The sequence below is a fragment of the Colius striatus genome, chromosome 6 (assembly GCF_028858725.1).
Source record: "Colius striatus isolate bColStr4 chromosome 6, bColStr4.1.hap1, whole genome shotgun sequence".
Lineage (NCBI taxonomy): Eukaryota > Metazoa > Chordata > Aves > Coliiformes > Coliidae > Colius > Colius striatus.
Genome location: NC_084764.1, coordinates 3,522,897 through 3,798,202, shown reverse-complemented (window position 1 = coordinate 3,798,202; position 275,306 = coordinate 3,522,897). Strand labels below are relative to the sequence as shown.

At 44.5% G+C, this 275,306-nt stretch overlaps 1 protein-coding gene across 1 annotated transcript; it reads left to right on the top strand.

Moving 5' to 3' along the window:
- The first annotated feature begins 41,492 nt into the window (after positions 1-41,492).
- RGS6 (regulator of G protein signaling 6) lies at positions 41,493-239,570 on the top strand. The gene is made up of 17 exons (XM_061998135.1): positions 41,493-41,588; positions 155,789-155,888; positions 184,958-185,008; positions 186,332-186,438; positions 188,683-188,734; positions 191,471-191,535; positions 194,589-194,665; positions 196,711-196,792; positions 197,282-197,356; positions 198,634-198,732; positions 199,790-199,851; positions 204,188-204,298; positions 207,471-207,596; positions 216,659-216,845; positions 231,616-231,705; positions 239,370-239,423; positions 239,544-239,570. Exons 1-17 carry the CDS (start codon positions 41,505-41,507, stop codon positions 239,568-239,570), a joined length of 1,449 nt encoding a protein of 482 aa, XP_061854119.1. The 5' UTR covers positions 41,493-41,504.
- Positions 239,571-275,306: the final 35,736 nt, after the last annotated feature.

Genomic DNA, 275,306 nt, shown 5'->3' with positions numbered 1-275,306 from the left:
CCTGATTTCATCCCCCATGTCTGGAAATGGAAGCATCACATGCAGCAGGCTGGCACGTAGTACAAACAAGCTGGGAGAGTAGTAAAACCATGAGATGACCTCAGCTGTCAGGTCTCAATTTCCACATCACCCTCTTCCACTTTGGGAGTATCAGTGAGGTAATTACTGTACCATCTGCCTTTACAGGGAGCAAAACAAATAGAGCATCCATCAGACAAAACCGACTCTGCATCCACCTGCTGGTTTTAGAAAAGAGTTCTTAAGAGAATGCTGAGTTCTTTCCATGCTGAGGGAAAAAGGAAAACCAAGGTAACGTTTCCTTTTGATCATCACTCTTAACTGAAGCCTTTTGATGCTGGTGTCATTGTTTGCTTAAGGACTTGTTGGTTTCCTGAGGATCAAAGCATGAATCGGTTTTAGAATCTCAACCTTGGCACCTCTCAAACAGCAAGAAGCTTGAAGGAAATTTGTGGCTGAGCTCCCCCTAAGGATGAGTGGGAAGTACTCCCCTGCTCCAGGCTCAGTCCCAATAAATTGGTTAACACTTTAGCCACCCACCAAAGAACTTTAAGCACGTAATCCTTGGGCCTTGCACACTCAAATATCTTTTTCAGCATGACAAGGATGACTTGCAGCAATCAACTTTAACAGGAAAGTTTCCCAATAAAGCAAAGCTATTAAAAAGAGGAAATTACAGTAACACAGAAAAACTTAGTAAATGGCTGGTACTTAGTAGTAAGTGCCTCTGCTGTAACATACACATTAAGTGAGTCTTAAGGGAATTAATGTAATTCTCTAAAGCATCTTTTTTTTCTACTTTATGCAAAAGCAAACTGTGTTTCATTAGCATCTGATGTGTGTGGAATTTCCATACTGCTTCACTCTCTTATTATCTTGTCTGCTGTGGGCTAGACATGGTGTTACTTCATCAGCTACCTTCCCCCTGTGCTGATCTTACACTGCAGGACTGGCAGCATCTCCTTTAAAGGAGGATGCCAGGGGAAGCTGCTGCCAGTTTGCAGCTTGTCTTTTCTGCCCAGATGTGGCTCCAGAATTTCTTTGCTTGTCTCTTCTATTTAGGGGGTTTGATGTGTTGCCAGCAGACTTGGCATACAGGGTTTGCCCACTGGCAGTAAATCAGATTTATATTTATATATATGTTACTCTAGTAGAGAAATTAATAAATAGCTCCCAATCTGCTTTCTCTAGGACTTTAACATTGTTAATGTTCTCCTCCTCTCTGCTGTGTCTGGTCTTCACCTCCAGAGCCGTGTAGCAATGAGATAAGGATAGAATGGCTGAGCCTCATATCAGCTAATGACAGGCAACACAAAATCCAGGGTATTCTGGTGAGATGGCTTATAGCACAGTTGAAATGCTGCAAGTAACCCTGGTAATGTACAGTAAGTGCAACAGTTACTGGAAAGTTTCTGTGACATTTCTTTATTAGACTGATGGCTATGATTTCTCCAGGACTAGAAGCACTTCCAGAAGCCTTTCCTGGTGGTTTCCTTATTTAGCAGCTCTACTTTTTTTAGAAAGGCAACAAAAAGCCTTGTGTTCATGGAGAGAGGGCTGAAAACATCACAGGGTTGACAATAAATGCAGATCTATTCATGATGTGATCCAATAACTGCAGAAACCACAAAGGCTTCCAAAAAACTCTGGCAGAGGTCTTTATCCTCCAAGATGAGGGAACTTCAGCATTTACCAGAGCCAGTGACTAGTGCAGGTTCCTAGCAGTGCTGCCCTTCAAAAATCCCTTCTGTTAGCTCCAGCGTCTTGGCAAAAGGTGCTTAAGTTGATGAGGCAGATAAATCATCTTGTGGCCATCCTGGCCTTACAGGATAGATTGAAGGAAGAAGTGGCAGGAGCATGCTATATCAAGTAGCAGATGGTTTCATGCACAGCTCTAGAGAGTTTGTTGAGCACAAGGGTGGCATGTTTTTCCCAGCTAGCATGTGTGTATGCACAGAGGCACGTTGATCTTTTTGTTTGGTTTTGGCTTGGTGTCACTCACTCCAACTCCATACACAAATGTGTTGACTCTGCATTGTCACGTAGTCTTTAGAATTGCTCACACTTATGGAATTGAGTACATTAAGTCCCTATTCAGAGTTTTTCCACTTACTGTGGACAGAGGTTGTGTTAGGCACTCATATTGAACTCTCTTTGCCAAGAAAAATGCCAGTGTAACAGGAAAGATGATGGAGAATCAGATAGTAAAACCTTTTTGCATTAAACAGCTTCTGTTGTTTGTGGTGGTTTAGCCCTGGCTGAGTGCCAGGTGCCCTCCAAGTCGTTCTGCCACTCCCTCTTCTAAACAGGACAAGGGAGAGTGAAATATAATGAGAGGTTTGTGAGTTAAGGTCAGGGAGATCGCTCAGCAATGGGTGTCATGGGCAAAACAGACTCAGCTTGGGGAGAAAAGGGTTTGATTTATTAATGAACAATCAGAACAGAGCAAGGAAAATGAGAAATAAAAGCACTCCCTGCCCCCTGCCCACTTTTACCCAGGACTCTCCTTCTTCCCCCCACCAACTGCACAGAGGGATGGGGGTTGCGGTCAGTTCATTACAAATGGACTTTGCCACTGCTTCTCAGGGGGAGGCCTCGTGACACTTCCCACTGCTACACTGTGGGGTCCCTCCCACAGGAGATGGTCCTGCATGAAATTCTGCAACGTGGGTCCTTTCCCTGGGCTGCAGCTCCTCACAAACTACTCCAGCATGAGGCCTGCCACGGGGTCAGCTCCTCACACCGCGCCCCAGCGTGGGTCATCCACTTGGAGAACAGTCCTTCAGGTACTGACCGCTCTAGCCTGAGTCCCTCACAGGGTCACAAGTCCTGACAACAAACCTCCTGTGGTGTGGGCTCCTCTCTCCATGGGTTCTCAGGTCCTGCCGGCATCTTGCTGCAGTGTGGGCTTCCCATGGAGTCACAGCCTCCTGCAGACATCCACCCACTCCAGCATGGGCTCCTCCACCATTTTTACCTAGAGGGTTGGTGTTTCTTCCAGATCACTGTGCACACTTGTACGTACACACTCCAAGCCCACAGTTCCCTCTTGCCAGCAAAGGGCTAGTTCTGATCATGTTGGCACAGAGGATTGTGGCCTGCCTAAGAGTTTCTCTTCCATGTCAATACTGCGTGAAATTTAACTCCTAAGATTTTGCAATCTCATAATTTGAAGGAAAACCTCAAGTTGACAGTAGCACTGTCATTTCAGGAGCACAGGGTCTACTTTTTTCATGCTCAAGTGCCATTACACATCCCTCCCTGAATGTGGTATTTTTGTGTCATCCAAAAACATGTTTCTTCTGTAATTTGTTATGGATTTGTTATGGATTTTCAAGCTCAACTGTGTCTGATGAAGGCAAATGACAGAGTAAGTGTGCCAAATTTCCATTATTTGCTGTTTTCTAGTTACTAATTATAAAATCATGGACGGGAGGAGAATGAGCTTCAAGGACACTGGATGCATTTGGAGACCTCTAATGCTGCTGCTGGGATTAAGGATTTAAAACCTGGTGTGATGTCACAGAAAATGAAAATACTTGCAGGCCTTCAGAAAGAAGGATGTGGGAGGTAAGTGACAGTTTTGAAACAGGATGGCAGTGCCAACTGTTCTGGGAGAGACCATAGAGGACCAGGAGGATTTGACAGCAAAATGGGCAAAACTGCATTTGACAGAGAGCACTCAGCAAGTGTTTGTACCAGGAAGGGAAAAAAGGTATTTGTCCACAAATTCAGCCTAAACCGAACTTCCCTTTCTGAGCCTGTGCTACTCACACACTCACACCATGTCCAGTACTTCATAACACTACACAGTGCCTGTGGGGAACACTTCTGCACGTTCAGTTCCATGTAAATGACTTGGTGAGTGAACAGACAGCTGAGACCTTGTTTTGCTCTAAGTAATATGTTACTGGGCTTAGTGTGGGGTGAGGGTTGTGTCCTGGGACTTCTCAGTGGATGAGGAAGAACTTTTCCCTCCATATTTGTTTTTCCTTTTGCCCAGCAGCACAGGGTTAACACTGCAGACAGGAGCCCAGCTTAAGACCATGAATATGCTGTGCATGACCCTATTCTATGAACAGTTCCAGGAAACAGTCAAGTAATTGGAGGATCTTAATGAATAAGGAGATAAAGGAGATAAACTTCCTCCTACACCTCTTTAGCTTTCATACAAGAGGATGTCTTGCAAGGGGATGACAATCTGATAGCAACTCTTCATCAAAAGGGAGTGACTGAGAGAACTGCGATCTACAGGGTGAGAGTTGTGGCTGTTAGTTACCAGAGCAGGTGAGATGATAATCTTGTAGCCTGGTTGCATCAGGTGTCCTCATATCTGCTCTGTCTTCCTGTATCTGCCAGTGGTGTTTCTGCAGCTTGGTTTCAGGTAAGTATACATGATACAGTATGTGTGCAATAAGACTGAAATAGTGCAATTACTCCCTTTACCAATGCATGTCCATAATTAAATCCAGAAGGCTAATTTGCTGCTTTGCAAGTTTTTAATCACCCAAGGGGAAAAAATTAGATTCCCAGGCAAAGCTCACTTGCAAAGTAGAGGCCAAGTCCTTCAGACAACTTGATCTTAGTGTTTCAGTGCTTAGTTCCTAGGTGCCCTGAAGCCCAGGGAAATTAATGTCTTGGCTAAGTGGATATTTAGGTGCCTAATTAGAGCTACAGATGCTGCCATGCCAAGACAGAAACTGAGATGGTCAGCAGCAAATGCCAAGAGAAGAGCAGGAGCCTCATGTTTGATTTTGAATAATGGGGGCACCTCCCTTCACTCATGCTGCTCATCCAAGGCATCAGTTAGCTTGGCAGCAGGCCTGTATGTTATCCAGAATACTCACCAGGTAAGTGAAACCCTCCTCCTGCAAGATTTAGACTAGGCATTGGCTGGTACATCCATGAGTGACAGAAACACATCACAACCAGTTCTGTGGAAAAAAATTTGTTCCTCTCTCTCTCCTCCTTTTCCTTATTATAACAATAGCAGTTTATACCACCCTTCCTGTACCTATGGTCTGTGCTAGCTCTGGGTTGTCAGAATTCCTATGGGATCCTAGATGGCAGCTGGAAGAGGAATGCCTTATCTGTGAATCCCTGTAGGACTGAAATATTGAGTTATTCAGTGATGACAGAACTTGAGTATATTTGGGCAGGCCCAGCAGCAGAAATTTTAAGCAACCAGAGAGCTTTACTGATGAGATCTTAGGTGTCCTGGGGATTCAGCCAGCTCCAAAGTTAGGCAGCTGCTGGGAAGGGAGCTCTGAGGGTTTGTATTCTGAATGAAGGAAAAATCTCCCTGTAGATTTAGCCTGCCTGACTATGCAGGATGGGAGACAATGGGGAACCAGCATTATATTGTATTAATTATCTGAGCAAAGTGAAGCCTAAAATTCCCTTCAGTGCTCCTCTGTCTGTCAGAGTTCGTGTCCAACAGCTGAAGACTATTTAATTTAGAAATGCCTGTGACAGAGTCCTCCAATGCCTCCTTTCAGAGAAGTGGCCTCCTCTCATTGTGACCTTCTGTGGCACTGGGTCAAGGTAAGCACTAAATGTAGCTGAAATACATAAATCTGCTGTAAATTGATCCCCCTTCAGAGAAATGTAGTTGCTTTCCTTTATTCCTGTGTCTTTCAATGTAATTTTATTATTGAACTGTGAGTGTTTCTGGCACCAAAGACTCTAAGGGCTAATATAAAGATGGAGTATGAGAGACTGGATTCCTACAGAAGATAACTGTGGGAAGTAGTGCTACACTGGAACAGAGAGTGGTGGGAAAGGCAACCAAGGATCTTTGGAGGATGGCAAAAAACCATATATGAGAAAGACTCGTTTTTAGGATGCATTTGGAGGACCTCCAGTTGGCTGAGGTCCAAAATTTAGACTTCAGTACATTTTTTTTTAATGAAAAGGATGCTAAAGCAGATAAAATACCTGTTGGTTCCCCTTGGAGATGCTCATGATCAGGGCTGGCTCAAGGTCTTACAGTGATATGGACAAGGCTCAGCTTTGCTGTGCTAAAGGATTGACATATCCAGCTGATTTATCCAGAGCAGGATGAGCAGCCACAGAGGTCAAGGGAAACTTGTTTGGTCTTGGTGTTCTGCTGCCTGGGAACTGGTTTTGTTGTTGGACCAGCACCCTCTGGCTGCTGTGAGCCTTGAAGATTTTACCCTTGTGTATGTATGTTGACCTGGACAAATGTCCAACTTGGCCTTCGTCTACAGTCAGTCTTTGGCACCTCTGACTGCTTGTTGCCCAGCTGAGCTGTTTCACACACCAGCTTTTTAGAGAAGTGCTGCTTCTGTTGATGAGGTCCCTGCCTAGGCACTGATGTTAGGAACCTAAAAACAAAAGGACCCACCTTCATGTTTAAGAGAAAATATTTCTGTATCATGTTTGCCAGCAGGGATAAGAAAGCCAGCAATGGCGGAAGCTGAGCCAGCAGCTTTCACTGCCCACACTGACAGGAGTGCTGTAATAGGCTGATAGTTACAGGAACCTCTTCTATACAATGCTGTTCCATTTCAGTCCTTAAAGGTGAGCTCTCTGCAAGTGAGGGTTTTCATCTTGTCATTCCTGTGACTGGCACTCCGTACAGATTTGTATCAAACGTCTGCACTTCTTCCATGTTGCTTTTTTTAGTAGCTATGAAGTGTCAGAGGTCACTATGCCCAAGTAGAGATGCTCTTCCAAGTTGGAAACTCAGAAAACCAGGATGATGACCCTCTGGAATGCATTTGAAAAACATAATGATCGTGTAATGGACTTCACATTGTTCACATAACAGCCTTTTGATTCTGATGTTTATTATCCTCATCTGAAAGTGTCTGGGGTTAGTGAAGCACAGGGAACGTAGTCCATGCATCCATGAGGAGGCTGGTGCTGGAAGAACATCTCAGGTGATGCTCAGTGCTGTGCTCCTTCACCGATGAACACCAAAAGAGGGACCTGTCTCTCTAATTATCAGAAATAATGGCTGAAGAAAGCAACATAAATAGATCAGGAAAAGCCTGAAAGCTGAGAGAAGATTGAAAACTGAACATAGATCCCTTCCTGATAGCTTTTGGTTGAAATCTTTCACCTGAAGGACTTTTGGAGTTTAACACTCTTCCATGGAGCAAGCCAAAACTAACACCTAGAACCAGCACACAACCAAACCCAAACTTTTGAGGCTTGCTTTCCTAGGTAAAAAGGGTAATTCTTTTATCCTGCCATCTACATCAGTCATTAGTTAGACTTTCCTTTTCCAGAAACAGTGTTAGTACTCTGCATAATCCAGGAATTTGACTGAAAAGCCTTAAGCATAAAGCAAGGGAAAAGACTATGTGCTATCTACTAGGCTTCAGCAGACACAGGATCTGCTTTAATTAATAATGATGTGTCTCTGCAGATCAGAAATAAAAAGAAAATCCTCACTATCAATCATTCCATTCAATTTTCAAATAATCCATTCAATATTAACTAAATACAGCTCCAGTAAAATAAAGAAGCAGCATTTATTTGTTTGTTTATACTGCCTCAGCTATGCAGGACATTTGTCCTATGTGGTACATCAAAGATTTCCTTTCAAATTCACCTGATTCCAAAGGCAGAGTTTCTCCTGACTGTGCAAGTCAGCAGAGAAAGTGGCTGCATTTTATCAAATTCAGCTGCACTTTTGTTGTTGAGGCATGTTCAAAAGCCAGCAGATGTATTTTTGTGATTTGTTTCAGTCCATTCTGCTGCTGTTCAGTTGAAGGAAGCTATTCTTGTAATTATTCAAGAGCAAATGTATCAATTTAGTTAGCAGTGAAAAAGTTCCAGACATCTCTCTGATGAAGGTTGATAAATGGATCCAGAAGGAAACTGTTCCCCTAGAAAAAGGTGCAAGCTGGCCTGGGAGACGATTGCACACAGCTCTGAGCTAGCATCACAAATCAAAGCTGTGCTTTGAAGCAAGAGAAGGACAAAGACTGTCCTTTGCACGTGTTGAGACTTTTGTGTGGAAGTTCTTTGGTATCATATTAATCCACTTACTGCATTTAATATGAGACAGGTCTTGAAAAGAGGCTCAAAATATTAGTCTGATGGTTCAAAGGGAAAAAAATCGTGGCAAGGCTGAAAAATGTCTAAGAAACATCCTTTCTGGCTGCTTCCAGGAAGGAGGACAGGAGTTCCAACATCAGTTATCAAGCCCAAGAACAAGCAACTGTTGTTGTCATTGTATTTAGGAAATAAGAAACCTTTCTTCTAGAGCTGTTAAAAAACACTGGAGAACAGGGGAGAAAAATAAGTGGATGAGTTCATCTTTTGAGAAGAGATGATTGCACAATGCTCCAGAAGCCCTGCTCCAGAGGACTGCTGCACCCTCCAGTCCTCTCCACACCCTGCAGGCTAAAGCCCTGCCAGGAGTTCCGCAGCTGGGGAGATTGCCCTAAGGATGGGGATAAGGGTGGGATCGCTTGCTTTGGGGTGGGATGGGTGCAGAGGTGGGGCTGCAGTCTGGGGTACACTGGCAGCACTGGATGGCAGTGTTACACAAGTTCAATGAGGTTTTCTTTTTTGCAGGTTTGGGAATGAAGACAAAGCAATGCCTGGGACTGGAAAAGGGGAGTTTTGTCAGAGGGGGCATCAGTAAGTCATATTGTGATGTAATTGTTGCTCCTCTGACCAGATTCCCTTCATTTCCTTCTCCCACCCCATCACTTTGGGAGCTGCTTTCCCATGCTTTCTTTCTTCCCAGCCCTCTTTCTCAGTGTGTGCTGGAGTGTTTCCCATGCCTGTTTGCAGCTGACTGGGCACTGGAAAGGTCACAGAGTTAACCAATGAGCTTTGCTACTGCAAAAGCAATACACAAAAAGCCAGCAACTGTAAACCCAACAGAAATCTCCCCTCTTCTTACAGTTCTTTAGCTTTAGGCAGAAAGTACCAGGAGGAGGAGAATGCATTGCCACCAGCTCAGTACATGTGCCTTTAACATTAAGCCTGCTGGAGTATACTGCAGGGAAACCACAGAATTTGTGCAGCTGACAGTTTCTCCTGTTGCAGAGTTTGCCTGTCACTGGTAATGGCACAGAGTAGCAATTCCAGGGATGATACTAAGCCAGAGCAGCAATATGTGTGTAATCCTGGTACTGATACCAGCACTATCACTCCAGAGACACGTGGAACATACCTCTGGCAGGGAGATGGTGAAGCAATAAAAGCGGCTGAATAGTGCCATTGTGTCTTTGTTCTACCTACTTGGATCCTGAGCCTGGGATTTTCCTTCTGCTTTTCATCTCATTTCTCATCATAATACCAGGGTCATACTTTCATACAGCAAACATAATTACAGTGCAGTTACACTGCATGACTCCGTTTCATGATACCTATAATTACCATTCATTTGTGTAGCTAGGAGGTGAGTTCATTCAGCGAATTATCAGGTCTCTACTTTCCCAGTTACTTTCTCACATTTCCATTGCAATGGTACTTTTTGCACATCTATCTGAGGGCCTGTGGCATGGCAGTCATTTCTGTTTTGTTAAGCTGATGATGGAGTTCAGCCTGTTTATAAGCCTATGGTATTTGTTTGCATGGCAGTAGTATGTCAGGTCAATTTACAAAGTAAGATCAATATCTAGACTGGTAATGAACATCTATCAGCCCTACCTGAAACAACTGTGTACCCTCAAGAGTTTAAGAAGGGCAACGGAGTTGACTCTTGTTTGTATGACCCAGCCTCCTTGTTTTATGTGCTCTGCTTTAGAGGTGATCCAGAGCTGCCCCATGGTTCAAGTGCTTGGCAAAGCTCATGATGCATGGCAAGTGCTTGGGATCAGGAGAAAAGTCATGAGGGGCATCACTTGTCCTCCTTTCCACCCCTTCTGTAGAGCCATGGGTATCCTTCTGCTAGATTCAGCAAGGCTTGGCTTTTGCTCAGGGATTATGGTTTTGCATTCCCAATGGTGACACCAGTTTGATATAAGGGGTTTTTGCCTTAAATAAAAAGGGTTTACCTACCTTAGTAGCTTATGAGGATCAGTCAACTGCCAATTGTCCTGTGGCCTTTTGATGTTAGAGGGTGGCAGCGTGCAGCTCCCTGCTTCCTTCCTTTCTCTTGCCTTTGTTCTTTATGCCCAGATAAAGTTGTTGGCTGGAACTAGCAGCAGCAACTCAGCCAGCAGTGAAGGTCTGCCACACATTGCTGAAGAGTTTCTTCAGGCGGCCTGGAGGCACAGCAGCATGGCTGGGCCACTGAGCCTCATCCTCTAGGCTTTTTAACTGCTTCACTACCTTTCCCTGTGCCAGGACTTGCTTCCAAATCTTTCCTCTTTCCTTTGCTACATCTCCCCTTACCCCCAGTCCCCTTTTGCTGGGTGTCCAGCACAGATTGGAAGGACAGAGTGGTGGTGCACAGCTCCTGCACAGCTGACATAGGACCACAGAGCTGGCAGTTGCACCTATTCTGCCTCAGACCTCTCTGTTCCTTCTCCCTGAATGCCTATAAATATTTTCTTGATTTTTTCAGGCAAAAAGCCCCCCACAAAATGCAAAAATAAGGAGAAAAAGGAATAAGACCCAAGTAGAAAGCATCAGAAAGATAGTGAAAGAGTTCTTTCCAGCTTTTATTCCTGCTCTCCTCCTTTTGTTATTCTCTCTTCTTCTCCTTGTCTTATTTCTGTTCTTTCCATTCTTCCCTCTTGTAATTTTCTTTTCCTGCTTCCCACTCTTGCATTCATCTTTCTATGCTCTTCTTTATAACCCAGTATTTTTCTCCTGGGAAATTAGATTTCAAGCCCAGAGACACACTGTCTCTGCACACTGGAGGAAACTGTCACTTGCTTTATGTTTCCTTCTAGGTTGTGACTGTGGGATTTTCAGAGGATCTTGGACTACAGAGGTGCTCCCATCACTTTAAAAATAATTGAGAGCTCATCTCCTAAATCTCCCAGGGCTGTAGGACCCTGTCTGAAACCTGAGGATGGCAGGTGCTGTGAAAAGACCAGGGGAACACAAACCAGTTTGTTACACCAAAGGGCCTGACCTCAAGTCTTGCCTTTCCACTTGGTGAGTACCAGCTACTGGAAGGGCAGGTTGCCCTAGGGTGGAGGGAGCTGTGCCTCAGCCAGCTTGTAACCTGACTTTGTACGGGTACAAAAATGAAGATCGTGAGATTCCTTTTAATAAGAGGCTGTTTGTGTGCTTCTGCTGTTTATATGTATCTAGAAGGAAATCACAAGCAAGTGCCTGCCAAGTATATCCCTAGAAATATTTTTGAAACTGTCATCCACAGGCATCAAATACCAAAGGCTGTTTAATCTCTTTCCCAATCTCTCTCTCTCCAGGCCCCCACCTCCCACTCTCTGGCCTGGTTTTTGTAGGGAAAATAGTTTGGCTTTTTAGAACTAGTATATCCCTCTAATGGTCCCATTTGGTGCTACTCCTGGCCCAGCTGACCTTTGGGTCTCCAGTGCTGGAGACAGATGGATTTTTGGAATGGCTGTCCTTGTTCCATAGCCATCAAATTCCCTTTTCATGATTTGCATTCAAGTGAAAGCAAAATCCAGAAGGAAACCTAGAGAGGAATGTGTAAGGCACAAACTTACCTAAAAATCTGTTGAAACTATCCAAAGTGATCCCTGGACATCCCTGTCCTGCAGCTTGTTGATGAGCTTCTGCTTGTTGTTACCAAGAATAGAAAACTTCAAAACACACAGACATCCTGATGTTTGCTACAGTGAAAACAAGTGGAAACTCCAATAGTATATTGTCACACTACTCTGTGGTGGGTTGGCTGTGGCTGGATGCCAGGTGTCCATCAAAGCTGCTCTATCATTCCCCTTCCATGACTGGACAAGGGAGAGAAAACATAATGGGTCAAGATAAGGGCGAGGAGACCACTCAGCAATTACTGTCCCAGGCAAAACACTCAACTTGGACAAAGTAAATCTAATTGATTACCAATTAAATCAGAGCAAGATAGTGAGGAAAAAAACCCCCTACATCTTAAAACACCTTCACCCCACCCTTCCTTTCTTCCTGGGTTTAACTTTACTCCTGATTTCTCTACTGTCTCCCCTGCAGCAGTGCAGCGGAATGAGGGTTGCAGTCAGTTCATCACACGTTGTCTCTGTCTGTCCTTCCTCCTCCTAGGGAGGACTCCACACATTCTTCCCCTGCTCCAGCATGGGGTCCTTCCCATGGGTGACAGTTCTTCACAGACTTCTCCAACGTGAGTCCTTCTCACAGGCTGCAGTTCTTCACAGACTGCTCCAGCATGGGTCCCTTCCATGAGTTATAGTCCTTCAGAAATGGATTGTTGCCCCATGGGCTTCCCACAAAGTCACAGCCTTCTTTAGGTGCATCCCCTCACTCTGATGTGGGGTTGTCCCTAGGCTGCAGGTGAGTCTCTGCTCCCTCGTGGCCTCCGTGACTGCAGGGGCAGGGCCTCACCATGGCAGAGACTGAGCTTGGAGAGGTGTTGCACTACACCTCCCTGCTTTGCCTGGCAAGTGCCCAGTTTCCCAGAGTGGAGGTGCTGCAGGCAGGAGGAGACTGCAGCTCTGACCACTAGCACAGCTAAGGGCAAAGACAGTTTCCCTGGAGTACAATTTTTTACATCTGTGTCCTTGCACAAATCACAGCGAGTAGTCAGCAGCCATAACAATTGCCTGTACTTGTGTCTTCCTTGGCAGCTGAGTGAAAATCAAACAAAATGGATCCTCCAGTCGCTTCTCTGACATGTATGGTTTGAGTAAATTAAAAAGCTGCAGTTATTTCCTGTTGGGGTTAATGAGCCTTTTATTTGGGCAAGGTGGTGCATATCAGGACAGCCATTAACCTGTATTTCCCTGCCCAGCTGCCACAGGCTGCTTCAGCCAAACACTACCATTGCCTCTAAGCTGCTGTTGTTTTCTTCCAGCCCTTGGGCTGGTCTCTGCTTCAACTGAAGCGGTGTTGAGCTTCTCAGTTAACCAGGATATTTTATGGGTTGCTTATGGAGTTATTTTCCCCTTTTTGCTCTGTTCTTTAAAGTGCATTCTTGCATTTCAAGAAGATAGGAATCTCTTCAGGATGAATGATGTCTGTAAGATAAGAATGCAGCCATTTCTCATCCTTAGTTTACTATGACAACGTTCTGTTGCTCCATCTCCTTCAGCAAGCAAAAAAGCAATTTTAGTTCCTTTTCAGCTCAAAGTTTTGTCAAATGTCAAAGCACTGCTGAGTCTAGAGCCAAAGTAAAAGTGATGGCAGATTCCCAGCCTGCCTGCTGGGTGGGAGTACAGTGAGACAGCTTTGGAAGCTTCTGTAGGAAACCTGACCCTTGGGAAGAGCTTGTCCCATGCTTTAAGTCCTGTTACTCTTTCTGAGGCCCTGTTTTATGATATGTGATCAACAAATGAGCAGAACGATAATCCATGTGTATTCCAGTTTTTAGCTCCACTAGCAGAATGCCAAGAAAGATGCTCAGACACAACAGGTTATGCTTAATTAATCTCCAAATAAATCCAAAGGAAAAAGAACTGGTTCTGTCCCTGTAAGTCATACAGTGAGCTGGAAAATGAATCATCATTTCTGATGGCTTTATATTTACCCTTTTTGAAGGTGAATTGAGGGCACTTTGAGAGGGAAAGAGGATTAAATTTTTCTTCTTCCCAGTCACTGAAGTACTAAAGAAATATTCCCACCCATGATGAAAGGAAAGTGGGGAAAGTTCTTTTAAAAACCTATTTTCCCCACAAGTCTGGCACAGCAGGGGGTGCTGAGGTTTTGTCCTAAGACAGGTCTTTCTGTGATATTGCAAGCCAGAATGCTCACAGAACCTGAAGGTTGGAAGGGACCTCTAAAGCTCATGCAGTCCAACTCCCCTGCCAGAGCAGAACCACCTAGAGTTAGGTCACACAGGAACTCATACAAGTAGGTTTTGAATGTCTCCAGAGAAGGAGACTCAATATCAGGGATAGAATTAGGCTCAGAAATAGTTGTATTACAGCTATTCTGAGAGTGTTTGCATTCCCTTGTCCCCAGAATGGTTAATGGGGAGACAGACAGTGGATTTCTGCAACTAAAAATGTAAAAGCCTTCCCTTTAGAGAGGAAGAGCCCTGTGCTTCTTTGCAGCATTGAGGCCACAGAGGTTCAGTTTGTGTAGTGGACACAAGCTCGTACCACCAGCCACAAAGACACTCGTTGCATTCTGGCAGGCGGAGCTGCTGATGCTCCCCATTAGGTCAGGAAGTGTGAGGTTTGCCAGTCTCTGCAAGGTAAGTGCTGTTTTGGCCAATGTCCCAGGGCTGTGGCATTGCTGGAGATGCTGCAGCACAGTGAGGAGGTGACGTGGCACTGCTGCTCCCGACTTGGAAGTCCCTTTTCCTTGTGACCCCATTTAGCTGCTGCTGGGCTTCTCCCCATGCTTGGTATGGCAAACTCCTGCTGCAGCTCAGAGCCAGAAGTTGAGAAGCAGGGAGAAAACTGTGTTCTGAAAGAGTTTTGAGATATGAAGTAGCAGCAAATACACAGTCGTTGCTCCTGGGAAAGTGAAGAAGAGCAAATATAGCTGCTTCTGGAAAAAACACCTCATCTTCTCCCAGAGTGCAGCAGGTTCTGGCTACTCATCTACAAAAATCCATGAAACACAGAATGGCCTCATTTTATGGTAGCTGCAAAGCCCCCATTGGGTTTCTTGAGATCTCCTACATGACATCTATAGGAATGCTGCAACAGTGAGATATTTTTCCTTTTTCCTTTGTAATTTTTAGCACTTTCCTTAAAATATGTAACAGGACAGGTCACTAAATGTCAAAGAAGCAGCATTAAGCCCTCAAGAATTGTGAGCCATGGTTCAGCCCACTTATTTTATGCTTGGTTTGTCCTCAGGTGTAGGAAACAATCCTGAAGCCTAATGCTTTGACCAAAACATCAGTGAGAGTTCAGAGTGTTTTGCAGAAACAAATCTCTTCTGCCTAAAATCTGAGTTTCTTTTCCCCCAGCTCTCACCCTTTAACGATGAGTCTGAGCTGGTTGTCCAGGCCCTTCCCCAAAGAATGAAGAGATGTTATCATGTCCAGAGGGCAACACATCCCATCATCAAATCTGCATCTAAAATAAGTCAATTACTTGCCTCTTTGTGACTATAGAGGACGTCTGAGACCTTGTGTCAGCGGAGGACCTAACTTTTTGCCCAGTAGAGGTCATAAGGTGAATAGGAGAACAATCCTACTCCCTGTGTCTGTGCAGCATCCCCATCAGATAACACGGTCCTTCAAGGCTGAGCTGGAGGATGAGTATTTTTAGCTTTGTTTGGAATTAAATTCTGATAATCTAAATTACTGTGAAATTGACTGGAAGATTAATGTGCACACTGGGCTAGCAGAGACCAAACATGTGTGTCTGCCAGGGGAAGCAGGGGAGAGCTCAGGCTGGGTTTTGTCACAGAGCACAGGGTTTTAAACTGTACATTAATAATGAAAACTGCTGAAAATAACAAAAACAGACAAAACACGAGGGCAGGGGCTTTTGTGTGGAGGCTAGAAGGTAGGAAGGACACAAATATGCAGAGTGAAGGCTGAGGTAACAGTTTGCATTGCATCTAAATGGAACTAAAACTAGTAGCTTTTTTTCAAAGGCAATCTTTCCCCCACCTTGTTCCAGCTGCAGAGTCATCTTCATTTGTTGCCTTTGTCAGAACTGCCAGCCAAATCGACCTGTCCTGCAGCTACGTGGCCACTAGATGGATGTGATGGAAGTGCAGAGAATGTACAGCCAGGAGCTGGGTGAGGACAGAGCGTTTTGGTAGCAGGTACCTGTTAGATGTGTTGTACCCTCAACTTGTGCTCCTTAGCCCAGGGGGGCTGGTGAGCTGGACTGCTTGTTGGAGGCTGCATCCACAGGTTTGGCACTGGGGAAATGCACAGCTCCTTCCAAATGTGAACAGGATGGTAAAAGTTTCATCTTTATTGGGAGCTTTCAGAGCTACAAAGCAAAACAAAAGCATGAGACACAATAAAGAACAGAAGCCTGGCTGCAGTTTCAACGTGATGTATGAGCTCACAGGCAGGTGTAGTTGCTACACTTTTGATTTTTAGTATTTTACTTAGAACTATTCCTGGGGGCATTAAGAAAAGTATGGCCAGTAGGTTGAGGGAGGTTCTGCTCCCCCTCTGCTCTGCCCTGGTGAGGCCTCATCTGGAGTCCTGTGTCCAGTTCTGGGCTCCCCAGCTCAAGAGGGACAGGGAACTGCTGGAGAGAGGCCAGCACAGGGCCACCAAGATGATCAGGGGGTTGGAGCATCTCGCTGATGAGGAAAGGCTTCAGGAACTGGAGACTGGTTAGTCTGGAGAAGACTGAGGGAGGGACCTCATCAATACTTATAAGTACTTAAAGGGTGGGTATCAAGAGGATGGGGTGAGTCTTTTTTTGCTGTACCACCTGTGAGAGGATGAGGGGTAACAGGCACAAGCTGGAACATAGGAATTTCCACTTGAATGTGAGGAGACACTTCTTTCCTGTGAGGCTGAAGGAGCCCTGGCACAGGCTGCCCAGGGAGGGTGTGGAGTCTCTTTCTCTGGAGGTTTCCAAACCCACCTGGAAACATTCTTGTGCCCCCTGATCGAGGGGAACCTGTTGCTTTCCAAACCTGACTGTTCTGTGATTCAGCTTGGAGCCTCCACTTACAACATGCAGAAGCAAGGAACACCTAGCCCATTCAAGAAGCAGAGACACTGGAAACACTTTTGTGTTTTCCTGATCATTCAAAAACCTGAAGAGTTGAGCCTCTAGAAAGAAAGGCTTTCCTTTGTCTTCTGAAAGGATGAGGAAGACCAGCTGATTACAACAGTGAAAAGAGCTCTGTTTTTTTAGCATGTGTGGGTAGATGATAGCTCACAGCCACATGAGCTGATCTGTGGGCATTTTCTAAATATGTTCTGTCATGGAGGGTGTTAGTTCTTTGCACAATTCAAGGTTCAAAGGAGCAAAACTGTAGCATAAGATCCCTAAGTCACTGCAAATACAAAGATTTACTCAAAGCAAGGAGGTTCAATAGTGTATTAAGGAATTCCTTTCTCCATGTTTCAATACTTATGCTTTCCTGTGTGTTATTGCCATCAGCTGCTGAGCTAAAACCTGAGAAATCTTTTTGGAAGGCAGGACAATGATAGGCAGTATCTAAAAGAGTGCCTGCCATCTGTATGAGTGTGCACCTCAAGATATTTCCCATGACGAAGTATTAGAATGAAACATGACATTTGCTTCACCTCTCTTTTTGCAGAAGGTAAACTGTGAACCTGTAAATATGTGTACCAAAAAAATGTGATGCTGAGTTGCATTAGCAGACCATCCTCAAACAGCAGGCATAGCTGTTTCATTGTCAACACGTAAGGATGAGTTGCATGTAATTCCACAGAGGATTGCTCAAGGCTTGGTAGTGTTCATTAAATTCATTAATGAGCTGGATGATGACACAAAAAGAATCATTATGAAATTTGCAGATAATTCCAAGCAGCAAAGGGACTTCAAGTGTGGTAGGAGTCAGGATTAAGATTCAGTGATCTTGATAAATTGCAGATATGATCTGAAAAATGTGGGTAGGTATGAGTAAGAGCTACAGTCAGACAAGAACAAGGAACTGCAAAAAAAATAGGGGAACAAGGAACAGTTTTCACAATAATTCTGTGGGAAAATATCAGGCATCCTTGACCACAAATTGAACAGTAGGCAATGATGCTGGGCTGGTGCAAAAAGGGGAAATGCCACCCTGGGCTGTCTGTGGAAGTTCAGCAGAGGCAAGGCATCCATAAGAGCACTGTGTACACTTGTGGAGATGGTGGAGAGGAGGGCAACCAGGATGGTGAGCTTTGAAAAAAACAGGAAGCAATGAAAAGAAAACTGATGCTGTCTGATCTGGTACAGAAACATGGGTAAAAGTCTTAAAAACGTGGAATTCTGCTCTAAAATGAACAGTGATAATCTGCTTTCTGCATCCATGATGGAGGACAAGAAATAATGGGCTCCAATTTTTAACAGACAGAGAAGGAACTTTATACACATAGTGTTACACTAAACACTAGAATAATTTTCCTGGAGTGCTTATGGCATCTCTAAAACTTAAATGGCATAAAGACTTGTCAGGAGTAGCTTAGGCATAGCTGAACCTGCCTTGAGCAGTGGGACAGACTCAATGATTTTCAGTCCCCTTCTGTGCTACAGTTTGTTAATAAGAAGCAGCCATCTCCCCCCTGCCCCACCTCAAAGAGTAATGTACATGTTTGGTTTAATTTTAACTTCTGAATATGCATCACTGCAATCAGCTTCTGGGGAATTTTGCCTTCAGTCTCTAAGAATTTCAGCAACAACAAGTTGAAAACTTCAGAATTTGTAGCTTGTCAGAATTTGGGCAGATTTTCACAGAATGGCATATCCTTGTCACCAAGGCCCAGCTCCCTGGTGTGTTTTTAACAGTAGCCTCAAAACATGGGCACATGCACAGAATCACAGAATCTTAAGAGTTGGAAGGGACCTTGAAAGCTCATCCAGTGCAAACCCCCTGCCAGAGCAGGACCACCTAGAGCAGGGCACACAGGAACTCATCCAGATGGGGGTTTGAATGTGTCCAGAGAAGGAGACTCCACAGCCCATCTGGGCAGCCACTGCCAGTGCTCCCTCATCTGAACACTGAAATGTTTCCTTGTGTCTCTTTGGAGCCTCTTCTGTTCCAGCTTGTGCCCGTTGCCCCTTGTCCTATCATTGACCATCACTGAGAACAGCCTGGCTCCAGCCTCCTCAAACTTGCCCTTGCTTCAAAACTGGAACCTGTTCAATCTCATGTAGAAGCACCACCCCTAAACAAGGAGCACCACAAGCACAGGTTTACTATTTGCAGTCCTCATTTTTGGAAGGGAGGACACGTGTCAACACCTTGCAGAAATCAATGGCAAGTGACCATTGTATCTTCAAGCTGGCAATCATTCTGACCTAATTCAGTTATAAGAATATATATTTAACATGGGCAAAAGCCCTTTTTTTTCCTAAAATCTCCTTGGAACCAGTTAAACTGATTTTACTGAAACACAAACATAATTTAAAAGATTGAAAGTAAGAAGCCAGCCTCGTGCTGATCCATAAAACGAAACGTTTTAGCCCGAGCAGCTGAAGAACAGCAGAATTGCAACCATGCCTTGCCTGCTGTGATTATTTTACCTGCAAGTGGAATTGAGGACTTGCAGTTTCATTAGCATTTATAATATTCTTTGAGATCCTGACATCTTTTAAGGATCTGTGGACTTGGTGATGCAGATTTGAACCAATGTCGTGGATAAGCTGGGGGAGGGGGGAACGAATCCTTTGGTTTTGAAAATAGGCTCTCCACATTATTTTGAATTCTGCATTGTGTAAGTGTGATGTTCTCACATTCTAGTTTAACAGAGCAGAACAGTTTGAAATGTGTTTTAATTTAATTGGGCTGCATCAGCCTCTTTATTGTCATAGCTTAGCTGGCTGAGTGTTGAAGTAAGGAGTATGTGGCTGACTGTGGAGTTCTTCTAGCCAGACAGAGTGGAAGATAAGATCAGAATTGGGCCCTGTAATCCATCTCATATTTCACACTGCTGAGATTTGCAAAACTGGCATCTTGTAGGCAAGGGGGATTCACAGAGCTAGGGAAGGCTGACTGCAGTCCAGTGAGGCAAACCTTCTGATAGTTGCCTTGTGTTCAGCAGAGAGAAAGAATGATTCTTTCTGGCACAGCTCTGAGCATCAGAGGTTATGCTCCAGCCTCAAATCTCCAGCTGTCTCTACCCACCATCTCTAGAGAAAGTGCAGGTTTCCTAGGCTAATATCTGTTTTTCAAGTCCTTCTGCTTCCCACCTCCCACTCATTTTAGTGAGTGCAGCACAACTGACCCTCCCTCAGCCAGATCTCCTCCGTGTGCAGCATTCTCAGTAACAAAGCCGGAACAATAACTGCAAAGCAAACCATTATTAATCACTTGAATTTCAAAGTGAGTTTTAAGGACTTCTCTTATTCAAACTGTAGAAAAGTTTGACTGCTCAAGCTTTACTGCTGTTAATAGGAAAAATAAGAAAAGAAGAGAAAAACAAGAACCAAAATGTTAAGTCCCCTGGCAAAATGCACTGTGATGTTTAGCTGCATAAAACAGCCAAAGAGGGACAAGTGGCACCATGTGATTTAGATCAACACCCTGCAATTCTTTTGCAACTATTTGGGAAAAGGTATTTTTTTTATATACAAAAAGGTGTGTGTACACAAAGTGAATATATATAGACACACAAACACACAGACATGCATTTCAATACTTGAACTGTGTTGGTAGGCACTATAAATCATCCAAGTACAGAAAAGAAACATGTTTTATGGTGATGATTTGCAGTTTCTTCCATATGAAAAAATGCTTTTTCAAAAGCATTAAAAGATGTAGTTTGTGCTGTGACAAGTGCATAGTTTAACAAGACACAGATAAATAGTGGCAAGGGAGGGATATAGCATACAAACAGCATGATCGCGGCTATGAAAGGCACATACTGTATCTTGCTAGTTTTAAAGGGTTTTTTTAAACACATTTCATGCCTTCCTCCACACTTCAGGCTCCTCATTCCCACTGTGCAGCAGCTCTCATCACAGCTTATGTAATTAATCATTGTAAAACCTATTGCAAACAGGAAAAAAAAGTCCAAAGGAAACCTCTACAGTGTGGCAGAAGAAAATAGCCAAGGATATTGTGATACAAGTATTCCTTGTGCACCTTTTCCAGTCCAGCAGGTAAAGACTGACTGGAGAAAGCCTGAATTCTGTGGGAATTCACACATTTCTGAGTTTGGATGATATCTGGACACTCAACATGGCAGAAGTGGAGGCTCTGCTTGGTCTGGGAAAACTTTACAAGTTCACATCAGATGGATGGAGTCTGGGCAGAAGGTTGTTTTTGACTAAAGGACAGAAAAGAAGAGACATTGATAGATATCAAGGAACTGGTCTCTTGATGAACTGAACGAAGAGGTGAAGAGATCTTAGCAGATTCCTAACAAAACTGAAGTCCCCTCCAAAGACTCACCTTTAGTATGAGACTGTGCTAATCTCCTCACTCAGCCACTGCTCTGATTTGTTCAAATGTGAGATTTCCAAGGCAGGAGGAAAGGATGCCTCTGCTGTGTCTCAGCAAGAACCAGAATACTGAGGAAACCAAATCTTTCCCCTTCAGATTAATTCTATCACTTCTGGTCTATTTTGGGTCTCCAAGTAAGACAACATGAGGCAAAAGCTTCTTAGACAAACCTCTGTGCAATACTTCCAGCAAACAAGGTCTTGTGGACTGTCCCAGGTGTATTTGCAAAGGCTGTGATTTTTGCTTTCCCACAGTGTTCTTTATTGATAAAATTGAAGAGAGGGGCCATTGCTAATGCTGTTCTGATATTTGTACCTTTATACACGAGAATTTTACTCAATCCTTTTGGTTTTGTGATTTCCCTAGGTTCAAAGCACAGGTTACTCCATGCCTAAAATTCATCACTTGTTGTGGGGCTGCTTTTGTCTTGATGGTCAGAAGTCCCTGAGAAGTTTGTTGAAGCCACACAAAATTTAAGAAGCCTTGGAGCTGACCCAAATGTCATGTCTGCAAAGACAGCTCAAATCCCTTTGCACAAAGGGAGGATTTCAGTGAAGCTCAACAAGGTCAGTGCATGCTGCCTCTGAATGGTTCCTATTAAGTTGTCTTTGTTCTTTTAGCTTGCATGATCCTTGTGGATGTAGAAGTATATGTCTGCCTTGATACTGTTTAACTTGTGACTCAGAAGCTGCCAGTATACATCACCTGCATTCTTCAGCCTGACATGTTCAATTTCTGCAAAACACATTCATGTGGATCATTGGAAACCTCTTGTGGGCTGAGATCCCCACAGGAGAATTCTCCCTGTAGAGAAAGCACTTGTATTAACCTTGCAGCTGTGGCAGCATCTCCTACTCTGGCTTTCCCTCCATAGAAAGGTATGCAGGAGGAACTCTGCATAGCAAGGCTCCCCATACATGATTGTCCAAGGATTAACATTTCCTGAGAATCTCTGAAGTAGAGGTGGAAGGAAGAGCCATCTTTCTGCAGACCTAACGTGTTTTGGGGCTGCACAGCTGAAATCAACCATTCTTCTAATTGCTCCCTTTTTCTGCTGTAGCATAGTTACATAGACAAGAGGCTAGTAGGAGTTTGTAAAGTATCCTTGCACAAAGACAGGCTAGAAATCACAGAGGGGTACCATGAAACAGTAGTTGAGAGTACTGTAGGTAGTGCACAGCAAAAGAGAGCAAATGCCACCTGACCTGCCTGTTATTGGTTGCAATGACAAGTTGCAAAATAACTTTTTCCTCCTGGTAGGTGAAGGAAGGTAAGCAAAATTAACAGCACCCCACCACTTGCTCCCACTGAGTGCTAGCATGAGTCTATCCTGCTTGTAAGCTTCCACATTTGCTAGCCAATCTAGCCACCAATTCCACACAGTTAATTGAATGTTTATGAAACAAAGGATCCTTCCCTAAAAAGGCTGAGAAATTAAAGGCTGCTGCTGCAGCCTGATATTCAACAATGTACCATGAAATAAGAACAGGGATTTGAGCTGACTTTTTTTCCCCCCCCAAATCTACAATATGTGCCATAAATGTGCTAAAACCTCCTTAAAACCACAAAGAAAGTGTGCCACCGTGACTGCCTGAAACAAAATAGGAGAGAAGAGTTAATGCACCAGCTAAGGTCTTATTCAGTTTGCTTTAGCAAAGTCTGGAAAGCCTAATGCTCTGTTGTTCTGATGATGTAGGCTAACACACAGGAGATAGGAAAAGCCAAGACCCAGAAAGCTGTTGTAAAACTAGGTCACTGTTAAATTAAACATTTTGTGAGAAATAGAACCTACCTTGAACAACTCTGAAAACCCTCTTTGCTTTGTTCATGCACTCAGCCGGAGAGAGGCACTTACCCTCTCCTGCCTTCATGGGAAAAAGCACGGGGTTTGGTGATGTCTGGACACCCACTCCCCCAGCCAGCAGCTACATTTTTTTTTCCATGTGATTAACACCTATTGAATATGCATGAAGCAAGTGCCACAGGGTAACACTTATTCGTTGGATCAACAACGCTGCTGGTTTGCAAACTGAGGGGAAAGCACTGGCCCTACCCCAGAGCACTGCAACCCCTGCAGCCCTGGCTTCTGCTCTTCAGGCTTTTCTTGAAGCCCCAGCAGAGGAGGATGCTACTGGCAGAAAGTTCTACTCCATAGCTACTCCTCTTTTCATCTTTATTTTAGTTCAGACAACCACGGGGGAACATGCTGTGCTGTGACTCTCTTCACCATGTGAAACAGGCTCTTGAAATACCCTGGGGACTCCCACTGTTGAGCTGTAAGTAAGACTTAACACAGGCCCTGTGAGCTCTGTGTGTAGCTCTGGTGTCACAGCCACTATAGGCAGTGACTGAAAGCTCTGCCTTTCAAGGATGATAAAATGACCCCATTTACAGCAATGAGGACAATACAGAATGTTATTAGATGAGGAGGGAAGTTGTCTGCTGCTGCAGTTTTCAGTAAAAGATAGGATAATTCTCTCAAAGGTGTGTTTTGGTCATTGAAATCAATCACTGTCATACAGTAGAGCTGATGAAATACTTTCAGTCTGATAGTGAAAAAGAAAATCTAGCTCAGCTTCTGTTGGGTTTAATGATGTATTGTTACTGACAGGTGATATTCCAAACCTGCTGTGGACCCTGGGGATCTCTTCTGGATTTAAGGTCTCATCACGGAAGTTCAGCAGAGAGTGGACAACAAAACTCTGTCCTCCTGGCTGGAAAAATGCATAGCAGTCTGTCACTATTCTTCCTCTGTACCTTACTTACAAGGTAAGAACATTTTCCACAAACATTTCTGTATGTGCTTAGCTCTGCATCAACTAGAGATGTCCCACTGATGGAAGTGGAACCGTTCCTGCATCTCTAATCAAACCCATCAAAGAGCTGGGGAAGAGTTTAAAGTGGGAAATGATCTCTGTGATGAACCAAGTCTGACCACACTGTTTTCAGCAGAAGGATTAACACAAATACAAACCTGGCTTGGTTCCTTTTTGTTTTAGTTCTGGATCATTTATTTTAGTAGTTAATGCATGAAGTTAAAAAAAATGTTGCTATGCCATTTTTCTTTGTAGCAGCTATTCAAGAAACCAAAGGATAGGTGTTGTTTGAAAGAACCCACTAGGCAAAGACTCATTTAATTAAAGTATAAATTATGGAAACAAGACATGAAATATTATCCAAAACAGAAATACCATTGAAACTATTTTTTATACAAAAGTTACCCTTTGTTAGTACTTTTTGCTTACAACATCTCCTGGTGAGCACAATTCAAAGCAGCACAGTGGTCACTTTGGCTTTTGTTTCCAGTCAGTGTCCTTTCTCAACATCATGTAATGCCATAGAACAGAAATAGCCTGGAAATGCTGCCAGGAAACATATTCATCGTTTCTTTCAGTTGCAATGTTAATACACACGTGAAATGTTTTCTATCAGTCCTGTATTTTGAACATGGCATTTCTACACAAGTTGCATTTAGTCTGAGTTAAGCTGATAAATTTCAGCACTTAGACCTTGTGTCTGTGGTCCTTTGAGGGAGCTGGGAGAACTGAGACTCTGCAGAGCAGAGGTAAAGCTTTCCTGAATAGACCTGATATAAGACACTGAAATAAGTTAGGTGGACAGGAATCTTATGAGGTTCAACAAGGGCAAGTGCAGAGCCCTGCACCTGAGGAGGAACAGCCCCTTGCACCAGGACAGGCCGGGGGTGACCTGCTGGAGAGCAGCTCCAGGAGAGGGACCTGGGAATCCTAACCTTGAGCCAGCAACGTGCCCTCGTGGGCAAGAAGCCAATGACATTCTCGGGGACATCAAGAAGAGTGTGGGCAGCAGGTGGAGGGTTTTCCTGCCCCTTTCCTCTGCCCTGGTGAGGCCTCATCTGGAGTCCTCTGTCCAGTTCTGGGCTCCGCAGCTCAAGAGGGACAGGGAACTGCTGGAGAGAGGCCAGAGCAGGGACACCAAGATGATCAGGGGACTGGAGCACCTTCCTTATGAGGAAAGGCTGTGGGAACTGGGGCTGTTCAGTCTGGAGGAGACTGAGGAGGGATCTCGTTAATATTTATAAATGTCTAAATGGTGGGTGTCAGGAGGTTGGGACAGCACCTTTTTTTGTGTTGTATCCAGTGACGGGACAAGGGGTGATGGAAAGAAGCTGAAACACAGAATGTTCCATTTAAACATAGGGAAAAACTGTCTCACTGTTTCAGTGAGGGAGCCCTGGCCCAGGCTGCCCAGGGAGGGTGTGGAGGCTCCTTCTCTGGAGGTTTCCAAACCCGCCTGGACATGTTCCTATGTGACTTCATCAAGGTCACAGAAGGCCACAGAAGGTTTTAAATGGCCACAACTGAAATCTGAACAAAATCAACTGAACCAACACCCTGGGAAGCCCAGTAAGGGTTAACAAGCCTCATGTGAGGCACAACTGCTGAATTTTGCCAGCAAGATGCAGCTATGACCATGACATGGAAAGAAACGCATAGTCTGTGCCGATTGAAGGACCTTTTAGAAGAAGTGAGCGTGGGCAAACTGTGCAGGCTGGAACCTGGCATTTGCAAGACTAAGGAAGGAGTAGCCAAGAATGGTAGAGATGGAGATACAGATCCAGTAGAAATGGAAGTGATGCAGAGTTGTTCCAGAGAGAATTTCTTCCTCAGAATTTAGCATTTGAATTATTTGCAGCGGTTTCGTGTCCCAGACGTCACCAGAAAGTCAATGTTCATCTGTCAACATGACAGGACAGCACAACATAGCTTTTGGTGTCAAGAGGCAGCTTATTGAACATAAGCCTGGTTTTGCTAACGTCCAGGAAAGCAAGGAACAGGAACACCACACAAGGGCTTCTAAGACAAGGTAAATTGGTTGGTAAAGTATTCTTTCCTCTGTGGAGCTGACAGCATTATTGCAAAGAGTTTCAACTGCACTTCTAAATGTGATGTGTGGAAACCAAGCCTCAGAAATGAAAAGGTTTTTGGCACAGAGACGGGCACAGGTGCCTGCTGTCAAGGGTCAGGCCTAGTGGGTTCCAGCATAGTGCTCTCAGATTTGAGGGTTGATTTTGGGCAAGGTGGGCTTAACTTGCCTCCTGGAGGTAAAGGAGTAAAAATCTTCTCTCATCCAACAGAGAAATTAGTGGAAAATAGCTTTAGGAAGTATGTGAACTACTTTGCACACCTAATTAATGTATGGAAGCGCTCCTCCTAGCCAACAGCACTGGCTTTTGCCCTTGTGATAGACAGGTCTGCTTAAAAGAATTGGGGACTCTAAGTGATTTGGTTGAAGCCATAGTGCCCGTTATGGTTGATAATGGTGGGCTGACTCCCGGGCTATTTGTGACCCCTGGCCTTAGCTGGGAAATGCTGTGTGTTCGAGGAGTTTGACCCAGAGATGAAGCTTTCCTGGTTGCAGCTGCAAGACTTTTGCCTGCCACTTCACTCCTGGCGTGCTGCACATGAAGAGTGCTCGATAGCAAAGGCTCGATAGCAAAGGAAAGCTCCTTGCTTTCCTTTAAAGCCGCTCTAAATCGCCCAGAAGGAGCCGAGGGAGGTGGCATCGTGGGGGAGTACGCACTGAAGTTTCCCCACGGCACCGGCAAAGGGGCGATAGGCTCCAACCCGGGGGAGAAAGGGCTCACACAGAGGAGCGCGGCCTCCCTTGGCACCGCGGGACGCGCGAGGTGCGCCCGGGCTGCCCGCAGCGGGCGCTGCTGCCGCGGGGCCGGGGCCGGGGCCGCCACCGCCTCCCCGGGGCCGCGGCCGGGGCCGCCAGCGCCCCCCCGGCCCCGCCAGCGCCCCCCCGGCCCCGCCACCGGCCCCGCCCCCGCGGCCCCGCCCGCCCGGCGCGGGCTCGGCTGAGTGAGGGTCGGGAGGCGGCAGCGAGGGGCCGGCCGAGGCGGGGGTGAGGGGGCGCGGTGTGCCCGGAGCTCCGGCGGCAGCGGCTCCTGCCGCAGCCTGAGGCGCGCTGAGGAGAGACAGAGGTTTTGGGAAGAGGAGCGGAGGAGAGCCGCGGGGGAAGCGGCGGCCCCGCCCGCAGGCTCCCGCCAACCCTGTCCCCGAGCAGAAGCGAAGCGGGGAGCGGCAGGGGACGGCGGCGCGGTTGCTAAGGTAATGGGAGTGGGCTGCGGGCAGGGCAGGGGCTGGGGCTGCTTCCCTCGCCGTTATTTTCCTCTGTATCCGCATTTGTTTGGCAGAGCGGTTGCTGCTTGTCCGTGCCCTTACAGCAGGGTGCCCGTCCCGGTCCCGCCGCGGAGGGCAGAGCCCCGGGCCCCGCGGGCAGCCCCGAGGGGTGGCAGGGGACAGGTGGTAGCGGAGAGCTCCGAGTTGGTAGTACCGGACAGACGGGTGCTGGGCGGTGCGTGTGTGACACGGGTGTGTGTCGGAGCTGGGCGGGCGAGGGGAGGCTGTGCCCCTTCCTTCCCACCCCTCCGCGGCTGCGGGGTTCCGGGGAAGGGGGCTCGGCCTCGGGTCACGGCTCAGGCGCTTGGGCTCAGTCCGGGCGGGGCGGGGGTGCCCTCGCCCCACGGGGCTCGGCTGTGGTCCGGGAGACGCGGTGTCCAAGCAGGGATAAGGGTCACGGTGCTCTGACAGAGTATTCGGGGGCAGACCTCGGAGAAGGACGAGGGGGAGCTGGTGCCCCGTGGGAAAACGGCGAAGCTGTTTCGCTTCTGTAGTGTACGGCAATAACATACTTTCACCCGCCAACAAAGTGCGTTTGCATGAAGACGGATCGGTGTCTGAGAGTAAAGATGCCAGGCACTCTTATCCCGAAGCCTTAATCTCCTGTGACACTAAAAGCATCTTCTTAGTCACAGCGTAAATAGAGGAATAGGTTGCGGGGCCAGCAAGGACCTTCAAGTGTTTTCTTCTGAGGAAGATGCCGATTTCTGTGTAGATAACGGCAGGCTGCCGCTCGTACGGTGCAGGCGATAATAGCAGCTGCTCCGCGGAGCTGACTGCGCCTGTGGCTCTGCTCTTGCCGTCCCGTTTGCTCTCGCTGCCGCACGCAGCCCAGCCTGGGTAAGTTGGGGGCTTGTTTCAGCTGACCTGCAAGGGACTTGCCACAAACCATCCCAATTGTAGCTTGCGTGCCACAGAGCAGCGTGAAGCTTCTCTGGAATTAAAGGTCGTGGTTTTGCATAATTGCTCCTGAGCGTGTAGGGGATGGAAAGCAGCAAAATCTGTGTTTGGTGAAAAAAGCCATACGGTAAAACTCACCGTTGTGTTGAGGTGTTACGGTGTACATTGGTGGCTTCCCGCCACAAAGCAAGCTACGTTTCGTTTGTGTCCGTGTGTTTCGTGGGAAGTGCTTTGAGAGCTGTGTGAGGGTGAAAAGCGGTTTGTAAAGGTATAGTGCTGCTTGTAATTGCTCACTGAAGAGCATAGTGGAAGAGGTTATCTGTAGTTCAACGCTCTGGGGATTTAAGACATTTAATATCGTTGTAAATATTCTCTAAGGTCAGCTTGGGTTTATTTTGAAGTGGAAGGTTGTGTGTACTCGTATCATCTGTTTCTCTATTTTGAATGCTGGATTTATCCTAATCTGAGAGACTGAGAGAACTAGCAATTGTTTCCTGTGTGGTAGTGATCCATAATACTTTCTTACCAGCTGACTGGGAACACTTTCACTATGCTTCCTTGTAAATCTGCTTTAAAAGGAGGTCAGATGTTGAAGAGCAGTTATTGACTCGGGGGCCTGTGGTTACAAGCACAGAATAATAGCATTCATTGCAGGAATGTGTGTGTTCAATGCTGAAGAAACTGTTTAGACTTAGCCAATATTGACTTTATTTTTAGATGAGCTGTTCCTTTTTCTAACGACCTGACTAATAGAATAATTAATGGCAAACATTCCGGCTTCTTTCTTAACTGGCTACAAGTGTAGTGGAGTTCAGACAGCCCTTATTGTTTCTGTTTTGAACTATAGGGGTGGTCAGAAGGAGAAATAGTTAGTTGCTGCACATCTCATACTGAGGTTTATAGGAATAGGTGTTTGGAGATTGCTGTTCATGTACCTGACTGATTTTTTTTCTGGTTGTTCCTTACTATCCCTTCCATTATGAGAAAAGGCATAATAAGAAGCTACGTATAGTTGCTGTTGATGCTGCTTGCCTTAGTTCCTCTCTAATGGTTCTTGTGATGCAGCTGTGCAGATATCTGTTGGAATTGATGGCACCTGAGGATAAGAGAAAAAGGTGTGTCCTCTTAAGACATGATTGCCTTCTTGCTAAGCACTTACAAAGTGTTGCAGTGTCGAGCATGTAATTCTAGTGGAATGGCAGAGATGAGCAGAGCACTGTTCGTTCACAGGAGTAACCCAGTTGGTTAACGTTTCCGAGGTAGCTGAGGAAAAACTGAGAGTATGGACTGCAAGCGGTAGGATCTGTCATCAGCCCTTCCAGCAGCCAAGAAGGGGAGAAGAGGAGAGGCCAGTCCTGTCCCAGCAGACTGCAGCAAACTAGCAGATGGCAGGGAAAGAAAAGAAGCTGCTGTATGTGGAGTAGCAGGGAGATAAAATAGCTGCAGTATGTCATCACGGTGCGTTAGGATGCTCTGTTAGTCTGTGGTGAAACTTGTGAACCTTGTAGTGCAGAGGCTCAGGCTTCCTAACGTAAATACAAGGCTGTTGCGGGTGATTATGGGTTTTTTTTTGCTGCACTTGATAACAATTAGAGTCTCCAGCTTTTCAACAATGAGAGTTAACTAACTTGGAGGCTCTGGCTCCAGATACCTTTGATATCTAAATCAACCCTTGCAGTTGTGAAGTAGCAGCAGAACAATGGCAAGCTGCTCTTCCCATGCCCAGTGTTCCAAGAGTGCACTTTTGCCCTTACCATCAGTTATGGTGCTGTGGGGGCTCATCTCTTGGAGCTTCAGTTGTATTTTTGCAAGCACATCCAGGCTTTCTGCAGGGGAGATTGTATGAACAAGGAGGTCCAACAGCTCTGGACTGTTTCAGGGTACAAACATTGTATGTAGTCATCAGAAATGAAACGCCCCTGGCTCCCCATGGCACTCTTCTCAGCTTTTTCATGACTGCGTTATTATCCATGTCAATTCATACCACGATGTTATAATGACACAGAAAACCTGGGTAGAATAAGACTATTATATTGATGATTTGTAAGGGTGTTTCTTCATGTCAGTCTTTGAACTGCTGTCACCAATGTGGCATGAGACAGCACTCTGCCATCTGAAGTATCAAATGAGATGTGAGATATTGTGGCCTCATGTTGTTACTGAAGGTGTAGTAGTAGTCGTAGCCCTGAATGCTTGCAGCTCTGTCTGTAGATGAGAGGAAAACTGACCAGAGCTGTGCTGGCCAAGCACACCTCAGAAACACTTAGGTGCCTGTAGGTGGTGATGGACAACACCTTGGGTTTTCAGAAGCATCTGGACAAGTCAGTTATTTGGCTCCTGTGAAGTTACACATCTGGCTTCTTCTGGCTACAGAATTTCCTCTTTGCATCTTTGAGCATTTCTGTATAGCTGAGCGTCTATCTTAATATTCTGAACACAATTGTTTCTGTTCTGCAATTTTTTGTCCCACTCTTCATCTCTGAACTCTGTGTGTAGCGGCTGTGACGGTGCTGTTTGCGTTGTGCCCTTGAGGTGATGGATTTATGGGGGTTTAGAGGTGGCTGGGATAGTCTGGAGTACTTTGAGAAATTTGGTATGTCTTCACACTCTTGAAAAGGTGTGGCAATAGATGTAAGCTGTGCTTGTCCTTTAATGATATAGTGACTTTTAAAGGATGATATTAATGTTAGTGAAAGCACTGTGTTTTCTTAATCTGGATAGATTTTACCACGAAGAGACTTTTCCATCACTCCAGTTACTGTTTCCAGCTGGAGTAATAGCATATTGTGGTGACTGGGGAAGGAGCTAATTTCTGCTGTTGAGCCCTGCCTGTTGAGAGGAGCAAGAAAGAGGAGCTAATTTGTATTTTCCTCATTGGTTGTCAAGCTCTAGAAAGGTTGTGGAGTCAAGAGAGGTTGCTACCCACTTGTGTTGCATCAGATCTCATTCTGGTTTTAACATCTCTTTAGCTGGTGACAAAGAATTGGAGGGGGATAGATAAAAATTTGAGTAAGCAATGACCTTGTTATATCCCAGGAGCTCTGCATTGTCATGCTGGGTACAGCTCTCTGCTCCTGGGCTCAGCAGCACTTGTGGAGTAAGGCACAGGTACTACTGCGCTTCACCTGCACGGAGGTGCTGGGGACCATGGGGTAGTTAGGCAGTAAAGAGGAATTAATGCTGTATTTTTGGCAGGAATCTGCAATTATACATTCCAACTATCATTCCAGTGGGAAGGGGCAATACTTCATCTTTCTCACTGTGTTTATGGAACCTGGCATCAGTGGTGAAAGGTTCATAAGGTAGTTAAAAACTCCTCAGATTGATTGCTACAGGCCTACTGTGCTATGGGGACGCGTGTTGAGGGAATGATAAGTAATGCTTTGAAAGTCAGGGCTTATGTGTTCAATTTACTGCTCTGCCATCCATTATGTGAATGTGGGAAGTTACTTCATTTCATTGTGATTTAGTTTATCATTTCGTAAAAGAAAATAACGTTTGCCTCTGTCGGATGAGCAATGACTTTTAGATTATGCCTTTGCTAATGGCAGTCTGGCATGGACACGTATTAGCTGAATTAAAAGGAACTTACAGGAGTCTTTATAGGAGTATTATTACAGCAGCTGTAGTAAAGTATATTAGTATTTATAAATGTACAAAGCATATGTTGGTATTTGTAGTAGTCCAGTTATGGCATTGTGGAGTTGAGGGTAGATGAGCCACTGCAGTGGGATTTGTGGACTCTGCTGAGCTGTGTGGGTGTGTAAACTTGAGCTAGCTAACTCAGGAATGGCTTAGATGCTCTTTACATTGCAATTACTGAAGTGATTTGGATGTAATTTGCATCTGAAAAGGCTGTGTGTTGTGATAAACAGCAGGGCAGGGAAATCATAGCACACTGCATCTCACATCCTTGAAGTACATGATGCAACCAGTTGTGTTCACTTGCACCATGGGTGTTGCACGGTGCCACGTCTTCAAAAGCACCTGTGCTTTTGGGTAGCAAATTCCTCATTTTATTTAATTGCAGGGTGCTTGCAATTTTCCATCCTATTGAGAATGAACAACCAGCAAGAACTCTTGGCACTTTGAGGTGCTTTAAATGAGATTGTGCAGTCGCTGATCAATGCAGGGGTGGATTGGTTGTTATATCAGCCTGCGTTAGACTACTTGAAGGGAGCTTTGGTTGCAACAGGGAGTTTAGATGGAGTAATCCTGTGTTTGGAATAACAGGTACTGGGGCCTATGTATTAAAATGTTAATATTTTGATTTTCTTGTCAGCCTGTGTTAGAGCATCCATTAGTTTGTGCTTCTTTTCATTCAGGTTTATCTTTGAATCAATCTTCTTCAGTTGCTTTCAACATGCTGGATACATTGTTAAATAGAAAATGCAGTCAGTCCTCCAAAAGTAGCTTACTGCAGTTGGAATTAGTATTTTCTATGATTTATATAGTACAGGGCACTTTCAGAGATGGTATATTTGATGGACTGACTTAATTGACAGGATGCTCTTAGCACACCTTAACTGATCCAAGGAAGAAGGCTTTATACTGGAGAAGGGGTTAGAATTCCACCCTCAAGCTCTGTATTATCAGAGCAATTACTCATTTTCCACAGGGAAGGATGCTGGCCAATAAGTCGGCATTGTTGCAAAACAACAAAATACAGCATCATCTCTCTTCTTTGCAGTTGCTCCATGCAGACTGATAGCACTTTATAAATGCTGCAGTAGTTTGGGATCACCAATTCAGATGAAGTTCAAAGTTGGGCTATATCTGTCTCTTTGCACTTCTAAATTCGTATAGCATTGACACTTGTTTCAGTTAAATATTCAGCATATATTTGCTGCCACGTTCTCTGTAGCTATCCTCAGTGACAGCCTGTTGGCTCAGAGCCTTTCCAAGAGCCCTTGCTCTCTCACAGCAGTAATCTTTTATTGGGGGAGGTAGATTGATTACGGGTGGATACTGCATTTTCTTCTGAATTCATTGGAAGAAGGATGGGTGCACTGGAGGCAGTTTCTTTCTGGGTATAACGTCATTCTGGTCCATTAAGTGATCCATGAATGTGCCCATTTTAATAACTGATTTCATAAACAGAAAAATGTGCCTGGTTAATAAACAATTCACGTGTCAGTATTCCCTCCACTGTTTTTTTCCATTTTCAGGTTTTGGTGTTTGTTTTCATTTCCAGGGATTTTTTTTTCCTCCCCATTTTTCCTTTGGCTTGTCTTGCTCACCTTGTTTATCTATCAAATAGTAGACTGGAAACTCTGAAAGCGGGAAAGGTCTTCCATTTAAGGCAGCAATGCTTCCAGCACTTCTTCGGTGAACAGACCAGAAAGCAGGTGGTGTGTATTTTTCTATTTAAAGAAAAATAAAATGCCTCTAATTAGGTGTCAGGGACCTAGTCAGTGTTAGATGCCAAGTAAGTTACTTTATCTTGGCTTTCACCGTTAGGTTTCCTGGATGGAACATCCAGTTGCACTCAGTATTTTCAACATTCTGAAATGGCTACATGAATATCTGCAGATTTAGAAATATATAGAATCAAAATGGGCTGTGTCTCCCTGGGAAGAGGAAAGGAACCAGCTTCCGTGGTTTATCAAGAAGCAGTCTGATCAGATCATCTGCCAGGTGATTGAGACAGGTCACCTGTGGCTAATATGGCTGAGACAACTGGAACTGTGTGTCCTTAGAGTCATCTTTTACATGGCTGTGTGACAGGCTGAGCACTACCACAGATGGAGAGAAAATTGCTGGAGAGCACAGAAAGAACCCTTTTTTGGAGGTGATACACAAGACCTTGGTGATCCTTGGTTAGCAATATTCTGCTTAGACTGCCACACCATGAATATTTACTTGATTCATTAAAGGACATACATAATTGGGAACAGCAAGTGATTAGAGAGTAGTACCTCCAAAACCCATCTGCTCACATTAGATTACAGTGGTCTGAGTTTAAACATATAGTCTGTGTCGATCCACTGGAAGCTGAGTGGTTTAGATTGTCTCATGTCTGAGAGCTAGTTCTATCTTAAAGATGACTGTGTCCCTAGTGCATATCTTTGGATAGAGGATTCTCCTTTGGCCCCTAAATGGTATCTCTGTAGTGTGAGTATAGTGTTTGAAAATATGTGAGATTGTCCTTCAGCCCACCAGAAGGATGAGGTTGTGCATTATGACTTTGGACATGTTGGGAGGCTATATGGAGTTGCAGAAACTATTAGGAGACTGCTGGGAGGAATGGATAAGAAGTAGGGAGCCAAACCCTGTGTAAGATTGTGCATGCTGACTCGTGGGAGCGGGTGGTGATGAGGGAGAACTGTGTTTCCAGATCTGTAGCCACATAGTGGTTTGGAGCTCTGTAGAAGGAGAACCTGGAAGCAAGCTAGCAGTTAAGCAGTGTGAGTGATCACCAGCCTAGAGTTTGTACCCTGCCCTAGTACCACATGGATACCTGTAGGATGTTTGGAGGCAAGTTTTTCCACAAGAAGCACTTAGTTACATGTATAGAAGGAGACTTCACCTTTAGGAAACACCTGTAAGAGTAGCAGAAATTGGAAATCCCAGTCTTCACTGGGATTCCAGTTTCCCTAAAGAGAAGAAAAAGGGAGTGCCTCAGAATTGAGTCCTTTCTTCCTGCTCTGGCAGGGTGAGGCAGAAGAGTCTCTGCTGTTTCCATACCTAGATGTGTGCCTGACTTTTGTTCTGCTGGTTGAAGAGCAAGGGAGTCGTGCTCCAGGACTTCAGCACGGGGCTCCCTGTGAGCTAGTACCTCAGAAAGAGGAGGAATGGGGTCCTTTAGAATCCATGAATTCTCCCAGTATAAACAATACTTCTTTCTCACAAACAAAGAGGAATTAGTTTGGCCAAAAAAAAATGAACATTAAGTGCAGTTTCTGGAAGTGTTTATACTTTGTTCCTTAAAAAAGGCAACAGACTGAATATTGTTGATAGTACCGCAGTGCTCAGCACTTGCGAGGAGGCACAGGAGGTCTGGGAGGATCTTCCACTGGGAAAGTATTTTCAGAGTACCTTCAGTTGCAATTTGATGTCCTAAACAATCATTGGAAGGATTTTTAGATACTTTAGAAGTTCTGCTTCATGGATTGAAAGCAGATTCCCTCTGCTGCCCCTCCATATGGGTAGCAGTGTCCCGATATCCAGAGACCCTTTAGTCTGAAGATGCTGTGGTTCCCTACGTGGGCATGCCCAGCCCTCATTTCACTAGCTCTCATGTCCTCCTTATCTGGTTCAGGACAAGAGCGTGCTTGCAGAGTCTTGTTCTGCTAAGCATAGTGGTCGACAGTGCTGTGTGTAATATCAGCCTTTACCCTTCCATACCAGTAAGAGTACTGGAGGAAATGGTGGGGTCTTCGCCTTGGCTCCAGTCTTCTGCCTGGTTCAGATGGATGTTGTATCAGTTCCACTTTGGAAAGTTAGTTAAGTAGTTGTACAGGTTTATTTCTGAAGGAAGAGTAGAGATGAATTAAGCAGTGCTGACTGAGCTGCACCTGTTAAGAACAGAATATAGCTCAAGTTGGACCTGGGGATCCTCTCTGTGGTAAACAGGATGACTTCTGTATGTTGTCCTGTAGCATACACACCTTGCTTGGCATGCCCAAGTCCTAGTTTCACGAAGTAATAGTTAACCAGGAGAAGCTTCTTTCTTCTCAGTGCAATTCCAGAGACACTTTTGTAATGGATATAAAATATCAACTTAATATTAATGGAGGGGACTAATTGAATTCAGAGTAACCAATTTAAAACCCATTTTTTTACCCCTCCTGTCACTTGAATAACATGATCTATTCCAGCTAAATATTCTAGCAGACCAGGTAGGGATTTTTCCTGTTAGGTAATTACCAGTTCATCAAGGCTTGTGGTTATATGATTTTTCAGGCATGTGAAAAGTCATGTAGTCTAGATGTGTTTCACTAATTAGACAAAACTGATTAGATATTAATGACATGAACTTACATTTTACGCTGTGACCATGTGATAAAGCCCCAAATCTCTCGTGATTTGACCTTAGCACTGCATGTCAATGACAACCTACCCTGAAATATATGAATCCCATAGCACAAAGGTAATTTTCACTTCACCACCACCCCAAATTTCATTGCAGCTGAGCCACACTGATGGATATCTACCTGGATATTCATGGAGTAGATTCTGTTTTCTGGGATTAAAATGAGATAGCTATAAGATGCAAAACTTTATCTTGGATGTGCAAGAAATGTTTTGCACTGTGAATTTTGCTTCTTAAGCTGGCAAGTTATTGATTAAAATGCAGGATAAGAATTCAAATATGACCTTGTATTGAGTTGTTAAATCCAGGTGATATTATCAAGGAAATGGTTTTTTTTGCAGAATTTCTTTCCACTTTGTGGTTTGTCTGTCTTTCTGTCTGCTCTATGAAACTGAGAGTCTGTAAGTACTCCTAGATGCAGTAACTTCTTTGAAGAACGTGGGTTTTTGCTCCAGTAAGAGTTTTCTGAACAGCAGTCTTGTTTACAGTAGTCTTTCCTTACAGTAATGAAGGTATTTCAGAACACTAGTGGGAATATCTTAATTAACTACCTGGCTGTTTTCATTGAGTTGACATATAGAGAGAGATTAAATACTGATAGTAATTATGGAGGAAAATGTAAAGGTTATTGTCTTTAAGACTGTATGATTAAACTTCTGTGCCAGAAACTCCACAGAGGTGAGCTGTGGGAGAAAAATGGTTTTCTTGCTTTTTTTTGGAGCATTTAAAAAAAATTGGTTATTCCAGTTTAACAGAGTTCACTGATCCCTTCTGTGACATATAGGAGCCACATATCTTTGCAGCTTCTCTTTTGTTTGGGAGAGTCTGAGGAGCCTAATCAGATGAGAGAGAGAAAACTCTTACCATGATTCAGTGCATTTTGTCAGCGGCTGCTGATGTTTCTCAGCAAACAGAGCTGTTCTATAATAAAGAATAAAGTATAACAAGGAGAAAAGAATCAGAGAGGCAAATGCCCCCTCTCTTGTTAATATATTTTGAGGATTTTTTTTTTTAAGGCTTATTAGGCCATCTTATCTATAAACAAGAAGTTGAAGACTGGTCCTTGTGTGTGACAGAGCAAGAGGACGGTTAACACAAAGGGTTTTCAATCTTTATCGCTTTTGCTGGTGAGGAGTCTGGATTACTGCAAGCATGGCAATTGTCAGAGAGAGCTGTGGGAAAACAGCATCTTTTTTACCTGAAAGCTGGAAATTAGGGACTTTTTCTTTATTTTTTTATAAGTTATGCATTTGGATTTAGGTTGCTGGTGTGTGGATGCAGACTGGTATGAGTTAGCCACTCGTAAACTGCCTGTAGGAGTAAGGAGCTGGCAGTACTCTTCTGTAGTTATTGATGAAGCTCTTTAATAGAGACTGTGCATAAGTACTTTTAAGTTTATTCTTTAAACCCAAATAAAATGTTTGTGTTCATACTTTGCTGCCCCATGTAGCTAAAATTTCTACATGTGTAAGGCAGAGCTGGATTCTCTTCTGGATGGTGCATTGCAAACATGTGCTTAGAGAAAGGTTGTGTTGGGAAAAATCTAATGCCCAGAGGTCAGTGTTCAGGACAGAGACAGAGAGGAGTCCTGTAAACTTTATTCAAATAAAGGGAGAGTCAACTGGGCCCTTCTCCTGTGAGGTGTCTCAAGTTGATGGAGGGTGCAGCCTCCTTTTATCCCAACTTGCCAGCCACCTGAGACTATTATCTGAAGTGCTCAGAGGATACAGACTTCCCCATCCTATTACCTGTTTGCTCTAATATGTACCCTGCTTCACATTACACATTGTATGTCTCATCGTCTCCCAGGGTGGAGAAGTTCATCTGTATAAATGTATTCCTTCCCGGGATTGTATGGTTCTGCAAAGCACAAATGAGGCTGCTAAACTACCTCAGTGCAAACTTCAGATGAGGCCTGCTAAGCCTCATTGTGCCACCTGCAAAGCTCAGCTGAGGCCTGCTAAGCCACTTGTCTGCAAAGCTATATTGCTGCTTCTTTGTTTGTAAAGACACCCTTATCTATTTTGCTATCAGTTCAGAGGACAGACTCTGTTTTTAACCTGTGTAGTGTGACCTAGCCTTGACTTTTGGCTTGCATCGGCGGTGAGCAAAAAATGGTGTAAAAAGAGTAGATTTGAATAGGAGCCCTTGAAAAATTAGTCCTGTGATTCTTTCACACCAGTCTTTGCATTTTCCTTGGTTTGTTTGTAACAGAGAACTATCCAAGACAGCTGTGGACTTTCCTATGCCATTATATTAATGAAAGGTTTGCAAATGCAGCAGTTAATGTAGTATTAGGGTAAAAAACCCTGTATTTGGAATGTAAGCAGTGTCATTTGTGTTTGGAGCGGGCAGCTTGCATCACTGGAGACCTGGCTCTGTGCTCTCTGCCCTTCTCCCTGGTTACTCTGGCCCCAGGCAGAGATGGAGCTGTGCTGATGTTGCTCCTTGGTTGCAAGTGCTGAATTTGCTTCTCGGTCTGAAGTGTTGCTGCTATGTAGCCAGCGGTTTGTCTGTTTCATCGGGTGTGAAGTCGGTGGCACGGTCCTCGGGCTGGTGAGGACACCTAGTTAGGTTGAAATTGTAGGAGTGCAGGGAAGCTCCAGGGATCCCATTGAGGCTCACTGCAGCACCAGCAGTTCCCAGGCTGTAGAGAGGGAATGCCCACACCTTCTGCTTCTGGGTACACCCTACCTTGTCTCCAGTCTTGTCCCCTGTAACATCCATCCAGCTTTCACTTCTGCAAAGGTGACCCTGCTCCTGCTGCTGCTGACCAAAACTCAGCAGGAGATGCTGGGCACCAACCAAAAGCACTTGTATACTTTTTTTTTCTTCCAGCTACAAGTTCATTTGTATTGATTACCTTTTGTATATCTTCAGAGGCAATTGATGACTGCCTCCATGTCACCATGAACAGTGTGATAGCCACTACTGCATCTTGTGCAAGAGGTTTTTGCCTTGTTGCACTACAGCGGATGAAAAGCTTTGATGATGTGCTATGGGGGAAAATCCTAAAGTATCAGAAAAGATCAAGTGAGCTGACAGTATGACAAGAACAACAAAATTTGTAAATGGGGATGTTCAAAGTGAATAATGCAATGAGTGAAGCACAGTGAAGTAATCCTGCAGAGGGCTTTTTGATTAGGAATTGGAGATTTCTTCTTTACAGGAGCATTGCTCAATTCAAAGTGAATTGCAGTTGCTTTCTTTTCAAGCATGCATATGTAATCTCAGATATAATGTAAGCAGCAAGTGCAATCTTTATATGCTGCAGGTGAAACTGAGACTTGGGTGACTTTGACATATGCTTTCAATTCTGCCTTCAGAACGTTATGTAAAATCTCTACCTAGTTCCTGGTCTGTTCAATTGAGTGATGATGCCTCCAGTCTCGTTCTTTGGTGCCTTGAAATCCTGACTAAGTGCTGTGAAAATGCAGCTTAGTGTAAATCATTCCAAGTGCTGTAATTTTGACATGTTCTACCTTTCACCACTTGTGCTCTGTGATTATTTGTTTTGCAACTATTAATTTAGGTTAGAGAATTTGTTCCGTTTCCTTTTTGGCTCATAACCTGGCACAACTGTGCAGTGCTCGGACTTCCAGGAAGACATGAGAGTTTAATAGGCGTTATAATACATTTTATGTCCTTTACATATAAAATAAGATCTAAATTGGTCTGAACATGCCTCTGAAAGGTGGTATACATGTATGTCACTTAATTTGAGCTAGGACTGTCTCTGGAGATGTCCAAATCCCACCTGGATGAGTTCGTGTGTGACCTGCTCTAAGTGTTCCTGCTAGAGGGGGATTGGACTGGATGAGCTTTTGAGGTCTCTTCCAGCCCTTGAGATTCTGTGATTGCTGAATTACAAAGTTAATATGTTCACGTACAAATGCATTTGTGCCCACAGTTGTGTGTGTGCACGTGTACCTTATAAAAGACAGAAATGTCTATTAAGGGCTATCTCAGCTGCTTCTGGCTCCGTTGAAGGATGCCATGTTACAGCAATAGCCTTTTCACTGCTGAGACAGAGGCACGTGGTCTGAGGTTGATTTTTGGCACTTTATTTGTCTTTGTGGACTGATAGGTGACAGCTAGAATACAACCTGGGGCTGTATCATACATATAATTGTGTATTTTGCATTTGATGCACTTTGTGGCCTGTGGGAGTGTCTAAAGTATGTAGCGAAAGGAGTATGAAAGTATCTTCTTCCATGAATAAGGGAGGTGGTTTAGCACTGAACTGTTTTAGAAATGAATGTATAACTCATGCATGTGTAAAAACACTTTGACTTTTTTTTTGGTCTCAATATTTAATAACAAGTTAAGATGGGAAATTTCCATACTTTCAATGTCAAAGAGATTGAGTTTGTCAAATGCCAATGTCTGTAAGAGGCAATGTTACCTCTTAGGCTAGGAAAGGTCACCACATGCCCTCACAACAGTGTTCAATTTAAGTTGTAACATGTCAAAGGTGCTGGTGGAATCAAAATTTAAAATACAGCATTTGACTTAAAATGTAAATGTCCTCCCTGCACTCAGCCTTTAAAAGAAAACAAAAAACCAAACCACAACCCTAAAGTTTTCACCTTAAGCCTGGTGTGACCTGGAGAAAGCAGCACTTCTGTGCTTCTAGATGATAGTTCAGACTAAGTGTTATGCATGGTTGGTTGTCTGTGTCCTGCTGCCTCTTCTTGGATGTATCATGAGAAGAGTTGAGGGAAGCTGCTTACTCTGAGCAAGCAACTATACCTCCCTGGTTCCCCTGGGGCTGGGGAGAGCTGGAGTTAGCCTGGAGTGTCCTCAGGCCACACCATTTAGTGTGCTTGACAGCCTGCTGCACCTGCCAATTCTAGTGTGGTTTTGCTCAGTCTCACAGCAAACTTTTAATCATCCTTGGCTTTTTCTCTGAGGGTACCTCAAAAGCTCCTGGGAAGATCTAAGCCATTTGTGCCTTGTAGCAAGGAAAGGAAGCGTGTGAAGTATTAATTGGTCTTTTATTGAATGGGGGCTTATGATCAAAGATCAGAACTGGGTGAGAAATGTGTGTGGGGGCTGTGGCCACAGCTGTATGTGATTTGGTGGTCCTCACTCTTGAGGCATTGTGCTTTAAGACAAATCAGTTCAAATCAGTCTGACACAGTATGATAAAATGCTGCACAAAGGGAAGTCTGGAGCACAGTTCCCTTTGTGCCATCCTTGTCTGTCATGGAGGTATTTGCATGTCTTTAGCTGTGCACCCGGAGTGATGCTGATTTCTGCTTCTGTCCTTGCAGTCTGAGCGACGAGAGGCAAAAATGGCCCAAGCACCCACTGAGACAAGTAATGTGGAAAGCGCTGACCCAGAGGAGAGTTCTCCCAACATGATAGTCTACAGAAAGGTAGGGATTTGGAACTGCTCCAAAAAATCTTTTCTTATGTGGTTGGCGTTTAAAAGGATCCCGCGTGTGTTTTGCAATGAAAGGTTTGTTTCGGGCTGCTTGGATGCACGGCTGAAATAGTTGTTGAGTAGGCAGTTATTTAAAACTATAGCATTTGAGAACTTGGCAGTCTCATTCTATTAAGTGGAAGAGTTTATGCTTTTAGTATGAAATAGTTGATGACAAACTAATAACTTGAGAGTTAGAACTCTTTGTGAATCATTACGATGTGCCTTTAGCTAATCATTCAAATTTACCACGTCTAGCTAAAATAAATGTGCATTCCATCCAAGTTTTATTACACTGAGCATAAAGCAGCTGGTACACCAAAACCTTTCAGTGTAAAACCTTTCTGTTTTCGTGCTGTGGTTTTGTTGCATAATTTACAGGCTGATTCTTTGAAGGCAGTTGTTGTTACTCGCGTTGCTTAAAGATAAAGCTCTCAAGTGCTAGTGAGAAATGAATTAGGCAAAGGTAAAATAACAGCAATGCACGATGTCAAAGAACATTCTTTCATAATGTCTTCTTCTGACATACTTTAGAGGTGGTAAAAAAGATGAAGGAAAGGCGTCTCTTGCCCTGTTTGATAGGATATTGTCTTACTCTGGAGCGCTGTATCTGTTATCTGTGAGGCTGAGTTTTTGTAGTTTAAAGAAATCACATGAATATATTTCATTTAGCTTGCCAAATGTTTCTTACGTAGCACGCAAATGCTGTATGGTTCTGACCAAAAGAAAATGCCTTGTGTGCCTCAGATAACCATTCTGTTAACTCAGGAGCTACAATGCTAGCTCAAATCAGGTTTCCTTGCATAGTACAATCCCAGCTAAAATCACAGGATATATTTTCCACTCATTTTTACACCTTACAAAATAGCTATAAATAAGTAAAACGTCTTGGGTGTACGTGGTGCTGTTTGCTGCTTGCGTGACTTCAATCTTGATGACTTTCATATGCTGAGAAAATAGTTTAGGTTTTGCACAGAGCATAAGTTGTTCCAAGTGTTACTTTTGGATAACGGCAATTTTGGTTTAGTTGTTGCATCTTTGGTTTCGAATCTGGAATTGTTAACACGGGAGAATTTTCTGGGTAATGTGTAGGCTTGTTTGTTTTGAATGTGTTATGAACACACTTCAGCTGCTAATTTGGAAGTAGCAGTAGTCAGTCAGATTATCTTTTTAGAACCTGTTTGCTGAGAGGTCCAACACCCCAGCAGGTTGAAGCAGATATGTAAGAAGTTTCTGGTTGCATGATCTAGAATCAGAACATTACATCTGTGACTCTGCATAGAATCCACTTTCTGTTCATCTCATGGCATTTCTCCTTCAGGATTTCCTCATTTCTTTGCCTTCTAGTGTTTCATTATTGTCACTGTAGTATAAGGCTTTGCAAGTTCTGCGGTGTCAGTGTGGAATGCACACATAACATTTGTTCCTCAGTATTGTCAGCCCTTCATAATACAATCCTCTGTCAAAATACATAGTTATCTTTCAGCATAGCATGCCCCATGCATTGTTCAGTAATGCTGTATTCTGTGTTATCAATATGAAGCCAACACATCTGTCAGGTTTTTCTGTTGAGAGTTTTTGTTGCTTTTATGAGTAGGGTTAATATTACCTGTTCTTCAAAGTTAACTTCCATTGGTGATTGACTTTCTAAATGTAATTTATTGTTTGCTATTAGTTGATACGTATTGCACATCAATTATGTGTTACTTAGTGTTGAGAAATCATGTGGAAAATCTGAGATAAGACTTTTTATTCTCTTGATTATCCCTCCTCTCTCCAAATGAGTGTTTAGCTCTTCATCTCTCATTTCTTTTCAAATGGCTTGATTGCCAGTAATGAATGAGAAAAACACTGGACTCCCTGAAACACAGAACACAATCTGCCAGCATACCATACAGCGCAGCGTTGGTGGTGTGTCACAGTAAAAGAAGAGGTTTGCTTCACACAGTGGGTGTCCTGAGATGCAATTGTTGATCTCCCTGAGGAAAAAGAAAAAAGGGTGACCTTCAAATAACAGCACCACAGTAATTCCTGCTGTTGAGTGTCAGCTCTTTTGTTGCTTGTCGTAACTGTCGTGTTTGTGGATTTTGTGGAAGGAAAGCCCTAGAAGTGCGGCTCTAAATTGGTGATGCTGTTTGATGGCTCAGTTCTGTTTGAAATTCAGAGGCCAAGAGGGTGTTTGTGGTAGCCTGGTTTTCTTTATGGTCACTAGTGAGAGTTACACATGTGTAGAGGACAAATCTGATCTTGGGTGGTACTAAGTGTCCCTTTGGAGCAACCCTTGTCTGTGTATGGAGTAAAGTCTAGAACAGGCTGTTCTCTTTACTTAGGTAAAACTACCTGGGATAGATTTTGGCCATGCAGAACAAAACAAACTAATTTATTTTGACTCCAATTAGTTAGTGATATTCTCTATGGGCTCCTGCAGGCAAATGGGTTCTAACTACTTTGATTGCTACAACAGATGGTCACAATGAGATGTCTTATTTTCTTCTACCTTCAGGGTTAACCTTTTGGGGGCTGATATTTATCAAGTTGTGAGGCATGTTATGTTTTAAATTCAAAATGCTCAGTGTTGCCCTACTGTTCCGAAAGGCATCTGTGTGTGAAGTAGGCAGTGCAGATGTACTCATTAGGGTAAGTAGCATTTAGGGTATGATTTGCCTCACCCTGTGCTTGTTAAAATGAATTGTACCCTAAACTAAATGAGCTGTGTTGACTAGGTCCCCATTGACTGTCATGAGTGCTGCAACAAGTAGCTGTCAGGTACTTATGTCACAGGGTAGACATGTATAATTAAACAAGCTGCATCCCACTCTGAAGATTTGTGCATCCTCTCGTCTCTCTGTAACTATCAGTACTTAAGCCTGGACTAGTTGCAGAACTAGGAGTAGTGCTGCAGATACTGTATCACCATTCAAGTGCTGCTCTGTGAGGAACCATGTTTTCCTTGGTCTGTCCCAACCTGGAGAAGATGCTGGTGCAGATGATGAGTCTGGGAATTAGGCCATGGCTCCTAATTGTCAGCAAAGTGGAGTTCGAGGGTAGCCACAGTGTGAGTTGTGTGGCCAAGGAAGCCAGCTGGTTTTAGGATAGGTGTAGGCATGTTTTTTGAGAGGCCTGTGTAATGTTATTTCTACAGAAGTAGAGAAGAAGATGCAATGAGACAAGGAGTCTTTCTAGCTTTATGTTTGTACCTTCTTCAGATTACCTTGACCAGGGACTGTCCATCCCACTTTATTCATGCAGTAGGAGACAATTTGTACTGCTGAAGTTTGGCACGTGTCAGTGTCCTTGAACAAAGCTAATGCCACTGACCTTGACTGTGGCTGTCAGGGGAACCTTGTGGTAAAGATGGGGACTGTGGGTTTGATTTCCACATCAGTTAGACATGTATGAATGATTAATGATCTAAGGCATTAGTGTAAAATTGCAAGAAGTTAGTGCCCAGAGGCCTTCAGAAGCTGACTTGAATCATTGTTTAGAGACAAATAAATCTGCCATACAATTGGCAGGAATGTGTCTTAAGAGTCAGGTGGAGGTGATCCACCTGCAGGAAGGGCTTCTGGGCACTTTTTTCCATCATTTGTCTTGCACTGGTAGGTAGGACTTAGCTGAAGTTAAAGATTCAGATTTGTATGTGGTATGCAAAGCTGCAAATGCGAAAATGCACATAACGTGGTAGGTAGGTACACCCTGAATAACTGTTTTCTGGTTCCTCTTTTTAGATATATAAATGCATACATATAAATATATGTATACACACACATACTTATATGCCTTTGAAGTAACGAGGATGAACAAATAACCTTTACATTTTTCTTGGCCTAAAATAGGGGATATATTCCTGGAACACATTCATCTTTTTAATATATTTTCTATCTGTTTGTATATATGCTATAATTTATTATATATCCTATATGCCTTAAATCTTTCATATCAAATAATGCATGCACAGAATCATTTGTTTGCATTTTACCCAGGGGAAAATGTCTTTCTGGTCTTGGTAAAGGTGGCCTTAGCACTTGTATATTGAGTCTCTCTTTGTAGCTAGACATTTTGGTGATAAGACTATGGTTCTACTCATTTTTTTTAAGGTTTTCCTCATATTCAGAAGCAATTGTCTTATTTAAGTGTATTTAGTTTTGTTTGCTCTCTGGTTCATCTTTGCTCCTAGTTGTAACTGAAACAGACTGTCTCTTGCACCTATAAGTCTAATTACAGAGATCTATTACTTTAGCTGTTCTCAGAGGCAGAAAAAAGATGAGACAGGACCAGTAGCTGTAACAGCTTCAAGGTATATTTTTAGCAAAGCAACCAGTGCAAATTTAGAATACAGAGATAAAAAGGGAAGGTTCAGCTACAGGGTAAGATTATGCTATTCTAAGTGTAGCGCTTGGAGCCATGGAGTTTTGGAAATGGTTCTCTTTCATTACCCCAACATCTTTCTCATGTCATTCAGTGTATATTTGTTGTCAGCATTTTAAGTTATGGTCTTGGGCTATTTTCACTGTTTGCTGATGTACTTTTGTATGTTGTTTTGGGCAAGATGCTGAATACAAGTGTTCTTTGTTTTTTCCTTCTCCCTAAAGCACTCTTTTAGCCAGAGGATTGTTTCATTTATAAAACCAAACCAAAATGAGGTAATAAAGTAGAGAGCTGCCAGCCCAACTTGTTCCAGGAGGCAGCTTCTGCCCATTTCAGACATACTCCTGAACCCTAATATTAAGATAAAAAAGAGTTTGGATGGAATTGAGTGAAATGCATGTGAAACAAAATCTATGCTATCCTGATTAATAAAAATATCATCATTTCAGAGAACTATAAACTTATTTCTTAGGGCTCTGCAATAAAGTTTGAGTGGGAGGATTCATTTCAATAAATAGAATTACATGTGCAGGACCATGAAAATATGCAAATGAAGATCCATTTAGGAACCTGTGTTTTGCATCCTAAGACAGTTTGAAGCACACTTCCTTTTTTCCATGAGAAGCTGTCATACCATGTTCAAGGAGAAGCAATTGCTTTCATTCTTTTTTCTTTAGTGCTGCTGTTGTCTTGTATCTTCTTTTTCCATCTCTCCAAAGCTCAATGGAAATAGTAACCGTTTAACCAGCCACTGAAGTGCACAGGAATGCTTAACAAAGAACTGTATTGGCATTCTTGAAGATAATCAACATTTAAGTTTAAAGGCTGCATGTCTGAAGAAGGGAGGAAAAATGAGCAAGATGTTAATTAATATAAGATGTCTCTCTACTTGGCTTGTCTTCAGTGCTAATAGAGCTCATTAATATTACCTTGTACTTAAGCCTTTGGGAATTATACTTTGCACCGATACTTCAGTGCCTCTGAAGGTAAAGTGATGCGTATTTGTGGCATACACAAGGAGAAATGACAAAATATGTGCTTTTCTAGTGCTTTAAGGAAGAGTGGAATGGAATAGATGGGAAGAATTTAGTGAAGGAAGGCGTTAATGAATTATTGAGATCCATTTCTTGGTTGAGAGAGAAAACAGGTCAACTCCAGTTTTGTTCACATTCTGATTTTGTAAAAATGGGGTTCTGTGAGGTTGAAAATAGAAATGATTCTGTGGATATGTTTCTAAATTCTAGGTGGAAATGGTTTTGTGTCTCAGCCTCCTCAGAGGATAGTGCTGCAGGTGTCACTTCTGTTCTCCTCCTCTACCTGCTCTTTTGAGCTGTACCTTTTGCCCGTTTGATGAAAGCAGGTTTGGTGACCATTCTATATTAAGAATTACCTTCTCTGGATCTACCATTGCCCATGGTTTTTTTCCTTATGTCTTGCAGCGTCAGTTTTAGCAAGAAGACCTGGAACTAGAGTGCTGTGGAGGCTGTTTAACAACCTCTGTATTTGCGAGCACAATTCCCTTCTGCTTGTTGGCATGACCGTGGCAGCAGGAGCTGTTTTGGTGGTGCCCCAGATAAAGGGAATATTTCATGCACTGACACTGTAATTAGATGCCTTTCCCCATCAGTAAATCCACACAATTTTGTTAAACATTGGGCTTGTAACTATGTACAAATTAGCCCATTCAATACCTTGCACAAAATGTCACATAAGCCTTGGCAGCACTGGTTTCTTGTCAGTTACACTGTTCCCTGCTGGGCTCTTAATAGTAAAATTAACTGGAGCTGTGTTAATTATATTTTTTCTATGCATGGAAAAACAGAGCTACAATAATGGCACTGCTGTTGTCTGTACAGTGAAGATAGTTCAACCATTGGCTTGGATCTGGAAAGCTACTATGGAGAAAACAGTGACTGAGCCATCATTTTGTTTTAATAACATTAAAACATCTGTTCTTTGGAAACAGGGAGCATAAGTGCTTTTTCTTCTTGGTCCTCTTACCAGGAAAAGTGACCTGCTTTGGTAGTGTGTGAATTTTTTATCTTTTAAGGTTTTTTTTACTGAAAAGCACTTAACTTGTTATACCTCAATGTGTTTATTCCTTCTTCATGCAAGAAAGAAACTGTTTTCTTTTTCAACAATAAGAAGTGTTTAAATTGTTCACAGTGTGTTTAGCATCAATGGTGCTCTCTTCCTCTCTCTTTTGAGATGTCTGAAAGTTTCAGGGGAGCAGAGGAAAGACTTTGACCCAAACTTGTATGAAATTGTGACAGTTTTGTAGTGATGGCCTACATTCTAGTTCTGTCTTTTTGTTCCTTTTATGTGTCTGACATTCCTGAGTGCTTGAAGGGAAAATAAATGGTTGAAGGAGAATGCACCAAAAATATTCAGAAAGGATAAGTGGACTGGAAGGGTGATGCATTTTGGAGAGAGTTATGACTCAAGATTGCTTTTAAAAACCAGCATTTGCTGACTTGGAATTGGAAGAGCTGTTTAGAAGTACTTAAAGCAGTTCTTTAGCAGTCTTAAAAGTATCCGACTCCACTTGTGGTCTGCATGCAAGCTCTAATTGTAGTCCATTGCTGTCATTGTTGTCTTTAATTGCATAAACTTGATTTATTTGAGAAACATTTGGCCACAGAACAAGGCCCTGGGTCACCTCTGAGGTTCAGGCAAAGGCATACTGGAAGCTGCATGCTCCTACTCTGTTTTGCAGGTTCTTGATGATGTTTTTTCCCCCCAGCAAGTGTTTCGTTTGGCCTTACCATTCTTATGGTGTAGGTGTTTTAAGCTGATGGAAATGAACTGGAGGTTGGGTGTCTTTTAGGCCACCGTTTCCTCAGTAGCACTGAGTTCATCTGCCAGGGTGAGGATGGTGGTTATGCTCTGGGGCATATACTCCGTGGTGGACACTGCTTTACCCTCCTGACTTTGATGCATTCAGTTGAAATGTTGAGAAAGAGTCAATGACCAGAGAAATCATTGAAATATGTCAAGTTGCAGAGAGCTTCCTGGAGCATTCAAGGACAAACAGCTGAGATGCTTCTTTCTAAATGACTTGCCAAAACATGCAGGAATGGGTAAACTGGCTCTATTACTTAAGTTATTTTTTCCCTAGTGTCTTTATGTTTTGGATGTTTATTACAGCAGTTGACCAGCTTCACTCTTGGAGTGTCACAGCTGCCGGAGAGATTTTGAACAGGGCAAGCAAAATCCTTTGGCTGGGAAACTGGTTAATGGAGGGAGATTATAACTCGAGAGGAGGCAGCTGCTTTGGCTTCTAAGCTCACACCTTGCATCTAGGCTTAAATACAAAGCTTAAGAAAACGACGACAACTTGCCACATCTTTGTGAGTCTGTTGGAAATGTCATTCCAGTTGATTTTGTAGCAGACACCCCCTACAAAAGAAATTACCCTGGAGACACTGAAATAGTATGAATTGAGATGTCCAGAAAATACTAATCTGTCCATCTTGACTCTTATGGTTTTGGGTTCTGTATCCACAGGACCTGAGAGATGGATTCTGTGGGAAATTAGAAAAACACCAGTGACAATTAAACAGAGTTAAGGTGATATTGTCTGTGGTGGTAAATAGCAATCTTAAGAGATTGTGCAGTGCTGGAAAAGGACTTTTCCACTGCCTATAGTGAGCTGTTTGTAACTGCTGAGAGCAACAAGGTGATAGTCAGTCTGTTTGCTTTCACCTGGAGCGCTGAATATTTCATCTGTTTTGTGATACTCTGGTAACCTGGTGACCTCACCATCTGTACCCGTATGTATTTGCTAAGTTTGGGGGTTATGTGTGGGGGGTTTTTTTGTGTGTGTTTGGTTTGTTGTTGTTCTTTGTTTCTTTTTATGTTTTCTTTTCCCCTCAAACATTGCCCCTTCAGGTCTTTAGCATCCACTGCTAATGCAAGAAGCTGATCCAAGAAATGTCTTTTTACCTCTGCAGAATGCTTAGTGTACAAAACTCGAGCTGCCACTGTCAAAATGTTTACCTAATGGAAATCAGTATCATCTTCCTGGATTCCAAAGGATGAGACCTTTGAAAGAAACATCTGAAATATTTAATAAGAGTTGTTGTGCAGTGTTAGTTCAGTAAATTTGCAAGCAGCTGAACAAACAGGCAAATCGTTATAAAACAGCTCTATAACTCCCAGAGGAACCAGATGCTTTGGGGTACATTTGTTTGGAGACATCAGGATGAGGACTTTTGTTTTAGTTTAAAGAAACTGTTGATGAAAACTTGTGTACAAGGTATCAGTAAAGATTTCTATTGTGTTCCTGGTGTGTTTCTCAAATCTAGAGAGGAAAACCTTGTCTAGTTTAAGTACTGCAATGCACTCACCCAACACATTGCCTTGATTTAAGTTCTTTTGCTGCCTCATTAAAGGCAGGTATTCGAAGCCAGTCCTGTAGTTTCAGGTGTGTGTTGTCACAACTGGACTCCTGACTTCTGTTGGCTTTTTTTCCTTCCTCTCATGTCTTTACTAATACCATATCTGTTTTGTGGAGTGAAACAACGTGTCAAAACCATTACACTGTTTAGAAAAGCGATCTTGTTTGCCATCCTTACATGGGACCGTTGCATCGGTGGTGGGCTACAGGAGTGGTCTGGAAACTTAACTTCTTTCTTTCTTACAGTGAGATCAAGGGTCTGGGGAACTTCATAGTTTTTAAAATTCAGATTCCAGTCTGATGACTTCTTGATCTTGGAAATCTTTCCAGAAACATCACAAGAAACAAATTCTCTTCTCTGTGCCTTCCTGTCTGAAAGTGGAAATGTGTTGCAAACCATTTAGGTGCACATCTGAAGCTATCCTCCAGACCTTGGCAGATATAGCCGGTCAATTAATCAGGGAGCTAATTGAAGCTAGCACTAATTGTTTACTTAGGACTGCAGAGAAGAGCTTCGAACAGGTCAAGTGGACCCATATGTTGGAAGAGCAACATGTTGAGGAGAGGTGGGTTAAAACTGCGTAGGAAGAGTCTCGGGAAAAATTGGTGTGCAGATTGAGAGGAGGGATCAGACAATATGTTGAATCTGGCTTATGGTAACTTTTAAGGTAGTGCTCCCATAAAAACTGGACATTCCTGTTTGGTGTGGCTGATGCTTTTGTGCATTGTCTAACCTACCCCAGACTCCAGAATGACAAAAGCATTTCTGCGCTGAAGCTGGTAAAGCTTTTGGTATCTTTGACACACCGCAAACTGCTCCCCACTCCTCTTGTCTTAATTAAAGCCAAAGTGCTGCTCTTTTTCTCTTACATTCATTCAGAAAGAAAACATTTTTTTTCCACAGAGTTCTGTGATGTAAATATAACTCTTGTCTAGTGCCATAGAAATTGAGTGAAGTAAAAAGCAGGGGCTCTTGGCCTGCTTTATGCAGGTTCCTGAATCGAGCATGAGTTAGCCAGGCACTAGGTATGGAATTCAACATTTTATTACATTTTTTTTACACATTGCTGAAATAAAAGCTTCTCCTTGCTGAAAAATTAATTACTGAGTGTTCCAGCACCTTATAAGATATTTATATGTTCTCCTGAGCCCTGTCTCTTCCTGTTTCAAAGTGCTGTCTTGAGAGCAGTTCAGGCGTGAGAACTGCTCAGCTGCACTTTGTAGTCTTCCTCTCTGCCAAGGAGTCTCAAGACAGCACTCGAAAACAAAGAGACATACTCTAGGGAAAGTATGAATATTAGATCACCCTGGTTTAATCATTTGGGGTTACAATGGCCTCAATTGATGCATCTGACATTTTGGGGGTTTTGTCATTGTGGTTGCTGAAGTGCAATCTTGGGTTCCTAAAGGCATTGGAAATCCCAGCTGGGTAGAGCTGTGGTGGAACTGTTGTCCCATGCCTGTGTTCAATGTATAAAGAATTTGATGACGAAATAATCACCTTTTACTTCAATGTCTTTTTGTAGTGTTTTCATTGTGCCTTTTCCCCCCATTGTCTTTGAAATGGAGAGAAAAGAATTTGCTGGTTTTGTGTCATGTGGGAGTGCACAGGATAGATGGCGGCCTGATGAAATATCATCCTAGAGTTGCTCATTCTTAAAGGGGAAATAGTTGCTAGCATCAAATCCCATGCCATAAAGAAGCTCTCCAATGAATGAAGTGGGTCACAGTATTTGTTCTGGCGCTATTGAGTGGCAGCAGTGATGTACTTCATTGGTGCTGCTGTAGAGCTGCTTGGCTCAGGTGTGTTCATAAAGTTTATGCTGGAAACAGTGTTAATGACACAGGGATGTTTCAGCTATTGCTGAGCAGTGCTGGCAGAGTCAAGGCCTCTTTCTCATCCCATCCCACCAGAGAGCAGGCTAGGGATGCACAAGAAGCTGCAAGGGGACACATCTGAGACAACTGACCAAAGGGATATCCCACACCATGTGGCATCAGGCTCAGCAATAAAAGCAAGGGGAAAGGAGGAGGAAAAGGGATGTTCAGAGTTGATGGGTTCTGTCTTCCCAAGTAACTGTTATATCTGATAGAGCCCTGCTTTCCTGAAGGTGGCTGAACACCTGACTTCCAATGGGAAGTGGTGAATGAATCCTTTGTTTTGCTTTACTTGTGTGCATGGTTTTTGCTTTGCCTGTTAAACTGTCTTTAGCTCACCCCACCACTTGTTTTTGCTCTTTCAATTCTCCCCACTATCCTACCAGTAGGGAAATGAGTGGGAGGCTGTATGGGACTTAGTTGCTGTCTGGGCTTAAGCCACAACAAGTGGCCAGTAGCTTTATGTAGTTTAGTCCCAGGCAGAATTAATATCTTGCTCCAACCTACTATAATTCTGAAGTAATTTAGTTAATAATGAAGTTAAGAAAATCCAGGTTGAATTTGCTGAATTGGATGTGCCTCTGTAGAATGGGGCTTCTTTCTAACTAATAAGTTCAAATTAAAAAGAAATACCCATCATGTTTCTGGAGATTTTACTGTACATAATAATTTCATAGAGCACTGAAATGCAGCCGCTGTTGGTTGAATAAGTATCGAGTTCAAAGCTGAAAGCTGCTTAATACTGAGAGCCAAAGAAGTGTTCTGTGTCCAAAGATGCTGTAGAAGGATTTGGCTGGATCAAATTTGAGTAATAACTCAAATTGGAATTTGTCCCAGATGCTGAGACTGATACCTTTACCACTGTTAACAAAAAGAAGCAGTCAGTCAGTAGCTGACATTAAAGCCTGAGAGCTGCCTTAATACCATATTAAGCCAGGGATTTGATCTTGCCCAGCACAGCTTCTGAAGGACATCACATCTACTTTGGAGTTCTCCCACCTCCTAATTGCACTTTTCTTTGCAAAAATGCTAATTCAGATTTTACTGTCTTTATGATTGTTAATAGCATAACCCAAAAGCAATTAAGGTCATTGGATATGCTTCCCTTGCCTTCAGCAAGCTTTTGATCGGGGCTTTTACTAGTACAAATGAGAAAGCATTGCTGAATCTTTGCCTTAAATAATTTACTTGTAAATGAAGAAAAGTGTGTGTGTACATACATGTATTTTGGTGTTTACTCAGCTATGTTTGTTCTTGAATGTCATCTGTGAATGAAAAGAAGTTCAGATAAGTGGAAGAGTGGTAAAAACTAGTGTATTCTTGTGTTGTTTTTAAAGTCAGGGCAATGTGACTGTAAGAGGCTGTGACAGGTAGCAAGGAAGGTAAAGCTTGTTCAGTGGAGAGCTTCAAGTCCAAATGGTGCAGACTACCAAAACAATCAGGAGCCTAGAGCATGTGTTGAGCCTGGCAAAGAGGAAATCCAGTAGCCTACAGAAGACTGAAGAGTAATTGCAAAGCTGATGGAGCCAAGAACTTCTTAGTAATGCCGGATGATATAACAAAGGACATTGGCCACGGGTTACAGCTTGGAAAGCTTGGGTTGAATGCCAGGGAGAAAATCAATTGCTAGGAGGGTAATGCTGCACTGTCTGTGTTACCAGAGGGGCAAAACCTGATGTCTAAGGAGGTTTTCTGATCATGGTAGCCTGTTCTGGTGGGGACTGTGGCTAAAAGGCACTCCTGTGCTCCCTCGTGGCCAGCCTGGATCTCTAGGTACACTTCTGAATATGGGGAGAAAGGGACTGGTGAAAATACAGGCTGTACCCCATTCTCTACTGCCTTTTGCATTTTCTTTCTCAGCTTGTGAGAAGGGGCTGGCAGCTGCTGGTATCACTCTGTGGCATCATTCTAATTTTCTTCATAAATTCCCTCCATGACGCTGCAACAGAAGACTGGGCCAAATTTTTTAAACTTGTTTTAAGCTTAAAATCCTCTCTCTATAATTTCTGAAAATTGATATGGTAGGAAATGAAGCAAGAAGAGGAAATTTAATCGGAGTAACCATTGGACTGTTAGGTATGAGCAGTGCAGAAAATGCCTCTGTTAGTACAGGCTGCACACACATGTACAGTACTGACATTCATGCATGTAAAGGTGTGTGCATTCATATGCTAATGTCTGGATTTTTGCATAGGTACAGTGTATGAATATATTTATAGCTGTGTGTAAGGTTTGGAAAAGAGAGGGGGAAAATATTCTGTGATGTCAGTAGTGGAGAGAAAAATCACAGATCTGGGGTTCTGTTTTTCTTTCTTACTTCAGTCGACTTCATTCTGCCTCGGAACTTTCAATGAAAAATATCAGAAGCACTGCTCATCCTGCATCATTCCCTTCCTGTATCAGTGACGTCTTCGTGCTGGTACAGTTGCCAGAAGGCAGCTCATGTTTTGTTTTTGAGAAGGCTTTGGCATTTCTTTCTCTTCTGATGCCAAGGGAAACCAAGACACGATGAAAATATGAGAAATGAAACGAAGATGTTCCTCTGGAGTCGCTATCCTGGAATTAAAATACGGTTGTAATAATAGTGTATGAAAGTATTTCTGCACTGAGGTAGTATGACCTGATAAACTTAAAGGTAGTAATAAAGTTCTTGTGAATTTTGAAGTATCAGATAACTTACTGGGTATCCTGTCCTGGCTCATGCTTGCTCCAAATCCCAGGTGTGGTTTCTGCTGGCTGTGGAGGCAGGTACTGGAGGAGTGTGGGGTCAGCATTGCTGAGGGAAGCTCTGCCCCTCAGCACAGCCACCTCTTCCTTCTTTAATCACCAATATACATTTGCTTCAATGAATTGAAGACATAGTTCACTCTATATGTATCTCTCTGTGTCCAGGCAGACTGAGTCTAGCCTGTAACCTATTGCTTTGCTCTGCATTAGCTAAACAAGTCAGTTCCTGCTGTGTGTAGGAACATTTTTCTCCTTGTACAGCCTCTTGTCTGTGACCACTTCCCTTCATTCTTGTTCATATTTCATTTTGTTGTACCTTACTTAAGTTGAAAGCCTTAACTTCTAAAGCATTTAAAACCCCTAAGCTCTGCAGAAGTCTGTTAGCATTACTACATCCCCTCCAGCATCCTGTGTGCATATTTTCTACCTATCCTTTACAGGAGGAACATCCTGTCTCCCCGTGCCTGCGTAGCACTCAGTCTAATGGCTCATGACTTGATCTGAGTTGGTCAGAGAAGGAGCCCCATCTCAAGGGGAGATGCTTGTAATACTTTAATCACAGCTATCTTGTAAAATCAGAGTAGCATTCACCTCCTGATGGGTCATAATCTTTTGATTTCTCAAGATGCATATACATTTTATCACACAGAATTTTTAAAGCAAAACAAAGTATTCTGGTCTTCCTTTAGAATTAGAAATCAAATGAAAGAATAACTGAATTTCTGATTAACAAAAGAGCTTATGCTCTTTCTGCTCCACAGATTTAAACCAGCCCATTTGTTTGTCTGTCTCCTGTCTAGTGGAGACAGACATCTGAATATTTATGTGACTTTATGGTTTGAATAAATGAGGTTTTTGGAACTGCAGTTTAAATCCAGTAGAGCAAATGGTTGCAGCTTACTGGGAATTACTTGACTGTATTTCTGAATTTGCATTTTTGTTTGTGGAGCTGACCTCTGCCAACTGTCTCCTTTTCTTTGTACTCCCTAGTGCTTAGCAGCCAGCCCGTGTGTGTACTCCACCAGATCTTACATGTTGTTAACTGGCAAGTCCTTGCACGTCGGTGGCACATAGTACGAAATAATCAACACTTTGTGCTTCTAAATGAGAACTTGTTCTCTAGAAGAAACTGATAAATGTTCCTCCTACTGTTCAGGCCCAGCCTGAACTGTTTCAAGATACACAGAGAAGAGATGATGCTGAGTTCCAACAGCTGCTTTCTGTTTCTTTTCTTCCCTCCTCAAAGTGTTGGATATCGATGGAAGTTTCTACTGTGACAGTGTCAAAGGCCTCCAGTCAAATTTCTGTGAATTCTCCTTCTGTTGAGGTTCCTTGTTGAAGTTTTCCTATGGAAACAAGAAGAACAAGTCATCATGTCAAAGTCCTATCCACCAGAAAGGTGGTGAGCTGTAGCTGAAAACACGTCTACATGTATTTGACCCTGGTTTCTTCCAGCAATAAGTCTTTTATGAACTTTTAATTGTGAAGTTGAGGATGATAATCCTTCCTGAATCAAGCAATGAATAAATCTCTGTTCAAGTCTGTCACCTGTGAAAATACTGCCTCCAAGTAGTTTATGCTGTGTTGTGTATGCCATGAAGTGAATAGAAAAAGAAAAACATTAGCCTTCCTTGACTGTCTAAAGAAAAGAATGAAGCCTTGCCCTGCACGTTAAGGGAAGGAAGGGGATTGTGCAAAATAGGTCAGAGATGTATTTAATTCTAAAAGGCTTGGGTCAAGAAAGGAGAGGGAATGAATTTTTCCATAATGGCAATCAGGTAACCCTGAAGTGTAGTGGTTATGAAATAATTACACCCCAGAGGGATTAGAGGCATCTGACGTTGCCTGCTGCCTTAGAATGCCTCGGGGATGTGATTAACTTATGATAATTAAAGCTCTTTACCGTGGAAATACATTATGAACGTGGAGAGTCGGAAGAAGTTTCAGGGTTGTGGCTCAGTACAACGTCTAATGTTCATGTTAACCTATGCTCTTTGCTCATCTATGAGCATCCTCTTTCTATAGATGCGTTTCCTTGTTTGACCCTCAGTGGGTGGCACTGTAAATATGTTTCCTGGGACCTGAATGATTTGTTCAATGCCTTGGGTTGCATTAGCATGGTGCTACCACTTGAGTGATCATCTGAAATGCAGATACCCTTGGTAAGGGCTCTAATAGCTTCCCTACTTGCCAGTTTTAAACAGCATGGAGGTAGGGATCACACTTATTGCAGTCCTCAGGACAGTAAAGCTGTGCAAAACATCTGTGCTGCTTAGGGTAACTTCTGGATGCCCTTAACTTTTATACAGTTCAGTTGGTACTAAATCAGAAACATCATTGTTGTCATTTGCTTTGGTGTGTTGTGAGTGGAAGTCTGTTGCTCCCTGCGTGTAGCCGTTTCCCAGCCCATTCTCTTGATGAAGAGTGCTCCCATCCATTTTCTCTCAACTCTTGAGAAAACGGTTCTGAAGAAAATCTTTCAGTATTTCCACAATATTAAGAATACTGAGGGCTGAGGATCTTGTCTTCACTTGAGCATGTAGCGAGGATCCTAAGAGATCTAAGCAGCGAGGATTTAAGTTGCAGTAGCTATTTTATGATCCTTCACAGCTGAGATAATATACTCCCTTGCTGTAATAGAGTCCAACTGCAAACTGAATAAACTCACCTTAGACAAATTGTTGTGGAATGAGAGCATCAATATGGAAAGGATCACAGTTTGAAAATCAATTTTCTGGCTTTTTTTCCCCTAGATAAGTAAGTTCTTAGACTCTTCTGGAAAGTTGTGTCCTGCTTCAACAAAAATATCTGTATGAAATATGAAAAGAGAAGTACAACAGTCTCAAACTTTCCATACATGAAATGTGGAACAGTTGTCTCAGTTTCTATGTGTGCATTGCACCAAAGACCCTAAGCACAACCCTCTGCAGTTGGTCTGAGAGGATATTCAGGTGTCAGTACTGCCCCATGTGCCTTGCTATACGCTCCCCAAAGCAGTGGTGAAGTGCTGGGGACATCAAGTTACCGTTTGATTTCAGTGCTTTGTCAGGATGTATTGCATCATTCACAGTTATCGAAGGCTTGGCTTGGGATTGCTGCTAAGCATGATGCTGCTATGGCATTTCAAGCATGGTTTGTGTGTTCTAAGTCATATTCATAGCAATGAAGGCAAGAAAAAAATGTTTAAAGATTCAGCTTTATATATGAGAGCTCGATCTTGTTGCAAAAGCAGCATTGTATATGGGCAGTGCTGATTTCATGCCTTTGTCCCTTCCAGTCAGTGTCTACCTATAGATATGTAGTCAAAGCATATCTATCTATCTCTATAACAGGAAACTCCAATAAAGTTGGTAGACTTCACTCTTTCCTCTTTTTCTGGGGCAGTGCAAGAGTTCATAAATGCAAGTATAATGGGATCTTTATTCACATCTACATGGAAGCGCTCTCAGAAATAGAAACCAGGGGTGAGCGGGCAGTTGAGAGGGCTAAGATTTTATCACAGTGTCAACATAAAGTTCAAATTCCAGCTCTTGTTGCTGCTTCTCAAACTTGGATGAAAACCCAAGAGCTATGTTAAAAGAAATATAATAGTACTAATGGCAAAAGGGCTTCCCCTCAGTGCTGGGGAAAAGTCCATGCTGACATGATTGCATGACTGGTGCTAGATAAGAAGTAAAAGGGCTGACGAGTGGTTCCTGATGCAGATGTGAACAGATATGTTATTTAGTCCTAACAATACTGTTGGAAAGAATTGAAAGGACAGACATAAGATTGAGCTTTGGCAATTTGCCTGCCTACCATATATTATAATAAGTAAACAAAACAGCTTTTGCATGCCAAAAATGGCTGGAAAAAAAATGCATTTAAGCATTTTGCCATATCCACCATGTTAAATATTTAATTTCCAATCTTTTAGGTAAAAATAATCCCAATTTTCCTGTTCTTGCCCAGGAAATGGATTGCTTTAGCAATGTTCCCCTGAACTATAAAACATTTATGAGCATCTTTGGCCTTCCTTTTAATGTCTTAGGAGCACTTGTGTTTTAATAAGGATATATTAGTCTGATTTTAAGGTGAGGCATTTGTCATGCTTCTCTGTGTTTAACGTGGCTCAGTAGTCACACTTTGGTAATGAAGCTTTGAAGAAAATGTCTATGACAGCACAAGACCTGCTAACTTATATCTAATTTGCCTTGTCTCTGCTTTGTACTTGTCTGGAGATGGTGGGCTTTTATGGGGGACTGATCAGCCTCTGCTTATTATTTGAGCTTTCTCACTTTCAAGGATGCTATGTGAGAGAGAGAAGGATCTTTCCTAAAAAAGAGAACAGCCACCAGCCAATACCACAACACATAGGTCAAAACTTACCAGTTTCCCCTTAATTTTCCCTCTTATTAGTGTTCACATCTTGTCTAGAAACTGTGATGTACCTTGTTCCTGGAGGCATCTTTTATGAGCTCGTGCAGTTAAGTGCTCTTCTGTGTTGGGGGAAAAAGAAATGGGCCTGCTGTACAAATACATTTTGCTCTTGATTTACTGAGCTTTTCAGGCTAGTTTGGTTTGTGTTGACTGGGGAAAAAGGGATAAAGTAGTGCTTATTATGCACAAACATGGTCGCTGGAATACCGGCTTTGTAAAGTCAACTTGGGAGAAGTCAACAGGCTTAAAGTTTTGGTTTTGCTGCCTCTGCCACTGACCAGCTGAGGCATCCTTCAGGAAGTGATTTCATTTGTTATGTTTCCTTAGCCCATAGAGTAAGTGCAAAATGTTATAAGATCTTCACTGCTGTGAACTGGTTTTATGTAGTATTCATCTTATCATTTGCTCTTTTAGTGAATCGCCACAGCATTCATCATTGTGAGAGCCAGGTCCTTAGAAGGCAACGCTCAGGCATACAACAGTTTGAATAAGAATAAGCATGAACAGTGACTTATCACTACTTTTCAGAGCTCTAACCTATTGAGTTCAGATACATCTGATAAAAAACAAGAGCAACCAAAAAAAGCAAGTGTAAGAATGGATTTTTATTGCAAGTTAGGTTCTTGGGAAACAATACAAAGCCTGGTTTTTGACAGCCCAGATAGATATTTCTATTTCAGATAGATGTGAAACTTGCTGGCATTTAATAATGTGCTCAGAAGTGTGCTGTGCTCTGAACAAATGGCATTCTACTGTTCTTTGGACTGCATCAGCTAGCACTTCTGCATCTCTCCAGTAAGGTATGCCCCAATGACAAAGCACACAATGCTGGCCAAGCTTGGCAGGTTTTCTGCTTGATGAGAAACTGGGCTGCCCAGAGCTCTCTAAATATTTACTAGCTGGGGATCAGCAAGCAGCTCACAGTGATAACATGTTCACTGATGAGAACACACTCTACCATCCGTGCTTGCTGTGCGAAGGCAGATCTGAGGGGCAGGTGCTCTCCAGTGACATTGTTTCCAGTCCATGGTGAGCCACAAATGACACTCAGCTGTAGTTTTAGTGACTTTTGAAGTATGTAGCTTTTTTGTTTTCTGTGAATGTCAGTGCCAGCAACCTACACTGCTTGGATGTTCAGAGGAGAACTGCAGTTGAAATGAATGTGTTCAGGGAACTGAGGTGCTTGGTCAGCACCGCGTTGCTGATTCACGTGTAAAACGGGGCTTAAAGAGACCAGAATGCAGGAAACTGCAGTGTAGTAGAATGGTTTCAGGTGGAAGAGAGCTTTGAACTCATGGAGTGCAGCCTTTGTCCCAGCCCTGTCAACCACCAGCCCCTTGCCCTCAGTGCAACATCCAGCCAGCTCTGAAACCCATCCAGGGATGGTGACTCCAGCAGCTCCCTGGGCAGCTGTTCCAATGCCTGACAATCCTGTCAGAAAGAATTTCCTCCTCAGGTCCAGCCTGAGCCTCCCCTGGTGCAACTTGAGGCCGTTTCCTCTTGTTCTATTGCTTGTCACTAGGGAGAACAGACCAACTCCTACCTCGCTACGGTTTCCATTCAGGTAGTTGTAGAGAGCGAGAAGGTCTCCTCTGAGCCTTCTTTTCTCTAGCCCCAGATCCCTCAGCCCTCCCTCATCTAAGAAATGCTCCAAATCCTTTCTTAACTTGGTAGCCTACCTCTGGATTCTCTCAAGCACCTCGATGTCTTCCTTGTAGAGAGGGGCCCAGCATTGGACACAGTATTCAAGATGTGACCTCACCAAAGCTTAGTCCAGGGGACTGATCACCTCCCTGCCCCTGCAGACAACACTGTTCCTGATACAAGCCAGGATGTCACTGGCCTTCTTGGCCACCTGGGCACACTGCTGGCTCGTGTTCAACCAACACTTCTCCCTCTCTGCCTGGCAGCTTTCCAGCCACTCCTTCCCAAGCCTGTAGCGCTGCTGGGGGTTGCTGTGGCTCAAGTGCAGGACCCGGCCCTTGGCCTTGTTGAAACTCATGGCACTGGCTTTGGCCCAGCCATCCAGTCTATCTAGATCTCTCTGTAAAGCTTCCCTACCCTCAAGCAGATCAACACTTCCACCCAACTTGGTGTCATCTGCAAACTTACTAAGGGTGCACTCGATCCCCTCATCCAGATGAAGCTGGCAGGGAGACTCCGTGCCAGTATTTCACTGCTTTGCTAGTAGTTTGCTTTTGTGAGTTTAATGTTTATGAAAGTTATGCTGCAAGAGCACACAGGCTCCATTACCAGAATCCTTACACTGGCTCTGTGCAATGTTTTATATGTATGTTGGTTTAGTTTTTCATGGAATCCTTGCAATGAATGGGGTCTGGAAAATGCAGCTCTTGGTATGAAGCTGACAGAGTCTAGAGAAGGTTGCTCTGAGTGCCCAGTGTACGTTGCCATTCGCTTAGTGTGTGTGTTCTGTTTGTAACAGCTTCACCTTAAAATTACAGGAAATAAAAAAACAACTGGGCTGGAGAGTTCTGAGACCTTGTTAGTGAGCTTGGGATGAATATACCCTTGGCTTCTGGGAATCTGCTACTTGTCAGCTCAGAGTTCCTGATTTTTAAATCAGTACTTGGGCTTAAAAGGGAGGGGGTGGGGGTGGGGGAAGGGAGCTCCCTGAAGGCATCTGTTTGAGAGAGAAAAGATATGAAAGAGGCTTGAAGAGTTCCTGTTGCTTGAGAAATCTTTCTTATTTTTCCAGAGGGCTTGTAAAATAAAATTGTAGATGCATCCTCTCTCCCTGAAATGCAATGTGACGGATAGAAATGGTGGGGGAAAATAAAAGGTCTTTAGATTATCTAGAGCCACTTGGCTTCTCTGCTGCGAGATGGTAAAAGGGGCACAGGAAGAATGACTTTCCTTTATGCACCTGTTTTGCTTTTGTTAAAATATTATGGGTAGTTTTTTTCCCCCTCCCATTATCTGATTGCATCACCATATGAATTCTTTTTGCTTTCCATTAATTGGTAGAAAAATTCATTTTCTTTAACCAAATTTTGTCTAGAATAGTGAAACAGTCCGGAAATCATTTTAGTGTCTTCTCCAGAGAACCCCACATTCATATGCAAGATTGTTTCAGCTTGATGCAAATGTGTTGCTACAGCACTTGTAAAAGAAAATGCTACAGTAGTCAGATAAAGAAAGAGTAGCACAAGGGAGAAAAGCTGTGCCACGTTTTTGCTGATTTTTCTGTACCATCTAGGGCTTGCAGCATCAGCCAGAACCTGGTAACCCCATATGCTGACTTCAGGGTAACCTCCTTCTGCTTTTTAGAGGCTCTGAGACTCCCTTCTGGGGGTGGAGAAGGGGGCAAGTTCATTCTGCAGCCTGCCTCCACACCTGACACTGCCATGCATCCCCTCACCATGGCATATTTATACATTCATTAGGAGGAATAAGCTACTTTGACCTTTCTGGTGGAAATAGGTTGTGTGTTGTCTTCTTTCATTTGTGTTTTAGAGTTGGGATGGGGGGGTTGGTTGATTTGTGTGTGTGTGTTTTGGGTTTTTTTTAACTAAAGGTGATGGGTTTTGTTGCTGTGTGGAGCTTTTTTTCATGTCACTTCCATAAATGTCAACTGTAGAACAGCTCAGAAACGTCCATTGTTAAAACACTCCAGATTGGGCTGGACAAGGTGGACAGGACTCAGATGGCCTGGTCAAAGGAACGTAAGAAATGCAGATTGTACTGGAGAAAGAACAACACAGAGCACCAGGATGCCCTCTATCACTTGTGGGTTGTGTTGAGAGTTTTAACAAGTGTTCTTAATCATTATGTATTGAGGACAAACTGCTGATGGAATAAATGATGAGAGGTGCCATGAAGCATCCTAAATGGTTGGCTCTGAGGGCTTTTGTTCCCTGTTAAAATCAATTTTAACTTAAAGGACCTTATTATTTCCATGCAACTGAAAAATATTGCTCAGTGTACGTGCTGCACACTCTTTCTGGTGCTTCAAAAGCATCTGAGCACTTTTTAAGCACTTCAAGAGACCTTCAGGAACAGATAATCCCGTTTCCTACAAAAGCTGTTTTCGGTCCTCGCTTCAGTGTGTAACTGAGACCCTTCACATCCATTTTTTAATTCATTTTCTTGGGGAATGAAATTCCTACCCTGATTGGTACGATACCCACATGAATGTGGGAAATGTTGGTCTGTAGCCTCACAATATTCTGGTTAAATGTGCTCATGTCAGGCTATGAGACTCTGTTTTAATCTTGTGAGCTATTGCGCTTGGTATACATAATTAAACAGTCCTTAAGGAAGGCAGAGGCTTAGTCTCTGATATGAGAACAGGTTAACCCTTGGCAAGTTGAGCTGTCCTGGTTTTACACATCTGTCTGCAGCAGTTATTTGCTTAGTAGCCTCACAAAATGAGGGTTTCACCTCATTTTTTCAGATAGTCATTTAATTTTATGCCGCTGGGTTGATAGAGAAGCCGTGTTACACGATGCTGTGAGAGTCTGCTCCTTTTGCTTGCTCCATTGCAATAAAGAGGCAAAATAAACCAACTGCTGCAAGGTTTGTAAGCTGCTAAATGAGCATTTAATTTTATGTGAGACTGTCTAGAGGGATGTTGCACTACAGTAACAGCACTGATGTGGCTTATGAATTGAGAGGTGGTGCTGTTTAAAGGTGTCTGCAGAAATGAAAGGAAATGAAGATGTTTATAGCAAATGTCTGTCTGACTGACAGCTTGAATGCTCGTGGTAGGAATTGCTATTAACTCTGACAAAGAGGAGAGCTGTAGTCTTCTAAGTGGAGGCTTCCCTCAGTTGTGAATGAGTTATATCAGAAAAATGGAGCATATACAAGCACTTCAGAAACCATTGGAATTAATTGAAAGTATCCCATCAGGGCTGCAGCTCTTCTTTGAGAGAATAATTAGATCACAAAATGAGTAAATGGTGCATTTCAGGTTTTCTCTGTCTTTATTGATTTATTTACATAGCCTGAAACTTGCAGTGGTCCAAGTCTCAGTGTGGTCTCATCTGAGTGATCAGCAGCAGTAATCTTTGAGCACTGTGGGTCAGATTGAGACACATAAGAAGAGGTTATTGGGTTTGCTATCCTCTATATGACCTCTTTGCTTACATCAGAAATGAATTTGGCCTTCTGCCTCCCTTCCCATTGCAGCCTATACTTCTGTCCTGTGCTATCAATGAGTAATTACAGCAAGAGCACTGTTCTATTGATTTTTAAACCCTACATGAAAGAAGCTTCTTGAAAGGTTTTGGTGCAGACTCATTTAAAAGCCTTTGTTGATGTTGTTTTTTATTTGTATTGAGCCCACTGTCACTAGCCTGGTGGGTACATACCGGTCCCAGGCAGCCAGATCTCTCTGCTGAGCAGCACCAAGAGCAGGGGCTTCAGAGTTTTCTCTGACCTGATGAAGCCACAAGTAGACTGAGAAGACAAATGCTGGGCAGGGGGCAAGAAAGAACTTGAAACTTCCCAATTCTTCATGTGCTGGACCAGACTGTAGCACAGACTTTACGTCTGGCCAGCTCAAAAGCTTCACATGCGGCCTCTAGGTGTGTGTGGCTGCTGCCCTGGGTGTCCTTCTGGAGGTAGATCAGGATTTCTTGTTTTCTGCTCTCCACCACACTTCACAGGGAAGAACAGACGTTACCACTTAGCTCTTACAGGGTGAGGAACAGCTGTACAACCTTTCCAGAGAGGGAAGATGAATGTCCGTTGGGAGTCCAGGGCTATGGGTGTGTTGCTGGTTCATAAAGTCATTGTGCTGTACCCCAGTGTAAAGCTCAGCTGGTGCAAGGACATGTTTTCCCCATCTTTGCCCCTCTGCCTGTCCTGTGCCTGGGATTCAACAGACAGGTTGTTACCACTGAACCACAACTTTATTTGTGAGCATCTTCTGTCAACCAGCGTTAACCTAAAAGCTCCGAGCTCTCCCTTATGCATCTTCTTTATTCATTTCACGAAACTGATGCACACTTAATGCTGTATAAGCAGTGAAGTTGCTAGGGGAAAATCCCTCATCAGTTGATTGTGGGTTATCTGTTCTGCCCAGAAACCATTCTTTAACTCTGGAGAGATCACGAATCACTTCACTGTTCATCTTGAATCCATCTTTTGGTGAACCCTTAAGTTATCTCTTCATTGGAGATCATCTTATGTGAAGGAAACAGTGATGAAGAAATCCACACCAACTAATGGTTGTAGTACTTGCACAGGCCTGAATTTCTATGACTACATTTGAAGCTAATTTGAAATATTGGAGCTAAATAATAGCTACTGCATAATAACAATGTGGTTTGCATTTAGCAGTGGATTGTGGTAAGTGTAGGCTAATAAATAGCAAGTGTTTATTGTTCCCAGCAATGTCTGCTCCGTTTCATTGCCTTGAGTTTTCTCACCTTTCAAAAAGCACTTTTTTTAGCTGTCCTGATGTCGATTAAAATACCTGTTTACCAGAAACTCTCATTAACTATGATTTTACAGCTCTTTCTCTGGTTCAAAGTAACTATTGATTAGTAAGAATGTGGATACTAATAGTAATTCTGTGTAACTATTGTTTAATTTTTTATATCTGGAAGGTTATATTTAGACTTTATAATGGATTTATCTCTTGCTGTCCTAAAGGATGATTTCAGAAAGGCTTTGGTGTGCTGTGGATTGCTGTGCTAAATGCAGCAGGAGTGTGAGGAAACCTGAGGGCAGGGAGTGAGTTTGTTCTGGTTTTTCTTTTCTTGTTTTGGTTTAAGCTAATGATGTGTGGCTTTAAAAAAGAAAGTGGAAAGAAATATACAGTGACAAGGAGCTGATGTTTTGGATGGAGCTGTTCTGATGATTATTTAGTCGATGTTTAGGAACAGCCTCATTCATTGTGTTAGCAGTAAATCAGGATGCTGACAACAGGCCGTCAGTAACTGACATCTGGAGTTAGTGGAAGAAGTAATTCCATTCTCAGCAAAAAATAACACATACTGAAATGCAATTTCAAGCTCATACTTAAACACTCTTCTCGCTGTGGCCCCTCAAGCTTAGAAATAAAGCAGTTAAAAGAGCCCAGTTTGGGCTTTGGGAAGACCTCACCTGACCTAGGGATTTCTTGAGATAGCTGAGGTTAGGAAGGAGATTGCAGTGATGAACAGGCTTCTTCAGGCATGTGCCTTCCAGTTGGAGGTGGTGTGTCTTTTAAATATCACCTGTGCTGTAGGTTGCCAGCATTCCTGTGTTACTGAGTTGTGACAAATGGGTTTTGGACTGGAAGCTAGATTGAAACTGAAAAAAACATCACTGATATTATTCATAAAGCCTGTTTAAAAGATTTACATTCTCTGTCCTCTTTCTGCCAGTGGTATTAGTATTGATGAATCCTTATTTAGAGAAACACAGACCTTTGCATATTTACCTCTTGATACACTGTGTGATACATGGGGATTAGCTGTGCAAGTCATTCTGTTTGACACGCTGTCTTTAGCGCTGCGAGTCCTTCTCAGCAAAGGATCTTTTCTACGTTGAAATGATTTTAGCTGGAGAAGAAAATAGATGACTGCCATGCCCTCTGGACTCATCTCACGATTTTTTGCCAAAGTCAGACTAGACCTGGTTTTATGAAGGAGGTGTTTGCTAATTTTAGGCATATATTACATGTTCGTAAAACAGCACCTGCGTTGGTATTAGTTCATCTCATTCCTCTGGAGTGGTGACAGAGCTAATAAAAGACTGAATCAGATAATGGTTTTTATACAGCAAACATTTGCTGCTTAAACAGCCCACTGACAAAATCACATGGTCTTTTAGAGCCTTTTAGCACATGTAAAGCCTTCAGCGTTTAACTGATTCATACAAAACTGTGTATTTCCTGGAAGTTTCCCCCATACGACCACACTTCATTTTGCAGAAGGTAATTATACCCTTGGAGATGAGCTGAGTAGTAGGAGCTTTGTGCCACAGAAAATCCTGGAGGTGGGATTACCTGTCTAATGATGATAGCTACTCCCCTTAATGAGCTTCTCCCTGCCAGCGCTCGTGTGGCCTTGGTAAATTGTGTATTCAGCGTTCCTTGCATCCAATGATGCTCTGGAGGGGACTTGCTAACAAGAATCTATTCAGTTCTGCCATCAAAATGACAGAAATACCAGGGTGATTTTCTTGTTCTTGCTGGAGTTCAGCTTTGCTGACTAAAGTTAAATCACTCTGCCAAGGATGAATCATCGGTGGCTCATAAAAATAATATCTCTAGAGGCAATTTTTGGCCTCAGAAATAGGCAAAGCTGGGGCAGGATTTCCCTGAGGTGTAAGGCATTCCTTCCCAAGCATAAAGCTTCACCCTACTTCCAGTTATCCAGGCTTAAGTGCTTTTACTTCGCCTGTGTATCCAACAAGCTTCAGAGTAAAAATGCTTCTAGTGAAATGCCAAGAAATTCAAGATACTCTTCCTCGCTCTATCTAGTTTGCTTATATGTGGAACCAAAGCAGTGGGTTCCCTGGCTTTTGTCTCTCCTGTCTATAAGTACTGCCATGTCCTAGTCCTCTGGCAGGCAACTGCACCCAGGTTGGGGTGTAGTGCTCTCAGGGAGCCTCCTTTTGGTGTGTGGGCTGCCCATTGGATGTGTGAAGGTTTTCTTAAGTGTCTAAAAACTTCCCTGATATTTGACCCCTGCATTTTACTGATTTTTTTTTTCCTTATTCAAATTACTTCTAGCAACACTGTGAAATTCAGCCTTTCTGATTCCTGACAGCCCAGTGCAGCATGAGACAGAATCATAGAATGGTGGGGGTTGGGAGGGACGTTTAGAGATCATCCAGTCCAACCTCTCTGCCAAAGGAGGTCCCACCTAGATCAGGTCACACGGGAATGTGTCCAAGTGGGTTTTGAAGACCCAGAAAAGGTGCCTCTGCACCCTCCTTGGGCAGCCTGTTCCAGTGCTCCATCAGAAGCAGGGTTCATGCTTGGTCTAATGGCTGTTCACCTATATTAAAAAGGTTTGTGAAGCACAGCACTTGTTCTTGTCAAGGTGTGTGGCTTTGGTTCTGTGAAAACTCACTTTACAGCTAGCTGGAAGGGGCACCAAGATGAAGATGTTAGGAGAAGTAAGAGCATGCATGAGACAGATGGAAACTAGCAACATACTTGAGGATGCTCAGGGAATCACTTCGGATCACTACAGTTCAGCTTCAGAGGCCTCTGACTTCCAGTTGTATACTGAAAATTTGCTTTCCTGAACTCAGTTTGCAAAGATGCTGCTGTTGTCAGCAGCAGCTCCTGGCGCTGTGCCTAGGAGAAATGTGCTCAGGAAGAGATGTTAGGCTGTTGAGGCAGTGTTTGGGTACCACTTGGAGGTAGCTTGTGGTACAACTCTGTGACAGTTTCAGAACCTCCTACAGCTCTACTGCATCTGAGTCTTTGTCATTTGATCAAAGAGTGAAGGGGAAAACAAAGGTGATGCTTCTGAGGCTCATTAAATGTCCCCATCTGGAAAAAAAAAGTAGTATTTCTTTAATTTTGATGTTTTTCTGTTACAATGTGGATAAAACAAGTATATTACTGGCACAATGGTAGCACAGATTCACCCAGCACTGAGACCTTGCAGAGCGTTTCTGTTGAAGCTTTATTTCTTCATTAAAAGCATCTCTGCTTTCTGCCAACAGAATAATTCTTGAAGAGAGGTAGATATCAGAGAGACTGATGTCTAAAGATTTGACAGTTTGAGTTAGCCATAAACTGAAATTGGCACTGTACTGGAAATTGCAGTATTTCAGTGTTTTCTCAATTCAGAATTGGAAAGAGAAGCAGTCTGTTATCTGTTTGTGTCCTGACACACAAACTTGCTTTGATTGTCACGGCATGCAATAATTACGGGTGTCACAAGAAGGGTGACAGTGGTAATGAAGCCAACTATTTGTCAAAATATTTAGTTTCACAACATCATTTCATGATTAATTTGGATGCCACTTCATTAAATATTTGCTGAAATCCGTATGTATTCATTAGATTTTTACGTGCCGTCCCATTTTCACTCTCAAACAACAGATCAGCCACCTGGAGGCTCTAAAGTGATGAATGAAGGCGTCTCTTTGGTCACTGTCCATCTGATGCTAATACTGGCTTGGACAGCTTTTATTGCTGTGATGCCTCGTGCTGTGCTGGGTCCATGTGGTAGAAAGTTGATTAAGGCAACTTGTGAGGGTCTACTGTTTGTAGCCTGCACGGGAGGGAGTAGATGAGCGTAACAAGGGAGCCGCTTTTGGCTTGGAAATGCTCTTGGGTTTCCTGCATTTCAGCTGCTGAGACTTCAGGATTTACTACAGCCCCATGGATTGGGTAATGACAAGCTGTTAGGTCTCATGATCTGGTGCTAGAAAAGTGATGCATTTTGAGTAGCTATTAATATTTCTTTTCTAATCATTGGAAGCGTGCATCCTTCTCTGTGTGGGAATTTGCACTGGGCAGCAAACAAGTCTTTGGTGTGGATGTGAAAGGGGCATTTTGACAAACAATGGGCCAACACTTGGCCCTCTGTTTCTGCAGGGCTGATTTTTGAGTCTAAAGTTGAGACCAGTCACAGCCAAACCTGCGTCGCTGTCTCATGCTGTAGAAACCAGAGAACTCACTGCTGCTTAGTCTTTAGTCTTTACCAAGGTGTTATAAGACATGATAGCAGCAATGCCTAATATTTTACCTCAAGTGATAGCACAGTTTGTCACAGATAGAAACAAACTCATTTTGTGTTCAGTAGACTATGAAATGAGTCACAGCTGTTCTCTCTCTGCCTCGCAGTGACGCGCTGCTCTCGCTGCAGAGCATCCATGTTGCTTCAGTCACTTGGCATCCCTGAATGCCTCTCTAGGAGTCAGAGGTCGGTTCCTGTAGATAGGACCAGCGTGGTTCATTGCTTTGGGACTTGGATAAAGGGGCTGGGGAAGGTTTTGTTTCTAAGATAGTGATTGATACGCTTTTCTGTCCACAAATTGGAGTGCAGTAATACAGCTGTAAGGCACAAAATGTCTCCAGTGAGCTTTTTTAGTGGTAACATTGACTTCTGTAGTGTCTCACAGCCAAGCATCATTCCAGTGTGCAGGATGGGGAAGCTGCAGCTCCTGGACTGGCTATATCCTGGGACTTGTGTGGCCTCATGGTGTCTCAAGGCCCTGGGGAAGACTTTTACCACTCCTCACTTCTGCTGCTGTGCCTGTCTTTATTGGATGTGGTAGCCCACAGTTTTGTATTTCACCTATGGCAGTTTTAAGTGCCGATAGAGAATTCTTCCTATTTGTTCCTATAAGCTTCCTATAGCTTTCCTTGCATTGCTGTTGGCACAACTTAACTCTTGCACACCACCCATGAACGTCCTCATCATGACTGGAGACTGTTTCTCCTTTTGGGATTTATTAGGCTGCTTTTTAATAAGCAGGAGGAATAACTGAGCTCTGTTACTCAGCAATCCCAGTTCCCCTGGGTCTGAGTAAACCAGTGAAGACATTAGGGTGGCATACATTAACTCTGGCTCGTTTAAGCAGTGTTCAGTACACAAGTGCTGACTGTGAAGAGCGATGGTACTTTGCCAGAAACACTCATGGGCTCTGCTTTCTTTAATTTTGTTTCTTCCTTTAACTCAAGTAGTCATCTAGTCCTGTTGTCTTTTAATGAGATCAGCTTTTGTTCACTATTGGAAGATTAAAAATAATCCCAGTGAGATAACATTCTGATTGCAGCACCTGGTGCTATGTGCTCGGTCTTGGATACAGAAGGATGACAAATATTGCCCAATTTCATACAGCTACCCAGGTAATGAAGTTGTATTATCCAAGCCATGTCATTTTACATGAAGAAAAGATCCAAGTCATCCCGTGTCTTTGGACTGACCTTGTCATAAAGAATTCATCCTGTGTCACAGGACTCTGCTCTGAATTTTCAGATTTTTTGCTTAATTGTTCCTTATCCTCTTGGGGGAAAAAAACCCCTTGAACATATGTACAATCTGGAAAATCCCTCAGAGCATTCAGTCTACAAGAAGTCTGAAGCAGAGTGTGAAGGTGTAAGCTTGCTGGTGGTATTACAGACTTTGTAGAGTGATAAACTGATAATGAATGTTTTTCCAGGCTGCTGAGGAATTCAAGAAGTTTTGCTAAGGCCTGGCCAGACCCTTGGATGGTTTAGATGTCAGTGCAGGCTGCTCTCCTAGTCCCTTCTGAGCTGGGCAGAAAGCATGAGTCAGGAAGCCAGGTTCGGGTGGTGACTGGAGCCCTTGAGCAGCCTGGGCTGTGGGATGAGCTGAGTGTGCCTATGAAAGGCAGGAGCCCTGAGGACACTCATCCGCCCCTTTCTTGCCCCAGTGGGAAGAGAGAAGGAAACCTTGATCTTAACTACTTCAAGTCAACACAGGATGAGAATATATGAGGGCTTCTGACTCTAGTCCCTGTTTTTCATCTCATATAATGCCTTTCATAAAGTAATCAATCTCAAATTTAAGTCTGTTTAGAAATCCTCTTCACATTTCCAGGCTAAGCTGCTTAATGGGCAAGTTTACACCTATTTACTCCACAGCTGTCGTTGTCCTTTGACTTAATCATACCTTCCCCCTTCCCAGTGGTTATGTTGGAAGAGCAATCTTGGCTTTTCTTGGCTTGCAGTCCACAGGACTAAACAAGTCAAGCTTGTAATCTCTAGAAAAAAACATGCTCTTCACTTCCCTGATTATCCTCAAATCCTTTCTTTGCACCTTTTCCAGTTCAGATACTTTATTTTTGAACAGGAGTGACATGATTAAAAAGTATTTTGGATGGGAGCCTTACCAAAACCTTGTATAATAGTGTCTTTTTGAAGTACCAGAAGATCATGTCAGGCTGGCAGCACGGGCTCTCTGAGCAGGTGTGTTATCCTCTCAGTGTCATGTCTTAGGTGAAAGGTACAGAAGTGACTGCTCAGTCCAGAACCAGAGTTTGGCATTGGCTGCTAATTCACCTGTGCCCAAAAATATGGGCACAGGGATCAATGTGAGTGGTTATTATAAGGTTAGCTAGAGACCATCTTTATGCCCAGACGGTTGCTCTGTGGTTTTCTCGTGTCATTTTGATGTGCTGTTCTAAAGAGACATCAACAACTGCCAGCCAAATATTGGAATCATTAAATCCCAGAGCTCTAGGGTGATGCTGTCCAAGTCACTCTACTGTTTCAGGTAATGAAACCTCAGATCAAAAATGTGCATCATCCTGTATGCTGAGAGCTGCTGGGTATCTTTATAGCTTTACAGATTTACCTTCCTTGATGAAGGCTGCTCATCTCAGTAAATACGTGGTTATGTAATTCTGCAAAGTTTTGAGCTATTTCTGTGAGGATGCTTTTATGTCTTCATTTTCCTTTTGCTCTATCATTCCCAATATAGCATAGGATCATTAACAAGAGCACTTCATAAAAGAAAGATAGGGGGATTAATAAGTAATGGCATACTCAGAATTGACAATGAGCGGAGATTGAACACTTGCGTTTCCCTGCCATTAACCCAAGCAGTTACAGGGAGAAGGCACTGCATTAGTTAAGCTTGGAGATCCCAAACTGTACCTAAAGCAGATGTGTTAGAGACTATGTTTTTATTTATTAAAACCCTCTGTAATGTAACTTGCAGTATGAGTCCTGTGAGCTTGCCAGTTGTTGGCATTTTGCATTTGGAACACTTATTTCCTAGGTACCTCACTCTGTCGTGTTGCCATCTTTGAATGACACATTTTGGCTTTTCTTTCAGTCATTTTCCCTTTTTTTAAGACTGCACTGCATCAAATGAGATTCATGTTCTCATGACATTGTTTACTTTCATCTTGCTTAATTATAGAGTAACGCTCACAGTGGAGGGATATGTGAAGCAGTGAATGATGTTTGCAGGTGATTAAATGTACAGTGAAGCTAAGACACTCGATAATTACAAAACCTGTTGCTTGTGATTGTATTCCAGCTCTGCAGACATTACTCATGTTATATGGAGAGGGGGAAGAAAAAGAGGTAAACTGCAATGATTTTCGTGCCTTTTTTGAACACCTTTATTTCTTTTTCTTCTCATTGATCTTGTGTGCTGCCATCAGAGCACTGGGTTTAGTAATAAAATACACATTCAAAAGTTCAAAAACTTCCCATACAGGTTGCATCTTTTAAAGTTTGGTCCTTGGCTGAGTATGAAACTGATTCTTCTTAAGCTGGGGAGAAATGTCTAGTATTAATTCTTAGTAAGTTGTGGTATGTGAAATGAAATTTGCACTTTCCCAGGGAAAGTGCTTCATTGCTCAGTTTGAAAAGTCCTTTTTACACAGTTCCATATTCACCCTACTAAAATCTGCAACACTTCTCAAAGAGCTGGCAAACCAGAGTGCATGTATGGTGGCATTTCAGAGCGTGGGACCATGTGGTTAGGCAGATGTGACCATCAGAAGGGGAATGTTGCGAGTGGTGCGTAGCTTCAGTTTAAGGTGTTTGGTAACGGGGCTGCTGGAGTAACTTTAATACTCTCACAACAATCACTGTGATTTCTTAAAGCTTTTTCACTTGTAGAGAAAGCAATGCGTTGTGCTGTAAGAAATGATACCTTCTGTTTTTACAACTAAAGGTGCAGTTCAGCGGATCTGGGCACAGATGACCTTTTTTGGCAATGCCCATCCCTTTCTGCCATCCAGTTACGTACATCCTCATTTATCAGCCTCTTAGTTTGGTGAATGATCTAGTGGCTGCTCTGAGAATTCTTCAAGGAGGACTGGTGGAGGAAGTGGAATGAGAAGCCTTCACTCTCTAGAGCCCTGTCAGTTTAAGAATTCGGTCCTGCAACCTCCACTTCTGTGGGGAGGAGTAAGAAACGTGTCATCTCCTGTTTAGCTGGTACCATAGCTCATGTCAACCTAACTAGTGCTTTGCTAAATTTGAGCCTCTTCTGCTGTCCCTGGCTGCTAGGATGGAGGTATGGAGGAGAAATACTGTTGTTTCTCATTGCTGTTCCCATCTTCAAACCCTCTGATGCTTTGATTTGGAGAACTGGGGAAGGCTTCCGTTATGTAAGCAAGCTCTGGCTTGCAGTGTGCTTGGTGGAACTTACCTTGTGACTATGCTACAGTCCAGTACAAACTGAGAGGAGGAGGAGGAGGGATACCCATTATTAAGGATAATCTGCAGTCATTTTGTGTCTGCTACAGGTTGTTTTTCATTTTGAAGGTCCTTGGAATGCTTTTATCCTGCATCAGCCGGGTATGAACATCTGATCATAGCTGATGCAATCACCAGTGTGATTCATTAAGACTAGTGGAGAGCGTCCTTAATACTTTGCTGAAGTGAAACTGAAATAGTAGGAATTGCACAGTGACACTCTCTGGATAACCTGGTTTTTTTTTGTCTGAGCAACAGTGATGACACAGAACATTGAAGTAATCATCATTTTGGAGGTTATTTTTAACAGGGGCAGTGGTGCCAATAGCACAACGGGCCTTTGATCTTCAGGAACTGCTTTTTTCCTGACCTACTCAAGTACTGTGCAAAGCTCTGCTGTAGGAATGTATTCTCTCTACTGCAGAAACCCATCATGGAGTAGAGATCATTAAGAGATAGAACTGGTCACTAATTGAATCTAATTTACCTGAGGTATACGGAAGCAAGCTCTTCTCATTGTTAAATTATGCAGACAGTACCTATAAAATAGATTAGTAAGCAAAACTTTCTGGTTTTAGATTCTCTTCCCATCCTAGAAGGGAAAAAGGTAGAGGAGAAAATGGGTTGAGGTGGTGGTGTTTCACTTTGTTTTGACCAAACCTAAATGTTAGAAGTTAAAAAATCAGGAGCAAAGCAGTGGTTTGGGACAGTCTCCTTTTTTTTTTAATTAAGAAAACCCATATAATTTTTCTTTCCACCATGTTTCATTTCCTCTAAGTGCCAGCTGTGTTTAAAGCCAGGAGTTTTGATTTGAAATACACTGAAATTAATCCCACGGAGCAGGAAGAACATTTCAGGCATGAAGGGTAATAGTATTTCTTCACTGTAGAGAGAAAATGATTTTGTTCACTTTCTAAGGAGACTTTACTACAGTGGCTTGTAAGTACTTTATGAAAGAAGCCACAATACTTGTCCTTCATGGGTGAGAAATCCTATGTTTCCTGAGATCACTGCCTTCCTCTAATCCGGTTCATTATCAGCTACTGTGGGAGGAAAAGAACAGCAGGAGTTTTTGGTCCTTCTGCAGCTGAAGAAATGCCAATCTTTGAAGGAATCTTTCAGGCCAAGTAGAACACAGCAATTACAATAGTGATCTGTTTTGAGGATGGATGGGAGGCCTTGCTATCTTCTCCAGAGAACAGCCATTTGATCCACTTAATTAAGCCTGCACCAACGTCATTAATGGTCCTGTTCAGGACAGTGTATCTGCAGGTACATGGGTACACTGTGGGATTATGAAGAGGCCATGGATGTAAATGCCATTTGTAGGGTCCTAGGTTTGGCCTTGCCATTGTCAACAATGGCAAGTGTAGAGGAATTGATCTGTGAAATACAGGGCTTTTGCTGGTGGTCATTTCATCTCACATGCCTCCTTTTACTGCTTGGATTTGAGGAATGGGCTACCACAGCGTGGAGGTTTTGGAGGTGTTGTCAGCACTGTGCTTGAAGACCTCCTCTCACACCACTGGGATCTGACTATTTGGAGTAGTCTGATCAATCCGTGTTTGGACTGAGTTTAGAGTGAATTATTTAGAGGGGATTCTTTTAATCCTTTTAAGGGAGTATCAGCAAGTTTGTGGTGGACACAATGCTTAAGATGATAATGATTAGTCTGGAGCAGTTAGCAGGAGAGCTGTCTCTTCCCTGACAGCAGAAAGCATAAAAAAAAAGAAGTCAGAGTATCCCAGTTGTCATCCAAAGTGAATGAGTCACTCCTAATGCTACTAAAAAGCTAAATCTGCCCTGACTTCAAAGAAAAACATCAAAGACGATTTTGCTGCTTATCCAGGTTCTAAAGAAAGAGTTTTTCCATGCCTCTGCCTGTCTGGCTGAGAGTAGGGAGGAGTGTTGTGCTTGCCCGCTATTGATATTGAAATCATTCCATTCAAATGAAGCTTATTGAAGGTGTTGCTGACACAAGCAAGGGAACTACACCAGCAGTGTGACAACTGCTCTGTGATTTTTACAGGAGATACACTGCAGAAGAGAAATAAGACAGCAGGAAACTAGGCCGTGTTCCCCAATAAGAGATCACGTTCTTCATGGAACCTGTTCCGTGACTTGCTGTTACTGCATGCTTCTCCTTCTTTACACCCCCAAAAGCCCTTCCCTCAGCCTTCTGCATTACTTTGTGTGTACACTGTCTTGACTCTGTGTGGTAGTGACAGTTGGGCACAGAGGTCACCTCCTTGGCACAGTGCCTAGAGACCCGTGGTGGCTGGGTTTGCAAATGCGAGGCTCTTGATTGACTTTTGAAGGGAAGATTAATTAAAGACCCAAAGCCAAGTGAAAAATGGCATTGGAAGATTCTTCCAAGGTCCTTAAATTTATTTCAGAAGAAATTTCTACAGGCAGAAGTGTAATAGTGCTGTTCTTTGTGGACTTCACTAAAGCATTTGAAGTGGCAATGCAGGAGAGAGGATGGAGATTAGGACGAGAATTTATGGAAGGTGGAAAAGAAATTCATCACCTGAAAGGATAACAAGGGTTTGAAGGAAGGGCTGGCTAGCAGGAAGATGACCAAGGAAACTTGTCAAGGACCAGTTTTGGTAGCAAATGTAGTCAGTTTTTCAAAGAATGTGTTTACTGAAGGTTGAATTAACAATGCTATAGGATCGTTTCCTTTGGAACTATATGCTAAACAGGCTTTTAGTTAGATTTGGGTAGTTTCCTGAAAGATAACACTTGAAAGGCTGTCATGGAGTAGATGATGATGAGAGTACAGCAGGTTTCTGGTTTCATCTAGGGCTTCACTCAAATGTTGGGGCTAGAAATGTATAAAATGACTTTTTCTGGAAGAGATGTAAATTATGATGCTATAAGTAAAAATTCTTTGACCTCACCCTCCGTACAGTAGTGATATGAAATAGTGATTATTTAATAAGCCTCACAAAGAAATAGGTAGAATAATAATTTTCTTCCCTAATTGGCAAACACTTTGTCTTGGGATAAAACACTGAACTTTTTGCTACTATGCCCTTTGAAATGTATTTTAAAGATTTTATTTCACCTGTTTTCTTTCCAGTTTTCTAACTCTTGTGTTGTGATAACTTGTGAGTACACATAGTGCTCTTGGAAGTGAGAAATTGTTGCCTGGTGCATGTGAGCTATCTGCTATAACACCACCTGTGCTCTCATTCTCCAGCTTGTCTCCTTGTTGAACTGCAACATAAGCTGTTGTTTTAGTCCACTAAGAGACGACCCATAGCGCCACGTTGATTTTCTCATCTTACCGACGCTTAGACTGAGCTCACGATGCCATTCTTCACTTTTCCCTTCAGCTGTGACCTGCAGCTGAGTTGGAATCTGATCCATGTGGTGAATTGCATCAATCCTCTACCTTCTCCCTCCTCTTGTATTCAAAATCTTTAGCTTCTCTCTTTTTTTTGCAAGAATCATTGTTTCTGCTTTGTCTCATTAATAACAGAAATGTAAAGTATGTTCATGGGATGAGGGAAAAAAAGTATATGTCAGGGTAGCCAAAAGCCTTTTCAGCCAGTGATTTAAATCATGGATGGAGGACTTTTGATAAATAGGAATAAAATCAATGCTGCCTTCATCTCTTGAAGGTGAAACAACCCATGCTGCAAGCAGGTTACGTTTTGGAAACGCAGCTGGGGAAACCTGAGGTCTTACCAGTGCAGATAATAGCTTTGGAAAAGTTACGTTTCTTCTCTGTAGTTTAGCTTGCTTATCTCCAGATTAAGGGACGATATTTCTCAAACAACTGCTGAAACTTAACAGCTTTTTGCAGGATCTTTGAAGGAGCTCAGCTAAAGGTCATCTGAAAACTTCCAAATTCAATGTCACCTCTCACTGTTGTAATGGGAGCTTCTGCTGCTCTAAATTCAGGGCTTGGGTAGAAAGATTGCCTGTTGAAGTCAGGAAAAAGAAAGCATATGTGGACCCAAAGGGATTTATAGATATGGCTCATTAGAGGGATTGTAAATAAAATCAGTGGAGGGAAGAGCAGAGCTAGGCAGTCCCATTATTTAGTTTTATTGCTTCTCACTCATCCTAGCACGTCTATGTGCAGACAGCATGTTTTCTGGGTAGATCTAAGCATCACTCTTGAGCTTGCCAAACTCAGGCAGCTTTCAAAGTGCTGATATGCTGCTTTTTTTCTAATAGCTCGTTGTATTTTTTCATTCAATGAATAATAATTGAAATAGTTTAAAATGTGGAGGGAAAAAAATCTCCACAGGTAATAGTCTGTCTTTATCCACACACACACACACATTTATTATATATACACTATTTTAAGAGAATTTTGCCTGCCTACAGGAACTTAACCATAAAAACCATACCATAGATAATGATAGCAAATATAGGTCTGGAAGGAAAATGAGAGTTCTGGTCTAGCATTCAAGGCAGGATCAGTTGTAACTCCATCATTCCAGATGTTCTTTGGTTTAGCTGCCTCATCTCCACAAGTGTGTGTATCCTGAGCAATATGTGCCAATTTTGGGTGCTTTCTGTTAGCAGTTTCTACTGTCTCGCTTCTGTAATGACTCGCTTTACCCAGTCTGAAGGGGAATGGAAGAAAGATATTGCAGGGAGAAGAGCCAAAACACCATGAGCTGGGTGGGAACACGCCTGAAGGGAGGAGAGGAATGAAGGAGGTTGTGTCCATGACGGATGGAGCGAGAAGGTATGAAAGGAAGGCACATGGAAAGCAGGGACATTAAGTATTGGAGCATTCTGATTATGCACAGCGTAAGTGCAATGAGGGAAAGGTTTGGTGTCTTGAGTGCTTCCTGTACCCTCTCCTTGCTTGAACTATTTGGAAATCATTCAAATGAAACTGCTTAAATCAGTTCAGCAGAGTCTTCATGCATGTAGAATATTGTCTCTGCTGGGAGTTAATTACACGGGCAGAATAATGAATGTTTATTTTTAGTAAATCAAATAAAACAACAAAGCAGATTTCTGTCTCTAGTACAATTTATGTAACAGGAAAATACTTTTCATGTGCAAATAGACTAGAACAGCAGCAGGGTCGAGATATTGTGGTGATTAAAATGACAAAAAGCAAAATCCAGGGTCATCTTAACTTTCTTTTACCCCAGTAAATGCAAATGGCTCCACTAGAGTAGAGATAGATGAGGAACACAAGCTGATGTTTATGATCACAAAATGCCTTTTAGTACACACAAGCAACTAATAAAACTACCAGGTGCAAGAAAGAAGGTGATATGGAAAGAAACTACATTCTCCTTCTCTTGCATTGTTTTTTGTCACAGTATCTCAGTAATACCTGAAGTGGTGTTTGACAAGATCATCACCCAGACATGAGGCGTCTCGCTGTGTGTGTTTCTGTCACTTCATGTCTCCTGATGTTAAGAAGTACAGCCAAGATCACTGTTCATGTATCTTGGAAAAAATAATCCTGGGGATTATTATTTTGTTCTCTTGAGGCACTTCTCCAGGGGAATACTGATGCCAGTGAAATGGATAACAGCTTTTACTGTTAATTTCTTTCTGTGAGTTTGTTTGTTTTCACAATTTCTCTGTGTTTTGGAAGGCACAGAATGTTTACCAAAAACATTTTTAAATCTGAAAATGGTTGATCAAGCTTGAAAATGATATTGTTGCCAGATATATTTTATTTTTAGGAATAAGTCTTAAGGACTAGTTACTACTCTGTGGCTTACAGATATTCCTCTCCCAACACGTCAGCATTTCCAGGCATTTCTTTTGGTCTATTTCAGTTATGTTTTTACAACATTTTTTTACTTCTGAACTATAGTCTTCAGAAGTTCTCTTGTGATTTTGCAGATCTGCTTCATTATATTCCTCATATGTTTGAGATTTTACGTTGATTTAAGCTGTAGCAGTCAACTCAGTCTTTCTGCCTCGATTATCTGGATCGAGGTGAGCATCTCTGTGCCTGCTTAGCTCCAGTTTAGATCACTGCATCTGCTGTGGGTAAGCTCTCAGAAGCATCCTGAGCAAATCAGAACAGCCCACTGTCTTAATGCATATTTCAGTGAATGCCTTTTGTAATCAGTTTTGGGGATCTATGGAATCATAGAATGGTTGGAAGGGACCTTTAGAGCTCATCCAGTCCAACCCCCCTGCAGAAGCAGGTTCACCTAGATCAGGTTGCATAGGAACATGTCCAGGTGGGTCTGGAAGCCCTCCAAGGAAGGATCAGTACCATAATATTTCTGAGACAGTTGATTCTCCTGTCCTCTGCAAAGGGCTGTGCTGGACAGATGGGAGGAGAAAAAGTGGAGTTTGCTGGCAGGTGGTTGTGCTTATTTGACAGTCTTAGAGCACCTAAGAGAGGCACAGATTTCCTATTTCAAATAGAAACAGGCTACTAAGTGTTTAGGATGAGCCCTAGAGGCTCCTTCCAACCCCCACCATTCTGTGATTCTTTCTGGATTAATTGTACCTTTCAGGGATCTGAAGTGCTCAACTGTGTGCTAGTTTCTTTCTATTTGACTTTTAAAGCACAAGTTGGCAATGAATTACGTTTAGTATTCGTTCTGGTTTGTTCTTGTATCTCCTGTTTTAAATGGGTGAGGAAAAATACAGTGTCATTATAAATGGCAATATTTAAACAATTAAAATTAAGCAGTACTGGTTTTATGCATTTCAAGTATATGGGTATATACAGGTGCTTTAGATAAAACATTTCACCTCCAGCTTCAGAAAATTGCTGTTAGGAACTACGAGGCAGCTTCTTTCCTACCCAAGCAGAAGATACTGGGGTCCGGCAGGTAACCATGATACAATAATCCCTTACAGAGATGCAGTTCTAGGCATGTGTAATGAATCATAGAACAGTTCGATTTGGAAGGGACCTTTAAAAGCCATCTAGTCCAACCACTATTTTGCTTTCATTTTCCCTCTCTACCAGTATGATAGTTTGAGGCTGGTTTCCTTCTATTCCTCCCTCTCTCAGCTGCAGGAAACATGGTGCTCTGCAACACTTCAGTTTTATCCATAGTAGGTAAAGGTTTTAGCTGCAGATAGAGTCAAAACATGGTCACTTTGAGGTACTTGATATGAATCACATTGTTTCAGAGATGCTTTATAGCTCATCCCAGGGCAATGCTCTCAGTGAGTGACTCTTGTAGAACACCTATCAGCATTTACAGGTGCTTGCTTGTTTTTCACAGGGAAGGTAGGGAAATTCTGCCTACCAAGTAGGGTTTCCTGCTGTACATTTTGTGAAGAAATGCTTCTGGTTCCTCCCTCAACAATCCAGTATCAGCTGCCTAGTTTTTTATTGCCTCATCCAGGCTCTTTAATCCCAGCAGTTGGAAATCTTCACTCCTCCTCTTTCTGCCACCTAGCAATACGTTAGAATATCATATTGTTAGTGAGAACTCGATTAACGTCCAGACACCATTCCAATTGCCACCGGATCTGCTGCGTTATTTGGGATGGGAGTAGGATATTTTTTGCGTGTAATATCTCTGTGTTACTACGTCTTAATACTCCCACTCTCTTCTATGTATAGGTCCTGCATTAAACTAAGAAGCACATGTACTATTCTCTCATCTTGAGGGTTTTACACTAAATGTTTTGTGAACCACATTGCCTCTTAGTTGTTGTGATATAGGAAACATGGGAGGTTTTGTTTAAAGAAAATCTATTTATTCTTGTATTTTTCATGTTTAATTATTCAGCTGTTGAAAGGAACGTTTCTAATCAATCCTGTTTCGTTTCTACACCCATCAAACACAAAGCTAGTTTAATGATAAATTGATGGTGACTGGGAGGGCATTTTGGCAAAATATCCATCATGTCCTGGCTTTTCCACTTTTTCCTGAGATGTTTCTTCCTGTCTAGTGTGAAGTACAAGTATTGGGCTGGACAGACTTCTGCTTTCATCATGGAGAACGACTCCTGTGTTTCATTCTTTCAATACAACCTTTCATCTCCCCCTCTAGAAAGATGCTGACTCTGTGCAAGGCTGCCTGGGATCTAGTTTTGGTTCTTTATATTTGACATTTCTGAATTGGACACACAAATATTATGACTGACTTTTGAAAACAGCTAAAGGGGAAGAATGGGGTTTCAGTTCTCAATGACATAAAGGTCATGGTGCTGGGCAGGTGCTTTTTGGATAGATCAATGTATGGTTTGCTTTCCTGCTGAGCCTTGAAGGGTTTTTTTAACTGTAAAGCTGTAAAGGAGTCCACTACAATTGAAATGCAGATATTAGTTTTCTCCTTAAAAGTGCTCAAACCACTTAAATCCCACTTAAATTATTTGCCTGAATGATTTCCCCTGGCAGTGAATTCCCTGTGTTCTCTTAAGGATTGTTGCGTTTTTATCTGGTTTCAAAGTTGCTGCCTTTCAGTTTTGTCAGTGCCCTAATTTCAGGTTTCTCTGTAGACTTGGTGCTTGATTTGCCACTTGAAGAGACATACCCTTGCCTAAAGAAAGAGACTTGAATTTGGCAGCAAGTGGAGTGGGTGGCTATAGTGCCTGCACAGCCACAGAGAGCTGTCATTCGGGCTCCTGCTACTCTGTGCAGGAGGTGGAACATTTCCTAATGAATTAAATCCCTTGAATTGGGTCACAACAGGAGAATTTTGTTTTTCTCCTGAACAGGAATGATAAAAATCTCTATTTACACTTTGAGTGTTTAACTTCCTATTCCCCTCATCTAGTAAAGATGCTAATTAAGTGGGTTTGAGCTTGGCAAATAAAAGATCTTGGACAAAAATGCAACAGGCTTAGAATAAACTAAATTGTATACATCTGACCTGATCATAAAATGACTCTGGCAACAGGAGAAGAGTTAGTTATCTGGACAACTGCTCATTGAAGCTGTGCAGAAGCCTGTCCAAAACAGCACAGGTATTAGTTGAGATGCCATTATCCATTCCCAGGGTGAAGGTGAATTTAAGGTAATGCCCAATACACAGTTAGTGACAGGAAAAGTTCAGATCCTAAACAAACTTTTGTTGTAGTAGTTGTAGTTGTAGTGGTTTTGTGTGGCCAGGTGCAGCAGCTCATCCAAAAGCTTTGAAGGTCCTGTCAGATTTCCCCGGGGTACCAATAAGTGCTGTGTTACAGGGAGAGGGATCCCTGACACACAAGGTAGTTGTATGCTTAAAGCTGGATGAAAGTACGTGGCAGGTGTTTGAATATCCCCACTTTAATAATTTTGTCGTATTTATCCTGTGGTCTTGCACAGTGAATGGAGAGAAAGTGACACATCTAAGGGCTACTCTGTTTTGACCCTGTTCAGGCTAAGGATAGATGAGTAGGTGTGATGTGAGGCTCTGCCCTTGCTCCTAGGAGAGGCCACCTCACAGGCAATGCCTCCTATCTGACAGAGGGCTGCTTTGGGAGGGTAAGAAACATCTAAAGAAGTAAGGAGAAACAGAGCACTAGTAGTGATCCTGATGTGAGCTGTTGGCTTTGTGATAGCCTACACTCCCTCCCTCCAAAGCAGTGCTGTTGTGTTTAATTACTTATTGTTGGAGATGGAGGAGTTATCTGGGGAATATTGCAATAAGAGGGCTCAAAATAGAGGATCCTTTACTATACACAGCTGGTGTAGCCCCAAAAGGTTCTCTTTCTGTGTGACTTGATCTAGGCAGACCTACTTTAGCAAGAGGGTTGGACTAGATGATCTTTAGAGGTCCATTCCAGCCCCTACCATTCTATGATTCTGTCCATCGGTGCTTTTGTAATGCAGCTCCTTGGGCAGCCAAGGGAGTTGGTGAAGTGCCCATCCTGGGGATATGTGAAAGATACATAGATGAGGTGCTGAGGGACATGGTTTAGACTTGGTAATGTGAGGTCAGTGATTGGACTTGATGACCTTAAAGGTCTTTTCCAACCGTAATGATGACTCTATGTTTATTTTTCGCTCTTTGGATCCATGGATAGCTCTAATCAGTCACCTTGTTTCTTTTTGCTGCACTATTGTCTCATCAGAGGCTTACAGAGAATAGTTTTCCTTATCTTTGGTTTACATTGGTTTTTATTTATATGTATCTTTGATCCTTTTCCATGCAAATACATGTGTATTTGTGTGCTCACACGCATGCTCACAGGGTAGTGGTGCCTGACCATCTGGTTTGAATTACTGGAAAGGAAATTGTATGCAAAGGCCATCCAGGGACTATTAAAGAGAGGGAGTCGGAGGGAAAGAGTACTCTCTATTCAGCAGTTCATTAAACAGCAACAACTTGTGGCAGAATTGTGCTTGTGAGACTGCTGAGCACTTAGGTATCCTTAATTGTTTAAATTGGGGATTTGAAAACTTACTAGGATCTTGGATAGCTGCTGCTGAGTTATCCGAAAAAGGCAAGATAAAAAAGCTTATCAATGTATAAGAAGTGATGTGTAGCAAACAAGTGCAACATAAACATTTAGGAAATTGTTTCAATTTGCCAGAAAGGACAAAAATCACAGGCAGGTACCAAACAAAAGATGGTCCTGATGCTGTTTGTCTATGGATGGATCTGCGAGTTTGTTGGATAAGCCTGTTTGGAGAGTCACAAAGGTGCTGAGGGATTTAAGGGCCAGGGAAACGTATTTGGAGTCTATAAAAGAAAAATTAACCATAATCAGTGAATCACACTTTCCTGACAGTAACTCTAGTCAAAGATGCAAAGTCAGCTGCCTCTTTAAAAACCAAGTGATGCAGTCAAGGTTGTAATATTTGCTGTACATTTTGGAAAGAGGAAGATAAGGGTACTGTAAAAAATACTGCTTTCAAGTTTAGCAGTAGAAAGTAGGTCAGGAGATTTTCATCCTTCCTTTACTTTTACCCTAAAGGGATTAATTTTATTTCAGATCTAGCAATACATACAGCCCTGTAAGCTACAGAATATTTATGTAGAAACTGTAGCATTTGTACAAGCAGCATTAATCTCTGCCTCCGTAGTTGGATAAATAGATGCAGCAGATGAATGCTGAGTCATTATCTCAACATTAATAATGTATTAATAGCCACCTTGTAGTCCTCAAATTTGCAGCTTCTTCTCCAATGCCAGGGAGTCTGAAAGCTTAAACCAAACAGGAAAGGAATACTGTATCCTCAGAGTTAATCAGAAATCCTGCAAGGGGGATTTGAGTAAAAGGCTGAGGACTTTTTCAGTGTATGAAGTACAAACAGAATGACACTTTGGTGTGGCAACCCTAACTCTTACTACTCCATCATATTTGTATGATTTTTGGCGATAGAGATCACATTTCATAAAAGCTAGGACCATATTTTCAAATGTTTAAAGACAGGCAAGTGAATGAATTGAATGAATGGCCTTTCCTTAAAGGTACTGATTGGAGACTTTCTACTTGATTTGACTGTGAGGTGTGGAGAGACAGTTGCCACTTGTTTTTCCCCTAAAATGAGACGACTTGTGTAGGTTTCCAGAAACAGATTTCATTGCATGAAGCTGCAGACTTCCTGCTCTGAAAACAGGAGGACACATGGAGTCTCCCCTGGGTAGTAGTAGCTTACGTTGCCTCCTGTTGCTGCTGCTTCTACTGCTGAGGTGTAACACAGAACCAGCTGTCAATGGCAGATTAGCTGGGTGTTAAGGTGGCAGTGCCCAGACTTGTCAAGTTCAAAAGTGAAAACATGGTGGTAGGATTTCTGATCTTCTCTCAGATGCTTTGTATGGGTCTAGTGAAGCGGGAGGTAGGGATGGTTCAGGAAAGGTGAAGAAAGATTTGAGGTGAAAAAAGAAAAAATCATAACCTGCTTATTTCTTCTCGTGTTTGAGAAGTCCAAAGCCACTTTGCATCTCTTCTGAAGTACTCAAGTGCTGGGAAATTTTGTCCTCTGCCTTGCTTGAGGAACTGGGTAGGAACATTGCTGGAGATCTTATGGCCAGGATTTCATAAGCAGAATTGACTGATGTTCTGTTGAGTTACCTTTGCTTGAGTTACCTTTGCATGATGGATACGTGCGTAAGCAACCTTGCAGTGCTACCAGTCTGATCCTGTGGCATGCTTGTGGAATAGGAAAGTGAAGCAAATTCAGACTGACAGGTGGTGTGTTCATCCCCAGGGCTGCAGCTCCTCTCCCCTCCTGTGTGTGTCTCTGGGGCCCGCAGGCTCCAGCACGGCCTGCGCAATGGCCGCCTCCTCACACAGGCTCTGCCCGTCCGGCCGCACTCACTCGGGGCTGCAGGCGGCTCTCAGCCCTGCCATTGCCCTCCATGGGTTGCAGGGGCCCAGCTGAGTTCTCACCATGGGCTGCAGAGGGGTCTATGGTCCAGCACTCATCCTTCTTTCCCTGACTGTGGGGCCTGTATGGCCACCTCCATCTTGCACCACTCCCGCACCTCCTCTTCACTGCACATTTCCCTCCTCAAGTAGCGATGGCAGAGGAACCAGATTAGCACGACTGGGACAAAGGTGGGTCCACCTCAGAGCCAGAGGATATTTCAAGAGCTAGGACCAGCACTGCAGCTCCCTCCCAGTTACCAAGCAAAGAGCAGCTTCCTACAAACCCTTGACATCCTTACAAAGGAGGTCAGAGATTGGCCAAAGCGCTGCAGGTTTCCTACAGCAGATTTCCCAAGGCTGCTCTTCCTTCCCAGAGAGGGGAATATTTCACAAATGGGCTGAAGCACTATCACTTCTCCCTGTAAAATCTGCATTGCTGAGGAGTGGGGGCAACACCTGAGCATCCTGTGAACCATTTCCCCGCCAGGGAAGTGGTTTCATTGTAAGCAATGAAAGCAAACCACCTGAGGTGCAAACAGATTGCCCTGATGATTTAACTTGCTTTTGTTTTGACAGTGGTGAACAACACACGTTGTGAGAGAAACCATATAGTCCAGTGTTTTCTGACAGAAATAATGAACTGAGGTGCCTGTCATCTGCTGTAGGAAATATTGAAAGTTAAATGGTCATCGGGAAATGCGAGAGTTATTGATTGTTTCTGTCTTCCCCTGAGGAACCAGGAGACATGTAGCTGTGCTGTAGGTAGTCACGTTGCCTTTGGATGGTTTTTTCCTCCTCAAGTCACGAAATTTCACACTTGAGTTAGTGCTAACTGGCTGGTGCTGTACCTTTGGCAGACGAGAGGTGAAGGTTGCTCCAAGCCCAGCAGTCCTTCCTTGTTTGAGGAAAGGCCTGAAGAGTTTCACTGTCTAGCAGGTGGCTGCAGTTTTGAAAATAGCTTCCTAATAAATTTTCTTCCCCCTGGTTTTTGTCTGACATGCTAATTAAGCTCACCAGGGAAGCGAGTGGCTTGGATTCTTCCTTTGCTCTCAGGCTCCTGCAAGCAGGCAACAAATGTAGATGTATTTATGCAGTTGTGGCAAGGGGAAAGGCGTCCAGATTCTTGACCTGTGAACGTACCGAAGCGTTTAATCTGGGAGAAGGCAAACACGGGCATGCTGTTCCTGACGAACTGTGGGCAGAGCAGGAGTCCTAATGAATTGGAAGAGGAAGGCTAGATGCCCCAGAAGAGAGTGGCAAGTGTGTGAAAAACAGATTGTGTGAGTAATTACTTTTGCATACTTTTCTGACCGTTGTCAGCAGGACAGGATTTTTGATGGAAAAACTTAATTAAAAAGTTTAGTTTTTTCCTCTTTAGAAAACTGTGCACAAGGGCTCATTGGTGGGTGAAATTTAGGACACTGATTAGTTGCTTTCAAGAGATCAGCTGTGTGAATCCTGCTAAGAGGAGAGAAACAATAAAAGTTGGTAACCTGCTGGGCTAATGGCACAAAGTACTTGAGCACCGTTTCTGAAGTAAGGCTTTTCTGATGACTTCCCCATCGTAGCTGATGCAGGTAGGTGTGTTCTGGAAGAAGGGACAGAAGGGTCTCTGGTGTGCAGCAGCTGCACCTGTTTTAGTCTTATGTCCCTTGATTATTTCTGTCTGATGATTTCTTTACTCTTAGGAGCCTTCACTTTTGCTGGCCGCTCTATAAGGTGCTGTGCAAATGCAGACCTGGCATCTTTTTTAGTATGGTAATGCGTTGCCTCTTGAGGCCTGGGTATGTGATTGACTGTGGCATGGGGCCTTGGCGCAGGAGCCAGGATTTAATTGCACGAGGTCCAGGCTGTGCTGCAGACGGATGTGAGAGGAGCCAATTCTCTGTCTTGTGTCAGATGCATGAGATTTGACAGATCTGCAAATACCAGGCAGAGACCTCGACTTCAGGACCATTCTGCATAACAGAGGCTTTTACAAGCAGTGATTTTAATGCCTGTATTAATACAAATGTAGTAATTAAAACAGTAAATACAACACAGCAAGGCTGTGTGATGTGTATGGCATGTGCTATTGCATCCACTCCTGAGAACTGTGTTTTTTCTTTCCTTCCAGGCTTGCATTTTTAGTTCATTTAAAATGCTGTGACATCATTCACTCCTTAGATGGGTCCAAAACCCACCATGTTCCAGCACCACTAGTCCAGGGCAGCTTTGGCTTTTTTCCCTAGCATGGGCAAAAGCTGAAATTCCAAACGTGTGACAGTTTACAGATGCTCAGTTTCATCTATTCAGTCTATTTCTTGAAGACATCTGAAGTACAGTTGTCACTGACCTCGAAGTGAGAAGCATAAACATTTGCCAGACTTCACACAAAGAAATTAGAAACTGTGGTCCCCTTTGACACTGGTCTCACATTGCCTTTCAGCTTTCCAAACTGGAAGACAGCCTCCCCATAGAGGAGAGGGAAGATCAGTTGTCTCCAACACCTTCTACTGCTTTTTCCTCCCCAGCTCTGCTGCTTCATTTCCCATTTGACACAGAGCAGCGATCCCAGAGCACTGGGTGGGATGAGATAGGAGACAGCAAGTGTGCCTTTCCACTGCTGCAGTGCTCTGACTGTCTTAGTGCTCTGCTTTCTGCATCACCCAGCTGCAACCATTGCCTGTCAGCTTCATCCCTCCCACTTACCCATCCCCAGCCACCATTTGCTAGCTGGGAAGCAGAATAGCTGCCTCCTATGCTGCTCCGAGTAACTCTGAAGGCAGACTTTACCTATCCTATGGTATCCTCTTTCCCAGAGCTGCATTTCTAGAGTTTGCCACCTGACACTGTTTAATTCTTGATGATTTACTAATCTGTGCTGCAGATTTACGATCAATTGCTGTTACTCCAGAGCAAGGATCACTTGACTAAATTCCCCCTTTCATCAGTCTTTCTTGAGCAAGCTCTCTGCTGACTGAGAGCAAAGATGGGGCAACTTGGGCCTGCAGGCAAGCCCTTCTACACTCAGATGTCATTGAGGAGCCAGTGGCTGACTGAGTTAGTCTGAGTGTATCCCCGAAAACACAACAGTCAGTCCCTGTTTGCTTCCAGGGAAGTAAGTCTACAAAATCCAAGCAGTGATGGCTAAGATGTAACATGTGGGTGGGAGGGAGAAGGACAAAGAAGAGGAACAGAGGACTTGTCTATTCATGTCAATAGTGAGTGATATCAAGGAATGCATGTTGCTTGGAGTCCCTGAAGTGAGTAGCTGTGACTGACAGTGCGGTGGGTTATTTCTCCCAGCAGTGGGGCTGTGGTGCAAAGTGGAGCCATACCCTCCAACTCTTTGTATATCACTTACCATTCATCCCTTCTTTAACACATCTGAAGCTTCTCACTTGTTCCATTACACGAACTTTGGATGTCTTCAAAGCTTTCAGGTAGGAAGGTGAGAAAAGGGGGTGATGCAGAGAGCTACAGCTTTCTAGGTTGGGGTGGTTACTTCTGTTATGCTTTCTGTGCCTCTGGGATGAGACTTAGAGAAGATGTGTAGTTTTAATTTAGAGGAAGGAATGCAGGAGTTGACATTTCAGTTGTGTGGATAGAGATATATTGGACTGCAAGTGCTTTCTGTAAATCCTGTGTGCTGCATATAGTGCACACTGGACATTTATAGTCAATTCAAACACCATCCCAACTTCCCAATGAGAACAGTACATGTTGCATGATGAATATGGAACAGAAAGAATGCCAGTCCTGTAGCTTGTTTTAACAGTGCTTGAAAGTATTAGTCATGTAACAGCAGCAAAGAATCACAGGAAGACAAGCTTTCTTTCAATGCTAAACAGAGAAATTCATTATGATAAGGCCCAGAGCATTATTCCTCAGGCAAGAATCTCTGTGCTGGATGTTTAGAGCTGCTCCTCATAGTGCAGATCCTTCTGGAAGCTAGGCTGAGGCACATGGAAAATACAGAGGTACTGGTGACAGCCAACGTGGCTTTGCTAAGGGTTAAATTGTACATGACAAATTCGGTGGCCTTCTACAATGAGGTTACAGCGTTGGTTGATAGGGGAAGAGCAAGTGGTGTCATCTACCTCAATATGTGGGCAGTGTTTAACACAGCCTCATGCAATATCCTTGTCTGTAAACTGGGGAGACAGAGTCCTGTGTCCAGCTCTGGTGCCCCCAAAGCAAGAAGTACATGTACCCATTGGATCAAATCCAGAAGAGTGCACATTTAGATGATGTAAGGAAAAAGTACTCCATTGTGAAGGTGATGAGGCACTGGAACAGATTGCCCAGAGGGTGGGGATATTCCACCCCTGGAAGTGTTCAAGGCCAGGTTGAACGGAGTTTGGAGCAACCTGGTGTAGTGGAAGGCCTCTGTGCCAATGGCAGGGGGTTGGAATTGGATGCTCTTTATGGTCTGTTTCAACCCACTCTGATTTTATGGTAATTCTATGATTTTTCTCTACTGTTCTTTATGCATGGCTTCTCTGCTGTTTTCTTTTGAAATACAGGTGACTTTAGGATATTAATTTTTCCTCTTCTTCTACCCTGGAAAAGCCTTGCTTGATTACTGAGAGCTGCTGTTGAGCATGTCATCATCCTTTATTGTTCTTACAGCATGTCTCTCTGTCATTTTCCCAAAGCATTCTTCATGCTTCCCTCGCATCTTCTGCTTTGCCTAGCAATGAGCCTGCATTCCTTCTTCCAAAATAGCACTCAGGACCTGGGATTTTTGTGTTAGCCAAATCCTGGTGCTTTCATATCCCGTCATGCTCATCAGCCCCTCGTTTCAGATCCACTTTGGTTGAACTTTTCCTCCTAAGAGCATCCTATCTTTGGTATAGAATGGTAGAACCATTTTGGTTGGAAAAGACCTTTTAAGGTCATCAAGTCCAACAACTTTACTTAATGTGCCATTTTACTCTTCATGTCAATTTTTTCCCTCGTGAGATAGTTGCTTCTCTCTCCTACTGTCTTACTTGCATTGCTGTAATTAATTGTTTGTTAATATTCTGCAAATAACAAACAGTCCAGCTTGGACTGTGAACCAACTCTAGGCCTGGCAATACATTTTAGGGCACAGAAGGCCTTTTTATATAGAGGAGGACATATTTAACTCCTCCTCATCTTCCTTTCCATCCCTCTTCCTTACATCCGCCTTTTCCTCATAATGTACCTGTTTATAGCAAGTCCAAAGAGAGAAGAGTGATTCCCAATGCTTCAGGGGCTTGATCTGAAATTCTAGCTGCATAGGCATTTGTATTAATGAAAGCAGTTAAGTTTAAATTCTCTGCAGGATGTCAGATGAAAACCACATTTCAGTCAAGCTTAAAGATGCAGTTACATAGAGAAGAGGTGCACTTTCCCCCTAAGTGCACAGGGAATCAAATGGCAAATTGGTAAACTTCATTGCAGCTTCAGTGGGTTTAGAGGAAACAGCACTCCTTGTTTTATCTTTGGAATAAATTGACAGAGATCCTAGGTAGTTCTGCTTTTCTCAGACAGCACAGAATGGCTATAAAAAGCCTCATGAGTTACTTTTACCCATGGTTACTAGCTAACAAGGTGATACTTAATGGACACAAAGTTTTTTGTCTAGAATTGCCTGCGGTGAAAAGACATTTTGCAAAATTGATGCCCTCAGTGATCTTAAGCCTGTCAATATTTGGTGGCTTCCCATGCTGAGAATTCAGAGTTACTGCTTATAGTACTTGAGGCTGTGCCTGTTGTTACTTATGAAAAAAGCAGGATTGATCTGTACCTTAAAAGAGCTGTGCCTCTAATACTGTCCATGTAAAGTTGGAAGGGACCTCTAGAAGTTACCTAGCCCAGCTTTCTGCTCGTAGGAGGACTAATGTCATAGTTAGATCAGATAGAGGAGACAGAAGAAACAACAACTGGCTGGAAAACATTGATGTACCAGGTGTCTGTGTTGCCTGATTGTTAAGATCCTGTTTTCAGGTGCTAATAATTTTTGTCACACTTGATCTGTTTCAGCTGAAGTTTACTGTGCTAATGATTATGGGTCTGAACAGATGGCTCCTTTCTGAAAACGAGTTAGGGTGTCTTTTCTCCCCCACATAAACATTTCCATGAACTTTCCTTTGGAGAACTCCATCAATCTCAGGCTTTGGAGCAAGAATATAACTTCTAGATAAGGTTTTGGTCTTTTTGTCCATCTAGATGCAAATCCACATAGTATGTTTTAAATTCTTTGAGAACTAAGATTTCACAAGACCGACCATCACCGTCTCCACTTTGGCAGCCCCAAGCTCCAGTGCTGAGTCTTGCTCTAAAATGATCCCTGAGGATGAAGCCTGCTTTATTCCTAAGCTCCCTGGGTTGCTGTGCAGGGTCTAGGAAAAGGCTGTCTAACTCCACTGCAGATACCACAAGATTTAAACCACAATTGGGTATTGATTTTAAGCCACGTGGTAGAACCTTTGTTCTTTTTGAAAAATCACTCTATTAAAACCCCACAGAACTTCCTAGATTGTTATACAGGTAACAAGGTAGCTCCAAAGGATGTTATTAAGACTGCAAAGGAGGGTGCTCACAAGACTGTGAAATGCCAGAAGGAAAGCTTTCTTTCCCCCCCTGTTGTTTCTAAATTGTGATGTAGTCTTTGTAACTGGGTGCTTGCACTCTAGAGTTTTCCACAGTACTTTGGTCTCATTTATAGTACAGAACAGAGGCTGTTGCACTTCCTTTATTTGCTTCAGCAGCTAAAGAGTGCACAGCAACTGAAGAGGCTGTGGGAAGAAATGATCAGGTTAAAGGCAGATGAGAGCAGCATCCTGTTTCGTCCTCCATGTCTTAAACCAAACTGCTCACTATTAGTAATGATAAAATCACGGAATGGTAGGGGTTGGAAGGGACTTTTAGAGATCGTCTGTCCAGAACGTGCGTCCTGGTTTGCACAAAGGTTAAACGCCACAGCACAAAGTCATACTTAAACCAGAGAGAAGCTCATGTCTTATACTTTTCAGCTGAGGTTCCTGAAGGTCAGTGAGGATGTTTTTGACCTTGATCTCTCTGTAAATCAGTTACGTGTGAAACATGGACAACACAGTGCAAAGAAGAACTATATTTGTGAAGCAGTTTCGGTTGTGATGGTAACACAGACAGGGTCAGCAGCAAGTTAGTACTTCATGCTTCTGAGCAGAATATGAATCGTGCATGGTATGCCAGACCTGTGGCTAAGTGCAGAAGTATGATGAGAGAGCACTCACACTTAATAGTTATCTAGTAGGCACAGAACTATGGTTTATATGCACTGATTTAGGCAAGGACTCTGTAGATAAGACCTATATGATCATTTACAGTTTGCATTCTAAAGTACACTTGATACTCGGTTTTAGGCAGCTGGGGCAACTGTAATTCTGACATCTCTTTAAAGCTTTAAACTGAAAGCTTTTAACTTGCATGGTCTTATAGTGTAGAGTTCTTGAAATGTGTGAGAGATATTGGTGAACTTTATAAAACAGCAGTAATAGAGACTGACTCTGTCCACTCTAGCTGTCTTCTTCCCATACTAACTTTCTTCTTAACATAAAGGCAAGTTTTTAATCTAAATGGTTTGTTTGAGTGTTTTTTCTGTATGCAAGTGTGTGCATTGTCCAAAAGATTGACTGTACTGTTTCTTCCAAAACACAAGAGGCTTGCACCTTTTGAGACATTTCCAGCACTGCAGATGACTGTGTCAGGTAGAAAGCTGCCACGTCAAGGAAGTCGTCCTTTAGACCATCAATATGCTTCGTGCTGATGTAAAAATCTGCAGAAGGTACAAGGCCACAGGGAATGAAGCTCCATATTTTAGAACTAAACGTGTTATTTTGCTGAAAGTGATTTACAGGCATTGTTTGTTTATGCTTCCCCTGCCATGGTAAATAAACAGGGCTGTTCTAGATGCTCCATCAAGCAGTGCTGGAGGTTTGTGAAATATTGGGCTTACTATAACAGGAGATGGCCTCTGGTTTTTATTTTAGAATAGTTAGTGAGAGAGCTTCCTTCTTCACAGATTTGTTTCACTCCCTGTCTCTATAAATTTCATTTAAACACTTTGGGGAGGGGCAGTAAACTTTAACTGGTGCTCAGAATGTCCTCAGAGTACATAGAAAGGAGCATGTTACACGTGATTATCTCCTGCTGAGGGGCAGAGACAGGATTTGAACCATGTGGGACTGTCTCCCTGCCTTGGTTGCTGTGAATGAATTATTGCTCTGTAGGAATTATATCACTCACCCTGATTTAAAAAGTTTTTGTTGACATGAAAGTTGGTGATGGAAAGTAGCTCATCTTGTTCATCACTTTGAGTTCCTTGCATGTGTTGGATTGGCAATGTCAAGAAAAAAAGCTGTGGGTCAAGAGGAAGCTTAAAAAATAGAAACCAGTCAAACAGTATAAAATTAACCAGGATCCACTCAGGCTGTTTTCTTTCTTCTTTCTATTTTCTTTTCTTTCTTCTTTTCTTTTTTCTTGTCTGTCTCGATTGTTTAGGAGCTTAGAAGTGTTTTCTTAATCCATTCCCCACTGGTTCCCAGGAATTGTTCATGTGAGTAGTAAAGCCTTTGGGTCAAAGTAGGTACAAAAAAAGTAGTGATGTAATAGCAGGGAAACTTTCTGAAGTGTCTGCAGAGGAGAAAAGCGTGTGCTTAGTTTCAAGTTAGGGCAGATCTACTGATTTGACCAGAGCAATGGCTGAAATAATCTTAAAACATAGACACATATCTGTATCTTAAAAAATAAGAGAGTATTAAGTCCAAATGTGCCACATGAAGTGTAAGGTCTGGTTTTCTTGTGGAGCTGTAGCTCACTGTGAGAAGATAGAACAAGCTTTGTGGCTGGTGTCTGGCTCATGGACCAGACTCAGTGTGATGGTGCTGGTGAAAGGGAGGGGAATTTAGTTGGTGTGCCTTCTCTATCTCACCCTGATGGATCAAGAAGCACTCTGATGTGTGAGATGGGCAGAGTTCCTGCTGGCCACTTCATCTGGCGGTAGATCTGTCACACGCAGAAGAAGCCTACAGACATCAGGCTGTATCATGCCGTTGGACACTTATCTGTCTAATCTACCTGTACTTGGAAGCATGCTCCTGCAAATGCAGGTCAGAAGTTGCATCTGTGCAACACATGCTCATTGGGAAGTGAATTACACTAAAAGAAGTTGCTATTAGCTCTGAGTAAATATTAGCAAGCAGTTCTTGCTTGGGTTGGGTTTTTTGTGTCTGTTTCTCAGTATTCACTGAGGTCTTGCACCAGAGAGCTGTAAGTAGAGCAGAGCAAGGTATGGAAAACAACAGCACTTATTCACAGGACAGGACAATTTCTTTTCCCTGAGTCTTCAAGTTGTCAAGCCTGTTTCTTTTGATGAGAGCACTGCTGGGCTGTGAGTGATGGGTTACTCCGGGAAGACAATCGTGATCAACAGCAAAAAGGACACTTTCTCCTGAACTCAGCCTTGATCAGAAGTGTTTGCCTGATGGTTGGCAGAGCTGGCTACCACTAACAAAGAGACCTGCCAACAGTAGCAGGAGGGGTTTGGTGGAATTACATTTCTTTCCTTTGTAAACATTCTGAATCCAAACACTGTCTTACCAAAGGAAAATTATGCACTGGTGAGGAAATGAGTAGCCTTTCACTTTCCAAATGCACAAGTATGCGAGTCACATCTCACAAGATGGAGAAGTGTGGGGCACTAGAAATTTAGGATGGTTAAAACACTCCTTCCAGAGTTTTATTTCAAGCTGTTCTAATTGTGGCACTTTTTCACAGGAGAGAAGATGAGAAATAGTGATGCTGTTTTGTTCTAAATTCTCTGCTGGCATGATTCCCTAACAGTGCCTGTCATGTTCCAGGGTATTTGTTTTGGGCTAAAGCTAGTTTTTCAGTCTCTCCTGGAGAAGGAGAGTAACATACTGACATCTTAGTCCAAACAAGTGTACTGACTCAGGTATCCAGAATGCCAAAAAGGTGGGCATTGTAGTGCTGCTCATCAAAGTTTTCAGCTGTTTCTTTCAGCTTTTACTGCCACTATTAGAATGTGTTTTATCAGATCACAATTCTCTTGTAGATATGGAGACTGGATACACCTCTGATTCTAGTTTAAAATCTTTCCCTGACTGCCTCCAGGTGAGTGTCCTGGGGTGTTGGTTCACTTGCACAGACTGACTGTGCAGACAAGGTGATATGGACACTGGTGTAGTTGAGTGGCAGTGCTTGGGGGGGAAGAAGGTCCTTTGGAGGAGAGGCAACCACAAGGTTGCAGGGACTGTGGGAAGTGGTCAGTGTGGAAAGCACAGTGCACTTGGACATTCCTGCTTGGCACATCTCTCCAAAGGGTCCACTGGCAGAGCTTCAGCAACAGAATTGAAGGATGGGAAATGGCAAATCTTCCTTCACTCAGAGAGAGAGAAATGTGTTTGTGTCCATTGGTTTGCCTTCACTAGATCTAGCTTACCTCCAGATCCTATTGCCACAAAAGCTATCTCTGTGCATATCTCTAGAGGGGCTCCAGGTTTCTGGCTTACAGAAGAGGGTTTAGATGTTTTTATGATATGCTTTGTCCTGTAAACTCAACTCCTTTTGAAAACTCCTAAAACTACGTGACATTTATGGTAATACGAGAGGCTTTAATTACTGAGGCAGCAAAATTGCTGGCCAGGAAACACAGTCAATTTTCAAAGCATCTCCGTTACAAAGTTGGCATGACTTTAAAAAACTGCCTGCCTTCCATCTCCCAAATGCTTGAAGTCTCATATTTTAAATACCTTTTGTGATGTGTGACTCAGAAGAACATGAGCAGTACTCTGCCACTGTGCAGTTTTTTGTTCCAGCTTTGTCTGACTCAATTGCATTTGGCATGATTTCACCAATTTTGTTGTGGAGGTTTGATGAGTACCTAGCTAGCTGTTTATCTCAGTACATCATGAGGAAACTTTGGTCTAGATGTGGAATAAAATATACTTGTCTGATCAACTATATTCAAATAAGATGAGTAATGGAGGAATCTGTTGTAAAGCTTTAGTGTGATGCATATCGCTTTCCAGATGTTCTTCTTCCTCTTCTAATAATTACTTTTATTTCTTTGGTGATTGCCATTAAGGAAAGGATTCATCAGAACTGGAGAGGAAAGAAAGAAAGAAAGAAGGACAAAGGCAGTAAAAGATGCTGAAACTAAGGAGACTTACTGTCAAATTAAGGCCTTTGTATAAACTGCCTGGCTGGTCTCTAATCCTCAGGCTACAGAGCAACGGGAGACTTATGCTGGGAAAAGTGCCCCATGGAAAGAAAAGGTTGTGTCAGGATAAAGAGAGCAGGTGGCTATGATCATTCCTTCTCTCTGCTGCCTCCTTCTTTGCTTAGGGGTAGAATAGAATATAAGCTGTCTCCAGGACATGCATCAACTTTCTTAGATGCACCAGTCATATTCCTGCTCCTGGTATTGCAAGTGTAGTGCCTCTTATTACATCTGCAACTTTGCCCTGTCATTCTTGGCCCGGCTCTCCAGGCTGCATAGGTCAATGGTTAAGGCTTTGTGTAGTAGAACCAAGTAGAGGACCTGGGGTTTCATTTGATCTTGGGGAATATTAGAAAGTGGAGATTGAGGCAGGTGTAGTTCAAGGATCCAGCGCTGTGTGTTTTTAGGATCTTCCAAGGCCACCCAGGGTTGAGCTTTGGAGATGGGACAAAGTGTTCTTAAATACTCACAGCTGTTAATTTCACAATTACTGTTTTTACAACATAAATGGGGGTTTGGCAGGTTTTTACCAGCATCAGGAAAACATTTCTGTGCTTTAAAGCCAAATAAAATTCAGTGATACATTCAAACACAGGCCCCATCTCTGGGTGCCATAATCTCCTTCAGCCACCGATAGAGTTAGTAGTGCAATTCTGAGCTTGGAAGTTACTTTTAATGCAAGAAAGTGTGACATTGCCATAGCTCAGCAAAGACCTTTCAGTAAAAGTTGGGACACCCCTTCTCACTCTCCCCACCCACAGCTTTGCTGTGCATATCTGGTCTGTTTCTCACCTTGTGTTCTATATGAACTTTGACAGTTTTTTGACTGATGGTCAGAATGATATCCTCTGCATTTCTGGTCATTTTTCCACTTGCAGTTTTCTTTTTGCTGAATGCAAAATGACCTGTGGTCAGGTGAACACTGTGTTTGTGTGGATTGTGAGCTATTCATGCTGTGGGCAACGTGAAGGAGAATCTTATTAATTCAATTTCAGAGGGGAAGCATTTTTTAAGTTCCTGTTGAACCAATGTGAGCAATATTGAGTACTTTAATGGAGTCAGCCTACCAATTGCTGACAGTGTTTTCAGCAGCCTGCCATCTCACTCAGCCAGAATCATTTAAAATTGACATGGTGCTGAAAATGAGGAGGCTAAGGAGCCCAGATTTGCTGACATATCCTTCTGTGGGCATGTTTTAAATACATCAGGACAATCTTGCTTGGAGTTTGTGTACGTCAGTGCTGCGTGTTCAGTGCATTAGTAAATGTGATACTTATATCTGGCACTTGTTTACGGAGACATCAGAACATCTCCAAGTAGTTTTCCAACCTGTTACGAAGCATATAAGCTACCCACTGCTGGATGGGTTGCACCACATTGCTTATCTCTGGTGATAAGTGAATTACTGGTTTCACTTTGCTAGGAAGGGGCTAGAGAATGTGTGTTCTGCTCCTGAAGACTCCAGAAAGTCACCATCTAAACAGCTGTTTCACCCGTGATCTCATACATGAGCACTTTTACCAAGCATGTTTGATAGTGAACTTCTTATTCTGTCTTGTGCATGTTGCTTTTTGGGGCTTGACTCTTCTATAACCCTCATATGCTTGGTGATTTTAAATAGTTTTTATGTTCTTACTCCAAAAAATATCATAGAATCATTTTGACTGGAAAAGATCTTTAAGAAGCTAGAGTCCAACCATTAACCCAGCACTGCCACATCCACCACTAAACCACGTCCCTCAGCACCTCATCTACATGTCTTTTAAATATCTGCAGGGATGGGGACTCCACCACCTCCATGGGCAGCCTGGAACAGTGTCTAACAACCATTTCATTGAAGGAATTGTTCTTAATAGCCAATCTAAACTTCTCCAGGTGCCCAGTAGATCTGCAGACTATTTTGGAAATCAGAACATGAGTAGTTTTCAAAATACAAAGGGTTAAAATAGGCTTTTAGTAGTTTGAGAGGCCTGAAACATGGCCAAGCAAGCTCCTCTGGGTGTTATGTAGGAAATCACAAACACTGTAGTTTTTCTCCAAGGAATATGTGCAAGGAATATGTTGAGACTTGGGTGACAGATGTGACTTTGGCTGGCAGCAAGCATACACAGGCTTCCTAGAAAGGGCAATTCAGAGAAGGAGATTAGCTTCTGTTGTTCTGAATTTCCCCTTGGAGCAGCCTCTCTCTTTCCAGTGACAAGAGAAGGAGCTGGCAAAGTAACCAAAGTCATTGCAAATGCATCCCTCTGTGTCCTGAACATGAGGAATGGCACAGACATGCTTTCAATGTGACAGTAAGGATGCTCATTTCGGGATCTTGGCTGCGTTTCAGTTGTGTAACGGCATCGTTGATTCACCTCCTGTTGTACAAGGGCGAATTAAGTTCCCTTCCAGGAAGGATACTGAGTTGTGTAACTATCTACCACAGAGAGACTTAGAGGATCCATCATGGAAAATGGAAACTGCACTTGATTTTACTGCAGTGTACTGACAGCTGTAGACATCTATCATGCCAGGGACTGGTCTTGCCTGGTAATAGCAGACAGGTTTTGGAGGGGAGGCTTGGGGAGGTGGGAGAAGAAAAAGGAGTTGTGCTATAGTTCTGATTAAGATGGACATGACTCACCCTCACTGGGGAGGGAGGAGGAAACAAGCCTGTTAATCCTTCTCATTTCTTCTGTGGCCACCCTCAATGTTCTCAGAGATACAAATTAAGAATGTACAATCTGGAAATCTTTCCAGATACATTTTTGAAACATTGACTGTTACAAAACCAGTTGCTCTAAGCACAGTGCAAGCTCTCTGTCCTTGCAGTAGTAAATAGACAGTTTTCTCTGGACTTCTTTATCCCCACTTGTGGATTTTAGTTATTTTCCACTGGAGGACCCATGTAATTCTGAGTTACATCCCAGGGATTCTCCCCAGCTTCCTGCTGTTTGCCTTGGTGCTTGTCTGCTCTCCTGTGTCAGCAGGTGGGAGTAGATAAATACTCTCCTGAGCAATGTGAATACAGTTAGTTATTAGTTATTACTGACTTTATAAAGCAGACAGCGCTGAGATGTATCAACATGCTTGGCTTCTCTTTCCTCATCTCTCCAGATAGGTAACCTGGCTGGCCCACAGCCTTTTGTTGCAAAATGCAGAATCTCCTGCCTTAAACATAAAGCTGAGGTCTTGGCTCCCTGCTCTTATTACAGCAGCTTTGTACATAGGGTAGTTTCAAATCTACAGGTGGGTCTAACTTCAGTTTTACATTAATTTCTTAAAATCTCCCAGCACTTTAAATGAATTAGGATGTTCTCCAAGTATGTTCAATTACTGCATAACAGCACTCCATGTAGTACCAATCTGGAAGTATTTTGAGCGATAGATGAATTGCTACACACACCCCCCACCTACTGTATCTCAGAAATGCATTGGTATAATGTTTGTAGATCATTTGAGGTTCTAGATAGAAGCTTATCTAGATATACAGAGTGTAATTCTTGTTCTCTGGGGATTTCTGGCAATTTATTGACAGGGATGGAGCACTCAGTGCAGCACAGTGCTTTTTGTTTACTGGCCTCTGCAGCTCTGTTACTGTGCTTGCTGAGCGTAATAGTAATAGGCACTTCTTGTAGCAACACTCCAGACAGTGCTAGACATAGATAGCAGGCAAATGAATACAAAGCTGAATTGTTTCTTTGATCTCCTCAGGCTTCCCACAGGCTGCTGTTGCGGGTTTTTTCAAGGTCATCAAGTGTTAGTCCTAAAAGAAAATACTGGCTTTTGTGCACGTGATTGGCTGGCTAGAAAACACACCAGGCAGATGAGATGATGGGAAAAAATAGCTTTGTTTACATCAGGCACTCCTTGGGCATGAGGAAAAGTAATTCAAGGCAGATTGTATCATCTGGGTATGAAAATGGGCAGTAGCAACCAACCTAGTCTCAAAATAGGTCTGGCGTCCTAATCTGCTGGAATGAACTCAGGACTCATCATGCAAATGTCCCTTTAGCTTTAAAGCTTAGGTGGACTTAAGGGAATAAACATGTTTGTCAATACAGTGCAATTATTTTGTTTGGATGTATTGCCTTACAGCTTCAGTGGAATTTTACTGCTGAAAGAACAGGATGAAATCCAGAGTATTCATGTATTCCCAGATGTTACTGAGAGAGAACTCTTATTCCCAGCTGTTATCAGCTCTAGTGAAATAGTCTTTTCATTCAACCTTGTCAACAGTCTTTAAGCCAGAGATGAGACTTCAGCTGTTTTATTCTTTCAAAAGGCACAGGGATTGTCTCTAAATGCTAGTTTGAAGGAAGACAGATTAGTTATGTTAAACCAGCAAGTGATGATGCTGCTGAAGCATCTCTCATTCAAGTGAAACGACGTTTGCCAGTTGTACTGGGATATAAATCCTGGGATTGCTAAACAAGAAGTCTGTTACAGAGAGTGCATTAGTATTTGTTAAGTCCTCTGTGAATCCTGGAGGAAAGACAAGCATCAGCAAAGTTTATTTACGTGCTTTGAAGACATCGTTTGTCAGAATCAGATTGCTGCAAGGCTGAGTTCACTGTTCTGCCAAGACTCACGGTGGGTCTGGGCACCATCGTGCTGCACTTGGCCCAAGTGGGTTGGCACTGCCTGGGATCCCACTGGCCAACTCCATTTCATCACCAAGTGTACCATCATTGCTCAACTTGTCAGGAGCCTATTAGTGCAGTGAAAGTGCCCTGCAGGAGGTATGTTGATGTCCTAAAGTTCTGGGACTGCCTAAATATTTCCACTTGTCTTTTACAGAGAAGCCTGAGAGATACTCTTGGTGTATTTCAGGCTTGGGTAAGAGTGGATGGCAGGTTTAAATCTGGAATTTCTAGCTCTATCTGGGGATGCAGTATTCACCTCACTTTCTCCTCATCTCCTCCCCTTCATACAAGGTTTTCCAAATTGGATGCAGAGCCACTGTGAGGCAACTTCTGATACTGCACTGCACATAGGAGACTCCAGTAAAATTGGTGGCGTTTCTTCCAAATAAAAATGAGGTTTAAAAAAATGACTTAAAACATTCTTTTTGGCTAAAATAAAAGAAACTGCTTTCCTCAGGTGTGTTCCTGACAGAAAGGCTGCAGTGTCTTTTCTGTGAGGTTATTGGAATAACCTTTTGTGTGCAGCACGTGAACAAAGCCCAAACTTGAGCTGTTTTATTCTGACCTTTGCAAAGTTCAAGAAGACCAGAAAGCCTAAACAAAGTATTTTAAAATATGCATTTCAAAGTAATTCCCAAGTCACCAAACAGCATCATTCTCATCAATAAGTACATGCAACTGGCTAATCTGTCTTTTAATTGGATTCAATGTGATTTCTTCTTTAACATCAGAATCTTTAGGTATTTTGGTGGGGGAGGAAGTGATGCCTCTTCCTTGTTCTTATCATCATCAGAAAGGGTCAGTGATTTTCTCTCAGAACAACTTTTTGGCAGTCAAAAACAACCAATCAGACCTCTTTTGTAATGTTTTGTCTATTTCTATTCAGCCAGTCTGCAATTTGCTGCCTTGAGAGCAGCAAATACTCGTCATGTTAATCCATTTCATTCATTCCTTTGCCCATTTCATATCTGATTAAGGACTACTGCTTCCAATGTAGAGGTGGAGTTGAGGAGCTGGGATTTCCACATGAGTCAGGAAGAAGCAAGTGAAAAGGTAGTTATAGAAGTGAAAGGATAGAGCCTCAGCTACTGGCAACGTTTTATCTATCAACTACAACATTCATTATAAAAAAGCACCTGGAATGTGTCTTTCAGATTAATTTGTAAAGCAAATAACAAACATGCCAAACACAGAGCTATACTCCCCAGGTCCTGTGGGGCAGAGACCTTTTGAGGGCAAAGAAATTTAGAATCAAGGCAAAATATGTGTTACACCTTTTGCACGTACCTCATACAAGGATTTCTAGAGAGGGCTTAATGTTTGCATTTCATAGCCTGCTCCAAGCTGAGTTTTCCAAAGGTGATTGCACTAAGGGTTATGTGCCTGCCCCAAAAGTATCCTCTGCAGTTATTTTGTTGCCCTCCTGTGTACTGTTCCCTGTCAGACCTCAGTCCGTGATTATTTTTAAACTGATGCCATGATGTTTTCACCTCTTTGTCTCACAAAGAATTTTCCATCTTGAAACATGTATTGCTTTCAGATCCTTTCTCTAATTGTTAGTTTTAATGATGAATTTTTGATGTCCAAAGGGTAAAAATAGCAGCTTTATTCCATTGGTATTCTCCTACATTCTCACATCTATAGCAGAAAGAAACTTTCCCTGCTTGTAGCTCCTGTACTTGAGGCTGGAGGTGGTCATATTTTGCCAAACGATTCATACATTGTCTGATATATGGAGGTAAGATGAAAAGGTAACATTGTTATGGTACCATAACTGCAAGGGAAATCAAGTTAAAATATTTAACCTCATAAAATGATTGCAGCTTTTAAAAGTGCAGAAGCTATAAACTAGTTTAGCCTTCCCTGAAAAACCTGTGAAAAGAGCTGGAAGGCTTCTGCAGTTTTGAATCAGGTCTCAGACAGAACCACACACACACTGGCATGAGACATCCTTGAGGAGGTCATCAAAACAGACCAACCGGGACGGAGTAGCTCTCCAGAAAAAAATCTGAGTGCTGACTGTGCTGTGCAACACCTGGGGCAGGAATCGGTACCATCTCTTGTTACAGCTTTGTCTCACTGGAGCTGCACAGTGTGGTAACTCCCACGTGGACCTATCTCCATGGCAATGATTTGAAGTCATACCCTGGTTGAGGGCCAGATCAACTGGAGAGCAGCAGTGCAAGATAAAAGCATTTTCTCTGGGAGCCTGTAAAAGAGTTAGTACCTTGTACCTTTCTGTCACTTGCTTAAAGCTGCTGTAGTTTTCCTTCGACAGCTGGTCATCCTTGTGTCTACCATTTCACAGCTCTCAATTCCTAACTATCAGGGCAGCAGATACTCTCTTTGAAATGAGCTCTTCAGCTTATGACTCCAAGTAAAAATCTTTGGCCTAATGCATAGAGGCTTCACCACTTGAGACTCTTGACCACAGACATACCTTTTGTTGCCACCATAAGGTTATGTTGTTATCTACCCAACAGCTGGGGCTAACCCTGTATTCTGAGTTATTGTAGCGCCATGTTGACAGAATAACGATGTTAGAAAAGCAAGGGCTGTTCAGTTGAAATTCTGATAGCATATTGAGAGAGATAGCTAGTAATGCACAAAGTGTTGAAATAGATGTACTTTACTGTCTATTTTTTGATTCTAAAACATGAGAGTAATGCCAGGCAGCATATCAGCAGCAGTTATCAGCTGTCACTATTTGTTTCACAAACTACTAATTGCTCTATTCCAAGCAAATGTTTTCAAAGTAGGTGACACAAATAATTGACTTTTGCTGTTTATTTGGAGGCTGTTTGTTTCATCACAAGTAATTCCAAGCACATGCAATACTGGCCAGTTAAGAGAGTGAGACAGCTTTATTTTGTGTAAAAGCTTTTCATGCAAACTGTATCCCCAGATGCCTCGTGGTTTTGTCATATGGTCTGCTTAAAAAAAAGAATGAAACAAAATAAGATTGGGTTAATCTGATTGGTCTGGGTTTTGCTTTGTGTGTATGTGATTTTGAGAAGGTTGGTTCATGACAGCATTTCTTTTGAGTATGGAGGGGAAACCAGCCCTATGGGTAGTGGTTTCACTTTCTCAGTGGTAAAGGAATCTAGTTTCAAGGAAGAGGTAGACAAGATACACTTCCAGACTTTTAAAAGCAAGTGATTTGCTGACATGTAAGTAAAAGACTGTTCCAGATGGCAGGATTTGCAGAGAGAAAGGCTACTGTGTTTAACAGCAACAAGAGGAACCGAATGGGCCAACAAGAACCAAATGTTAAATCAAAATGGAGAGCAGAGAGACTAGGGGTGCTGGATGTACAAACATGAGCTACTGCTTGAAATCAGTGTGTTACTGTTGTTTGAGTTGTGCAACAAGGTTAAGCTTCTGTGCAAAAGGAAGAATGAAAGGAGCAGCTATTTATGCATGTAGCAAGCTAAAATCTGAATGGGGAGCTCTAGTTAGGAGAGGAAAGGAAGGTGGTAAAGGTGAGGTCCAAGACCTCAGGAGGTACAAGCATAAAAGAGAAGGAAAAACAGTGGCCTTTTGTGCTGTCAGGACATCTGGGAGTTTTTTCAGTTTACCTTTCCATGTAATCTCTATCTCTATCTTCAAAAGTTGTGAGGACTTGTGATGTTTTCCAGTGGAGCTGCCCTGCTGACTGGTGCAGGCACTGAACAGGGCAGTGGTCTCAGCTCAGTCTGCTTAAGAAGAGATGCACGTAATGTTCACGAACTGCAGGACTTCTCTGTAACTCCTGTAACAGCTCAAAACTGCAACTTTGGTAAAACTGTGTGTCAGTTCATTCTACAACAGCTTAGAAAAGCAAGCTCAGAGGCTTTCAGCTGCAGTGTTTCCAAGGTTTTTTTGCCATGATACCCACAAGCACATTTGCAGACACGATCTCCAGTGTTATTGACAGCAACTCCCTTTGTCTCATCCCTGTGGATATCAGCGTGTGGTGTCTGTGGAGAGCTGAGGGCTGACTTCTAACACTGCAAATAGTTTATTCACAGCTTCCCTGATTTGTACTCTTCAGCTGGCACTATGAAATGGTTCTAACAGTAGCTGGAGTTAACACTCTAGTGAGGACTTTTGGGAAAGCCTGTGGAGTGGAGATGGGCTCCTGACTTCCGAGTTCAACGCAGAGAATGAGGAATAAACATGTCCTTGACACATGCAAACCCTACTTACCAAGCAGCCAGTTGGAACAAGTTTTGGAGCTAACAGGCCCCACCATTAAGATTTCCCAAATTGTTCTGGTTTTTTATTTGCTTGAATTCTGCAGTTATGATCCATTTGTTTTCATCCTAAGGTATGGTGATATCCTAAGGGATGTAATTCTTCTTTTGAGACACATGTTGGGTCAAGCTTCTCTTGTTAATTTTTAACCTGTCCTGGGCACATGGTCCCTCTTACATCTTTAGGTCATTTTTGTTCTCCCAGAAATCAGCCCAAAGCTGAAAGCTTTTACACCAAGCAGCTTCCTTAATATAAGCAAATGATAAAAGTGAGCAAGTCAGCTTAGAAATCCACAACATATACAAGTTGTTGCTGATAGAAACAGACTGACCCTTCTCTTTATGCAAATCCCAAGTTGCAGAGGTGCATAAACTGCTTGTGGTTTGTATTGGTGAGTACAGTTAGTGAGATGATCAGGATGGAAGTAGTACATGACCATGTTCCTTTATATTAGCAATTTTATCCAGGAGCAAACTGCCCTTTGAAAAGCAATTGGTTAAACCTAAGTGTCCTTTGAGAGAGAAAAGAAGAACTGCTGTAGCTTGCTTTGAGATAGCAGCAGTAGTTCACTGCAAGTCTGCCAGCGGTGTGTGTCATAATGAAGGGATATAGGGAGATAATCTCTCATAACACAGATCTCAAATTGAGGCCTGTGTTACGTACCATGTGCTGCTGGATGTTGTGCATGAATGTTAATGCAGTCATTCCCACCTATCTTTGCCCGACATGAAAATGAAGTCTCGCTGTAATGTCTCACAAATAATTTATCCTCCTTTCTACATGCAGATCAGCACAGGTTTTGGTTTCTTTATAATGATCCTTTTGGGAGGCTGTGTGAGTCCTTAGGGGACTCTCTTTTCATACACGTTTCATTTGAGTGCTTATGGGCAAAATGTGTCTCAGAAGAAGCGCTGACAAGTTTTCGGTCTGAGGAACAGACAGTCCCAGGACCACTGCAGATCTCTACTTTCAACATTCCCTTCTACCATTGTAAAGGTGTAAGATATGACTGAAATGCACAGATAACTGAGGAAACCCACTTGCCTGTGAACAGGAATGGATGATAAACTATCATAAAAGTATTCTAAGCTCACTGAGATCAAAACATTTGTGGGTCATCATATGAATGATTTATACATATACATGAATACACATAGTCTATACATACATGTGTATGTATATATGCTCATTTGAAGGTCTGTAAGCAGCTCTTTTGAGCTACTTCTGTGTAGAACTTCATTTGAGAGACTTCAGCTCCTTCCTCTAAAGAACTCGGTGATGGTCACAATCGGAAAACTTTAGTGGGCAAGAAAAAGTGCTGGTGTGACACAGTATGTGATTGTTATGTGCCTTGGGATCAGAGCTGTGTTTGAGCAGGAGATGGTGCCTGAGAGGAATTCTGGTGCACTGGGTGTGTTTACACCTTGCCTGGTGTTGGATGTGAGATGGGAACACAGTTCACACTCCTCCTCACCACTCGGGAAGACATCCTGAGCTCCTTGTGCATCCCTGGGAACCTTCCCTGGCCCAGGTGCAATGCTCCAGCTTGCTTGTGGCATTTGAGCAGCAGTGATAATACCAGGAGCTTCACTGGGAACATGGTCATTTTTAGCTGTTGGGGAATGAAGGTGAACAAGAGAAGAGAATGGGAGACACCTTTTTTCTCCCAGCACTCTCATCTTCTGAGCTTCAGCTTGGGTGTGTAACACTACCAGGTATTTCTGAAGCCATTAAACAGCTCTGGAACAGTGAGCATTACTAGGGAGCCCAGGCAGTAGTGTGGTTGGAGTGGGAAGGATCAGTTCTGTGCATGTATTAATCTGAAAACATGCTCTATTATTTCCTTTACAAAAGTCTACTGGCTGTTGTGATAGAAAGCAATTTCCATTTCTATGTCTATGGAATATAAATTGAGGAGGGGAAAGAAAGAAAAGCATAACACTGGTATAATGTGGGGCTAAAATGAGGTGTGTTGGTAGTGCATTGAAATATACAAAATATTCTGCTGAAATTAAATCCACAAAATGATATTACATTAATATTGTTTGATAGACTAAAACTCAATGGGAATTTGGTGCCCACTTCTTCCTGATTTGTTTTCTTGCACACCAAGGAGCTGGCCAATTTGTCTGTGTCACTCCTATCAAAGATGTCCTGAGCCTGACTTGGCAATCTTTGCTAAATACCAAGCATCCCCAAAGGGCATCCCACCTTTCAGCATGAGATCGGCCTTGTGATATATAAAACCTGCTAAGAGTTCAAGGTTTGCAACTAGCATCCTCACTGTATTACATTTAATCCTTACCATCTACTCATTCTCACAGATGGCACCTCACACAGATGCTCATCTCCTGGGTTAAATTCACATGCTTCTGTTTTCCATTAAATTCATGTTTTTAAGTGCACAAGTAAACTCTTTAGGCTCATTCCTTACAAAACAGTTCTGCTCTCATGTACTTGCACTAAACTAGTGAGCACTTGAACTTTAAACAGCTAAATCTTAGTACTCTCAGATGCTAACCTGAATAGGTGGACACTGCATAATAAATGCTCTGTGAAATAGGAAGTGTTAGCTCAAATGGATTTGCTGTTTTGCTGTACAAAGTCAAACTAAGATGAAAGGTGAGGCTTCACAAGCTGCTGGCTCAGGACAAATGAATAAATAAAATTCAAGAGGCCAAGTTCTGATGACATTGTTTTACAGGTCATTGCAGGTAGCCTGTCCTTATGCAGGAGCGTTTATCTGAGAGTTCTAAAATCAGCTCTTGTCAAAGGAACAGAACTTTCTGAAAATCTAATAAAAGCTGAGTGATAGCTGCTGGAAGAAATACGAAAAATAGAAAATAATGCAAGATTGGAGTGAGAATCTGCAGCTTTCCCCATAACAATCCAAACTCCAGTGGGTATTTTCAATACACAGATGATTAGCATTCAGTCTTAGACTATTAGAGCTATTTTACATGTGTAAGATACGTATTATGAGACAGGTTTTGAAACACTATATATTAAGTTTTGAACTTAAATGTTTTGCTCTTTCATTTTATAACCTTACTCTGCAAAGTCCTGGTACCCTCTTTCTGCAGAAGTTGTCAGAGGGAGTAACTCTGCTGTCAGAAAGTGTTACATGAAGCTGCCAAGCCAGGAGAGCACTCCCTGCTTCTGTAATCTTTGCCTGGGTAATGCATTTGGCCCAGTGGAGAGCATCCTGATGCTGGATGCTGTTCCAAATTCCTCCCTCTTCACTGACAAGCTAGTGACCACAAGATGTTCTTGGGAAGTTAGGACTTGCTTTGGCAGATGGCACTAAGGTTTTTTTACCTCCCACCTTTAGGATAGAGGCAAAATAAACAGGAAATTTGATTTGTATTGTCACTGACAATACAATACTGTTTTCCTGATTTTGTTTGCCAAGGTGATGGCTTTCATCTGTTTCACTGTTGCAGGAGTGGGATCTAATGTTCTTCTTGTGCAGTTTTGTATAAATCTTGTGTTATTGATGAGATGGAGCTCCCATCATAAGGTGAATGTTATGTGAGTAGTAGAACAACATCACCTCACTGTGGTAGGCAAAAAGGAAAAGGTATATCAGTTATCATTGCTTGGGTTGAATACCTGTGATGTATGATCGTGGTTAGATTTTGCTGTAGTATTTGCAATGATCCTTTAAAGAGGATGATTAAGAAACAACTCTGTGAGGCAAAACCTTTGATGATAGTTGTGCAATGATGCTGAGGTTTGCATTCCCCTCCCTGCCTTTCCTTCAGTGTGCCACTTAAAGAGATTTCCAAACTCTTGCCCCTGGTCATTTGTTTTTTCCAGACACATCTATAAGTTTGGCCTTTTGGAAGTGTTGCCAGTCTGCTCAGCTGGGTTGAAACTGGCCAGTTGATTGATGAGTAAGAGTTGTGGCAGACAGACAGCACAGACCACACTGCCATATGAGCATTGCTGCTTCAGGAATAAAGAAGTCTGCAAATAACTCTCAAGGAGAGAGCTATTTGTGTAGCTGTGCAGATGACATACCTCCATGAGTGCTTTGACACAGTCGATAAGATATGAAAGAAGCTGATGTCCTCTCCTGACTCACTACAAGTGGGGAAATCTCTTTCTGGAATGGGAGACTTCTAATGGTGACACTGACAAAAAACCTGAAACTTGAACAAATCTTGGTGCTGGGGGGAAAAAAATATCAGTTTTAAGCAGCACAAAGTCTGAGGAGTTTTATGAGGAAATAGAGTCACTGTTTTGCTGACGATATCACCAGACCATTACCATCTTTCCCTAAGCTGTCCTTTCTTTGTTGCTTGACTGTGACCACTTCAGAGTGTGGCAGAAGAGATATGAGTATGTTTATAGGCTGTTCCATATTTCACCACCCTGCAGAGGCTGACAGTCAGAATACCAAACATGGAGATAGATTCAGAAATGTATTTACCATTCCTGAACCTTGAAAGTGCTACTAAAAATAACACAAGAAGTCATCTCACATCTTGCATCTGGCATTTGTGACCAACCCCTTTTGGGGTTATGGGCCAGCACCCAAAGCCATGTGCCTGGCACTCAGTGGGAGCTTCTCCAATCATACAGGTAGCAAATGCACTTATTTCTAGCAGCTTCTTGTCCTTTAATGTTATGTATCTGTGCAACCTTTTCTGTTCTAAAAGATCATCAGGAAGGCCTGTCAGCAAGGCCCATCAGCGTTTTACTGCAGAGATGGAAAAGAAAGTGGATTGTTAACATTGGAAAGCCTTGTGGTACCATGCAAGGCAGGATATTGGATTTGGACATAGTTTTGTGGTATGTAACCCCATTCCAAGCCTTGAAATCAAACTCATTTGTTTAAAGTCACATCCATATAGGTATAACTGTTAAAGATATCTGAGAGCACCAACTCATTTCATGCCAGGTACTCAGTAGGCTTTTGTTGCTTTTCTAGTGGATGCACACTCTATATTCATCCCAGCAAATCCCTGCTATATTAAAGTACTATATGCACATGTATGCACACCCTTGAGAATAAAATTGGTGTGTAGGAACTAGTGCCCTTGTCTCTCTCCAGAGGGTGGACCCGTAAACCGTTTTCATAAAAGCATTTTAACAATCCATTAAGAGCCTCCAGTCTTTTTAGCAATGAAATCCATCACTAGCCCAGCATGTGTCCGTTAATGCAGCAGTCTCACTTAGAATCACTGCTTATCCAATTATTTTTTCCACTTGGTTTACAGCCAGTGTCAAAAAGTATAATGTCCACTTGCCAAGTAAAGAGAAAAATCCATTGGCCCCTGCTTCCGTTCCTAAGTCTGTGGTGTTATCATCACATTGGGGCTTTTTATTTGCCTAGTAATAGCAACGTTTCAGTTTGCACTCAGGTTTAAATACAGAGTATTTGCCAGTGTTACTCAGTGAAGTCTGTCATAGTGTCAGTGTTTATTTAACCTACCCAGCTACTTAGCAGTCAGCAAGCAGAAAAGCTTTTCCTCTTAACAGTGTCAACAGTCGTTAGAAGAGCTCATCACCCCTTTACAAAGAACACAGTGACCATATTTCACCTTATACCTGATGCTCCCCAATCTGAGCCATAACAATAAGACAAGTCTGGAGTTGCTCTGTATACTTGTTCTTGATTCTGAGGGGTGATGCACTTTCATGTTTGTCTTCAGAGCCCTTCTCCTGCATGAAGGGGAAGGAGTGAGCTCCCTTCCAGCGCTGTGGGGTTGGAGGTGAGCAGTTGTTACTCATCCAGGCATGTACTTGTTGTTTTACAAACATCTGGAAGATGGTGTGGCTCAAAGTTCTGTTCATAGCAGGTAAACCCCGTGCTTGTTGCAGTGTTTAGACAAAACACTAGATAAATAATGTGGAGGAGACAGGGGATAGCAGGGCTTTGAGAGTAACATCATGGATTCCTCCTGGTTTTGTTAAATGCTCACCTGTAAAATTGAGTACATTCATATGCATCCCTTTGCCACATTCTAGTGCAGAAATAGTGGTGAGATGTCATCCAGCAGTGTGATTCCCCATCACTGCTCTTACTGGGTGACAGTCTGTGTGTCTCTCCGTCCCTTTTACGTGTCATGGCTGGAGGCTCGTGTGAAAGGCTGCCATGGCAAAGCCAAGAGGTGGTTCTCACAGCCTTTCATCATTTGTTCTCTGCTCTCCACCATCTTAGGCATATGTCTTGGCTGTGTCCCAGGGAAACACTGTGGTAACTTGTCCCTTCTAGCCTTAGTCAGAAAAATACCTTTTATCTCAGTGGTCACTTACAAACAGTGGCTACTAAGGTGCAGGGGGCAACTCTGCTGCAATAATAAGTGCTTCAGGAGGGCAACGAGCAGTCAAAGAAAACAAGGTTGTGTGAATAATTTTCCTGCTCATTTCATTGCAGAATTTAGCCTGGAGAAGAGGAGGCTGAGGGGAGGCATGTTCACTCTCTACAACTACCTGAAAGGAGGTTGTAGTGAGGTGGGGATCCATCTCTTCTCCCAAGTAACGAATCATAAGACAAGAGGAAATGGCCTCAAGTTGCACCAGGGAAGGTTTAGACTGGAGATGGGGAAGAGCTTCTTCAATGTGAGGGCTGAGTTGTAAGGCAATTTCACTGAGTTCTAAGGCAACTGTTTTCCTCTTTTAGGGATTTTGGTGCAAGAGAAGTGCTTAGTAATGATAAGGCCAAAAGCTATTTCCTTGTTTTGTAATTGGCAGAAGCAGTGTGCATGTCAATGACTTGTCAGAGGGACAACTGACAGAAGAATCCATTACATCTCATTAGTAATAACAGGAATATGAATTATGATAGCCTTTAAAGATCTTAATTAACAGTGTGGCATGACTGTGCTGAGATCTGTACTGAGCAAGTGAGTTGCAGAGTTTATGATTCAAAGGTGCACGATTCAAGCATCTGAAGGGTAGAGAGATGTGCATAAAACACCCACGCTAAGAAACGTGGTAAGGAAGCAGTTACAGCTCTGTGATGTGGTAGAAAACAGAAGCATGGACAGTAGAAGCACAAAAATAAAAAGGCAAAGCAGGATAGTCTGTCATCTGCTTGAAATGTGATCTGTGTGCTGCTGAGTAAATCAGTAGTGAACTAGGAGCATGTGGTGCTAAGCACAGCCCAAGCACACAGCAAAAGCTAATCCTTGCCCAAGCCACAATGTGGGGAACTGTGGCCATTGATGCTGTTTTCCAGTGACCAGGAGCTGCAGGAGCATCTCACTGCTCATACTTTCTTGTTGCTACTCCAGTAGTAACAGAAGCTTGTCTAAACTGTCCTTTAAAGCCTCCAAAATGGCTGATTTTTCCAGATCCTTTTGGCTGGGGCTGTTTGGTGGTTCTGTGATTCTAATGCACACAACCAGTGTTGTTCTTGCCACTGTTAGTCCCATGAGCCTTACAGGTTTGTGACTAACTAAATGTTGCTCATATGCAGTATACTTGGGTTATCAGAGATGCCCAAGCTCATTACCACACTTGAACAGGAGATTACTAGGTAATTCATGCTTCACTAATACACTACATTCCCTTTACTTGAATAAAACTCGAAGCCCCCCTTTTACTCAGAGGTCAGGAAAGCAAAATTAAGGTGTCCTCACAGAAGTTGGAGCTGTGAGCTACAGTTTTTCAGTCTACACAGACTGGTGGAAGTCAGCCCAAAACCACAAGAGCATTTGATTAAAAAATATGCTAATTTATTCACAGGCTCATAGGGAGTCAGGGATTTTGTAACCTAGATCTTTGTGAAGTGTTTTGATTTCTGCAGTGGTAAAGTGCTCTGGAAGTGGAAAGTGCTACTGTATTGTTCATGCTACTTCAATTAGGCAATTCATTATCCATGATTCACAGAAAAGCAGAACAGCTCAAGCCACTTTCCCCACCTGTAACAAAGATTCAACACTTTCACCCTAATGAGGGGAGCCTGTGATGTGCAGGAAGGGCAAAACTGGGAATCAATGAATTAGAGTTTTCCTCTTCGGTGTGGCAAATTACCCAACAGGCTCATTAAGCAAATGCCTCCTACTGAAATAAATCATCTTTAGCAAGCAGGTGGGAACTGTCTGCAGCCCTGTGAGTTGTTTCAGTCCAACCACCCATTGCACCAGAGCTCACAATACAGTGATGCCCCTTCTCACAGTCCAAGTGCACTACTAGTGTCAGGCTCTGAGGGCTAGATCTATCTTTTCCGTATCATTTGCAACTACATGAATACTTCCTTTACCATCTCTCCTGGCTCTCAGAATTGCCATCACAGTAAAACCTAAATCATAGAATGGTAGAGGTTGGCAGGGACCTTTAGAGCTCATCCAACCCCCCTGCAGAAGCAGGTCCCACTTAGATCAGGTCACACAGGAACGTGTCCAGGAGGGTCTTGAAGAGCTCCAAGGAAGGAGCCTCCACACCCTCCCTGGGCAGCCTGTGCCAGGGCTCCCTCACTGAAACAGGGAAAGAGTTTTGCCTTATGTTTAAATGTTCCAGCTTCATCCCATGACCATTGAAAAAAGTGCTGCCCCAACCTCCTGACACCCACCATTTAGATATTTGTAACTATTAATGAGATGCCCAATGTCTGTGATCTCATAACTACTCATGTTTGCTAGACAAACTATTACTATCAGGGGTTATCAAAGAATCCTGCTCAGAATAGCTGATGGTGTGAATTCAGTCTTGAATTAAGATGAATCAAGTAGTGGGATTTCATTTTGCTCAAGAGTTTAGGACACAGTTCTCAGCTGCAGCATACAGTCCTGTGGATTTCAGATGCTGTGGAAAAGTAAATATCCTCTCATCATTAACAACTGTATTGATATTTAAATTGGTTTAAAAAGCTGGTAAAGAGAAAACAAGTCTGAAAGCATCATAGGAACAATCTAGTTTCATTTTTAATTAAGTCAAGGGCTGCTGTTTCTAAGCCTGAGCAATCTGTGGTTTGGTTTTGGTTTTCTTTAATGAAGTAATCCCATTTAGGAGTGGAAGGTCTTCTACAGCACACAAAATCAACCAATCTGCACCACCTTCCCCAGGTTTTCATTGTAAAGCAGACTGTTGATTTGTTTGTAGAAGTATCCCATGAGAAACTGCACGTACAGTGCTGTTTGAAGCCCATTGGGTTCACACAATTCATAGGGTAAGAAGCACTTGAATTCTCTTAAAGCACGGAGTACCAAATGCCTGTAAGTCTTGCCTGGTGAGGGATGAGGGTTTTCCCCACTCATCAGTTGGACATCATTGTGGGTTTTTTGTTGAGAAATTTAGCAGTGAGACTGTGATTCACAGAGAAGGCTGCATGTATCCAACATTATGCCTTTTTTTGGTTCTAGAGCTGTCAATCCACTTGCTGTCATTAGTACTAAATATTTTTATTAACATTTGGAAATTGGCTGGTTTACAGCTGAAATTCCTGGAGTGTGTGGGCTTCTGAAATGAGTGCAGTCCAAGATGAGAAGGTGGGGATGATGGAAGGTGGCAATGAGTTAGATGCTTAATTTGGGAGGTAGGTCTCATATTTTCCCTCACACAATTTCCTTTAAATGTCTGTGTCTTTTATGGAGCCTTTCACAGACTTGACCAAATTGGACCATAAGGGTATAGTTCATGGAGGATGCTGGCTTGGTTTAATCTGTGGCTGATGCTCTTGCAGGGTATCTGCTGTACAGCACAAAGTATTATTTAGGCTTAAATTGCTTTTATCTAAAATATGAGGGGCAGAAGGATCCAGCAGGTACGGAGACACAGCAGGATAAAAAGAGGAAGATAGCTTGTTAGGGAAAGATGTGCTGAGACAAAATTAAGAGGAGTTAAAAAAGAAACATGCTTCTGGAAGGGGCTGCCCAGCTGGGCTGTGGAGGCTCCTTCTCTGGAGACATTCAAACCCAGCTGGCTGAGTTGCTGTGTGCCCTGCTCTAGGTGGTGCTGCTCTGGCAGGGGGGTTGCACTGGATGAGCTTTCCAGGTCCCTTCCAACCCTTCAGATTCCATGATTCTGTCCCTATGGTCCTATGACAATGAGGAAGGTGTACTGAGAACTCAGCTTTCCCAGACTTCAGTTAGGAAAAGTCTTACAATTTGCCAGTTTAAATGATCTCTGTTCCTTGCTTCTGCAGTGCCCTGGTGTGAAGTTCTTTGCCCATGTGCAAAGAGCTCCCAGGGGAGTGAACCACACCACTGGTGCTGAGGCTTGGCTAAGCACATCATGTGGCCTTTGGGGAAATGCTCTTCTTGTTTTCACTTTGGTGTGATTGCTGTCACCCTATTTAGTGTAGGTGATGCACTGGGAGGCCTGATGAGTGTGCAAACCCTTCTCCTTGCTCCTTTTCAAGGGTAAAGAATTGTGTAGACCAGATGCTGACTTCCAGAACTGCAGCACACAGCACAGTACCCATTCCCCAGCACACCTCCTGCTACGTGCCCTGGCAACAGGTGACAGATATTCCTTCTGCCCCTCTCTGTGTCTCTGGAGCTGGTAAAATATTGGGTTTAGTTATCATTAATCTGAACACAGACTTTAAATTGCCCAGTAGGTCACATTCCTCAGTTTAGCCAAACAATATATGGCCTATGGGACCTTTTGTCTTCCTTGCCATAGGATGCCTCTCCCAATAAAACTTACCTCAGTGGATTGTAATCTTGTTTTAACATTTCCACTGCTTAATGAATTTTCTGCTCTCTGTAGGGATACCTCTTTGCTTCCTGAGGTAGAGGAAAAGGCTCAAAACAGCCTTTTATGTCCTGCAGTTTCTATAAGGGCTGGCAGTGTTACCAACCAGGCTTTACCTGCAAGCATCCTAATGAGTGTGATGAAAACAACATCTTTGTGTGCATCATGAAGCATAACACAGTGACAGGGGCATCCATACCTGGAAAAGTGTCAAAGTGACAACTGCTTTTTGTTTATAAGAAGGTTCTGGAAGAAATCTGTTCCCAGTGTGTGCCATGACTTGGTTGCAGTCCATAAGCCCGTGTTTATTTAGCTTGGGCGTGCTGCTCTGAGTAGGACTGATGGTCTCGTTAAGGAAAATGAGTCAGAATATTTCTTTAAGCATTTGCTATCGATTTAAGTGGTGTCACTGTTAGAGAGGGAGCTGGTAGGGGTGAGATGAAAGGACTTCTGAGTATGGAAATGCAGTGGAGCTGCAGGGAGTAAAGAAATGGAAGTACTCCCAGTGATGACAGGTACAGGCCAGTATTCCTGGTTCTTTATTCTTAGCCATGACACTGATTCCTTCTGTGAGAATGGGAATTCTCTGCCCCACTGTGACAGCAAAAGGCAGGTACTATGGGGATGTTAGAACTACATCTCTACTTGTAGCCCTTTGCCATGGTTGTGACTGAATTAACCTCACGAGTGTTTGAAAAGCAACTGTTAGTCTTTGTGCTCCTCTTTGTAAAGAGGAAGAAAAGGGTGATTACCTACATTAGTGCTGCAATATTGCTACTGCCAGCAATAACAATACCTGCTGGCTTGCCTCCTTGCTTTTCTCTGCCTTCAAGGGGGGGAAAAAATCCTTAATGGTGTGTGTTTGTATGAATTTTCCTCTGTGTGTGTGTGTTTAAACTGTGGCTTCAGATACAGCTGATTCAAAGGAAGATTACTTCCAAATTGTGTCCTGAAAATGGAAGAGCCTTGCCATTGTTTACTCTTTAAAGAAATTTTGTACCTTTTAAGGGCCACCAGAGTTGGGTTTTCATCACCTGCAAGCAATATTGTGCAGGAATTCATGGCTCCACAGAAACCTGATGTCTGGCTGAGAAAGAAGCATTGGATAGAAGTGGGGAAGGGAGAAATCCATCAGCACGGATCCTTTATCCCAGCAGAACCATTCTAGTAATAGCAAGAAGTAATTTTTGTAAGGTTCAGTAAGCTATCAGGGGCTTCCTGGAAGGCTTTTAGAGCATGCATTCTGCTTTCCCCACCTCTCAGTTATTAAACTCCAAACATCCTTTTCAGATAGAAAATGCATTTTACTCACAGTAATCAAAAGCTAACTTGGTGTTGTTACAACTGCATCTCTTGGCCCGTAGTGGCAGCCTAAATTCCCTTCCTATCTTCACTTAAAATGAGCAGGGACAGAAAATAAAGCAAGCACTTTGGTTTCTTCAGCTGCAGTGCCAGTTGCTGGCTTTAGCACTTGTCTGTCCCTCTCCCAGCTTGAGAGCCAATATTGGTGACATGGCTAGGCCCTTGGCATTGCTGTTTTCATTGTCCTGGTAAAAATCAGCAGTGTTTCTACTGAAACTACATATTAACCTTGCTATAAAACAGGCAAGAGAAGGGAACAATACGTTTGTAACCACTTTGGATGGGCAATTCTGCTGTGGTCAGGATTTCTGTTAGTGGCAGCTTTTTGGGTTTGTATATTTAAGTATGTGCTTAGGTAGAAAATACTTATAAATGTAGTACATCTGCAGCCCTTCTTCCTGAATCAAAGCAACTTAATGCCTTTGAGGTGTGTCTTTCCCCAGAGCTTGGTATCTTACCCAGAAACTGGAAAAAGAAAGCATCTTTATAGGGCAAGTGTATTTGGACTGCTTCATCTGAAATTCTAATCCCAATACTGAGTTAACAATGACATTATGATTTGCTAGATGTAGTTGCATGCCATGCCCCTCCAGATAAGGTAAAGAAAGCATGGAATTTATAGAGCACATTGTAAATGGAAAGCTACTGTGACTCATTTGATCTCAGCATCTTAGTACGAATCTGTAGGCCCTTGATTGATGAGTTGGACATCTACATGGGTTGAAAATGATGGGTGATGTAGTTGCTTGGGTTTGGAAATGCTTTCTAGAGCAGGAAGTGTTCACTGAGCTTTGTTAAATATTCATTTTCCAGATGCATGCTTGTGCAAGGTCATGTCTATTCCAGGAGACACTGTCTAAGGGAAAAGAGAATGACCAAAGGTACTCAGAGTAATGCCTTGCCACGGGTAGCTAACGGTGCCCTTGCTGCTTTGTACAATATCCTGTGTATGCTGGGTCCCTGGCAGCAGCCATTGCAAACCCACCCCAGGGGACAATCTTCTCACAACCTCGAATAGGTGCCAAGCAGCAGGCTGACAAGGGAGGGTGGATTTTTAAAAGACTGTGTGGTTTCAGGACCTGTCTTTAGCACTCCAGCAAGCAGCAGACAGGAATTTATCAGGTCAAGTGCTTCCTTGCCATAACCCAGCAACAATGTCTTCCCCTTAGCATGACTCCTTGCCTACTCCTTTCCCAAAAGAAAAGGTTACTGAATAAACAACAGGTCACTCAGCAACAGAGAGAGGCTCTCTTGCCATCTTTCTGTGCACCTGTACTCACACAAATGCACAGAGGATGGAGCTTTGCAGAGATGTACAATTAAAGCTACAGAACATTTTTTTCATAGAGTGTGAAGTTGAAGCATCTGGGATAGATTAGAGCCAGGTCTCAAGGGCACCTGGGAGATGGTGCCAGTGAAGTGGTCTGGATTTTTAAAGGATATAAGATGCTGAAGCCGTGCTGTTCCTTGCAAACAAATGCCATCTTGCTTCGGTGTTGGTTTTAACCGAGGCAACAGTCTGTGCATGAAGCCAGTGTGTGGCCCTCCTCAGGCAGAAGATAATGTAGTATATTCTGTTACACTGAGCAAGGAATACATAAGTTGCTTTGGAAGAGCATTGACTAAACCATATGTGCCAGTTCTGTCATGAAAGGAGATTGAAAGGATGTCAAACTACGGCTACAGCTGGAAGTTGTAAATTCAGCGTGGAAGAGAGGCTGGGCTGTCTGACTACATCTGTGGTGTCTGAAGGATTTTCTGTCCTCTTCAAATACCAACAGTAGTCAGAGAGTGGAGGAATCCCACAGTGAAGCTTTAACCTACTCCTTCAGTTCTTTTGTTTCAGACTTACCACTAACAAACGAGGAAGCAGATCCCAACACGAAGCTTACAGACACACAAACCAGATTGCACGTAACCCTGATGATAAGGAAACAATAATTAATCTCTTCTATAAATAAGAATGATTTTGTTGCAGGAGAGTGCAAGAAATCACCAGCTTGAAGACAGCTCTGAGCTGTGTTGAATTTGTTGAGCTTAGTGAGTGAGTGATTTACAAAGGGAGGAATGAAGGGAAGGTCCACTGATGGGGAAAAGTTGGACACCTAGCAATGCTCAGAGTCCCAAATCCATGATAGCTTTGAGATGTGCATGAATAAAAATACCGTTGTTATTTACCCCAGTTCACAGAAACCTTCTGTCCCTGTTTCAGCAGTCAGCTCTTCAACTCAGCCTGTTTACACACAGAGCATGAGGCTGGCTCCCACAGAGTCCCCAGAGCGGGACTTGCCGTGGTGTATGGCTGGCTGCATAGGGACAGGTCTGCATGGAAATAAACTGGAGGAGAGAAATGGATCTAGCAGTGCCCTCAAAGTCTCTTCAGGTGCTGGAAGACCCACAGGCTTCCATGGGACAACACAGCAGAGGTCGGCTTTGTATGTGATGCCTCCCAGAGGGAGGCTGAAGGGAGGGCAAGGCTAAGTCTGCACCTTTGGGCTGCAGAAGCATTTAGCTTTAGTGTGGCGTTGCTGTACCTCTGGAGATGAAGGCTGAGGGCTTTCACTGCAGCTTTTTTGCACAATAACAATTTGTCTAACAACTTTGTATGTTATCTGTAACAGCAAATCTTCTTCCCCTTCCGTGTCTTCACTATCCACTAAATATAAATCTCCTTTCCTTTAAACAAGAGGCGAGCCTCTGTAAGCCTAATGCAATGATTTGTGTAATGAGTTGATTTAAATTCCTCCCATGCTTTGTAAAGTTGCTGCTTTATCTTTACACTGTAGCTCAGGTTTTATATTTTAATACATCAAGTGGGAAACTGAATGGGAGAAAAAAAGATTTCCTCTAGCTTATCTGCAGAGCTTGTTGGAGGACAGATGCCACATAGAAAGAACAGTGTTTCAAACAATGCACTCTTGCTAAACTGCTGTTTTAAGGGTCAGCTTAGAGGAATCTTGCCTGAATTGTTCTGTCTGCATAATCACTGATTGTAGAGCTACAGAAAAGCAAATGATCTACATAAGAAGTAAAAATAGAGGCAAAATCTCTTGTGCCTCGCATTTTGACAGTTCATATTATTCACATTATGTGGCTTTGTGGATCCCCTCACCTCTAGTTCTCTTCCAGGCAAAGCTCTGGATTTCTGGGATCATAACTGCATGTAAATAACCACCTTTGGAGACTAATATTATGGGATACAGGTTGAATTACTGCTGTAAGTAATAATTGGTATATACAAAAGGGAAATTCCACTGAGCACGTTCTATGATTTAGGTTCATGTTCATGGATGTTTTGTGACATACATTTCCCTTTCTCCTTGAGTCTTCCAAACCCAGAAGCTGCATCTGACTCTTTAAGTGTAACACAAGAGAACCCCAGCAGCTCAGGAGGCTGTTTGCTGAGCATGTCATTGTACATTGTACATTTCAGCTTTGAAGGGGAAATGGGTACAGAGAGGTGGGTTTTTCCTGAGCTGCCAGCCCTGGAAACTATTGGTATGTGGCTGTTGGCCAGAAGGTTTGCTTTTTTTTTGCTAGAAAATGTTAATTACTGGGTTAGAGTTGTGTGATCAGTGTAGATAGGGCTTATTGTTTTCAAGATGGCATGGGAGTGTTTGCTGCTTGTTGCTCTTTTTTGGCTTTCATGGTGGGTGAACTGTAAGAGGGGGCAACAGATGAGGGACATCCCTGTGACAGCAAGAGGCTTGGACAGTGATCTCTGAAAAATCCCATTCCAAAGTGGTTGCGTTGTGTATCAACCCATAGTGCTCTTGACTGCTTGAAGAGAGAGACTTACTTGAAGAGGATACCCAGTCTACTCAGGGAGAGTGCAGTGAGGGCACAAATAGTTAAAGCAAGTAATATTTGAAGAACTTGGCTCAATTTGAAACTGAGATCAGTTTGCTGAAATGAAGTTATGCTAGCTGAAGAGTGCTGGCATTCCTGTGGTGTAAAATGCTCCCTTTCTAATAAATTGTAAAGCAAACTTGACTGGGTTGGGTCACTTGACAGTACTCACTCGGTGTGTGCAGGTCAGAACTGGGATCTGACTGCAACTTTCAGTGGTGTCAGACCTCAGTTTGAGAAAGGAGGTAATCCAAGTGACTGCAGGCCAGCTCCTGTTCCTCTGGAGACATTGCTCACTTTGTAAGCTGGGTCAGCTGAAGCTGGCAGGACTCTTTAACCTGGATTCCCTTTCTCAGTCTCTGCCTCATCAGAATCTGGCTAATGCTGGAGTAGCTCATGCCCTGGGACTGCTGGAGGGCACTGCAACTGCTGGAGGGCACTGCAACTGCTGGAGGGCACTGCAACTGCTGGAGGGCACTGCAACTGCTGGGCTCTTCCTGGCTGCTCACAAATGCCTCAGGTGCTGGAGTATGCTTTGCCCTGGAGTCTCCCAAACCTGTGAGCCACAGCTGATCACTGACAACACTTAATAGCACTGGTAGTGCAGGAAGACAAAGGAGTCCGTGCCAAAGTCATTCTGCTTGTGCTTTCAGTGGCAACTGGCTGGTGTGTGACTCACAGCCCTTACCTTATTTTGTACTGCTTACTGCAACAGAAATACACCAGTGACATGGGAGGAAGCACATGACTTGAGATTATTTCTCCTGCCTTCCCATCAGAGACTGACAAAACAGAAATAACAAGCCTGAAGCTCACAGTGGCCAGCCCATGTTCAGCAGCTTGACGCCTTCACAATCCTCTTTTTGTCTAAGCACAGGAGTGGCAAAACATTTCAAAACCCCAACCACTGTCCTTTATGCTGTTGCTTAGTACTCAGAAGAGCCCTTCTGAAATTTAGAGTCCAAGAATTGCAGGGGTAGACTGGCAAAAAATAAAGCTCTTGTAGCAGGCAGTGCCACCTGCGTACAATCTGCTCCTGCAACAAGCACAGAGCAGGGCTGTGATTCACGTCCCTGTGCCTGGGGGAGTGAGAGCAGGGCTACTGACTCCAGCCAGGGCTGTGTCAGGGGTGTTCATAGAGTCACAGAATCACAGGGGTTGGAAGAGATCTTTAGAGATCATCCAGTCCAACCCCCCTGCAGAAGCAGGTTCACCTCACCTAGATCAGGTTGCATAGGAACGTGTCCAAGTGGGTTGTGAAGCCCTCCAAGGAAGGAGCCTCCACAACCCCTCTGGGCAGCCTGTGCCAGGGCTCCCTCACTGAAACACTGAAATAGTGCTTTCTTATGTTTAAGTTATGTGTTGCTAATATCTGTGCTCTCACGAGACACTTGAACTGTTCCCAGTATTTCTGCCTGTGCACACGGTCGGGTTTTTATTCTCAGTACATATACATGTGAATAAGTTATATATGAACATGCTGGCCAAGTACAAATAGCTGCTGTGCTCAGTGGGCCATTTCCCGACCGCCTGCAAGCACAACGTTGTGAAGGAGTCTCTGATCTACAGGCCAGTGGGGGTCAGGAGGGGTGGTTCAGCTAAATCAGGTGGTTTGCAAGGCAGATCTGTTCAGATTGGAACAGATTTTACTGCTTACTCTGAAAGAAGGTGAATTCATTGATGTTGCACCTCTCACTGCTTCCAGAAATATGTGCGATATCCAGATCCTGAGGTCTGGAGTTTGACGTGTTGAATCCTGGTTTGTGTTTATGTAAGGGAGATGAGTGACAGCTGAGTGGGGTGTATAGATTTAGGTGCTTGAACTGAAACCTGAAAGCAACTGAGTTTTATGCATGGGCTCGTGGACTGGGGAGCTGTGTCATCATGACCATTCATTACTTCCTTAGCAAGCTGTGGATGCCATGGCCTTCTTAACTCAGACCCTCCTCTACCCAAAGTGGTTGAGTGAACTAGGCTTGTGTTGTTTTCCATCAAACTCACAGAGCATCAATGTGACCAGATGATGGCACTGAGAAAAATCTGACACAACCAAGTCAGTGGCAGACTGTTGCATTCAGATTTGGAACAGGAAAGCCCAGGAAGACATCTAAGCATATTATGTTTACATGGCAGTGTTTTCTTTCTGTTGATACCCCTAGTTGTGCTCCAGTCAGTTTTGGTTTGATGCTTCTTTGCCCTCTCAGGATTCTGCACAATGTGCCCATAGTTACATTGCAAGAGATGTAAACACAGGTCTCATAGCTTACTTTTCCCTCTGATGAAGCGCTTGAGTTTTGGTGAATTAGTCTGGTCTGTTACCAAATGAGCTGAAACACGATATTGTGTTGGAAGGTATCATAATGTTTTAGTAACTGAGAGTGTGTAAGAAATTCATCTGCTGTCAGAACAGTTCTCCTTCAGTCCAACACCCCCTTCTTTGTATCAAAACATGGGAATTTTTCAGGTTCTGGCCACTCTTCAAATCGTGCCAACCACTGAGCATCGCATTGTACTGCACTGTTTTAAAGTCTATGCAGTGCCCCCACATCTAAAACTAATGACATCAGCAATTCTGTGTCATGGTAAGCACTATGTGAAATCAAACTGCAGCAGAAGACATGCTGCTGAATTCTTAGCCCTTTATTATGGTGCTATATTACTCTCACAATATTGCAAGTTACCTGAGAGCCATAATGCTATCAAACAAAGCTTAAAAGATCAGATTTGATCTAGCAAAGTGGTTCCTGTTCTTGCATGCAAAGCTGCAGTCAGTGTAACAAATCTAAACCAATAAATGGAAGTTCTAGGTAGTGCTGAGAGATGATCACCTCAGCTGCTCCAGTGGCTGAACCTGGCTCTGGATTGGGAAGCTCCTATCCTCTGCTCCAGGGCAGCCTTGTCCTCCTGACCTCTCTCTGGGCAAATGCATCCTCCCTACATTTATTAAAGATAAGAATCCTTTCCTTGCTCTCACTTACACACTAATTTTCTGAATCTTTTAAATGCAGTTTTAACAGTTTCTACTGTGAGTGACTCTTTGCTCTTACAGATCCCTTTGCTTCTCTTTCAGGGTGAGTTTGGGGAGGTTACAGCATCTTACACATGACTGTTATACTTTCTATACTTCAGTACAAGTCTTCCCAGCATCTAATGAAACTTTAACTTACCTTCAGCTTTTTATAGCAACCACATAAAAATTAGTGGTGATGCAGATGACATTCTTGGTATTTGTATGAATTGGAAAAAGACAGGTTTTCCTTCACCCTCCTAGTTACCATTTTTCTGCTCTCACAGGTTGCCTGACTGTCCTATATCAATCACACTTGTATAAGAACCTCAAGTCAATGAAAATGTCCCTTTTCTTCATTGCTTTTAATTATATTTATAGCATTATCACTAACAAATGTTTTTACTCTTGTTTTCTTTATTAATTCTGTTGATGAGAAGCTCCAGTGGTAACAGTTTTCCCAAGGATTCCTAACATCAGCAGAAGGAAGAAATATTTACTTTGAACATAAAATTGGTTTACTACCAATTTGAAGGTTTTAATGCTTGGATGGTGGTTTGGGAGTCAGTCATTTCACTCAGTTTATGGATTTGGTTTACATAGTAATTTTCATCACTTAAGGAAAGTAATGATGCCAATTGCCTCAAAATGAATCTATATTTATGTCCTCTTGCAATACATTTATTTGTAGCTGGTAAGCAATTAAAATGTTTTTAGGCGGATGCTTTAAAATAGAATCATGGCAAACCCTCTGCTTCCCACCCTCTTTGCAAAGCCTTCTTTAACAAAGAGCATACCTTCATCATTAAAATACTCTGTGTGTGCACATGTATATATGCTCTCTCATCACCTGTGCTCAGCTACGTGGTACATTTGAAGGGATCCTCTGCAGGAACAACCAATTCCTTCACAGCCTTTTGCTGTCCTTTTCATGGTATGGCACAGCTCCAAAGTGTGCTCCAAACTCAAAAAAGGAGGATTGCCTCTTCTAGCAGGGCAATCACACAGTCTGAAGGGCTGGAAGGGACCTGGAAAGCTCATCCAGTGCAACCCCCCTGCCAGAGCAGCACCACCTAGAGTAGGGCACACAGGAACTGCCCAGGTGGGTTTGAGTGTCCCCAGAGAAGGAGACTCCACAGCCCATCTGGGCAGCCTCACAGGGAAGAAGTTTTTGCTTATCAGACAATTAGCAATATTATGTACATGTATAAATATTCTACAGGACTGAAGTTACCTTTTTTAGCTTGGCAGCCAGTTTAGGAGACAGGTTACCAGCATCAATAACCAACTGGTAGATCCAGGTCACTTTCTATTATTTATTTGTTGAGTGCCAACAGCAACCAGTGGTTCATCAGCCTTTTTAAGGTCAGGTTGTAATTTCTGAGAACAGTAGTGCTCCAGAACTACAAAACAGGTTGCACCCTTTCTGTTAGGTACCTACCAACATCCACAGAGTCATTCTAACAAGGCCTTTTTCCAAAAGCCCCTCTTTGGGGACCTGGCCTGGCCTTAGCTTGGCTACTTGTCACTTCAGGACATCTTTTGGCTTGGTAATTCTCAGCTTTGCAGGAACATCCTCCTTCCAGTGCTTAACCCCACCCCTAAGGTGGAAAAATACAGTAACTGACCACACCATTCTTGTGGTCCCGAAGATACTATACCAGGGTATTAATATAGCAGTTCCCATCTTGTCATGGGAGGGTAATTAAATCCTGTAAACACAGCTATGTCAGATGAAAAGCGCATAGTGGATCCAAGTATTGTCTTGCTTGTTGGATAGATGTATATTTGGTGAAGTGCTGTGTGATGCTTGAGGTTCTCATGGGGGATTTCATTCCTAGTTTAAATTCAAAACAAATCAACGATGGAGCAATATGTGCTCCCTTCTACTCCAGTTGTAAGTCAAGAAGCAGTAGTAACCGAATTTCAAGAGATGAAAACAGGTGGTGTCCTCTGGTGATGTAAAACCATGATGTACCTTTCAGGATTGCTTTTTAGACATTTTAAAGGTAGAGGTGGCTGTCTGCCCACTGCAAACTGATCTGTACTTTGTTTTCTTGGTTGGCTACTTATAGATATCACGGCTAGGAAAGCTCCTGCAAAGCAACTGCTCAGGTGAAATCAATGCAGGTATTAAGGCTTCCCTGTTGCTAGATATGCTTAAGATTGGGTATTTACTCTCCTCCACTTACCTTGCTTTTCTTAGGCATGCTCTGTGCATGAGCTGTTGTTCTGAGCTGCGTTTCCCGGCATCTCAGTGTTCTGGCTGGGATGTGCAGGTGAGAAAATAGTAGTACTCTCAGTTAGAATCAACTTTCAAACTCTGTATTTTGTAATTGCAGTTAATATTTTGAAGCTGTGGCCTTATTAAAGCAATAAAAGAGAGTTTTAACAAAAGAGAAGCCATAGTAAATTCTGCTTCCAAAGATCTTAATGAGAGAAGATTGGAGAACGTTCCTGTTAGTGTAGGTTGAATTTAATATTCAGGAAAATAATCTCTGTAAAAAGCTCTTGCCTTGCCAGGAAATGTGTTTGCAAAGCAGCAAAACAGACTCAATGTAACCTGGTAATATGTAAGTGATACTATTGTATGTAGGTACAGTACTGTGTGAAACATAAAGTAGATGTAGTCTACGTTATAAGTGCTCTAATTTTGTTTTAATTCCTGTAATAGTCTTTGGAAATGAGAGTGTGACAAAGCACAGGACAAACTATGGAGAGGAGATGAGAAGGAAAAAGGTTGTAGAATGAAGTTAGTCAATGTTAGTACCCCACTGTCTTGCAATTCTGATAGCAGGACAGTTGTCAGTGTCTGAATATCTGTGCTTTTGAGAGTAAGGCTGAACTTCCTTGGCTAGAAAACCAGCTGTTGGAAATGGGGGGTTCTGAAGTGCATGTTGCTCATCTCTTAGAGGTTTTGCCTTTCAAAGCAAGAGATGGTGGTGACTGTTGAGTATCACAGCTGGGATAAATGCAATTGTACTTCTGTGACAGTAAAACATTTTATTGGGTTGTTGTTTTTTCTGTATATGAATATAATCACTGACTTCAGTGGCTCTGAGTTAAAACCTGGTTATTATATGAGCAAGTCTTGGCTCATTTGAGCCCTTGGTTTTCCCAGCAGCCTGGATTACAACATGATCTTGCAGCTTTATTTCTGACAAAGTATGAGAGAGATTAGTGAGAAGCCTGACAAGCAAGAGAATGGAGACACACCTCACAGCTAAGGCTCGTTAGAATTGACACTGCCTCTCCTTTTGGATCTAAATTGCCTATGGGCCATATAAATCTATTTCTATCCCACTGTTAAATACCCTATTGTAAATCACACAAACACAGACCTGCTTTTGGATGCATCCAATGTGCTTCCAAATTAAGCCAGAACCTACTTTGGTTTTTTTTTTCCCTTCCCAAACCTCCATCAGTGCTTGATGTAATGAATTACCATCTCATGTTTCTGGCCTAAAAATACAAGAGGGTTGTACTTTTCTTCATCCATATAAACATCAGGAAAATGAACTTTCCACTTCATGGTTCCCATCCCCTTGAGTTCATCCTTTGTCTCCAGGCAAATCAGGGAGTTGTGCAAGTAACATCTGCGACAAATTCGCTGGGTTTGCATCTATGCAAAACCCCTTTTTCCACTGTTAGCTTTCTTTTTCTAGGGGTGGGAGGAAAATATAACCCATTTACAGTTCCTGAAACCCAGCTGCATGCAGCACGGCCTTCAGATTATTTTCACTAGATCATACCCCTACTCCCTGTTGAACTGCCCTGACTGCTGAAAGAGGTGTCAGCAGCAGAGTATCTTCGTTGAGGAAGAAGGGTTGGAGGGAGTTACAGGCTTTTGACAAGAGGTGATTTTAGGACAGCCAGCAAATACTTTTGCTCCTTTTACTTTGGAAGTCTGTGCAAGCTAATGTTTCTGGTGCCCACGTCTCGAGGAGGACAAGGTGAAGTTCAAGAACACACAGAGAAGGGTAACTCAAATCTTCAAGGACATAGAGCAGCCATCTAATAAGAAGAAGCTGAAATGACTTGAGATGTCTCAGTTTGGAGAGAAGGCTAAGGGCTGGTTGATCATATCTTATGGAGTCATGGAGAACAGTGGATGAAGTGAGGGCATAGTTACTATTCAGATCCACATTGGTCTGACTCAGTGGAGGGTTCCTATCACCCTGTGCACTCTTTTCATGTGGTTCTGCTGCTTTTGCTGCTCTGTTGAGTGCTTGTATCCTCCAGAGGAATGGACACAGATCTGTTCTTGTTCAAAGAGTGTGTGAAACTTGGCTGTGGGCAGTCCAGCAGGAAAGAAATGGTGAGTGACTGGGTGAATCTAACTTCTGGAGAAGCCTTCTCCCACAGGATGTGACACTACAAGAAAAAAGCAATTTTCAAGCTTCCTGAAGGCTTTCAAGTGTGTTCACTTGCCCACAAAGTCCTCATTGTCCTTTTGAAATCTATTCCACAACCCCAGACAGTGACAGAGTTTCTTAATCAGTTGACATTGTAATTGTCTTTGGGTAATCTGTTTTTACATGCAAATGCAGTTCATGATGTTGAAAAGGGATTCGTGCAGGCTGCCAGAAAACTCATGGGAAACCCACTGTAGCTTTTCCAAAACACTTAAGCAGAAGAAATTCTCAGGCAGTGGGGGAGAAACACCCACATATAAGCTCTCTGTGCCAGAAAAACCTGTATCAATGGCAACAACCCCCACCCCCAAACCAATATATACAGCGAGAAAACAGTAGACATGTGCTACCAAGCCGCTCTCTCTCTAAAATTAGGATAGTGAAGTTGTGGATTGGGTCTTACATGTATTCTTTCAGGTGTTCTTCCTCATTGTACACAGTGTGAATGTTTGGTTTTGTGGTGTAGCAGAAGAGAGGTATAATATAAGTAGGAAATATCAGTCATCCAGCTGAGACTGTACAAACACACAGTAGTTCATATATTTGTCCTTTAAAAAGGAATTTAAGATCAGTGTATGTAGACTGAATCCATGTTAGACCTGAAGGCAACTAAGAGCTAGGTTTGCTAGGTCACTCTAGCAGAAGTGGACATGCTGCAGGTTAAAAGCAGGGAGCTCTCACCACGGTGTGTGCATAAGGCTCTCAGCATTGCTTCTGCTGGCTGGCAGCTGGAAGGTGCAGCCTTTGGGTTTAAAGCCCTTCCCAGTGAGCTTGTGTGGCAGGGTGGCATTCCTGAAAGGCTCTGAATTAACTTCCTCTGTGGTTAACCTTTTTTTGATCTTATGTAGTTATCACATCAGCAAACCATCCCTCTTTGAAATGGCAGGGAATGTACCCCCAACTCCCAAAAGAAGCGATTCACAACCTAAGCAGGTGTTTAAAGTCCAATACACACTTACAGGCTCTACTTAATAGGGATGGTGTAGGTTTATGCTTCCATGCTTTTGTTCCTCAAGACCTTAATGATGACTTTGTCACTGGGCAGGCTGTACTCACAGTGCTTCACAAACCATTACCTAGATTTTTGTCCCTACCTCATTGTCTATACAGCCATGAAAAGGGCACTTTCAGGCATAATGTGAAGGCAATAACAGTGTTTAGTTTCTCTAGCTGGTTTTTTTGAAAGCTTCATGAGTGAAGTGTAGAAGGAAGAAGAGACTCAGGTTTTAAAGCACAACCAGAACTCTGAAGCTTTGGAATGGCTTTTAACTTTCCTGCAAACTTTTCTCCTAGCCGTGGGCCAGTGATTCACTCTCTCAGCTGTTTTGTCTTCATTGCTCAAAGTAGGTTTATGAACTTACCTGAGTGCTGGAAGACCTGCCTTAATTATGTGTCCTGAAATTTTAAGGGGCAGCTGGAACAAGGATGATGTCAAGTCCCTACCTGTGAAGATGATGTTCTGTAGTGGGTAAAAAGGAGTCCGTTAAAAAAGAACCCTAAATTCCCTCAAGCCTGCGTACCAAGTAAACTGTTCAGGAGCCACAGTGAGTGCAGGAATAGATTCAGAAGGATTTGCAGTTGCCTAGTTCTTTGCTTTTCTCTAGACATGTGCTATTGACCGGTTGTTTTAGGCAGAGTGAAGGAGTAGGTAGATTTCTGGTTTGACCCAGGGTTGCTGTGTTTAATCTGATCCCTCTATATAGGCTCTGGTCTCTGCACTCAACTCTTCTACTGCAGGAAAGAGTTAGGTGGAAAAGTTAATCTGATCCCTGGTGTCACTCACGTGGTTACTTTTATTCTAAAAGAATAAGCCTGAATAACAGATGGTCATATTTATGGCCCAATAGCCAGTTTTGAAAGCTCCCAGCTCCGTTTTAGAGCTGATCTGGAGCAGAGTGGCATTGCTTGCAAGCCGTGCTTTGCTGTGCTCACCTGAAACAGGCATCATTTCCATCAAAAGGTTCCTGCTCTTCAGTTAAGTGTTGGCAAGTGGCACAACTCAAAAATAACTGTGTAAATTTCTCATGGCTCACAGTATAGCTGTAAACATTTCTCCATAGTTCAGCCTACCATGTGCAAGATACAGTGCATAATTGCATTGGAAAGGCTCTGAAATCATGTAGTCCATACATAGACTCTTACCAGACATCTGTCTCCTGTGTATATTTGGTCCTAAGCCCTAACAGTTGAACTGATTTCTCTGTGCATCTCCACAGAGTCAGAGCAGGATTTTGTGGAGGCTACCAAGAACTGCAAAATGTGAACAGCAGAGCATGGGGAAATGGAGAAACTTACTTTTCTGTTGCCTCTTACTTAGACCAGAATATCTTCCCCCTGGAGAACTACAGGGAGCAGAAGTCTTGCTTTCCTACCTCAGGCTCACCTATCATGATGTCTGGCCTCACCTTGACCTGTGCTGGGGCAGCATGTGTGGGCTGGTGCTGTGCACTGCTGGATCACCTATCAGCTGGGAACTGGAAGATCTCATCTGTGTAGCAACCATGTCTCACCTGGCCCTGGCATCTCTAAGCTTAAATCAGGACTAATGGGAAGGAAATGGTATGAGCAGACCAGCTGCCAGGCAGAATTGATTCACTGGGAAGCTGCAGTTACACAGAAGGAATAAATTGCCAGTTGCTTTTGCACTGCTTGTTGTTTTTGATTTAGGAGAAATATTTGCAGTTGCATCCTCTGTACAGTGATGTGATGAAAATAAAAGGCAATTTCTTCATTTTATTCTCATGCCAAATTCACCTTGACACTTAGAAATTGCTCCCTTGTTTTGAAGGGCTAGAAAATACTTCAGGCTTCTTTGAAGGGATTATGCAGGAGGCAAAACCAGTATGTGTTCCTAATTTACCCTGCAGAACAATTAGGCCTTTCAGTTGTAAAGAGCTGAAAATCTTCTAAACCCCCCCTCCCCAATGCTTTGAAAACAAGGGAGGGTAGGTAGAGCTTGGTATTTTGCCGAGTTAGAGTTTGGAAGCAGTTTGTCTGGTTTATCACTGCTTTAGGTTTGTTCAGATCTGAATTAATTCCAATAAAACCAACAGGATTTGATCAACAAGAAATAGGATTCACATGGTGCAGCACAGAGACACTGGACATGGGAGGATGTCCACAGTAGCTAGTGGAGCAAGGAGGGAGCTGAGGCAGCAGGACACAGTGCAGGGCTCAGTACCTGTTCAGCAGGATTATAGTGCTGCAGGCTCGCACAGAGCTGACCTTGGATAAAAATCTCAGTGCACAATAAGCCCAGGTATTGTCTTTTCCACTTGGTGTTTGTGCCTTGAGTTCCAGCTTAACCTTGCAGATACAAGCTTGGTGAAGTCAATGAAACACTAGTGATGTGGCATGGATATGGTCAAAACTATTTCAAGCAGCTCTCTAAAACGTGGTACCAGCTAAGTCAGTACAGATTGTACGAGGAGCTACGCCTGAAGGTCATTCAGCTAAAGTCATCTTAGAGATTGCTAATGAGTGTGTAGTGTGTGAGCTGCTTTGTTCTAACCTGTGTTGCTAATTATCATGTTTTAGACAGGGCCTGTTGCAATCCTAGTGTCAAGCTGTTGGAGAAAGAGCAAACAGGTCAACTGCCTGATGGCCACGCTGCAGTCACTACTGAGGGTGAAGCTGGATTGAGGAGGCGTAACACACCAAGCGTTGCTAAATGGCCACGTTATTTTCCAAGCATGTATAACACTGCACAGTGCCAGATAAAGCATTAGCTGGATTTTTCATTACTAGGATCTAAATATTTATTCTGAGGTGAATAGTACTGGGAAGACACTGAATTTATGCTACCAAACATGTATCATCTTGGGACACGTCTAGCAGGCAAACACATGCACTGAGAGAAGAGTTAACAGATGCAATGAGCGCTGGAGAAATGCATCTATTGTGAAGTCCTTTTTGCTGTAATTACAGCTGGGAAGACAATCTCCAGCAAAGCATTAAATTGGGTCAACAGCTAAAAAGGCTCGAGAAGAGACATTGATGACAGCAAATGGTATATGGAGAGGAAATAAACGGCAGCGTGGTGCTGGGCGTGACAGGCTTTTAAATGCTGTCAGGGTGCCATTAACATATAAGTAATAATACATTAGAGAAAACTTCATGAGATGATGAATAATTCTCAGATGTTAAGGCATCAGGCTCAGCAGACTGCTTCTAATCCTATGGGACTGATTACTCCATAGTAGCCATATCCCCTGGAATCGTCTTGTACAGTAGCTATTATGAAATATCTTAGTTCTTGTGACTTAAGCTACACAGCTGAGCGCTGTCATCGCTAAAGGATTGTGAGTATAAGCTTTGCAGACACTTGCTTGTCCTCCCACCACCCCTTGCTAAGCTCTTGCAGAACTGAGCTGAATCCTGGTTAAAAATTAAACAAAACTCCCATGTCAGGTGTTCACATTTGTGTGTGGGGCAGAGCGAAGCTGTCACTTCAGACTTCACATACGGAGTGTGCAGTAACTGTGGGACCAAAGGGTTTGATGAGTTATCTATTTTAAAGGCAAGGAAGTCTGCCTCAAGGTTACCTTTCAGAGAAAAGGTTTTGTCAGAGGAGCTAAGGTAGATGGGGCTGCACATAAGTCACTGGGACTGAGCAGTGTTTGCCTGAAGAGTCTGATCGCTGATGAGGGAACGCAACAGGGCTCTGCACTAACGGAGAGCTTGATGCAGGCTCAAAGGAAGTCTCACCAACTCATTAACAGAGTTTGAGGGATTACTGGCACTGATGGTTCAGTATCCAGGTCCACACCACAGCTCCCTCACCCTGCTGAGAGGCTGGCCTCTCCCCTCTGCTCCCTGCCTGCCTGCCACCTTGCCCGGAGCCACGGTGGTGGGCTCTCACGGCAGCTCTTTCCTTCCTCGCCTTTGCCGGTGTGTACCTCGCTCTTACCATACCCTTTTCATTTGGTTACTTCCCAGTGGGGTCTTTTCTTCTCTTGGCTGCTGATGTGTGTCTGGGGCTCATTAGTAAATGTGAATTTTACTGATCAGTAGAAGAGGTGCTCTGAGCGATCCTGAAGAATAATAGATCAGGGAAGAGCGTGCTGTGCAGAACAGCTTGGGCCGCTGTGGCACCGTGTGCCCTTCCCTCCATGATTTATTTTATTGAGGTGCAACAGTTAAAGGACCATAAGAATGGATTTTCTAATGCCTCTCCGGGTGCCTCACAGTATCTGGAGCTGAAGCTCACTGCAGGTTTTGCAAACACTACATTCATCCCAGAATTACTAGGGGAAGGGAGAGTCACTTACGCTGCTTGAATCAGCCCAGTCATACCAACGTTGTTCCACAAACGGTTGCATTGGAGTGTTTGATGAACGTTATTCATACAAATGTGACTGAGAGCTCTGAGTCAGGCACGGTGTAGGCAGCCTATGTGCAAAGTTCCCTTCACAGCCCTAACAATGTATCTTAATCCTGATTTTTTAGCAATTCCTTGTGCCATTTCAGTCTTGGGCCTCCTCCCCACCGTGATCATCACCGGGCACCTAAACAGATCATAGATGTGCACAGCTCTGACAGTATGCCACCCTTCTCATGCCATGCTTTTATTCCAGTCTGGGCTTCAAACTGATCTGCCAGCATAGCTCAGATCTGACCTGCAGCACAGCTTATTGCTGATCAGAGATCACTCTGCTGGTCTGCAGTACTGTGGCAGGGGTCACAATATAGATTAACTGGGAGAGGAAAAGGAAATATAACCTGATCTTAATTGCTTAAATTAGCTTAAATGTGCCCATGTCTCTTAAAGATGTTACAGAATTGTAATCAGGAATGACAGGGCACTGTACTTGTGATAAGAGGTGTCCAGGAAAAGTGCGATGCTGAACTTTATGTTGATAACAAAATGCAGCAACGTAGCACTCCTTGAGTCGTGTGCTCACATTTGTGTTCTGTCACGAGCAATTGCCCATAGCCATTTACAGGGAAAATAATGCCAAGGAAGGAGAAACTGTTGTTGAACAGTCCAGGGTAGATCTGGTGTCTGGTGTGATTTCTGTCTTGTGCTGTGAAACTTGGAGAAGTCTCGTGTTATGCACCCACTCACTGCCCAGAATAATACTCTAAGGTTATTCTGAAATGACATTTGCCCTAAGGCATCAGTGTGAATTGCAGTGTAAGTATAGATTTGCCCTGCAGCCTTTATTGCAACTCTTATCACGCACACATCTGGCAGCACTAATATCCTAAGTTGCTGCAGGGATTCGTTCAGTGAGTTGAAGCACCCCGTATGATGTTTCAACCCTTGAAGCATAATGTCGTGCCCATTGGCATTTCTGACTCCCACACTAACTATGAATGTTTGTCTGCTCAGGGAGGATCAGGAGTTTGGAAACGCTGACATGCTGCTCAGTATGGTGGGATGGAGACAGAGAAAGTAAATGCAATAGCTTTTCCTTTGAGGCATGGTATTATGCTTAGGGCAACCTGCTGGTTTTCAGCTGGGATGTTCTGACATGAGAAATGTCATTTCTTCAATTCTTGGAAGAGTCTGTCAAAAGAGCCATGGAGGGCAGAGTCCTGCAGAGAAAAGCTGCACAGAAGGCTTGGCTGGGCACCCTGCAAGAAGCTGCTGTAGTGGTAGTATCAGTCCAGGTTTCCTCATGTTTCTGTCTCCAGAGCGGTGTTGTGAAAGCCTGATTGTGTGTGCAGCTGCACCTCGTGACCTCCCAAGTAATAGCACGTGAAGAAAGTATTTAGCTTTCATTAACTAGGATAGTTGCTACTAATTAAGTAATGTAAAAAAAGCCTTCAAGCAAAATGATCTTTCCTTTCAAAGACTGTCAGGAAAGTGTGTCTCTAATTAAGGATGCTTTGCTTGGCTAGGTAAGAGCTATTTTACTTACTGTGTTTGTGCAGGAAGCTGCATCCATTTCCATTAGCTGTCTGCCTGACACCCGTGGGTGAGTCTAACCTGCTTTGTCCACGTTAGCCCACGCAGCAGGTTTGAATGGACCAAGGAGGCAGCACAGCCTGACCCTGGGTCCCCAGCTGGCTGTGGTAAGAATCAGGGGCTGCCTTGCCCCGACCTAGAAACATATGTGATTTGCTTTTTGTGAAGAGTCTGGAAATGCTCACTGCCAAAAAACCACCAGCCTCAGGGAGCAGCTTGTCCCCCTCCCTGAGGCTGTCTGGGGCAAGAGAGGAGTAGGGGTGGTGAGAGCCCTTGGCCTGCTCCAGCTTTGGTTTGTTCACATGTTGTTTGGGCAGGTGATTTTAAATGTGTTGGGGAAGCACCTTTAAAATCCAAGAGAAGATGAGCAAGCAGTTTTCTTCTTTGTTTCTGATTGCTGTCTGTGACTTGGAGCAAACAGTGGGTTAAATTCACTGGCATTTGTCTGTATCCTCTTGTGGTTTGCCTTTCTCTAGCTCCTCACCCAACTGTGAAGGTCTTGGACTATTTCTTACCTGGCTGGTAACAGATTTTGAAGGCAACATTCCTCTCCTGAAACACAGTTTTATTCTCATTTCTCATTCAGCTAATTGGAGCAAAAATACAAGTTTCATGTCAATTAAAAATGTCCATGGACTAAGTTTTGAACTCTCAGTGCTAACAGTAATAGCAGTTGCTTTTGTATTTGTAGCTTAGTGATGATAGACCCAATTAATAAATGTGATTTAGTGCAATATAAGCAGCAGAAGCTTGTATGAAACAGCATAGAATCATAGGCTGGTTAGTTGATTAAACTGCAGGAGATGGAGGGATTTCTCATTTTGCTATCCACAGGAGGAAATTCTGATAAAGAATTAGCAGATGAAGCAACAACAATAAGGATAGAAATGCAGGTATTGCAGACTAATTGCAGGCTTTTACATTGCTCCATGTTTCTGTGAAGCAGAGTCTCTTCTAGCAGCCCACTTCTCCCCCTGCCGGGCAGCAAACTGCTCATCTCTGCCTACATCTGTAGCTGCTGCCCAGGTGTCTTTACTGGGACCCCAAAGGAGGGGAGAGAGGGATGTTTTATGCTAGTTTAGTTTTCAGTTCCTAGAGGAGTAAAACAAAGGACTCAATCTAAAGATGGGTTTTTCTTTGATATTTCCACTTAGAGCTATACAGCGAGGAGCTCCTGTTCATGCATCCATCACTTAGGCTTGTTGGTTTTGAGCTCAGCAATTAGGGCATGCCAAGAGTTGCCTTCAGCATGGTTCAGATGAAGCAGATGCCCCAGGTTACATGTAGCATTTTTAAATGAGTGAAACATCATTAAAATAGTTTTAAAAGACACGAGAGATCTGAAGAAGGCTGTAGTAGAGAAAGAGCCAAAAGCAATTCAGAGTAATGCTTCTTATGGATAATTCATTTCTGTATTTTCATATAGCACTAGTTGTTGGCTCAAAGTCTTTCATCAGCCAAAGTGTTGCAGTTGGCAGTGGCAATCGGTCTAGTTCAGTGGTGTTGCATGAGTGTGTCCCTGCCTTCTACTTGTCACAGATCCTTTAAACTCTTGTATTCACTTGGCTAATACTTAACATACTATAAAAATCTCCTGAATGGTTTGTAATAGATTGATGCAGAAGAGCCCTGCAGTTTGCTGTATGGGTAAAATCAATGTATGTTGGAACAGAGGTGGGAGGAGTGGCCAAAGTACATACAGCTCCAATGGAATGAGTTCTCACACTTAAGAGAAGCACTCATAAGCAAACTTTAATAAGCTCATCAATTAAAATGATTATTTGCAGCTGTTAATGTAGAAAAGGTATAGAAAATGTGAGACATGAAAACACATGTACATTTAGAGAATCACTGATAGGTGTGATGTGATAACTGAGCAGTTTAATTTCCAAAACCAGGGACAAGCTCTAGCTTCTGCTCCAGTTACTTGGAAAAATCTAGTGTCATTTGTTCTTAAACCTTCCAGCAATGCTGTGGAATGTGGAGTGGGGGCACATCTGACTTTATACTATGTGAATGGATGTTTCAGTAGAACTACAAACGTGGATTCCTGCAGTGTTTGAGGTTTTAGTACAGTGCACTCAATGACGTGGGAACATCAACCTGATGGTACCCAGTTGTACTTCCCTATCAAGGTGATACCAGTACTTTTTCTAATGGTTGACATCTGAAACATTTCTTGTTCTTACTGAAATCAGCAGAACTTTTGCTGTTCTCTGAAAGCTTCCTGTGAATTTCTTTACATGTAGCAGATATATTTTACATAATGAACCATTGACTGTTTTTCTGCTCAAGAATTTCTCCTCCCCCCCTTCCCCAAGGATATGTTTAGAAGTAGTTACCTTCCAACTTTATGCATTACAATCAGGTGGAGTTTTTTTTTCTGTGTTCTGATTCATAGGTTGTGTTAAAACCTTGGCAAGGGCAGCACACTGCAGAGGCATGAACACGTAGCCCTAAATTGAGATGAAGGCACACAATTGGCGCTGATCTTGAACTGGGTGCACTGCAGGACTGCTGAGACAAGAAAGGCAGGCCTGCTAAGTAGGTTGGTGAGTAACAAGACCACAGCTGCTCTCAGGTTTACATCTCCAAGCTGACTGCAAGCTTTAGCAGTTGTTCTTCCCGAATAGATGGGTCATATGTAAGGTCTCAGTTGTGGGGGGTTATCTCAAGGCCAAAAGCATGTTGAATGCTCGCTGCAGGAATTCCCACAGCCATGGCTCTGATATGAAGAATGAACTCTCTCTAACGTGTAATCATTTGGTCTTGTAGAGCCTGTGGAATTGTAGTTGTATCAGGTATCTTCCCTCCCCACCAAGTGTGGGTCAGTGAGTTCAAAAGTTGTACAGACTGGGAGAATCAAATATATGGGCAGCAAGACGGAGTAAGCTGAGGTTTTGGTGAAAGGAGAATTGGTGTTGAATTTCTGGTAGAGATTGTCTCATCTCTCTGCAAGCATTGTTGGAGAGCTGCTCAGGTCTGGGAGGCAGTCTAGAGTAAGCCTCTTCCAGCAGCTCATTTATGCACCAGAGACACCGGTAAGTACAGCGTGGCCGTGCTCACGGAAATGGCCTTGAACGCTCTCCAGAACACCAGCTTTGAAATCCCCATGCAGCATGCAGTTCCCTTCTTCTCCCCTCTGACTGTTCTGACATGTATTATTGATGGCCTTCCACCAGCCTCTCTCACACTGCTCCTGCAGAGCTCTTGGGCACTGCTGAGCCGAAGCAGGTGCAGAGACCAGCGTGAAGCCTGAGCTGCTGGTCTCCAGGCTGTCAAGTCTTGTTTCTTTTCATGCATGCTTCCTAGCACTGATAGGGACTACTTGATACTGGCACAGAAACTGAGGAGGACTTGTAGAGAATTTTTTTTCTTTTCTTCTTTTTCCACTTACTTGGTTATTACTCATCTTCCTTTTTTATATCTTACTGGGTAGGAAATGCAGAGCTGTGTCTTGCTGAGTTGACTGCAGGTATGAGTATTCCACCACTGTCCCTCACCCCTCTGTTTACCAGATTTATGCAGTCTTATGTTTTCTCCTTTTTCACTTCAACCAATTGGCATCATATAAGGCATGTTAGGTGGATATTATGTCTAATACCTGTTGATTTTTCACCTGTGATGGCAACGTGGGTTTTTTTCATGAAGCCATTAGCATTTAGTACCAAATCCTGCTCACTCACTTTTGTTTTACTTATGCTGAATAGAGAAAAATCTGTCAGTACTACTTATTTCAGTTTCTCATTTAGTCAAATTTGTCTATGACATCACTTTTAAACTAATGCTCTCTGTTAAAAATTGTAAAGTGAAGTTCACTGTATACCCTTTGCATTTGAGCATGGTTGGGGAAACATGAGTAGAATCAAACATGGATCAGCCTAGAATAAAATATTTAGTTCACTCACACATTCATATTTGATTTTTTGATGATGTACACATGTGCACAGACACCTATTTTTCATAAGCTAAGTATGATCACAGGAGAATTATGTGCAGCAAGTCTTTAAAGAAGCGTTTTACTTCAGATAAGTATTCTTAGCTTTACACAAGCTGCAATCTTACAAAATAAGTCAGAGCAAGAAACTGCACTCAGATTGTAGAAAGCAAATGGCAAGAGAGTTACTGAATCGCTCTGAATAGCTACTGAAGCTTACTGCAAAGCTTGGTACTCAAGCCACCTGAAAATAGGAAGAAATGTCAAAGTTCAGAAGCAGGTCACAAGGAAAAATGTTCATTGAACTGAGGTTTTGGTTTGAACATCTTTGCTCTCTGCTAGCAGTCTATCATTAGGCTATTTTAGCAGCAAACATCTAATTATGGTGCTCAGCTAATGTAAGGGACAAACACCAAGACAAGGTTTTGATTGTTTATCTGTGCCAATCTCCTGTGCTAACAGAGGAAGACTAATAGCATCATAACCTTCCCATACCCAATAAATAAGCAAAGTCTGTATGGCAACACAGGCTTTTTTGTTCCCTCTCTGCTGCACAGTCATGGACACAAGCAACTCCTTCATGCCTTGTAACTGATGGTCAAGTGCCTGCACCTTTGGTTCTGCAGAGACACTTCAGCTGCCATTTACTGTCATAGCACCATCTTCAACCTGAGTGTTGGCAACCCAGGAGGAAGCAGTCATCCAGGGCAGTACTGTTGTCAGCTACCATGCTTGGCTTTCCATCTGAAAGACCTTATGGTTACTGTGGCTCTCTTGAGCCATTTGTCTGGTTCTGATGTGGGGAACGATGAAGAGAGTAAGACTTAAATATGGCACCACGTTTCAACACACATGGTGCTCACCCTTTGAGTTGTGTGTGCTCAAGTCCTCATCCAACCTGCACAAATGAAGGAGGGGGTGAAGGGTCAGGGCAGGAACTGGTGGCTGGATGGAGGAGCAAGCCAGGGGTCAATGAGAAGGGAGGAAAATGAAAGAGGAAATACTCTGGAGTCATTTTTGGGGATTCATTTGTTATGTGGCTTTGGTTTTTTGTTTGGTTTGCTTTCCCTTGCTGTGTGAGTTTAAGAAAACCCTCAGAGCTGCAGAACTATGCAGGGTAGGATTTATGGGTAAAAACATGTTATTCTTTGTGAGACAGGGAAGCTCTAAGGAAATGTCTTTCTTTGCAGGGATTGTTTTTACCAACAAGGATTATTGTACATTTTTTATCTGTCCACTTATAGACAGGCCTATGGCTACATTGCTAAAAAAGTTATCCCACTGAAAGGTGAGTTGCTGGAAGGTGTGTTAGATACCTTTTCATTCCATTTTAGAGATAGATAGAGATAGAGAAGAAACTTGGGAGATAGTTTCTTAGAAAATTATGGAACAGGAAGACTTTGGATCTGCCTCAATATTGAATATTTCAGTACTTTAGTGACTTCAGCAATGGCCTTACCTGGTATGAAGATGATTTTAAAGCAACATGAAGACCCCTTATTCTCTTTTGTTAGCAATTTACCATTTAGTAGTGGTGTCAGACTTGAGTGCTAACAAGATTAACAGCATAGAGGTGTACAAGTCAGGCCTGCTTACTGTAACTCCTTTCTATCTAAAAGTCAAAGTCTTACCTCTGAGAGTCCTGTGTTTATAAGAAGCTGGAACGTGAAAACAATTTAAAACATAAAACAGGGCTCCTTGTGTACCTCTGAAATCATCAAATGTAGTTCCTATCTGTAGAGTTGCTTCTGTTCTGTCTTGGCATGAAGAAGGTAAATTATTCTAATATGGTCTGTGATTTAGTGTTAACTTGGGCTTGTAAGTCCTGCTGTTTGTGTGCTGCTTTAGTATGTTACTCTGTTTTCAGTACATTACCTATAACCAAGTAAACCCATCTGTCTCTCAGCTGACAGTGGACAAAAAGTTCAATTGTGCAACGTAGTTTTATTTATCAGTTCCCTCTTTCAGCATCCAGCAGTCAAAAATGTAGTGGAAAAGGTGTTCTGGCTAACCATTCTTATATACACAACTGAGATGCATAGGCATTATTCCCCAAGCAAAGGTACACTAGTGCAGAAGCCACTGCTTTAGAAGATGAGGTAGAGTGGACATCAAGTACACTTGTACAACCAATTGTTTAATATGTTTATGGTGGTGTTACCTGTGCTAGACGTTCTCCTTCCACACCACCAAAACAGTTACTTGAACCTGAAATCTGGGAGAGCACAATTACCTGTGTCACGTAAAAGGATCATTTGCTATTTGAGTTTATAGCTGATACATTCTGTCTTTAAGAGAAAAAAACCCCAGCAACTGTGTCCAGGTACAGATATCACCTGACAGTGATGTAAAGAGGGATAAGAATGGCTGTTGGGAGGTAGCTCACTTGCACACTCTCCTCATGTGTTGAAACAGCCATGGGATGCAACGTCTGCTCCTTTTATTCTGTTCTGTCCTTTCTCAGTGAATGAAACGGGAAGTTAGCACCACAGGGCCAGAGACAAGCTTTTGTGTTGTCTGCTGGCAGGAGAGGCAGGTGGAGTACTGGGTCATTCTGCATTGTGAGCCACATCTTCGGTTGTCCCTCAGGCAGGCCCCTGTAGAGAAGCAAGCTTTCCTTTTGGTAGCTCATTGCTGTCTTTCGTTGTAGGATTCCCCCTGAATTAAGCAAAATATCAGGTTAGGTGTCAAGAGGTAGAAATCTTTCAAATTGGTGTCTCCAAGCAGGATTCACAGAAGTTGTTGCTGTTTCCACTCAGGCAAAGTGCATTTGTGTTGTGCAGAGCTGAGGCACCTCTTCTGCCTTTTGGAAAGGTTTCAATATGTACTATAAAGTAAAGGGTTAAGAGAAACAGCAGGGCCCCAGTTGGACATTGGACACATTTAATACCAGAGCTGAATCAAACAAACGTCACTTTGATGCTGACATTTGAAAGCAAAGCAGATACAGCATCATTTTTACTTCAGCTGCCACGAGCAAATGATGTGTTTCTTGATTCATTATTGGCAGAAGGAGGAGAACTTTGGTGGAGGGAAAAAGAATTTGACATTTCTTTTTATATAAACAAAGAAAATGATTCTTTTTTTTTCCAAAGGGTTGTAATAAATTGTTCTGTGTAAATATTCCTCAGCAAATTGACAATATCATTGCTACCAAAGGACAGAGCTAACGGTAGTGGAACCACTGAATAAATCATAAACCAGGGTTGACATAAATAACAAATATGTAAATAACTTAATTGAGTCACAGCAGAACTCATAACTACTGTTTGAGTTGCAGCATTTGCTTTGCCAAAGGGAAAGCACCAGTCATTTTTAGCCTAATAAATAGTAGTTGCCATGCATGAAGATGTTAATGATGCCAGTAATGATGATGATGTTCTGAGAACCGTGTGTGCGTTTTTATTTCAAGCCTTTCATTTAGCAATGTGTGAGGTTTGTTGTTTTCCATGCTAGCAATAGCTGCTATCAAAGTCAAGGGCCAAAGCAATCAAGCAGCTCAGTTAAAGAGGCTTTGGGACTCCTCTGTTGTGCAAACTGACCCAGCAGCATCACTTTTGAATGAGTTAATTCCTCAATTAAGATAACTTTGGTCAGACACCATCAGATCTGGTTTGATTAATTCTCAGATTGCTTACCTTTTTCCTCTGCCACTCACCTAACATATCAGAGAGTCAAGTAGAGCATAGGAATAATGTTTCCAATAACTGATAAATGCCCAAACCTTCTCATCTCACTGAAACAAAATGACATCCATACTGTGCAGAGTGTTCAGGTGTGATATGGGTGTACAGGGCAGCCCTGCCTGTCACTGCCCTTTTCTAGAGCTCTTTCCCAGCACTAGAAGAGAAAGTCAGACAGTGCTGAACATTTCAGCTTTGTTTCTTCATGGGCTAAACCAAGGTCTTCAGTTTCCAACACTTATAGTCTTGGATATTTTTGTGATAACAAAATTACATCTTTGATATATGTATTGAGAAGGTGTTACAAAGCAATATGGACAAAACATACAAGTTATAGAGGTATGAAAACAATCAAAACCTATATTCTTTCACTCTCCAACAAACCAATCTTCACACAGCCTCTTTCTTCCCCCTGTTCTGAAATGCAAATGGAAATAGCAGTGCTGCCTTTAAATCCTGGGTGGAAAATGTGTGGTTTTCTCCTGTGTCTTTGCCTTCATAGTTTTTTTTAAGTAACTTTTTAGTTTTATGTCAAGAGAAAGCAAGGTGGCTTCGTCACACCAAGAGGAAGAGAAACAAAATACAACCTTTGCATGGTGGTGACTATTCCTGTAACTAATGAACTGCTCTGTGTTGCATCTACTCCACAGCATTTGGGGGTGAGGGGGATGTATCTCATCTTTGTTGTGGTACAGCACTTTGCAGTGCAAAGAGTTAAATGATGCATGAAATGACCTGTCATACTGTATTATGTGCCACAGCATTATAGGCACAGAGGAATGCTTAAAAAAAGAGAAAAGGCAGAAAAAACAATTCCTGAAGCCCCAGTTTTTTGTTGTTTTGAGGAGAAACATTTGAGGGGGGTGTGTGTATATATATTTATGCATAACTTATTTTAGCTAAGCCACAGGAGCCTATCAGCTATGAAAACAGAAAGAAGGGATATGCTGGATAGTTTCCCTTATCAATTTGTTAGGGAAAGTAATGGTGGAGATTTGGTGCCTGTGATAGAGCTTTCATGCAGGGAACAACAAAACCAAACTTGTACATCTCATACCAGAAGCAGCTTATGAACTGTTTTCTTGAATGGCTCCAAGTAGCTTCATTACTGTGGGAGAAGTTGGGAATGTGTTTAGGAAGCTTTGCAAAACAAATAGAGAACGATGGTACACTGCATCTCTTACTAAATCATGGTATTCTCAGGTTTGTAATGCATCTGATTAATTCATCTGCAGCTGAAGCTCAGATTGAAACAAGAATCCACAGTGTAGTTTTTGTCTTGTGGTTCCTTGTGGTGTCCTCCTTATCACTACAAATACCTTTCTACCCTTTCACGAGAGTATGGACACAAATCTCCTCTCAGGAGTGGAGCCTAAATCCCAGTTCAAATTTAGGCCCTAAAGTTTTAAATGGAAAACAGTCGCTTGAATTGGGAGTGAGTTTCGTTCTGTTCTCTTCCTCTGTATGCAGAATGTGGTCAGGAATGCAGTAGATAAATTCATTTTTCCTCAAATGCAGAGTTTGCTCCTTGTTAAAAGATCTGCTAGTAGGGTAGAAAATCTGTTTTGCTTTATAAAGTTGAGAACTGGAGGATGAGAGTCCTCTCTGAGTGTTTGATGTTGTAGTGACACTCCCTGCTCATCCTTACTCAGAGTTTTAAAGACAGCAGTACTGATGACAGAACTCTGGTAGGGCATCCACCAGCTCCATCCCCAGTTCTTGTCTGCTTAATACTTATCTTGCTGTACTTTGTTTCAATAAATAATATATTGAATGAAATGCTTCAGATTGATTATGTAGCACTTGCTGCATTTTGGAATGGGGAGAGGGGATGTCTCTCAAAGAGGAACAGCTTGTCTTTTTACACCTGCTCAGCATTGTTTGAAGTCATTTATTTTCTGCCAGACCCAGGAATGGCCTTTTCCACCCTGTTGCATGGGAAGCCTCATTTGAACATGCCAGTGGTATGATGAGGGATGTGGCTGGACAGTCCTTTTGTCCCCAGCCTCACATTGAAGGCAGACAGGGTGGGAGGTGGCAGCTGTGTTTCCAACTCCAGAGAAGGATGATGAGCCTTGAGAATACTGTTTTAACTCCCAACTTTGGGAAAGGTGCAAATGGGAGTCTGCTTGGGTTTGTGGATTTGAAGTGGTTTGGGTGCAGTTCATAAGCATAAAGTTCATAAAGATTTGAGGAGCTGTAAGTTCCTGTGTGGGAACAAAGTAGTGACCCACCAAAGTCCAGCATTTTTCTGTCTGAATGTGCCTTAGAGTTGATGCTCCAGAGGAAAGCAAAGTTCCTCTGCAAGTACTGTGTTTATGAAAGCATCACGAAGGAGAGAGAGAGAAGTGCTGCTTTCTCATGCTAGTTCATGCATAGACCACCACAGGCTAGAATGATTATCTAGTGTAATCTAGTGTAATACTAAAACTCTAACGTATTACTTCTACTCAGGCTTGAAAAGCTGGCCTCAAATCGTGTTACAAACTGGAGACTCAGCCCAGTGTTGTTGCAGCATTTATGATTCTTGGAGCTTTCTCAGTCATTCCAGCACAAAGAAAACTCCAGGTCTCAGCATAATTTTGTCTTCTGTGAGAATGATTAGATGATGGCAAGAACTCAAAGTGAAATTCAGGGTGTGAGAGCTAACCCCCGAAAGAAGCACTCGCAAAATCAAAGGTGTTGAACTGAAACTCTCTTACTTCTGGTACTTGTCAATTCAAGCAGATTGTGGAGTGTTATTTTGAATGGCAGTTGGGTCACAGCTTTGCTTCTGGGTGTTAGCAAGTTTGGGTTAATGGGCTTCACCTTGGTGCCCTGCCTGCACTGGGAGCAGCAAGGCACTCAAATGCCCATGTGGGCACAGGCATACAAAGAATCCCTTTGGTGCCACGTACAGAGTTTACTCCTTCTACAACAGTCACCTTGCAGGCTGTGGTAGGCACGTCTGCTCCACTCCTTCTCATTCATCACCGTGTGAGCAATCTGGAGACCTGTGTAGTTTTACATTCCGTGCAGTGATGCGACAGAAAACAAAATCTCTACCGTTTCCACGGCAACTTGTGTCGGACCCCGGCTGGGGCGAGGCAGCAGGATGCTGTCGGTCCCTGCAGTCAGTGACTTCAGTAAAAGCTTGTCAAAAGAAAGCACATGCTCCCGTGCTCCCCTCAAGCCTCTCTTTGTTATTGACATAAGAGAACTGTGGTGAATGCATTACCATCGGCATCTCTGGATCTACTACTGTAACCGGTGTTCCTTCATATTTCAACTCGTGCTGCTGCTTTGTCTTCTCTCTAGATGGTCATTACAGAGCACTTCAGGGTTATCCATTGAAGTCTTGCTGAGGATGGCGTGGTCAGAAGTAGTTAGTACTAGGTGACTGGTGACCTGTGTAAAACCAACTCAGTGCTGTCACTAGCTGACAGATACCAACAGCCCAGATGCTGTCAGCACCAGTGCGCCCCCAGCAGCACTGTTCAGGGGACAGAGGGACTCAACTTCTATTTTTTTTTACTCCAAAAGTGGTTCCAACAATTCACATTGCACAGAGAAGCAGTTTATAGATTATTCCACCTCGTTTTCCTGGCTGAAACAATCTGTGCGTTTATGTGTGTACACCTGCTCTAGGTGGTCCTGCTCTGGCAGGGGGGTTGCACTGGATCATCTTCCCAGGGCCCTTCCAACCCTTAAGATTCTGTGATACTTGTGCAGAGGTTTGCATGTGTGTTTGCATAATTCCTAAGTCACATGAAAGCCACCTCTGTCTAATACATACTATATGGAGTAATGGTATGAATTCTTTCACCAAAGTATGACTTGCATCAGTGATAATTCTTACAGCCACTTGGTTTACTTTGCCATGCTTTATTTAAAATATCCAGGGAAGACAATGTGAATTTTTACTTTCCTATGGTCACAAAAAGCTTAACAGCTCTGCTTGTGGAGCAAAGTAAATATTTGGTTTGAGTTGCAGTGAATCTGAGAAGGTTTCTAATTAGAGTGGCTGTGCTCCGAATGGTGTAAGATCTCTCAAGCTGATTACTTGCATATATGTGATGTCTGTACTGTAGCTGTAGAAAACGTGGGGGGAAATGCACCACTCTGTTCAAGAGAAACTTTTGTTACGCTGCAAAATGCCACAGAGTGCCAAGCATTTGCTGCCATAATTACAACTGCACAATCAGTAAACAAGAGTTCACTCTTAGTATTTTACACAGCTTTCTAACATGACAAAACAGCTTCCTTTTTTAAGCAGTTAGAGCTCATGTGGAACTTGAGCTCATAGGGAGTTGTCTGTCCAAATGTTTCTAATGAAATATTGAGTTTGTATGACACTGATGCATTGATGTCTTTTGCTTCTGACTGTTGACACTGGTGGGCTAAAAAGCTTGATTTCAGGGAGGGAGAAAATTGCATTAGTTCAGCTCATTTGGAGAATCTGTTTGCTGAATTAATTTGCTATGCTTTGTTTTCCTTCTGAATATTAAACCTCATTTTCCAACTGTGCATATACTGCCTGAGGGGAATAGCTTCCAGCTCCCACTTTCTGTGACTGTATTTTCATATAACACAGCCCAGGGCTGAGCCAATGGTGCTGTGCAGAGTCGATACCTCAGACTATGTCAGGGGAGGCATGGTTTGGTCAAAAAACTGCTGTCTGTTACTGCCCAGACTCTACTGTTGCACCTCAGTAGCTGCATAAGTCACAGAGTCATTGTTTTTCCCTAAGCAATATTTGGGTTAATTCAATCTGCTCCTCCACGTGATGACTTACTGAGTCGATACTCACTTTGTGAAGCTCAGCTAGGTTAACAGCAGCATACAAATAATCACGATGAGTGTCCTGGTATTTGTTCCTTTACTGATACCTTTCTACTCACATTAGAGAGATATATAAATGCTAAAGCATGTTACCAATTTCAAGGTGACATTGTTAGCTCCCTTTCACCCTCCCAATGAACATCTGAAGAGCAGAGTTGTTGTTTTCTTTCTTCCCCGAAACACGCTCAGCCGTGAGGGAGCTATGTCATATACTGTGCCTTTATCTGAAATAAGTTCTGAAATGAAAACACGAGCAGAGATAAAAGCTGCATCAGGAAGAGAACAAAGCTCCATCAGTGCCCCCCTGCCCTCAGAAGTTGGTTGTGTGGGGAAGCAGCCAAAGGGCCCTGCCTGCTGACCCATCGGTGCTCAGCCGCGCTTCGGTTTGGTTCCTTCTGTTGGGGTTGTGAAAGGTTGTCAGAGGTGGGGGAGCACGTCTGCTGTTGTGTTGTAGCATCCTCTATCCGAGGCACTCCAAGTCCTTCCCTGGCATCTTTGAATTAAGTTTCACTGCCCCTGTGTGATTCAGCATTATCTGTGTTATACAGGAGGGGAAACTTGGACAGAGATAGATGAAGTTGTTTGCTGAAGGTCACGCAGCAATTCTCCGGCAGTGCTGCTCCGCTGCTTCCCAGCACTGTCTCGGAGGCAAGGTTGTCCTTTCTCCCAGGAGGGTGCTGAAGGGAGATGTATTAGCACTCAGCTTCCTCTTCCTGTGTTTGAGCAGAGTGAAATTGTCTGGTCTGCTGAAGCAAGTTGGCTTTAGACACCTTGTCAAATTAACTTTGCTCGTCTGTGCGTGCGTGGGGCTGTGTGACAGGAGTCAGCAGCAGGAGTCAGCAGGTGCCGAAGGCACAGGCATACTGGTAGCATCAGGGGCTCTTATGGGACCTGGAGGGGTTGGCAACGTGAAAAATGGTCTATTTTAAACTTATGTTTCAGTCAAGAGTAAAAGATCAGATGTATTTTTAATTGTTGCCATTGTGTTAGCTGACAACAGACTGACCCTCTCCTCCAGGTATCATCCAGCTCCGACAATATTCATGAGAGCTCGCATCTGGCGGGGCAGAGGGGACGTTTGGCATCACACAGAGCTGTCTAACCAACCCTATACATTTAATGGTGACACTGATAAGTGATGCTCAGAGACTGTCCAGCCACAGGTTAGCTGGTGACAGAAATCCCCAGGAGCAGGGTACCTGCTGTGAGTAATCAACCAGGAACCTGGTGCATAACGAAACATTCAGAAACAGGCAGCAGGACCTTAACTGCAGAGTCTGAGGGAGCATGAGCAGTGAACTGTGAGGCTAAAAAATGAAAAGGGCACTGTTTCCCTCACTAGCTCTTGAAAATGAGCTGGCAAAATGGAACCACTCTGGCCTCTGACATGATTATGTGGTAATCGCTCCAGTTGTAATTAACCACATTCAGTTGAGTAGCTCCAGTGAGCTCTTGGTGGTGTCCAGGCATGGGTGGTGAGAGGTGGAAGTTGTCAGCTTTTCTTTTTTGTGTGTTGCTTGCTATTCCTTCAGCATGTCACCTCCAAGGTCAGCCTTGACTGTAAGCAGGGCGCTTCCAGAACTCAGGAAGGCTGTGCACACTACTATGGTGCACAGGTCTTGGTGCCTGCTTTATTTTGGTGCTGGAGAAAGAGAAGCTGCTGCAAAGCCAAGAGTTGTTTTCCTCCTTAAAATCGTAACACTAGGAATACAAGTAAACACCAAGTTGCTAGGCTCTGGTCGTTATATTTGTTGTTGGATTATTACTTACTTGTTATAACACATCAACAAATGTAATATTTTTTTTTCCCTTGCCTCAGAAAAGGGACTTCTCGTCTCCCTGTGATGGACATCTTGTCTTTGACAGAAATTCAAGGCAGTCTACTTCACAGCTATTCCTGAGGCCAACACAAGTGCTGCCAGTGGAAAAGGTCTAATTAATACCAGCAATCCCACACAGGCACTGAATCCCCAACACATTCTGTGTAATAGAATATGTTGGTAAACTGTCATAAACTATGTGCTGTAGAGTCCTGTCTCCACTGATGATGTGCTCCTGGAGCCAAAAACCCTTTTCAGTGCATTGAAAGTGAAACCAAAATGACTTTGGACAAATGCAGGGAGCAGATTTGCCAGCAACCAGTGAGGGGGAAAGGCAGTTGTAGCTTGTTAGGCATATGCTAAAGTGTGGAGCTCACAGTGACAGCACAGACATTAATTGTTCTGTTTTTCTCGCACAGAGATTTTAACCCAACATCCACTCAGTGGGAAGAGTAACAGTTCTCTCTTTATTCATGCAAAATCTACCAGATAGTAATACTTCTAATAGAAGAAAAGAAAATTGCCTGTTCTTACCACGACTTTTGTGAGGTAGAAGTTAGTTCACTGAACTCTCCCATTTAGGAGTGATACATGTGAGCAATGCTTAATTTTACTAGTTTCAGGCACCTAGTCCGATGAAATGAACTATCCGAGGACTCTTATTCCCTGTCTGCCAGATAGAGAAACCTGAAAGGTATTTAATGACATGAAGGGACAGAAACTGAAGGGAGAAATATTAGCAGTGAAGCATCTGGGTAACTCTTAAAAGTGAAGATGAAAAGCTTCAATGAAAGTGACCTTCACGCTTGATGTTCCCTCTGCTTTTCTCCACACTTGAAGCCCTAATAATCTCTTTTTTCCACTTTGTCACTCTTATCACTCGTTTAGTGAAACATTTTTGCAGCTAGGCAGGAATTTGGACACAGGGTGGTAATATCTGCAAACATTGGGTGGATGCAAAACACAGAGGCTGGTAGGAAACATCAGATCTTTGTAGTGGACTGAACAAAAGTCTAAGTGCTAAATGTAGGGGGTTTAAAATATTCTATTTTAAAATATGATTGTAACTTTTGAGCAGTGCAGAAATTCGCTGGAAAGCACACAGAAAGCATGTTGGGAATGGAAAGACTACATACAAGCAGAGGCTGTAACCCTGTGGGTTCTCAGGCAGCAGACTGTAAGTGCTGATGTGCTGGAGGAGAATCACATGTGACAGGGAGGACAGGGGAGGGAAGGAGATGTGGCATCTGAGTAGAAAGGGAAGAGGAAACATCCAGTGCTCAGAAATAAGGAGAGCAGAAAGTGCTGGTAGTCAGGCTGGAAGACAGGAGGAAGAAGGCATTTTTGGGAAAGGAATTGTCTCGAGGGCAATTTTGTTTGTTTTGCTTTAAAATTGCAGGCTTTTTTGTGATTATGATTGAAACCCTAATTAATAGCCCCATTTTAGACACCAGTGCCTGCTTGATTGATTGCTTGAAATGGAGATAGTTTAGGTAAAACCAGCATATTTTGCTTTTAAGATAATTAAAGGTTTATTTCTTGACATGGAGCTTTTCTGGGGGTGGTAATGCCCTAAGTCATGTCTGGTGTTCCTGTAGCTTACAGTGAGCAAAAGAGTGAAAAGTTTATTTCCTGCATCAAAACAATTATTTTAGTTCATTTTTCATCAAAATAGAAAAAAAGAAAGCAACAGTTTCACCAAAAATTATGCTTGCAGTTTTTAAAGCCCTTAAATGTACCTGGAGACATGAAACTCACGACACATTCCAGAGTAGTTTCCTCCTCATATGTGTGGAAAAATCCCTCTGTATTGCCAGCTGCAAGGGGATATGGATGAAAGCACATAACTAATTGGTCAAGAAGAGGCTCTTTCATTGCCTTGTTGAAGTGGTTCTTAGTCTGCCTTGACCTTCTTGGTCCACTCTTCACAAGCAACCAAGCTGTGCTGTCCCTCTGGCAGGTCCGGTGGTAGAGTGCTGTAGCCTCGTAGGTCTGGGCTGGCAAGAAATGGTCAGGTTCCTCTTAATACCATGAGGTGCAGTGAAATGCTTCTTGTCCAGCCTGAAAGGAGCACTTATTCCTCCAGGCACCCTCAGACTAGAAGAAGTTGTTTTGATCAGTGTCCTGGTTTAGCAAGGAGCAGCTTTTGCTTGGTGACAGGGGGAGGGGGTTGCAGTGAAGACCCGGTGAAGAGTTTGTGGCCTCTCATCCGCCTCCTGGGTTCAGACCCACCTCCGGCCCGGCTGGGCCAATCTGTGGCCTCTGCCAGCACTATTAGGGGACAGGAGTTTGAAGTGCTGGCAGGAGGTGTGAGAGTGATACGAGATGGAGGCGGCCATGTGGACCCCACAGCCAGAGAAGGAGGAAGGAAGGAGGGGCACCAGACCAGAGACCCCTCTGCAAGCCGTAGCGAGAATGCAGCTGTACCCCTGCCACCCATGTAGGGCCATGGCAGGGCTGAGAGCCACCAGCAGCTCTGTGTGAGTGAGCCCGGACGGGCGAGGGACTGTGTGAGGAGGGGCCATGGCCCAGGCCGTGCTGGAGCCTGCGGGCCCAGAGCAGCCCCACACGAGAGGCAGAGAGGAGCTGCAGCCTCTGGGATCAATGCGTGTGGGAGCAGCTCGGGCAGGGCTGTGTGTGTGTGAGGGACCCCACGGGCTTGCAGGTGGAGCCCATCTGTCCTGAGGAGGGACAGAGGGCAGAAGCCATCGGGAATAGACTGACTGGAACCCCCACTCCCTGCCCCCCTAGGCTGTTCAGGGGGAGGTAAAAACCCCAGGATCAGGGCTCTGAGCCTGGGAAGAGGGGAGGAGTGGGGAGAAAGTGGTCTTAAAGGGCTGGGCGGACTCTTCATTGTTGTACCACCCTGTGTTGTTTTATTTTGGTTATGTTTTAGTTGATGTTGCATTAAATTAGTCTCTGTTTCCTTCCCCAAGCCAGCAGCCTGCTCTGTTTTGTCCTGAACCTTAGGCGGCAATTAAGCTCTCCCTGCCCTTTGGCAATCCTCAGCCTCTTCCATACTTGAGGCTAATCGTGGTCTTTTGTTCCCTGATGGACCTAAACCACGACAATCAGAAAATAACCTTCCATAAAGTTCAGGGAAAAGGTGGTATTAATTTTCATAGTGTTTGGGGAAGAATTACATTCTCTTACAAATAGATACCCAGCCCTTTGTTAATTCATTGAATATCTCAGGGTATTTTAATCTCTGTGACTTCATTCCTGCTGAGAATTTGTTCAGGGCATGTGTTAACTTAAAAATAATATATAAACAAGGTGTGAACAGTTCAGTTAAGTGATAGCCTGAGGTTAAAAACACAGTGATCAAATGCAGTGTCTGAAGTTGGCAGGGAGATTGTCTTACCGCCTCGGGAAGACTTGAAATTAAACTTGTCTTGAAATGTAGGTGTTAAGTCTGTGAAAGCAACTCACTTGCACATCTAAATGAAGTTGACTGTGCAGAGTTGGCTGGTTGAGCTCTCAGGCTGCCTTTAGGAGAGAGGGGGGCTGTGCTCCCACCATGTAACCTACCCGCTGAGGCTGTTGCTTGTAGCATCTGTGAGGAGAAAAATCTTGAGGTCAAATCAGAGCTGTGCTCCTTGTCTGGCTGCTGTTGGCCTCGACCCCCTGTCACCAGCAGCAACAGGGCTGTGCTGTCAATTGCTTGAGCTAACAGAGCCAACAGCTTCAGATTTATTTTTGTTGGGCTTCTGAGACCTTACTAACTTGAGGAGGGTTTTTTGAGATACCCAGTTTCTGCACTGTGCCTATGTTCAGCTTTGTTCTCCCTGGTGCTGCCTTCAAGTAAACGCAGGGGGAGTAGCCTCAAAAGGAGCTAAAATCCCTTCCTGTTTTTAGAGTAAACAGGAGGAGGATTAAGCTTCTTCCTCTGATTGCCATGGCTTTTGAAGATGATTGTATGTTTTCCTGAATGTGAGGGATTCCATACGTGCCCATGAAGTCAAAGTTAACTTGGCTGTGGAGATCTAACAAGTGGGTTTTCTTTGATCATTTTACATTTGGTTGCTTGCTTTGTACATGACCATGGACACATTGGATCCCAGCCCTTTCATGGACACATTGGATCCCAGCCCTTTCAGAGTCACAGTACTGAGGATTCAAGTGAATGTGGGGGAAGGATGGGAAGCTCCTTAGACTGCTTGCAATATAGAGTCTAACCCAGTTCACTCATGGACCAAACACCACCTTTGTCACCTCTGGTCAGAAAAAGAAGCACAGCTGCAGTTGGATTGTCAGTATCCAACCACCATTTTCCAAGCAGGTCTATATTGTCTCTGACTCATAGTTTCTAGTCTCAGGGTTGAAATTTGGGAGGCAGTAGCTGTCTCTAGGTCTGTGTTCATGCAGTATTGCACGTGGTATATTTGAAGCCTGTCTTAACGGCAAGGCTCCAAAACACTCATGGTTTATTAACATTACAGTCACCATTTAGCCTAATTTACTCTTTCCTTCCTTTTGACAGATTGAAGACATCGTTACGAAAATGCAGGATGACAAAACAGGTGGAGTTCCCATCCGCACAGTCAAGAGCTTTCTGTCCAAAATCCCCAGCGTTGTCACCGGTAAGGACCCAGTTAACAGGGAAGAGAACATGAGCTGGTACTCACTGACTGAGCAAACACACCACAAAAGCCACTAAAAACACAGTGTTGTTACAGGATGAAGTATTGAACTAAGATTTCTTAGTCCTGCTGAAGTAAACTTTTCTGTTTGTTTGGGGTGAGTTATTAAAAATGTTCCATGTCTTCTGTGGCTAGGACAGGATCATGAGTCAGTCATAGAATCACAGAGTGGTAGGGGTTGGAAGGGACCTTTAGAGATCATCCAGTCCAACCCTGCTGCAGAAGCAGGTTCACCTAGATGAGGTCACACAGGACCATGTCCAGGCAGTCATTCCCCATGACGATCATAGGGAAGAACGCGGGAAAGAAAGTTGAAGCTGTTTTCTCACTCAGATACTCTCTTTGGACTTTGGTCACTGGTTGAGGAATGTGTAATATGTTTTATGCATGTGTGCTGCTTTATTAAAGCTTAGAGGGAGGTTCTCCCCCACCTCTGCTCTGTCCTGGTGAGGCCTCATCTGGAGTCCTGTGTCCAGTTCTGGGCTCCCCAGCTCAAGAGGGACAGGGAACTGCTGGAGAGAGGCCAGAGCAGGGCCACCAAGATGCTCAGGGGACTGGAGCATCTTCCTTATGAGGAAAGGCTGCGGGAACTGGGGCTGTTCAGTCTGGAGGAGAGGAGACTGAGGGGGGATCTCATTAATATTTACAAATGTCTAAATGGTAGGCATCAGTAGGTTGGGGCAGCACATTTTTCTGTTGTATCTAGTGACAGGAAAAGGGGTAATGGAAAGAAGCTGGAACACAAAAAGTTCCACTTAAACAAAAGGAGAAACTTGTTTGGTGTTGAGGTGAGGGAGCCCTGGCCCAGGCTGCCCAGGGAGGGTGTGGAGGCTCCTTCTCTGGCGTTTTCCAAACCCACCTGGAGAGTTGTGTGTGTGACCTGATCTAGGTGGCCCTGCTTTGGCAGTGGGGTTGGACTGGATGAGCTCTAAAGGTCCTTTCCAAACTCCTACCATTGTATGAAAAGTTTAGATGGTGCAGAAGCTGCAATGTCAGAGCACAAAAGTGTTCCTGCACATAGTTCAAGACAGAATGTCTTCCAGTGCTACAAAGAACTTTGCAGCAGATAGATGATGAATTTATTCAGGGTGATGGAAATTGCTTGGGGGATTTGCACTTGAGTTTCTGGCACCTTCTACCAGTAGACCGTTGTCCAATGTGAAATACCCTGACTTAGAATTTGTGATGTTCTGTATGTCTGTAAAGTAAATACAGTATGCCCTGTCCTATCAGACCAGATACACTAACTGGTGGATCTGTTTAGGGAAGCTTCCTGTCCTTTTCTGAATAGCAAAGGGCTTGTCTGTGGCTGTGACTTCACTGCAGTGAAATTCAGATGATCACTAAAAATGCAGAAGTTGTGTTGTTGCACATTGGTAACACATTGATAACTGAGAGAAGATTGGTTATTCAAAGGGACTGTTCTTCTTGGGATCTTTAAGTGAGGAACTATCTCTTGTCAACAGGGATGCTGGCAATGTAACTGGTCTCAAGCCATTGCAAAGAGATTTCCCTGCAGTGGAGTATATCTGAGCTGAAGCACTTAAAAAATGTCCTTATTATGAAAGTGATTGGATTGAGCAGAGTTTGAGGTCGTGTTGATTGATTCAGGAGTGTGATTTGACAACCTTATATCAGAAAAAAATCCCAACTTAAGCTACTGGAATGGAATACATATCTACAGAGTTCTTGTAGGTAGACAGAGAATGTGAAAATTGGAATGAAGTCTTTCCTTAAGTGAGGCTCAATCCAGTTAATCCCTTTTTATTGAGCAACAAGCTCTTATGGCAGCAGTTGATTTCAGAGTGATGACTCGGTGTAACTGGCAGTTGCAGGATTATGGTTTTAACAGAGGAAAGGAAACATGAATCTAGAATGAGATGGGAAAATTGCGTTACTAAATTGCAGGTTATGGCTGGATCAAGTGTGAGCTAACTCTTCTTGAAGGTTACTGGTGAAAATAACCGTTTATCTGATTGGAAGACTCATTCCATAAGCTGGAGTCTGCAGTACACAGACCGGATGTCTTAAGATTTACTCAGATGAAACAGGTTTCTGATACTCCTGCTGATGTTCATGGCATTGATTAAGCAGCTGATCTAGCCATCAAACCACCACCTGTTCCTCAACAGAAAAAGGAAACAGGAAACCCCACAGCATCTGCAAGCTGATTATACTTATCCTCAGATACCACCCTCTTGGATAGCTCCCTGGCACTGTGGAGACTGCCCCTTTGCACTCTGCTCTTCTGGAACAGCAGCTGCTGCAACTGCATCACCTTGAAATATCTGCTTTTTAACAGGATGGGGAATAGTGAAAAGATGAAGTCAAAATACTAACAAAACCTCCCTCCAAAGCTCAAAGAAAATTCCCAGGTTTGGAGGGGAACAAGCTCAGTAGCTTTCCCTTCAGGTGATTGGAAGGCAGCTCCTTTGTGGTGCACCAGGCAGTGTATGAAGCCTCAGAGTTTGAAAAGTATGGGAAAATAATGGCTGAGGTGAGAGCCCTGAGCCCAGCTGAACTGAGCAACCTGACCTAACTGTGTGTTGGCCTTGCTTTGGATGGAGATTAGGCTAGACAACCTCTAGAGAATCCTTACAACCTGAGTTATCCTTATGATCTTCAGATACTCAAATCTAATGCTTGTGTGATTCCACTCCGTGTCATGAACATGAGAGGAGAGCTCATGTTTGGACCTCCTCTTGCAAAGAGCTTAACTTCTAAACTCTGTCATTCTCACACACTTTTTATTTTTACCTGAAAAAAAGGAACAGCAGCACTGAGACATGATTTGCTTTGCAGGCTCACAGTGACTGTGATTAACAGGGGTTTATTTCTTGCTTGACACTTATATTGTAATTGCTTCTCACAAGAGGAATGTAAAACCTTAAAGAGAAAAAAAGCCCGTTACAGCAGTGCCTTGGTGCTCTAAACAGGCAGCTCTGTTTATAGTACAGCAAAGTGGGTGTTTGATTTAAAGTTTGGATACCAGGGAAAGAACTGCTCATCAATGTTTTGCTTTCATCTGTCCTAAGTTGTGAATGAGACGTTCTGTACCAGGAGGAGAAGGAGCCTCGGGGAGTTGGCATTAATGGTCCTCTCTCAACAACATGAATCTGGAAAAATGAGGAAAAAAATCCTTTAAAAATGTATGATGAGTCCATGTGGGGATACTGTGCTAAAGGCATGTTTTAATCTGCATTAGAAGTAGACTTATGTATCCTGTTCCTCAGCTTTTGTCTTAAAGTAGGTCAGTCAAAGGCAGACAAATCACACCACTATCTTCTTGGTTAAATCTTCACTTCTAAGGACAAGCCACAGAGAGCGAAAGTAAGAGAAAACCAGTCTTTGTGGCATCTATGTGCACGTATCTGACATGGGCCAGCAGTAAATTTAGAGTATGGACTTAAAAACTGAGTGAGGGCAGGTATTAGGTAGGGCTGTGATCAGTCTGGATTGTCAGCCAAAGCACATGATGGCAGTTGCTGCAATAAATGGAGCTGGACATTTCTTTTTTCAGTGAGAAAACAACTTCCTCAGTAATGAAATACTTCTTGCAAATGAATCAGCAATTCTCTGTGTTAGCAGGCATCAGGCTGTTGTAAGAACATGTCATATACTAACCAGCAGCAAAACTGGCTCTCTAATCTTTTTCACATACTTAAACATCTTAAAACTAACGTTCCGTTTGGTGGGAGGACCAAATACCTTCTTCTCCCACCAATTCAGACTTGGCCCTATACAAGATCACCAAAACAAGTCAGAAAGAAGTCAGTTCTGCAACAGTGCAAGATTTCCAGTGTGAAAACCTTCATGCTTCCCAATCTGCCCACCACCCCTAACCTCACTCCAAATTTGCCCTGGTCCTGTGTACTGTCTGATTCTGTGCACCACCATCTTTCTTACTGCAGCTCTACAAGCCTTGCACCACTGTTCTCCTCCCAAGAGGTTTTTCATTCTGACCCCTAACCCCTTTGGCTTCAAGCAGGCCTGTCCTCACAGCTCCATTTTGAGTGATACCTTCTCCTTCCAGCTGCAGTCTCCCAGGTGACACTTTGTTCATGTGCCTCTCCTGACCCTAACCTGGATATGTAAATGATACAAAGAACATGCTCGTGGGTTAAAATTGACTTATATTTCTATAGAACTAGATAGTAGTGTGATATCTGATGGTTTTCCACATTTATGCACAGCAGATGCTACACAGTAAATTCAACAGTTGTGCAATTGCATGCTGGGTGGGGACTGGCTTGCAAACGCTGGCCAAGCATACAAATCCATTTGTTTTGCATAAAAAATCAACTGCTCTGAGCAAGTTGCATTTAAACTAAGTCAAGTCACAACTGAGCTGCTTCATCACAGCTTCTTTTGTGCTTCTCTTGTTAATTGCACCCAATGGAAGTGTAATCCATCCATCCCTCAATGAGAAAGTTGTCATACCTTTTAATCTAGTGTTTCAAAGCTGCTGTGAATCACGTAGTATTAGAGTTGTTATATGAATAGCACATGCCTTGTAACTCTCTGGTTTTATTTTTTCCTGTAGCACTCTCTTAAGCTCTGCATTCCCATGCCAGGAGACAAATTAACCCAGTTAAGGAGATGAAGAGTTACGCTGTCTTCCTCCACAGCTCCTTCCTCCCTCCTTTTTTCTCTTCAGGTGTTTGCAGCATCCTGCCTTTCAAAGGATGAGAGGGATGGGAGAGGGAAAGGCAAAAACCAACTCTCTGAAGCAGAGGGATTCTTTGCCTGTTGTTATGATACAAGTCAACACCTTGTGAAGCAAAAGTTTAAAGGATTCCATTTTCAGAGGACAGGGGAATTGCAGGTTATTGAATGGGATATGATTGTCAGAGAAGTATGACAAAGCAACCAGAATTAATGTTTCAGACAGTGAGCATTCAGTGTCTCTGTGCTTCTGCACATGTGTACATTTAAAAGCACATAAAAAGCATGCAGTTTTCCTTAAGAATGGGCCTGAGAGTGCTATGTGTTGTGTGCTAGAAATAAACAGGGACAGCTTCTGCCTTTGTGGGTGCTCTGCAGGATGAAGAGGACTGCTAGTGTTTGTGTATGCCACAACCAAGCTATAGTTCCATTTGTGCAGCTTTTTTCACCTTCATCACAAACTGTGCTGTGTTTTGAATGTGCTTTCCCAGCTCAGGTGTACTTTGTCTGGTGTGTTTTGTGTGCAGCTTGTGCCCTGGTAGTCATCCTCCCTAGCTGTGTGGCATGAACTTAGCCCAAGTATGTCGGACTTCACAGCTCCCCTGAGCTTTGAGAAGAAGGATGGTTTTCATCTCTGGCTGTTGGTGCCACTCCTGTGTGTCTCCTTCATACTTCTCTGTTGCCTTTGGGACTGCTCATCACCACATTAAGCAAGTTTCATACATCACATGAAGCTCGTGCAGGCCGTAAAAATGTGCACACACATTGTGAGAGAAAGGATTAAATGAAATTCAGCAGCACTTAACACCAGCAAAAGTGATGTTTTATGTAACCACATACTTTCATATGACAGCACTTGAAAGCAGTCATACCTGAGGTGGAAAGCACTAGAGGAAAAGCACATCACAGCAGTGGATGCATTAAAATTTGGTTTAGGCCACTGCAGAACACTTCTGAAACGTGTCCTGAGAGGTTAGTATTCAGTCAATAAATGACCTCTCAAATGTTTCCTAAAAGCCATGAATATTATGAGGAATTTAATCTCCTTACAGTAGAATTGTGAAGGTCCTTCCTGCTCCTACTTGTCCTGGTTGGATTTGAACTTCTGCACCCATCAAGTGAAACTGTGGTAAATCAGAAGCTTAAATAATCATGGATATTCTTGTGGGCAATGCAAATAGAGTGAAAAATCACCAGGATCACCAAATGGTTCAGTTTTACCTTGGCTGCTCTTCCTGGTCACCAGAGATGTGGTCAAAAGGGACTGTAAAACCAGAAAGTATAAAAGTAGAACATCTCTTGCTGAAGGTTATAGGCATGAAAGCAATTTGACTGGAAGGCATCAAATGAAAGCTATGAGCTTGGAACAAAGCTAGTCTATTAAAAATTACTACTTCTGTTTTGCAAGAATTGCTTTTAGGCCTTTTCAGCCTTTCAGTAGAGACTAAAAGCTGGAACAGAGAGAGATTTGATGATAAATCACCTGCTGAACTCCAGTGTTCAGATGAATTGGTAATTCAGCCACAACAACAGCGAAAAAAATCTTCCATATTAAGAGCATTCTTGTTGCTGACTGCAGCTCTGTTTTGAAAGACAGTGTTCAGCTGATGGAATATTGTGGCTAATGAATAAAGCATTAAAAAGAGAAGTCAACAATATTTCCATGCCTGTAGAAGTACATGGCAATGAGTGATGAATGCTTTTCTGCATTCATCTCGCTAGCCTCAAAAGCACGGCATTATTACAAAAGTTTGGTTCCAGATCTGAATGACACAGCAAAAGAGCAGAGACTAATTACAAGTACTGTGTGGCTTGGAGTTTTGGGTGTGAGTGTTGAGCAGACTGCACTCAAACTGCAGTACTTCACCTCTCCTGTCTTCACTTCCCAGCGACCTGGTGAAGGCTCTACCCCACAGAGTTTTGTTTTTTCACACCTCTTTGTTTCTGCCCTGCCTCCAACATTCCCGTGGGCTGGTAAGCATCACATACTCAGCAGAGCAGCTTTGCTCCTGCTGTGCTTGAGAAGCCACATACCCATGGAAGGATATGGAATCACACAAAGTTTTTGGTTGGAAAAGAGCTTTAAGATCATCTTGTCCAACCACTAACCACACACTGCCAAGCCCATCGCTGGAGGTCTAACCCTTGGTACTGCAAAAGCAATTAGATGGAAGTGCTCAGTGGTAATCAACAGCAATGCAAAGGAGCAAATCTTTGAGTGTGGTTTGACAGCCATTACTCTGAATCTGTTCTTTTAATTTGATGCTATTGGAGCCATTAGAAGAATCAACCCCTCTCACATCAGGTGAATATGTCTGCCTCATTATTCCATGCATATATTCTGTTCACTCTTATCTATCCTTCTTTGCCTTTCCTAGTCAAAGTAATTTTCAGGGTGTTAGTTAGATCCTTACTTCAATTTAATTAAAGAGTTTATGTTACAAAACATAACAGTTTGTCCTGGGCTTTAAATTTCCTGACTTAGCAATTTGTAAGGTCTAGTAACTATAAATCCAGTCCCATGAATCATTTTCTGTTCCTTTAAATATACATTAGCTTTGCTAGGTGAGTGATTCTTTGATGTATGACATATCTCAGTTACAGCACTGAAGCCACCATTAGTGTAACTGTTGGGCATGGGGTGAAAAGGAAGGGTTGGGTTTGAGTTTTGACTTGAAATAGCACAAAGCATTACATAGTGCACCAACTTATTTTTACCAGCCATAAATAACACACAAGTCAAAAATGGCTGTTGCTAAAAGCTGTGTGCTGGGGACGTTGGAATACATCTCTGGAAGCTGCCATAGCTTAAGAGGGTTGGCATAGTGCTAGAGTGGGCAAACTGTATGTGTGAATACCCTGAATGGTGATGAATAACTCATTTTATCCTCCCTGTTCCAGCAGAAACATTTCTCTCTGGTCTATTACATATTTGCACTACACAGGAGCTGAGAGTGCCACAGATTGGGCTTTAGAACATCCTATCCAATATAGCAAACATGAAGAAGCTTTCAGGCTTTCAATACATATCTATCATTACAAATAATACACATTTCCATGTTTCCTTTAACTCTTTTTTTTCCTATGTGGATAAACCCCTCAAGCTCACACGCTGCTTTCCCGTGGATTTGTTGCGAGTACGGCGTGAATTGATGAACTTGGGTATTTTTGATGCATGATGTATGATTCACTACCACATGCAGGGAAGATATTCTCCTGCAGAGAAATAAAACTAAGCAATTAGGTCTTTGTTCAGTTAATTCCTATTTGATGGTCATGAATCTCAGGCTGCAACTCCACTGCAAAGTCACTTGCACAGTAAGGCTTTTCTCCATACGGCTGCCTCCATGATTTCAGACTGACTCTTACCTAGGAATGAGTAGTAAAACATAAGCAATTTGGCCACACTGGTTAACATGAAATGCTAATTGTACTGACACAAAAAGGTTACCATAGTAATGGATATCTGTAGCAGTGGAAGGTTTTACATCCACTTACTGAAGCATTTTGTGTTGAATGGGCTGCCCAGATGGGCTGTGGAGTCTCCTTCTCTGGAGGCATTCCAGCCCACCTGGATGAGTCCCTGTGTGCCCTGCTCTAGGTGGTCCTGCTCTGGCAGGGGGGTTGCACTGGATGAGCTTTCCAGGTCCCTTCCAGCCCTTGAGATTCTGTGGTGTAGACAGTAGTTCTCTTACTTTTGTACCTCTTTTGGCTGTGGATAGGATTGCATCTCTTTTTCTTCATTGGTTTCCCTTTTTTGTTTTCCTTGAAATTTGTTTCCTGATGGATGCCCAAATCATTGTCAAATTCACCTGAGTCAATCATTTCTGATGGGTTTTTCTCTTTTTGGGGTATTTTACCTTTTCCCTAAGCATTCAGTAAGTTCTATTCCTATTTCCTGAATAGGTTAGACTGACTGAAACCCACACTTCTTAGCAAATGAGGTATTTGTTAAATGTCCAGTGTTGTTTTGTTGAATGCTGTCTGTGTTTTTCTCCTGCCAGAGACACAGTGACGTGTGAGCTTTCTCAGGCAACAGTAGTAGCCATGGAAAAGAGCTAAAGGTTACTATATTCCAACAAGATTTTGATCACAAAGTGACTCAAGGCTATTACTGAAACTAACAAATTAGGCAGTGGCATATTCATCAAGGTTTATTGCTTCTGTCAAGTAGAGTATAAGGACTAGATATTTTAAAACAAGATTTCTAGTTTTGCATGGTAGCATCTCTTATCCATCACTTACATCATTGCTACATGGATGTTAAGTTACAGATATCTCTTTTAGATAGCAGAAATAGAGTTCCAAAGAGTCCTTGACAGAGTGGCTTTTATTCTTGAAGAGCTGTAAGATGCTCTTAGAGGTACACATGCCTAGAAGCTGAAAACACACAAGAACTTGAAACTGTTTAAAAGAAAACACCCCACAAAGCACTGCAAAAGGCAACAAACAACCTTCCAAAATGTGCTTGTAGGTAGGCCTTTGTTTACTGACTTCAGAAACCTGCTTTGACTCACGTTTGGTGTGTCAAACTGGGCACGATGTGCCCAGTGGGAGCTGGCAGGAATGCAGCCATGTGCCCAGCAATAAATTACATAGGTGTAAAGGCTCATGAGTCTTGTTGTGTGACCTTGAAGTGTTTTAAGTGCAGCACGTGCTCCTGTGAGGGACCAGGGGTGGGCAGAGAAGAGATGGAGACCTCTCCCTATTGTGGTTGTGGTAGTCTTCTGGTTCATCTGCTTAACAAGCTTCCTTGCCTTGAATTCTCTTCACAGCTGTAGCCCTTACAGGAAAGTAGCCAGTTTTTAAAAGACCTCTCATTAAAAAAAAAAAGTCTACTGTAACCTTTAAACAAGTTACTGTCACCCTTAAAAAAGTAGTAATGTGCCCCAAACTTGTTCCTTGCTTCTGCTCTGACTTTGTCCAAATCACCTTCTGGTATTGAACTTGGTGTTGTAACTCACAATGAAGACATCAGTTCTCTCCTAAAAGATACTGCTGCAGTGAAATGGCCACTTCACTTTCTGTTGGTGAAGTTTCTCATAAACTGTGCCCTGAAAGTGCATCTGCCTACAAAGCACTTTTCCCAGGGCTTTTAATTCCTCTTGTGCCACATGTAGGGGTGATGTGACATCCCCATTCTTGCTCCACAGTCACCTTTTCCCCCTCAGAGGTGATGCACCACACTGACCACTCCTGGTTCCCCTTTTACCTTCTGGGTGTAAGTTTCCAACAGGAAGATGCCCACCAAGAAAGAGTCTAATAAGCCTTTATTCTTGATACATAAGCAAATTACTGAGTTTCTGCTTCTTATATGGTATGCTAGCACATGTATTTACCTCACTGCACCATCTCTGCTAATGATTTACTGCTTGTTTTTTCCCCTACTCAGCATTTTGCTCCTGTTGTCAGCAATAGTCCTTGAGCATCAAGTGAAGAAACATACCCTGTCTACAAGTGTTATTCCATGTCTTGCCTCCAATAAGAGAGCACACTGGTGCACTATAATGGTTCCTTTGCAGACCGTTCTTCCCCTTTAACAGGCTGTCCCATGGTGGCCATCTCATTCAGATAACTGAAGATCTCAGTGGGATCCCCTGACGTTTCTACAAGGCAGATGACTAGACATCTGTAAGTGTATTCCTCTGCATTTGGCTACTTTTCCTTACAAACACAAAAGAACATCGTATTTCTCTACCCTGGTGGAGAATAGCATAAGGAAAAATGCAAAGACACAGAGCCAGAGCTGCTGTAGTGTAAGAAGGTAATGTTTTGATTGATTCTAGTTAGCTTTCATAGATCCATTCTTAATGAATGTCTTACATTGCCCTGTATTGTTAATCCTTCTGTTGGCTTGAGACTCGGCTGCGGACGCTTGTTCTGTGTGTGAACACAAACTCAAGACAGAGTGGTGTTGAGGTTTTGCAGATTCTTCCCTATTCCTGGGTTTTATTCCTTCAAGTCCATTCTGGAGATGCAGAGGCCCAACAGACTGAGGTGCTGCTCAAGGCAGAAGGGTTACCATAGCCAGCAGCACAGAGAGAGAGCATCCCCTTCTCAGCTCCTCAGTCCCCAGAGCATGGTGCTGGCCGTAGTGAGTCGCCTTGGGACAGACATGAAGCCCTGAGCTCCCACCTCTCTGTGCTGAGGGAAGCTTTCTGACAGCCTTTATACCCTGCTCAAAGCCCATAGATGATGCATCATTATTTTGTAACTAATCTCCTCTCCCCTTTCCTGGCAGATTTGTCAATGTTGTGACATGAAAGCTGGGGAAGAGTGGGAAGATCAGAACAGTATCTAATGCAATCAGGGCAATATAACTCAAGAACATACCTCTTGCAGCCTCTCTGCTGTATCCACTCAGCCTGTTTCTTGAGCCCTCTGCAAGTTAGATTTGAGCATAGCTTCTAATTAGGTATCTGGGTCATGTTTGACACACTCTCGGTTCAGCATTGACGTTTCTCTGCTCCTACTTAGCTCTAAATTTGCCAGCTGTTTTCCTTAAATAATTCCACCTTCCATTAAAGGATTGTGTGTCTTACATAATTACACCCACAGTAACATGAGGGCAGCCATAAGGACACAGAGGTAGAAATAGCTCAGTGTTTGCCACCAGCCTTGGCATTACTTAATTGAATCATTAAAATCTGGATTCCCACCTCTGCTGTGACAAGCTCCTCTGGCTCTGCCAGGCTCTCATTCATAATGTCTAGACTCTCATCAGTTTAGGCACAGCTCTGGAAACAGCTGTCCTCTGTGCTGCCACCAAGTCCTCTGGTCCTTGTCTGTCAACTGTTTAATCCGGAAACGTCAAGATTACATTCCCTTTCGTGTCTCTCTTCAGCAGTCCAAAGGCTTTGGTCCCAGTCTGGAGAGATTCAGGGATGGGTCCCATGGAGTTTCCTCAGAATAGTCTCAGGCCACCCAGCAATTTTCTGAAACTGATATGCACATGATGTGAGTTGAAACACTATCAACTCTCTGGCAGCAGATTGTGAGAGCACTGGAGAAATCACAGCAGGGTGTGTGGAGCACCAGGCTAAGGAGAAAATAGCTTTGCACGTGCAGTGTCAGGTTAGAGGTTTGGCAGTGTGTGAACACAGTTGTTAAAGTAGGGTTCACTCTGCTAGGGCCTGTGCTATTGGGGAAAACAAGATTTCAAAGAAGAGACATCTGGTTTTGTCATCACCTGCTCCTCTTTCCTGGGACTCCTGGGCTAGTGTGCTCATGCAGAAGGGGGTTGCTCATTTTAGGGACAGTTTATTAGAGATTACATCTGTGTTCTGCAGTAGGTGCCTCAGCAGCACCTTTAAAAAGATGCCTATACTTTAAAGTGAAGAAATCCTGCCTCTCCTCCTAATAGACCCTTAAGTGTCTGTGTGCTCTGTTTGCATTTGTGTGTGATGCTTCCTCAGCTGGCAGGCTCTGTGCAGCCTCATCCACTGTGGTTTGCTTCAAGCCCATAGAAATTTCATTCTGCACTTGGTATCATTAACCCTCCCCCCACCCTTCTGGTGTCTCTTTTCTACTCCCAGCTTCACTCTTCCTTCTCTGCCACTTCTCGTGCTTGAAGCAGCCTCTCACAACCTGTATACAAGGTACATAGAGGGTTATCAAAGTGGTACTTTCAGAAAGCCTTTGTGTTTCGAGTGCCTTTTCATTTTCCAGGAATGAAAACCTGTAGTAACCACCCGAACTTGCCAAGGGAGAAGTGAAGACAGGTCAGACACAAGCTGCTGAACTCCTAGCCTGGGGTTTTGTGTGGGCTATTTGTCCTTTTACATTGCTAAACTGTGCAGCTTGACAGCACCCTTCTGAGGTTTTATATCCATCCACGTAAGTAGTGACAATAAAACAGTGACTTGCCTTGTGTTAGATGTGTAGCACAGGTGTATGTGAACACCTAAGTACAAGACCATCCCTTTCTTCACTATAGCTGTGAGAAGGGTGGAGACATGGCAAGCAGGATCCTGGGCAGAGGCAGGTTAAAATAGTCCACATTTCTCTGTGGTTAGAACAGATGTGCTCTGTTGTGTAGTGAGGCAGCACAAAGGGATGGGAACTTTGGAGGGAGGGCTGTGTGAGAGGCTGAAAATCACATTGTGAGTGTTATGGTCACCTGCAGTTTACATCTTTTCTCTTCATGCTGCCTGTGGGTGACAGGGATGATTAATATGGGCTTGGAGGTTTGCCCTGTAGAAGAGGAGGGGTGTCCTTCACAGGTGCTGCTGAGAGAGGTGGATTAATCTGCTGCCACAGTGAGAGGTAAAACCTGCAGAAGGTTTGTGCCATGGGTCTGCTGAGCCACCTCACTGGCTTCACTAAATTAAAAGAAGGCAGCATCTGCTCTTCAGCTGTGTCTCTTGGCAGTACCTGATCAGCCTGAGCCTCAGACTATTTCTGCCTCTGTTTGCTAAGGGAGGGAGTTAGAGAGTTCATCTGGTCCTCTTGAATAGCAAACTTTGTTTCTGGAGATGCATTTTTGAATTCCACTGTCCTGCCTCTAATGAAAACCCACATAGACTGGCACACTGACATGAATGGCAGCTGTATTTTATTTTGTCACACAAACTTGCCTTTTCTTTTATTCCTGAGCTTTACAGGTTGAGCTTTTGGTCTTGCAGAGAGTAATTTCATGGTGTGTTACAGGATAAAATACAACCTACTCTCTAGAAGTAATCAGAGCTGCCAGGTAGGGCTGTATGGTGGCATTTTGATCCAAAATTTGTTTGGCTTGAGTTCAGTAGGCTGTCAGTCAGTTACCAAGGATCTGTTGTGAATAATGTCTCTGCCTTAGGTAAGGAAGGATCTCTTGGTCTTTAATAAGGAATCTCAAACTTTGAGAAGCATCCCTGCTCCAGGAGGAAGAGTCACCCAGTGTGCAGTTGAGTTGCAATCCAGAGAGGACTCCAATTGAGCTACTTCCAATAATCTGTCCTTGGCAAAAGGTGTCTCTGCCTGGAGAAGCAACCACAAGAAACATCCCAGCTCCAGGGGAGATCACTGCCATGCAGCCATGCTGCACGAAAGGGAGAGCTTTGTACCCACAACTTTCTCTTCCTTGATAAATGAGTCTTGGAAAAACCACCTGCTATGCATGTGTTAGTTGCACTGGTTAGCTCATATGCATCAGTGCTCAGTGGGTCACTCTGCTCCTTTGAGCAGAGTCAGCTGCCTGACTATGGCCCAGGTCTTCAGTTCCTTGAGAGCCTGTACTGAACTAATTCCATTAAGGGGGTCCAGTGCATCTGTAGCAAGCAGATTCTCTATAAATGAATGATTATCAGGCTGCCATGGCCCAGTAATGATATGAGGGGAAATGTCCATGTCTCTGTGTATTCAGGGAGGCAAAGGGATGCAAACAACTAGAGAGAAGAAAAAGAGAAGCAAGCAAAGAGGGTCATTGTTTTGCTCTCAGAATTACCACTTAGAACACCAAATTACAGACAGCATACAAATACCCATCAATTTAGTTTCACAAAAGGGAGCATCCTAAAGCAGCATAATCCATGCAATTACCCCAAAATAGGTTTAAGACAAAACTGTGCATTTAATAACATTTGAAGAGATTTTAATGGGGAAAAAAAAGGAGTTGAATCTAAGCAAACTGAGGACTTGCTTGTCTCCACTCCTGATTATGCTTCCTGCAAACAGGATAAAAGACACTATTTGCTATAGATCAACTTTTCTTACATTATTTTAATGCTAACACAACAATTAAGCCTAAACAGCAGTATGGCTGTTTTCATTACCCTGTGCTTTGGCAGAGGGTGTTGTGGGTTCCTCCCCCTCAGGAAGGAATTCATTAGTGGTCAGACTGATGTATCTTTACGGGTAGTTCTATTTTACCCTGATAGCAGAACTTAACCAGCCAGGACAGCCTGATGTGGTGACAGGTCAAAGCATTCACTGGGCAGCTCTGGTGCTATGGTGGGGGTAGACAGGACCATGCAAAAAAACCCAGCTGGAGGCAGCCAACTTCCTGACCCCATTTTATATGTTAAAAGCTTAAGAGTTGAAAGAGCAATTAGCAGGTGGAGGTGCCTGTGGCCTCCCACAGTACCCACCTCTCTGTGCTGGCTGTGGTGGCAATCCAGCAGTTCACTCAGGGGTTTGGGTGACATTAGAAGCTCCTGTGAAAGGGAGTCTGCCAGGGTGGGAACCTCATTTGAACCCCTGATGAGAACTGTGTGGCCCAAAAGGCATAAGCTGCCCATTCCTGCAAGTAATGCTTCAGATGGATGTTACCAACAGTTGTGTAGCTCCTGGGCACCTGCAGATGTTTGAATGCTGGTTTTCTTTGTTGCTCATGGTAAGCCTGCTGTGTGCTTTTCTGCTTTGCTGTCACTGCTTTGCTTCCTAGTCTTGATTGCATATCCTGAATCATCCAGTTTTCTGCCAACCTACATCCAGAGTGGTCAGGAAATAAACACATCCTTACCATTTTGTGTTTGTTTCAAACAAGGGATAAACCTCTTCTCCCTTGACTTACCTGCCTCTGTTGGGGGGGACGTTTTGTTTCCCATGGGCTGGTGCAGGAGCAAGAGAACAGCTTAACCACATTAAGCATCTTGTACTGTTTCAATTGTTTGTGCTTCTTTGATCTGGTTATGGTCTCCTGTGAGGCCACAAGTCTGGCCTTTTCTGTATTTTTCTGGAGGCTTCTGTGCTACCTGTCTTGACTGACATCTCAAATGGAGCCTCAGAAGACTTCACTGTTCCTATTAAGCCAGGTATCTGTGAGGTCCAGATCTAAGTTTAAAGAGAGTCAAAGGCACAGCATCCAGAGCATCTCTGGCAGCAGTGCAGTCATTTGGCTTAACCAGAGTTCTGGGGAGTTTTAGGTGTAATTTGAAGGAAGGTTTCTATTTTTGGAGAGACGTAAAGCTGGAGGTGTTCATTTTGCCTTGCAATGTTAGGGTGTGTTGAAGGAAGATGTGATGTCATTGGTGTGTGAGATGTGTCTTTAAGAAGTGGGTCAATAAATTGTCATGCTGTACTACCCTTTACTGTGAGTCCATCATCGTCACATCTGTGACATGCTTATTTGTGTGTTACAACATTGAAATGCATCAAAGGCCTTCATGAATTTCAGAAACAAATAGCCACCTCTTGCTTTAGTCTCTTTTCCTCTCACCAGACCAGCTCCTGGCAGAAAACTGCTGGTTTAGCCATAATCTGTCAGTCTTTGCTCAGAGTTTGCAGCAGAGCTAGTCACAGTCCAGGGTTAAAGCTGTGTGAGCTCGTTGAGGCTGGAGCCTGGAAGCTGTGCAATGTTTTAAGGAGAATGGAGTCAAATAAATGACATGGTCCTTGGCTGAATGAGCTTAGTATCTTGAGACCCTACAAAAGGGACCTGCCCAGTACTAGATAGAATCAAACAAATGCTGAGTAATATTTTTAGCTGACTGGGATCTTGTTTTCAAGTGTGAATGGCCTTGTCATAACTGGTTGTGTTTGCATGAGTCAGTCTGAGAGTAAACTGCTGAGAGAATGTAATTGATGCCCTTTCAATTTGTCCTCTCAGGTTGGAAACAATATTCTGAGGGACATGCCTTGGGACATGCTGTAGTTTGCTCTGGGCATAATGCTAACAAAACTTGCCAAGTGCTGACAGGTTTCCTGACTCATCCAGGTGTATGTGGGGACTCCTGTAGACTCCAGTGGAAAGTGCATTCACGTTTCAGAGCAGCATGTGGACAGTTCAGGTTTTGCAAGCCCAAATTCTTTTTGACTACCTATCATTGCTTTCACATGTATGTTCTCATTCCTTAGGAGTGTTTTTTAAAGGTTTATTCTCTTACTCTTTGTACATTTTCTCCATTCAGCTTTACTCCTTTTTTTCCCCCCTTTCTTAACTGTCAGGGAGGAACAAGCCTGAGCTGGCAGAGGAGAGTGTGCAGCTCGGCACATCTGCACTTCCCTCTATACATGCAGCATAAGCTGCTGCTAATTGGTGTATGAACAGGCTGAGAAGTTTATTTCAGAATAAATCACTATGTTTGGCAGAACCTGCTGAGCTTGTAAGATACCACAGTTGTAAATAACAGCACAGAATCGAGTTTGGAGGCCTGTGGCCAGTGGGGTTCCACAGGGATGGGTTCTGGGACAAGTCTGATCCAACATCTTCATCAAGGACCTGGATGAGGGGACAGAGGGACCCTCAGCAAGTTCCCTGCTGGCACCAAACTGGGAGCACTGGCTGATTCACCAGAGGCTGTGCTGCCATTCAGTGAGAACTGGGCAGGCTCAGAGGCAGAGAGGAACCTCATGAGGTTCAACAAGGACAAGTGCAGAGTCCTGCACCTGGGGAGGAACAACCCCATGCACAAGGACAGGCTGGGGGTGACCTGCTCCAGGAGAGGGAACTGGGAGTCCTAAACATGAGCCAGCAACGTGCCTTTGTGTCCAAGAAGCCAATGGCAATCTGGGGGGCATCAAGAAGAGGCAGCAGGTGCAGGGAGGTTCTGCTCCCCCTCTGCTCTGCCCTGGTGAGGCCTCACCTGGAGTTCTGTGTCCAGTTCTGGGCTCCCCAGCTCCAGAGGGACAGGGGACTGCTGGAGAGAGGCCAGAGCAGGGCCACCAAGATGATCAGGGGACTGGAGCATCTTCCTTATGAGGAAAGGCTGCGGGAACTGGGGCTGTTTAGGCTGGAGAAGAGGAGACTGAGGGGGAATCTCATTCATGCTTACAAGTATTTGAAAGGTGGATGTCAAAAAGATGGGATAGCACTTTCTTCTGTAGTGTCCAATGAAAAGACAAGGAGTGATGGACATAAGCTGGAACACAAAAAGATCCACTTAAATGTAAGGAAAAGCTATTTTACTGTAAGGGTGAGGGAGCCCTGGCCCAGGCTGCCCAGGGAGGGTGTGGGGGCTCCTGCTCTGGAGGTTTCCAAACCCACCTGGACACGTTCCTGTGTGACCTGCTGGAGGGGAACCTGCTTTAGCAGGGGCTTGGGCTGGATGAACTCTGGAGCTCCCTTCCAACCCCCACCACTCTGTGATTCTGTGTGAAATAGTGACTGGCCATGCATACAACTGCCTTCATCACAGTCATGACAGTTACTTTGGCAGTGCAGTCAGTACAAACCCCAAAATGCTGGTCGTTTGGGTGGTGAGGAGGGAGTGAAATTGGCTGAAGGGGCTTTATTTGCAGTTTTTGACCAAGGACTTTGAGGTGTGGCTGTGGATAGTCTGCATATGTCACTGGGGGAAGGAGGAGGGAAGAAAGAAGTCGGCCTTTCTAGTGTTTTATCTCCAAATTGCTTCTCAAGGTTTCTCTCAGAATTGTTTGTGTGTGTGCTTGCAGTTTAACTCCTGTTTTATGACTTGGACTTTTTCTCTGTGAAAAAAAATGCAATTACCACTTAGAAGCCCTTTGCTATGTCAGAGTTGCTTGGATTTGTGATTTTTTTTCAATATAGCCTTTAGAAGAGTGTTTTGTGTCGAGATCCATGTAGTTTTTACAGCATTAATACATGTATTGAGTATTGTTATACTTAATCAGGTGTCACCATTAACCACCACTTTAATTCCTAAGGTCGTAACTTTAACCCATTTGGGTTTGGGTAGGTTGTTTTCCTCTTGGAGGGCAGAAATTCACATGACAGTGGTTCACCCATCTTTTCCTCTTGCATCCAGGCTGTTTACTGATTGCATTTTTGAGATCCATAGAAATAAAGCTTTTACTTTCCCCCCCAGTGAAGCAGAAGTGAAGAGATCTATAAAAGACACAGCTACATTGCAGTCAAAAGCTTGGTGTTCCCACTATGTCTCATGGGTATTTCTGTACATACCTAACTATTGTGGGGGTGGGCTGGTGAGCTGGCTGAGCTGGGATGGGCAACAGAAGCTGCTCCATGGCTCTCACCGAGTTGATGGGGTGGAAACTAGTGTGGTGTCGACTGTAGTGTGGTGTCGACTGTAGTGTGGTGTCGACTGTAGTGTGGTGTTTGCTCTACTGAGTGTGAGAGGAAGAAGAGGAGAATCGCTCATCTGAGTGCATTCCTCACCAATGCCTGAGGTGACAGTGGAAAATAAGCAGAAGTTAGAGAAGTTCTCTCCACCCTCTGATGCTTGTTCTCAGATACAACCTGATGGTGTGACTTGTGTTTTACCGTGATGCTGTAATTCTGGGTGTTGATTTCTGGGGCTCTTTTCCTCTTGCTGCCCTTACTGGCTTCAGCAGAGGAAGGGTCTGTCTGTCTCCCTGTTCCTCCCGCGAAGGAAGGGGGACGGTGCCCGCTCTTCTCCTGCAAGTCTGTGTTTTAGTGTCGTTCTTAGTCACATCTTTGACATTAATTCCACGTTGCGATGACGAGCGGCTCTTTCAAACAGGCGCGGGCACCATCCGCCTTGCCAGCAGCCTTCGCCCCTCCTCGCAGCAGCCCGTAGGCTGGCCTCGGGCGGCTTTCGGGGCAGGACCTGGGTTGTAGCGGAGCCGGGCTGCTGCCCACGGCTGCCGGGAAGCCCCCGAGCCCGCGGGGATGCGCGCAGAGCCGCCGGCGCGATGCTGCCGCTTCTTGCGCGGGCAACACCGCCACCTGCCGGCAGCCTGCCCCACAGACCGCCGCCGCCGCCCAAAACCCCTTCCCCAGACACTCTCTCACACTCCCTTCGCCTCTTCTGCAGCTGGGTTCCTTTCTGGGTGCGCGGGCAGTCGCTCCAGTGCCGGGAAAGGCGGCTGAAGTGAGCTGTGTAAGACTGAGTTTTGGAGCTTTAGGAAGCAGGCATCAGCTGAGTGCAGGGGGCTCCTCCTATCACACACCGAGTTCACAACAACTTGTGCTTGTGTTGTTAACTTACAGCCATATGGATTACACTTCTCAAAATCATCATTCATAGTGATTATTTGCTCAGGACTCGTTTCCCTGGGGTCCATCCCCTTTGGGCATGGGCTCTTAATCACAAAGAGGGTCTTTGAGGGTCTTCAGGCCCCCTCTGCAGATCCTCATCTTGACAATCCTCCAGTCCTGTGTCTGTATTAATAAACATTATCAGTTTATTTATAGAAACATAAACAAGCATCATCAGTTTACTGATATAACTCACTTCTTTTCACAGTTGGTGGTCCTTAAGCTCTGATATTTTAGTTTGTGTCCTGGTCTGCATCTACATTTAAGTCCTGAATGTCTTAAGACTTAAGACTTCTGCATCCTGGGTGTCTGTATTTTAAATGTCTTAAGACAGCTGAAGTAAACACAAATGCAACTGGCATAAATGGCAGAACCCAAGTTTTCTGCTTTAAGACTGGGTGTACAGTCTTCCTTCAGTTCCTTTCCCTGTGTTCTGTCAAGGATGAGAACAACCTGAACTTACTAATGTAAAGTTCCATTTTTTTCAATAGCATGGTTGCTAAATCACATGATTTAAAGAATTACAAGGATTTCAAAGGTATCAGCTCCTCCTGACAAAAGAACACACCTTAAATACATTTCAGAACATAAACTCCCTGCTTATCTCCACCTATCTAATACATATGCAATACAGGGTGATGTTAATGTGTTTTGGGTGGAGAGTTGAGGTAAATAGTCATGCATGTTTAGCATTTCAGCTTATTACCATACTTAGAGATGTCAAAAGGGAGGAAGCTGACTGTAATATTAATTTCTTAGTTAATGAAGCAAAGCTCTCACTCTGGGCACTGTGGCCTCACTGTAATTATTTTGAAGTTACTTATTCATTGTGTCTCATGAATTATAGACAACAGTTAACTGTCCTGCAGCTGTAAGACTTCCTCCCTTGGCTGCTTCTCATGCTGGTTTTGCAGCCTCCCACAACAGAGAAGTGGCACTGGCACTTTTGATACTTTAAGCCCTTTTCTTGCAGTTCTCTTACTATTCATCACTCACAGTCCAAACGGTGCTTGGAAATGAGGAAGGGTCTACAGGAGTCTGGTATCACCTAAGCAAAGAAAAGTAAAATACACATTTTCAGTATCTCAGTAACACAGGCAGGGCCCAAATGATCTTCCAGGACAACCCCAGTGTTATTTCTCCCTTGAGAGACCCTTGAGGCCGGTGCTCAGTGAGCTCAGCTGCCACTCAGATGTATTTGAGGCAAGAAGGAGGGAGAATGGGCAAAAGGTGAAACAAGGGAAGGAGCAATATGTAAATGGAATGAGAAGGTGATCTGGAAGTAATTGAGGAATGTTTGTATCTCAGGGAAGATTTGTTTTCATGGGTTTGGCTTAAAATCCATGTGGTACAGTCCCTGTTCTGTGGTTGGTGTTTGGTACGCTGACATCTGCAGGAGCAGCGTTTCCTTTCTGTCACTGCTCATTGACATCTAAGTGCTGCTGTGACATCCCTGTCAGTCAGCTTGCTGCTGTAATGAAATTCAGAGACAGGAATAACTGTGTATTTGCAGAGTGCTTACAGGTGGGACCCAGGAGATATTACAATATAAATGTGGAACGGTTGTTATTACTGCAAATCAAATACAAGAGGCTTGTGAGTGAAATCTGTTTGCTCTTTGAAAAGTTGAATTCCATATTTACAGGAAGGTTTTTTGTTAATGTATTTACATGGCTCTAGTTTCTCCAGTTGCTTTTGAAACTCTCTTCTCTGAAGGTCTTTTAAAGCTTCCCTCCCTAAACTTCTGATGAGTTGAAATAGTTCCTAAGACCTTATGGAACATAGAGTTGCTGGCTTGAAAATAAAACCCTTTTTCTTTACATAGAGAGGATTTTGACTTTTGCCTGTTTGGAAACCAAAAGCATCAGAATGTATTTTGCTCCATTCTAAGGCTGTTCAGTGCAAACTTGCCCAGGCAAACTGTGCCCACTGAGAAGCATTGTGAGGTGTGAGGATATGCCTGCCATGCTCACCAGGAACAAGGCTGATTGCACAATGTACCTGATGAGACTATTCCTAGAAAGCCATGCCAGACTGAGTTTTGGCCTGAGTCAGTGATGACAGGTTCCCCTTCACCCTCATGAAGTTTCCAGAAGTGAGTGAGTGAAGCTGCTGGGCCTCAGACCGAGGCATTATTGGATGGAAATAGCTCATACTTACATGGAATGGAGTTAAACAGAAAATTAGTCTTCAAATCCTTGGAGAGGAGAAGAGAAAAAGACAGACAGGAACACATTTCACTAGATTCCCCTCTTTGTAGGGAAACAAAACTGCCTTTTAAAATCCATGTAGACAGATTTTACAGTTCTAAGTTACACGATGTTTTGACAGTAGATACAGTTATTTAAACTGAATGATGCTTATTTAATGCCTCTTTTAGCTTTTTAAAATGCTTACTTTCAGAGTTTATTTGGTAAAATAAACTGAGAAGGATTTGCAGACAGGAACAGCAATTTTAGCACGTGGGTATTTAGGAGAAGTTGGTGGTTGTTTTTACTGCTCTGTTATTACGTGGGAAATCAATTGTAAGAAAGAACAAACAATTCACCTGTTTTGAACTTGTTACTTGATGATGACTACAAACAGAATTGTGCTTATTGTTTCAGTGTTGGCATTAAATTGTTCTGCACCTTTAAAATTCCTACTGATATCTCTCTCTCTGCCCAAATTTGAAGTGCAGGAACAAGCTGTTGCCAGCAAATTCAGTTGCTCCAGTGTAAGAACTTTTAATGCGTGGTTTAAGGAGCCCTGTTTAAAACGTGGCCTCTAGTGTTAGTGTCAATACTGACTCTTTGTTTAGCATTGATGATAATAACATGATCATAATTCATTTGGTGTTACTCTTGGCTAAAAGAAATGGTATGTGCAACCTTAATCCTGCTGAAGAATGGTCCCTGGTTGACTAATGCACCAGGACAGAGCTCCAGTAAAGCCAACTTCACTCCATTGCAGCCTGTGCTATATGGGATCAAAAAGCCTAGCAGGGCAAGGGTGGGAGGAATGTTGTGCAATATCCATGATTTCATTTTCAGGACAATGAACTGCTGGAGGGAAAAGAGTACAAATGTCAGGTCATTTCATTTTCCAGGTAAGGTGACTGTTAGTGCATCACTGCAAACACTGTGTGTGGTGCTCAAGCTCTGCTGAAGGATGAGAGGGAAAGTAGTAGCAAAATGTCAGGATGAGGTTGTTTCCTTAGGGAATTTGATGATGCTCATTATCCTTATCTGTAACAGGGAGAACAGACAATAGTGTTTGCCTAAGTTTGCATGGAAGTCTGTGATCTTGTGGAGAGAACTGTCACAGACAGAGTTCTTCGGGAGGTTTATGAACTGATTGCTTCTGCAGACAGAATTACTGTGGAGATTCATAGGAGCTCTGCCTAGGTGAGGACTATAGGGTCACCTCTCCTAGGAAATAAATATTGTGCCCAAATCATTAAAATGCTGCAGCTTTCAGAAGACTTTACTCTCTTACACCAATCAATGACATTTACACCTTTGCATGGAAACTGTTATAACACTCTTCTAACACTGGTGAGAGCGAGGAAGACCTTGAAGTGACAGCCTTTGAAAAACTGGCTTTGAGAATGAGGACAGTGTGAAGTGACCTGATAGTTGCATGCTGAAATACCCAAAGTCGCCTCCTGTGTTTTATCAATCTCCCTCTTTCATGGGGAAGAACATTTGCTAGTACAAACACTAATAAGTGTCTGAAATGACAAAGATTTGCTTTTGATTTCCCTTTGATTTAAAGGCTGCTCCCATGAATCGCGAAGCAGTAAAAATGTTTCGGCCCTAACAAGATCTGACAGAGGAATCTTCAAAAGCCCCCCATTCCAGCAGTGCTCAGAGTTGCTTCTCTTGCTGTTTTGTTGCTGAATCATTTTGACAGCAAGAGGAAAAGCATCTAAACACTACTATATGGCAGAGAGCCAAACTGTTAGGCTATAGAAGCCACTTCAGCGGCCTGAGTAACACAGAGGCAGAGCAGCCTGAAAACCAGCTGTAAGTTTACGATCAATTTTGGGTGTGTAAAAGTGCATCTTGAGATGTCTGTGGTTCTTTGCATTTTGTTGAAAGGGGTAACTTGTGATGCCACTACTAAATGCTGTGACCATTGCTGCTGGGAGGCTGGGACTCCAAGGCACACTTTTCCTGCCTCTCGTATACGTCTGTAAAGGCTTTCAATGCAACTCACGTGTCTTCTGTGGGTGTTACAGAAGGATTGGGTACTGGTTAGAATGATACAAAGTGTGGAATTTGCTAAGCATTTTTCTTTTCTTGCTGTTTCCTTCCATGCTTGCAGTAACAGCTGTTTGTTCAGAGTTGTGTTTGAGGAGAGAATGAGTTGGGCACAGGTCACACAGACGTCTCTCATTTAGAGCCAAGCAACTTATGTCAGGATGGTTTGCACTGGTATTGGTTCTGGAAGGTACATGCATGTGTGGTTGGTTCTGTCAGCATGTTCACTGATGCCAGGTCTGTCTGGAGACAGCACAGAGCTGATAACAGCTCAGGTTTGCCAAGGTAGATGAGGAATGTTTAGCACGACTACATCAGCGTGGCCACTCCTGCGGTAAGACGACCGCTTGGCATCTTGGTGCGAGAGGAGGACAGCGTGTAGGCATTCAAAGGCACTGAGAGTTGAGTGTGAGAGCTGGCTGACATGACACAGTTCTGTTGAAGTGGAGTGAGAACAAGGCTGAGGTCGGTGTAGCACTAAAAGCTTTATATCAGTGCAGGTCAACTGGAAAAAGACCTTTGGCTGGTATCATCTGTTTTCCAGTTGAGGACCTGCTTTAAGCTGTCCTGGCAGAACTCTTTGACTGGGATTAACTGTGTCTCTGTTAAGAAGTTTGCTGACTCAGTCTTGCTGATACCACCATAGAGCAATCATTTTAAATCCAGGGCCCTCAGCTCAGTGGCATCCTCTCTCCTCAGCACTGGCTGCCTGCTTTTAAGTGTTGCTGATGGGAGGATATGGCAAGGCAGAAGCCTGTCTTCTATTACTTGCTTTCATGGCTTGTAAAGCTACCTGAACTATTTTCAGATGAGTGGCATTGTAACAGAAGCAGTCTGAGATACCATGGTCTAATTTACCTTTGTTACCTGGGTCAATTAGCCCACACAGAGCTCTGTGCTGTCGTGTCTGATCATTTATTGATTCCTCCCCAATGAAAATCTCCTTCTACAAGTCTGCATCGTAGCGCATAGGTGCACTTTGGTAGCCTGGCCAATGTGATGAGAAGGCAAAAGACTGTCCAAATATAGCAGTTCAGAAAAAGGAGCTATCCACAGAGTGAAAACACGCAAGGAAATTGGATTTTGCAAGTCCAAATCTGTGTCTTTTTCCCTTTCCCGTCCATCTATATTTAAAATGCAGGCAGGAGAGGTTGTTTCCACTACATGTAAAATACATATTGGAGACAAAGATCAAATTTCCACTGCAGAGCTGCTGGTTAAATTGTGAACTTTTGCAGCCTATTACTTTGTAAGTTATTTTAAAGTGTATTAGCACTTGGTTGCCCGAAATTCCTGTTCAATTCCTACTTCAAAGTACACAAGCAGCACTGCTGCTCTGGTGTGTTGCCCTCTGCTTGGTCTCATTCCCTGAGCTGATCCCCTCAGCTGCTCATCTGATTTCCCCACCATGATTACAGGAATCTCCTTGGAAAGTTAGCTTCTGTCTCTCTCCCAGCAGCACCAGTGTCCATCAACACCTTGCAGCACAGCTGCAGCTCTGGGTCATGACTCTCTTTCTTGAAAGAGTTTATTAGTAGGCTTGCTGTTAATTTAACTTCATGGCCTAGGGTGAAGGACAACAAAGTGCACGAGTCAAGTGATTTTAATAGGCTTTTGATCAGATTCCTATATGGTTTCATTTACACAGATACGGACACTCACTGAACAGAGGCACAGAGTGCTTCCTAAGTTCATAAGCAACAAACCCCAGTGATTAGTGTTTATGTGGGACTCCTCCCTGAAACACCAACAGTGGGTATTAAATGGACAAGCACACCAAACAGCTTTCTGTAGCTAACAGTAAAGGAGGCTGAGGAGAAAAGTAACTTGTAAGTTCAATCCCTCAAAAGTTAGCAATGAACAAAAAGGCTCCTTAGAAATTTTGGCTGCTTTGATCAAAAAGGGGCAGCACTGCTGCTGCTAATGATTGTTAATAATTCACAAACAAGACTGGAAGTGAATACCACATAAAGAAGAGTTGCTATTGCTGGAAACTGGGAGCTGTTGTAGCTTTGATGATCCTCCTTGCTGACACTGAGTGGTGCAATTACCACACGCTGATGGAGGAAAGCTGCAATTACCACGTTGTCTGAGTCAAGCATTGAGATATTTCTCAGCTGACATTGCTGTTTATTTATATGCTCATCATAGGCAAATTCTATAAAGTGCTTCCCCAATATTTATAACAGAGTATTAGAGACAGAGATCTTTTTTTCCCCCTCCCATAAAAATCAGTGCTTTGCCTTAAATCTCTACTGTGAGCAGGAGTCTGTACTTCCAACCTAGCTGAAATCACTGTTGGAGTCAGTGGAGACATCTCTGTGTAAGAAAAATAGTGGCAGGGAGTGCTGGAGACCTTGAGAAATTTTGTATGAAATGAACATGGGTGATGTTCATGTGTTTATTTTTTTGCAAGCCCAGTAGTAAAAGTGCAGGTAATTAACCTGTATGTCCTAGATTTGCTGTTTGAGAAGGGACCAAAACACATTCTTTCCATTTACTAGTGATTGCCATGATTGGCAGGGTACAAGGCAGCTTGAGTGGCTGCTCATGCACCTATGCATGTATTCCTATGTCATTTTGACTGCTGGTGGGTTTTGGGTTTTTTTTTTCTTCCTTGCTTTTCTGATAGACCAATTTTGAAATATTTCAGAGTTCAGGAGCAAATTGTTTGGAAAATTTGGTGCTAAAATGCCTTCCCTCTGTTTTCAAGGATGAAGTGACAGGAAGGAGAACACATTTTCACCCTCGCATCAACACACTTGTCTGGACCTTGAGTCTGGAGGTGACTGACAGCAGAGGATAGGCACAAAATATGTTCAGAGACTATTAGAGTTACCCTAACACTGGACAAAGTCAGGAGATAACCAGGCAATCTCACATGTCTTCCTCTAGGCACCTGTACATGACAAATTCTTTCATAATGTGATCAGACAGGGGTTTTAATTTGTGAGACCTCGTTTTCTTCAGTGTTAGTATTTGTCAGTGCAGTGTGAGGCTGTAACAATCTGGGCTGTGGAGTCTCCTTCTCTGGGGATGTTCCAAACCCACGTGGACAAGTTCCTGTGTGACCTACTCTGGGTGGTTCTGCTCTGGCAGGGGGGTTGCACTGGATGAGCTTTTGAGGTCCCTTCCAACCCTTAAGATTCTGTGACTCTGTGCCTAATGGCATCTAGTGATCAGGGCTCAGCAACTCCCATGGAAAAGGACAAACATTAATCATTGGTGGCTGGATGACATGAGACATGTCTCATGGCAAATCACTGTGGAGCTCCACTCATCAGGCTGCACTCTGTCAGGAGGATGGAGCCAGGCTGTTCTCAGTGATGGCCAATGATAGGACAAGGGGCAACGGGCACAAGCTGGAACAGAAGAGGCTCCAAAGAGACACAAGGAAACACTTCAGTGTTCAGATGAGGGAGCACTGGCAGGGGCTGCCCAGATGGGCTGTGGAGTCTCCTTCTCTGGACACATTCAAACCCCCATCTGGATGAGTTCCTGTGTGACCTGCTCTAGGTGGTTCTGCTCTGGCAGGGGGGTTGCACGGGATGAGCTTTTGAGATCCCTTCCAACCCTTAAGATTCTGTGATTCTGTCTATGATCAGGGCTTACTATCTCTACCATCTCAGAACACTCAGCAAAAACCAGTAGTATCTCAACAGACCTAAAAAGAAATGCAAGGATGCACATGTTTGCTGAAGCTTCAGAAACATTCTCGGGGGTTTTATTTGTGGATGTGTGGATGTGGATGCCTTGTCAGGGAGATGCCCAGTCCACTGGGTGATAAGCAGAGCCTGCACATGGAAGATGAGCAAATCTGATAGCAGGTGGCTCTGCATATTCTAAGTCAGTCCTGGATTTTCTGGAAGAGGTAGAACAGCTCAGATTGAGTAGAAAAGGTATCTAATACAGTGGTGGTGACTCACCTCATTGACTGCATCTTGCCAATGGCCTCACATCTCCTCAACATTTATTTCTTATTTATCTTTTCATGGCTGGCCACTCATTTGTCACCTTGACAGGCAATGGCCTTCTGAGAACACAACTTTTGTTAGGGAATCACTGAGCCCTAACAGAAAATGGAGGGGAAAAAAGCAAGAAATATAAGACTGGTAGTCTGTCTCTGAACCAGGTTGCTGGATAAATGGCCATTGTGAATCTGTTTGCACCTAGAAACACAGCTATTCTGTTCCTATTAAGCAACTTGATCTACCTGAGCTTCAAAGAAGAGCCTAAAGCAAAGAGAGATATTTCATTATAGGTGAGGAGGAAATAGATATTCACAGGCTGTTGACTATCCTTGAACTGAACATACTGACTCAGTGGAAATAGATGTACAGAGAGGAGCATTGAGGAGATGGGAGCTATTCCTCTGCCTTTCTATTACAAAAGCACACCCAGTTATTTGCTTTCAGAAACTCTCAAATACCCTGGTGTTGCTTAAGCATGTCAGGGTCAAGAGTTTCTCAAAGGTGTCCACTGAAACAGCTTGTGAAATGTGGAATCTGTGTCTTAGTGTGACAGAGGAGAGACTTGTAAAGGATTCACTCGAGTCTTCACCGTGCCTTGTAAGGATAAATCTGAATTCTCTCATTTGAAGAAGGGCCTGAGAACTGTTTGTAGGTGGGCAAAAGTAGGTTGCAGTGATGGGAACAGATGCAAACAGTGACAAAGACAAGGTGCAAGGCTAACCCTAAAAATTGAAGGTTTCCTAGGAGATGGGGGTAAAGAGTTTTCATTATGATTGAATATTAATTAGTGACATGGCTATTAACGATGACAGTAATTAACAGAGGAAGGAAAGACTTGTCATTGTCCCCAGGGTGAGTAATCAGTCTTGGCAGGTGATAAATAATGGTTCAGCAAACTCAGCAGAAAGATAATGTCTACCTCAGGACAACTGGAGAACAGCTATAACATCTTCCAGGCTCTTGGCAACGTTCAGGAGTGATTTCATGGTTTTTAATAGAGACAAATTAAAATCCCTGATCTCAAGTGTTGCTTATATTCCAGAGTGGCTGATCACAGGAGCTCTGGTCGAGAACTTCTTGGGACTTGGTGCCTGTTAATAACGACATAATTACAGTGTGGCACAAGAAGGAGAAACGTCCTGAAACCTCAGTGAAGATAAAAAGGGAAATGGGATAAAATTGATACCAGTTGTATCTGTTGCTGTGTCATCTCAAACTCTCAGACTTTGTGGTCTCAATATTTATGGCTTTCTTCACTTTGTTTTTTTAAAGGTGCTGATATTGTGCAGTGGCTTATGAAGAACCTCAGCATTGAGGATCCAGGTAAAGTGAGTGCAACTGGAGAGGAACAGATACTCCATCCATATTGTGTGTGCCATTAGTAGATACTGTTTTGCTGCAGTGTAGAACAGCAAGACTGATTTAAGCATTGGGAGGAAGGAGATAAGAATCAACATCTTAATTAAATCTAATACCTTATGCTGCAATACACAGAAAGCACTTTGTAAGAGTCTTAGCCTGTCTGTGAAATTGTTGCTACCGAAGAAACACTGATTGATTTTAACTTCCCAGGCTCAGGAAGTTGGTTGAGGTGTGTGATTAAGCAGGCAAATGCAGGTTTTCGTGGTGTGGTGAAAGATATCTGTGACTGACAGCAGATACTGGCCAAGGATGACAGAGACACCGTCATAGCATGAAATGATGGCTGCTAATTTATCAGAGAGGGTAGATAAATGGATCATCAGCCAGAAACAGTAATGTGTGCATGGGCATAGGCTAAATAGTTCCCTCTTCAGAGAAACCACAATCATTTTGCCACAGTTGAGAGCTATTGGGAAAAGAGGAAGGAAAGATCTTCTTTTCCTTTTCTGGAAAGGGGGAAAAAACCCAACATACCTCCTGGTTTGCTTTTGCTGCCCACTGTCACCATGTATAAGCAGAGATGGAGACAGTATTGTCTCTCTCACCTGGGGCATCCCTATACACACATCCATTCTCATGAGTCCAAACCTGAATTTCAGCTGCAGACAATAGCTTTATTTAATGTACCTGGGCATGGATGAGCAACTGATGTGTATTTTGCAACTCTGAGAAAGTTGATGCAGCTTTTGACAGCTGACAGTGGTTGAAAATCTGTGTAGATGTGCCTCTGCACTGGCAGTGCTGGGACACACAGAATGGTAGGGGTTGGAAGGGACCCTTAGAGATCATCTGGTGCCATTGCTCCCTTCTGCCTCTACAATGGCAGGGTTTGTCTTTACTCATAAACATGCTGCTAAGGACCTGGTATTGCAGGAGCTTGTCAGGTTTGGTAGAGGCAAGTGGGGTTGGAACAGGCTTCTTGTCAGCTGTCACTTGGAGTGGATAATGTGCTTTGAATTGAATTTCAGACTGGAGCTGGTGTGTGACATTTTGTAAACACAAAACTGGCAAGTTAAACATTTGAGCAGTGTTTTATCTGTACTGTAAAGTTGTTTTCTGCTCTCCTGCTTTGCGTGGTTTGGTTGGAAGGGTACGGGGTGGGCACAGAGATGTATCTGGGCACCAGACCTTTGCATGAGTTATCGCCAGAGCTGCTGCTGAAAGCAGAGGAGTGTGCAGTGCACATCTCCCTGACACATCCCTTCTGTTTTCTCACTTTCACAGGGGAAGCAATACACTTGGGAAGTCTTATTGCTGCACAGGGTTATGTCTTTCCAATCTCAGACCACGTCCTTACCCTGAAGGATGACGGGACGTTCTATCGGTTCCAGGTCGGTAAGCCCTCTGCCTCTTTTGTGGCCTCTTCTACTGTCTCTGCAATAATACTGCTGAAATCACCAGCTCTTTATCCCTAAGCACCCTGGGTCTTAGGGATAAGGTGGTGTGTGTGGTCTTAGGGATAAGGTTTGTGAAGTCAGGGCTTGAGGCTATCTCGGTAGAGGCCCTGGGAAGTTACGAAGTCCCTTCAGAAAGATGTGCTTTAGAATCCCAAATCACTCTTCTGACCCACCATTTCTTACATAAATGAACAGATATGTCCTATGATTATTTTTACTATGTCATACCGAGGCTGTTGTGCTCAGATTTGAACTAAACCAGTAGAAACAAAATGATTTTCAGGTTCTACAGCCCAGCACAGAACTGAGTAGCCCCCCTTCTGTGCAAAACAGATCAAGGCAAACTTTGGAGCTGAACACTCAAACTCTGACTCTGGCACAGCAGAACATTCAGTTTTTTATCCTCTCTTGGTTACACACTGGTGTGGGAGGGGGCAAGCTTCAGGCCCTGTCTCTTTCACAAAAGATGGGTAACCTTGGCAGTCATCTGTATCCCTCAGCGTCGCTGTGCCTCCAGATATGTTGAATTTTTAAAGCATCCTGCCCTTGAGTTCCCTGCACTGTCCAAAATCTGCTGCTGTCAATTTCCTAGATAACTGAAGGCTTGTTCTGTAACAACTCCTTTTGGACAGATTGTATAACTTTGAAAGAAGCAATAAGTTCAAACCTGAAGTCCTTCTGCCTAATCCTGCTGGCTGAGTTCTGTCTTTCTGTTCCATGATGCCAGACAGTGCCCTTATCTTTCCTGTGACCTCTCTTCTGTTTACTCTCCCCATTCCTCCTTTACTTTTGCTCTTTTTTGTTAGTTTTTATTTGAAAAGCCTGTTCTTTTTGTACTTGATGTTGCTGCTGCTCATGCTCACTGCCCTCCTGCTAATGTGGTGTTATGATATGAGACCAATGGAACAAAGAAGCCCAGGAGATCACAGACCTCACCTTATCTCACCCCACCTTCTGGCTACCTGGCATCATTCAGGCTAGGATTTTTCATTACAATTCCTTTGCTTTCCCAAAAACCCTGTTCCTCCTGTCATGTAAGACTTGACAGAGCCAGGGCCAATACTGATTGCCCATTTAGATGGATTTTCTTATATTTTCAAAGCATGACACCACAAGAAGATGTCCTTTGCAGCTCTCAGGAGCTACATGCCAAGATCATTTCATTTCTTTTCTTAATTTTAAGTCTGTGTAAACCATACCATCAAATTGCTGTCACTGATTATTGACTTTTCCCTTCCCTCCCTTATATTTTCCTACAACTTTTGTTTATTCTTTTCTTGTCATTTCCCACAACAGTTCTCCTCAGCCTTTATTTTGCAAAAGTCACTTGATAGAATCATGTTTCTTTTCCATTGCTCCCTCCTTGATACTTTCTACCTCAACATCAGTCCCTCCTTTAACAGTAGCTCATCATCTCATGAAGTTCATAAGATATATCAGTGAGGAGCAATGAGCTCTATTGTTTGACCCCTCCATGTTTTCTCCCTGTCCTTTGGTGTAGGGAACAGTCTGTGTTTAATGTCCTGTGCCCATTTGTGGCATTACATAAGTAATGCAAAACAGTGTTGTGTAATTTGCATGATCACAGGGTTTTTATTTTGCATTCATGTTAAAACTGAAAGACAGCCACATGGATTAATATCTTGTAATTCATTGTAGCAACTGCAATATGCAAACCTGGATTAAACCAAAGAAGCAGTAAGCTTAGCAGGACCTCTGCTTTCACAATGGCTCCAATCAGCTGAGTTTTGACCTCTGATTTTTGACCTCTGCCATCTGCTATATCTAAAGTCAGTTGTTTTGTAGACTGACAAGTGGACAAGTAGCTGCTCCAAAAGGCAAGTGGTGTGTAGCATATGTCAAAGGCCATGAGCTTTCTCATGCTCCTAGAAGAAGAGGTCCACATTCAGTTGAGCTGGCAATAGTGTCTTAAATGTCATCAGGATACTGGACATAAGAGATCTTTGGATTACAGCATCTCTGTTTACCTGCAGTGAGGAATGTTAGTGATAGAAAAGCATGCTCACTGAGATGTGTAGCAGCATTTCCACTGAGGGCAGAGACTGGGACTAGACTTTGTGATTCTTCTTTTTGTGCTTGTGATGGGGTTTTTTTTTTGCACCTGAATTGTTTTTCATCTCTTAGATTACCAAAAACAATGCTTCTGTTGTTTCATAGGCACCATACTTTTGGCCTTCAAACTGCTGGGAACCAGAAAACACAGATTATGGTGAGAGTACAATTATTTCACTACAGAAAGTTTGTGATGGGATGTCCTTGAAGTAATTACTGTTGGCCATCTGAACCCTTAATCAGCAGAGTTTCACGTCAGGCTGCAGCATCAGAGGCAGATTCGTGCTCGTCTCAGATATGTGAAGTGAAATCTCAGGGTGTCTCAAGCCCATGGAGCTGTAGCTGTTGAGTTCAGTAGGGCCAGGGTTTCACCTACAATTCCCTTCACTCTCCAATAGCTCTGCTCATTTTGGCAGGATTTATGACAAGCAGAACGCTGCTCCTTGGGAGTCTTAACTAATACCACTGTTGCTTTAGTGGGAGAGCACACTCTGATCTGTAGCTGAATCTGATACGTCGATCAATAAAAAGTTACCTCATCTGGCTGATCAATAAACCAGTATGTGACTGATGGCAACCCATAGTTAAACTTCTCTGATATATGACATCAGGCTTAATTTTTCCCACTATTTTAAGATCACCAGTTGGTAGCTGGTAAAAAAAAGAGAAGCCTGAGCGTGGTTTATGAGCTAATAAACCACAACATGGTGTGTTAAACGTGTGAGTTGCCCACAGACAGTGATAACACACAAAGCAAAAGTGTCAGTGCTGTTATCTTTAGCTGTCTGCATGCAATATTGGTGTCTTTTTCCAGAACTGCACTTCTTTCACAGTTAAATGATAAAATCAATTGTTGCATCCTGGTGTGGCATTGGCAGAGGAAGAGAATCCATGTGCTCAGAAAACAGGAGCTTCTGAGAAGTCCTTTAGAAATACCCCATAATCTAAGATCAGGTTAGAACTCCTCCCCTGAACAATCAGTTTGGGGTTGGTTTGTTGTTTGGGGTATTTTCCCTCCCAGGCAATAATTACTCATCATGATGGATTCTGGGAATCATTTGCTGCGGTGCAGAAGTAGCCTGCGATGGTGTCTGTCATGTGATAGTTCATTTGCAGTCCTCATCTGCAGGGAAGCTAGCACAAACTTCTGTGTTTATCCCAGTGAGGGATCTGCTTAGGAGAAAACATCATGCTGTTTGTTATATGAAAAATGATTTCCAGATTCTACAGTCACCATATATAACTGTCTGAACCCTGCCAAAAATGTGCTCTGTAAATACCAGAATAACAATGTGAAGAGGGAAATCCTGCTTTGTTTTGCTATAGAATCTTGATAAAAAGCTGGTTTCACAGATTGTTGTGCTCCAAGGCTGTGGAGTGGAGCAGTATACCTCAAAATAAAGCCCTGTATGAGCTGACCCACAGCTGGACGAATGGCAACTGCATTAGCTCTGAGCCCTGTAGTGACAGATTTTCATCTGTCCCAGAAATCTCTAACATATGCTTACAATCAGCATATCCAGAGGTCTGTACAGATGGAGCCTTCCCAGGAATTAATCCCAAACTAGCACTAGACCCAAATAAAACTGAAATCCCAGCAGCACTTCATACTTGCTTTATTTGCATGGATCCACTCACAGGACAGGAACTGACTTGCTGATGGCAGGTCACTGCCTAGCGTGGAGAAATACTGTGAGATGACTGACTCTCACTTTATTTGGTGTTGTGCATGGCTCACAGAGCAAACTGCCCTTGGGATGTGTAAATATACATGAAGTGATCAGCTCTGGTTACCATGCATAATATTGGCTCGTTATGTGAATGCTAGAATGAGAGGGATAGCATGGAATGGAATTCTGTGAGTAGCACTGCAGTGGAGGGGGGGTTTCTTTGCATGTATTTTCAGTAGAAGGATAGGTTTCCAATGGAGAAAGAAAGTTGTATTTGCAGCAAACCCAAATGGCATGGCTTTCAAAGAGAAGTTGAAATGTTGTGCAAAAGGTTTCTTGCAGTTTTCTGTAGATGATGCTTTGCCCTCTTCTCCACTCTGGTTAGTACACTCTTGGACAATCAGTACTCAGCCCTTCTACCTGAAATAGTGCAAAACACAAGGAAGCTGGGAAATTTCTATCTGGATTCATCCCATAATGAGAGCTCATTCTGTTACAAAGTTCAGACCTGATTGTATATCCAGGGTGCACTGGGGACTTTGTGTTTCAGCCTGTAATAAAAATGGGGTAAGGTGGGAGGTTCAGCTGAGGCTTTCTCAGCAGGTGACCTGGGACTGGATTGGTGGTGTGTGCTGGGCTCATTGTGACCCTCAGAATCCCAAACCACATCAGTTTCTGCAGTGTCTATCTATGAGAAAATGTGAGAAGGCTTTTCTTAGCCATTTGAAATGTATAGAATAAGTGGATGAAACATATGCTTTAGTTACTCAGATGATACCTTTAAGATCTGGCCCATATTTATGTTTTCAATATCCTGAATAATAATAACTAATAATTGTTAGTGTTGTTGTTGTTATTAACAACAAATGGGGGAAAGAAGTGCAGGGCTTCTCTCTTTGGCAGGCATATTCCTTGAAGTGCTGAGGGGAACAGATTGCTAATGCTAAATCCTTTCCCAGTCCCAGAAGCAATTGTGCCTTTCTCACACACCTTGTTAGGTCCTGGCATCTACTCTCAGCACTTTCGAATGAGACGTCCCAGATGTTTAAGGCCCCTGAGATTACTAGTGAGTAACGTCAGCTGGGTATTCAGCCCTCTCACTCCTTGCCTTGTGTCACTTTCTGATGAGAATGAACAGTGCATGGGCCACTTTTTTTCCTTTCTGAAGATCTAGTGCTAATAATCTGTCTGTAATTGTTTTCCATTCTTGTTTCTCCCTTTAGCCATCTATCTTTGCAAACGGACCATGCAGAACAAAGCTAGGCTGGAGCTGGCGGACTATGAAGCCGTAGGTACACTGCTGCTAGAGTTTAAAGCTGTGGGGCTGCAGGGAGAGCTTTGCTTGCCAACTGAATGTTGCCATCTTGTGCTTTGGAGTCAGCCTTCACTGTGTCTTTTCTTTTTAAGTTGTCAGGGTTGTGTAACGATCGATCGATGTGGAGACAAAATCAGGAATGTGCTTGGGGCACGTCCCTGGCTTTGTGACACCTCCAATTAAAGCATCTGCTGTATAATCAGCCCTCCATGACTGGGACAAGTTACACAGAAGTTTACCTGGTTTCCTGGTTTATACAGCAGATAATAATACATGGAAATGATGGATTTTCAGGTGCATTGTTGAGCAAATTAATTGCAGATGACCCATCCAGTTGCAAAAGTCTTCAGACTTGGACTGTTTTCAATATGCCATATGAAAAGCTATTAACTCTCAGCTTATTCTGGGTGTGTTTTCTGATACGAAATGATTATCTGCAAAAACATCCCCAATCTTGGCTTCAGATTGTGCAGGGTGTTTGAGTGGAGAGGAGTGAGAAGTTGGCAGCAGGAATGGCAGGGCTAGTGTGAGTCTAGGTGGTCCTGCTCTGTCAGGAGGGTTGCACTAGATGATCTTTCGAGGTCCCTTCCAACCCTTAAGTTTCTGTGATTCTTTGAATACCAGCAGTGTAATGGTCTGCCCAGCTAAGCTTTCTGTCTTTTAGTTTAATAGCTCAACAATGTTAACAGCTCAATTTCAAATGTGGAGTTTATCATTGGAAGGTTTCTTTACAGAACTGGACCTAGTGGATTTGTGTGTTAAATGCTGCTTACAGTGAAAACATTTATGTTGCATGTATTTGGGTGGTTGGGTTGTTTATTTCAAGAATGGACTTTTTCCTTCTACTTCTGCCTTCTACATTTTGGGACTCTGATGCACAAGGAGATATATACATGCCAATTGATCCTCTCAGGGAAGTGCATGCAAAGATTGACAGTCTATTCTACCCTGGAAATGCATCCAGAGTTCCCACGAGTTCTGATCTCAGGGTACATAAGCATAAAGGAGGGAATATAGTCATCTGCATGCATTTACACATCCTTTTGCTGAGTTTTCTCTTCTGCATATTGTTGATTTCGTTATTAAAACCATTTAAATTGCTCACAGCCAACCAATTAACCATCAGTACTCTAAAGATCTATCAAAAAGCAACAAAAGGCTGTTCAGCAGTGCACCCACTCCCACACACATGCAACAAGGCTGTGGCTAAAGTGCTTTTGCACATCCTTGTCTACTGAGAGTAGCAATGCTCCAGTGATGGCAAATAATTAGATCTTGGCAGCCTCTCATTTTTTTCTCAATATTGCATTGCACAATTAGAGATTACTTCTGCTTCAAACTTTGCTCTCTTAATTAGAGACAATCAGATAAGAATGGCACTGACTCTTCCTAGTCATTATGGGAGCTGAAGCAGATCCAGCATTGGAGATGTAAGCTAAGCACAAGTGAGAGAAACAGGCTTGCAGGAGTAGGAAGGAGCCCTGTAGATTCAGCACACAGTTTTGGAGATGTAGCATGAAAATGCTTCTCTGCAGATATCAGCACTACACTGGAGTTTGCAAAGAGAACCTCTACAAAGCATCTCAGGGGACATCATCTCATTTGTAGGTTCTGCTTGCAGCATCTGTAGACAACCCCTCCACCCCCCATTTACAGTGGCAGAGCAGGGGTCTTGATATGATTAAGCTTGCATCATTTGATTCCATTTTGTTTGTAATTGGACAAACATAAGCATGATTCAAATATTGCTTCAACTGGTGATGTTGCATTGGCTTCAGCATATTTACTCCAGAGGGCAGATGTGAACGTAATTGAAAACAACCAAAAAAGAAGAAACCCACAAAAACTTGTTTTTGCAGATAATTACAAGTAGTTCTTTCTTGTAACCACAGTTAAGGAAATCATCACAGCTCAGCACAGCTGTAAATCATTTGCTTAACTGTTTTCCATCATGGATGTGGACTGAAACTCCTCCATGGACTTGGTGGTAACAGAGCCAAGCTTTATGCTTGTGTTATGCAAGAGTTTAAAGCAAAGAATAAGACTTCTTCTAGTATTGAAATGAATGTGCTTAAGCACTTTGTTGAAATGAAAGGAATAGGTTTGCAAAGAGCAGCAGCAGAACTGAAAGGAATAGGTATGCAAAGAGCAGCAGCAGAACTAACAGGGTTCCTTTTCAATGAAAACTGGCAACAGTTGAGCCAGGTGTAATGGAGAAGAGAGTCAAGTTAACAGTCTCACAGGCCTCCTTATCAGGGTGGGTGTGCATATGTGACTTTGGGGTGCCATTTGAGCCTGAAGTTCTGGCTGTGCCCTGCCTTCAGCCTTGAGCTGTGGTGAAGTCTCATCCGCCTCCAAATGTTCACATCACGACACTCTCTGCAGTGGATCAGGACCAGAGCTCTTACTTCAGATGTAGAGCAAGTCTGCATCTGGACCTGGTTTTTGCAGTTAGCCATGTTCATTGTTCAGACCAACATGCTATTTCCTTTTCTGAATCACACTGGCAATCCCCAGCCTTCAGCACTGTGCAGCTGTGTAATGCTCTGTGGTGACCAGGACTGAGCTGAACAAGGGATGTTCAGGCTTTACACCTTAGCAAAAGCCTGAAGAGATGAGAGAGCAGTGGGGGGAGGAAGAGAAAGTGGGGATGAGGGGGAAACATGCAGGTGGCAGCCATCTGCTATCAGGAAAGAAAGTTGTCAGCTTCACAAAACTTCTCAGGGTTATCTGTTGGGAACAAGTCCATCATCATTTTCAGAGTAGAGCTCAAGCTGTCTGCATCACACTCCATTACTTCTCCCTGACAGGGTCCACTTGTCTGCAGCTTGAAAGGATGGGTTGCAACCTTGCTGTGCCTGCAAGATAATTCACCTGAAACCAGCACTGAATTCTGTATCTGGAGTTTTCCAGCTGAAAAGGAATACAAATGCCATAAAATAAAGGCCTGTCATGTTTGCTTTGCTCTCAAGCAGTTGTTATGATTACAGGGATTAATTGTTCTTACCGTTTTCATCTTTTGTCAGGAAAACTTAGCAAGACTTCAGAGAGCATTTGCAAGGAAGTGGGAATTCATCTTCATGCAAGCTGAGGCCCAAGTGAAGTGAGTAATCCTGGAGCACTGAACTGCACCAGTATTTAAAGCTGTGAAGGGAAGGAGATCCTGTACAGATAAAACAGCTCTGACAAAGGCTTTACTGTAACTAAGCTCAGAAGGTGTTGGTGAATTTTAATCACCAGCAGACTGAAAACAATAGAGAGCTAATTCTGAAGGTTTGTGCCAGAATCTGAAAGATGGGTTTAATTATCTGTACATGGAAATGTTGGTCAGGAGCTTGTGAGGCTGGATTCACCATGGGAGCTGGAGCAATTCACCCACCCATTCTGTTTCTGCTTTTGTGTAGCATTTCTGCTTTGTCCAAATGGAAAGAACAGAACTTTGTCATCTGTCTGCTTTACTCCGTGCTCATAAAGTATTTCTGAGTCTAAAAATACTGCCACTTCAAAGGCATTATAAGAGGTGGCATTTACAGCAGACTGGGTTTGGTGTTCTCATTTATACCAATCCCCACTTGACTCTCTCATACCTCTGGAGTCTGACTCGTGCTACTGAATTAGTGTGGAGAATTGGGTGCCACTTACATGGAACTTACTCAGATTTAGTATTTGAGGCTTTCCTGTCCTCTACTCCTAATTGAAACCTACTTTTTCTTTCTTTTTCCTCATGAGAACAGGTTTGAAACCTCTCAATATTTTAAGCATGTTTTTGTTATTGCTGCAAAATGGGGATGGTCCAGGGTTTGTAGACTAGTGTCTACGGGGTAGTGTCTGCAACCCTACATTGCCATTCCTTATGCATGTAATTGCCATCTATAAAGTGGAAAGGTGGGTGAAGATGGCACAGGAGAACACCACTACAGATATACTGTATCTTTACTGCACTAAAACAATAAGAAATATCATTTCTTGAGGGTGTGGCTGAGGTACAGGTCTCTATCTTTGATTAACCCTCTGGAATTTTGATTAATTACTTGCTTAATAACATTGTAATTATCCCCTATATAAGTACAAAGTAATTATCCTTTAAATTACAACATAATTAAGGGATTTTTTTTCTTTTCCAACTGGAATACCAGTGTTGAGGAAAGAAAGAAGAGAAAATTAGAAGTTACAACAGCAGTTGTGCTTTCAGTTGCTTAAAGGTTCATTGCCAAGATGAAAAAATAATGCAAGTCAAACCAATGTTCTGCATTCTGTTGCATTTATCTCAGAGAGAAACATAAATGTCAGGTCCTTTATGTGATCACTGTTGCTTTGTCATCTTTTCTCCATTCTGTCTCCTTTGAAACATAGACACAGATTGTCCACTAGCAACTTCTTTTGCTGGAACTTTCAGCTTCTTGGTTACCAGTTTGTGATGGTTCAGTGTTTGTGTTTCCAACAAGACAGTTGTTGGAATTCATGGTATAATTCACAACCCTGAGTTAGGGGTGAACTCATTAATAGTTACAAATACATCAAGGGTGGGTGTGAGGAGGCTGGAGCCAGGCTGTGCTCAGTGATGGCCAATGACAGGACAAGGAGCAATGGGTACAAGCTGGAACAGAAGAGGTTCCAAAGAAACACAAGGGAGAACTTCTTCAGTGTTCAGATGAGGGAGCACTGGCAGGGGCTGCCCAGATGGGCTGTGGAGGCTCCTTCTCTGGAGACATTCCAACCCAGCTGGATGAGTTCCTGTGTGCCCTACTCTAGGTGGTGCTGCTCTGGCAGGGAGGTTGCACTGGATGAGCTTCCCAGGTCCCTTCCAAGCCTTAAAATTCTGTGAACTAAAATGGTAAACAAACTGAAAATCCCTGAAGACACTCCTCCTGCTTAACATGCTCTGGTTTGCCTTCCACGTGCTGGTTTGCACACAGGATTTTCATGGCTATACCTCCATTGCTCACAAACCGCAGCCATGGGGCATCTAACTGTGTTGTGTCTTCATAGGTTAAAATGTGAAATAGTGAGTTGTCAGTAAGTTTTGGGATATGAGCTGAGAACCTGAGTTCAGCACAAAGTACCCATGAAGACAATTCATGGAGCTCCCATGGAGTCCCACCAGCATTACTGTACACTGACCCCTCTGCTCGTGCTTTTTGTTTTCAGAATCGACAGGAAGAAGGATAAAACAGAAAGAAAGATTTTGGACAGCCAGGAAAGAGCATTCTGGGATGTGCACAGGCCTGTGGTAAAGCTCCTTTTGAGTAAAGAAACTTTCCAGGTTTTGACAGGAAAGCTTTAATAAACACCATGCCACACACAAAAGCATTGCCTTTAAAGCCACCTCATGGATTTTCCCCCCAGTTCAAAACACACCAAGTGCCTACAAGATTCTTTTAGCCATTCCAGGCTTGTGCATGCATGGAACTGCTGATGTGGAAATATGTGATGAATGTGAAGTCTTGAAGATTATTTATTGTGTGGACAAAAGGAAAGCTGCTTACCCAGTTTGGCTCAGACTTCCTAGAAAACATTTCCCTCTTAGCTGAGAAATTTCCTTTCAGTGCCAAATACACAAGTGAATGGATCGGATGCTGAGGTTGGTTTAAGGATAGTTTATAGGACACCCAACTTCAGGAATGAATTTTGGGTGAGATGTAATTGTGTGTTTTAGGAAGGTAAGGTAGCACAAAGATTATAAACAGAGGAAGGAGCGATTGCCTTTGTCTCTTTTTAGCCAGGCTGTGTGAACACCACAGAAATGGACATTAGGAAGTGTCGTCGGATGAAAAACCCACAGAAGGTGAAAAAGGTCAGTTTGAGTTTCTGCTTTGGTTTTTGTTTGTTTGGGGGGAATTTTGTTTGACTGTTTGTTGCTTGTTTCTTAAATGCAGATCACATTAAACAGTACATCAGACTCAGTAAGAACAAGTATCACTTCTGTTTTGGTTGGAGTGGTGAATTTACTGTTCCTGTTTTTACCAGCAGACCGGTACAGGCTGGGTGATGGGTAGAGCTGAGAAGGACATTAAGGATCTCTGTGTCCCAGGTGTCTGCTGGCTCTGCACTCCTAGAAAATTAAAACCAATTGGCAATAGAACCCAGATCCCGTTGTCAGAAGTTATTTGGGCAGGGATTTTTCAGTGCTGATTACCCACCTTAATCATTTCAAAGGCTGGATCACCAGCACCTCGGGTGCCTTTGACAACAACTTTTAGCTCTTCTGTGTATACAGAATCACAGAATCATTTTGTTTGAAAAGGACTCTTTGAGTCTAGCCATAAACCTAACACCAAGTCCACCACTAAACCATCAACACATCCTTAAATAGCTCCAGGGATGGTGTCTCCACCACTTCCCTAGGCAGCCTGTCCCAGGGGCTGATAACCCTTTTGGTAAAGATATTTTTCCCAATATGCAACCTAAACCTGCCCTGGTGCAAGTTGAGGCCATTTCCTCTAGTCCTATCACTTGTTAGCTGTTTTGGAGGGGACCCCAGACCCCTGAGCTCCTATTGGCAGTTAAATTGCAGCAGAGCTATTCATATGTCTCTTAAGGAATTTTAAAGTGCTAAATGAAAGGGTAACTGATGTTACTTTCAGTGGAGGTGTCTGTCCTGGAAGTGAATGGCTACAAGTCAGTCTGCAGGTTTTTGTTTAGAGAGGTTCACATGACCTTGAGCCACTGACACCTGGTTAAACACTTTCTTCAATATGTAGTTTTACAAGAAGAAACTAAACCAAGTGAAAGAAATTGGCCCAGGATTAGGTTCTGGCCTTTTCCTTTCTCTGCTCCATTTACCTCAACAACCACTCCCAGTGTTCATTCTGCCTCCAGAGCCCTTAAAAATTATCAGCTGCATTTTAACACTTAAACTCTTCTCTCAGCATGCCTGCAGACCTTCCAAGTGCAGGTGTCTGCAAGCATGGGCTGATCTGTACATTTTGCCCCAGGCTTGAATCATTATTGACCTGCGAGGATAGAAACGGGAGGAGATTGCTGGCTTATCCCCTTCTTGTTTTGCATATTGCACTTCTCCTTGCTGCATAACAGAGAAAGATGATTTGTTTGTCTCTTGGTTCCTCACAGTCAGTGTATGGGGTTACAGAAGAGTCTCAGCCCCAAAGCCCTGTCCACGTGCCCTCCCAGCCTGTTCGCAAAACTACCAAGGAGGACTTTCGGAAACAAGTAAGTAGGTGGTTGTGTGGCATCTCACCTGAGAGCTGGCATCTGGCATCAAAAAGGCACCTGAACTTCCTGAGGTAGCAGCAAAACTGATGATATGTTTTACCTGTCCTTGATCCTCACATTCTGTCTTTAAATACTGTTTTACATAAGTTATTTGGGTGCGTGTTCATTGAGCAGTGCAGTTGCGTGGGGATAGGTACTATGAGTAATGCTGACCTTTGAATCCACTGGTCTGTGGACCAGTAGAGAGATTAAATTCCAGTTCACTGAGGATATCTGAAAAGGAGGCAGTGATGACAAGTCTAGGGAAGAAGCCAGCACAGTGGGGCACAGCCTGGGGATGGGTGGGAGGAAAGGCATTGTTTGGTGCATGACTGTCAGACTGGACAGTCAGAGCTTTGAGGGAGTTAGGAAGAAGTTATTTGCATGCTCACTCCAAGGAATGGCCAACTCACACATCCTTGCCCTTGCACACAGAGCTGTCCCTTGAAATTACTTCCCTGCAACAAGCAGCGCTCATTGAAGTAGGGGCAGGAAGCACTAGGTCAGCAATTTAATAAAGGCAGCTTTAGAGGTGTTTCTTAAGCAGCCAATTTTAGGGTGTTCTTCTGAACTTAACCTGAACATTACATTTCTCAAGCTTTTGCTATCACAGGCAGCAGAGGCTGCAGAGTACTGTGAACAAGTAATTCTCATAGCAGAGTGCAAATGTGTTGTTGGTCTTGTGATGCCAATCAGAGAAATAGAAGAGAGGAGTGTGGTGTAAAAAGGGTATCATGTTGCACCCTGAGTAGCCTGGGAAGCTCAGCCCCAAATATGTGCCTTTCCTACTTTTAATTTGTGTCTTCTGAAACTTCCCCTGGGGCTTTGCTGTAGGAAATGGAGACTCCTGTTGGCAGCAGTTAATAAGCTGCTTCTAATACCTAGGGAAGGGTCTCGTTTCTTTCTAAGATGCTTTCAAGACGTAGGAAAGAGAAGTCAATAGTGTGTCAGGACATGATCAATGTACTGTGTGGAGCTCATGGATTGTTAATGTCCTTGTCATCTCTCTCCTCAGATAACTTTTCTGAATGTGCAAATAGAGAGACATTGTTTGAAGATGTCCAAAGTAGCAGAAAGGTGAGTGTTCCATTTGCATGATTTTCCATCCTTTCATCTCCAGTTTGGCATCTCCAGAAGTGGAGAGCAGGCAGGAATGCACAAAGGCTGCTCCCCTTTCTGTGCATCAGTCCTTCTCCCTCTTTGGCCAGCCATTGCTGCCTGTCTGCTGACCACTGGCACTTCTGCACTCCCTCTTCTGCCACTCAGAAAAAGTAGGTGAAAAACAAGGATGCAAAAGAAATATTCACAAAAGGGAAGCCTTGAGGTACTTTTGCTTCCCACCCTGTCACAGCCTGGGGTTTGTTTACAGGAAAGCCATTCCTGTTTCAATTTGAAAATACCCTGTGGTTGAACTCTCAGTGCTCATCTCTTGTTAGCCTGGCACAACCCTGGGGAAGGTGCTGCATTTCCATCTCTTCACACGTGGTGTTCGTGTCTGTCTTCGTACTGGGGTTGCAGGGATGGTTTCTGCTCCCACTTATATGGATGAACCCTATGGGAAGTGCTGGGGTTGTACCTGGGGCTACTCAAGGCAGTGTTCTACAAGGTGGTTTTCTCATAGAGGCAAATGAAAGCACAGTTTGGTAGGCAAGTATGAAAGATAAAGAACAAGCTGAGATTTAACTGTGAGTGACAGCTCCTTTACTTGGATGCTTGTAAGTTCTGCATATTTGCAGGGGAATCACTGAGACAAACGTAGGGATCAGCATGCTGCTCAATAACAGGAGTTTTAGAGCAGAACTGTTGAACACAAGAGACATAAGGGCTGGTGCCTCACAGAGAAATAATAGAGAATGTTTTATTTAAGCCAATCAAAACCAGATTGCCCCATGAAATGTGCTTTCTTGTCATTAGCACGGGTCTACCAAACTAAGTTAACCAAGTTTTAACCAAGGTTTAACCAAGTTAAACCTTGAAAGGCCCAAAGTAAAATCCCATTGGCTCATGAAGTTTAACAATCAAAATGAAAATGTATCCAATTAGGCAGCAAATATTCAGAGGCTCCCTGGAATCCTGCATGCACTCTATTGTAAGATTGAGATGGCACATTCATATTTATGGTTTGGGCTTTCTGGTTCTTCTTGGTACTGAGAGGGTACATTTGTGCTTTACCAAAAAAATCTCATTTTGTACTGAATTAACTCACAATAACCTCAATATCCAGAGACAGGAGTAATTTCCAGGCTGGTGATTTCCAAGCAAGCAGATGTGCTTTGCTTGTGGTTTTTTTCTAGGTGGTTATTTATTGAATGAAGTGGCCTCAGTAAAGCTCATTCACTTGTGAACATCGAATCCTATCCACGTAACATTACCTGTTGTTCAAGTTCCTAAGGAGCTACTGATGTTATAAATGTAACATTGTCAATGCAAAAACAACCCTCACCAAACCCTGATAGTTTTCAGTAAAACTGGACAGAAAATGTTCCTAATTTGAAAGGGCCTTAGGCTTTTTTTTTCCTCTTTTCAATTGGTCCCAAGTTGGAGAAGGAAACGTTGCTCTTGAAACATGTGCAAATTGATAACCAAGAGAAAAGCAACTAAAATGAGAAAGAAAAAAATCTAGAAGGTATTTTCTCCTGTTTTGAAAGTTTCACTTGGGAATGACAAGGAATGAAAATCGTGGTTGTGATGTTTGTGTCTGGTGAAGAGTTGTTTGGTTACGTGATGACTTCGGGTGGCAGTGTTGAGGAAGGGTCCCAGGGCTTGGTGCAGTAAAGGATGGGAAACACATCCTGGGTGTGGAGGGTCACAGGGCAGGTAGGAGGGAAGCAGAGGGGCTGATGAGCCCAGTGGCTTGGCAGGGGTGGAGATAGGTGAGGAGGAATGAGTCCAGATGACCTGAGCTGAACCTGTGTGGCCTGAAAGCCCGATGTAAAATGCTGAACATGAACACCAGGAACAAAATGTGTTGTGTAAGGAGGTGCCATTATTAGTAAGTCCGTTTTCAGTCTGGGCTCTGCTTTCAGGCCTAGTTTCAGTGACAGTTTGGCAGGTCAGGCTGCAGGAGATCACTTCTTGGCACACTCTTTTGGACAGCCGAGCCTGACAGCAGCACTACCCACCGTTCTTTCAGTCCAGTGCAAAGGCACTTTCAGGCAAGGACAAGGGAAGTAACAAGGAGGCAAGGGGCAGTGGGGGAAGCAAGCTGCTTGTCTGATCTTTTAGAGGAATAAGACATAGATTATTTTAGTATTGATGGGGCAATGACATACATTTTCATTTGTGTGTGTGCTGTTCTTTGGGATAGACCCTGTCCTGCAGAAGAGGGATGGAAAGGCTCTCCAAAGGCTACCTCAGGTGCCAGGACATAAATGCCCATTGCTAAAGGTTTTCTTCCCTTTCCTCCCTGTTCCTCTTCAAGGAGTAGATCTGCACCAGTGAGGCATCCCTCAGCTGCCTTAGGCACCTTGGAAATGCAAGGTGTTTCCTTTCTTCCACATCCTTTGTCCCCACTTGGAACCTGAGCACTGTCAGCTTTAGGATTTGACAATGAGATTTCACAACCGTGGAGCAAAACTATCAACATTTTCTACCTCCTGTTTGGCCTGATTGCTATGGGCAACATTAGTACAATCCCAATGCGTGTGGCATCCCAGAAATGGCTGCTGAAAACCAGAGCATCTTCTCCCTAGGTGAAAATCTGCGTCATCCTCTCAGCCCCTCCAAGTTACTGTGCGGGCTCAGCAGGGCCCCCTGATTGTGAGACAGTTGTGTTCTCAAGGCAAGCTCTGCAGCCTTCAGTGGACACTTCCCCCCACCTCTTCTACCAGAGTTACAGTGCATCACCTGAAAGGTCAGAAGCCCAGGTTTGCCTTTTGACAGAAATGCTTTCTCTTAGGAGTCTTCTGCCTGTAGCCTTCTTTAGACAATGAGGCACCAGTTCTGCTGCTGTCATTGTACTGAATCAGCAGAATGTGCTTAGGTTTCTTCCCTTTTATTGGTGCTGGTACTTGTACTGGCACCTCTGATGCCTTCTTATTATTTTATTAGGAGCAATTAAAGTTTGAGAGCAGATATCTCCTGATTGATCCTTTCTGTTGGGTTCTTTTCTTTTTTAGCCATCCCTCTCTCTCATTGCTGTCTCAGGGATTGCTGCTGCTCTCTGAAATTGGACGCTGCTCCCTCCTCCAACCCTTGACCCACAGCAGTCATGAAATGTAATTAATGAAATGAGATGAGACAGCCCAGAGTGCCCTGAGGGGCAATGGGAACCTGCTGTGGTTACAAAAGTGTGTGATTTTAATGCCTCATGATAAGAGCTAGGACAAACAAAAAGAAATAATTACTGCAGAGCAGGTCAGGGAAACTTTCTGCCTTTTGTGACCCTTCGTTTCACAGGGTCTTTTCCTTCTCCTGCCTTTTTGAGGTGCAGAAAAGCAGAGGTAAAGTTTAGCATGGACAATCACAGTGCAAGCAGATTAGTTGTTCAGTATGATGAGACTCAATTAACGTAGTTAATTACTTGGCAGACCTAGGCAAAAAAAATTAAGTGCCTTAGAGTATTTCCAATATAGACTAGGGCAAGTTTCTTTTGATTTATTTCATCTATGCTGGCTGGCTGTTGTAACAATGCACCCTTACCCCAACCTCAGTGGAATTCCTGAGTGACTTATGAAAGCAGACACAATCTTTTTCCCAGGAAGCTCTTTGAATGTCATCCTAGTGAGGATCTGAAGAGGCTACGTGTCCTATCTGACTCGTCATGAAGCAGGGAAATGTAAAGGCCAAATGTTTTTCCAACATGTGTGTCATCTATTACATTCTAAGTTAATTGTTAGAAACTGCTGTTGAGGTATTTTACACCAGTGCCAACAGACTAAATGCTGTGTGCCAACACAACAAAGTGTCTGTATCCTGAAGCTTGGATGCTCAGGACTGTGACCCTCCAAAGATTTCAGTATCTTCTTAGCTACACCACATGACCATGTTTAGATGAGTTATAGGTGGGTGCAAAAGTCTGCAAAAAACAATAGGGCAAGAGGCAATAGCAACATGCAACAAATGGAGAGGAGGACATGTGCTTCATGGTCATGCCATGGCTCTGTGAGGGAGGTACTACTGTAGCAATCCAGTTGTTGCCTCATCAGGCTTTCTGTGGCCATCTCGCCAGAGCTTGAGGGAAAATACTGCAGTGAGCTGGGGGATGTTTGCAGAGAAATCCTTGCATGTAGCATCCCTGGGAAAAGGGATTCCTGTGGTTGCTGAGAGACTGCCTAATCCCTATGAAGTCAAAAGCACACAAAAGAAAGCAAAGAAGAACTGTACCTTTCTGACACGTGACTGAGCGTTCAGCCCCTGATGCTTGTTTCCCCCCCTTCTTTCTTTATTTAGTCTTTCTTTTTCTATCTGTCAGTTTAATAGCCTACACAGAGCAGTATGTGGAATATGACCCCTTTATAACTCCTGCTGAGCCTTCCAATCCCTGGATAAGTGATGATGCAGCGTTGTGGGACATTGAGATGAGGTAAGAGTTGGTAGCTTTAAGCCATGTGAAGAGTTGTCTCGCTGTTTTGCGTATATGCTCTTCCCACTGCCCTGTTTGGATGGCAAGCTGGGTGTCTGTAACTTTACAAGCTACAAGGCTAAATGGGAGTTTATGGTGTTATTGCTGCTTCTGTGAATTACTCAGCCCTTCTACTTCTCCATGACCTGATGTAAGTCAGGTAACACATGTTCTCATGCCTGTCACGGACCTGCACAGACTGAGGTCCGAGAGTCCACAGCTGCAAGGTACTGCTAAGAGATACTTGCTTCAGCACATCTTCTTTGACCCTTGAGAGCCTCTCCCAGCTCTGTTCCTGTCCTGGCATCCCATGAAGGCCATCCCTGGCAGGACGGATGGATTGTATGGCAGAGGCTGTTCCTGCTGTGCAGAGATGGATTTTGCGCGTTAGCCACAGAACTGTAGCTCACACACAATATGTGAGACTTGGCAGGTCAGAATTGTAACACATTGACAAAGTGAGTTTGGGCCTCACCTCGTGGTGAACAAGCTGGCTTGTGTCTGTTAGGGTTTCTGACAGATGAAAAGGAGAAGGAATGGCTGTAGAACCTCCAATGCCTTGCACCTCAGAGACTTTATAAGAAAGGAATTTAGATCATCTTTTGTCCGTGTGATGCTGATGCAAGGGAAGTCTGCCCAATGTCTCCATCCCTTGCCATCACAGACTATCCACAGCCCTCATAGTGGGGCTGGAATTGTCCTGCCTCCCTCCATCCCTGGCAGCTGAGGCAGCAGGTTTGAATGGAGTCACCATACCATGTATCAGCTTCACTACTCACTCCCATCCCATGGCCAAGTACTGCAGGCGCTCAGCACCTTCTCCTAGTGTTCAGCTGCTGCTGTTTGGCATCAAATCTGAACTGGGAGTTCACTTCAGCAAACCTTTGAAAAGAGAATGCCAAGCTAATGCTGTCTGGTTTTGAATAGTATTGTGAACTTTAAGATGCTTCCAGCCTAACAAACTCAGTTCATAGTGAATCTACATTCCAGGAAAAGGGCAAGTTTTTTCCCCATTTCCAAGCAGGTCTGGGATGTGAAAGATGCTTTCACATGCTGGTAGGCACAGAAATCTGTGGATTCCTTAACCTATGCTCTTCTTCACATAATTTTAATGTCCTTTTTAGTCAGTTTCTCTCATTTTCTCTGCAGGGCTAGAACCAGATACAGCCCCTGCAAAACACTTCTCTGGAGGACACCACACACAAACAGACACACACACACACACCCCTCCCAGGGTAATCCAGGCATCCATTATTTCTGCATCTGTTGAGGTAGCTGCAAATCCCAGAAAAGATATCTCGTGTCCCTGAAGAATACAATTAACCCGGTGTCACGGCCTTCGTAGGAATTCATCATAAAGGCTTCACTTCTGCTGTGATTTCAGAGTACAGGAAGGTGATTCTCCCGCTGATGAAAAAGAGAAAGTTGTATTGTTGGGAGATGGAAGAACAAACAGCTCTGTGTTTCCATTTTATTGTCTATTGTAACAGAAGTCACTGCATCTGCATTTAGTTGCAACTTGCATGAATAATTAAATGATCCCCGAGAGCTGCAGTAGCCCTCGTGTTGCATGCAAAGCTGTTTCCTCAGTTAGGAGAGCAGAGCCCTTACTCAGGAAAACAAAGAGCCTCTCAACTCGTACTGGGAAGGGCAGCTGCTGAGGATGGACAGCCCTGTGCCACAACAGTTTATCCTTCAGGGCACAGGACCTGGGAAATGCCACGGAAAGCTTTCCGTTTTAGACAGCGCTTTGGCCTCCTCGTTCCTGCTGGAACATTGTGCAGAAGCAAGAGCTGCTTGCCCCACACATCTCTGGATTCAGCAGGAAATTCCCTGAGCTTAGCTCATGCCCAGCTCTGCACAAACATGGCTTTCACATCCCCACGTCCGAGCTGGCTCACCTCACAGGTAGGCTGCCGTCTGTGCCCGCGGCCACAGCGCAGGAGGAGCTGTCCTGAGTGCCCTGCACCTCGAGTGAGGACATGCCCATCAATTCTGCTCAGTCTTTACACCAAGAGGAAATCAAAGCAGGCATTTTATTTACCCCTTTGGCTTTTTTGTCTTCAGCACAGATCGCCACTGTCCCCTGAGGCTCCAGGCTTAGGAATCACTGTGGACGTGACGAGACGTGGACTTTAATAGATCTGCGCTGTTAACAATGGCTCTGCTGTCACAGCTGGCAGCAGCTGAGCTGTGTTTTAATGGTTGTCTCATAGTATGACGCCATCACACCAGAAGCTTTCAAACATCTTGTGAGCCCAGCTTAGGCTCTGATGCAGACTGTCTCGTAGGATCCTCGCTTGAGATTCCCAGGCACTGCCTCTCCCTGTAGGCATCTCTGCAACATGGCTGGCAATTTAAGCAACAGCTTTTTGTAAATGGGGTTGGATTGAGAAAGAGTTGAGGAGAAAGGTTGGTAAGTGAGCTCGGGTGCCTCTGCATCTCAGTGTCCCAGCTGAGACACAGAATAAGAGTCTGATTATCATGGAGGGTAGGAGGGAGATGCTTTGTAGCCTTCCAAGGCTTAAGCATCCAAAAATCAGAGGCACTGAAAAATAACAGACCACAAAGCAGCAACCGTTTTTAGAAATCTTGTCTGTGCTACCTCTTAGCAAAACTGCTTTTGACATGCAAATGTGGCCCTGAAAATCTGAAGCCAGTTCCAAGTGACCAGCCAGCGCTGTGTGGGACACAAGGAGCTGCTCTGCATCTCACCAGCAGCCCAGGGAACACTGCTGGCACGTTTCTGCTTTGACATACGAGAAATCCCAAGGTGCAGGTGAGGAGATATGTAAGAAGTGCATAATGAAAAGTCATTCAAGTATACTGTGCTGTTCTTCACGTGAAACCTACTAGAGATGACTCTGAAAATCATATCATTCACTGTCTCTCTTTTTACAGTGTGTATAACACCCAGATAGTGCAGTTCCTTTAATGATGACCCTGGTCTTTTACCTTCTTTTTATATGTTATCTGCTAACTTCTATTTCTGCAAAATCTCAGGGAAAAAAAACCCACCATCTCCTCATCTGATAGTCTTCCTCCCTTTGCTGCTTAGCAGAAACAGCAGCAGCTGCTTGGACAGCAGGCAGAAAAGCATTCCATCTGTTTTCTCCCTTTTCTCTCCAAACAGCAAAGAACCCAGTCAGCAGCGTGTGAAAAGATGGGGTTTCTCCATGGATGAGGTGCTGAAGGACCCAGTAGGACGAGACCAGTTCCTTCGCTTCCTGGAATCAGAATTCAGCTCGGAAAACCTCAGGTGAAACCTGGTGTTGACTTGAACGATGCGAATGGGACCAATCCTGTTCTCTTGCATAGGTGAAACGCAATGCTTGGTCTGTCATGAACCAGAACACCCATTTGAATTAACCTTGAGAATGGTAGGATTTGGCCCAGAGCAGTACTGCAGATGGCTACACTTAGAGCTGTGTAAGTAATCTGAGGAGCAGCATTTAGCAGAGGCAGTGCTGTCAGGTATCACATGCAAAGGCTTGCTAAGATTGTGATAACATGATAAAGCACAGTGTATCACTCTTAAGCTCTTGAACAATATACAGGATTTACATGTGTATTTGTGGCAGGAGTCGTGTGAGGAGAAGCATGATGTGTTGAGCATGTGGCTAAAAACTGTTGCAGGACCTGCACTCACCGAATCAGGTTTGCAACAGCTGCTTTTCATTCTGTCACCTCCTAACTATTTGAGAGCTCGACTCTCTACCTTAATAGCACTGTCTTTGTGTGGGGATTATGAGTGCCTGGCTTCTCATGTTGGGAAGAAGACAAAACTTCTATTATGAAACCTTGTGTAGACACCCACGTGATTCTACTTCAAACTGAGTCCATAAATCCGTTGTGCACAGTTCTACTACTTCAACTACAGCAGGAATAAGCTGATGTTTTTTGTCTGAACTAACACTAGATGAAGACAAAACCTTTTCTAGAAGATCCAGCCCCTCTGGGTTTGTTCACAACACTGTTCTAAACCCAGTCTCTGGCCCTAGCACGTTGCTGCAGGTTACAGTCTCGTTGCAAAATTGATGAAGACGTTGGAAATGCCAACAGCATGTTTCAGTCTGGGGTAGCAATCCTTGAAAGAGTGTGCTTATCTCTTCAGCCCTTCCAGCTGCAAAACCAAGTGCTAAACTCAGTGCCTTAGGATTCTTCAGTCACCCTTATGTATCCCAGAACTAATGTATTAAGTCATTTTCTCTTATTGATGCCATATATCTTTCACACTGACAGAAAAAGAAAGCTCTAGCTAGAAGTCCCCCACAGACCTGAAGCTAAACCCAGAGCCCTACCTCCATAGCAGGGATCTGAGTCCCCTGCTTGTTGTAGCATTAATCAGGATACAGCCACAGGTTTTATCATCCATGTCTTGAATTTTAATTCTCATTCCAGCCTTAACCCTGAAGTTAATTTTAGGGAAAGCAGTTCTCCTGCTGTGGAGAGGGTGAGAGCCATGGCAGATAAAACCAAACTGCAGCAGGTCCCGAAACAGCAGAAGCGAATATCCAGTGGTGAGCTCTGAGGAACTGAGATTCCCAGGGCTGGGGCAAACACAGGGATTAGTTCTCAGGATTGCAGGCTTTTAAATGCCAGCTTCACCGCTTGGTGCTGCAAAGTCCAAAGAAAACAGGGAGGGGGGTTGTGCCAGCTGGAGAGGCAGCCTGAAGGGTAGAGGCTGATATTCAGTGACTGAGGTTATGATTCACCCTCACCTGCACGTGAAAAACAGCCAAATTTACTGCCACAGTGATCCATTTGTGCAGAAACAGGTGACTGGCAGCAGGGTGGATGACTCATAGGTGGCACCAGGGCAGGGTGCAGGCCTCAGCCTGTGCTGAAGGAGAGGGTTTGATCTGGTTTCAGGGTGCCAGGCTGTGCTCTTGCACTGTCCTCTGTGGGATCCTTAACCTTACTCTGTAACTGAGGTACAGCAGGTCAGAGGTACTTGTATATCTGCAACATTCCTTTAGCTGATTAGTCCCAGAGACACAGAAGAATCCAGCAGTAATTTGACCACCCTGGATATGGCAGTATCCAGTAAAAACCACTTTTTCTTACAGAGCCTGAGTTGCACTGATGAGGCTTCATTGTGCTCTGGTGCTGTCTCAGCACCTAGGTGGGCACAGGGACTTTCTTTGCTCTCTTTCTCTTGCTTTCTTTGGGGCAAGTTGCAGTAGGCCCAGTGGTTGTTGCCAGAGAGCTTGCAGTTTCACTGCCAGAATCATGCCTGCTCCCAGGATGAGATCTGCTGGCAACTGAGCGTGCACTCAGCCAGGTTTTGTCCTTTGCTGGTATGGAGTGAGTTTGATGTTGTCCTGAGTGTACACCAGCTAAGATTGCACAGCCTTTAAGTTTGTGTTTTGTTAACTTCTTTGTCACTTAGAAAACCAAATGCATTAGTAAAACATGTGAACAAGTGCCACTTCAGTGCAGTCTGCTCACCTGTGAGATCTGAAAGGGAAATTCCTCAGAAAGTGACTTGAAACAACATTGGAACTGACCATCAGATTTGCCAGTCTGAGGAGAAATGCAGAAAGCATGCCAGCAGCTAAACAGTGAAAAATCAATGCCCTTCTATGCTTGTTACTGCTTAAAACCTGCAAGTTGAATTGGAAGATAAACAAGGGACTGTTACTAAATTACATAAATGAGCTTGGAGTTTTATTGCTGAGCAAGTACTGAAGGTGTGTGTGATTACTGCACTTGGGTACAGTGGTGCTCAGTTGCAATTAAGTTGTAGTGATGAAGTGCAAAATTAATATAGTGTATTGAAATACTCCTCAAATAGGTTTTCTAAAATATATCTGGGGTTGCACTAATGAAATCTGGCAGGTTTTACCACTAGCAAGTGTTTAAAGGCAGAAATACTAACAAAGGAATGGTGGAGTAGGATGGTTGTTTAGCTGTGGTGATGGAGAGCAGGAGGTGGCTCTCTAGGGTTCAGGTGTGGCAGAGAAAGGTCCTGAATTCTCATTGAGAGAAAGCAAAACAACTGCTGGATGCTTAAACATGCAAGCAAAATTGAAGTTATACCCAAAAGCAAGGTTAGGATCTGTCTAAACTGAGTCAGCAGCTTGGAAGCATGTGCTTTGCTCTATGTCATCCAGGCTCCCTTTAGAGTGAGAGAAGAGGCCTGGAAGGGACCTGGAAAGCTCATCCAGTGCATCCCCTTGCCAGAGCAGAACCACCTAGAGTAGGGCACACAAGAACTCATCCAGATGGGCTGTGGATTTTCTTGTCTGGAGACATTCAAACCCACCTGGATGAGTTCCTGTGTGCCCTACTCTAGGTGGTCCTGCTCTGGCAGGGGGGTTGCACTGGATGAGCTTTCGAGGTCCCTCCAGCCCTTGGGATTCTGTGGTTCTGTGAGGAGTCAGTGAAGCACCTGGGAAAGATTTATGTCCAGTTTAAGCAGAAATAAAGCTAAAAGCACCTAAATGACCCTCTAAAGCACTCATCTCTACCATCTATAGGTCTGGAGAGACTGACTCAAATGAGAGTGTCTGCATGGTAGACATCTACAATTCAGTGGGATATGTCTCACTCAAAACTTGGGAAACACTGTGAGAAACTTTCTGAGGGCAGAGCATCCAGCACTTTACTAGAAAAATTACATTTGTGGGTATCTTTAAGGACTTTCCTCCCAGTTAAGTATCCAGAGATGTGGCAGCAGGGTTGTATTCTGTCTTGGAAATGTCAGTATGATCTTCATTAACACCAGCACAAATCTTGTAGGCCACGGGCTTGTCCTCAAGGTAGATCTGAGAAAGTGAATGATGGAAAACCTAAAAATCCCTCGTTTCGTGCAGCGTTTCATGCCTTGAAGTGAGTGTAATTTAGTGAATCTGGCAAGGGGACCAAATTCTGCTCTTACACCCGGTGGTGTCAGCCCCAAATCACGGGCTTGATTGTGTTGAGGTATTTCCATATCTTCCTAGCCGAGAAAAATTGGTCCCAGTGGGGGTCTGGAGTGAGGCACTGCCAGAGATAGCAGCAGACTACACTCGGTGACCTCCTGGGTCTCCTTCCAGCTGTGTTTCTGTGTTCTAATAAACTTGCAGGATCATGTCCACCAGTCTCCTGGGCTCGGCCTAGCCCTCTAACTTATTTATTTACTGTGGCTGTCCATTATTTATGTGAGAGCAGGGAAGACAGTCAGTTGGGTATTTTTCTGTCTGTTTCTATTTCAACTTTTTCTCTCTCTGTTTTCTTTCTCCTCTCTGTTGCTGTCTTTCATCTATAATTTGCTTTGACTCTGTTGATTTTTTAAGTACTCGAAATCTAGCAAGACAAAAAATGCCCAGCTTCAATTAAAAACAACAACCAAAAAAAGCCAACAGAGAGTTGTTATACATTTTTTATGACCTGGAAATCTCCTGAGACGTCTCAAGATTGCCGAGATGTTCATCTAACTGGCGGAAGCATTTTCCCTCCTTCCCCCCACCTTCAAAGAGTGTCAGTTGGAAAGAGAAAGGTCTATAAGTGGGAATATGGGATGGGGGAATTTTACCCAAAGGGAAAGGAGACTGCACACCTGTTTATAAACCTAAATAGAGAACACATGATGCTTTGTAGGAATGGGCTGTGGCGCTTGTGGGGCTTGAACACAGGCGTTCTGTGTGTTATTGTGAACAGATGTTGAAAACATGAGGTATCCAGCAAAGAATTTTACCTGCAGAAAGTGTTTATCCCTTACGTGGTATGAAACTTGTTGGCAGATTTTAATGTGAGTGTTTTTTGGTCAGGAAAGGAGACGTTTGGGCGTTGAGGAGAGCAGATGTATTAAGAAAAGGATCCCTAGCCTCCTTGTTTCATGGAATCACAGAATGGTAGGGGTTGGAAGGGACCTTTAGAGATCATTTAGTCCAACCTCCCTGCAGAAACAGGTCAACCTAGATCAGGTCACACAGGAACGTGTCCAGGTGGGTCTTGAAGCCCTCCAAGGAAGGAGCCTCCACACCCTCCCTGGGCAGCCTGGGCCAGGGCTCTGTCTCCTTCCTCACACAGGAACTTTCTAACCCCTGCCACAGCCCCTCAAAGGTCAGGCTCAGCGTGGAAGGCCCCGGGAAGGGAAGGGGGGCGTTGGGCCCGGGCGGGCTGCCGGCGCGGCGGGTGCCCCGTGGCCAGCAGGGGGCGCGGCAGCTCCGCGCTGAGGGGAGCGGCGCGCGCGGCCGGGCGGCGCTGAGGGGATTTTGTGAGGGGGACGGTGGAGCCGCCGCGGTCAGGTTCAGGCAGCGGGGTCAGAGCCCCGCAGCACTTCCATAGCGAATTGGCGTCTTGTTTACTCGCTGGCCAACGACCGGGTACTAAAAAGCGGTAGAAAAGATGGAGTTAAGAGTTTAAGCAAGGAGGGTGAGGGCAGTAGGACGCGTGCCCTCCCTCACGCCCGCGCTGCCATCTCCTTGGCGTTGGTGAGGGACTGTGCCCTGAGCGCGCAGCCTCGCCTCAGGCATCATCCCCACCGAGCCCCGTGCAGGATTGATTTCTGATGGCCTCAGACATGCCAAACTCACCATACTTTCACCATTAATTTGTTTGGTGCTGAGGTGAGGGAGCCCTGGCCCAGGCTGCCCAGGGACGCTGTGGAGGCTCCTTCTCTGGAGGTTCCCAAACCAACCTGGACACGTTCCTGTGTGGCCTGATGGAGGGGAACCTGCTTTAGCATGGGATTGGGCTGGATGAGCTCTGGAGCTCCCTTCCAACCCCCAGCATTCCATGATTCTGTGATACCAAGGAGCTGGCTCTTAAGCAGTACAGAAATGTAAGTATTCCCCCTGTCTGAACTGCATGTTGATTTACACCTACGACTTACATTCACGTTCCCTCCCAGTTGTAATGTTAAAATGACATTTCTTCTCTTGATGAGAGGAAGTGAGAGCAAGACTGTGAATGGCCAGAGATGTGAGACCAGATCGTGCATGGAGCCACTGAGGCAAGAAAGTGCTCATATTCCAAACTCAGTCACTTGGTGATTTCCCTGTCAAGGCAGGGGTAGCACTTCCTCCACCAAGATGAGGATACAACACTGTCCTTACGTTGACAGTATTCCCTCAAGTCAACCATGTTTTGCTTCTTGATCGAGTTTTTTGATTCATTCTTGTTTGACTGTACCTCAGAAGCAACCCCCTGTCCTTCCCTGGCAGTTCACCAAGAGGCGTCTGTGAACAGCAGCCCACAGTACTCCGTGGGGAGGCAGAGCAGGCATGCTGAGGCCCAGGAGCTCTCTGTGCCTTGAGGGGGCTGCAGAGGATGAAGTGCCATTATGGGATATCTCCTGCAAGTGACAGCAGCTTAATTACGTGCTGGATGAGGCTGGAATGGTTTATGTCTCTGAAAACAGTACAGGACACTGTATTATCAGCCTTCTCCAGATCTTACGTGCTGTTTTATAAAGGACGAAGAAGCTGTGATCAATGCAGCCTGTGTGACAGTGCTCATACAAGTCCTGCTCAGCTTACAGGGCACCTGTGGAGAGGATGCACAAGGACATTTCCCTGCCCTGTGCAGATTCTAGATCTGCCTCCTAGAGAAAGGGAGAACATAACACAGGACCTTCTGCTGACTCCTTTGTGAACTTGGGGCTGAGCTTGTGCTTCAGAAGTGGCAAGGGACTGACCTGGGGAGTGCATTTGCACTTCATAATTGAGCACAAATGCCAGTGCAGCCATTGTGTGTCTGCTCCTTTCCTGGGCAGAAATACCTGCTTATCTCTTGTAAATGCTGTATAAATCCCATAAGAAGCTCTGCTCATGTATTGGCTTCAGGATGACTCCTCATAGCAGGGAATTTGCCTTGGAGTCGAGGCTGTGGGGCTGGGTACCCCTCTTTGATGTTCTCCCAAATTTCAGATACCAGCTTTTGGTGAATGAGCTTTGAAATGTGTACCAAGGCAAAATTCCCCTTTGCCTTGAAGAGGACATCCAGCCTTGGGCATGAATTCACAAGTGCTTGCAGTTAAAAAAGAGCTTGTTCTTGTTAGTGTCAGGTTGGTCTGGTTGGTTGGTTTTCAGATTGAGCCAAATGGTTATTAAAATGGATGGTGCTCCTGTTCTGGCAAGCTGTCACTTCTCAGAGTGCCTGGTTCTCTCAGGAGCCAGCTTTCCCAGCCCTCCTCCCCGGCTCCAGGGGCAGAAGATAAGCCATCAGTAAAAAAGTTCTCTCTAGCCAAGTGCTTGTCTGAAGTGTCCCAGCTACTCTGGAATGATTAGCATCTTTTCTCTCGGTGCCTTTTCTGCATTCACATGTTCCCATCACATCTGAAATGGAACGATAAAATGTTTTCCAAGTAAAGAAAGCCACATATGGCATCAGATTGTTGTACTGTGAGCACCACCCTCCACTCTCTGCGTGTGTGTGATAAGTGGGAGTGTCACTTATGGTTCAAACAACAAGGCAGGAGCACTTAACATCTCAAAGATGGGAAAAGACCAACCCCAAGTACTCTATTTCTGTTCAAAAACCCTGAGTTCTGGTTATGTCACTGTGTGAGCACCACCAGTATGTGACTCTACAGCTACTGATGTAGTGTCTGAGAGTACCCCAGTCTGTTTTACCAGTGTGCAGGAAAAAACATGTGAAGAAATACATTCAAGTGGCTTGGGTGAGTCAGGGCTGTGTCATTAGGCCCACTCCTGCTAGGTGAGAAGCAGAGAACAGACAAGCAGGATTTAGCCTGGCCTTGCTTTCAGCACAGATGTCCTTCTTTCCGCCTCAAATTGACTGTTTTTCTCTATTGCGAGTGAGAGACTAGGCTAAATGGGTTACTGAAATGGTGGTTGGATGATGACAACCCCAATGTTTCTGGGGTGGGTAGGTGCTGCTTGTAGCTGACAAGGAAGCAAGGGTCAGAAAGAGCACAAGAGTCACAGGGCTGCTGGGTCCTCCACTCACCCTCGCTGCCACTTGGATTTTGGTTTGAGAGGGGCTGTATCTTCCTCCTTCCACCATGGAGGAACATTTTCCTTAGTGACTGGCACCAGGGTGAGAAATCAGGCTTTCAGTTCAAGTCCAACTAGTTTATTCAGTAGTGTCTTGTAACGACAAGAGGGGAACAGGCTGCCCAGATGGGCTGTGGAGGCTCCTTCTCTGGAGACATTCCAAACCCAGCTGGATGAGTTCCTGTGTGACCTGCTCTAGGTGATCCTGCTCTGGCAGGGGGATTGCACTGGATGAGCTTTTGAGGTCCCTTTCAGCCCTTTAGATTCTGTGGTTCTGTGACATGGGATTTTCTAAGTTGTGCAGCTTTTGCAGATGCCCTGAGTGAGCAGTGAGCCAGACAAACCCTGTCCCCACTGCACAGCCTGCAGAGCAGAGAAGGGTGTGCGAGAGCAGCACAGGGCAGGGACAGCCAAGTCCCTGGGCAATGGGCTCCTTGGCCATGGGGTGGAAAAGAGCTGGTTAGTACAAGTGGCTGCAAATGGCCCTGTAGCACTTAACCCTCCTTGCAGAGCACTATTGTGCCCGTTCAGGCAGGTTGCAGGATCTGGGTACCCAGGGCACAGGGGATATCTTCTTGCTAGAAGGTAGAGTTTGCCAAAATAGAGTTTTGCTTCTGTGGTCTGTGCATCTTCTGAACTAGAGCATATATCTGTCAATAATGAATAAAACCAGCACTACCACCAGAATACCCTTTTTCTAGGGTGAAAGACAATGCATGTCACTCATGCAAAAATATCCTGTGCCTTTGGTTTCAGGGATTGAGATCCATGAAACCAAAAAGAGATCCATGATCTCTGCATCCAGTGGTGGTCCAGTCGAGAAAATAACCCTGTAAAACTGGAGCATGGCCATGGCAAGATCAACACTGATCCATCTGAATGCTGCTCAGTTTACAAATCAACAACAAAAAAGATGTCTCTAGGTGCCATTGCTACAACTTCACCCTGGAAATGATGTGAATGTTAAGTAAGTTTATTGTGCGCTTTGCATCCCCTCTGGAGACGTGATCCTGCAGGCAGGAGTGACCAGCAGACTGCAGCAGGGCTGTGAGAGCCAGAGCCTCTCCCCCTCCTCCAGCTGCATGGCTTAGGGGGAGGTTTCCTGGTTGCATACCTGATGGCACACTTCTGCAGTTTGAATAAGAATGTGTCACTTCTTAAAGTCACTGTTCTGATCTTAGCCACAGTGTAAGAGTTTGGTGTAAAGCATGTCGCACCTTTCCCTGAAGTCACGCTCAATGGAGTCTTCTGTGAATTCAGCAAGATGCAGAGTTAGGCTCTGTGTCTGTGTTTTGGGACTCTGCCCAGGCTTATGCATGAACTCTGATCTAGATTTCTCTCTCTTTTCTCCCCTTTTAATTTTTGCCTAGTGCAGGTTTTGGTTGGCTGTCCAAGATCTCAAGAAACAACCTCTACAGGACGTAACCACCAGAGTGGAAGAAATCTGGCAAGAGTTTCTAGCTCCTGGGGCCCAAAGTGCTATCAACCTGGATTCCCACAGCTATGAGAAAACAAGCCAGAATGTCAAGGACCCAGGGAGATACACGTATGAAGATGCACAGGTTGGCTTTTGGCTTTATGGAACCACTAATAAAACTCTCAGTTCTACTTTGATGTTCCACTATCACATTGTCACTGCTCCCTTGTAAGGAGAAGGAGACGCACAGTTTGAAGTGACTTTGAGGATATCTATTCAAGCTGTGTAAATGAAATTTGCTAATACTCCTCTGGGAGCAAATGTTCCCAAATTTACAAGTCTGGAAGACACAGCTAGCTGGAGCCACATCTCAGAGAAAGCGAAGATGAAAGAGCACTGTATAAAGTTCAGTTTGCCTCCCTGTACTCCTTGTTGCCAAGGTCTGTGGCTTATTTAGAGACTTGTTAATATCATATCAAAATCCTGGTTAATATAGTTTTTAATCATTTACTTATAGCTAATTATATCCCCTCCCCACCAAACCCCAAATGCAGCAGCTTCCTCCAACACAGCTAGAAACTTGTCCACCAGACAATACCTTAGAATAATGATAGGACAGTAGGCAATGCAGTGAGCTTAATCCTTCCCTCCTAAGGGCCCCAGATTTATCAGGGAAATTTTACAGATAAACTGTACACAGCAAATGCCTTTAGGAAAACAGATAACTTGAGGGAAAAAACCTGCTACAAGGGAGAATAAAGCTGCATAACCTTCTGAGAAAGTGCAAATAGCATTTTAGAAAGGCTATAAAACAGTAAGGAAGAAGGGATCGTTTGGGTAAATATTACCAGGGACACAATTAAAAGATATGCTTCTCATCATCATTTTTATCAAGAGCATGTAGTAAAACTAACAGGGAATGAAAAGAATCACTGTTCTTAGGTTGCCTTTAAATTGGCATTCAAAGGTAGTTCTTCCAAATACTCCACTAACAAAATATTTCCGTCTCGGGAGATGTCGGGGACCACTTATACAAGGTTAGGCAATGAATTTTTCAAACCAGCATCAAATAGTGTGTTTTCCTGAATGCAATCTTGCTCCTTGGGGCCAGCGTGGAAGGAATGTACGCAAAGCTTCAAGGCAGCCCCCTGTGAATATCAGGCAACTTAAGTGTTCTTTTTAAAGCTGAGAAACACGGAGAGTATGGAGCCGCGGTGGCTGAGGTGCGTTTCTTTCCTTTGCATTTACAGGGAGGAAGGGCTTCTGCAAACCTGCATCACCTGGAAAAATAGTGATGCTGGCAAAATGCAGGCTAAAGCAGATAGGTGAATAATGGGGGAATTGATTAAATTGATAAGTAGAAGTACTGCGAGCAAGATGGATGTTTAGACAATGAGTATTTAATCAGAAGGAGACACTGGAGGATTTAGGCTTGAACTGATCAGTTCACAATGTAATTGCCATTCAAAGGGGAGTTGATGAAATCAATCTGTAGCTCTTGCAGTTAGGCTGCAATTTTAGCTCCTTGGGTTAATTTTGTTTCAGAGGATTTTTATACTGATGGATGTCTTCAATTCATCTGGTTTGGTTCACGGACACAGAAGTGTGAGGCAAAGGTAGACCTTCAGGCCCAGCTACGATCCTCCTGGAGACTGAATCTGAGCCAAGAGAGGATAAGGCTCTCAGGACGTTGAACCCGGTTGCTTCTGGTAGCTCTCCAGAGGCCAAGCAAACTGTTTCTGACTGCTTGACCAGATAGCTAAGAAGGGTGTCTCACAAAAGCAGGGAGAAGCAGGACACTGCTGAAGGGACACAGTTCCCTGGCAGAGCTGGAACAATGTTGGCTTTTACTGCTTCATACTGGAGAAGGGACACCTTTGTTTGCCTGTGCACTTCGCAGGAGCCAATGTAGATCCACCCCACTGTGCTCTGGTTTTCCCAAGTACTGTCCTGGACCTGACGCATCAGGGACTGTTGTCCATGACTCTGCAGCAGGTTATGGCCCAGCTGCCTTATCTTGGTACCCTGGCAGCAGGACCCCATGAGGGCTCCCACACATCCTGCATCCCTAGGGACTTAACTAGACACAACTAGTGAAAACACCCAACAGTGGGAGGGAAAATGTGAGTGTTGTCCTGTCCTGTGTAGCTTTAGCTCAAAGAGGAAAACAACTGTAATGTCCTTGTGGATAAAGAACAAGAGAAAACCATGAGTTTACTGAACAGCACATTCTTTGAATGCCTGCACTAAGACTAAGAGGAGAGAAAAGGGTTGGCTGAACTGAGAAAACATGATTGCTGCTCCTTCAGTGGAGACATAGGAGAAGGTGATGTGGTTCTCTAGCCCTGATGCTGACCTGGGAGACCTGCAAAATGCCAGTTCTGGCTGACAAGCACAGGGAAGTGAACACATTGCTATACTTGGGAAGGAGAAGGTGTAGCACAGCACAGGATACTTCAGGATGGTGAATGTGTTTTAACCATAAGGGGAAAGCAAAGCATCATCTGTCATCAGGTGCTTAGTAGTCTACGTGGGTGTGCTTCTTTGCACAGCCTTGGCTCCTAGCCCCAAAGAGCTCTCCCAGATGCTGCATGGCCATCTGGTAAGACAACTGGCCTAGAAGAAAACAGGGAGAAAAGAGAGCTCTTGATAAACATGCCTCTCACTTAAGACCTCTTCATCCCAGGGCCCAAGTGATTCCTCTATGTAAGAGAAGTGACATTGCAAATCTCAGCTCCAAACACCCTCAAAGGGCTCCCAGTTCAAACCTGAATTTGATATGCATTTATTATTTCAGTCAGACCTGCCTCTAAGATGGATTCCTGCATTACAGAAGCATTTTGTCATTTCCCCATCTCAGCTTTAGATGTGTGTCCCTCAGGGCTGCTGCACCCTGCAACTCTGTGCTTGCAGGGAGTCACCTTCTCATGCTGTGTCTCCCTCAACCACTCCATGCCCTGCTCAGGGTGCCAGGAGTTTCCTGGTGTTCCACAGCCTTGGGCAGCACAGCCCCTGCTCCTAACCTTGTCCTGATCATGGGCTCTGCCAGTTATCCTGATCTGCAGCACCTGCCATCATTTTAGTGCTAGGCCCCTCCAGAGGAGAGCCTACCAATTTAGCTGATTATTTTCTGCTCTTAAACAACTGTCCACTGAGTAAAATATTATCATTATCAAACCATTTTCACTGGGGAGTAAAGCAGCTTTTAAAACAAGGGACACCATCGAGAAAGGTCAGTTCAATTAAACAGTGAACTACTTAGCAGGATGTAAGCTCCCACAGGAGTTATCAGCATCATTGAACAGCCACTGTGGGGCCCTGCAATACGAAGCAGGCACAGCCAGCTCTGGAAAGTAAATAGGTTTGGGTCCATCTGAATGACCTCTTTTGGCTAATGAAGCTGCTGACAGTCAAAGTAATTCATCTTTAACATAGGAACCCAGAGCTGTGAGTATGACAATTATGGCTTCTCTGTACAACTTACTTGTTTTTAAACATTTCTCCACCACCACCACCTTCAAGCATCTCCTTGCCTCCCCTGAAATGTCTTTCTGTCTTCCAAAAGTCTTTAATCCCTTCTTCAGTCCCTTGGTATTTGGCAACTGGTATCACAAGAATGTGTTGTGTTTCCTGATAGGAATGTTTGCTTATAGGAGCATTTACTGGTAGGTTTCAGAGTCAGCTGTACCAGAGTAAGTTAAGCCACAAAGTTGTCTTTGGAATTATGTTCCTGTTTGCTTTGTTTATTTTTCTTCTTTAATAAATAAGATAGAGTTTGAGATTTCACATTCCTTTACCTGTAACTAATCAGCTATTGTTCCTGTGAAGATGGTTCAGGGAAATTCAGTTCTAATCTGGGCTCAGTTAGGGATTTTATCTGTACTCTTGCAGATCCTTAGCTAATTCCAGAGCGGATTTAGACCATAATGCCAAACTCCAGGCTGCTCAAACCAGAAATGTACCTGTCCTAGATTTGAATCACAGAATAGTTGGAAGGGGCTCTTAAAGGTTGTCCAGTCCAACCTCCCTGCCATGAGGAGGGACATCTTCAGCTAGAACAGGGTATTTCCAGGCATCTGCCTCCTCTTCTGGGCAACCTGGTCCAGGGTTTCACCACTCTCATTGTGTTAAAATTTCTTCCCTCAATCTAGTTTGAGATATAAGATTTGGGCACAGTTCATGCTCTCAGCTGGCCCAGGTGTTGCCTCAATTTGTTGTGGACTGTGGTAGAGATAGGAGCCGTTACAAGATTCATTGGTGATCAGTCCTCAGTTGGCATTCTGGTTCCATCAGGGATCTGGGAGCAGTGGCAGAACCTGACAGGATCCTGTTGAATTCAAAAACCAAACTTCAGTGTAAGGAAAGGTCTCTTGGATGTGGAATGTCATTTTCTTCACTAAGGGAACGAGAGGGGTGACCTCTCTTCCACTGACGTTGTCTTCCGAGGCATGCACAGGATGTGAAAGCAAGCGCAGCGAGGAGTGTGCCTGGTGCCTACTCAGTGGGCATACAGAACTCCTTTTGTAGGTCTTGAGCAAAATCACAGCATGGAAGGAAACCATGAAAGTAGCCATTCTTTGTGTATCTGTATCGTCTTCCATCTAAGAACTGGAAGAAACATTAACCTTCCTGTGGAGGTTAAGGACTGCATGAGGATCTGACCTTCTCTTTTGGCTCTGATTCTGCAGAACTGGAGGAGAAAATCCTTCCTTACACTGCACTTCAGTTGCCTTTCTATATGTGCATTCTGGTGACTGTAGAAACAGCCTTCATGCAAAGCCTCACTGCTGCCGTGTGTTTGTTACATACACAAACAAAAATGCAAGCTCCTTCCCTTGTGGATTTCACAAAACAACCTACAGCCAAACAGGACCTAAAACCAAAGGCCCCACAAATGCACTGAGAAGAGCATGTAAATGTCTGGAGCAAATGTAGGAAAGTGATGGTGGAGGCTTATGCTGGCATGCCTGGTGCTATGCAAAGCAGGAGACAAAAGAGCTGAAGCAGGTATTCAGTGTTGTTACCTTCCCAGGATGCACCACACATCAGAAAGTACTTCTTTTATCTTTGCCTTTCATTTTAAATTGTGGTTTAGTAGTCATGTTATATGAAAAACATCTAACATCCAGTTTTTGTCTTGCTGCTGCCTGTCTGTCTCTGAAGGCATCAAACTGCTGTCTAATCTAATGCCCCTTTGTTAGACATGGGCAGAAAAAGGGCTAGGAAAGTGTCAGGAGTGAGCTCTCTCCCTCCACACACAGTGACAGAAGACAGCACATCTCTCCAGATGAAAGATCATGGGAATGGAGTGACAAGAACAGTCAGCGTGTTCCCACAGGACAATAGTCTGCCTGTTACTCGCAGTGGTGATCCTGCCAAGCTGGCTAGAACTACATGCACAAGCCTTAACGGTGCCTCATGTGCCAGACATTTCCTAACTCCAACAAAATACCTTTAAATGGATCACAGGGGGAAAGAGTCCAGTTTGCTTAAAACTCAGGCTCTGGGATTCTTGTGCCAGAAGCATGCACTGCACTTCTTGAATGCGAGAAACAACTGCATGTCAAATGCAGAGCAAGGGCATTTTCTCTTCATATGAAGGTGAGGAAGCAGCTGACAATGTCCTGTTTCTCCCAGGCTTTGTTATGTCTTGAAGTGTTCACTCTTCTTCAGGGAAGTTCTGTTGGCAAACATTTGTAAGATTTTGATCTGCATTTGTAACCTGGACTCCAAGAGCTTGAGCTCAATCACTTAAAGCCAGACCAAGGTGATACAGCAGTAAATGTCATACAGTCAAAACGTTGATGAGGCATGGAAGGCAATTTATGTAACCAGCACGTATTCTCTAGGTAGGGGCTGGTGGTCTCTGTCTCGATATCCTTTACTCAGAAGCTATATAACAGAATCTTAAGGGTTGGAAGGAACCTCAAAAGCTCATCCAGTGCAACCCCCCTGCCAGAGCAGCACCACCTAGAGTAGGTCACACAGGAACTCATCCAGGTGGGTTGGAATGTCTCCAGAGAAGGAGCCTCCACAGCCCATCTGGGCAGCCCCTGCCAGTGCTCCCTCACTCTCACATTGAAGAAGTTTTCCCTTGTGTTTCTTTGAAATGCTGCATCCTGCTCTGTCACCATGTCCTGTGGGAGATGCACTCCCGTGCACTGCCCCTCTGCAGCAGAATTTCCTTTCTGCTGTGTAAGGGATTCTGTGTGTTCCTCTCCATGGCACAACTCGGTTGGGATTTTCTCCAGAGAAAACAGAGAGCAAGCTGCAGACAGCCCTGCCAAGTGCCAGGCTTTTGGCAACCAAAAAGTCAAGTAGTTAACATCTCCTAGCTATACCACAGCATGTATAGGAGTGAGAAACCCCATCTTCAGTGCTGCAACTCCTAGATGCTGGGTTGTGTGGGAAAGAGATGCCAGTCTCCCAAATGCTACGTGAGGTTGTCCCCTCCTCCCAGGCAAAACCTGTTCACTTGGGCTCTTTGCCAGTAGCCAGGATTTGGCCCATATTGAGAGAATCAGCTTCTTAGCCACGATCATTGTTCTCAAAACCTAAAGCTGCTCATATGGCGTTAGACTCCCAGCAGCCCACTCTTGTCTCCCAGGATAGCCCTTGCTATATTTAGGACTAAATCCTCCTGCAGTACCAGGCTGACCCCTTAACTGCACAGCTCTTGACAGCCCTTTGCTTCTCTCCACACCGTGTCTGCCATGGGCCCCCCAGCAGCTCTGCCTCCCCATTTCGGCGTTTGATGGTCTGAAGCAAACCACTTGTCTCATCAATTTACAGAGGAGCCAGAGCCAAATTTATGTGTTACTTTTATCAGTGCACTTTTCCCTCAAAAGATTTACATTGTGTTTCCAACTATGTATCTACAGGGCTAAACAAAGGATTTCTGTGTATTACTCAAAATGAGCTCTCGTTGCTTACAGTTATCCCTCCTGCTAAAGCTCTTTCTTTACGTTCCTGTGCCTTCAGCCCGGTGTCATTTCATTTGTGACCTGAAAAGAGGTTTTCTGCTTTTTAGTTTATCATGAAGGTTAGTCTGTATTACAGTATAATTATTCATTTTACCTTTTCCTTAGTAGCAAAAACAACTTTGGTTGAGCATGAAGAAAACGCACCGTGGGTGTAAATTATTGTGTCACTTGAGAGTGGCCAAAAAGATATTGCTCAGATTTTCCAGAGCAATTCATGCTCAGGCCAAGACCCTTACGTGCCATTTGCCAACTTGAAATGTTCTTTTTCCAAACTATAAATCAGGGGAAGCCCAACACTCCCACAGCAGCCAGAGCACCCCCTTAGCCCTCGCCCTCCTAGAAGGCCGTGCTGCCAGGTACCAGGCAGGCTGCAGGGATGGGGCTCATCCTGGTTAACACATGCAGATATTTTTGTATGCAGTAGTACAGCATTTTGGAGAAGAGGAAAATCCTAAATGCAGGGACCAGAATAAGCAGATCCACAGGCATTCTTAGTGGGGATTTGGAGACATTAAGGGGAATTGGAATAAAACCCCCATTTCTCTGCCTCCCCTCCTGTGCACACACATTGGTGTTTTCCCATCAGGTTCAGTCAGGGTGAGAGGGAAAGTCTTTTCTTGCCTCATCTCAACCAGGCCTGCTACCAACCACTTCAGCTTCCAGAGCTGAGGCAGCATTTTTTCCTGCTTTTCTCCAGAGTACATTTCAGCACCATCAGTTAGAATGAACGGCAATTGAGCGTAATTGCTCCAGAAAACTGTTGCATTCGGTAGTGACACAAGCAACTGCTAAAGAGAGGTAGATCTCCTTTCATTTCTTTGGCTTTTTGGAAGATCCTGGTGGTGATATGGTAGAGGGTCCCACCAGTGAGGCAGGATTCCAGAGGATGGGCTGGGAAGAGGACAACAGAGTGAGGAGAATGCATCTCCAACAGCCCCTGGAGAGCTGGTTTTGCTGACTGCAGCATGTGTGCATGCTGGTGCAGGGGTTAACCTCACCTCCTCTGCCACCCTGCAGAGTAGAGGTGCTGACAGAAAGGCATTAGGCTGCTGCCAAGTCTAATTGGAAGGTGCAGCAGCCACACACCATGTGCTCAGAAAAGCATTTCCTTGCTTTCTCCTTCCCACATCCCCTTTGTGCTATAGAGACAGCTCTCCCCAAAGCCAACCCCGGGCTGTTACCATCCCTCCAGCAAAGGCTGGAAGGCATTCACTGTGACACTGCTCTTTCATGAGTGAATCTGCAGTAAATTCTTCCTCTGTGCCCAGCACACAGGTAGAACAAACATTAACATTCATTGCAGTTTGCTGTTGTTTATTTAGTTGTTTAATCTACTGCTTTATGTTGCTTGTGGGCTTTTCTTCTAATGGATTTGTCTGACATTCTGCAAATCTCTCTTGCAGTTGACCAGAGGGGCAGCTGCTGGTGTTTGTATGCTTGCAATGCAAAAAAGGGTCTTCAAATCAGCTCTCCTTGGTTTAATACCAGGTGTTGGTGGTGGGGGTGAAAGGATGGTCTAAAACAAAAATGTGTTAGTGGAATAGCTACAGCAAAGAGGTTTGTGACAAGTTTACAAGGGGCAAAGTGAGCTCTTGGGGCTCATGTGAATCTCAACAGCTATCTAGCCTTAGCATAAGCCCCTGGAGTGGCTAAAAATGTGCTAAATGGGAAATTTGTGCTTGAAACAAACAAAGAATTTGCAATTTCCTCCTATTCCCCAAGTCATCTAAAGCTTAAATACAGCTTTGGGCTGTGTTTAGGCCCAAACAGGGAAAACTTTCTATTAACAAGTTGAAATTGAAAGGCTTTCTGGAATCTAACTGGTGTTCAAAGGTCATGAGAACATTGTGCGTGGCCTTCATAAGCCCCAAAAAGTCTCAAGTCTGTCACAAAATACCACAGTGGGTGAGCTACAGGTGGGATGTTTGACCATTAATACTCCTCTCTTCTCATACACACGATTCCAAGGGCAGAACCATGATTTTCTGCTGAAGAGAAACGTTCTTAATAGAGAATTGCTGAGGTCTGTCAGGTGCTTTGTGCAAATCAGGTGTTGTTACTAATTTTTTAATCATTCAGGTGTTTTCCCAACCAATTCTTGGGATGTTCCCCAGGTCCTGCTTGGCTGCCCACCCATGCCCTCCTCAGGGTCACTGTGCTTTGTCTGTGGTGAGGGAGAGAGACCTGAGATCACATTGCAGCACATTGATTTGAAGCAGGTGCAGCTTGGAGACAGTTTTGCTATCTCAGCCACCTCCCACGTTCCCTTCTGGATTGCAAACTTACTGAGGGTTTTTTTTCTTTTCCTCCCCCTTTCCCCTCTTGTCAAGAAAATTTACAGAGCTTGTCCTTCATCTCTTTCCAAAGATAGAGCTTGTGGAAGCAAAACAGCCGAGAGATGCTGAACCTTATCAGGGTTTATTTCCTTGCACTTAAGCTGTCAGCTGTCAAGGGTGGGATTTCCTCTTGATATCATGTAACTCTACAGAAGATTCTCTCTTTTTTTGGTGATTTACCTGGCTGGTTCCTTTGTTTTCTAAGTCACAGAAGTGACAGCATTTCCTCCTTTAAAATTTACTGATTGTTCTCTTTTATATCATGCAATGGCAAATGCAAATGGAATGGTTATGCTGTCTGCAGTATAAATCTCATGACACAAGCCAAGGTACAGAGCGGATGCTCAGTGGAGCTGGATAGGAGTCCTGTGAACAGCAGGGTGAGCATGAGCCAGCAATGTGCCCTCGTGGCCAAGAAGGCCAATGGCATCCTGGGGTGGATGAGAAGGGCTGTGGGCAGGGGGTGAGAGAGGTTCTCCTCCTCCTCTGTCTGCCCTTGTGAGACCACATCTGGAATATTGTGTCCGGTTCTGGGCTCTTCAGTTCCAGAAGCACAGGGAGCTGCTGGAGAGAGTTCAGCACAGGGCTACAAAGGTGATGGAGTGGAGCATCTCCCTTGTGACAAAAGGCTGAGGGAGCTGGGGCTCTTTAACCTGGAGGAGACTGAGAGGTGACCTCATGAATGTTTACAAATACATCAAGGGTAGGTGTGAGGAGGCTGGAGCCAGGCTGTGCTCAGTGATGGCCAATGACAGGACAAGGGGCAATGGGTACAAGCTGGAACAGAAGAGGTTCCAAAGAAACACAAGGAAAAACATCTTTGCTGTTCACGTGAGGGAGCACTGGCAGGGGCTGCCCAGATGGGCTGTGGAGTCTCCTTCTCTGGAGACATTCAAACCCAGCTGGCTGAGTTCCTGTGTGACCTACTCTAGGTGGTCCTGCTCTGGTTGCACTGGATGAGCTTTTCAGGTCCCTTCCAACCCTTAAGATTCTGTGACTGCTGCATAGTTCTTCCCACAGCAAACCCACTCTGCTTGCAGGAGTCTTGTAGGGAAATTGGTTTGCTCCTTGGAGATGAAATCCACTGTAATTACAAAGGCAGGTTGTTGTGTCGCCCTCCCTGTTAGACTGACATTTCCAAATGTGCATCTATCCTCACAGGGGAGCATCAGTACAGCCAGCACTCATCAACTGCACGCTATGTGAGGGACTAAGTGACCAGTCAGCTTAAAAAGGCAGCTCGCCAAGGCTTGCTCACACATCTCAGGTCAGTCCCTGTCTCCACTAGCAGCTGTCAGTGCAGTGGCCTGAGATGGTGGCTCAGTGCTCAGAGAGAGCTGGCAAGGCAGTGGGAGAGACCAGTGGGACGTGTGATGCCTGTCAGCTCCTGGCCAAAGCTCAAAAGACTTTTTTTCCTTATTTTTCCTGCTTTCTGTCAAGCTTTAGAAGCATGATGCTCCCTTGTTTAATGGTTTGATAGATCACAGAATCATCAGGATTAGAAAGGAGCTCTGCAGCTCAGCCAGTCCAACCCCCCTGCTAAAGCAGGTTCCCTTCCATCAGGTCACAAAGATTGGAAACCTCTAGAGAAAGAGCCTCCACACCCTCCCTGGGCAGCCTGTGATAGGGCTCCCTCACCTGAAGGCCAAAGAAGTTTCTTCTCATGTTCCAATGGCACTTGCTGTGTTCCAACTTGTGCCTCTTGTCCTGTCACTAGATTCTCTTTCCCTGTGAGAGGTGCTCCAGTCTCCTCATCATTTTTGTAGCCTTCCACTGGACTCTCTTCAGAAGTCTTTGGGCAGTTTTGTCAGATAATTGTTTTACCTTTTCTTGAGTTTGCATTGTGACTCCCTAAACAATCCCTGTCCTAAATCTAGAGCAGGGAGCTGGGAGTCAAAGCCCTGCTTGGGAAGTGGTACCCAGCAACGCTACACTGCTTAGATGATGTAGTCCACCTGCTGCTGTGCAGATGTGGCACAGAAACTTCATGTGGCACTTGCAAAGAAATGTTGCAGTGATAATTCTGGCCAGAATGCTGGCTGCAGTTGGAGGTTTCAGTCTTTGGTGAGATTGTGTTCCCTCACTGCCACCAGGGATAAAGAGCAAGAACAAAAGCAGCTGCTTGGTAAAATAAGAAAGTGAAAGATCAGTGGATTGCAGTGATCCCAAGTGAGTTAAAAGTCCGTAATAGAAGGGGAAAAGGCAATTCACACATGTTGCACGGAGCAGCTAAACCTCTGCACTCACTTCTGTTGATGTGCTTGTTGCTCAGGCTTCTGCAGAAGCAAATGCTCAGTTGCTACACCTCCAATAGCTTTCAATGTATTTGTGAAATGAGGAGCTGCTAAACACTAGCTGTAAATTCTCCCTAGAAAGTTACAGGTTCTAGAAAGTGTAGCAGAAAGTAGAGCTTAGTGGTAAAGACCAGAGTAGGGTAAAGATGAAAACAAATGTCCTGGCTACTGCTGTTTCCTGTCCTGCAGCTTGATTTGTTGTGTAACTGGGCTGAGCACACACTGCAGCCACAACTTTAGCAGGAGGCCTTCATGGTGCAGTCTCAGCAGGGAGTTTGGCTGCAGTAATGGAAGCTGTCCTGTACTGTTGCAAATTGGAAGGCAGGCTTTGCTGACCTGAGCAACTGGCTCAGACTTCCAGCAGGTGCTTCAGAGATACGATGCTGTAAAATAAATGATGAGTGCATCGTTCCTGCCTCCAGTCCAGAGCTCCTTCAAAGCAAGCTCTTTGAATTCTTGCAATTAAGCAGTGAAATTTGCTGCAGAAGGTATGCATGGCCCTTCTTTCCCCTATTCCCAGCCTTCTTTCTTCATTAGCATTCAAAGCCCAGGAACAGTTATTCCCTGTTTGATTATACCTTTGGTGAGCAGCTGAAAGGTAGCAGTGTTGCTGCTCAGTGATTCCACGATGTGAAAAGCAGAGGAGATGCTTCGTATCAATTAGCTAACCGCTGTGGCAGTTGGGCTGTGGGTGTGCAATAGTGAAGTGCTTCAGTTAAGAAGTTGGCTTGTGGTTTATTTCATCTTAGGATTGAAGTAATTTTTCCCCCCTTTCCCACAGCCAGTTATTGAGTTTCAGGTCAAACTGTTTTAAGGTCAAACACGTGAAGTCATCTTGACATGAGTGAGAGTGATAGTTGTCACTGGCAGGTTGTATGGCCAGCCTGGTGTGTTCTCCTGTGCCTGCAAACACTTCATGTGATCTCTCTGTGCAGCAAGGAAAACTGAATGTTCTTTTCCAAAAGTGTTGTAATTGTTTCTCAGAGCAGACCTAGTTGTCTGGCCACAGGGAAAGAAACCATTTAGAATCTGAAGGCAGTGAAAAAACACCTAATCACAGCTATGAAAATGTTAATCAAAATACCCCTCTCACCCACCATCTTACAGTCAGCCCCACAGCACCTTCCTGCCCACCTCAGCACCTCCTCCCACCAGCACCCATCATGTACTGGGTGCTGCAAGGGAGAACCATGAAGAGCAGGGAGCCTCTGGAGACCCCTCCAGCCCTTTACTGTTGATGGGCTGCAAGGTGTCTGCCCTGCTTACTCATCAGTCTCCTCATGATCCTGCAAGAGGAAGGAAAAAGACTAGTAGGTATATAGTTAGGTATGTCATTATTACCTGGGGGCTTTTTTCCCAGCTAATTATAAAGAACTCATTAGGAGGAAGTAGAGTATCACAGAATCTTAAGGGTTGGAAGAGACCTCGAGAGATCATCCAGTGCAACTCCCCTGCCAGAGCAGGGCCACCTAGAATAGGGCACACAGGAACCTGATGAGGTAACAGTACAAGTGAACTGGTTGCAATATGATTGGGTTTAAATCAACTGGATCCTGACTTTCTGCTACTTGAAGTGTTTGAGAGAGAGTTGGTGTTGAAAATCCTTATTCACAGCAGAGAAACAGAAACCTTTTGACAACCACATCCATGATGTGTATGATTTTCCCTCGTCTTGGTGTACACTTGGCTCATTCTGCCCTGATCAAGTAGAACAAATGTCCCACAGCTGGATGTGAAACCTTGTGGCAATGCTGTAGGTAAGAATTATGCAGCTATGCCCTCCCTTGTGCTTTTCTGCAGCAGGGAAAGGTGGCAGTTGCTAAATGGCTTTATACGAGCGTTTCCACTGCAAAATCTCGTGCTGTCCCTCAGCCAGCTAGTGCTGCACGAATGAGGATTTGTCAGGGCTAAAAAGCAAGGATGGAAATTAGCCAGGAAAAATTCTTCCACACCAGGTTGTAGCTTAAAGGATACATTTCTGCTGTGTCATAGGAAAACCAGTGGCAGTTATGCCCCTCTTAGGACTACACGGAATAGTGCAAGAAAGCTGAATTAAGCAGTTCTTCTGTGTATAGACAGGTCATCACTAATTACCCATGATGGGGGAGATAGGGGAATTCTGCTTGGCTTGTTAACACCGTGAAATAAGCTGTGCAACTTCAGGCTGCTTTGGCTCTTCTAAAGTTTCATGTACATGGCTTTAGGGCAGGAGAGAATATTTCACGTAGTATGAATCAGTATAGATAAAATTGCTCATTAACTCTATAAAAGTGCTTCCTTGGGCAAAGTCTAAGAGAAATGTCCAGGGTGCCTGTTTTTCTCTCGAGTTCCTTTAGTGTGGTCTCTCAGTCTTTATTTGGTCAAAGTATTTTGATTTGATTTTCTTGGCATTTGGGATAATATCTGTTACAAATCCAGGGATAATTAGGAGAAGAAGAGCTGACTGTGTTAAGAGATACTCAGCAGGAAAGTAAAACTAAGCAAGAAAATTGGAAGAGGGGAGGCATTAAGTTCTGCTGCAGTAAAACATGGCTTTGTAAGTTTGGGAGCACAGCTCTCAGAGCAAACTGGTAACAGTAGTTTGATCTGCTGGGTGGAAAAAAGGCCCTATAGGTGGGATTCACCAGACATAGGTTTATACAAATGATGTAGCCATCCACATCTGAGTTAGTTGTGTAACCTCCCTCCATAGTCACCAGAGATACAGGCTTTTACAGGACTTTAAAAGGTTGGCTTGCTTTAGGTGTGTGTCTTGATGAAAGTGGAGATGTGTCCAAGTATCAGTCGCCCTCTGTGAAGAGAAAGGGAGTGCTGGATGATAGCTCAAGTATCTATGAGTGGTAAAATGAAACCTAATCTGTGAGACAATTTCTGCTGTTTATTTCTTACTTCTTGAGACATAGAATCATGGAATGATAGGGGTTGGAAGGGATCTTTAGAGATATCTAGTCCAACCCCACTGCAGACGCAGGTTCACCTAGATCAGGTCGCATGGCTGGGCACCTGCTTATAATCTGGGGACTTCAGAGAGTTGCAGTCTTTGCAGAATAACCCTGATTACTGAATAATGTGTGCCAGCCTTTGGGGTGAGAGCCATCTCTTTCTTTTGTGCTCATACAGCCTCAGACCCAACAGGGTCCTGCCCCAGGACAACCCTCCAGCACAGATAATCAATAACAGCAGACGTAATTAGAACTTTGATCGGTCTCCCTTCCTTCTAATTCGCTCTGCTTTCAATCCCTGTGATGTCTAAATGAGGTTTGATAACAATTCTCTGTCTCTCATTTCCTCCCATCCCACAGGAGCACATTTACAAGCTGATGAAGAGTGACAGCTACGCGCGCTTCCTCCGTTCCAGCGCTTACCAGGACTTACTGCTGGCCAAGAAGAAGGTATCTGTTGGAAAGGACGTGCTTGCATCTCTTAGCACCTCTTGATTCTTGCCTGCTGCTTGCTGCTAGTGTGAAAATGAAAAATATTGTTTCCTTTTTTTTATTTTTTGGGGGGTTTTTCTCTCTTCTTTTTTGCTCCTTTGTTTAAGAAAGGAACGAGCACTTTAGTTTGCTTCGCTGAGGGCACAGGGTATGGCATCCTTATGCACAGCCTCAACGTGTGTTTTGGGGAAAACCTGGTGACCCAAGGTCAAAACAATATGGAACAGTGTTTGTCTTGCACAGCTGTCTCCCAAACTCAATGTAGGCAATTGAAAATGTGTCACCTCTTCATCATGACAAAGATGGTGTCTAGTATGATAAGCAGAACCCATCACTCTAACCATTGCTGGTGCAAATTTTCCCCAGTCTGGTTTTTACCTCATCCCTTTGGATGCCTTACCTTACCCTCACCCTTGTGCAGTGATTCCTGTGGTCCCTTTCCCCTGCTTTTTGCTCCCTAGAGCTGTGTCCTTTTCCTCAGAGATGAGAAATAATTACAACCCATGCAGTAATCAAGAATTTCAGCCACTTCGTCCCACAGGAGAACTGGGTTGGGTTCTTCTTTGCCTTTTTGGTGTCTGCATGTTTCTGCCAGCACCATGTTTCTGCCAGGAACCCCCAGTTTAGGGTAGCAAAGGAGTAGTTACATAGAATTACAGCAGCTCCTGTCCAAGTGTTCCCTCTTTCTGAGGAGGCTGGGAGGTAAGCTACTGATCCCTGCATTTGTGGCTGTGTTGAATTGCTTCCTGCACCTCCTGACTTATGCCCATGTGTGTGCATGTGGGGAGTGTACGTGTCCCATTTACATTTGGCTTCCAGGACTGTGCACAATCTGACTCCTGCCTCCTGCAGCCCGAGTGTGTGGTTTCCCATCACCATCTTCCCTGCTGGTTTTCTGCTGCATTCTCTGTGTGCTGCCAAATTACATCGCATCAGCACAATACAGTGAAATCCCAGTGGTATTTATGTCCTGATTGTGACTGTGTTCCCTAAAAGCATGCCTATGGTGACAAAAGGAGACAAACCTTTTCTGTCTGATGTGCCTGAGACTACTGGCAGGTGGATTAGGGGAAGGTAATGGAGGGCAGCAGTCCTCCTTTTTGTTTCAAAATGTCTGGTTTGAGCCAACACAAACCAGTGCTGTGTTTTGAAAGCTTTAGAGCTGGTGTAGAATCCAGAGGAATTCTGTGGGGAAAGAAGAAGGCTCAAGGTAAAAGTCCTCAGAAGGTGTAAATCATACAAACCTTTGCCATCTTCCCCTGTCAGCTTATGGTTCCCCTCATCCCCAAACCTCCACTGAACGTGTGAGGGTTCATGTGCTTGAAAGCAGGAGAGTTTTCTCCTCCCAGCTGAGCCCATTTAAACCAGACATGGGCTGATTTGAGTAATTTTTGCAGTCCTTATTTGTTGTCAGATCAAGCCCTGGATGTGTCAAGCATGACAAACTGCTGGAGGAGCAGGTTTTGGTGTCATGTTAACACAGCCATGAAAATAAGAATCAAGGTGGGTTTGTATTTAGAAAGAGCTGTAGGGATGTGAGTAAACAGAGCAAAGCATCCCTTCAAAATGCCTTGAAATAGCTGGAGAGCAGAGGGAAGGAAAAGAGAACTCCAGTGGCACATTCAGAGGATGTGGATGGAGGATTTGGTTTAGAGCCTGCATACCAAGTCCTGGATTCGCTGGTGTGAGTGGGAATTCACTGCAGTTGTTTAAGACTTGGTGAGTACATCTCTCTGGAGCATGAGTATGTCTTGCCCCAAAGGCATTATCCTAATGTGACTTCTTTACCACACCAATATGGCAAAGCCTCTCTCAAAGTAAGTTCTGTCAGAAGCACAGCACAATGGGCTTGGGCTGAGAGAGCTGCTTGCACAAAGCAAAGCAATGTCTCTATGGCTTGATTCACACCTTAGTATTCTGTAGATAAGTTTATGTTACTTGGGATCTTTCCTCCTCCAGAATCCACACAGATCCACAAAATCCACGCACTTCTCCTGATTCCCTCACTTACTTTCTTGTGTGACCTTGGGCAAAAGAAAGTTCAACTTTCCCTGCCTCAGATCTTCTTTGAAGGGATAATAATAGCAACCTGCTCAGTGGAGAGGTGGCAAGGCTTGAATGGTGCCTCAAATCATGCATGACATGATTCAGATCTGTAAGATACTGTGAGTTTGAAGAGTTTTCCACACCATACAATAGCCACAGATGGAGGAGCTTCCCCTTGCTGCTGTGGGAGTGCAGTGATGGAGGGGAGGGAGGATAATTTATGGGTTTGGGCTGATATACAATGACAGAATTATGAGGGGGGCTGGGGAGGATAAAAGGAACATATTGTTCACACCACAGTGGACATAGACTGCATGCAGACCAGGCATACATACTTTGTTTATGTATTTTAGGAGGGTTTTTTTTCTCCATTCTTCCCAGAGCCATTATTACCAATAACCACAGTATTATTGGCCTGAGTCCTGCAGATTCATGGTGCTCAGCAGGGAACATGAGGTTGGCCTCCAGCAAGGGTGTGCTAGAAGCAGCGAGATGCAGAGGGGGAAAGCTGGATGTAGCTCCCTGCCTCACACAGAAGTCCTCCTCCCCTCCCAGGCTGGGGAATCATAGAACCATTTTGGTTGGAAAAGACCTTTGACATGAACAAGTCCAGCCATTCCCCTCACCCTGCCAAGCCCAACACTAACCCATGGTCCTCAGCACCTCAGCTCCACGGCTTTGCAGTAGCTCCAGGGCTGGGGACATAGCACTCAAGGTGCAACCTCACCAGCACCGAGTACAGAGAGACAATCCCTGCCCTGGCCCTGCTGCCACACTGTGTCTGACCCAAGTCAGGGTGCCCTTGGCCTGCTTGGCCACCTGGGCACAATGCTGCCTCACAGAATCATAGAATGGCAGGGATTGGAAGGGACCTTTAGAGATCATCCAGTCCAACCCCCCTGCAGAAGCAGGTCAACCTAGATCGGGTCACACAGGATGTTCAGTCATTGTTTGTCAACACCCCAAGCTCCTTTTGCACTGGACAGCTTTCCAGCCACTCTTCCCCAGGCCTGTAGCATTTCATGAGAAGAAAGAGGAGCAAGGGCAAAGCCTTGTCCTCAGGAGGAGGGGCTGTACACCTGACCCCATTCAGTCTCTGTGCCTCCATGCCCAGCCTTCCCCCTGCAGCAGGTCGAGATCAAGGGGCTACTGAAAGCTCAGTGGCCAAGGGCTGGATGCTGGTGGGATCCATGACCCACTCACATGTTTTATTTGTGTAGCTCCACAACATCACCTGGATGTCAGCGAGCCTCGTGTCAGAACGGGTGCCGTGACAAACCTCCTCGCTTGAGGCTGGCTGACTCTTGGCTGCAGAGCAGGGGTTTATTTCCTGGGGAGAGAACAGTGCAATTAGTTATCGTACCGTGGAGGGGGATGGAGATGCTCAGGAGCTTTGTTGAAGGAGCAGCCAGATACATGCCCTGCTAGTTATTTTTGAGGAAAAGAGGAAATTGCAGAGTCCTGCAACCCCATACAGCAGGACAGGCTGGGGGTGACCTGCTGGAGAGCAGCTCCAGGAGAGGGACCTGGGAGTGCTGGTTGCTAACAAACTAACCATGTTAAGAAGAGCGTGGGCAGCAGGTTGAGGGAGGTTCTTCTGCCCTGGTGAGGCTTCATCTGGAGTCCTGTGCCTAGTTCTGGGCTCTTCAGCTCAAGTGTGATAGAGAACTCCTAGAGAGAGGCCAGCACAGGGCCACCAAGATGCTGAGGGGACGGGAGTGTCTCTCTGACGAGGAAAGGCTGTAGGAACGGGTTGTTTAGGCTGGAGAAAAGGAGACTGAGAGGGAAACCTCATCAACACTTCTAAGTATCTATAGGGCAAATGGGAGGATGGGGCAACATCTTTTTCTGTAGTGTCCAGTGACAGGACAAGGGGTGACGGACATGAACTGGAACACAAAAAGTTCCACTTAAATGTAAGGAAAAACTTCTTTGTTGATGAGGTGAGGGAGCCCTGGCCCAGGCTGCCCAGGGAGGGTGTGGAGGCTCCTGCTCTGGAGGTTTCCAAACCCACCTGGACACGCTCCTGTGTGACCTGCTGGAGGGGAACCTGCTTTAGCAGGGGCTTGGGCTGGATGGGCTCTGGAGCTCCCTTCCAACCCCCACCGTTCTGTGAGTCTAAGAAAAGATCAGAAGAGACCTTGAGGCACTTTCCATTACTCCCTGTAAAGGTGAAACGATTACACTGGTGGGCATTTCAATGTTAGCAGGCACCTGAGTGCCAGCTGAAGAGGCAGCTGAGCTGTCATGGCCCCAGTGTTGAGGGCAGCCTGGCATAGGGTGATTTCCCACCATCCACCCTTGCCCGTGGGCAGAGGAGCATCCCGGGAAGTGTCCCTGCGGCTGCAGCACACCAGGGGAAGGGACCATCAGGGCACACATCACCAGTTTGATTCAGTGGCAGCACTTGGCTTGAGACTTGTAAAGATTCTGAGCAATTTTGTCATAATTACTTTTAATAATCAATGTCAGCTGGCTTCCATAAGTTTTCTTCTCTGCTTACGCTGCTCTGTGCCAACAGAATCTACACAAAGGAACTTAAAATTGGGATGACTAGGTAAATAATGAATCATTAAAAAAAGAGGGAAATTTGGAGGAGCCAGTCAGTAATTAGTGACTGGCTCCCAAGTGGTGAGATCTATTTTTCTGCACCTACCTGGGCTGGGAGGCTTTCATCTGCAGCAGGGAGTGGTTGTTCCATGCTTTATCCAAATGCACACGTCCTTTGCCATTAGCTGGCAGAGTGTGTTGTTGCATTTCCTGGCAAAGACAGCCTTTTTTGCCCCTAGGAGGACTACTTGATGTGGCATGCACATGTGTTTCTCTGCCTTTGCCCTTTGCCCCTGTGGTGTGTGTTTGTGCAAACGCTGCTGCGGTGCTCCGGGGGCCGCAGTCTCCTCGGATGCTCCATGCCTAGCACCCTGCAGCTGATCACAGGACTGAAAAGGGTCTGATTTGCTCCTTCTTTTTTTTGTCCTTTTTCCCCTTCACTTTGTTATTTTTCCATTTCCTTCCTCTGCTGTGCAAGGCAGCCTCCAGACCTCCACACTGGGCTACCAGCCACATGGTCCGTAGGCGAGCCTCAGAGCCGTACAGCCAGCACCCGCTGCCATTAAAACTGCTCTGCAGCCAGCCTGCCTCAGCTGCTTTTTATTTTACTAGCAAATGTCATGCTTTGACTCAGAGCTGGATGCTATGGGGATGAGCTTGCCACGTACCCAGCCTGCCATCCCTGTGCCAAACATGCAGGGCTGCCATGGTCTGTGCTTGCAGGATGCTTCCGCAGGACACGGATGGTGCACACACATCTTCAGCTGTGGTAGAGAAACAGCCTTGTGTGTGACTCCCCTGTGCCAGACAAGCTCTCAGCACCTCACAAGGTGCTGCTCATCATCTTTGGAGACCCCCCCCTCCAGCCTGCTTTCCTTGCTGGTAGCAAAACCAGTAAATTTAGAGAGCAAGTGCAGGGACACGATGCGGCCAGTTTTCAGGAGCTGTCTCTCTCTCTCTGCTCCCAGTGCTTGCCAAAGCTTCACTTTACAGTGCAGTTGATTTTCCAGCCCACCTGCAGGCTCTGAGTGCCTCACCCCTCTAGGCAGCCTTGCAGAATGCTCTGTGTTTTCTCTTGGTATTTCCTCTCCTGGGTGAAGTCGTGCTTTGACTTCGGCTGCCGTTGCTGTTGCCTCCCCAGCGCAGAGCCTGTGCGTGGCTGTGCCCGGCTGCCCTCAGCCCTGCTCAGTGGGACTCCTGCAGCCTCTCTCTGTCCCCTCACTGTGTGGGGACTCCTCTGGGGCTCCTTCAGGGAGGGGATCTGTGCTCTGAGCACTTGTGCTGCTGTGACGTTGAGCAGAAGAGAGAGGCTGACGTTTCTTTCTCCTTTCCTGTTCTCTCACATGCAGGGAGAGACAACTAACCCTTAGGTTATAGTGCATGTCAAATGCTCCTTTGGGCAGTGTTGGACTGGGTGTTACTGTCTCCCTGCCAACCAGGAAGCCCTTTGTTGCTTGGTACATGCTCCAAGGCCTTGGCCCCATCCTCAGTATCACCTAAAATGATGTATCTTTCACTTTTGATACCACTTTTGGGACATCAGAGCTGATGGTGTGGCTTCCTCAAATGGTTCTAAGTGAGGAGGTTGCTTGTCTCTTACCTTTTAGACAAAGACTGTTGCTTGTCTTCAAAGGGCCTTATGTTCTGGTCTCATCTCTGGCAATGCAGCAGGGAGAATCAGCCCCCATCTCTGCCTGTGATGCTCCAGACTAACCTTGTAGACATCAGAGAGCTGTGGCAGCCCTGATGACTGTGCAGAAGAATCAAAAGGCTTTGCCTAGACTCACCTCCACAAGTTCTCATCCATTTTATCTGATGTGCTTTTGGCTTCCTTACATCTTCTCTCTCTAACTGGTTTTTTGCACCGATGCTTTGTCCTGGGGGTTGTTACTGCAGCTGAATCTCTGGCAGATGATATGGCACGATATCACCTCTGAGGAGTACCTCCAATACAGCACTTGTTTCCAGCACAGTGTCATGCACCATCATTACTTTCCCTTGTATTTAGCTCCCTGTCCCCTTCCCTGCAATTTCATTTCACCCCCATTTCACTGGCTCACCACACTAAAATCGGTTTCTCTTCTGGAAATCAGCAGTGCCCACAGCTTTCTGACTACAATGAGCTTTCTTTCATGTTATTTGGGTCTAGTCTTCTCCATAACAATTTTTTTTCTCTCTTAGATATTCCAGCAAACATGCCAATAAATTATTTAGTGCTTCCTTGTTAGTGACAATTAGATGTCCCTTGTGCCAAATGAATGAAGCGCTGCAGCGAGCAACCCCCTCTCAGATAATAAAGCCATGATGCACACGCTTGTCTTCTCACAGCAAAGCTCAATTGTCTTCTTGTATATGAATAGTCTTGTACTCCAGACACAAGAATATCAGTCTCCCTGTATCTTTCCTTGGCCTTGCACTGACATACATACCCTGTCTTGTGGTTTGATGTGGGCAAACTTAGTGGGAACCTACCCTCCTCTATTTATCCAGAGGGTAAGGGGGTAGGTTCCCTGGCAGTGAGTTCTGTGGTGGTTTTCTTCCAGTGCTGTATTCACTCACACACACTGTAAAAGTTACCAAGGGTATTTTTTTCATCTCTCTCTAAGCAAGTAGAGGGGAGCCTCGATCAGCTGTTTGGCAGATGTTAACCAGAAGCAGAGGTCCCAGCTCAAGCAGCCACAGAAAGAAAATCCAATGAGCAAGAAATCAATGCCAATAGCTGTGAGACACAGCAATGCACAGGCCTGTTTGAACCATTCAAAAAAAACTCACAGGAGAAAAGGTGACATTCTCCCAGAGTAAAAACAGTGATGTCTCTTATTCTTTAAGGGCTTTTGGTTTCTTGTGTTTGCTGGTGCAAACATTGATTTTCGCTTTTGACATTTTTTAAACAACTGGGTTTTTTTTCCCCTTGCTGCTGCCTTATATTTTGCTGCTCTTTTGAAAAACTGCATGTTTGAAAAAGCTGAAGGGGTTTTTTTTTTTCTGTGTTTGTTTTTTTTCTCCCCACTTTTCCCCCTGTTAAGCCAGAGAATGAGCAAGGTCGTAGAACTTCTCTAGAAAAGTTCACTCGCAGCGTGGTAAGTTCCTTTTCCTTTCCTTTCTTTTTCCTTCCTTTCCTCAGAACTTCCCTTTTGAGTGTTGGCTGGGGGGGTAGATATGGATGCTTGACTTTTTATTTCCATCCTTCATTTTTGCAGCCAGCATCTTCACAGCTTCTCTTTTAAGACTGTAGCTCATCTGCATAGTAGCTGTAAAGAAGAGGGGGCAGGGGGAGGGGGCAGGAAGCAGAATTCCATAATGCTCATTCTAGCTTATCATCAAACAGCAAAATGGATGAAACAGAAGCTTGTCTTTTTGCCATGTTCCCACTATGGTATTTGTTGTGGCTTTTCCTTGAGCAGTGAAGCAGAAGAGCGTGGTTCTCATAGCAGCATTGCAACAGCATCCATATGGTTATACAGTGCATGGTTAGTGATGCTCAGTGTATATCCACATACATATCCACCCACAGCACTGCAGCTCCTTCCTCCATTGCCCTTGTCTGTCACTGCTCACGGAAATCTGATGGGTGGTGCCCTTTGACTCCTTTGTGATACCCAGACAGGAAAAGGAGCACAGTAACAGCAAGAAACACAACACTGTTAAACCTTTTAGATAAAGGGATGGTGGCATCTCAATGAAAGTGGGCAGATGTCCTCTCCTCTCTCATCCTTCGCCAGGCTCCAGCCTCCAGTGAGTCATTCTAAGTGTAGGAAGCTGGTCCAGCTGGGAAGGGATGCTGCAGCATAAGGCAGTGTTGGCACCAGCCAGGGCTGCTACTCTCCAGCTCCCAGGGCAGGACCCCAGACCTTGGCTAAGACTTGCTCATCCCACTTGCTTTTAGGGATGTGTGTGTGCAGCAGATTTTCTAGAGAAAGGGAAGAGCAGGGAGAGGGGGCAGAGCCCCAGGCAGATGCTGCAAGTGGGGCAGAGGAGCCGGGATGTTAAGCAGCATAGAGTGGGTCAGGCTGTGTGCATGGGGTGGCACAGGGCAAGCCCAAGGCCAGAGCTGAAGGTGCAGCAAGTGTGTCAGTGGGGAATTACTCTTGTATGGCTCAGTATCAAGTATACTTTGACTTGCTCAGTCATATGGCTTTGGCATCCTGCTGTGGGCTTTGCGTGTCACCCATCGTTACTTGTGAGGTGATGCTGGGACAGCAGAGAGTCATTGAGCAGTTGGTTCCCACAGAAGCCGCTGCACAGAACAGTACTTCATAGAAAGTTCATAGGCCTTGTTATGACTTTATAACAGCTTTGTCATGAAGGCATTGGACTGTGTATATACAGCACCTATGCTTGCATTTGTGTGTGTATGTATGTATGTTTATATATACACATGGCATATGAATTTAAAGCATTTGTACACACAGAGAGAAAAGGGGGAAACTGCCCAGGTAAGTGTGAGCTGTCCCAGAGCAAATAAGCTTCGAGGGGTTCTTTCTGAGAGCTTTGGAGTGGATCCACTGCCAGACTTCCTGGGGTATGGATTTATATAGCTAATGCATATGCACACGTTGAAAAGATGTTGATACAAAATATATCACTATGCCCATCTGCATATTTACTACTCTCTAAGAGTCTGCCAAAAAGAGGAATAGGCAAGGGTGGGTTTTTTTTCCTCTTCTTTAAAACAAACTATGCAGAAATGTTTATGCTGGGTGGTAAATTCTGCTCCCAGATTTGCCAAATAACCTGGAAGAGTAACCCTCACTTTACTAGACTGGCTGGCTTTATAATAACACAGCTAAAGGTGGAATTTTCCCCTGCATTTGATTTGAAAGATAACTCAACAGGCTCAGTTTGGGATGGTAGAATGATAATCGAAGTACCTGTGAAGAAAATTGTTGTAGATTGCTTGATGCTTTAGTTCGTTTTCTCTGTACTGGCTAGCACGTAGCAAACATTGTCTTTCATCTTTCTCCTGAACACAGACACAAAATGTCATCCTCTGATGACCTGGTAGCCACCACAACTAGGAAGGGCCTGAATTTTTTATACTCTGCATTATGGCAGTTTGTCACTCCCATCAGCTGAGAAAACAGTCCCTACGTTGGCGTGTCGCCGTGCCCTCGGAGGACAGCGTTACCAAAGCTGTGACTTTATGGCGTACTCAGGGGACTAAATTAAGACAAAGTTAATTCTGCATGCTCTACTTCTCCAAATTGCACTGCAGTTCCCTGCCTGTGTAGGGCTGGAGCAACACAGCAGCCCTCATTCCCAGAGCTCCACTGTGCTTTAGTGATTGCTCATTACGTGAGCACATATTCCAGCCGACCCTGCACAGGCGTGCTGAAGTTAAGCATATGCTTAGGCTTGGCTGGAACAAAGCCCTGGTGCTTGGCTCTCTTCAGGGGGTAAGCCCTCAGCCTATTTTATAAGCAGGATAATAGGTCACATTTCCAGCAATGGCTCTAAGAGGAACATCCAAAACAACCAGGGCTAGAAGTTTATTTGCCTTAAGGAGGCGTTGCTGAGACGAAATAGCTGCTCCCAGACTGGCTCTACTAGAAACTGCCTGTAGACATGGGCCACCTCCAGCCTGTGCTGCTCTGTTTGGCACTGGGAGGGCACAGCAAACCCCCAGGGTTTGTCTCAGATTTGGCTGTGGCATGTGAGCCACCAGCATTTTGGGAGATTATTGAATTGATGTCCTTGAAGGCTGGGCCTTACCACTGCAGCACCCAGCCAGATGTGCCCCGTGGCCTTCCCACTCTCCCTGAGACCCCCACCAAGGGTGGGGGGGCTAGAAACATAATGCAAAACTTGGGGCAAAACTCCAGCACTTTGGTTTTGGATTAAAAAATGTTCATTTTAAGGCAAATTGTGTTTGAATTTCAAGATTTACATGTGGATTTCAAGGTCATTTAGCACAAACATCAGGAAAATTGTCAGGTGAGGAATGGTTCAAGGACACTTAGAGTGGGGAATAAAGCAGCCTGGCTGTGTTTGCTCTTTCTGGCCACCTCATGACTGTTAGTAAGGTCATAAGAATATTTACAATGTGATTTTAAATACAGAGCAAATTTCTCTCTGAGCATCAATCAGTTATTGTTTCCTGTAGTACTCTGGCACCTCAGGCCTCCTGAGAACCTCCCTCAAACCCTTTTTGGCTCAGTTCCTTGAAATCAAGTGGTTATTGTTGTTTAAAATCTGCTAGAACTTTTCAGTTGGGACAGAAATATATGTTCACCTAATGATATTACAGTTTTGTTTTGCACTACTGCATTCAAATTTAGGCAGCCTGGATCCACTAACAGCATTGGTGGCTTAGGGCCAGAGGAGGAGTGTGGAGGTTCATGACACTTTCCTTGCTCATGATGCTCTACTTACAAGGGTGGTTTCTGTTGCAAAGACTTGTTTCTAGCAGGGTTTTTGTCTCTTACTTGGGTTAAACCCTTCCTCAGAAAAAAAATGCTTCAGTGCTTCCAAATTATTGACCTTTACAGAGTGGGAAGCTGTACAGCTTGGCTTTGGAGTCCACTTGAGGTGAGTAGAAGTCTCAGAGGGCTCCTGCTCGTCTCAGAGTCACAACCCAGGAGGCAGAATTTAACCCCAGACCATCTGGCATCCTTTAGAAGGACACCATGGAGCCCCAATAGCCAGCCAGAGGTTTGGCACCTTCAGGGGCATCAATAGGGAAAAAGAAAGAACAGGGGCTGACAGATTTTTGTTTTCATACCACTCCTCAGTTCCTGGAAGACTGATCTTCCTTGGCTTGGTGCTTTTGACCAGGAGAAGGCAGCTCATGGCAAGTGAATGCAGCAGGTTTTTGCACCAGATGTTTCTGGAAGCCAGGTGTTACCTGATCTGCACTAGGCAGGACACTGATAGCAGGAGAATTTTCACTGGGCTGATGGTTCACCTTTTCAGGTCTTTTCAAAGTATCAGCTGATGCCTTTGTGCAGTGGCCAAGAAGGAGGCTGTGCCTGCTGCTGGGCAGATCCTCCCGTAGTGAAGGGCAGAGTTTGCAATACCTCCGTGTCTGTGTTCCCCTTGGAGCAAGGAGCCATCTCTGTGACCCAGTGCCCAACATACTGTGCAGCCTCAGCCTCCTCAGCTTTCCTGCCTGAAGGCTGCAGCTTCTGTGGTCCCAGGACCAAACATCACAGTCCTCAGTCACTTGGTGAACACCAAAGAGCTGTGCCTGCATCCTGGAGCAGATCACTGCAGGGCACGCATCGCCCAGCACTGCTACAGCAAAGGGGTGGCAGATTTCCTTTCTCCTCTGTTCAAGTTTTGAAGAGTCGTCAAAAATGCATGAGTAGAGTGGATAGACATTGTGGTTCTGGACCCTTTCAACCCTATGCCTGGCTGCCAGGCCATGAAATCGCAGCTATAGTCTCGTCTCTGCTCTCCATGGGAGCCCTGGGGCAGGGTTGATCTCAGGGAGCTGCAGACCTGACAGTGTATTGCATGGGAGCACTTACTAATCCAGCTCATTTAAAAAATGATGGCACTTCACATGGTGGCAGGTTTATCTTATTACAGTTTTCCTTTTGAATACAGCAAGGATTGACATTATGAAAGCAGAGTTGGCCTGTCTTCTCTCCCAAGTGAAGATAAATGGCATCATAAAAATCAGACATCATGTATCATATATGTTATAAATAATACCTGGGACTGAGGTAATAACTTAATTTTAAAGACATATACACACAAATCCATACATCTACATCTCTCTCTTCTGTCATCTTTGATCATCTTGCTAATTAAAAGGAGCCTGCTATACTATTTTTAGCCACACAGTCTCAGCCTAGCTGTTTAAACCACTGTAGTTTCCCATCTGCTTTAGAAATGATTTAATAACCAGATAGACAGAAGCTTAGTTCTTATAAGATGAGATGATCCTTCAGGGCCAAGACTAGAAGTGAAATCTATTTTAATAAGTACATTTAGGGAAACCACTGCTGCTTTTGTCTTGCAAAGGAAGCCACCAAGTCTGTGGCTAGCTTGTGCTGCTGGTCATTTATATTTAACAAAGAGGAACAGGAGGGAGTTCCTTTGTTGCATCTTGTGGCATTTTGAGTATCATCTCTAAAAGCAGCGATGCTTACTCCAGCAATGCCTGGTACTAAGCCTATGGACATCAGCCTTGGCAAGTACCTTCAAAAGGGAAACCCAGGCTGTGGTACTCTTGGAGTTGAATTCAAACTTGTCCTAAAATTACTGTATTCCAATGAAATAATTCCTCCTGTAAGAAAAGTGATGTTAAAGTTTCCAGCTCAGTACCGAGGTGGTGACCCAGTGCTGAGAAGAGCTCTGTGTTTTCTTCACAGCTCACATTTCTTCATGAACAAAAGGCACAAGCATATAGAGCTTTTGAGGAGATCAGAGTTCTCAGTCTTTGGTGCTTTAAAGAACAAGAGAGTGGCCAGACCAGTGATCTGTTGCTTATTCAGAATCTTCCTTCTGTCTGAATCTTGCTTCTGTCTGAGCCGACTGACGTGACACACTGTCAGTCGTTACTGGACTGAAAAAGCTCTTTTTGCCTAAAGAAGGTCAAGAAGCTGTTTGTTGTGTGTCACTTCCACTGCCTGAGCACAGGGAGGAGAGTTGCACAACCTGGGAGAAGCGAGAGGCATTTGCTGGTCAGAACCCCTTGTGAAACTCAGCACAGGCAGTGGCCAAGCCTGGCAGCTCCAGGCCAGACCACAGCAGCCTCACCCAAAGAGTGCTGTGCAGGATTGGAGCTTGGGGTGAGGGGACAAACATGCAAATGCCAGACACTGGATGGATATTGGAGTCTGTGGGAAATCCTTTCCACTGTGTTTTCTTTTCTCTGCCTTCTTCCTCAAGCTGTAGTGGCCCAGCACAGTGTATGTGGAGGTGTGATGCTTGCCCATGGTAAGCTACAGGCTGGATTTTCTCTTTCATCCTTACAGTCTGTGAACTTAACAGGAAAGGGAGCCCCCCTGTTAAGTTCTGGAGGAAATGTATGCAGTGAGACATAAAAAGACTCAGGAGATTTATTTCAATGTCATCATAACAGAAGACACCAGATACAGAGAAGAAATGTGGTGTGACAAGTATCAAGGGGTCAGGTATGAAGCAGCTTTACCCAGTGGTGAATTCAGCTTGGTGCAGAGAGAGAATAAGGTGAAGGAAGAGGGCTCTGTGGTGCAGCTGTGTGGGAGGTAGCCTGTAGATTAAGGCTGTGAGGAGAAAAGTTTTTCTGATGAGCTTTCTTTAAAGAATCCTGGATGTAATGGATGGAACACTGTGTAGAGGACAGCAAGTCGATGAAGACTGAACATTGTCTCAGTTCCCAGGCACAGGTGAATAAGCGAATCGACAGACTGGCCTGGCTTCATTAACCATAGGAGGCAGACACAGAGCTGCAGTAGGCAGAAGCTGGGAAGCAGTAGCTGCTGTAGTCTTCCTGTGAGCAGCAGCAGCAGGGTGGGTTTGTAGTGGATGTAGTTGTCATGCTCAGTGGCTGGGATGCCTTCTGCCTGGAGCCTAAAACACCCTTCTCCTCCTCCTCTCAATGCAAAGTGGCGTTTTCATGGGAACTCTTCCTCTGCTTTACCTTTCTAGTACCTTTTGGCTAATTTGTACTGAACTAACCTTGGCTCAGGACTGTAAGTGCATCCCAATTCAGGACCCAGTGAAACCCAAAGTCCTTCATTTTGTTTCAGTTCCATGTGTATCTATTAATCCTCATTATACAGCTATGAGAGCCTTAGTGTGTGCCCTGCCTGCCTGGCTGTCCCTTCCCAGATGCTGTCAGCAATCTTCTCTTCCAGCTCTCTGTCATTACCCTTGTTCTTCCCTGCTGATGCTTTCCCATCTTCCTAATCCTCAGCTTCATCCCTTGGGCCCTGCTACTGCCTTGTCCTGGTTTTTATATCCTCTTGGTTTGTCTGCTGAAGCCACACTCAACTGTCCTGGTTCTGTGCTTAATTCATGAGTGTGGTGTCACACACGAGAAATGTGTTGATGGGATCTTATCTTTCTCAGGTGAACTGTGTGATATTTGGCAAGGCTGTGTGTCACTGTGATGTATTACAAATACTAACCATGAACATGGTGAAGAAAGCATAAGGCTGGAGGAAAGAGCTGCTGCCTGATATCATCAGGACTCTCTTTTTAACCGGTTCCTTGATCATTTCATACAACTGTCACATATTTACCAGCTTTCCCACTTTTTCACTTCCCTGGCTCTACCAGCTTGCATAAATAGCTAACAGCATTTGAGGGCATGGAAAGCATTCATCACCTGCAATATAATAAAGACAAAGGTTGAAGTCCTTATGGGTAGAGTATGGTGGTGTAAAACCTGGAAGGTATAAAAAGGCGATAAAGTGGGTCTCAGAACAGACAGCCAGGAGAAGAGACAGGAATGGGTGCCAAAGTTTCTTAGATTTGGCACTGAAAAAAGATCTGGGGAAAGGGTTATTTTTATCTTTGGAAGATATTTTACTTAGAAGCAAAGTCTTTGCTCCACTACTCCAGTGATACCAAACACAGGCTTCTGCTGGGAAAAAGGTACTTGCGTTACATAGGTGATGGAGGCGCCAGAACGTACCCGAAGCGGGAGGGGATCCAGGCAACCTTTGCAACCTGTCTGATTGTTCTCTTGTGTGCAGTAACCAGTCAGTGTTGGTACCTACCCTCTGCAGAAGACTGGGTGCATGGCCTGTACAGTGCATGTACTGGTTGCTGCCTGCTCCAGCGTGTGTGTTCCTGTGCCTCACCCGGAAAAGCTCTGGCAGTTTCATCAGCGGTGGGTTGTGCATGTTACCCGTGTGCTGCATAGTCTATTCTGTATACAGAGGCTCCTTTAAAGGATAAGTATTCCTCATTTTGAGTGGATAAGTCATTCTTTACTTCCTCTCTTACAAACACCACCATGTAGAGCTGCTGGTGCAGAATGGCAGCTGCCTTCTGCCCCTGAGGTCGCTGCTTTCTGGCGGTGGGTGAGTGATCCCTGCATGGATGGTTTGTGAAGTGCTTTGGGATCCCTCTGGATGAAAGGCAGTCTTACGGAGTTCAGAGCATATTTACTATTCATTTACTGTCTTTTATTCCAGCCACACACAAAGTCTAGAAGATAAAACTCAGTATCTTCCCACTGCAGGCAGGTCTAGCTGCTAGCTGCAGATACCAAATCAGGACCTTAGCAAGGTGTTTGCAGGGGGGGAGTGTTTGGGGAGAAGGCAAGCTTAGACCCTGCTGTGATTTCAGCCAAGCTTATTCTGATACTCCAGAGGGGTTTAGTATTTCAGTGGTGTTTCACTTTTCCTCTGACTGCAAGGTATTTACATATCTGGTTCCCAGTCCCATTGAAGGCAGTTAAACAGAGTCCCTTGCACACAAAGGGACAGAATCACACCCTGCCCAAGAGCCAGACCAGCAGCATCCAGCAAGGGCACTTTTTCAGTTGCTAGAAAAAAAACATTCTGCTACACCACTGAATACTGTTTGCAGTGATCCATCTGCACCTCTGTCTTCCCACTTTGGGGTTTTTTTGAAGGGAAGGACAGGCCCTGGATCCATAGCCCAAGGTTACCCACCTGGCAGGGCTGTGGCTGAAGTGCCCTCCCACAGTGTGGTAAGATTTATGTAGTCTCTAAGCTGCTTCAACTCATGCCAAAATTGGCTGGAGCACGTTGTCAGATGCAAGGAGCCCAGACTTCTCCAGAGCAGAACAGGATCTTCCTCCCAGTTCCAGTGGGATGGTAGAGGAGAGCTCCAACCATTACAAAGCTGTCGTGGGAGTGGGAGAGTACAGGGCTTGTGTCAGCTCCTGGTTTGTGTCACACACAGTGGTGTGCTGGTATTTTCCAAGCATAGGGCAATGCCTCACTTAGGAAGCACAGGAGGTCCCCACAAAGTAAAATGGGCACAGATGATGCTGATTTTAATTGGACTGCAGCCTGAACAGTGATAAAGCTGGAGGAGAGGAAACCAGTCTCAGATGCAGAAACCTAACCCATGGTTGCTCAGCTTCCCTGCAGTCAGCAGTGACGATGAGAAGCTCAGGTAACTTGTCAGGCAAGTGTTACAGGAGGAGTGGGACCCACTCTGCAGGAGTTTGAGGCTAAGTGGTGCCATTTGAGACCTTACTAGTGAGAATGGGTGAGCATCCTGCACAACAGGAGCAGCTGCTCCTCTGCTTACCCTCTGTAGCCACTTTGCACCTTCTGGTTTCTCTCTGTGTCAGTGGTGGTATTGTCCAGCACATTTGATGTGTTAATTTATGTTACATACCTTCATAGTTGACATGTTTGTGTTTATTTTGTCTTGAGCTAAGTTATTTTCCTTTACTGTTTATGTTTTTAACTCAGGTATTTAACATCATTAATTTCTGTTACTTTCTGTCTGCAATGTGTCTTTTAGTGAAGAAAGGTGTAATAAATAAGAGTCTTTTTAAAATTACATGAAAATACCCTTTCCCCCAAGTCTGCAATGTAAGATCAAGTGGAAAGCCAAACATTGCTGGCAGGGCTGAGGCTCTGGCAAGCTCTTTCTTCAGAAGTTTGTCAGCAGGATCGTGTCTGCCCCCTGACAAAGTTCTTCTGTACGTTAGGTAAAATGTAGGAAATCTGGCCAGAGCTCTGGTTGACAGCAGCAAACTAACCATGAGCCAGCAAGGTGTCCTCATGGCCAAGAAGGCCAGTGGCATCCTGGTGGGCATCAAGAAGAGTGTGGGCAGCAGGTTGAGGGAGGTTCTGCTCCCCCTCTACTCTGCCCTGCTGAAACCTCATCTGGAGTGGCTAGTTTGGGGCTCCCCAGCTCAAGAGTGATAGAGAACTTCTGAAGAGAGTCCAGAGGAGGGCTACCAAGATGATGAGGGAGCATCTCTGTCACAAGGAAAGGCTGCAGGACCAGAGAAGAGAAGACTGAGAGGAGACCTCATCAACACTTAGAAATGCCTAAAGGGCGAGTGACAAGAGGATGGGGTGAGTCCTTTTGTTCTGTGGTATTCAGTGACAAGACAAGGGGTAATAGGCACAAGCTGGAGCATAGGAAGTTCCACTTGAGCATAAGGAGAAACTTGTTTGGTGCTGAGGTGAGGGAGCCCTGGCCCAGGCTGCCCAGGGAGGGTGTGGAGGCTCCTTCTCTGGAGGTTTCAAAACCCGCCTGGACACGTTCCTGTGTGACCTGATGGAGGGGAACCTGCTTTAGCAGGGGCTTGGGCTGGATGAACTCTAGAGAACCCTTCCAACCCCCACCATTCTGTGATGCTGTGGGCCTTCCAGAGGGACAGGGCAATCTCCTCAGGAGATGGCTTCTGGCTGGAGCAGATTGGGCAACAGGATGGGAGAAGGACAGCTTTGCGTGCCCAAGAGGGGCAGAAAGCAAGACGTGGAGTCAGCTATAGCAGACAAAGTTGTAAGCTGATAAGTGGAGAGCGTGGAAGTGAACAGTCAGCATGAAAGCACTTTGGTCTGTATGGACATGGCAAAAGTAGGGGGCTGTGCTGCTCTACCAGAAGCTCTGCATTGCAGCTACAAAGGTCCCCACAGGATGAATCCCACCTGGGTGTTGAGGTAGGTTGTGGACAGGGTGTGTGGGAGTGCTGGCTTGTGCATGCTATTGGTGGTGGATGTTTGCATGCTAGGCACACCAGCTGCACCCTGTGCTGGGCAGAGCATGTTCATGTGTGAAACCACACAGGTACTGACCAAAACTAACTTTTCTATTTAAAAGTATTGCAAAAAGGGAGTTCACAGCTTTTGCCTTCTCTCCCAGTTGTGCAAAGTGCTGCTTTTTGTAGATAAAGCAAAGAGCAGGATGGCAACTCCAGTGGCTCACACAGGAGGTTTGAAAGGAGTGGGGTTGTCTTTTTTTTGTGTCAAATCCCAGACCTGTTTTTTCCCCCCTTGGCTGCTTGCCTATGTTAAATTGCTGAATGCTGCTTCATTAAAATAATTGCTAATTGCATTTTACACTTCAGTTTAGTAGCTGCTCAGCAAAGGTTCAGTCATCAAAGATGCCAAGCATCTCCTGTTAGCTACAGGTTCATCTTCACCAGGCCTCAGGTAGAGCCCCCTAATGGTCTGGTCCTCTGCCTGACATGCAGCCAAAGCAGTAGGATAAGCCACATACTTGGGAGTCAGATTCTGGGGAGCAGTGTGATGAGGTTTATTAATAATTCCTTAACATCTTCCTTAGGTTACTCCTAATTCAGATTTTACAGTGTCTCTAAAAGCTGAGGCTCCTGTCCTGCAGGTGTTGGGGGAGGGAAAAGAAATCACTCATTCAGCTGCATAGAGGGCACTGGATGTTACCTTAAACAAGATGTGGCCCAGCTGCACGTGATCCTTGCTTGAAAGCTGTGTCACAGCTCAGCTGCTTGCAGGGAATGAGAGGGGAGGGGGGAAACAAAGCTTCCAACAAGACACACAACATATGTCCTACAACATATGCCCTACTGCTTGTGCTATGCTGTTTGAGAGACAACAGTCTGGGGTTTTAATTGTCTTTAATTAGTAGTGACAAATATTTTGCAACTGGAGGACTGGGGTTGTCTTTAAAAGCTTTTTGACCCCATGTAAAAAGTTTACTCCTTACATCTAGTCTTGCCTTAAGTTCTTCAGCATATGCATACAGCAGAGTAAAGGAAGCTCTGCAGTATGCTGGGCTTGTGAATCATATGCTCTCCAAATCCCCTGCCAGCACAGCTTAGATGAGCTTTCTCCTGGGAATAAGGCAGGAGTTGTTGATGTTTTCTTTCAGTGGGAAAAGGAGAAGTAGGAGTGTCATGGTGGCTGATGGGTTGGTTGTAACAAAGACTAGTGGAAGGAAAAAAAGTCATTTGGTTGAACCTTCTTAAGGAAACGAGGTGTTCTTTATGGCAAACCTTCACAGCAGCATCATGTCAAAGTTCCTCACTGCTGCTGCACCCTCTCAGAGGAGCTGTTGTGTGGGCTGTGCTTTGGCTTAATCAGCTAGCACTAGTCTTTTGTGTCTCCTGATGGACTTTGCACCTCAGAAGCCCTTGTGTCAGACATAGTGTGACCAGCAGGGCCAGGGCAGGGATTGTCTGTCTGTACTTGGTGCTGCTGAGGCTGCACCTCGAGTGCTGGGTTCAGTTCTGGGCCCCTCACTACAAGAAGGACACTGAGGGGCTGCAGCGTGTCCAGAGCCGGGCAGCAGAGCTGGGGAAGGGGCTGGAGCACAAGTGTGATGGGGAGCAGCTGAGGGAGCTGGGGGTGTTTAGTGTGGAGGAGACTGAGACATGATCTCTCTCCACAGCTGCCTGACAGGAGGCTGTAGTGAGGTGCGAGTTTGTCTCTTCTCTGAAGTGTAATGAATGATGGGACAAAAGAAAATGGCCTGAAATTGTACTAGAGGAGATTTAGATTGGAGCTGAGGCAGAACTTGTTCCCTGAGAGGGTTGTCAGCCCCTGTGCCAGGCTGCCCAGGGAGCTGGGGGAGTGCCCAGCCCTGGAGGGATCCCAAAGCTGTGGAGCTGAGGTGCTGAGGGCCGTGGGTTAGTGATGGGCTTGGCAGGGTGAGGGGAGGGCTTGGACTGTGCTGTTTGGGTACCAAATCTGAATGTTACACTCACTTACACCTCAGTGGTCTGGCTTGTAGCCAGAAATGTCATGGCATTAATCCCTCTGTGCAATTCCAGGGGTCCTTTTGCCACGTGCCTTACCACAGGTGTGGCCACAACAGCTGAGGATCCAGCATCGCTGCCTGCTTCTTGCTGTCTCAAACCCATCTGTTTGCATCCTCCTGGGCAGCTTTTGCTTCTGGCAAACCCATGAGTGAGGTTTTTTCCTTTCTTGTCAGCTGCCCCCTCCCCTCAGCCCAGGCTGGCATCTCCCCTTTCCTGCTTTGAGCACGTGCACGTTGAATTCGGGGCTGGCTGTGGAACAGCCTGTGCTCCTCACCCCCGCTGGACCCTGGCACAGGGCACTGGCACACCCCCAAGCTGCCTGCCTCACAGAAGATAACAAGGAGAACTGCTTGGTGCAGATTAGTTAGAGCCTGACTGAATAGTCATTATGCAAACCCAAGGCTTATTTGCTTGTTTGGTTTATTTTTTCCTAAGGAACTGTCCAGATAGAGGTGAAAACTCCCTGTTTGTTTTCCCTTAAACCCAGCCATGGTATTCTTCCAGAATCTAACATCCACATCTTTACCTTCTTTGTCTTCCTATGAATGAGATTCAGGAACTGATCATTCCTTAGCACTCTCTCTCTGGTATTCCTTAACAGCAGCAAAAGGACAGCTGAGGTTGCAGCTCCCCTTGAGCACTACCATGTTGCCTTGGCCACTTCTTGGGGTAATACTGGGCTGAGTTTCCCAGAAGTGCATTTTAAAAGACTACCAATAACACTATTAATTTGTTTTCTAGTGAAAGCAAGCATTCATGCCTTAAATGGCAGGAGTGCTAACATGTCTGCTGAGCTCTGGGAGGGAGCTGGTGCTTCCCAAGCCCTGCTGTGGGTGCAACTTCTGTTGTAGAGATGGAGGAACCACAGAGCCGTGGGGGCTGACAGTTCTAAGTGACAACAAAGTGTTTCCAGCAGCAGACTGTAAGAAAAGGGCCAGATTGGGCTGTAGGTGTTTGTGCAGCTGAGCAAATTGTTTGGTAAAAGGGACACATCTGAGTAATGAAATGACACTTCTGCAGGGAACTGTTACATCCTCCTGGAACAGCCCTAAATGGGGAGATATTGGAGGGGAGAGGGGGAAGGTTCTTAGAGTGATGACTTGCTCAACAAGGCTTATTTCAAACAACCTGGTGAATGTTACATTTCAGTTCTTCCTGCATTTTCCCCATACAGTGTTTCCTCTGTTTCTTTTGCTCTTTCTGGGGCTCTTTCTTTCAAACAGCAATTAGTGAGACGTTCTGTTACGAAGGACGTTTTGGCTAAATATAGTAACAGAGAGGAGGTTGTTGAAGAGCTGCTGGGTATTCCACAGCTCTGGTATTCCCTGAGTGTTTAGTCCAACCAAGACTTCTGGGTTTGGGTTTTCTTTAAAGAAAAACATCATTTTTCAAGAGGAAAGTACATGAGAAGAAAAAAACCCAGCAACTGGTGCAACACCTGAAACTATTTATCACTGTTACATGAGTAGTTGCAAAGCCATCAGTGGCCCCTGTGGGGATATACCCTTCCTACTGTCTGCAAGTGGAGAAGACTGGCTCTAGGTCTTCCCTTTCTCCTAAAAGCAGGGCCTGGATGGCCTAAGCTACAGAAGGGATTTGGAAATGCAGGTGGCCTTCTTTGAGGTCGACGTCTCGTGAGCCAGCAATGTGCCCTCATGGCCAGAAAAAACAGTGATATTCTGGGGTGTGTTAAGTGTGGCCTGTAGATTGAGGGAGGTTCTGCTCCCCCTCTCCTCTGCCCTTGGTGAGGCCTCATCTGGAGTCCTGTGTCCAGTTCTGGGATCCATAGCTCAAGAGGGACAGGGAACTGCTGGAGAGAGGCCAGTGCAGGGCTGTCACAATGATCAGGGGACTGGAGCATCTCTCTGACGAGGAAAGGCTGAAGGAACTGGGGCTGTTTAGCCTGGAGAAGACTGAGGGAGGACCTCACCAACACTTACAAGTCCTTAAAGAGTTGGTGGCAGGAGGGTGAGGCAACACTTTTGTCTCCAGTGACAGGACAAGGAGTAACAGACATAAGCTGGAATACAAGAAGTTCCACTCAAACACAAGGAGAAACTTGTTTGGTGCTGAGGTGAGGGAGCCCTGGCCCAGGCTGCCCAGGGAGGGTGTGGAGGCTCCTGCTCTGGAGGTTCCCAAACCCACCTGGACACGTTCCTGTGTGACCTGCTGGAGGGGAATTGCTTTAGCAGGGGCTTGGGCTGGATGAGCTCTGGAGCTCCCTTCCAACCCCCACCACTCTGTGGGAAGACTCCTGCCTCTTGAAGCCCAACCATCTGACAGCATCACTCATGCCTCTGGGTCTCTTCTGTCTGTCTATCTGTCTGTCTGTCTGTCTGTCCCTCTCTCCAGGGAAAGTCTCTGGCGAGCAAGCGCCTCACGGGCCTGATGCAATCCTCCTGACAGCTCCAGCCCACCGCCCCACGGGAGAGACAGCCGGGACCGCTGCCGGGGACGGGGCATTTCGGGGTCCCCACGGGACAGAGAGCCTGGGCAGGGCCGAGCAGACAGCCACAGGCCAGGGAGCACCTCTCCTCCCAGTTTCCACCGGCACTCTCCTACCTGCAGAGCTTTGTAAGGATGCCGAGCTCGGCGCAGGTACTTTTGTTTCCCAGCGGGTTTTGCAGGAGCACAACTTCACTGTATGCAGAAGATGGACAAGGCAGGGGCTTGCTGTCTTGTTATTGAAGGAAACAGACCCAACCACAACCTGGAGAAAGAAGAGCTGAGGGAGATCAGTGTCTTCTCTTCATCTCTTCTCTCCCTGGCACAGCCACGGCTGTCATAGATGGCAATGCAGTCTCACTTGCTCCATTTCTTGTGGCCGCCTGGATCCAACACAATACCTGCTGGAAGCTGCTTCTCCTCCTCACAAAAATCTCAGCTGCATTTCTCCTGCAGATTCATTGACTTTTAACTTTGTTTTTCTTTCCTATGTCTCTCCTCCTTTAAAGCAATGACAAAAAAAAAAAGGAGAGGGAATAATGTTTAAGTTCATCACTCACTGTCCTTCCAACAGCATGTAGCATGTCCAGAGGTGATGATCAGATCCTCAGCTGAAGTCAGTCAGGAGGGTGTTGAGTGGTTTTCATCACCTGAGGATCTGCCCCATTGAGTCAGACTCTGATGGTGGTGCAAACCCTCGGCCGTCGTCGGAATCGCTCTGCATGTGCGCTGTAGTGCAAATGTGGTCAAGGCTGTGCCTGATGCTCCAGCAGTCCTGTTTTAGATGTGTAATGCACACACACACACACACACTCTCTCTCTTAACAGTGAGCTGTTTTCTATTGTATTTGATTTTTCTATTTATTTAAGGTTTTGCATACTTAATGATGGATGTTCAAGCTTTACTCTTCTGAGTAGGTGGAATTGGGCTCCAGCTCCAAGCACAGAAGGCCAAAATCTGCTCACTTGTATACAGGGAAAGGCAACTCTGAGGTGTCAAAACTCATTCTACAGCAAAGAAGGCATTGATGGAGATGGGAAGCAGCAGTGTGTGAATGGGGAGGGTGCCAGGTAACCCAAGCAGCAGTGCACCCGGCTCTGGTCTGATGCTCAGATAACTGACTTGGCTGAGAAGCACTGTTGGAAGTGGGAAAATGAACCACTGGAGGAAATGAGCTTCCACTAAGACTCATCTGACCTACAGCCCATGAATACGACTGCAAGACGTGATCCAGCAGCTTGTTTAAAGCTGTTGAGACAAAGGAGGACAGAAATGAAGTGACTTTAGTTAAAAGCCCCACATATCCTAGCAGCAGATAGGAGAATGGACTGCACTCACATACAGCATATTGCCTATAGAGAAAAATGTCAAGACTCAGTTGACTTAGTGCCACGAAACCTCTTGTATTTTGCAAGCACTTCAAATCCGAAGCATATGTATGTGAAACTAGACATTTCTGGATCTTCTTCACTCGTGCCAAGGCAAATTGGCTTTTTGTGCAGGTGGTAGAGATTGCTGTGCAGCCACAAGTCTGCATTCCTACCTAGGCAAAAGCAGCTAGCTAAGTAGCCAGCTGGCTATCGACAATACTCACTTCTGAGGCAAGTATTATTCTAATATCCAAGGCCTATGTATGCACAAAGAAATCAAGCCAGCATAGTTTCTGTCAGAACAAAAAGGGACCTCCCCTCTTTACCCATGACATTTCTCATTTTGATACCTCTGTTTTACGGGGTTTGGGGTTTTTTTTGCTCTCCAGAAAACTCCCAGTTCTCATTTCTTTGCCCTGAAATGGATTCCTTAGACCCTCCACACCTGCATGGATGTACAGCAGAATATTCAACATGATATTTGTACTTTGCACACTCCTGTTCCCACAACCAGCCTGCTGAGGTCTTTCAGCCCAAACTCATCCTCCACGTACCTGACACACAGTCGAGTTGCAGGACTGCAGAACCATCGTGGATGTGCCTGTACATTCATGGAGAGGGAGGCAGGTCCTGCCTCTGAAGGGGATGTTTGGTACATTCTAGCTGTCCTTGCAGGACCCATTTATTCTCTGTTGGACCCAGCCAAAGGGTCCACTGTGGTAATAAATAGTGAATCCTTGTGTACCAGGCCCAGTTGTCCATCCACACACATTCATAAGTGTCCTGTGGCCCTAGGAAGACGCAGGACTCTTAGAGCTTTGTCAGTGGTGTTTTTATCTGTGTCCAGCCCACTATTGGCATACATCTGTAAACCAACCCCTGCTCACACCCCAAGCTACTCTCTAGGCTGAGGCATGTCCTGTGAACCCCTAACTGCTCTGCAGAGCATTCATGAGTGGGATATGCACATAAAGCATGAAACTGGTGCGTGGCAAAGAGCAGAGATGGCAAAGTGTTACCTGAGGAGCGTGTCTTTGCTTTGCAGCGAGGTCCTGGCTCTGGACATGTCTTCTCCTGGGGCAGGAAAAGGATGAAGTGTCTCCATGAAGTACTCCTCTTCTGGGGGTGAAAAGGATGAAGTGTCTCTGTGGAGGTACTCTTCAGTGTCCCTCAGCATGGGGGGCACACATGGGCAGGAGCAGAGGTTGCTGGCAGGTGCCAGAGGTGGAATTCGGTTTGTGGTCCGTGCAGGGAGCTGCAACGCCAGACTTTAACTGGGCCTGCTCTGCCTCTCGTGCTCCCCTCCTGCAGGATGGTCATGTTGGCTGCCTCAGTGTTTTGCCTGTGGGGAATAAGTTGTGTTAGAACAGTTGAGTGCACGAAGGGGATTTTTCCCGAGCCAGAGAGCGTGCATATGGGCGTGCATCAGGGGGCCTGGCTGCTGAACAGCTTGCCAGGCACATGCACGCTCCTGCAAGCTAATGTGCTCAGTAATGGCTAGCTGAGCGGACAGAGCGCGTGTTCTCTGGAGAGAAGGAAGCTCTGCTCCTCATTTCCAGACTAAACTTCTCTAAAACAAACATGAGAGTAGACAAGGCCTCCTCCTGGGAAGACATTATCAGCTGCTCCTCCTGTGTCTTTCGACTTGCACATGTGATGATGCTGATGTGTAACTACTTCCACATGAACCGCATCCTGCAGTTATTGCTTTTTAATGACGTTGCTTATTCCAGGTGATGCTGCTCTCGTAACCTCACCAGGATCCCTTTGAGTGTTGCAAGCAGTTAATCCACTGCTTTATAAACATCCCATGTCTTCCAGCTACCTCATCCTGAAGATGATGTAGGCAATCAGCTTTCCACCTCTGTGTTCTAGATGGTATTGTTTCAAGGAAAGGCGGTCTGGAAAGCTTTTACAATGTTCATCCCGTGCCAGCTAGCTACAAAGCTTCCCATCCTGACAGGGCTATGGCTGTGAAATATGGCTGTACACTGTTACTTGGATAATAAGAGTACCCAGTGGCTATTGTGGTGAAATGGCACCAGGACAAGCACTAGGAAGGTTCACCCAGCCCAGTGCAGACAGCATTAGGCTAAAGCAAACGGTGTACTCTCAGTATGACTTGGAGCTAAGGTCCCATAGAGTACTGTAATAAAATGGCAGCAGGGCAGCCATCAAAGAAAAAAGTGACAGTAAACTGACATAATAATGCCAGGATAAATGTAGCAATAAGGTAACACAGGCTTCTGTAAAGTAGCATATTTGCCCATGCAGCAATAAGACACAAGAGGAGGCCGCAGGACATGAGCTTGGGGAATCGGGCAGTGATAACGGTGTGCAGGGCGGTACCCGGGTACCAAGCACTGCAGCAATACAGATAACACAAGGTTATCCTAGTCACAGGTTACTCCAGTAACAGCACCACCATGCACTGTAAAGATTTTATCAGGATGCTTCCATGCTGCAGTCAAATCCTTGCACGGGGTGGCAGGCAGCCCACAAAGAGCAAACACGCCCCGGTTGGGAGTGCAAAACCCGCGTCAGCTTTCTGCACCGCTAGCCCCGGTTCTGGAGTGATCTCAGCAATACCAGGCCTATCACTCCTTTCCTTCATCCAGTCTCTTATTCCTAGCCTGAAAATGCAAAATTGACTCCCTGTCTCTTCAGACAACATCACAGACCGTGGTAAAGTTGTTCTGTTAGTCCTTACTCAGGTGAAACCCCGGTGATCGCGGCGGGCCCTTTGCCTTGGGAAGGATTTGGCACTCTCGGCTTCTGGCGTGGGTGATGCTTTTAGCCTACAATGATTTCTGTTTCGGGGTTGGGGGGGAAGGGGGAACCCAGGTACAGAACATCTGACTGTACGAGTCTGTTTCCTGAAGTGCACAAATAAATTGAGCATCCTGGAAAAGTCAAAGCAACAAGGAGCAAATCTGTCCTGTCTGTACAGCTCACGTGCTCATCCTGCTCTTACCCTGGATGCATCCACGGGCAGGGCTTGCCCTGACCCTCTTCTCAGTGCCTCCAGCTGAGGGACAGAAGCAGTGTGTCTTCTCCAGGTTTATTTTTTGATGGCATCATCTCATTTCTTGCTTTTCCTTTCTTTCCTTTGGGGAAAACTCTGACCTCCCTTCTGTATGAAATGTCCTGAGGGGGAAAAAAAAGAAGAGATGAGTTTGCCATAACACAGTATGCAGCAGGGTGGGCAAAGAAGAGGTGGCTTTGTACCCTTCAGTGGGAGGGTAAAGCATTCTGGAAAATAACCAGTTACACTCAGTAATCATCAGGCATAAAGGTTTAGCCAAAGCATCTATGTCAACAGCAGCAGGGCTCCATAATGAGATAGTCTCCCGGGAACAGCATGTAAATAGGGCACTGCTGCAGAGTCCTGACTAGCAGGAGCAGCTCACAGCTGGCTCTGGCTCCTTCAACCAGTCCCAAGAGAGAGAAATTTTCTTGCCACATCTTTCTGACCCTTTGCACAACAGCTTTGCCATCCCTTTATGTGGCTTCCTCTGTCTCTCACTGCCTGCCTTCAAGTTGTCGAGCAGTGCTCTGATACGCCTTGCCTTGCCTCTTGCCTTCAACTCCTTGGCTCGCTCTTATTGTGGCTTAATGATTAAGCAGGATTATTAAAGCAAAGCTCACAGTAGGGTAAGATAGGCCAGGTTATCATGATTCCTCCATTTAAGCTGGGAGCAGGTTTTTTTCAGCTTCTCCACGCTGTTTATGACCTGAGTCAGAGAACAAGCGCAGCAGCTGCTCAGCAGCACAGCGACCCGGGGAACAATTCCCTATCTTCATGCCCATACGGACTTTGAACTTACTGGTGAGGAGAAATGCTTTGTAGTGAGAAAAGTAATCTCACAGCAGGGCAGAGACAGACCTGATCAACTTTTTCATGTGATACAGATGGGGTTTTTTTGTGCTTTGCCAGCCCCTAGCATCTGCAAAGCTGGCAGCTAAGAGCCAGCAGCCCTTCTAATCCTGCTGCTAAGCATTTGGAAACAAGCTTTGCAAGGGCTGCCTTTGCATGGCAATGCTATTACTTGAGGCCTTTTAATGTGACTTTATGGCTCTTGCCACAAGTGTCGGGGTGGTTGCCCCAGCTGTGGATTTACCCCATGCAGAGGGGGATGTTAGTGGGCAGAATTTAGGGAGCGGTTTGCAGAGGCTCAAATGGGTTGCTCATGAAGGCATCTAATGCTGTTTGAGATGGACATCCACCCACCTGACAGCAATCACACTCCACTTACCAGTGCATTCCTGTCTGGGGACCTGGAAGATAACCCTGGAACAGAGGACAAACCTCAGTGTGCAAGGGCATTGATCACAGAATGACACAATCTCAAGGCCTGGAAGGGACCTGGAAAGCTCATCCAGTGCAATCATCCTGCCAGAGCAGCACCACCTAGAGTAGGGCACACAGGAACTCATCCAGCTGGGTTTGAATGTCTCCAGAGAAGGAGACTCCACAGCCCATCTGGGCAGCCCCTGCCAGTGCTCCCTCACCTCAACAGGGAAGAAGTTTTTCCTTGTGTTTCTTTGGAACCTCTTCTGTTCCAACTTGTCCCTGTTGCTGCTTGTCCTGTCATTGGCCATCACTGAGCACAGCCTGGCTCCAGCCTCCTCACACCCACCCTTTATGTACTTGTAAACATTAATGAGCTCACCCCTCAGTCCCCTCTCCTCTAGGTTAAAGTGCCCCAGCTCCCTCAGCCTTTTGTCACAAGGGAGATGCTCCACTCCCTTCAGCACCTTTGTGTCCCTTCTGCTGAACTCTCTCCAGCAGCTCCCTGTCCTTGTTAAGGTTTTCCACATCCATCCCTGTGCAGGTTTTTCCCAGCTCCAGAGGGACAGGGAACTGCTGGAGAGAGGCCAGTGCAGGGCCACCAAGATGATCAGGGGACTGGAGCATCTTCCTTAAGAGGAAAGGCTGCGGGACCTGGGGCTGTTTAGTCTGGAGGAGACTGACGGGGGACCTTATCAATGCTGATCAATAGCTAGATAGTGGATGTCAAGAGGATGGGATGAGTATTTTCTTCTCTAGCACCCAGTGACAGGACAAGAGGTAACAAGCACAAGCTGGAACATAATAAGTTCCACTTTAAGGAGAAGCTTGTTTGGTGTTGAGGTGAGGGAGCCCTGGCCCAGGCTGCCCAGGGAGGGTGTGGAGGCTCCTTGCCTCGAGGTTCCCAAACCCACCTGGACACGTTCCTGTGTGACCTGATGGAGGGGAACCTGCTTTAGCAGGAAGCTGGGCTGAGCTCTAGAGATCCCCTCCAACCCCCACCTCTCTGTGATCCTGTGCCACCCCATATTGCGCTGGTAGAACAGCCAGGGCAGAGGAGAGGGGGAGAAGCATCCCCTTGCCTGAACTCACTGTGCATCACCCTCCCAGCACAGCAGGGACGTGTCACTGCTGCAGAGTATTTTTGGCCTCGCACAGGCGTGGAGGCTGCTCAGGATTTCAACTGGGGAGCCTTGCAGGCAGGGCTGGGAGCCAGCTGGCCAGTGCCAGGGCACAGCTGCACCCGCTGCGGGGAGCGGCCAGGTCGCTGCTGCTGGGGCTGCAGGCAGCAGGAGCCTGCCTGCCACAGCCTGTGCTGGGGAGGGGAGGAGGATTTAACCCTCCTGCAGGCACCTTCCAGCTTTTGCAAACAGGGAAAACAAAGGCTTGAAAGCTCTGTCAAATGCCAGCGGGGGTGTTGAAGCCACCTGGTTCCCCTCAGCCCACGTCTGTGCTGCTGTCAGCCACCGCTCTCCTCTGTGACCCTCATCCCTTCCCCTGGCACCAGCACTCTGTGAAGGGCTCTGCTCCTCCAAGCAAGCTGGGTGAGCTGCCTCAAGACCTGTGACTAACCACAGAGCTCAGGTTTGAAAGGTCCCAGAGCTGAGCAGCTCAAACTCTCCTGTGCAGCCAGATCAGCCCACGCACGCCTGTGCAAGTGAAGCTGCTGAGCTACAAGCCATGACCTGACTACCAGCAGCCCCACTCCCAGGGCTGTGCTGCCTCCCAGACCTGCCTGTGATCCCCCCCTACACACACACTGCCAGCTCAGGGCCACTGGGCTCAGCATGGTGACATGCTTTTGTCCTTAAGAGCATCTCTGTTTTCCCTGTGTCCTTTGTCTCTGCTGGTTCTGAAGCGAGGGACCAGCACAAAGCAGAGAAACCGCTGCCTTCATCAGCTCGACCCTTCCCTGCTTCGACTCCACTTTTAACATCTTTGGGAACCAGACTGAGGGAGCTGCCACGTGCAGTCCTTTGTCCTGCAGGACAGGCTTAATTGCTTATTTACCTCCCAGCCCCCCTGCAGCTCTGCTCAGCAGCAGAGCATCGGTGCTGCCCCTCCCTGTGTCACACTGCCCACACACCGCATCTCCCTGCGCCCCGTGGCTTCGGCACCTGCGGGTCTCGGCTGCCTTCCCTCCCCCTTCCACCCCCCACCAGCATCCCTCTTCCAGCTTGTTTTCTCTGACCTCCCCCTCTCTTAGAAAGGCTGGTTTGTGCAGTTCATGAAGGGGTTGTCAAAGTGACATTTCCCCTCTTCAGCTGGCTAAGGAATCGCTCCTCAGGAAAGGAAACGCTCCTCGAGGGCCACTGTGTGCGAGGCTCCTGAGCTCTGTGTCTGCTCTGCACTTACAGAAATGGAGAGGGGCATGTGTGCATGGGTTTGGACTCAGGCCTCTTTGAATCTCAACCCCCACAGCACAATTTATCCCAGGAGCAGGACGGGCACATCCTATAAGCTCAGCAAATGCAAGTTTGCAGCTATGGTGTCACCTTTGAGACAGCTGAACTGTCACCATTGTCTAGATGTGCATGTGTCACTGCAGCTGCACTGTTGTTTATATAGGAGCAAGGAAAGCCTCAAATCCTTCCCTCAATTGATTCCAAACCCACCTGGATGTGCTCCTGTGTGCCCTACTCTAGGTGGTGCTCCTCTGGCAGGGAGGTTGCACTGGATGAGCTTTCCAGCCCTTAAGATTCTGTGATGGCTGATACCAGGTGTTAGATCCTCCATGCTGAGGCACAGAGAGATTCTAGGCATGGTCTAGCCAATTCAAGCTAACTGGAGCTTTACACAGTCTGGAAAAGCCTTGTCTTGCAAGGACCTGCTATTTTACAAGTAGCACTTCAAGGCCAGCCCTGCACTTACACACACAGGGCCCACAGATAGGAAGACACCGTCTTTCTCTGCTCAGTGGGATGGATCATCTGCTGTGGGCCACCTGCAAACAGCAAGCCCTGTCCTGTAGCCAAACCCCTGGGCTTCTGCATGTCATGCATTTGGGGTAAGCAGCTACCCTGCCCAAAATGCCTGTCCCCCTGTGATGACCTGCTTCTGGGCACAGAGCCCTTCTGCCTCCTCCTCCACAAACCAGCCCTCGCAGCCAAAAGCAGGCAGAGCTCAGCTGCCTTCTCACATCCTTTAATTAGAGAGCTGTCAGAGGCTTATGGAAAGCAGTGCAGCAAACCAAAGGCTTCTAAAACATGGAAGCAATGGCAAGAGCTGTGCTAGAGCTACCTGCACCTAACAGGAGACAAAATTGGCTGCGTGGGCTTTCTCTTTCTCACCCTGGGTATCACTGACCTGATGAATACAGTGGCAATTTTGCATCTCTCACAGAGGTTTGGGTATCACCTTTCAACTCATCTGCCAGGGCTCTGAGGGAATGATGTGCCCTGGTTGCAGGTGAAGGGGCCCAGATCCGTGTTCTTCTCTTGGCTCCTTGCCTGGCTGCTGGACATGGCTGCAGCCCACTCTCATGGCACTTGGCCCTCCCTCCCTGACTTTTCCAACCAAGCAAGCAGTTCCCAGAAAACAGTCAAGTTATTGTATTAAAGTGATCCTGGCCTCAGTGCCTCTGTTTCTGGGGAGTCTTCAGCAAATGGAGTTGCAGAGTATACACCACAGTCCCCGTGTCAGATAAAAGCACAGCCCAAAAGGAGAAGGAGGACAAGACACAAAGCTCTGTTTGCATTCACCTCTTGACATGATGGATATCCCCTTCCTGGAAGCAGCCCTGGCATAAATAAAGCCAGTAAAAGCTTTTGTCCAAGAACACCTTTCACTACCAACAGTCACAGAGTTATAGGTAATAAAAGACCTGGCAGCTCACCTTGCATTGCTCCCTGTAATCAGCAGCATTTCCCCAGATGCAGATGCACCAAAGTTGCTTTATCTAGCACACCTCTGAAACCTCCAGGGATGAGACCTTAGCAGATGCCCTCAGCAACACTTTGTGGTTTTCATACTTGAAGCATTCTTACTGCAAAGGAATAAAAGCCAAACCTCTGATGTACAACATAAAAAGCCATCTCTAAGCCTAGAAACAGTGGGAGCCAACTGTAGGCCACGAAGAGCAAAGGTGTTCAGCACTGTACATCCCTCCCCCCTCCTCCTCCCAAGTATTCCCCCTCATGTACTGGTTTGCATTGTCTGGAGCTTACTGCACTTTGCATCAGCCTCCTCTGTGCATCACAACACAGTGTAGCTGGTATGGACTACCAGGCATTTGAGTGAGGCATCGTGCCCTTGGTGGCAAAGCACACACGTGTGTCACACACACTGTGCTGTAACAGATCTGTTCAAGCTATTTACTGCACATCTTTGAGCACTTCACCTACCTTCATCCCACGCTGCCATCTGTTCTGTGGCTACCACCCCTTCCTCCATCCACTCTCCTGAGTATCCGTGGAGGGCAGCCAGGAAAATGGTTCCTCCTTTTTCTTGCCAAATTTGGGATTTCAGTTGCAAATTCACCCGAGCAGGAGTGCCAAGGGGAGGCAGAGCCCATGCCAAACCCACTCCAGCTTTCCTGTTGGGCACTTGTTCAATTCTGTCACAGTAGCTGAAAAAGAGGAGCTGACTTCCATCAGAGAGGGGTTGTGCCCAGCACCAGCAGTTGTGCTCGGTCCAGGGAGAGCAGATCATCAAAGGCTTTACAATCTGTAGGATGAGAAAACAATCCCATTATTGACATGCCTGACAGTCTCCAAAGCCTCATGCACCTGACTGCAGTGAGGGAAGGAAGGTCTTTCTGAAAACAATTCCAACAGAATGCATTAAACCCACCTAGATTACCTCTGGAATTGTTTTCCTCCCTAACCAGGCTTTCAGAATATCCACGAGGCTTTTTGGTTTGCATGTCATGCAACCAGCCTGCAATCATGTCTGTACAACACTGTATCATGTTTGGTCAATACATACACATGCTCAAGCAGTCATTTTCAAAGTAGGGCTTTCTAATGCACAGGTTCCCCCTAAAAGAAGGCAAAGGTGTTGTTTCCTATGGTATGCCCCGTGGGTGCTCATATCTGGAGATGGTATGTGCTCCCCTCTGTGCTGTACTAACACTGCAGCCAGGCAGGAGACATTGCTGAGATTCCCAGCCTGCTCCCTGTGACTCATCCCAGCTGAGCTCTTGTGTGGGAGTGCACTTGAAATGATCCAATTCGCTGGCTGCCCTGAAGGACCAGAGGAGCACCCGCCTCAGCAGAGTCTCTGCTGGCAATACAGGTGGCAGAGGGAGCAGAGTTTGACCTGGTTCAACGGGGCTTCATCCCAGCAGGGCTGAGGCAGACACTCCACAGAGGCTGATGGAAGATTCTCCCAGGAGACGAGGTTGAGAGGTCCCAGCGAGCCCCCTTCCCACTCTTTCCATCCCCATCCTTGGAGGCAAGGATGCAGTTGATGAGCTGGTGACTCAGAAAGTCCTTTGATCTTCCTGGCCTGCTGCCCTCCCACCCTCTCAGCTCCCCTGAGGCTGCTGTGTAAATCATGGCCATCACCTCCTGCCTCTCCAGCAGGATAATGGCCTGGAATCATCTCTCTAAGATAGCACTTGCATCAGGGATGCAATTTATGATTGTGATGGAGAGGGAGGGTTAGCATCACCCACACCAGCCACGATGGGAGACTTGGGAACAGGGGCAGAGCTCACAGTGTTAACCTCAAACAAAGCAACCTGTCCCTGCCCCAGCCACATCCTGAGGGGTCACAAACCCGCCTGGGCCAGGCTCCCCTTGCTTTGAGGTTTTTATAGGCAGCTTCAAAGCAGGGTACAGACTCTGGGTGGGCTCAGCAGAGGGGTGAATTCACTCCTGACAGGAAACATTTCTCTCCCCCCTTGGCTAAACTGTACATTTAAAAGCAAGCACAAATTGCAACTGGCTGTTTTCAACAGCACATGCCAAAGAAGTGTCAAAGGCTGTGATACCAGGCAGAAGCAGTGCCCAATATTAGAGATGGCAAATTAGTTTCTGTTAGCCTATGAACCTGTCATTCCTGGGCTAAGATGCCTTTGACTAATTCCATCTCTTCTTGCCTTAACAAATTGCCTGCAAGTAGATTGCAGCATCTCCCAGATTTATTCACTATTTCAACACACTTAGCAAATATTTACTTCCCAGGAAGTTATTCCTGGAGAGCTTCTTGATCTGCAGCATATTCACAGAGCAATTGCCACTGGCACTGGATAGCTGACAGTCCAGGAGCTTGCTTCAGTTTGGCTTGGGCATGTAAGTCACCTGCCACCCCCAAAACTACAGGCACCACTCTTAAATAGTTGAGTTTGCTCAACTTTTCTCTGCTATTGTTTTAATTTGACTGGTTCCAGAAATACTCCTCTAACTGCAACCACCCCTGGAAAGAAAAAGGGTGTGGAAACAGCCCAATTGTTCACTTGTAGGCTGAAAAACCGTAGTCAGTGACACAGGGGATGGCCAGGGTTGTATCCAGCTGCAGAGCAAGCGCCTACAGTATTTATGCAACTAAAACTTCCATGAAAGTTGTAACAGGCTCCCTGTTGGGGTCAAAGCAGCCTTGTATTCCAGCCTTGCCACCCAGGTGGTTTTTCATTTGGACAGATAATAATTGTGTCTTCAGGCTACCAGAAAGAACCAATCCATAATTAAAAGCCTGCTGGTTTTAATGTACATGGGGAAGGCCTGCCCACTCATTTTAAAGCTATACCATAAATCAAACAACGTTTTCTTGCCACTGGCTAGCACTTGATTTCCTCTCAGAAAGCTGACATCACTCCAAGACTCACTTGTTTTTAGGAGGCAAACAGCAATTGTTGTCTCCCCTGCACTGTATGGAAGATGTGGTTGATTGAATTAAAGAAAGCAACCCAAACAAACCAAAAAAGCCCAAACACATCCTCCTGTTAACAACCAGTAATGTGTTAGTGATTTCAATACCTTACTCCATCCATCCATCCTCTGCTTCGACTTAAGCCAGGCACTTTGGGGGGAAAGGGACCTTTCCTCCCAGCATCTTGATCAGAAGCATGTTTTTCCTTAACTTCCTTTGGAATTAACTCTGTGCTTGTGTCTGAATGCATTTGTGTGTCAGGCTAAGAGTCACTTTGAAGCTGTCTACAAGGGCTGCTCCTGTTTTACTGGAGCAGCCACAGTGAACTGACTTTTGATATGTGATCAATGTGCACTCCCCTTTGTTCCAACCTTCATTAATGGGATATAGATACAGTTTTAATTAGGTTTGTGCTGAACCAGCAGCTGAGCTCTTGACATTGTGATGAAGTTTCAGATAAAAGGCTGAGGCCCATGGCCCTTCCCTAGCAGAGCTTCTGAAGCCTGACCTAGACCTCCTTGGACATGGCAAATCCTTTGGTTAGTACAGATGTACAGCCCTACCCCACTTACCTGGACTCAGCTGTGCATGGCCCAGCACAGCCTTTTCCCCTCCCTGGCATCACAAATGGTTGTGTTCTTTGTCTTGGTCTCTATGTCTTCCTGCTGTAAACTGGGAGAGCTTTCACAGAGGCCCCAGCAGAAGGCCACCAGGCTACAATGGCTGTTGCAAATGAGGAGGCTACAACCTACCCAGGACAGGATGGGAGGAGGCAGAAGACCTGGAGTGACCCAAACCAGAACTCGTGGAAGCAGAACTTCCATCTCTCAGGACAGACCTGGGCAGGTGGGGAAGCAGCAGTGTGATACCCTCACCTGCACAAATGACATGTCAAACAGCAGATAAAATCCCAGAGTTAATGCTGATGAATTTCCTTAGCAGTGAAGGCAACGTGTCTGCCTGAAGCTGCCCTTGCCCTGAGCTTGCTGGAGGACTTGCCTCAGTTGCATGTTGAGCTGAAGCCAACACTGGCCACTCCTGCTTTGTGACATACTGACCAGTAGGAAGAACCAAAATGGTAAATCCTCTTTTAAATACCAAGGAAGGTGTCACCCAGTCCCCATGTCACTTGTCCCTACCTGGAGATGGTGCTGGCTCCAGGCTCTCCACCAGCTTCATTGGTGAACAAGGTCTGCCCTGTTTGGGTTTTACTAGTGTATGCAGATAGTTTAACTCCCTGACATAATTTCACTCCCTGCAAATGCTGCCACTCCTGAGCTGATCTGGAAGATGCTGGGGGGGTGCCTGCACTACCTGGAACACCATCCACCTCACACAGACTGGACTCTCCAAGTCTTCTCCTGGTGTGTTCTCCCTTCCCTGTAGAATCACTGAATCATTTTGGTTGGAAAAGACCTTTCAGATGATGGAGTCCCAGCCCTCCCCTCACCCTGCCAAGCCCATCACTCACCCCTGGCCCTCAGCACCTCAGCTCCAGGGCTTTGGGATCCCTCCAGGGCTGGGCACTCCCCCAGCTCCCTGGGCAGCCTGGCACAGGGGCTCACACCTCTCTCAGGGAAACAGTTCTGCCTCAGCTCCAATCTCAACCTTCCCTGGGGCAACTTGAGCCCATTTCCTCTTGTCCTGTCACTTGGGAGAAGAGACTGACCTCCACCTCACTACAGCCTCCTGTCAGGGAGCTGCAGAGCAGAAGTGCTGCAAACAGAAAGCTGCATGTTATTTCTGATGTCCTTTAGGTTATTCCTTTAGAGGGATAGCAGCACTTCACTTACTCCTGCTTGGAAGCTGCTGGACACAGATTGAGAGAGCACCCTTGAATAGGTAGCACTGATTTCCAAAGAGGTGCAAGAGATCAATTCAATCCTAAAGCCAGTTTCTGTCATTGGCACTGCTCATGCAAAAAATACCCTGCCAGCTTTCACCACCTTTCACACACACACCCCCCATCACCAAGCCCCCCCTGCCCAAATCACAAACATAAGCTGGCAAATCATGTGAGAAGCTGTGCAGAAAGGAAAAAAAATGACATTCAGGTGGTGGTCCAGATGGTGCCAATTTTGAGGGAGACATGTGAGTGCATAATAGAGCCCTGTGAGCTCTGAGGTGTGAAGGGCAACTCGCTGCTGCCAGCACAGGGGGACTGGCAGGAGCTCGAGGAGAGGAGAGGAGAGGAGAGGAGAGGAGAGGAGAGGAGAGGAGAGGAGAGGAGAGGAGAGGAGAGGAGAGGAGAGGAGAGGAGAGGAGAGGAGAGGAGGCCTCAGCACAAGGTTCATCAGCAAAACTGCTAAGGAAACATCAGGTTCATGTTTTCTCACCTGTCACAGCTGCTGGTGTTCCATTGGCTTCCTCTTGCTGAAGGAAGGCACTTTTCCTTCTCTGCACCATTGTCCAGCTGCAGGAGGGTCCGAAGGTGAGGGTGAGCATTAATGTTCCTGTCTCCTCACAACAGCCAGGTAGGGCATCAGCTTGAAATCATGCAGCCTCCATTCTCTGAAATGGAACATTTCAAGGAGAAGTGGGTTTTTAATCAGGTTTGGGTTGGTTGGTTAGTGTTTCTGGTTTGTTTTACCAAGTGTTACTGTCATCTTTCTGTGAGAAACCTCAGTTTAGATGGATGAACATCTTCTGACACAAAAATCCCTTTCCCCATCCATTTATCTCCCTTGCTCACTGAAAGCTTTACCTTTATTTAGTCACTAGAACTGGGTTTTAACTGTATTTTATTAAAACACCATCATTACTTACTCTACTTTCCAACTTACAACGAGGCCTTTCCATGAAAGCTGTTACTTCTCTGAATGTGAATAGATTTAGAGCAACAGTTTCTTGGAATAAGGGGAAAGCCCTAGAAATAATCCCCCAAAAAAAGAACCCAAACCCAACAGGTTGGTGAAAAGATGAGTAAAGCCATAAGTTGGAGTCACTGTAATGCTAGTGGTGTCTTACCTGAGGGGAAGAAAACCAACCCAGTGCTGTGAGGCTGGTCTTGACTACAGATGGCAGGATTTAATTAGGTTAACTCATTTATTTCAGTTAAAGAAGCCTTATTTGATGGGGGTCAGGCCAAGGGGAGTGTTGGGGTTTTAAGTAGTGGAAGGGTTCATTCCTACCTTTGCTTCTCAGTGTTGTCTGGCTGGTGTGGTGGGGACACGGCTGCAAGGCAGAGGACAAGACCAGCTGGAAAACATCAGCAAGTGCAGTGTGGGGACAGCAATGCTCAAGGCTCAGCCTCCCAAAGAACTCTGGCAACAAACAACCAACTTTCCTCTACAGGTAGAAGTTCATTTTTTGGGTCTGAAGCTTCATTGTGCTTCCTGATGTGTCCTGTTGTGTCTGAGTAGCCAACAGCAAGACTTAGGAGGAGAAGGGGGGTTTAAGTGCCCTCTCTCCTTCCTCTATTGCAACAAGAGACATCTTCCAGTAGGATAAAGAAGCTCAGTGGGGGAAGAAATGATTCCCCATCAATAAGAAACACAGAAATCTCAAAATGGCCCTTCTCAGGTTCCCTGAAAACCATACTTGAGATAAACACTTTGGGAGGTAGGCACTTAACTGAGGTGTTGGTGAATCTCAGCAAGTTCCTGACAAGGTAAATGCCTTTCTCATCTTCTGGTAGCCACCGTGGCTCACCTCCATCCCTCACCTTTGCTGAGTCTGCTGAAGTCTCTTTGTAGTCACTGGGGACTGAGAAGTGAGATGGAAAAATGCAGCACGTAATGGAAAGCTTGTCCTGTCAACCCATGGGGGCTGGTGCCAAGGAGGCTGCTAATTATAGCCCAACGTGTAAATACTCCTGGAAGGTGATTGGACTTATTTGGACTGGTGAATATTAATTAAATGCTTTGATTATTTGTGAGGAAGGCTTTGGGAAGGAGGGGGAGAGGTCATCAGGGGAATTAACCTCTCCATTGCTGAGCTTAAGGTTGTCTTCCCTGGAAACTGCAGCAGGAGGGCAGGTCTGAGTTGTCCTCCTGCTTTTCTCTGTCCTCCCCTCCCTACTTCCGTGATACCTCCTGTCCTTGTCTGCTCACCCTTGGTTCTATGCTCAAGATCATGACTTACCTGCCTCTTCCAGCAGGCAGAAACCCAAAGGGGAGGGATGAGGAAGAGCTGCTGCCAGGGAACCAGGGTAGCTCTTGTCTGAGGCCAGAGCCCCCAGCTGCCCAGCCTTCTGCACACACAATATTCCCAGTGGTACCTGCTGTGGAAAGCCCAGCTTTTGAGCTCCTTCCAGCTCCTACACTGAGTTTCCCATCAGCTTTCAAGCACCAGCACAAAGCAATCCCTCCTGCCTCAGGCTGCACTGAGTTGGGAAAGGAAAGAGGAAGGTGATGCACAAAACTGCAAAGCAGGGGAGCTGGGAGTAAAAAACACTAGTGAAGGCTTTGGTGTGTTCAGAAACGACAGGACAAGATGTGGGAGCAAACCACACAAGGCTGCAGATGAGGGGGGAAGAACAGGAGCTGCTGCAAAACAGAGGAAAATGTGTCTGGCTTTGCAGTTGATGCCAGACACAAAGCTAAGCCTGGGCTCAGCTGTGGGCTGTCTAGGACTGATGAATGTTTCACAGGGGTCCTGGGTTTGCAGGGAGCCTGGGGCTGCCCTACAAGCAAGTCAGCTCAGGTGGAGGCAGGCAGCACTCAGCCATGGGCCAGGGTGCTGGTGGGCAAAGCAGAGGTAGCCTGGAGCTAGCTGCCAAGCAAGCCCCAGGCCACGCTGCAAATGAGCCTGTTGTTACCTTTTGAGCAAGTCTCCAGGAGGTGCTGAGCTGCTGAGTCCAGCAATATCTTTGAGTGAGCTTGGGGAAGGGGGTTTTCCAGCAAATCCTTCCTTTTGAGCAAGAAAGCTTTGAATGAATCCTCTATCACCAAGCAGAGCCTTGGGATAATGCCATTTGTGTCATCTCAGCACCATTTAAACCTTGCTGTTCTTGCACAGTGTCCGTGCCTCAGTTTCCCTGTCTCTCTCCAGAGTGCCTGGGTGGTACATCCCACCTTGCACACATACACAGCACTGCAAAAGCAGGCAGTGTATCCTCCCAGGACTTTGTTTCCCTGTGGAGATCCTGCTCATTTACACACAGTCCAAGCAGGGAACCAGCACCTAAACCAGCTCTCCTAATTGTCATCAACTGCCTGAGTGGGAGCACTGAGGAGCTGAATCGGTGCCTCTGCAGAGGCCACGACAGCTCTGCTTTACCCAGGTAATGACCCTGGTCTCCCAGTTCCTCTTTGTGTTAGGACTGGGGAATTCAGTCTCTTGTCTGGAGCAGATAAGTAAGAGATGGTTGTGGGTCAGAACTGCCACTAATGCACTCTCAAGGACTCTCTGCAGCTGCAAAGTGTTGTCTTGAAGGTGCAGGGGAAGGACGAGTGCTCGTTCTGCCCCAGGAAGGCAAAAGATGTTAAATCAACATAATGAGAGCTGATGAGAAACAATAGAGGCATGAGGACAGCACAGGGAAAGAGAGAGTGATGAGACCTGGATGCTGTGGCCTCAAAAGGCATGAGGACATGCATGCTGATCTCTCCTTCTCCTGCAGCCCTACAGACAACTGAGTGCTGCTGGGCCCTTGGCTCTGTAAAAGCAGAGAAAGGATGGTGCTGTGTTACCATCTGCTCCTACCCCCTGCCGGGGGTGAGGGTGCCAGGGCCACCTGCTATGGCTGCATTTGCAGCTGGGGGACATCTAGGCTGAGGGGTGGCTGAAGGCTTCTCCCCTCCTCACCCTCATAGGAGCCCCAGACTCTGGAGGCAAACACCAGGGGGGATATTGGCAGCACAGTGGCAGCAGCTCTCTCTCTCTCTCTCTGGATGACATCTTGGCAAACACTCCCAGCAAAGTGCACAAAAATGAGCCTTCACAGTTTTGTAGAGCTCTGGTCTTGCTCCAGACTGTTTCCTCAGCTCCTGCTCCCAGTGCATTCATCACCAGCCTCCTCCTACCCCAAAAAGCCACTGCAGAGCCGCAGGTTCCTCATGGTCTGGATGTGAGTGGAGACAGGACAAAGCAGAGGCCAAAGACAAAAGCCCAGGCTCAGGAGGAGGTGAGCAGCCATCAGAGCTCAGAGACACTGTGCTAATCCTAAATGCCTGCCACAGGGAGGTGGAAGGGAAGAGAGGGAGCTTTTCATCCCCAACACAGTTGTTTTTTAAGGAAGAGCAGCCTCAGTCTGCTGGCTGGACTTGAAGTGAAAGGGTTACAGACCCACACAGAGGCAAGTGAAAACACACATTGATCAAAAGCTGTTTGTTCAGAGGCACTAACCACTCTTCATGCTGATTGTCTCACTGCATCATCAGCTCTGGCAGCTTCCTTTGCTCCTTCCTAAAGACCCTCTGCATGGATTTTTGGATCTAGTTGCTTCCCAGCTGCATTTCCATGGATGAGCAGAAAGTTGCAGCATAAATTCAGCAAGATGCCTGGAGTCCCAGCTTCAAAACCCAACCAGGAGGAGAATCCCTGGGTGAGAGGGGAAGAAAGAGTGAGGTTTAAATGCAGTGCCTGCTTGAAGGCTTCTCCCTTGCCACAGCTCACCCCAGTTAAACCCAGCTGCAACAGGGAGGGCAGCCAGGAAAGCACCTTTGTGTACACATGCACACATGCTAATTTCTTCCCAGGCTGCACAAAGGGTGAAAGCTCTGCTCCCAAAAACAAAGGAGGAACGCTGCAAAGGTTTGGAGGTGCAGGGATGGAAAAGGAGACAGCTGGGTCAAAGGCAAAGAGAGATTTAGGGAGGATCTGTACCCTTGTCCCAGTGCTTGCTGCCAGGATCAGCCAGCACTGCAAGTTTAAGTCCCTGTTCAGTCACTCCAAACTTTGCTGCTGGTATAAAAACAAAGCAGAGGGGACAAGAAACTTTTAAATGCAGGCAGGAGGAAGAACTGCAAAGGCAATGAATTGAAACTCAGGAGAAAAGGGCCTTGGGAGCCTTACACAGAGTCCTAATGTCAAGGCAGACTAGAGAGAGGGCAAGGAGAAATCCATCTTCATAATAAAACCTTGGCTTTAGCTGTGCTGGATGGATGATGGAGAGTCAGATTGCTGCCTCTCTACTTCCTCCCCTGCTCTTTCCCCTTTATTAGCTTAAATGTTGGGGGGTTTATTTTTAAAGGACAGGAGCAAGCAGAAATTAAATGCTCACTTTCGAAATGAAGCTGACACGAGCCTCTGGCTTTGAGGATGGATTAGTTTTGAAGGCACACTCTGCACAAAACAAGGCTGGTGAAGGGCTGGCAGTGGAATTCCCAGTAGGGACAGGTTCCTTTAAACCAGAGATTAAACAGGGAGGAAATGCACAGTGTATGAATACAAATTGATGGTGGCCCTTGCCTGGTCTCTCTTCATTTGCTAAGGCTGATTTCCTTATGGCATGTCAGTTATGGACACGACTGAGATGTGTATCATCAGGTACACACACAGGTGTGTATAGAACAAGAGGAGATGGTCTCAGGCTGTGCTAGGAGATGTGAGGAGGAATTTCTTTGCTGACAGTGTTGTCAGGCATTGGAAGAGCTGCCCAGGGAGCTGCTGGAGTCACTGTCCCTGGAGGGGTTTCATAGCCAGGTGGGTGTTGCACTGAGGGCAATGGGCTGGTGGGTGATAGGGCTGGGACAGAGGCTGCACTCCATGAGCTTAAAGCTCTCTTCCAGCTGAAACCATTCCATGATTCTAGGTGAGCACATGGAAACAGACACATGTGCCAGAGCAATAATGAGCTCTCCTTGGCCTGGTCCCTACCACATCCCTTGTGCTGGCCCTGCAGAGGATCAGTGGAGCGCAGGCTCTGCTCAGTGCTGTGGGAATGGAGCCCTGCACCTCACTGGGGCCTCTGCTAATCCCCAGGACATGGAGCTGCTTCTCTGGGAGATTGGAATATTCTTCCTTTCATCTGTGCAAGTTCAGAGCAAGGGAAATGCAGGAGAGTGGGTTAAAAATCCCCGTGCCCCAGCCACTGTCCAAAGGCTGTGTTACTAGTGGAGATGTCAGTGGTCAATACTGTGCTCTCCTGGCCTCTACCACCACAGGAAAACCTGCTGTGTATCCTCCTCAAACAAAACTGGTTTTCAGACATGATTCTCATTCTTACACGGGATTTCTGCCTGTGGCTTCTGCTCCAGGTGCACGAAGGGTCTGGGCACAGCACGGGCTTTGCAGCGAGCGCTGCCGCCTCTGAGCTCTGCTGTTTGCCTCCAGCCCGTAAGGCAAAGCTCAGCTCTGCTCTCAACACCTGCACCAGGCTTCAGCCAAAATGTGGAGCCATATTTTTTTGCATGACTGCATGCCCTGGCTGCAGCAGCAGGCAAGTTCTTTCCTGAGGAAGGACACCTCTTTTCACACATTCTGTTCACAGAGCCATGGAATCACACAATCACAGAGTGGTGGGGGTTGGAAGGGAGCTCCAGA

Bases quoted from the DNA above. Each gene is read 5' to 3' on its own strand.
- RGS6 (XM_061998135.1), top strand. From the start codon at position 41,505: ATGGCCCAAGCACCCACTGAGACAAGTAATGTGGAAAGCGCTGACCCA. The intron at 194,666-196,710 runs GTGAGTAATCCT...TTTTGTTTTCAG, and splicing joins CAAGCTGAGGCCCAAGTGAA to AATCGACAGGAAGAAGGATA. The intron at 239,424-239,543 runs GTAAGTTCCTTT...TCATTTTTGCAG, and splicing joins AAAAGTTCACTCGCAGCGTG to CCAGCATCTTCACAGCTTCT.